This window comes from Saccopteryx leptura, chromosome 7 (assembly GCF_036850995.1).
Source record: "Saccopteryx leptura isolate mSacLep1 chromosome 7, mSacLep1_pri_phased_curated, whole genome shotgun sequence".
In the NCBI taxonomy this organism is placed as follows: domain Eukaryota; kingdom Metazoa; phylum Chordata; class Mammalia; order Chiroptera; family Emballonuridae; genus Saccopteryx; species Saccopteryx leptura.
This window is the reverse complement of record NC_089509.1, coordinates 33,543,871-33,832,228: the sequence shown is the minus strand read 5'-3', so window position 1 is coordinate 33,832,228 and position 288,358 is coordinate 33,543,871. Positions and strand designations below refer to the sequence as shown.

At 41.6% G+C, this 288,358-nt stretch overlaps 1 protein-coding gene across 6 annotated transcripts; it reads right to left on the bottom strand.

The window, feature by feature from the left end:
• Positions 1-74,474: 74,474 nt before the first annotated feature.
• LYPD6B (LY6/PLAUR domain containing 6B) lies at positions 74,475-278,663 on the bottom strand. 6 transcript variants are annotated; one of them, XM_066345382.1, is made up of 7 exons: positions 278,566-278,649; positions 167,011-167,117; positions 140,701-140,765; positions 87,756-87,908; positions 82,905-83,003; positions 76,787-76,917; positions 74,475-75,262 (listed from the first exon to the last, which is right to left on the bottom strand). In XM_066345382.1, the coding sequence occupies exons 4-7, from the start codon at positions 87,868-87,870 to the stop codon at positions 75,098-75,100; spliced, it is 510 nt and encodes a 169-aa protein (XP_066201479.1). In that variant the 5' UTR covers positions 87,871-87,908; positions 140,701-140,765; positions 167,011-167,117; positions 278,566-278,649; the 3' UTR covers positions 74,475-75,097. The 6 variants fall into 6 exon arrangements, with proteins under 6 accessions (XP_066201479.1, XP_066201484.1, XP_066201483.1 ...); XM_066345387.1 differs by lacking the exon at positions 82,905-83,003; XM_066345386.1 differs by lacking the exon at positions 140,701-140,765 and having other exon boundaries at positions 87,756-87,926.
• Between the last annotated feature and the right edge of the window lie 9,695 nt (positions 278,664-288,358).

Here is a 288,358-nt window from a genome sequence, read left to right as displayed (position 1 = left end):
TTAAGGGGGAAAGCCTTCAGTTTTGTGCCATTTAATATGATGCTAGCTGATGGTTTATCATATATGGCCATTATCATGTTGAGATATTTTTCTTCTATACCCATTTTGTTGAAAGTCTTAAACATAAAATTGTGTTGTATTTTATCAAATGCCTTTACTGCATCTATTGATAAGATCATGTGGTTTTTGTTCTTTGTTTTGTTGATATGGTGTATTACGTTAACCGTTTTACATATGTTGTACCATCCTTGAGATTCTGGGATGAATCCCACTTAATCATGATGTATTATTTTTTTAATATGTTGTTGTATTCGATTTGCTAGTATTTTGTTTAGTATTTTAGCATCTGTATTCATTAGAGATATTGGTCTGTAGTTTTATTTTTTTGTGCTGTCTTTGCCTGGTTTCGGTATGAGGGTTATGTTGGCCTCATAAAATGTGTTTGGAAGTATTGCTTCTTCTTCAATTTTTGGAAGACTTTGAGTAGAATAGGAACCAAGTCTTCTTTGAATGTTTGATAGAATTCACTAGTATAGCTGTCTGGGCCTGGACTTTTGTTTTTGGGGAGCTTTTTAATAGTTTTTTCTATTTCTTCCCTACTGATTGGTCTGTTTAGGCTTTCTGCTTCTTCTTAACTCAGTCTAGGAAGGTTGTATTGTTCTAGGAATTTATCCATTTCTTCTAGATTGTTGAATTTAGTGGCATAAAGTTTTTCATAGTATTCTACAATAATTCTTTGTATATCTATGATGACCATGGTGATTTCTCCTCTTTCATTTTGGATTTTGTTTATATGATTTCTTTCTCTTTTTTCCTTGGTAAGTCTTGCCAAGGGTTTGTCAATTTTGTTGATCTTTTCAAAGAACCAGCTCCTTGTTCTATTAATTTTTTCTATAGTTTTTCTGTTCTCTATTTCATTTATTTCTGCTCTGATTTTTATTATCTCCTTTCTTCAGCTGGTTTTGGGTTGTCTTTGTTCTTCTTTTTCTAGTTCCTTAAGGTGTGAAGTTAAGTGGTTCACTTGGGCTCTCTCTTGTTTGTTCATATAGCCCTGAAGTGATATGAACTTTCTTCTTATCACTGCTTTTGCTGCATCCCATAGATTCTGATATGTCATATTGTCATTTTCATTTGTCTGTATATATCTTTTGATCTCTGTGCTTATTTCTTCTTTGTCTCATTCATTTTTTAAAAGTATGTTGTTTATTTTCCACATTTTTGTGGGGGTTTTTTCCTCTTTTTTGCAGTTGAATTCTAGTTTCAAGGCTTTATGATCAGAAAATACGCTTGGTACAACTTTGATATTTCTGAATTTGCTGATGTTATATTTGTGGCCCAACATATGTCAATTCTTGAGAATGATCCATGTACACTGGAGAAAATGTATACTCTCTCACTTTGGGAAGAAATGTCCTGTAGATGTCTATCATACCCAGGTGCTCTAGTGTTTTGTTTAAGGCCAATATATCTTTATTGATTCTCTGTTTGCATTACCAATCTAGAGCCGTCAGCAGTGTATTGAGCCAAAGTCAATGTTAATTACTCTACAAAGCATGGAACAAGAGGAATAATGATACTCATTAGATTTGGGCATTTAGTAAACCAAGAACTGTCCATATCTTTTTATGTGGATTGCTTCTTTAATCTTTACAACAACCTCTTCATTTCCATTTTACAGATAAGAAAACTGAAACTTACAAATGAGACCTATTGTAATCCAAACAGATGGATCTTCAGAATTACAGCATTTCAAAAATAGAGGAGTCTACAGAAAAGAATTTGAAAGCAATTGAAATTAAACCCCTCCTTTTCTCAGGCAAAGCACTGACAATGTGCAAGTCATACACATAAAGTATCTCCTACCACTGAAGTCCAAATATTTAGGAGGTGGCAACAGTTGGTGAAACACATAGGTACCACATGCTGGCATTTAGGAAACATTACGTGAATTATCCACTTAAGAATTAATGCTGGACCCTCATACCAAAACCTGGCAAGGACAGCACAAAAAAAGAAAATTACAGACCAATATCTCTAATGAATACAGATGCTAAAATACTAAACAAAATACTGGCAAATTGAATACAACAACATATTAAAAAAAATAATACATCATGATAAAGCGGGATTCATCCCAGAATCTCAAGGATGGTTCAACATATGTAAAATGGTTAACGTAATATACCATATCAACAAAACAAAGAACAAAAACCACATGATCTTATCAATAGATGCAGAAAAGGCATTCGATAAAACAACACAACTTTATGTTTAAGACTCTCAACAAAATGGGTATAGAAGGAAAATATCTCAACATGATAAAGGCCATATATGATAAACCATCAGCCAACATCATATTAAATGGCATAAAATGGAGGACTTTCCACCTTAAATCAGGAACAAGACTGGGTTGTCCACTCTCTCCACTCTTATTTAATGTGGTGCTAGAAGTTCTGGCCAGAGCAATCAGACAAGAGAAAGAAATAACAGGCATCTATATCGGAAAAGAAGAAGTAAAGGTATCACTTTTTGCAGAAGATATAATCCTATACATCAAAAACCCCAAAGACTCCACAAAAAGATTACTAGAAAAAAATAAACCAATACAGTAAGGTCGCAGGATACAAAATTAACATACAAAAGTCCATAGCCTTTCTATATGCCAACAATGAAATATTAGAAAACGAATTCAAAAAAATAACCCCCTTCACGATTGCAACAAAAATAATAAAATACCTAGGAATAAACATAACAAAGAATGTAAAGGACCTATATAACAAAAACTACAAAGCATTGTTAAAGGAAATCGAAAAAGATACAATGAGATGGAAAAATATTCCTTGTTCTTGGATAGGAAGAATAAATATAATCAAAATGGCCATATTACCCAAAGCAATTTATACATTTAATGCAATTCCCATCAAAATTCCTATGACATTTTTTAAAGAAATGGAACAAAAAATCATCAGATTTATATGGAGCTATAAAAAACCCTGAATAGCCAAAGCAATCCTAAGGAAAAAGAATGAAGCTGGGGGCATTACAATAGCTGACTTCAAACTATATTATAGGGCCACGACAATCAAAACAGCATGGTATTGGCAGAAAAATAGACACTCAGACCAATGGAACAGAATAGAAAGTCCAGAAATAAAACCACATATATATGGTCAAATAATTTTTGATAAAGGGGCCAACAACACACAATGGAGAAAAGAAAGCCTCTTCAACAAATTGTGCTGGGAAAACTGGAAAGCCACATGCAAAAGAATGAAACTGACTACAGTTTGTCCCCTTGTACTAAAATTAATTCAAAATGGATCAAAGACCTAAATATAAGACTGAAACAATAAAGTACATAGAAGAAGACATAGATTCTAAACTCATGGACCTGGGTTTTAAAGAGCATTTTATGAATTTGACTCCAAAGGCAAGAGAAGTGAAGGCAAAGATAAATGAATGGGACTACATCAGACTAAGAAGTTTTTCCTCAGCAAGAGAAACTGACAACAAAATAAACAGACAGCCAACTAAATGAGAAATGATATTTTCAAACAACAGCTCAGATAAAGGCCTAATATCCAAAATATACAAAGAACTCATAAAACTCAACAACAAACAAACAATCCAGTAAAAAAATGGGAAGAGGACATGAACAGACACTTCTCCCAGGAAGAAATACAAATGGCCAACAGATATATGAAAAGATGCTCATCTTCATTAGTTATTAGAGAAATGCAAATCAAAAGTGCAATGAGATACCACCTCACACCTGTTAGATTAGTTATTATCAACAAGACAGAAAATAGCAAATGTTGGAGAGGCTGTGTAGAAAAAGGAACCCTCATTCACTGTTGGTGTGAATGTAAAGTAGTACAACCATTATGGAAGAAAGTATGGTGGTTCCTCAAAAAACTGAAAATAGAACTACCTTATGACCCAGCAATCCCTCTACTGGGTATATACTCCCAAAACTCAGAAACATTGATACGTAAAGACACATGCAGCCCCATGTTCATTGCAGCATTGTTCACAGTGGCCAAGACATGGAAACAACCAAAAAGCCCTTCAAGGGAAGACTGGATAAATAAGATGTGGCACATATACACTATGGAATACTACTCAGCCATAAAAAATAATGACATCGGATCATTTACAACAAAATGGTGGGATCTTGATAACATTATACGGAGTGAAATAAGTAAATCAGAAAAAACCAAGAACTACATGATTCCATACATTGGTAGGACATAAAAACGAAACGAAGAGTCACGGATAAGAGTGTGGTGGTTACTGGGGGTCGGGGGGAGAGGGGGCACGGGAGGGGAGGAGGGAGAGGGCAAGGGGGAGGAGGAGGGGCACAAAGAAAACTAGATAGAGGCTGATGGAGGACAATTTGACTTTGGGTGATGGGTATGCAACATAATTGAATGACAAGATAACCTGGACATGTTTTCTTTGAATATATGTACCCTGATTTATTGATGTCACCTCATTAACATTAATATAAAATTTATTTATATATAAAAAAAATTCAAAACAAGCAAAAAAAAAAAAAGGATTAATGCTGGAACATTTTTGGTTTATTCTTGACATCTCCTTGCTATTCAATACCCATGAGGCATTTAAATTTACACAATTAGTGTGAAAGCACTAAAAAACACGAATTTTAGTATTAAACAAGCAAAATGTAATTAAGAAAGTAAATCTACAAAAGAAAAAAATATATATATAATGCTTTTCAATGTCAAGAAAATGGCTTTGGGATTATCTGTTATTAGGAAGTATTCCATTCATATTCCCTTCTCTTCTACTCACTCATTTCTTACTTTATAATTATAAGGAACATGCTTAATACACAAGAATCGAACCCTGAATTGAGGCAGATCATGCAAAACTGAGGATGCTAAATTGACGTTGAACATCTGTTATCACCATTAACCAACCTCAGGTCTCCTTCCAAAGGTGTTTCTTGGATTTTTAAGTGTAGCTACAAAAAATGAATGGAAAAAAAGAAAGAAAGAAAGAGGAAAGTCAAGATTGGCTACACTCAAGGCTTTGACTTTTGGCCAGAGAGTTCAAGGTGGATTACGGATAAATCTTTCACAACAGGATGCCAATTATATATCTGAGTCTCATCCCCACCCCATGAATGTTGTCCTAATCTCCCCCAAAATACAGAGGTCACTTTGAAAGTGCCTCAAACAAACCCTAAATTACCAGGATTACTTGCTGCTTCTTTGAAAATGACTTTCATGTGAAAATGCTTCAGAAACATAAAAGTTAATCACCCCCTATCATTTCTTCCATTGAGCAGCAGAGTAGAGGAAATTATATTCTTCTTCGTTCTTTCCTACAAAATGAGTTAGAACCTTGTTCAATTTTCTCCACATTATATGTAGAAATGAAGCACAACCCAATGCCTGATCCCTCATTTTCAAAAAAAAAAAAAAAAAGGTAAAACACAGACTGCTCCAAAACTTAAAGTTAGAGAGAAATTCTAGGGAGAGTCATATTTCTTTCTACTAGAAGTGGACAGTGAAGGTCTGGGAATATAAATTCCTGGGAGATTAGGCTTCTAATAATGAGATATACCTTATTGACATATTCAACATAAATCATCAAAAGCTTCATAAGTGTATTACTCTATATATTTTATTGTCAATGTTCAGCAAATTCTTTATGTTCATTTTTAATGATGCCCAATCCCCAAATTTTCCCTTTATTTCAAACTTTTTCATAGGCTGGCCTGCGTATAAAATGAAAACCTTGTGTTTTTCTAAATCTAAGAAGCTCAGCTTGAGCCTTATGAATAAAATATGACTCTGATCATTAAAATGTAATAAAAGCTAGTACTTTGAAACCTTAACCTAAACAAGCTTGCTTTCTGATCTTGAGGGCAAACTTCAGCTGTTCTCTCAGCAGGGCCCTCCCTGCAGAACGCCAGGTCTCCGAGAAACCACTGAAACCGGCTAACCTGAGCCATGCGTGGCTACACACACAGTCAGAGCCACTTACACGGGAGGCATCTCCTGGTGGCTCTCAGCCGCTCTGCATTTTCGGGCTGCCTGGGTCTTCCTACTCTCACTCTCCTCCCAGGAAGTAGGATGCAATTGGCAGGAGTCAGGCTCACGTGGTACAGAGGTTAAATTTGTGGTTGAGTGTCTCTCCATTTGTCTCTCAGCAATCTTCTTGCAGGAGAACAGAGCAAAGTGACTTTTCAATCAGCTCCTTCTTTAAAGGAAGGATTGGGCAATGTTCACGGAGATTGGGCAGTGGGACTGAGAGTGAAGGCCCTCAGGTAAACAGCGTGGGAACTGCGTAATGGTGGCCAGGTCAAACTGTGCTCTTGGGATTTCTTTTCTACTTGCGCAAACAGAACCCACAAAGCAGTGGGTGGAAAATAGCCCTCCACTGCTGCTCCCACCAGGGTTTCCCAGAAAGGGTCGTTAACATCAGAGAGAGTTAGCATCAGGCCTGTTTCTCTGCTGGGGTGAAAAGGCCAATTGCAGCTCACACCCCAATACGGAAGTTACTTTTTCTGTTTCAGAGCACATAACTCAAGATTTCTCTCTTACTACCACAGCATAGACAGAAAAAGAACCAACCAACCAGAGGAAAAGAGGCTATACTGAAGAAAGAGGGTAGATTGAAAATCAGGTAATATGTGACTAAGGACAGATTTTTTTTTTTTTTTTTTGGCAGCAAATTAATTTTATACTTAAAGTGAACTTCAGGCAATTGTGTAAGGAGTGATAACTTCCTAGGAGAAAAACAGACCAAAAGTCTAAGTTTTTTGCAACAGCATGGAAATTATTATGCTAAGTGAAATGACAGTCAGAGAAAGGCAAGTACCACATGATTTCACTTATATGTGGAATCTAATAAAATAGTTTAAGAAACAAACTAGAAACAGAAGCATATATAGACTAGACTGACAGTTGTCAGAGGGGAGACAGTTTGGGGGACTAGGTGAGAAAAGGTGAAGGGATTAAGCAAAAAAAAGGCCCTCAGGTAAACATATATATGACACATACACATGGACAGCCAGAAGGAAGGGAGGTGGAAGTGAGCAAAAGGGAGGATAAATGGAGACAAAAGACACTTGACTTTGGGCGTTGAACACATGATGCAGTGTGTGGATGATATTTTATTGAGTTGACACTTGAAACCTATATGGTTTTATTAACCAATGTCACCTCAATAAATTCAATGAAAATGATCCCAGGTGTCACTATGTCAAAATGGTAGGTTTTGAGTCTACTGAACTACTACTGATCACTGTGAGTGTTTACCCGTAATATACAGCTAGCAGCAGAAGGAAAGGGTGACTGGCCGAAACAACACACAGACAAAAGGGTGCCTAAATTTAGTCAGGGCTTTTGAAGCATGCCGACCTATGTCTAACCCTTAATATATGCTTTTCTTAATATGGAACCCTGATGAGTAAAATTCTGCTTGAGTGATTTGATCAACAGCTTCATTTGTTAGAGAACTAATCACCGAATAAGGTGGGGTCAGGGTGCTGTTCAGATGCAATACTGCCCACATTTTATGCTCAATTGTACTATTTGTTTTAGCCTCGTTTTCTAGTAGGCAGGATGCCCCAAATGAGCATATCAATCTAACACCAAAATTAAGCTAATATCTGGGAATTATCTGTATTATCGGCTGGATTTTTCTCTTTCATTTAGGCCAGAGTCAAAGAAAGGCTGCCTCTCAGACCACATCTTCTGCTTATGCTAGTTCCTTCCAGCCTATGGAATAACAATATTTTGATCAGTACAGCTGAAACACAGTATAATCCTTTGCTGGGTGTGGTGAAAATCCTAGTAAAATAAGGTGATATTCAATGTTTGCCAACCAGTTGGCATGCAGCCCTGGAACAGGGATCTGAAGCTCTTTGGTTGTTGGATGGTAAGGAGCTCAGCATGGTTCCCAAAGATGGGGCTGAGGCTTCAGGGAGCAAGTAATGGGGCCAGGATGCCTCAGAGCTGAGAACATTTGCTAAACCAGTATTTTGTTTAGTATAGCTGCTCCCCCTATACTAGTTCATCTTGGCTGGTTGTAAGAATGAGTGGCTCACAGATCATCAGTTATAAGGACTAGAGTTGTGAAATGGAAGATGTATACAATCAAAGTTTTAAGTGCCCAGTTTAATATACCTGACAATGCTGACATTTGACCTCAACTAAGGCTCCCTTCAAAATTCCTCTGCCTTTAACTCTCTTCCCTCTTAACTATCTCTCAACTTCTCTGTATTTTTCTTCTACATACTGCCTTGACTCCCTCCCTACGCTCTTTCTTTTTCTTACTGTTTTCTCTATCACTTCCACTTCCCCCCTTATCGCTTCTGTCTACTCCCTGTAATGTCTGAGAAGTATAATGTTGATTTTTGTCAATTTTTTCTGAAAGTTACTGTGGCTCCCTCTATCTAAGGGCTATAAGCAAGAAAATAAAGTCTTAAAATGAAAAACAAGGTATATCTTCATTGTGTGCAGAAGAAGAAACTCATTTCAAAATGACTGATATTAAAGTCCCCCTTCCTGCCTTCTTTGGATGCATTGTCAGAAAGCATCCTGGTCTTGACCTTCCCAAACTAGCAAGCCAAGGTTTTTTCCATGAATTACCTAGCTGCATTGTTCAGCCAAGGTCACAAATTTGGTCACTGGGCTGCTTACTCCTCCCTGATGTTCCATCTGTACTATACCCTAGTCCAGTGGTGGGATTCAAATAATTTAACAACTGGTTCTCTGCCCTAATGACCATTTTAAGTATAAAAAAATGATATACCAAAAGGTAGTTTATTATTTCATGTATTTAATACTTAAATAAGAACAATAAAAGAGGTATACAAAACTAGATAAATTATGTTATAAGAAAGTTTTAAAATATTAATGAAAAAACATTAAATAATACCTAACAAAAACAATAAAACTATTATTTAAGATATTTCCATATTTTTTTTCACCTATGGATGGAATGAACATTACTATGGGAGCTTAGAATATGCTGTTGCACAGATGAACATTAAAAAAGAGTAAGGAACATAAATTTGTGATTTCCACATTGGGCAGCTGCCCCAGCACTCACCTTAGAGAGAACCCTGATTACAAGTGCAATTTTAACAACTGGTTCTTTGAACTCAACAAAAAATTAAGTATTGGTTCTGCTGAACCAGTGCAAACCAGCTGAATCCCATCACTGCCCTAGTCCCAGATTTTTACATTCTTGGACAAACCTGAAGACAAGTCATATCCTTCCCCACTGATAACAGCCCAGTTCATGAAGCCTCGTCAGCAGAGTTCACAGGCACTGACGAGTCCAGCAGGTGTACAAAAATAACTGGCCTCCAATAAAGCAGAAAGGGATTGCCTGCATCCCACACAGCACACTTGTCCCAGGCACACCTTGCCCTCCTGGGCCTATTTGTCTTAGCTTTATTCCTTGCCCTTCCCCCACTTTGCCCTGTTTTCTGAATTCCCAGGTCAGTGGCTTCAGGCTGAGCTGGGCCATTGGGAGATACTGGCTGGAGGAGGGAGAAGCCAGCTTGTGTCTTCTTTTTCCTTTCTGTTTCAGACAGGATTCTGGGTTGACAATATCTTTCCTCATTAGGTTTTTAGTCTCTGCCATCTCCACTGAAACCAATACCCTGAATTAAATTCCCCCTGTTTTCAAGCTCACCATGGTTTCCATTTTTCTGGTTGGACCTTGACTGACACATCTTCTTAGGGGCAGCCACCTTTCTAAAGGACAACACTGCCTGCTCCCTCTCTTAAACCCCCACCACTCCAAACCTATATGTACACACATTCTACCCACTACCTACGCAAATCTGCACTTTCTTTTCTGCCATTCTAGTTAAATTCCTGGCACTGCAAATCTAATTTTCCTCCACTAGATGAAATACATACCTGAAGACTAGTAGGTAGGGATTCAGATCACTGTAGAATAGGAGAGACATCTCCCCAGCACCCAGAATCTGTTCCTAGCCCCAGCCACATCATCATAAACTGTTGGTAAGAATATAAAATGATGGGGCTGCAATAGAAAAGTATATGGTAGCCCCTCAAAATATTGAAAAGAGAATTACCATATGATCTAATAATTCCATTTCTGGATACATACCCCTCAAAATCAAAAGCAGGGTTTCCAAGAAATATTTGTACACCCATGTTCATAGCAACATTATTCACAATAGCCAAAAGGTGAAAGCAAGCCAAGTGTCTATCAATATATGAATAAGTATAAGCAAAATGTGGTGTATATGTATAGTGGCATACTATTTAGCCATAGAAAGGAAGGAAATTTTGACATGTTACAATGGATGAACTTTGAGAACATTATTCTAAGTAAAATAACCAGTCACAAAAAGACATATACTGTATAATTCCATTTATGTGAGGTACCTAGAGTAGCCAAATTTACAGAGACAGAAATACAATGGTGGCTGTCACAGGCTGGGTGAGGGGAAAATGGAGAGTTGGTTGATGGGTACAGAGTTTCAGTTCTGTGAAATGAAAAGAGTTCTGGAAACTGATTGCACAGCAATGGGAATGTACCTCACACTACTGAACATACACTTAAAAATTGGTAAGATGGTAAATATGTTGTATCTATTTCACCACAATTAAAAATGTTTTTAAAAAAATTTTTAATGAAACCTACCAAATTTTCAAGAACCTATTTTACAGCCCAAAAGGAAGGATTAAGGAAGACTGGATTCAGGTCATATTACATCTTTATTTTCTCTACCATGTAAGTAATTCATTGGTTTGAGATTTTGTTTAGTTTAGAGGTGTGTAACTGGCCAGAAGTTCTTAGATGAATAAGACTTTGGAAGTGTGATTTGGAGACATTAATTTGGTTTTATGTGGACATCACATGGCAAGTGGGCTTATTGCTGGGTAGCAAATGCCAGTAGCTCTGCTCTCTGGTGAAAAGAAAACTCTGTTGTATGATGAGAAGAACATTCAAGGTAAAGGCAGGACAACTGGGTATAAATCTTTGTTCCCTCACTGGTGACTTAAGGCAGGGAAAGCAATGTCTCTGAGCCTTAGGTTCACATCTATAAAATGGGGCAGATAATACCCGTGCCCTACTTCCATGTGTTGTCATCATGCTCAAATAAGAAAACATATGCAAAACATTTTATAAACTGTAAAGTGAGATCCAAAAGAGGTGCTTGATGTAATTCCCATTTAAGATCCTTGGTTTGTTTGCCTTCAATTCTTTTTACATCAATTTTCCAAGTCAATTGGTTATTTATTAGTTCTATTAACTTCAGCAACTTAGCACACAACAAAGAATATAACAATACCAGCCTTGTGAAAATTATCTTCTAATCTTAATTACTGTGCAGGCACGCAACTCTATATTGGAATTAACTTTACGTTTTGTTTTTTTACTTAACCATCATATACTTCATTCTCAGGTATTAACATGCCATATAAAATACTCTGTTACTGCAAACCATTAACATGCTGTAATGTGTGGCATCATTCCCGAACATGCTCTAGTCTTAAAATATTGGTCAATAAACAAAAGCCTTTAGAGATGAGCCTATGTGCTAGTTATGCCCTTGCACAAAAGTGCCAAACTATAATCTGATAAAATTGGGAACAGAGGCAGCTGTTCTTGGCTGAGAGAATTCTGATTCAATACACTAAGGAAGACAGAAATGATGAATGTGGTAAATGACAGTCCTATGGGAGAGAATCCTAAATGTTACCAAGCTATTAATCAAGAAGCAAGATTAGATTCATCACAAGTGAAGGACCAAAACCACAGAGTAGGAAACCAAGAGCAGAGAGAGAGTATACAATGTGGTTTGCAATTTCAGTAGTGGGCTATAAAACTTGGGTGTGATTTCTGACATTGCTGCCAACTGGTGCCAGTTACTTAGCATAGGGAAATATACTTAACCTCTCTAAGTCACCACTGCCCCATATATAAGAAGAGATAATAGTAGTATGTAACTCAAAGGGTTGAGTTAGAAAATTAAATGAAATATATATATAAAGCACTTAACATGTGCTTAAAAATCAGATACAAAATTAAATTTGTCAATAAGTTTCTGTATTTTAAACACAGTGTTAATGTTAAGTGAACTCTCTGCAAAAGGCTCAAAACATATCAACCAAGTGAGAATCAGACATCCCCAGCTAAAGGAAGGCAAATCAATCTTTTTAAAAAAATATTAACTGTTTTTCAAAAGCAGTACTTAAGTTGCATTCAAATAGTAACAACATGGCACCCATACCTCTTACTCTAAACACATTCTTCCCCTTGGGTGCAGAGAAAAGTATGTACAGTGGTACATTGAGATACAAGCAGACCAACATACAATTTTTTTAAGATTCAAGCTGTGACTCAATCTGTATTTTTGTTTGAGATCCGAGGGAATTCCGAGATATGAGTTGTGATTTGGGAAGCTGCCACTAGTTGGTGTGTTGGCTCACAGGTCCAGTATCAGCAGCACACCAGCATCTCATTCTTTCTCACATGTTACCCACAGAATCAAGTCGAATCTTGTGTGCTGTACTCATTCTTGCATCATTTTTGCAAGATATGAACAACCATCCAGGAGTCGATATGGGAAAGGTTTGTGTAATTTTTCTGTTTCTCCAAAATCAGATTTTTATAGGCATAACCTATGCCTCAGCAATTCCACTCTTATATATATACTCAACAGTCACCAATATGTGTACCAAAAATATGTGCAAGATAGGTTGAAGAAAAATGGCGACGGAATAGGAGGATGTTACAACTCCCACCTCCTAGAACCAAAGTGGATTACAACTTAACTTAGAAACAATCATCTTGAAAAACCAACTTTGGACTAAACTAAGAGGAATCTATAACCAAGCATCACCAAAAGAACCATACTGAGCTGGTAGGAAAGGCAAAGACATGGAAAAGGCTGTCCCACTCCTGAGAACAAGAGGTGGCCCAGAGGGTCTCTCATGGAGGGGTGGGTTGCTCAGAGAGTTGTGGGTCCTCAGCCACAGGACCAGAACCCCAGCTTGGAGCCCCAGAGACTAGAGGAGGCATACGGACAGTATTTAGCTGAAAGAAGAGCCGGGTTACTGTTTGTGAGAGGGAGACAGAACTCTCAGACCCAGGCTCCATCTCAAAGGGACTGCGCAGAAAATCTCATTCATAGCCACTTACCCGGGGGCTTTGGGAGTGGGGGGCACCAAGAGGACTGGAGTTGCAAGAGGATAGTGTAGTCTTGAGGGCACAGGGAGAGACTGTGGGAGACAGCAACCCTCACCCCTGTACTGGGGTGCTCCCTAAACCTAAAGTGGACATTCATCCTAGGAGAACCAAGCCAGCAAAGCGAAGTAATTATGCCACTCACCAGAGGATCTCCTGCTCCAGTCAGTGAAGAGAGACACTTAGAAGCATTGGGCACATCAGGGGCACAGGTTTTGAGTGCTGAGGTCTGGGGTACATGGCCCCAATCTGCTGAGTACCCTCTGAATGGCAGGAGGGCCCAGCTGTGGAGGCAGCCACAGTGCTTGGCCCAAGCAGTGGATGGGGACGGAGCCCAGCAAGGCAGCCTGCATGGCGGTGGTGGTGGGGGGAAGAGCCCAGAGAGGCCTCCTGCATGCCCACGGGGTGCAGCACCCAGCAGCCAGTGAAGAGAAGGCGTGGGGCAGAGCCAGAAGAGGTGTCCCTCACACCCACGGGGGGGGGGGGAGCCTGGAGAGGCAGCCCATGCAACTGCAGGTGGTGGAGCCCAGTCAGGTGAAGAGTCCCACACACCCACGGAGCAGCCCAATCTGTGGCCTGCAAGCCTGCACCCGTGACTGAGTGCCCAAGGAGGCGGAGGCAGCAGGGGGTCAGTGGAAAGTCCACACTTCAGGAATAGAGAGGCCACATACACTGGCCAAGAGTAGATAAAAGCCAGCCTAGGAGTGCAGCTGATATTTACAACAGCATCAGGGCCCAGCAGAGGCAGCCACAAATTCTGGATCGCCTGTAGCTCCAAGAAAGTTGCTAAAGGCCAGTCAAAGCAGTGACCCCCACTAATCTGCACCAGGTTCTGGCCAGGGAGGTCCAGGGCTGGTACATCCAGTGGCCAGATATGAAGAGTATCAGTTCAGGACCTAACAACACTAGTTGGAGTGGTATTTAAGGAAATGTTCCTCACACCTGATCAGCTAAAGCATAGAAAATGCTGTCACAAACAGCAAAAAGAGCAGTATCAGCAGACAAGTATCCCACAGCAGAATACAAACAGCTGAAGCCAACACAAGAAGATCTAGCAACAACACAACTGAGAGCTGGAGGAAGACAACACCAACTCTATACTTAGCTAACTACACAAACAACACATCCAAAGGAGCAGTGTATATACATAGACAACATGGGAAGACACAGAAATGCAATTTAAATGAATCAAAAAGAAAAATCCCCAGAAAAAGAACTGAATGAGATGGAACTAACCAAGATACCTGATGCAGAGTTTAGAATAATGATTGTTAGGATGCTCAAGGATCTTAGAGAAACAATAGATGGACAAATTAAGCCCCTAAACAAAGAGATAGAAGGCATCAAAAATAATATTGAAATCATAAAAAAGAAACAGACAAAAATGACAAACACAATATCAGAAATAAAGACAACACTAGAAGGAATTAAAAGCAGGCTGGATGAAGCAGAGAATCGAATCAGCAATTAAGAGGACAAAAAAAGCAAAAAGCATGGAAGCAGAACAGCAGAAAGAAAAGAGGATGAAAAAGTCTGAGGAAACTCAAAGAGAGCTCTGTTACAACATGAAGAGAAACAACATCCACAAAATAGGGCTTTCTAAAGGAGAAGAGAAAGAACAAGGCATAGAGAACCTGATTGAAGAAATCATAGCTGAAAACTTCTCTAAATTGATGCAGGTAAAAGTCACACAAGTTCAAGAAGCACAGAGAATCCCATTAAAGAGGAACCCAAAGAGACCTACACTAAGACACATCATAATTAAAATACAAAAGCTAAGAGGTAAAGAAAGAATACTGAAAGCTGCAAGAGAAAAGCAGTCAATCACCTACAAAGGAGCACCCATAAGGATGACATCTGACTTCTCAAAAGAAACACTTGAGATCAAAAGTGAATTGCAAGAAATATTCAAAGTAATGCAGAACAAGAGCCTATAACCAAGACTTCTTTATCCATCAAGGCTATCATTTAAAATTGAAAGAGAAATAAAAAGCTTCCCAGACAAAAAAATTTAAAAAAAAATCCTCAAGGAATTCATTACAACCAAACCAATACTGCAAGAAATGTTAAGGAACCTGTTCTAAACAGAAAAAAAGGGCAAAATATCTAGAAAAAGAGGAATGTAGATTTAAAGAATAAAATGGAAATAACTATATAACAATAATAACCTTAAATGTAAATGGACTAAATGCTCCAATCAAGAGACATAGGGTAGCCCTGGCCGGTTGGCTCAGCGGTAGAGCATCGGCCTAGCGTGCGGAGGACCCGGGTTCGATTCCCGGCCAGGGCACACAGGAGAAGCGCCCATTTGCTTCTCCACCCCTCTGCCATGCTTTCCTCTCTGTCTCTCTCTTCCCCTCCTGCAGCCAAGGCTCCATTGGAGCAAAGATGGCCCGGGCGCTGGGGATGGCTCTGTGGCCTCTGCCCCAGGCGCTAGAGTGGCTCTGGTCGCAACATGGCGACGCCCAGGATGGGCAGAGCATCGCCCCCTGGTGGGCAGAGCGTCGCCCCTGGTGGGCGTGCCGGGTGGATCCCGGTCGGGCGCATGCGGGAGTCTGTCTGACTGTCTCTCCCTGTTTCCTGACTGTCTCTCCCTGTTTCCTGACTGTCTCTCCCTGTTTCCAGCTTCAGAAAAATGAAAAAAAAAAAAAAAAGAGACATAGGGTAGCTGCATGGATAAGAAAACAGGGCCCGTACATATGCTGTCTACAAGAGACCCACCTCAAAATAAAAGATACACATAGAATGAAAGTAAAGGGATGGAAAAAAATATTTCATGCAAATGGAAATGAAAAAAAAAGCTGGGGTAGCAATACTGATTAACTAAAAAAATAGACTTTAAAAAAAAGCTATAGTAAGGGATAAAGAAGGTCACTACATAATGATAAAGGGAGCAATCCAACAGGAAGATATAACCATTATAAATATCTATGTGCCTAATATAGGAGCACCTAAATATATAAAGCACATTTTGATGGACATAAAGGGCGAGATCAACAGCCATACTATAATAGTAGAGGATTTCAATACCCCACTAACATCACTAAATAGATCCTCAAGAAATAAAATTAACAAAGAAACAGCAGCCTTAAAGGACACACTAGATCAACTGGATTTAATAGATATCTTCAGAACCTTTCACCCTAAAGCAGCAGAATATACATTCTTTTCAAGTGCTCATGGTACATTCTCTAGGATAGACCACATGTTAGGACACAAAAGGAGGTTTAATAAATTTAAGAAGATTGAAATCATATCAAGAATCTTCTCTGATCACGATGGCGTGAAACTAGAAATCAACTACAATAGAAAAACTGAAAAACACTCAAACACTTGGAAACTAAATAGCATGTTATTAAATAACAAATGGGTCAACAATGAGATCACTGAAGAAATAAAAAGTTTCCTTGAAACAAATAAAAATGAACATACAACAACTCAAAATTTATGGGGCACAGCAAAAGCAGTCCTGAGAGGAAAGTTTATAGCATTACAGGCATACTTTAAGAAGCAAGAAAAAGCTCAAATAAACAACTTGACCCTGCATCTAAAAGAACTAGAAAACGAACAGCAAGTAAAGCCCAGAGGAAGTAGGAATGAAATAATAAATATCAGAGTGGAAATAAATGACATAGAAGCTAAAAAAAATTACAGAGGATCAATGAAACAAGAGCTGGTTCTTTGAAAAGGTAAAATTGATGAACCTTTAACCAGACTCACCAAGAAAAAAAAAGAGAGGACTCAAAAAAACAAAATTATAAATAAGAGTGAAGAAGTAACAACAGACACAGCAAAAATACAAAAGATTGTAAGAAAATACTATGAATTATATGCCAAAAAATTAGACAACCTAGGTGAAATGGAAAAATTCCTTGAAGCATATAATCTTTCAAAAATCAATCTGGAAGAATCAGAAAACTTAAACACACCTACTACAACAAATGAGATTGAAACAGTTATCAAAAAACTCCCAACAAACAAAAGCCCTGGGCCAGATGGCTTCACAGGCGAATTCTACCAAATATTCAAGGAAGAACTCTTATCCTTCTCAAGCTATTTTAAAAAATTCAAGAGGGAAGACTTCCAAGCTCCTTTTATGAGGAGAGTAAAATACTGATTTCAAAACCAGGCAAAGACACTACAAAGAAAGAAAACTATACGCCAATATCCCTGATGAACTTAGATGGTAAAATTCTCAACAAAATATTAGCAAACCAGATCCAGCAATACATGAAGAAAATAATACATCATGATCAAGTGGGATTTACTTTGGAGAGGCAAGGCTGGCACAATATTTGCAAATCAATCAATGTGATTCATCACATAAACAAAAGGAAGGAGAAATACCACATGATAATTTAAATAGATGCAGAAAAAACATTTGATAAAATCCAGCATTTATGATCAAAACGCTCAGCAAAGGGGGAATACACGGAACATACCTCAACATGATAAAGGCCATCTATGACAAACCCACAGCCAACATCATACTCAATTAGCAAAAATTAAAAGCAATCCCCTTAAGATCAGGAACAAGGCAGGGGTACCCCCTTTCACCACTCTTATTCAACATAGTTCTGGAAGTCCTAGCCACAGCAATCAGACAAGTAGAAGAAATAAAAGGCATCCAAATTGGAAAAGAAGAAGTAAAACTATCATTATTTGCTGATGATATGATACTGTACATAGAAAACCCTAAAGTCTCAGTTAAAAAACTAATGAACCTGATAAATGAATTCAGCAAGGCGGCAGAATATAAAATTAATATTTAGAAATCAGAGGCATTTTTATACACCAACAATGAACTGTCTGAAAGAGAAATTAAGAAAACAGTCCCCTTGGCCCTGGCCGGTTGGCTTAGTGGTAGAGCGTCGGCCTGGCGTGCGGGGGACCCGGGTTCAATTCCTGGCCAGGACACATAGGAGAAGCGCCCATTTGTTTCTCCACCCCCCCTCCTTCCTCTCTGTCTCTCTCTTCCCCTCCCGCAGCCAAGGCTCCATTGGAGCAAAGATGGCCCGGGCTCTGGGGATGGCTCCTTGGCCTCTGCCCCAGGCGCTAGAGTGGCTCTGGTCACGGCAGAGCGATGCTCCGGAGGGGCAGAGCATCGCCCCCTGGTGGGCAGAGCGTCGCCCCTGGTGGGCGTGCCGAGTGGATCCCGGTCGGGCGCATGCAGGAGTCTGTCTGACTGTCTCTCCCCATTTCCAGCAATTTAAAAAAAAAAAAAAAGAAAACAATCCCCTTAACGATTGCAACCAAAAAGATTTAACAAAGGAGGTTAAAGATTTGTACTCGGAAAATTATAAAACATTGATATAAGAAATCAAAGAAGATACAAACAAGTGGAAGTATATACCATGTTCATGGATAGGAAGAATAAACATCATTAAAATGTATATATTACCCAAAGCAATTTATAAATTCAATCCAATTCCTATTATAAATTCAATAAAATCAAAGATATAGAACAAATATTCCAAAAATATTTATGGAACCAAAAAAGAACATGAATAGCCTCAGCAATCTTGAAATAGAAGAATAAAGCAGGTGGTATCACACTTCCTGATATCAAGTTAAACTACATGCCATTGTACTCAAAACATCTTGGTACTGGCATAAGAACAGGCATACAGATCAATGGAACAGAACAGAGAACCCAGAAATAAACCCACACCTTTATGGCCAATTGATATTTGACAAAGGAGGTAAGAGCATACAATAGAGTAAAAGACAGTCTCTTTAACAAATGGTGTTGGGAAAATTTGACAGCCACCTGCAAAAAAATGAAACTAAACCACCAACTTACACCATTCACAAAATAAACTTAAAATGAATAAAAGACTTAAATGTAAGTTGTGAAACCATAATCACTTTAGAAGAAAACATAGGTAGTAAGCTTTCCGACATCTCTCGTAGCAATATATTTGCTGATTTATCTCCATGGGCAAGTGAAATAAAGGACAGGATGAACAAATGGAACTATATCAAACTAAAAAGCTTTTGCACAGCTAAAGACAATATGAACAAAATAAAAGACAAACCACACAATGGGAGAACATATTCGACAATACATCTGATAAGGGGTTAATAACCAAAATTTATAAAGAACTTGTAAAACTCAACACCAGGAATATAAAAAATCCAATCAAAAAATGGGCAAAAGAAATGAATAGACAATTCTCCAAAGAGGGCATACAAATGGCCAATAGGCAGATTAAAAAATGTTCAACATCAGTAATCATTAGAGAAATGCAAATTAAAACTACAATGAGAGGCCCTGGCTGGTTGGCTCAGTGGTAGAATGTTGGCCTGGCATGCAAGAGTCCTAGGTTCGATTCCCGGCCAGGGCACACAGGAGAAGCGCCCATCTGCTTCTCCACCCCTCCCCCTCTCCTTCCTCTCTGTCTCTCTCTTCCCCTCTCGCAGTCAAGGCTCCATTGGAGCAAAGTTGGCCCGGGTGCTGAGGAAGGCTCTATGGCCTCTGCCTCAGGCGCTAGAATGGCTCTGGTTGCAACAGAGCGGCACCCCCTGGTGGGCATGCCAGGTGGATCCCGGTCGGGCGCATGCGGGAGTCTATCTGACTCTCCCTGTTTCCAACTTCAGAAAAATACAAAAAAAAAAAAAAAAAAACTACAATGAGATACCATCTCACACCTGTCATAATGGCGTTCATTAACAAAACAACACACGATAGTTGCTGGTGAGGATGTGAAGAAAAGGGAACCCTCCTGCACCGCTGGTGGGAATGCAGACTGGTGCAGCCACTGTAGAAAAGAGTATGGAGATTCCTCAAAAAATTAAAAGTCTAGCTGCCTTTTGACCAAGCCATCCCACTTTCAGGAATATATCCCAAGAATACCACATCACTGATTCAAAAGAAAAAATGCACCCCCATGTTTATGGCAGCATGGTTTACAATAGCCAAGATCTGGAAACAGCCCAGGTGTCCGTCAGTGGAACGAGTGGATTAAAAAACTGTGGTACATATACACAATGGAATACTATGCGGCCATGAAAAAGAAGGAAATCTTACCTTTTGCAACAACATGGATGAACCTAGAAGCTATTATGTTAAGTGAAATAAGCCAGGCAGAGAAAGAAAAATATCATATGACCTCACTCATTTGAGGAATTCAATGAACAATGTGAACTGAGGAACAGAATAGAGGCAGAGACAGGATCATAGGGACCAAAGGGAAAGGGGATGAGAAGATAGGATCAGAGAAGGGAAAGAGATTGGTGAAATTATATATACATAACACAGCATTACAGAGAGCAGAAAAGCAAATTCTGGAGGGTAGGGGGAATGGTGTTGGGAGAGGGGGGCAAGGGGGATGTTGAGGGGATTACAGGGGTGGGGGGATTTATTCAGTGGGACCTTGAATCTGTGTAAACACAATAAATTAAAATCAATTTAAAAAAACTCAAACATGTGCAAGATAACAACAGCAGCATCATTCATAACAGTGCCTAAGTGGAAACAATTCAAATGTCCATAACTGGAATGGATAAATTATGGTATATTCACATAAAAGAATAATAATCAGCAGTAAAAATGCATGAACTACCACATCACACAACAATATGAATAAATCTCGCAAACATAATTTTAAGTCAGGAAGCCAGACAAGAAAGAATATATATCATATGATTGCTTTACTAAAACTTCAACAAAAGGCCTGACCTGTGGTGGCGCAGTGGATAAAGCGTCGACCTGGAAATGCTGAGGTCACCGGTTTGAAACCCTGTGCTTGCCTGGTCAAGGCACATATGGGAGTTGATGCTTTCAGCTCCTCCCCCCTTCTCTCTCTCTGTCTCTCCTCTCTCTGTCTCTCCCTCTCCTCTGTAAAAAAAAAAAAAAAAAAAAAAAAACAAAACAAAAAAAACAACTTCAACAACAGGCATGCCTAATTTGGTCTTGGAGGTTATGAGAGTGCTCACCTTTGTGTGGGAGAAAGGAAATAGTAATTGGGAAAGCACCCCCTGAAGCTTCTAGGATGTTGGTCATGTTTTATTTCTTGTTGGAGGAGGCAGTTATATAAGTGTGTTAACTTTTCGAGCTAATTCATCAAACTATCACTTTGATTTGTGCATTTTTCCATATGCATATTGTACTTCAATTAAAAATGTATTTAAAATGTTGACTGCAAAGTGTAATCCAAAAAATAAAATAATAAAAACTGTATTTAAAAATATTTTTAGCAAACTGACTAATACAAAAATAAGAAGAAATTACTTTGCTGGATCGGACTGATGGAATATTCCATCTAGCTTTCTTATAACAAAAAGAGCTGTGAGTTAGGTTGTTAATTATGTTGTTATATTAAGTTAAACTTCTTTCTTTTATCCAAATAACCTGTTCTGAAGCTCTAATCTAATAATCCATTATTACTTTTTAAAATTTACATTATTTTTATTTGTTTTAACGAGTTTCATATATTCATTACTGCTATAAAAAATCTTTCCTTTAGTGAATTAATTGATCCTTTTTAAGCCTCAAGGGGTATCCCACCCATCCTAGTAAAGCAAAATTTAATCAGTAAGTCCACTTTTACATTTCATTATTTTGTCAATGTGTTTAGTATATTCTTTCCACATTCATATTTCCAGATTTACAGTTCTAAGATTTTAGTCTCTGTTGACAGAATCTCAGATTTGAAGTTTCTTTTTATTCATATGTTTCTGGTTTTCTGAGCATTTCAGTTGCCTTTTTTGGACCTACTCCACATTCACTATGCCTTTCCCAAGGTTCTGATGTGCGATAGGTGAAGGTGAGCCCTGCTTGCTTACGCACCACCCCCTACCATGCCCACTTTCTGGGCCTTGGGGCAGCTTTAAGAAAGAGAACAACTGCCCTCATGGCTGGTCTGAATCAAAGCTGTTAGCTCAGCTTTCATATGTTATAGAGAAATGCATTATTTGTATTTACCAAATTTTAACTGGTCTTCCGCCTCAATTTTGGACCACTCACACAATTTTCCATTAGGTTCATAAAATTAACGTCCTGGAGAATCTCTTCACAAAGTTGGCATCAACATATATTTCTGCCTTCAAAACAATCATAAACCACTTAAAACTGAATGAGCCTGGCATCAACTCCAATATGACCCTACATTTAGCCTTGCTGACCCAGAGAATTATACAGATAATTCTTAGTTTACATTTTATGGCATTATTCTCGTGTCTTATCCTTAATCATTTATTTCCCAAAGTCTACAATAATACATATTTTCAAAGATTTTGACATAAAGCCTACTTTATGACCATTTGACAATCCAATACATACATCTAATAGTTGATGTAGCATCCACCGGGTACGAGAACAAATGTCGGAGACTTTCAGGAGTTAAGATGTTACTTTATTGGCCAGTTTAACCTGCGCAGGGGCGAACTCCCGAGATGTCCGGAGACACCATGCCCACAAGGAGCTGCAAATGGGAGCCGCACCTGGAGCTTACAGCCAGGCCCTTATATATCCTAAGTGAGCAAGCATAGGACAGAAGCAGATGTGGCAGTTTAGCTATTGGCTAGGGAGGTCACACGCAGCATAGCAACAGGGGCCGGCATAGCAACAGGGGCCGGTTTTAGCTTAGTGGCGAATTTCAAACCTAAACTTCTGATAAAGGTCTCTGACCTTTTTTGTTCCCAGCCTCACAGGAGCCATATCAGCACTTACTGTTCCTTAAATAGTTACACTCTTTGGCAGCTCCAGTACTCCCTGAATCTAACAGTTGACACATACAAATAACAACAATAACAACAACTAACATTGGGAGCTTACCATGTACTGAGGACCTTGCTAAATGATTACAAGCTTTTATCTCTTTTAATCCTTTCAAATATCCTATGAGATAAGTAAATCACCATTTCAAGTTTAACAACTGATTGAGCCCCCTTATCTCCAATGGCAGAGCCTTGATATGAGTTCAGGTGTGCTTGGTGCTGTTCACACTAACACATCCCTTTAGCTTATTCAATTTCCTTAAATAATAGAACTAGATACATCATGTTGTGTGAAATATTATGAATCTTCATTATCTCATATTAAAATTAAAGTACCAAAATTCATTTTAAAGCTAAATCTAAGTTATTTTTAGATTAAGAATGATCTTAAATTATCTTGTCACCATTAGGATTAGCAATAAAAGTATGAATGTAAATAGCAACAATTTAAAGAATAGTTGGAAATAAGACATGGCTCAAAGTTTTGGTACAAAGAAAGGAACAGGAAAGAATCTCCTTTTTGTCTGATTCACTGCCGCAGGCTGATGTTGCCCTGAACGTATCTCTAGTAAACAACTGTGTAGGCCGAGTATTCGGTATCCTTAATCAAGTTTGTTACTTTATTTTTTCCTATTGTTCTTTATTTGCAAGAACATAATGGTATTCGTGTGCCAGCCACATGTTTAATGGTGATTATGTAAATTGTACTTTCACTTTAAAAGACTACAATGAAAGCCCAAATACCACTCTGCAGCTATCTCAGCAAAGCAGTGTATAAACTTTTAGAGGGAAAGTTGTGAAAATTAATAAACAAACCTGATTTAAAATGAAGCAGGGAGGCTAAAAGAGACAACTCTCACACACATCACTCAACACACTCTACTGACCCCAATAAGAAGAGACGTACCTTGCATTTCTGTACTACTTCAGCAGAAGAAAGAAAAGATTCCTTTCTGCCCAGTAACAGCTCAGCCAATGAGAGACTGCCATAACCAAGCCAATGAGATGTCACTACACTTTGAACTTTCAGTTTCCTCCAATGGACTCTGTTTACAACAGCCCCTCCCAGATTTATAAGAGTCTCCTCTCCTTTGTTCTCTGGACTTGGATGTGGTTTCCATTAGATCACACATCCTGAATTGCAATTTCTTTTTTTTTTTTTTTTTTGTTCTTGAATAAACCTATTTTGCTAGAGAAATATCTGGCTATTTAAGGTAAAAAAAGTTATGGAACATGGATTCATTGAAAATGTTATACTAATTTATACAAATATATACAAACAAAATCCACTTAATGGGAGGCTTTCAACTTAACAGGTAAATAAGTTGAGGTCACTATCAACATGTGCCTCTAAGCTTACTCCTTTGAAACAGGCTCAAATGAGGACAGGAACGTTTTAAAAGGCTAAGTTCTAAAAGAGCTGCAAGAAAGTCTGATAGCAAAGAACTGCTGGACAGGGGCGACCTGGCATGAATTTCATCCTAAAGAATATTTTTATCCTCCATATCTCTGTGCTTTAGCTCTGTGACTAAAGCAAGAGGAATACATGAAAATTAGTTACACATCTATTTAAAAACAGAGATGAGCCAATACACACAGGCCAGGAAAAGGCTCGTTAGCTGAGAGCGTTAATACAAAAGCTCTGAGGTTACGTAATACTCAGTGCAAACCTCAGTCGTTTTGGGGAATTGGGCAAAGAAGAAAGAGGGCCGATGGGAGATGAAAGATAGTTTTTTATTGCAAGTATAAACCAATTTTGCCAAGATAGAACCATCTCCTTGGATTATAAAATACTCACCAGCAATAAGATTTTCCACGAAGAAAAAGAAATAATAGCCCTAGATTTCCCTACTGAGTCTGCCTTATCTGTCCTAACTGTGGTTGCAAAGGGAGGGGGAGGTGAGAAAGGAGGGAAAGACAACATGGACAACTCTTCCGTCTTTGTCCAAGAGGCAGTATAATATTTATGGTGAGACTAAGAGTAGTATCTAAAATGTCCCCAATGTAAGGTTGGTGGATAATGGGGGATGGTCACATGGGGAACCTAGAACTGCAAACTTTGGCTAGGACCGCCCACAACCAAGCACGCCAAAGGAGGCTTCACAGGAACCGTTTGGAAAAAAGCGATCGTCTGCCAGCCAGTGGGATTTCACCACGTCATGTTAGCTCGACTTCCCTAGAGGGACCCCTTTAAATATCTCCCACGCGGTTTAATCCGTGCTACTTCCCTGGCCTCCATCTTTCCTCGGGGCCAGGGAACCTTGCCGGGCGGGATGCGTGCTCTGTACTCAATAAAGCCGTTTATTTTTCCACACTTCGTGGCTCCGGCTGTTCCTTCCTTCTCGGCGGGGAAAAATACCTTCCATTTTGGTGCTGAAACCCAGAAGGAGTTAGAAGGCTGCAAGGACTGCTCCTCTTCCTCATCCCCTCCGAGAAAGAACCAGGAGAAACAACCAGGATCTCCGACCTTCCACCCACTTCGGCGCACAGTGCGGTAAGTCCCCTGCCTCCAGCCTTCCTCTCAGTTCTTTCCTCCGAGACTCCCTGTCCGAAACAGTGGCTACGTCAGGGAACTCTTTTCCGTTCCGAGTGAGGGTGTGCTTGTGGAGACCTCCCCAAGCCTTTTGTTATTCCACACTTGGTGGCTCCGAGCCCCGTTCCTTCCTTCTCCGCGGGGAAAAATACACCCAATACTGACATTTTTTATCCTTTTCGCCTGCTATATTTTTCTTCACAATGCTTATCAATAGTGAAAATTAGTATGTATCAGTCATCTATTTGCTGGTTGTCATGTATTTTTCTCAACAGCAATGTGGCAGCTCCATGCAGGCAAGGGTGGCATGTTACTGCAGCTGTACCTCCTGCCCCTAGCATGGTACCTAGAACAATAGGCACTCAAAATCTATTTGTGGGATGACAAATAAGTAAATTGATTGATTAGATAATTAATTAACTAACTGGGGTATCATAATATCTTGCTTTTTCAAAATATTATCTGGGCTTCCCTTCCCCCTTTTAGAAATAATGGCATGGAGGTGGATGATGCTGACATTACTTCCCCAAGCATAAGCTCAATTTAGTGCATGTGCACCCACACGCATGCACACACATAAACACACACATTTGTTTATGCAAAGTAATTTAAAATGAAAAGAGAAAATATACTCTGATAGAATGTAAGAAGGCAGGAATAGGCAATTAAAAAATAAAAAAGTAGCAAAAATATACCCTTTGTGGCAAAGAAATACATTTAAAGTAGTAACAAAATACCAGTTTTTAAAAATCTTTGCCACTAAGATATAAGAAGCAATATCCATTTTTGCAAGTATACAGTGAAATGAGTACTTTAACATGTTGCTAGTGAACATATCAAGTATTAAACATTCTCTTTATTTCATGTAATCTTACATGGAGTGGGCTGTCAATTATGATGTCTGTCCCACCACAGAGGTAAGCCCAAAATGGCATAGGACCCAACATAAGGGAGATGGGAAATTGTGCTGGGAAAACTAATTTTTTAGTAGCTGCAGATTACCGCAGATATTTAAAGCTATTGAACTCATTCAGACAAATCAGTTCCTAAGGACTGACCCACCACTCTTCAACTAGCTTGAAAAAAAGTCTTCAAGAACTTTTGGGAAAAAGAAATAAAAAGAATATTGTCTTCTTCAAGAGGCAAAGTTAGACTTCTGCAAAGATGATGGCGTAAATACTCATTTCCTCCCACAACCACATCAAAATTACAACTAAACTACACAACAACCATCATTCATAACCACCTGAAATCCAGCTGAACAGAAGTCCTACAACTAAGGATTTAAAGAAGAAGCCACATCGAGACTGGTCCCGCACAATGTGTGGCAGATAAAATTTTGGGAGGTCCCCCCTGAAGAACGAGGTGTCCAGGCCAACACCAGGCCTCCCAGCCCAGGGTCCCAGTGCCAGAAAGAGAGGTCCCCATAATTTCTGGCTGTAAATACCAGTGGGGATTGAGGCTGAGAGAGATGGAGGGCTGCTGGAGCCCCGGGCAGTTCCTCTTAAAGAGCTCACACATGGACTAACTGGGACACACTGCCTCTGAGCTCCAGGACTGGGGCAGCAGTTTGAAAGGCACCAGGGACATACAGGGAGGAATTAAACTGTCCAGCATCAAGTCAAGAGCTGGAAGAGCAGACAAAAGTGCTGGCAGAAGCCATTGTTCCTTTTCTGAGCTCTCCCCTAACCTCACAGAGCCAGTAGCCAGGTGCCATATCTGAGTCTCTGCCACCCTGGCTTACACTGTGCACCTCACTCTGGTGATTCCCTGAGACCCGGCCCCACCCAACTTACAGGCCCACCCAAGCTGTTTTCAGTGTCTTTTTCATACAATGGCATGTCTGTGCTCACGTTTCAGATTTTCCTAAAGTCTCTCAAACAAGCAGCATCTGGTCTCAGCAAGCCCCGTGCCTCTTGCTAAGTTGCCCCAGGCCCAGCACTAGCAGCAGCCAGCCTTGGATCGCAGTGTGGCCTCACTGGGGCACCTCCAAGTCCAGCACAAGTACCGTAATAGTCATCTGAAGATCACTTTGTAGCTCATGCCAGGTGGCCCCAGGAAGAACACAGGTAGTGGCTGACCTTGGCCTGCACCTTCCAGGAGGCCCCAGAGCCAGCACACTCGGTGGACAGCTAGCTTCAGACCACATAGAAGCACCAACATCCAAGCACCCCCCCCCAAGCAACACACTCAAAGCTCAGACTCAGTGGGCACCAGAGCCCTGCTGAAGTAAGTCCTGGTCTGTGGGGTGGACCTCTGCATAGCTGATCTTCTCCAGTGGTCTGAGGTCAGTGGTCAGTGGTCGCAGCCAGTCCTTACAGCCTCGAGGTAAATCCATCCTGTTGATATGCCAACAGCAATCAAGGCTCAACTACAAAAGGAGGGTGTACACAGACCACAGAGGGGGGCACACCTTAAGTGTTGGTATGCTTGAAGGTATCAGAGGCTCCTTTATGCTATCCTCATTTTTATGGATATTTTATTTTTATTTTATTTTATTTTTTTGCCCAGGTTGAGTGATCAAGAAGGCTGTGCCACTTGACCTACAGAACACGTACTATATTAGGCGAGTGTACCAAGCCTGGGAGACATAGCAGCTCTTCCTAATACACAGAAACAAACATGGGGAGGCTGCCAAAATGCGAAGACAAAGAAACACGCCCTAAATGAGAGAACAGAACAAAACTCCAGAAAAAGAGCTAAACAAAATAACGACAAACAGACTCCTAGGTGCCGAGTTCAAAACACTGGTTATAAGGATGTTGAATGAACTTAGTGAGGACCTCAACAGCATAAAAAAGAACCAGTTGGAAATGAAGGACACACTAACTGAAATGAAACATAATTTAAAGGGAATCAACAGTAAAGTAGATGAAGCCAAGAATCAAATTAGCAATTTGGAAAACAAGGCAGCAAAAATACCCAATCAAAACAGGGGGGAAAAAATGAGGATAGTTGTAAGGAGCCTCTGACAAGTTCAAAAATATCTACATTCACATTATGGGTGCCAGGAGGAGAAGAGAAAGAGTAAGAAATTGAAAGCCTGTTTGAAAAAAACGATAGAAAAGTTTCCTAATCTGGTGAAGGAAATAGATATACAGGTCCAGGAAGTGCAGAGAGTCTCAAACAAGATGAACTCAAAGAGGCCCACACCAAGACACATAATAATTAAAACACAAAAGTTTAAAGACACAGAATCTTAAAAGCAGTAAGAGAAAAGCTGTTAGTTACCTATAAGGGAGCTCCCATAAGACTGTCAGCTGATTTCACAACAGAAACTTTGCAACCAGAAGGGATTGTCAAGAAATATCCAAAGTGGTGAAAAGCAAGGACCTACAACCAAGATTACTCTGCCCAGCAAAGCTATAGTTTAGAATATAAGGACATATAAAGAGTTTCCCAGACAAGAAAAAGCTAAAAAAGTTCACCACAACCAAACCAGTTTTATATAAAATGTTAAGGGGTCTACTTCAAGAAGAAGGGAAAAAAAAGATTAAAAAAATATGAACAATAAAATGGCAATAAATACACATCTATCAACAACTGAATCTAAATAAATAAATAAACAAGTAGAACAGAAACAGACTCATAGATACAGAGAACCTTTTGACAGTTGCCTGGTGGTTGGGGAAGGGGAAGTGTGGGTGAAAAGGTGAAGGGATTAAGAAGTAGAAATCGGTTGTTTCAGAAGTCATGGGATGTAAAGTACAGCATAGGGAATATCGTCAATAATATTGTAATAACTATAATGGTGTCACATGGTTGCAAGATTTCTTGGGATGATCACTCAGTAAATTTTGTAATGTCTAATCACTGTGGTGTACACCTGAAACTAATACAATAATGTATGTCAACTGTAATTGGAAATAAGTAAACAAATAAAGCAAAGTTAAGAAAAATGCTCCATCTAAAGCAAAGAAAAGAACATTATCCTTTGAACAACAAGGTCTTATCAAAACTCCACAGAATCACATTATCTAATGATACAGTAATAAAGAGTAAGAAAAGAAAGTCTTCCATTGAACTACGTGCCAGGCATAGTGCTAGAGACTGTGCACATTTTGGTTCTCTCCCTATATATTTCTCCTTTGAAAGTCAATAGCTTTATTTTAGAAGTTATAGTAGATATTTATATGTGTGTTCCTGGAGGACACCTGAAGAATTCAGTGTCTGTTATTCACTAGAACAATCTTCAAGCAGACTTTTAGTTTGTTGTGTTTGAACATAGGTTAATTAATAATGAGTCATTTGTCAATCAAAGCCAATGGAATTTTTTTCTTTTAGTGATTTCAAGTAAGTAAAGGGAAATATAATCTCTTGCCTACACATATTTTACAAAATCAAAAACAGTTTTCAAAGTTTCTCAACTAAATGTCTTCTTCTGAAATAGCACACAAGGAATGTCACAACTATACAGAAAGTGTAAATTCTGAACATAGCCATTTTGGTGATGTAAAAGTCAAATTGTTGAGTGCCTGGAGCTAACTAGTGACAAATATACAGGGGCCATAATGGTTCAGTTGTGGGAAGTGATAACCTTTATTCTAGACACATTGCCACTTATTCCCACTGGTTCCAAGAGGAGCCCAGAGTGGGGGATGAGAAAAATAATTCCACTTCAATTTCTACCCCTCTTCACTGAGCAGCAGACCAAGGTTCTCCTATTTTTTACCATTACCTCTCAACCAAATGTAATTTACAGAATTCCTAAAAAGGAATGGAGAAAATAATACTAAATATAACTCAGAAACATTACCCAAAATGATTCAAAACCCTTTCCATGGAAAGGCCTAATCCCTGCTTCTCCTTTCCAGCATACCCTTCCTTGCAAATAACAGACTGTTCTCCTAAGAAAGACAAACCCTCACTTTTACTGTCAAATCCAGAGGCACAGCAGATCCAGAATCAGTTGGATCTGAACCTCTGATCCTCTCCTGGCTCTTGTCCTCATAAGCATAAAAATGGCAGCCTCGCCTCCAGGAATCATACCCTCACTTTCGAGTGCCAGAGACATGAAGGTAGAGTGGTGATTTCTTTCATATTCACAAGAAGGTCATATAATTTATCATTCAAACTAGAATTTTTTTAAGTGAAAGGGCCACAATTAATAATTTTACTAAGACAATACACATAAACCATCACCATCTTGGGAAAACTGGGTTATATGCTGGACCAATTTATTAGAGACCAGGCCATTTTCCAGAAGCCCTAGGTACTTGGAAAGGGCTCCCCTTCCTGAGCACATTGCCACCACTGTAGGTTTCTGTTAGAAAGGGAGAAGGTGGGTTAACTGTTGAGTAGGCAATGTGCTGTATTTGCCATAATCACAGTCGTACTCTGTGATAATGAAGTTGAACTTCCACTTCAGGTTTTAGAATTGGAGAAGGAGGCCCGCTCTTCTGAGAATAAAGCTGCAGCAGGAGGTAGAGCTGTGATGGTGATAACAATCTTTCCTCCAAACTTAAACCCTCACAATTCCCTTTATTAGACACAAAACTCTCTACTATTCCGTTGAGTTAGTATTCTCAAAGTGCATCGAGCAATGTCCTATTTGGCATGAGCCTATAACTGGTTTTTAATGAGTGAACATACCTTGATCCAAAGTGTAGGCATCCTCATGGAGGTCAGGATGCTCATGCTGGGAGACACTGAGCATCTGGTTGAATGGTACTGATATCCTCAAAGGTGAAAATTTCATAATAAGCTTCTTGAGACTTTATTCTAGTTTCATTCCCAAGTCATAACAATAAAATACTGCCCTATATCAATATAATGTCTAACCATCTCATTTAAAAAATCATTTCATGCACCTTTAAGCCAAAAAAGAAAAAGAAAAAAACACACAAAATCCTGAGGTTATTCAGAAGGTTGGCAAGTAGTCAAACCGATATACAATTAAAATCTTTTTATCCTTTTTGAAATCTGAAAATATAAAATAAGCATTCTGTTTCAAGACTTTGTTTCCTATGGTGGAAACACATGTGTTGCACAACTTAAAAACTGTAAATGTTAGGGGCACTGACCTAGTTCAAGTTCATAACCAATAGGAAAATACTCATTATCAGATTTCAACCTTACATTTATACAGTATGATGATTAAGTTCCAAAAACCAAGGCTTTGATATGCAGCCTGAAAAAATACTTTTAAACCCTTATTAGACTATATCCATTCTTGGGTCTTTATTACTATCTAGAATAAATGAAATGGAGAGATGAAGAAAAGCTCTTTTACATTCACCTAAGCTGATGGCTGACTTAAGCTTCTAGGGCCAATGGTCTTGTGACGACGGAGGTAGGATGCACGTCCTTGCGCATGCAGATGTTATGATGCTGATCACTCAGAGAGAATTAGACCCGATATTGTACCGACGGAGGTAGGATACACGTCCTTGCGCATGCAGATGTTATGATGCTGATCACTCAGAGAGAAGTAGACCCAATCTTCCAGCTCCAGGAACATCATTTCTGAAATTCCTGATGATGGGAAATTAACCTAACTGTGAATGGTTGGCCCCCTTAGTCTGTGAAATATTGAAAATCCTTAATTAAGTAGAAGGCAATAGAAATCAGACAAGATTTGTAGGTTTTAGCATAATTATAATACCATTACTCTAGTCATGGCTTCTACTCTATTTTTAACGTGCGTTAGAGGAGCATGTCCGTTTCCATGAATGTATAACATGCTCAAGAAATAGAGAGACCCAACTATATTTTAGACTTTGACTCGTGACTATTTACCAAGGAGGATAGGTGCTCCTATAAATGGCTTTCCCAAATGATAGTGTATATCTATCAATTAGTCTATTTAGTCTATTTTAATGGAATCTTTAGTATTTCATTATTATTTCAGTTCACTTTGAAATTGTTCAAAAACAACAAAGCATCAATTCAAACATTAGAAATCTTTCTGTTCCTCATGTAATAAAGATAAGGGCAGCTCTGACTTTATAGTGATCCCCTTTAGGGCTGACGTTTTTTATGAAGCAACAAAGAAATGATGTCATAGGGAAAGATATTAGTTAGGAAAGTACTTTCCAGGAAAAGTTATTTTCTGGACTTGAATCATTGCCAAGGAGGTGGGGGAGGTAGCTTTGTACCTGTCAGATAAAAGGATTTTCATTCAGCATGTTACTAAGTGAATTTGTTACAATCTCTCACTTAGGTCTCAGACTGAACCCTAATGTCACCACAGAAAGCCCACCTTCTGTCTTGGAAAACTTTGTCGATTTCTGTGCTTTGCAGCTCCTCATGCAAAGATCACATATCGAACATGTTATCCCAGGAAATGCACAGAAGTGAATCCAGAGGTGTTGGATTCTGTCCAAGATTTACTAATGTTAACAAACATCAAACATACTTGCAGGTAAATGTTTTCTTTTTCTCAATTATTGTCTCTAAAGCCACAGATATATATAGGTTTTCTGTGTTTGCTTTTAGCATGCCCCATTTTTGCAGCCTAAAATTGTAAATAGCAGGTTTTTGGATAACATGTAATTCATTCAACATTGTTTTGTTATAATTGATGAGAAGAAAAAAAGTGGTTTCTGGGCTGGGACCCCTGTCTGAGTAGAGTTTGCACGTTTTCCTTATGTCTGCGTGGGTTTTCTCTGGGGACTTCAGCGTCCTCCCACATCCCAAAGATGTGCACATGAGGTGAACAGGCGTGTCTACACGGTCCCAGCCTGAGTGAGTGTGGGTGCGGTGTGAGGGCACCCTGCAATGGGGTGGCATCCTTCCTGGGTGGGTGACAGCTGGTGCCTTGAGCTCTCAGGATAGGCTTCAAGTACCCCACCATCCAGATTAGAAAATCATTATCTCAATTGCTTTTATTAATCTTTCTTAAATATATCTATAACTCACATTTATTTCAATATTTAATATTAGAAATGTTAATATTGTAAGTGTTTTGGAAGTTTGGTGATGTTTTTATGACCAGAAATATGTCTTGGGAACTTAACTCTTGTTTGTATCCATTAGTAAAATTGGTTTCATTTTATACATGTTTCTCTTAAAGTTGCAATTTTCAAGATTGCTAAATGAGGTTTTACTGTATTGCGTGGCAAATGGGCATATTATTCTAGTTTGAGGACAAACTTCACCAGACAATGAATGCCTTGCCTCTAGCTTCCCAGGCAGTGGTCAACTGAATGAGTTCTCAATAAAGGCAAGCCTAGCCCAGGAAGGCACCTGAGGAAGAAGAGATGAGAGGATAAAACAATTCCAAAAACAAGGGTTTTGTTCCCAAACTGACTATTTTCTCTTTTATTAAAAACTAAAATTCCTAAATCAGTGCAGTTGTTCTCAGTACCTGAGTTCATTCTCTCTTCCTCTGGGTATAAATCAACTCTCTCTTACAGGATTAAAGACTGAGCCTAGATCAGGGTGTCTTGTGGTGGTGATACTGAAATTTAATTTAAGACCTCCACGGCCAAGTTGCCTGAGAAACTCATGGGAACCAGAGCAAAGCTTCTCTGCTGCTGCGTGACTCTTCCATCCTAGGACTTGGGCCCCCTTCTCACCTCCGTATTACACAGGGACATGCAAAGATGCTCGATTTTAAAAATTCAATGGAAAATATGACACATAGAAATAAGACTGGAAGATAAGAGTGGTTATTCTTGGTTGTAAAACGATGGGTAGTATTTATATTTCTATTTAAATATTCCTAGATTCTTCAATGAGTTTGTTCTTTGCAGAAGGAAAAATAAATGCATATAACACAAATAGTCACAAAAAGCATATTGTTGTTATATTTTCTTTCCAAAATAAACTCCCGGATTTTTCTAAATGCAAACTTTATGCAGGTCCCTTCAGTGGGTTTATTTTTTATTCAACTTCTTATTTCATTTTTTTTCATTTCTTTAGAATTTCTAGATTTTTGTTAGGTTGGATATGGTTGTCTCTTTGGTCCTCTTTAACAACTTTTAGACATTAGTTGAATAAAATTCAATTATATATACTGTGTTGTAACATATAAATACCTTCCAAGCATTTATGTATTGCTCCTTTATGGAGAAATATCTCAAGGGTAGGAAATTATTTATCTATGCATTGTGTGCAGCTGTTACTACGAGGGCTTACATGGAAAAATAATACAGGACCTATTCTCTTACCTGAAAGTTTTATTTATTCATTATCCATTCAAATGTTCCAAAATCTAGTCAGCTGAAGCCCAAGAGCCCTGAATAATAAAGTGTGGAAGAGCTGTTCTAGATTTGGGAGATTCTCTGAGCAGGGTTTATTAACTTTCTGCCTCTTCTAAAATATATATAACTTTAATAGTGTTCCACTAGAATACTTGATTTTGAGGAAGGCTGCATACCAATGAGCCTGCCAGGTCAGTTAGTTACAAAATGTACTCGCAGGTAAATCATTTAACCATGCCCTGCAATGCACTCCAAGAGCCCCTTTTAAATACAGTTTCCACATTGAATTTAAATTATTCACGTACCCGTCCATCACTCCAGACATGAGGGCTCCATGAGGGCAGAACACCTGCTTCTCGTTCCTCCTCAGTCCCTCACAGAGTGCTTAGTATGTAGTTGATATTTATTAAATATTTATTCAATGACTCACTTAATAGTGTATTGATTGTTTTAACTTTCAGATGAACAAAGCTTTAACAAGATAATGCTTTTACAAGAATGTCTTTGTAATAGACACAGATTAGCCAAGGCATGATACCATGACACTTCAACACTCCTGCCAATATCTGCTTCCCCATCCGTTACTTTCACGGGAGCTGGTCCTAATCAATAGCATGTACCCTCGAAGTCTGCTTCCGGAGAATCCAACCCATGATTGCCTGGAAATAAAATATAAGACAAACCAAACTTCAAGGCAAAATATCTTAATGGCCTCTGTGCAAATGGCATCCTTAGAAAGGCCTTTACTGACCTCTGCCCATTAAACAGATCTCTCCCATCAACAAACTCTCTCCAGTGCTCTTCATTCCTTTTATGTTGCTTTCGCTTTCTTCCTAGCAATATCTCTCCTGCATTGTCTTCTTGTTTCCTGAGTCTTTGTAGTAGAAGGCAGGTTCCTTAAAGCAAAGACTTTGCCTTGTTTATTGCTATATGCCCAGCCCCTGAGAGTACTGTTGATTATAGTAGGCACTCAATCAATATTCACTGAGTGAATAAACTATTGCTAGATTTATTATCTTAGAAACATAAAGAGAAACCTAGAAACCAGGTTCTATATAATAAAATTTTAATAAAAGTTTTTAAGGTTAAATAAAAAAAAAGTATTAAATGCACTAAACAGTCTCAGCAGTTAATTGGATTCAATGGTTATAGCTATAAGCCTGTGTGCAATCATGGAAATAATTACTAATTCATAAATTCTGAGCAAATAAAAATTTGAGGCAAACCACCCACCTTCTCCCTCTTGTTGTAAGTTGGTTTGGTTTCCATGTAACCTTTTTGTGTTTTGTTTTGTTTTTAGGAAAAGCTCCAAGGGTATTGGTTTCAGGAAAATCTCATCTGTCATAGGATAGAGAGGAGATCATAACAGATGGGAAAAAGCAATGACCAGGAAGAGAAGGGAAGAAGATTAGTCTATGTGAACTCAGCCTACTCATTAATTCATTTTAAAAGTATGTATTGAAATGTAGGTATTGAATGATTCCTATGACCTTAGCATAATGCTAAATTCTTTACCTCATATGAAGTTATACTTCATATGTTGGTGGGAAAGACAGATGTTAGACAGGTAAACAGATAAGCAAGTGAAAACAGTTTTAAGAAGAAAAATAGAATGCTATTTATAACAAAGAGTAAACAGGAAGTGTGGGCATAGTATCAAGACAGGATCATCGCCTTCTCTAAGGAGGAGTCATACAGCTGAGACCTGAAGAATAGGAAGAAACCACGCATGCAGTGATCTGCTGAAAGGCAGATTCCAGAGCAAATAATGACCAAAGATCATGAGCAGAAATGAACTTGGTCGTTTGAGCAGCATTGGGACTAGTGTAGGGCACTCACCGAGGTTGCAAAATTCAAGGGGGTGCCAAAAACTTCAGTAATCAAGATAAATAATATTTAATGTAATATTCTCAAAAGCAAATTGTATGCAAAAAAACAACAGTGATATCAATATTTTCAATAAGGACAGCTTTGGTATTACTGGCTTCTCTTTTTGTCTCAAGCTCCATCCAGTATAGCTGGTAGTGATCTTATCTTTCAGTTTTGGATGTTTTGTAAGCCATTTACCTCATACTGGTCTCAGCTCTGGGAGTGAGAAACAGAAATGAGACAGTGTGATTGGAGTGCAGTAAGTGAGAGGAGAACTGTTGGAGAGGGATGCAGGGGCCAAATCACTCAGGCCATTGTAGAAGAATAAATGTTATTCCTGGGGCTATGGGAAGCCATTGAGGTGATTTAAGCAATGGTATGTCAAGCTTCTGTTGACATTATGAAAAGATCTTTCATGCTATGGATGCAAGAGTAGAAGTGGGGTGACTAGAGAGGAGCTTAGATAGCGGTTGCCCTAGATACATGTGCTAGAAATATATTTTGGAGATAGAAGCAAGGCTTACTGAAGTAATAGAATGGGGAGAGTGAGGGAAAAGGAGGAAACCACAATGACTCTTCATTCTTGGTCTGAGCTGAGTGGATGGTGGTGTCATTTACTGAGACAGAAAAGACTGAAGAAGGAATAAATTGTAGGAAAGTGTCTAAATAAAGAATTTTATTTTGGTTTGTTTGTGTTTTAGATGTTATTGAGCCATCTAAATATCAAGTAGACAATTGGAAACATGACTTTAGATATTAGAGGAGAGATCTGAAGTTCTGTTGGAAATTTGAGATACAGCAACATAGAAATGACTTTCAAAGCTTTGCACATAGATCGAACCTAGGAGAAAGTTCAGAACAGAGCTTTTCAATCTTAATTGCTCATTAGAGTTCTTACTGTTTCAGTTCACATTTCACCCTCCGATAGCTCACAATTTTTCTTCATATTTCCTATTTCACACTTCTCACTTGACAATTTCTATTTTTCACACACAAATGTAAAACTTTATTATAGTATTGTTCTATTTGCCTGCCCTCATCCTTCATGCCATTGTTTTCTTTTTTTTTTATTATAAATTTTTATTAATGTTAATGGGATGACATTAATAATTCAGGGTACATATATTCAAAGAAAACATGTCTAGGTTATCTTCTCATTAAATTATGTTGCATACCCCTCGCCCAGAGTCAGATTGTCCTCCGTCACCCTCTATCTAGTTTTCTCTGTGCCCCTCCCCCTCCCCCTAAATCTCTCCCTCCCTCCCTCCTGCGTCCTCCCTCCCCCCACCCCTGGTAACCACCACACTCTTGTCCATGTCTCTTAGTCTCGTTTTTATGTTCCACCAATGTATGGAATCATGTAGTTCTTGTTTTTTTCTGATTTACTTATTTCACTCCGTATAATGTTATCAAGATCCCACCATTTTGCTATAAATGATCTAATGTCATCATTTCTTATGGCTGAGTAGTATTCCATAGTGTATATGTGCCACATCTTCTTTATCCAATCCTCTATTGAAGGGCTTTTTGGTTGTTTCCATGTCTTGGCCACTGTGAACAGTGCTGCTATGAACATGGGGCTACATGTGTCTTTACGTATCAATGATTCTGAGGTTTTGGGGTATATACCCAGTAGAGGGATTGCTGGGTCATAAGGTAGTTCTATTTGCAGTTTTTTGAGGAACCACCATACTTTCCTCCATAGTGGTTGTACTACTTTACATTCCCACCAACAGTGTATGAGGGTTCCTTTTTCTCCACAGCCTCTCCAACATTTGTTATTACCCGACTTGTTGATAATAGCTAATCTAACAGGGGTGAGGTGGTATCTCATTGTAGTTTTGATTTGCATTTCTCTAATAGCTAATGAAGCTGAGCATCTTTTCATATATCTGTTGGCCATTTGTATTTCTTCCTGGGAGAAGTGTCTGTTCATGTCCTCTTCCCATTTTTTTATTGGATTGTTTGTTTGTTTGTTGTTGAGTTTTATGAGTTCTTTGTAAATTTTGGATATTAGGCCCTTATCTGAGCTGTCGTTTGAAAATATCAGTTCCCATTTAGTTGGCTGTCTGTTTATTTTGATATCAGTTTCTCTTGCTGAGCAAAAACTTTTAATTCTGATGTAGTCCCATTCATTTATCTTTGCCTTCACTTCTCTTGCCATTGGAGTCAAGTTCATAAAATGTTCTTTAAAACCCAGATCCATGAGTTTAGTACCTATGTCTTCTTCTATGTACTTTATTGTTTCAGATCTTATATTTAGGTCTTTGATCCATTTTGAATTAATTTTAGTACACGGGGACAGGCTGTAGTCGAGTTTCATTCTTTTGCATGTGATGCCATTGTTTTCTCATCTTTTACTTCAACATTCATCATCAACTCTACTTTAAATGTCATTATTTTTGCTTTGGAGAGCCAAATGTCATAAGAAAATTAGAAGTAAAAAATATATTAATTTATATTTACATAGCTACCTTTTTTTTTTTTTTTTTTTTTTTTTTTTGCTTCTCATTCCTTCTATAGATACAAGTTTCTGTATGGTTTCATCTCATTCAACCTGAAAAATTTAGTTCTTCTTATTGTACAATTTCCTGGCTACTTATTTTTTTAGCTTTCATTGATCTAAAAATGTCTTTATTTCACCCATAATTTTTTTTTGACAGAGATAGAGAGAGGGACAAACAGACAGGAAGGAAGAGAAATAAGAATCATCAACTTGTTGTGGCACTTCAGTTGTTCATTGATTGCTTTCTCTTATGTGCCTTGCCCAGGGGGCTACAGCAGAGTGAGTGACCCCTTGCTCAAGTCAGCAACCTTTGGCTCAATCCAGTGATCTTGGGGTCATGTCTATGATCCCACACTCAAGCCAGTGACCCCATGCTCAAGCTGGTGAACCCACACTCAAGCTGGTGACCTCAGGGTTTCAAACCTGGGTCCTCTGTGTCCCAGTCTAATGCTCTATCCACTGTGCCACCACCTGGTCAGGCCCACTCACAATTTCAAAAAATATATTTACTAGGTATAGAATACAGAAAAGTTTGGCTTTTTTGCTTACTTACAGCACTTTTTTTTAATTTAGAAAATTAAATTTAACAGGGTGACATTGATAAATAAGAGTAGATAGGGTTCAGGTAAACATTTCTATAGCATTTGAATTGTTGATTACATATGTTGTGTACCTATCACCCAAAGTCAAATTATTTTCCATCACTGTATATTTTCCTTCTTTATTCCTTTTCTCATACCCCCCTCCCCTACTTCCAGCACTTTCAAGATGTCATTTTATTCTCTTTTGGTCTCCATTGTTTTTGAGGGAGTCCAGTCATTACTCATATAATCATTCTCCTCTGTTATCTGACATTTTCCTCTGGTTGCTTTCAAGGTTATCCCTTTGTTTTTTAATTTCAGCTGTTTGACCATGTTGTGCCTAGGTGTGGTTTTGTTTTTGTTTATCTGCTTGAGGATCACTGAATTCCTTGAATATGTATGTTGGAGTTTTTCATCAGATTTGAAAATTTTGGATGAGTATCTTTCTTTTTTGTTTTTTTTTGTTTTTTGGTTTTTTTTTTCAAAACAGAACATTTTATTTGACATTAGAAAACATTCAGGGTTCAGAGATTCTACATCTCACAGTTTACAAGTCAAAGTGTTTTTTTCCCATTTAATGGAACGTTTTGGCATATATTCTTTTTGAGGTAGATGAATAGAGGTGAAGCCATGTTTTTTATAAAACAGATTTGTTCACTACCTTATGCCACAAGAATCAGGTGATGGTAGTATATTCTATTTTTCTTGTTTTTTCAGTACTGGTAATCTTAGGATGTCAGAAACTGAAAGGAAGGCTAGTAGTTAGGTTCTCCTTTGTACTCTAAAGCAACCAGATACACTGCCCACAAATGTTTAACTTTGCTTCCTCCGCCTATTGTCCTTTGATAGTTATCTATTTCCCTCTCCATTTATGCATGTTATTGTTGGCTTGCCATGTAAATAAAAGTATACAGTTTGAAAGTAATATGAATTACAGTGAATGATAAAAGTCCTCTTCCTTTGCAATGAATTTTGTCTTTAAGACTAACTTATGATAGAGGTCAACTTCATTTCAATAAATTCCATAATTACCTAACCTGAGGCTTAGTTGATAGTATAATCATTCAACAAAAAAATTGTTTCTCAAAAACTTTAGACAGGAGTGAGGACAAATAACTTTATCTTCATCTCTAAAATGACCAGTTATTGGAATTGCATTAAAACACAATCCAAAACCAAGGCAGGCTGCCCTTAGAAACAGGTTTGACCTTTTCTTTCACTCTTCCTCCTATCCCACCCTCTGTGAGTGATTCAAAAATAGAAAAGGTCAAAACCCAGTAGGGCTTATATATATTTTTTTGTTTTGTTATTTTTATCTCCAATTTTTGGCAATCACTTCCAATTTTGATTTTTCTAAAAATTTAAGCATGATAAAAATTAAGCCATTTTTATTCACTGACATTATTCTATCATAACAAGTCTTTTCATGAGCAGGTTTTGATGCTGAGAAAGCGATTTCCAAGGTTTAAGTAGAACATATGTTGCAAAAGAGAAATCATGTCTTCTCCATCTCCAATTTAGCTATGTATTATCGGGGGGTTGTTCTTCGGAGACATTATGTAGAGAGTGTATACTTGTCAGAATATAAATGATAAGAAATTGAAAATAGATAAAACTGGTAAATATTTCAAAACTAATTGTGGCTTGAGTATGAGTAGTTCCCCGAGGCTGGTACCATTAAGACTGGGGTTTGAAAACTGTCAACCGTCCTTCTGCCCAGCAGAGGCCACAGCCATTTTTCAGGAGCAATGAAGTATCTATTATAAGGAGGGCTCCTGCAACTTAAGGAGCAAGCTCTGTAGAAAACCCTGCTTATTGTAGTGGCCAGAGTGATGGAAGAAATACGGAGTAAGGATTAAACCCATGTTATTCAGGAGCTAAGCCATACCTCTAACAAGAAAGTAAACCAAAAGTAAAGTTTTAAAATTTTTCTGGAAAAGCATTCATTTTTTCATGGCTCTGGGGCCAACTGAGCATCTAGCAAAGGACCTTATTTACAACAGGCACTCAAATACACTTGTAGATTGAATGAATAAATGAAAAAGTGAATGAACTGTGACCTCTTTTATATTCTAGTTGCCAAGATAGTTAAGAAAAACAAATGTCTTTCAGTTAAGCTTTTTGTTGTCACGGAAATAGATTGCTTGGAAATAGACACTGTTGTTTAATGAGTTTCATTCCATGCCTTGTTTTTAATTGCATGTCCAAGACAAAGTGCCTTTTGTACCAGATCTATTTCTTTTAGCATCACCTTCTCCAATAATTTATAAATTAATAAAAAGCTCTTTTGTTTCCACTCTATAAAACCTGCAAAAGAGGTCATCTATTTAATAATTCCTTCTCAGTGTCATAACATCACAACTGCTCAGTGAATTTTTTCCAACTAATAAAAGACCTGTGGTCATAAAATTTGTTGTGTTTCAACCATAAGCTAGTAAAATTAAAGTGTATTTTTTTGTCTTTTCAATCTCTTCAGTCTCCTTAGCACTTAAACACAGCACTTTAATCAGGCTGAATAAATGTTAACAAAATATGGAAAAGCTAGAAAAAATATTTTATTGTTCAAACGGTTTCCTGACTTAAAGCCAGGCCAATGAGCAAACACTTTTAAAACCAGTTGTTTCATTTTAAACCATTTAAGTATAATAAAAGCAGAATCTTAAACTATTGAATTAAAGGACGAACCATGAGACTTTTTATCAGTCTTCTGGCTTCAATTTAGGTCAATAAGAAAGTGAACTTGGGACTATCTAGAACTAGAGAAAATAACTTCATTTTATATTAAAGGAACGATGAACTTCTCTTATTTTTTTTTCCTCTCCAAGGCAAGTCAATGGGTATTCTGGACCATAGCTACTCAACTAATTAAATGAGCATAGTACCTACCTCCCAGAAAACAGGCACTCAAAATTTACTCAAAGTCCTTTAGACTAGGCCCATTTCACTGCTCTTATGCTCAAGAGTTAGAATGATCTATTCCATATAATATATGCTGTTTACCAAGCAAACCTGAGCCATTTATTTTTAGTCCTTAAATGTCACTAAGCCAGGCAAGGGTGGATCTAATTCAACTCCATCTTCAACATTCAACATTTAAAAAACTGATGAAGATGGAGAACACCTTGCTTTTTAAAAATAAATTTCCCATCTCTTAACTCAGGCCACCAGGGAGCTTTGTGTTCTGGGTAGTATTTTTCCATTTATTTCAGCATTTAGCATACTTCCTTGCACAGTTCCATTTCCCCATGTTTTCATCATTAAATAAGCCTAGCAAGTGGTATAGGTCACTGGCTCAACTGGAACCCCCCCCCCCCCCCCCGTCAAGGCACAGACTAGAAAGCAATGAATGAACAACTAAAGCGCTGCTTCTGAGGAAAAGGGAGGACTGAATACATTTTAATATGGATCTCACATCTATTAACTAATTTTTTCCTGTGAGCATCCATTAAGGATAAGATAATTTTTATATATGAAGGCATGTATAGTTTTGAGCCTCACAGAAAGTAATCAGTCATCATTCATTAAGGCAATAGTTAATTCCTTATATGTTTATAGGAATTATAACATATAGGCTTTCTAAATTTACAGACAGATTTCTGTTGCAGGTTCAATAATAGGGTAATGACTTTCTGAATCACTAGCTGCTATCTCTGGGAATGAGAGTAAATCATCAAGTGGATGAGTATCTTTCCATTTTTTTTCTCCAACATACTCCCTTCTCTTTCTTGGAGTCCAATTATACATATATTATACCACTTGATTGGTTTTATAGGTCCCCCAAGGCTGTGTTTGTTTTTATTCAATCTTTTTTCCCTGTGTTCTCCAAATTGAATACTTTTTATTGATCTGCATTCAATTTTACTGACTCTGTTATGCCATCTTCAATCAGCTATTAAGGGGAGCCAGTGGATTTTCATTTCAGTTATTGTACATTTTAGTTATAGATTTTCATAAAGTATAGAAGGAGAGATGCATGGTGCAGAAGAGAAGGAAAATGAGATCTAGTTAAAAAATGAAGAGATTTTCCTATAGCAATTCCATGATGAAAGTGAGGAAGAAGAGAAGACAGGTGCAGATGAAGTTCAACTTTCAGATTCTATCATGAGGAGTCTTCAGACTTCTGCTCAATACTTCTGATTTCTCAGTGAAATGTGAAGTGTGTTGTCAACTGGAGAGTAAGGGAGAGGCTTAAGGAGACAGAAAATACTAATGAATTGTTATCTTCAAATATCTTCTTTATTAAGGAAATGAGCAGACTTTGTCATGTGAAGATCGTTTTCATGATTTTTTTCTCCATATTGGACTATAGGGACAGAGATCACTGGTAGTTTTGCCGACAGGTGTGAGAGAAGTAACCATGGCAAAGGGCTTCTGTGCACCTGAGAGCCAGTGTGGGATGAACTAAAGGATGGATAGAGAGCAAAGTGAAGACACAAAGGAACTGACCACTTGTAAGAAAGCATTGAGATCACTGAAGTGAAGGTCATGGTGAGTTTCAGGGTAGTGAGGGTAGAGGGACCAATAACCTTGTGTAGCATTGGGAGTGGTCAAAGGATGGGATGTTTAAAACTGAGAATTTAAATTTAGCCCTGGACGGTTGGCTTAGTGGTAGAGCGTCGGCCTGGTGTGCAGAAGTCCTGGGTTCAATTCCCGGCCAGGGCACACAGGAGAAGCGCCCATCTGCTTCTCCACCCCTCCCCCTCTCCTTCCTCTCTGTCTCTCTCTTTCCCTCCTGCAGCAAGGCTCCATTGGAGCAAAGATGGTCTGGGGGCTGGGGATGGCTCCTTGGCCTCTGCCCCAGGCGCTAGAGTGGCTCTGGTTGCAACAGAGCTACGCCCCGGAGGGGCAGAGCATTGCCCCCTGGTGGGCAGAGCGTGCCCCCTGGTGGGCGTGCCAGGTGGATCCTGGTCGGGCGCATGCAGGAGTCTGTCTGACTGTCAGGAGTCTGACTGTCTCCCCCCATTTCTAGCTTCAGAAAAATACAAAAAAAAAAAACCTGAGAATTTAAATTTGGTACAGTTTCTACTGAAGAAACATTTAGGCTGTGATGTGAGAGTTTATGGTTGAGGTAGTCAAGGAACTGAGATCTAGGGTATCAGATGAACAATAGGGCTGAGGGAGGTGAGAAATTCTGGGAGCCAAAAGGTAAACTGGGTACAGAGGAAGGACTTTGGAGGGAGGAGAGAAATAAGATGTCCCGAGCGGTACGTAGCAAAGAGACCAGCTAGTGATGGATACCTAGAAAAGCGAGAGGAACTTGTGGAAGGACCTGAAATAAACAGGGATAAATCATGACAGAATAAGTTTTGAATGTCCATTAAGGGGTGAGAACTTAGTTCTAGAGTTATGGACCTGAATATTCACTCTTTACAGCTCAAAAGCATTCTCACAGAAAAACAATTTGTGAAAATGAAGATAATTCTTCCTAAAGTCTCTAAAATAAGCTTGAGTAGGTTGAGGATATAAACTGTATCGGTGACAATATTTAATCTGCCAAAATATTATTTTTTAAACTCATGTCATATATCTGGCTTTGAAGTTCCCCAAGTATGCCTGAACCAGATCAATGTAACTTTAATAAATGTACAGATGAAGGGCTTTTTTTAAATTTCAATTTGAGGAGAAATTAGTCTTAACTATTTTTATCAATTGGCATGCATCTGAGTTTGTTCAGGAACAAAGCAGCGGCATGTACCCAGAGGCCCTTTGCAATGGGATTATCACACTCAAATGTGGTTTACAAACACAGCCCGAAGAAATTTTCTGTACTCTTCATATTTTGGACAAAATGAAGTAATATTGAAGAGGAGCATATATGTTAGAACTTGAACGCAACATGTCCAGCACAGCTCCTTAAGCGAGCAGCCCAGCCTCCATGCTTGCAAGCTAGAGAAGCAAACTACAGCATGATGCTAAAGCAGGGGTCCCCAAACTACGGCCCGCAGGCGGCATGCGGCCCCCTGAGGCCATTTATCCAGCCCCCACTGCACTTCTGGAAGGGGCACCTCTTTCATTGGTGGTCAGTGAGAGGAGCACATTGACCATCTCATTAGCCAAAAGCAGGCCCATATTTCCCATTGAAATACTGGTCAGTTTGTTGATTTAAATTTACTTGTTATTTATTTTAAATATTGTATTTGTTCCCATTTTGTTTTTTTTTTACTTTAAAATAAGATATGTGCAGTGTGCATAGGGATTTGTTCATAGTTTTTTTTATAGTCTGGCCCTCCAAGGGTCTGAGGGACAGTGAACTGGCCCCCTGTGTAAAAAGTTTGGGGACCCCTGTGCTAAAGAAACATATCATCACCACACAGAGGTAGCACTGTGGATCATCTCACGTACATTTTCCCAAAAGACCAGTAGAAGGTGAAGCCAGTCACATCTATAATATGGTAGGTGCTCCTTCCATGTACTCCAGCTTTTGACAATTTGTGTTTTGATATCTGTATTCTTTTTCTCCTTCCCCGCTGCTCGTAGGATAGGACCTGTTGTTACAAAGAGCAATAAAATCCTGTTTATGCCTTCAGTGTCTGACTTACAGAAGGTACTCAAAAAGGATTTGTTAAGAGGAGGGATGAAGGCAGGCAAAAGGATATGATAAGAAAATTACGGCTGTAACCTCTTGGATCCAGGATCTATGATAGAATAATACTTCCTCTTCTCCATCTGCACCTCATGGAAAGTAAGAGTTAAAATAATGCCATGCAGAAGAAAAGTGACCAGACTCACTCTTCAAACTAAGTTTTGAATAGCAGCACCCTGAAAAAGAGTGTCTTAATGCTTCCAGGACAAGAAAAGGGCAATTGGCTGGCTTGCCAGCCTGTGCACACGAGCTGACCAGAGCGGAAGGTTGTACAAGGTCTGGCAGCATTTGTAGAAACACAGGGGCGTCTGACGGTTGCTCTCTATCTTAGTGGCTTATAAACAATAGAAGTGTATTTCTCTTGGTCTGGAGCCTGGGGGTCTGAGGTCAGGGTGCCAGGATGGTCAAGCCCTGTTGAGCCGTCTCAGGGGTTGCAGACTGCTGACTGCTTGCTGTATCCTCACATGCAGAAGGGGAGTGAGAGTTCTCTGGGGTCTTTATTCAAGGGCACTAGTTTGTTCATGAGGACTCCACCCTCATGACCTCATCAGCCCCCAAAGGTCTCATCCCCCACACTATTGCACTGGGGGTTGGGATTTCAACATAGGAATTTGAGGGGGGATGCCAACATTCAGTCAATAGTGGCCTCTGCTAACACTGAATTGAGCGTAGCATGCCTTGGCATGTTGTAGACACTCACTCTAGGGTGACAAATAAAACAGGTAAATGGCAGTTGGTGCTAGCTGCACCATTGGGAGTTTCTTGTATAGGTCCTGCTCACGGCTGCTATTTGGTAGGTCACAAGTACAACAGTGCTTCCAGTTGTTTCAGCAGAAAATAAAAATAGTTATATTGAATCTCAGTTCAAGGAGAAGGAGAAAGTTGGCACATAAACATATACTTTAGAAAGAAAAAGTGTTGTTAATTGGCAATATATTTGATATCTATAAATCATAGGAGCAGAAATTTTAAAGGACAACACCCAGACTTTGCCTCCAAAAATGACACAACTACACTGACTGAATAGCAGCACTGGTAATACGTTTCCTGTGCTCCACCTATAGCTTTGCACACATGAGCACTTCTCTGCATGGCCTTCTGCAGCCAGAGTACACAACCCTGGTTTCTGCAGCTTTTTGGTGGATGGTTAAGGGGTTTTCACGTACAAGTCCTATTTTTCTCATTATAGTAAAGATTTATAATAGAAAGCAATGTGCTTCCTCCTTTATTCTGTGATTCTGCCTTTTCTTCGGTCTGCTTTCCAGCTTTCTTTCCATCTTTCTCTGAATTTAGTCTCCAAAGGGGTTATCTCAATTCATGTATCTCTGTCCTTATTCACCATCACATTCCCATCCTCGCTCTTAAACCCCTTGCTCTCTCCTGGTCTTAAAAATGTGTTGGGTAGGCCCTGGCCGGTTGGCTCAGCGGTAGAGTGTTGGCCTGGCGTGCAGGGGACCCGGGTTCAATACCCGGCCAGGGCACATAGGAGAAGCGCCCATTTGCTTCTCCACCCCCACCCCCTCCTTCCTCTCTGTCTCTCTCTTCCCCTCCCGCAGCCAAGGCTCCATTGGAGCAAAGATGGCCCGGGCGCTGGGGATGGCTCTGTGGCCTCTGCCCCAGGCGCTAGAGTGGCTCTGGTCACAACATGGCGACGCCCAGGATGGGCAGAGCATCCCCCCTGGTGGGCAGAGCTTCGCCCCTGGTGGGCATGCCAGGTGGATCCCGGTTGGGCGCATGCGGGAGTCTGTCTGACTGTCTCTCCCCATTTCCAGCTTCAGAAAAATACAAAAAAAAATGTGTTGGGTAAAGGGGAAAGCATTCTTGGAGAACAATCAGCCAAAATTAGGACTGGGTAGTATTTACTTAAGCCTCCATCTTTTTCAGTGTGTCTCTTGGAAATATAAAAACCTGGGATAAAATGATGGTTTAGCTTTAAAATAGTGTCATTTTCCTGATGCAGGAAAAGAACGTTAGAGTTGGACTGAAAAGAAAAAGATTACATCTGACCCCAAGGGCTGGGATACAGAGGTGGAGGAGGAGGGCGCACTGATGATTATGTAGCCAGAACTCAGACCTGTCTACCTGCCATGGCACCAAAACAATGCCTGGGGGGGGGTGTGTATGGTAATCCCCCTCACCCGCAGGGGATACATTACAGATCCCAGTGGGTGCCTGAGACTGATAGTACAAACCACACACACCATTTTTTCCTATACATACATATATACATGCCTATGATAAAGTTTAATTTATAAATTAGGCATGGCAAGAGATGAACAATACTAACTAATTATAAAATAGTACAAGTGTAACAATATACTGTAATAAAAGTTATGTAAATATGCTTTCTCTCTTTCTCTCTCATAACCGATCTAGTAGCTGAGATGGCTAGTCAGTGACCAATGGCCGGGAGCACACGCAGCACAGACGCTGGACAGAGGGTGAGTCCTGTTTCACGCAGCACAGAGCAGGACAGCGGGACGTTTCATCGCGACACTCAGAATGTCACGGAATTTAGAACTTACTCATTGGTAGTTCTGGAGTTTTCCATTTCATATTTTTGTATTGTAGTTGACCATGGGTAACTGAAACTCTGGAAAGTGAATCCTCAGATAAGGAAGGACTACTGTACTCAAAACCCAAAAGAGTTGGTGGCTTCGGGAGCCCCGTTCTGGGGAGGCTTGGCATGACTGCAAATAAGCAAGTAATTACAGATAAGGACTTTTCATCTCTAACCCAGGACCACTGATGTGATCCGTGGCCCTAAAGCATGCAAACTCCCTCCCTTGGTGGGCACACCTCAGCCCAGGCTGCGGGGCATTGGACTTGAGCCCTGTCCTGCCATCACAGCTCTGCACAGTGCCCAGCACAGAGTGTCCAGGTGCTGGCCTGGGACCGGGGAGTCTCATCATCAGTGTTTCAGTAGCATAAAGGCACAACTACCCAAAGAGTAAGAGGACTGTGGGTAGACTGTTAGATTCAGGGAGTACTGGGGCTGCCAAAGAGTGTAACTATTGAAGGAACAGGGAGTGCTGCAAAGAGTGTAACTATTGAAGGAACAGTAAGTGCTGATATGGCTCCTGTGAGGCTGGGAACAAAGAAGGTCAGAGACCCTTATCAGAAGTTTAGGTTTGAAATTCGCCACTAAGCTAAAACTGGCCCCTGTTGCTATGCCGGCCCCTGTTGCTATGCTGCATGTGACTTCCCTAGCCAATAGCTAAACTGTCACATCTGCTTCTGTCCTATGCTTGCTCACTTAGGATATATAAGGGCCTGGCTGTAAGCTCCAGGCACAGCTTCCGTTTGCAGCTCCTTGTGGGCACGGTGTCTCCGGACATCTTGGGAGTTCACCCCTGCGCAGGTTAAACTGGCCAATAAAGTAACATCTTAACTCCTGAAAGTCTCCGACGTTTGTTCTCATACCCGGTGGATGCTACATAGACCAAGCATGTTTCCTGGATTTCTGTCTATGGAAGCTTATTAAATTAGGCCTAGATTCTGGGGCAGAGTGAATACGTAGTTCTTGGAGAAGTACCAGGAAAGACAGAGAGGGTGAGGAGGCCCATATTATTTGTGATAGATGGACTGAGACTTCATGCATTTAATGTGAATATTAAAAGTAAAACCTGCTGTTCTATGTCCTGAGCTGAAGCTGTCACTATCCTCCCCATCAGCCCTGGCCAACCCGGGGTCACACACAGGCAATTGTGTCCAACAAAGTTTCAAACAGCTCTCTCTGGAAGAAGCTGAAGCACATTCAGTCAGTGTTCAGGGCCACACAAAAGGGCCGGGCACCTACCCCCAGGAACTGGCAGGTAAGAGCCTTGGCCTTATCACTCCTCTGGAAGAATTCTGGGGTGTGAGCCACATGGTTCCTCACAAGGTTTCAGGGGGTTAAGCTCCAGGGGCCCATCCAGCGGGCTAGGCTCCAGGGGCCCATCATAAATGAATGAGGTACCCCAAAGTGTCCATTTAAGGTATACTTGCTCATCCACGTTCTCAGTGGCTCTGCTCCTTTCCTGTCCGTTACCCCTCCCTCATAGTGTTTCCCAGGACTGCTTCTGAGGGGGTGGGAGAAAACAGGGGAGGAGAGAGAGAGAGAGAAAGAGGGAATGACCTGCACCTAAATCCTTGTTTCAGAGTCTGCTTTGGGGGAAACAAAATGAAAGCCAGTATAAACTGTGAAGAGGGACTTACCTCTGTACAACTGACTCTTCACTAGCCTCTGCTCTTTGGGGAAAGGGAATATGTTTGTCGTTCTGGCACCTTCCATATCCTGATACTTTTTAGAGTCTTAAATATTTGCTGAATAAATGAATGAGGTACCCAAAAATGTCCATTTAAGGTATATGCAACATGCTCAGTTTATTGAGTTAAATCAAACTGATGACAACTACTATAACCAATGAAATGTGGTACCCACTTCAAAAAAAGATGTTCATTTAGCTTTGGTCTTAATGAGAAGCAAAGATGACATCACAGCCTAGGCCTACCAGGGGTGAGGGCTGACCACCACCACCACATACACACACACACACACACACACACACACACACACACACACACACACACACGTACATGGCTCCTCTCAGTGCTACACAAGGCAACACCAACACCACACATTACATGAAGGATACCACACTGCTAAGGCAAAATGCCTTTTCATTCCATGTAAAACATTCAGCAAAGGCCATCCATGCTGGCCAAACACACTTTGAATGTTAAACACTGTACAATCTAGCAGGAAATACCTGCCCTCTTAATTGACTAGCTTGTGTCAGAGTGGAGGAATATCTGAGACTCAGCCCAGAAAGATAATAATAGCTCCTAACATACTATCGCTTCCTCCTTCCTTGATTTTTGCATCTTTCTCTTTCTACCACTCCCTCAAATTAACTACATCTTTAATAGCTCAAAGAATGGTCCAATATCAGTATATGGTTGGTTTTTAAGTCTTCACTAACACTATATTTTATATAAATATAATTACTTTTTAGGTCAGTGGACCACAATGTGCCATAGAGCTTGGGTGGAGACTCTTGAATGAAGCAGATATTCCTATGCAGCCATGCTGGGAGGAGGCTGCCTCTGGGGCGGGAACGGAGGCCTGGGAGGCGAGCAGGCGGCAGGAGAGCAGAAAGGAGTCTGTCTTTGTAGGAGGAGAAACAGAGCAGGAGGATTCAGAACTCCAGTTTCTACAGAAAGTGGTACTTAGGGGCAGTTATAGAAATAACTAGAATCACTCTTTCCTCAAAGTGGGAGTGCCAAATATCTCAAGAATATTTTTCTTATTGGTATTCTGCACGGTGACGTGGGCATCATCTTACCCAGGGAATCCCTCTGTAGCAGGCCAGCTCGGAGCAAGTGCTCCCTCTCTTGAGTATCCATGGCAAGTGTCATCCAGACACTTAGGTCCCAACTATTTGGCAGAAAAGAACAAATATCATTTATTGATTATGGTGCTGGTTCATGGCAAGGACCAAGGTTAATGATTTGTTCATGATGTGTTTATATGAATCACTAGAGTCTAGGAGGAAATACTAAAGAATTTGAATTTTTAAACAACTTGTTGACTTTCTCTTTGACCTTGGCATTTAAACACACTATTCATCAATCTGTGAATTCTTGACTGCCATTTGGATATCAGCTTGTTGGACTTAGCCTCTTCAATGTAAATCTCTTAGGGTGAATCAGTGGGTATTAAATTCTAACTTGCACATCAATGTCTAGGGTCCACTTCTCTACTCCAACCAAAACTAGATTTAAAAAAAATAATTTTATTTAGAAAATTAGATTTAATGGGGTGACATTGATCAATAAAAGTAGCTAGGTTTTAGGTAAACATTTCTACAGCATTTGGCTTTTCTTTTTGTTTTTGTTTTAAGTGAGAGGAGGGGAGATAGAGAGACAGACTCCTGCATGCACTCTTTTTTTCTTTTTATTTTTCTGAAGCTGGAAACGGGGAGAGATAGTCAGACAGACTCCCGCATACACCCGACCGGGATCCACCCGGCACGCCCACCAGGGGGTGATGTTCTGCCCATTTGGGGCGTCGCTCTGTTGCAACCAGAGCCAGTCTAGTGCCTGAGGCAGAGGCCACAGAGCCATCCCCAGCGCCCGGGCCATCCTTGCTTCAATGGAGCCTCGGCTGCGGGAGAGGAAGAGAGAGACAGAGAGGAAGGAGAGGGGGAGGGGTGGAGAAGCAGATGGGCGCTTCTCCTGTGTGCCCTGGCTGGGAATTGAACCCGGGACTTCCACACACCAGGCCGACGCTCTACCACTGAGCCAACCAGCCAGGGCCCTGCATGCACTCTTACTGGGGTCCACCCAGCAACCCCTGTCTGAGGCTGACGCTCAGACCAACTGAGCTATCCTCAGTGCCTGGGGCTGACGCTTGAACCAATCGAGTCACTGGCTACAAGAGGGGAAGAGAGAGAGAAGGGGAAGAGAGAGGAGAAGAGAAGTAGATGGTCCCTCTTCATATGTGCCCTGACTTGAGATCAATCCTGGGATGTCTGTATACCAGGCCAACACTCTATCCACAGAGCCAATTGGCCAGGACCTCTATAGCATTTGAACTGTTGATTATGTTGTGTACATATCACCCAAAGTCAAACCATTATTGAAATACATTGAGATTTAAATATTGAGTGAGACTTTATAAAATACTGATCTGGAGTACTTTTCTGAAAAAACTCTTATATATTGATAGTCCAAATCTCTTGACCTTCAGGGAACAGGAGAGACAAACTTTTAGCCAGCCTTTGGCCTAATTCATTTGAGCCCCAGAGCTGACATTATTTATGGAAACATAGGCAGTTACTTGGATGAATGCCCAAGGGCCTTGGCATTGTAGATATTTAAATAAATCAAATGATCCAGAAAACTGGAATTATGAAAGACCTTCACTAGAACTGCCACCGCTCCCATACCCAGTAACAGATCCAAAGGGCAGGGAAGACTCTCATCTGTTATGAGGGGGAGGAGGGCCAGCAGAACGAGGGGAGAGAGCCAGCCAGGCATCCCCAGAGTTTAGTGCCATGGAGACCATGTAATGTCATGGTGAGGGTAGATGGAGACCATGACCCCAGGAATAAGAAATGCTGTTTAGATTGCTTCTGATGCAGACTCGGCTCCTGGAATCCAGGCTGCTTCTCAAGACCCTGCCCTGGCGCATTACTGAAGCTCGAACCATAGCACAGGGGGAGGCAAGACTGTATGTTTTTAATCAGGTTTTTTTTTTATTATTTGAATCATTTTACTAAACACCTTTATCACTATGGCTTGTTTTTTTAAAAAAAAAAAAAAAATCTGCTTATCTTTCAGTGTCAGACATTTCTTTTAAATTTTCCCCCAGGAAAAGAAAATCTTACTTGAGCATAAGGAAGGCAACCCCACCACCTAAAAATTCAGGATAAAGACAAAAGGACTAATTAAATATTGATTTTAAAAAAGCTATCTTGTTTATTCCTTACTTTAATATTCTTTTTCAAAGCACACCTTATCAGCCCGGCCTCTATTCTGTTAGACTGCCAACACAATCAGTAGGAAATTGGAAATGCTACAGTAAGATATTTCAATTGTAAGTCTCCCAAAGCAGAATCACATCTGTCTCCTGATTTAGTATGGCTACTTGGAGAGACCGATGAATGTTATACCAATTATCGCAACAGCAACCCAGCGAACATGCACTGAGTTACAGCTCAAATGCACTCAAAATGGACTTCACCTTCATGAGATTTAATTAAATATTCTACATACAAATAATCTCCCATGTCCTAAATCCCTATCCCAGTCAGAGTCACCCTGGACTTGCAGCCTCTCACTCTGCTGCATGACCAGGTGTTAATTTGAAAACTAAGAGCAACTAATACAACAGTTTTGGCCCAAAGGAAAAACAAGCATTCTGGGATGTCACCTCTGTCACCTTCTTTGTGTCTCTGTGGATATTATTTGTTCATAAACATAGCCCTCAGAACACTGGAACACAAAATGCTTCCCACACCACTCTTTTTCAATTTGTTAAGCCACTGAAAACTAATAGCTGGCAAGACATGGTCTTGTTAATTGAAATTCAAATGCTGATGAAATACATTTGACATTGGGGAAGGTTGAGATGTAAAAGTAAGACAAGAGACCAAGGGAGAAACATGTCCCTGTTTGTCACAGTTAGCTTTAAAAAGACCCTCGAAGGTGTGTCCTTATGTATATTTGGGGTCCCTAGCCCACCCCTCACCACTCATAAAGGAGACTGCCTCACAAAAGGGGAACATCAGGCACCATGCTCCCTCCTCCCCGTTACTGGACCACAGTCCCTCAAACCAGGGGTAACCAAGCTCTAAGCTGGATGTGGAACCACGTGGGAGCCTGGTGTGGAAATGACTTTCAAAGCAAGAAAAGCACTGAGCAACTCAGATTGTGCCATAGAAGTACACACAGAAAAGCCACATGGTAGAAATAGGACAAGGGCCCAGAGAGCCAGTCATGAAGGATTCCAACATGAGTACAGCAGACTGAGGGGTCAGGGAGCCAATTATCAGGAAGAGGGATAAAATCAGAAAGCACCAGAAAGAGGTATAATTGGAAAGCCACATTAAAGGCATTGCAGCCTGACCAGGTGGTGGCGCAGTGGATAAAGTGTAGGACTGGGATGCGGAGGACCCAGGTTCGAGATCCCAAGGTCACCAGCTTGAGTGCGGGCTCATCTGGTTTGAGCAAAGCTCACCAGCTTGGACCCACTGCTGGCTTGAGCAAGGGGTTACTCAGTCTGCTGTAGGCCCGCGGTCTGCTCAAGGCACATGTGAGAGAGCAATCAATGAACAACTAAGGTGTCGCAACGAAAAACTGATGATTGATGCTTCTCATCTCTCTGTTCCTGTCTGTCTGTCCCTGTCTATTCTTCTCTCTGACTCTCTCTCTGTCTCTGGAAAAAAAAAAGGCATTGCAGTAGAGAGAAGATCCAAGCTCTTCTGCTTTCAAGGGGTCTTGAATCCCAGTGGGTGTTTAATTCCAGTCCCAGAAAGAGCTGACCAAATTAGGTTCTGTTCTCCTCAAAGGCCTGCTTCCTACACTGACTGGTAGCTGAGATACTGCTTGTTTTTCTCTACATGCAGATGAGTTAGGCTAATGTTTTCTGGTTGGTATATTAAAGTCTCCTTATGTGACAAACATCAAGGGCAGTGTAGGAGCATCTGAGATGAATTTGCTTCTAACTGTCAAGTGCAATAGAACTGTTACCATCAGCATCTTGAGATGCAGGCAAAAAAAAAAAAAAAGAATAATTAAACCCAGCCTTTCAAATAAGCATGGTTGCAAAGGTTACAAAACACTGCAGTGTTGCCAAACTTGGTGAAAGCAATTTCTATTTCATTGCAGTATGTGTCATGCAAATATTGCTGAAACCAACAAAATGAAAAGCATTAATAATTGGTATTAATAGCTTATATAAATTAATTTGCTTATTTGCCTAAAAAAAAATTAGCCAAACAATGCATTAGATAGAAGCCCTACATATTACATAATATAAAGCATATACTTCCTATTGTTGTAAAAATAAAATGAGGCACTTAAAGTTGGAGGGAATCTAACCAGTTAATAAAAACAAAATGAGAATCTCTGTCAATAGAATGAAGTCAATTTGATAAGTGCAGGAGGGGCATCCTAATGACTTCAAAGGCAGCAAAAATATGGAGGGCAGCACATAAAATATAACTGATTAACTTAAAATGAAACAGAGATACTATAAGTTCATATTTACTTGCAGCACTTTCTGACTTCCAATATTTAAGTCATTACTTGATTCTTCTGCAATGCCTAGGAGGTGAGTGGGATATAAATAATAAGCACAAATGGGACAAATGTTGGTGAGGTTAAGACTGTTCAAAGGCCCTGGCCGGTTGGCTCAGTGGTAGAGCGTCGGCCTGGCATGCAGGAGTCCCGGGTTAGATTCCCGGCCAGGGCACACAGGAGAAGCACCCATCTGCTTCTCCACCCCTCCCCCTCTCCTTCCTCTCTGTCTCTCTCTTCCCCTCCCGCAGCCAAGGCTCCATTAGAGCAAAGTTGGCCAGGGCGCTGAGGATGGCTCCATGGCCTCTGCCTCAGGCGCTAAAATGGCTCTGGTTGCAACAGAGCAACACCCCAGATGGGCAGAGCATTGCCCCCTGGTGGGCGTGCCGGGTGGATCCCAGTTGGGCGCATGTGGGAGTCTGTCTGACTGCCTCCCCATTTCCAACTTCAGAAAAATACAAAGAAAAAAAAAAAAAAAGACTGTTCAAAGTATTTCATGGTTCATTTTAGCAGGAATTTATTGTTGGCCCAAGCCATGGCTTGCCTGCCATCGGACCTGTAACAGGAAATAGTGTTGGGCATAGTAGGTGGTGATGGGGACAGGAAGTTGAGTTTTTTTATAATGATATCTTTTTTGTCACATGCCCAGGATACATTCAGTTCTTTTTTTTTCTTTTTTTGTGACAGAGAGACAGAGAAAGGGACAGATAGAAGCCCTACAGATTACATAATATAAAGACAGACAGAAAGGGAGATGAGAAGTATCAATTCTTTGTTGCAGCATCTTAGTTGCTCATTGATTGCTTTCTCATACATGCCTTGATCAGGGGACTACAGGAGAGCGAGTGATCCCTTGCTCAAGCCAAGCCAGTGACCTAGGATTCAAGCCAGAGACCTTTAGGTTCAAGACAGCAACCATGGAGTCATGTCTATGATCCCATGCTTAAGCCAGCAACCCCACGCTCAAGCCAGATGAGCCCAAGCTCAAGCTGGCAACCTTGGGCTGTCGAACCTGGGTCCTCTGCATCCCAGTCCAATGCTCTGGTCAGGAGCATCAGTTCTGCACCACTACCTGGTCAGGCACATTCAGTTCTTTAAAGGCTAAGTTACACACTATGAGAACTTGTTACGCTCTAGAGGCTTCTTTCTTTATTCTTCATTCCTTATTGCCTATGCATTTTTATTAAGGATTCTACCAGAGGTTGGTTTCTAACTGCTCCCTGCAAAGGATGAATACATCAGATGCTGGCTACAATTTCAGTCTTAGAAATTTATCATAAAAATCATGCAGCAGTTTAGTTACGTGGAGCAAATCAGGGAGTGGGAAGACCAGATTCTCAAACAGCATAATATATTAGGTTGCAAAACTATTTCCTACGTTTGTCATATAAATACTTCACCTTCACCCCTACTGACCCCCACAAGGTTATTCACCCGTTCTCCATCAAGGAGAACCCAGGGAGTAAAAGCCATCCTCATTCCACACCTGGTCCTGAGTGCATTTAGGATGTTAGGATATTCTAAACCCTGGCTGCTTATAAAGCTAAATTCTCAGACCAGAGCTGCATGGCCGAAGCTCTTCACGGGTAACCTGGCAGGTCAGGCTGGATCTCTGAATTTCAGGTAGTACCGCCAAACCTAACATAGGTTCCAAGGGATCAGGCACTGCGAAGCCCCTCCACATATGCAGTTTTCCTACTTGTCTGTGCAAATCTCAGATTACACATACCCTCAGGCATGGCAGGCTTCTCTGAGGGAAAGAATTAGATACTTATTAGGATTCTGCACGTGCGCCCTGGGAACTAACTGTACCCCACATACTTCGGTGTAGTCCTTGCATCGTTAGCACAAACACTTATCCACGTCTGACAAGGGACTTCAAACCACTTCAGGTAATTGCATTTCCAGAGCAGCTGATATAAAAATGAGAAAGATTTGGCTTGGCTTCTTGATAAGATCTAGCATTCTTGCTTTTCTTTTTAGTAATCAAAGTTTTGCCTCAAACTATTTAACTGTTTCTCCCTAACCACATACTCTGTTTTTGCCTTGTTCCTTTGCTTGCAATATGTGCTTCATTATCATTATCTTATTAAATCATGGATTATCTTTCTATTTAATTAAACTCACTTTTCACTTTGAAACATTGCACTAGAAAAGAAAAATACTGATGTCATGTAGAATTATTTTACTAATCTATCAGTCAAATTTTTGCTCCCTGCCCCCCAGGTAGTTAAAAATTAGACATTGTTACAACTATGATCAAAATCTTTTTCTTTTCAAAGTTCAGAATTTTTAAGGCAGGTTCTGAATGGTGCTGAGAAAACATCTTCCAAAATCAATGTTAGACATTTAGATTTCTGTTTAGTTATAAGACAAGACCCACCAAAAAAAAAATGCAGGTTCACCTAGTTAGGCAGAATACTGTGTTATTTCTTTACTTTACATTTCAACTTAGTTATATCCTCATTTGCCTTCGTTGAATGAGCTATAGAACGTTCTTTAAGAATCTGTCCACATCTCTGACAAAGAGGTGTCTTCAGTCCATAAGTAAATTCTGGCCTAAATTCATTAAAGTAAAAAAAAATACTTAATAGGACCCATCCCTGACTCACAATTAATTTCATAATAAATGTAAAATTATTTAGAAATAACAAATGACCAACTACTTCCAATAATTTTTTAGAAGCCTGTGGAAAGAGAGCTAACAACAAGAAAACACGACCTTCTGGACTGGTCTGTAGTTGAGTCCTAAGGAGCCATGGGCTCTTCAGACTTAGAGGCAAATGCCACGAGTGGGATTAAAATCAGTTCAGGACATGGAATAAGTCAACAAATATAAGAACAACAAATAGGTATTTAAAAAGCATTTGAAGCTGCCCCCTTTTAAGGGAATTTCTCAATTTTCTGCCTGACCTAAGGATAATGGAAACAGGTCTGTACAGGAAAGAGCCCAAGACCTTGGAAAAGGAAGTGTTTCTGCAGAGGTCCAGGTTCATGTGCTCAGTACACATCCATCAAGTCCCTAGGATAATTGATGTTAGGAGTCAGTGTCCTGCAGCCTGTCCCTTCACATTTCTCTACATCTGCGAAATGGTGTGGCCTGAACATGGTGTTTTTCTAAGACACCCAGCTGCCCCAGGAAGAAGGGCTGCTCTCGTGGATAGACAGGAAGTGCTGCACACTTTTACACACATTAATCAAAAGAGAGCGAGGCGGGAGGAAGACAAGATGGCTCTGGAGTAGGCGGACGTAACAACATCCACTTCCCAGAACCAAAGTGGATATAAACTAATTTTAAGAACTATCATCTGGTAAAACCAACTTTGGACTAAACTAAGAGGACTCTTCAACCAAGGAACACTGAAGAAGCCACACCGAGACTGGTAGGAAAAGCAGAAACGCGGAGAGGGCTGCCCAGCTCTCCAGAGCAAACGACAGCTGGGAGAGACTTGCCTGGCGGGAAGTGAGTTTAGCTATCATTTAAAATTGAAATAGAAATAAAAAGCTTCCCAGACAAAAATAAAACTCAAGGAATTCACTACAACCAAACCAAGGCTGCAAGAAATGCTAAAGGGCCTGTTGTAAACAGATCAAAGGAGAGAAAGTATATAGCAAAAGAGGAATACAATTTTAAAGAATAAAATGGAGGCCCTGGCTGGTTGGCTCAGTGGTAGAGCGTCGACCTGGCGTGCAGGAGTCCCGGGTTCGATTCCCGGCCAGGGCACAAAGGAGAAGTGCCCATCTTCTTCTCCACCCCTCTCCCTCTTCTTCCTCTCTGTCTCTCTCTTCCCCTCCCACAGCCAAGGCTCCACTGGAGCAAAGTTTGCCCGGGCACTGAGGATGGCTCTGTGGCCTCTGCATCAGGCGCTAGAATGGCTCTGATTACGGCAGAGCGATGCCACAAGATGGGCAGAGCATCGCCACCTGGTGGGCATGCTGGGTGAATCCTGGTCGGGCGCATGCAGGAGTCTGTCTGACTGCCTCCCCGTTTCCAGGTTTGGAAAAATAGGAAAAAAAAGAGGATAAAATGGCAATAAACACCAGCTCCTCCCCCCTGTCCCTCTCTCCTCTCTCCCTGTCTCTCTCTCTCCCTCTCTCTCTCCTCTCTAAAATGAATAAATAAATAAATAAATAAATAAATAAATAAAATAAAATAAAAAAAGAAAAGAAAAACTTCTAAAAAAAAATGGCAATAAACAATTGCATATCAATAATAACCTTAAATGTAAATGGATTAAATGATCCAATCAAAAGACATAGGGTAGCTACGAGGATAAGAAAACAAGACCCATACATATACTGTCTACAGGAGACACACCTTAAAACAAAAGATGCACATAGACTGAAGATAAAAGGATAGAAAAAATATTTCACGCAAATGGAAATGAAAAAAAGCTGGGGTAGCAATACTTATATCAGACAAAATGGACTTTAAAACAAAGACTATAGTTAGAGATAAAGAAGGTCACTACATAATGATAAAGGGAGCAATCCAACAGGAAGATATAACCATTATAAATATCTACGCACCTAATATAGGAACACCTAAATATATAAAGCAGACTTCAATGGATTTAAAGGGTGAGATCAACAGCAATACTATAATATTAGGGGATTTCAATACCCCACTAACATCACTAGATAGATCCTCAAGAAAGAAAATTAACAAAGAAACAGCAGACTTAAAGGACATACTAAATCAACTCAATTTAATAGATATCTTCAGAACCTGTCACCCTAAAACAGCAGAATATACATTCTTTTCAAGTGCTCATGGTACATTCTCTAGAATAGACCACATATTAGGGCACAAAAGCGGTCTCAACAAATCTAAGAAGATTGAAATCATATCGAGCACTATCTGTGATCACAATGACATGAAACTAGAAATCAACCACAACAGAAAAACTGAAAAATACTCAAACACTTGGAAACTAAATAGCATGTTATTAAATAATGAATGGGTAAACAATGAGATCAAAAAAGAAATTTAAAAATTCCTAGAAACAAATGATAATGAGCATATATCAACTCAAAATTTATGGGACACAGCAAAAGCAGTCCTGAGAGAGAAGTTCATAGCATTACAGGCATACCTCAAGAAACTAGAAAAAGCACAAATAAACAACTTGACCCTACATCTAAAAGAACTAGAAAAAGAACACCAAGTAAAGCCCAGAGCTAGTAGAAGGAAGGAAATAATAAAGATTAGAGGAGAAATAAATGACATAGAGGCTAAAGAAACAACACAGAAGATCAATGAAACCAGGAGCTGGTTCTTTGAAAAGGTAAACAAAATCAATGAACCTTTAAATAGACTCACCAAGAAAAAAAAGAGAGAGGACTCAAATAAATAAAATTAGAAGCGAGAGTGGAGAAATAACAACTGACACAACAGAAATACTAAATATTGGAAGAAAATACTATGAAGAACTGTATGCCAAAAAACTAGACAACCTACATGAAATGGAAAAATTCCTTGAAGTATATAATCATCCAAAAATTAATCTGGAAGAATCAGAACACCTAAACAGACCAATTACAACAAATGAGATTGAAACAGTTATCAAAAAACTCCCAAAAAAGAAAAGTCCTGGGCCTGATGGCTTCATAAGTGAATTCTACCAAATATACAAAGAAGAACTAACTCCTATCCTTCTCAAGCTATTTCAAAAAATTCAAGAGGAAGGAAGACTTCCAAGCTTCTTTTACGAGGCGAGCATAATTCTGATTCCAAAACCAGGCAAAGACAACACAAAGAAAGAAAATTATAGGCCAATTTCCCTGATGAATTTAGATGCTAAAATCCTCAACAAAATGTTAGCAAACCGGATCCAGCAATATATGAAAAAAATTATACACCATGATCAAGTGGAATTTATTCTGGGGAGGAAAGGCTGGTACAATATTCGCAAGTCAATCAATGTGATTCATCACATAAACAAAAGGAAGGAGAAAAACCACATGATAATTTTAATAGATGCAGAAAAAGCATTTGATAAAATCCAGCACCCATTCATGATCAAAACTCTCAGCAAAGTGGGAATACAGGGAACATACCTCAACATGATAAAGGCCATCTGTGACAAACCCACAGCCAACATTATACTCAATGGACAAAAATTAAAAGCAATCCCCTTAAGATCAGGAACAAGGCAGGGGTGCCCCCTTTCACTAGTCTTATTCAACATAGTTCTGGAAGTCCTGGCCACAGCAATCAGACAAGAAAAAGAAATAAAAGGCATCCAAATTGGAAAAGAAGAAGTAAAACTATCATTATTTGCAGATGATATGATATTGTATATATATATAGAAAACTCTAAAGTCATAGTCAAAAAACTACTAGACCTGATAAATGAATTCATCAAGGTGGCAGGATATAAAATTAATACTCAGAAATCAGAGGCATTTTTATACACAAACAATAAACTGTCAGATAGAGAAATTAAGGAATAAATACCCTTTACCATTGCAACCAAAAAAATAAAGTACTTAAGAATAAATTTAACCAAGGAGATTAAAGACTTGTACTCGGAAAATTATAAAACATTGATAAAAGAAATCAAGGAAGATACAAACAAGTGGAAGCATATACTGTGCTCATGGTTAGGAAAAATAAACATCATTAAAATGTCTATATTACCCAAAGCAATTTATAAATTCAATGCAATACCGATTAAAATACCAATGACTTACATCAAAGATATAGAACACATATTCCAAAAATTTATATGGAACCAAAAGAGAACACGAATAGCCTCAGCAATCTTGAAAAGGAAGAATAAAGTGGGTGGTATCACACTTCCTGATATCAAGTTATACTACAAGTCTATTGTACTCAAAACAGCCTGGTACTGGCATAAGAACAGGCATATAGATCAATGGAACAGAACAGAGAACCCAGAAATAAACCCACACTTTTATGGACAACTGATATTTGACAAAGGAGGTAAGAGCATACATTGGAGTAAACACAGCCTCTTCAACAAATGGTGTTGGGAAAATTGGACAGCTACCTGCAAAAAAATGAAACTAGACCACCAACTTACACCATTCACAAAAATAAACTCAAAATGGATAAAAGACTTAAATGTAAGCCGTAAAACCATAAGCATCTTAGAATAAAACATAGGCAGTAAGCTCTCTGACATCTCTTGCAGCAATATATTTGCTGATTTGTCTCCACAGGCAAGTGAAATAAAAGACAGGATAAACAGGAAGACTTTATCAAACTAAAAAGATTCTGCACAGTTATAGACAATAAGAACAGAATAAAAAGAGAAACTACACAATGGGAGAATATATTTGACAATGCATCTGATAAGGGGTTAAAAACCAAAATTTATAAAGAACTTGTAAAACTTAATACCAGGAAGACAAACAATCCAATCCAAAAATGGGCAAAAGAAATGAATAGACACTTCTCCAAAGAGGACACACAGATGGCCAATAGGCATATGAAAAAATGCTCAACATTACTAATGATTAGAGAAAGCTAATTAAAACCACAATGAGATATCACCTCACACCAGTCAGAATGGCGCTCATCAACAAAACAACACAGAATAAGTGCTGGCGACGATGTGGAGAAAAGAGAACCCTCCTGCACTGCTGGTGGGAATGCAGACTGGTGCAGCCACTGTGGAAAACAGTATGGATATTCCTCAAGAACTTAAAAATCGAACTGCCTTTTGACCCAGCCATCCCACTTTTAGGAATATACCCCAGGAATGCCATAGCACTGTTTGAAAAAAAGAAATGCACCCTCATGTTTATGGCAGCATTGTTCACAATAGCGAAGATCTGGAAACAGCCCAAGTGTCTGTCAGGGGACGAGTGGATTAAAAAGCTTTGGTACATATACACTATGGAATACTACTCAGCCATAAGAAATGATGACATTGGATCATTTACAACAACATGGATGGACCTTGATAACATTATACTGAGCAAAATAAGTAAATCAGGCCCTGGCTGGTTGGCTCAGTGGTGGAGCGTCGGCCTGGCGTGCAAAAGTCCCGGGTTTGATTCCCGGCCAGGGCACACAGGAGAAGCGCCCATCTGCTTCTCCACACCTCCCCCTCTCCTTCCTCTCTGTCTCTCTCTTCCCCTCCCGCAGCCGAGGCTCCATTGGAGCAAAGATGGCCCGGGCGCTGGGGATGGCTCCTCGGCCTCTGCCCCAGGCGCTAGAGTGGCTCTGGTCGCGACAGAGCCACGCCCCAGAGGGGCAGAGCATCGCCCCCTGATGGGCAGAGTGTCGCCCCTGGTGGGCGTGCCGGGTGGATCCGGTCGGGCGCATGCGGGAGTCTGTCTGACTGTCTCTCCCCATTTCCAGCTTCAGAAAAATACAAAAAAAAAAAAAGTAAATCAGAAAAAACTAAGAACTATATGATTCCATACATAGGTGGGATATAAAAATGAGACTCAGAGACATGGACAAGAGTGTGGGGGTTACAGGGTGGGGAGGGGAGAGGGAAGGGGTTGGGGGAGGGGAGGGGCACAAAGAAAACCAGTTAGAAGGTGACGGACGACAATTGGACTTTGGGTGATGGGAATGCAGTATAATCAAATGTCAAAATAACCTAGAGATATTTTCTCTAAACATATGTACCCTGATTTATTAATGTCACCCATTAAAATTAATCAAAAAAAGAATTTGTCTCACAGCTAATTCCAGCAGTTAGAATAGTATAAGGATTCTAGTTTTGCTTCTCAGACCACATCCTGCAAAAGGGGCCCCAAGAAAATTGGTGATTTGGCTCCTCTGATTTTGCCAATTGGATTTAAAAAAAATAGGTCAGGAATGCCCTAAAATGGAACTAACAATATTTGGGCATAAATTTAAAGGACTTTTAGATACTGGAGCTGATGTATCTGTTATTGCTAAGCTACATTGGCCTCCTTCCTGGCCCACTCATGCAGCAGCCACAGAATTACAAGGTATAGGGCAGAGTAAATCCCCTCAACAAAGTTTTATTTTTTTATATTGGGAAGATTAAGAAGGTCATTCTGGATTTTTTAAGCCTTATGTGCTCCCTGGGTGGCCAGTTAATTTGTGGGGTAGAGATGTTTTGAAAAATATGGGAGCATTGCTTGTCAGTCCTAATGGTTTAGTCAGTTCTCAGATGCTTGATCAGGGATTTTTGCCCACTAACGGACTAGGGAAAGTACAGCGAGGAATTCTCATCCCATAGAAGTGGCACCCAATACCAGAAGGTGTGGATTAGTATATCAAAATTTAGCATAGGGGCCTTGGTAGCTCCTGCTACCCCAATAATGTATTGTGCAGACCCAATTACTTGGAAATCAGATAATCCTGTATGGGTAGACTAATGGCCCCTTTCTCAGGAGAAACTTAGGGCATCTACTAGATTGGTACAAGAGCAGCTACAGCTTGGGCACATTGAGCCATCTCATAGCCCATGGAATACACTTCCATATTTTGATCTTGTCACATCCTTGATTATCAAGGGGTATAGGCGACCCTTACAGCTTATAGGTTTTGAGCCTCAACATTATTGTTGTTCCTTTTTTCAAAGGATCAACAACAATGGCTCTGGGAAACTTCCACTACATGGCAAATCGCTTTTGCAAATCAATGGACAACTTTATACTGAAACAGCCAACTTAAAATCAGCTCAAAGACTAGACTTATAAGCCATTATCATGGCTTTTCAGCATTTGCCATATTCCTCCTTTAATCTATATACAGACAGCAAATATTTACTTATGGTTGTTTTCACTATAAAGACTGCTGTCTTAGGGACAACTTCTGATAAACTATTTCAGCAATCCCTCTTTCTTCAAAGACTTGTATGTCAACATAGAGCTCCATGTTTTATAGGACATACTCGAGCTCACTCCATGCTCCCTGGAGCTTTAGCACAAGGGAATGCCCTTGTTGATCAAGCTACCCAAAAGAAAATTATTTGGAGCAACCATGACAGATTGAGCAATTCAGTCTCATACTATTCATCACCAGAACACTGCAGCCCTGTGTAAACAGTTTCAACTTTCTCAGGAAGCAGCATGGCAGATTGGTAAATCCTGTCCAAGGGGTTCTATACTACAATCTGTCCCTTCATTTGGAGTTAACCCTCAAGGACTCCTACCAGGACAACTTTGGCAAATGGATGTTACTCATATACCTTCATTTGGCAAACAGTCCTATGTCCACGTTACAGTGGATACCTATTCTGGATTTATAGTAACCTCTGTCAGAACAGGAGAGGCGGCTGCTAAGCATGTTATAGCCCATTGTCTGTATGCATTGTTCTATTATTCGATTTCCTAAAATGGTTAAACTGACAATGCTCCTGCATATGTAGCAAAAGCATTTACTGTAATTTGTCAAACCTTTCGAATTATGGGTATTTCTTACAATCTTCAAAGTCAAGGTATTATTAAAGTGTACCCAGCAAATATTTTAAGGTCAATTTAAAAAAAATTTAAAAGGGGGGAGTCATATCCTGGAACTCCTACGGGTCTACCATATCACGCTTTTTAGTTAAAAAATTTTAAATCTTTTGAATGCTGATGAACAGGAAATGCCAAATCTTTTTCTCCTGCAAACTTCTACATTCTTTTATTTGATCCAGCTAATAACACTGTTTTGTCTTTTTCCAAACAGCTCCAGATATACAGAAAAGGTTTATATAGGCAGATGGGGATCCTCAAACCCCTCAGCAAGATCTTCTGAGCATGGCTTTTAAGGTACCAAGAGGCAGAAAAAAGCCCAATAGAGATCAAGTGAACTACCAGCTTTTAGGATATGCCCTTAAAGGCTCCAATGCCCCAAAGGGGTCTCATAGGATGCCATCTGGGTCCTGCTTCAATAGTGAATAGGAAGGTCATTGAGCTAAAGCCTGCCAGGCTTACATGCCTTTGCTGTGAGTAAAAGGGGACACTGGAAGGTAGGCTTCCCCCTCACTCCTCTAAGGGAGGGTTAAGTCTCTTCCAGCCCTGCTCCAGCCACCTATGACCTAACCTTGCCCAGAATGCTGGGGTTTGCCACTGAAGACTGAAGGTGCCCAGGGCCGTTGGCCCCATCTACGACACTGTGGATGAGCCTAGGGTATTTCTTCCAAGAAGCAGGTAAACTGATCTCATTTGCACAAAGGCCACTTAACTATGTCTTGCCTGAGTAGTCAGGTTTTTTATTCTTCCCTCAAAGATCTCTGTTGTGGGTGTTGATAGTCCTATTTTCTGCTGCTTTGTTTAATATATAGTGTTTCCTTTATTCCTCCAACCTCAATGCCCCACTCATATTTCAGGCTGGAAGCTACTCCTAATTTAGAGCTTTCTTTCCCCCTTTTGCCAACTTCTATTATGAATTTACCTTTGCCACCCAGCTTAGTGTATATATCCCAAGGTTCTCTTTACCATGCCACAGTCGCAGAGCTCCAGGGAAAAGCAACCTGGTCTCATCTCTCCAGGCAGAGGAGAACAGAAGCTCCATCACCACACATGCTGCAGATGGCTTTTCTAGTCTACCTGAATCATTACCAGCTAGAAGCAGTGGTCATTGGGACTTGGACACAAGCTGCAAAGTATAGAATTGTGACAACAATTCCAGTGCCATGCAGACTTTTCCTGGATGTGGACTTTTCCTGGACTCCTGCTCCTTGTGACAGCTCCTAATGGACTGAACTGGGGTTGGGTTGCATTTGCAGGGATTTGGAATGGTGTTGGTGCCAACTTGGACTTGGTGAACATGTTAAGGACATTACTCTTTTATGGATTCTTGCTGTATTGGCCAAGAGTTTGCTTAAAGGCTTTAATAACTGTAAAAAAAATAGAAGACTGGATAAAGAAGATGTGACACATATACACTATGGTATACTACTCAGCCATAAGAAATGATGACATCAGATCATTTACAACAAAATGGTGGGATCTTGATAACATTATACGGAGTAAAATAAGTAAATCAGAAAAAAACAAGAACTGCATGATTCCATACATTGGTGGGACATAAAAATGAGACTAAAAGACATGGACAAGAGTGTGGTGGTTACGGGGGTGGGGGGGAGGGAAGGAGGGAGAGGGGCACAAAGGAAACTAGATAGAAGGTGACAGAGGACAATCTGACTTTGGGTGATGGGTATGCAACATAATTGAATGACAAGATAACCTGGACATGTTTTCTTTGAATATATGTACCGATTTATTGATGTCACCCCATTAAAATTAATAAAAATTTATTTGTAAAAAAAAAAAGAGAGAGAGAGCAAGGCAGAGCTGCAGGCAGCTGGGAGCTCCCTGGTCGGCTGGTCTGCTCCTAGCTAGCCGTGCGGTTGGGGCAAGTCTGCACACCTCCAAGGGCGCGGCTCACTCATCTCTAACATGAGAGTATTTTCTCAGCTACCTTAACAACGGTCTCCCGACACAGCCTCAGACTGTAGGAAACTGGAGCAGACATTTCTAGCTGCCCACCCAGATCTAGTTCTTCCTTCCTCCATTTAATTCCTGTTTCGTTCAGATAGCCGCCTGCTGCAAGCCCCGCACATGCCTCAGGGACCCTGAGCTCCCTTCAGCTGCACTAAGCTGAGCCTGATCGCGTCTTGCTTGTGACTTGCTGGGAGCCTGGGTGAAGATCTTCTTCTCTTCCTGGTGAGTGTCCAGTAGTGCCCTCTGCCTATTCCCTGGACACTGCGTGGGCAGTATGCAGCAGCGAGGCCATCTCCTCACCAGAGGACATGGGGGAGGTGAGAGTAAAAGGAATGGAGCTAAATCGACAGGATTGAGTCCGCCCTAGAACATGCTCTCCTCTGGACATCCAGTTATGGGAGCCAATACATTTATTTACGCCAGTTTGGGGATCTCTGTCACTTATAGTTGAATCATCCTGATTGATACTGTGCTCTACAGAAGATCCCTCCTTGTAGACCCTCAACAACTTTATCTGAACACATGTACAGAAAGTGTTCACCTCATGTTGCTTACCCTCTTTTGAAGGATATTTTGAGTCTGCTCAGCCCCTATGGACGAGCTCTCCTTGCCCTCTGCTTGGCCCGTTACTGCCTCATTCAGCCACGACTCCCAGGGAGTCCAGTTGTTTGGAATGCTGGTCATCCATCCTGCCGGCCTGGCAAAGCCACCAGGTTTCCCCAAGTGCTTATATGTCCCAGGCGTCCCAGGACTGTTCCCAACATGGCAGCTTCACCAAGCCAGTGTACTCCAGGTGTTCCCAGCCCCACAGCTGGGACCAGTTTTCATAGATCAGGGAAGTGCTGGTCTGGAAGCCTCGGAATTAACTATGTGATGCTCTCAGGTGAAGCATCCCCAGCCTTATGCTGAGCCCCTCCATCATTGTTTCTAAAATGATACCCTAGCTCAGCCCACCAGGATCGTCATCAGATGCTTGTTAAAATGCAGATTCTGGGTCAGGCTGTGAAAGTCCTATTCTTCACAGCCTAATCTATGGTTATCTCCCATTCCGAATTACTTCATAGACAGCTCAGAGGCCAAGGCAGTGAGGGGTAGGATCTGGGAGGAGACAGAATTCTGAAGGAACGGGGATAGGTAGAAAATGTGCAGGAAGATGCTGGACTATTCTGGGCTCACAGCAGCAGAACTATTCTAAAGGCAGACTCACATTATGACAGACATTTGTTTTCTAGTTTCTACAACTTAAACCTTTGAGCACCGACACCGAGCCTTTGTCTTCTGTAAAAAATCTGTACCCAGACACATCCAGCATCACAATGGAACCTCCACAAATCACAGGGTCCACATGAAAAAGAAAATATTCAAAATCCGAAGATCAGAGCAAAGTTTTGAAAGATGGAAGCTGTCACCAAAATTTTGCATATGAGTAATTTCACAAATGTGAAATACATTTTCCTGATTCCACACCCCACCTCCCAAGTCCATGCCAGTTCAAATTGCTCATTTCACACTTTGCAGGGCTTTTTAAGTTCTTTCCCAGTGAGGAAGAGAAACTGACCTGTCCCTTTCCCTTTTCTTATGAAATATATTTTACATCGTGAGTGACATGACAGAATGCAGATTGTATAGAAAATAATGCCTGTAATTTTTGATGGCTAACTTCACTGAGTTGGGTTGAGAGAGAGTTTAGACACAGCTAGGGGAAAAACGTATTCAGCACTTTTTTTTTTTTAAGAAAATGATTGATAGGAATTCAAAATTTATTCTAGAATACAGTTCTATTCAAAATGGACCTTTGATAGGCCATTTCCTCAGACCCTCCTCATCATAGCTTACCCCCTTGTCTCTTTATCCGAGGCATTGTGCTTTGCTATTTATTTTTTCTGTTATAAAAGTTTACCCTAAAGGACCCATTACAGAATTAGATAATACCAACACAAATAAATACGAGAAATTTTAGATTCTTGGTCTTAACAGAAACCCAACATGGGTGATTATCTTTCAAAATACCTTTACAAAAAACAGTAACTGAAAGACTGCAATGATTTTAAACTATATAAACATGTGAAAAAGTGCTATTTTACTAAAAAAAAAAAAACTTTACTAATGAAAATTCATGAATCCTTTCTCTAATATTCTGAATTAACTCTAATCTTAGACATTTCCAGCAAAAATTGGTAGCATTTAATCGAGAAACCAAAGGCTCTAAATCCTAGGATAGTAACCAAAGAAACTTAAAACAAAAGACTCGTTGAAGAATCTCTCGTCTACGCTACTGAAAGGGGAAACTTTGACGATGGCCCTTCTCTATCAACAGTACTGCACCACTCGTATCAAGGACTACCATTGCCATCCCTGAAAGCAGGCACAGGCGCCGTGGCAGCAATAACGCAAGACAGGGAAGGAAATTCCACCACGGCTTCCCAACTCGCCCCTTCCCCAAAGTCACTCCAGAACTCCAGGGAGGGTAGTGAAATAAGAACTGATCCCAGAAGTTGTCCAAATTCACACATGGAGCTTGTCTCTCTCCCTGGAAACGGAAGCAGCAGTCACCAGTCATCACAGAGCTTCCAGATCTCGTTTCCCTCTCACACCAGGACCTCCCCACCACCGAGTGCAGCTGCCACCGGGCCACTGATCGAGTCTCATTAGCACTCCCTGCGCTCGTCCAGGATTCGTCCGCAGGCCGGCAGGGAGGCCTCGAGACAGAGGAGCCCGCCTGGTTTCTGGCCTGCCTGGCCTAGGACAAGCCTGCCCCCTCCGCGCATTACCAGTCTCAGACTTTTGTCCTTTCCCTTTTGATTCGCCTTAAGCCAGCGGCGCCCCTGTCTTCGTCCTGAGGCCCGCCTATCCCATGTTACCTCTCACAGCAAAACCTGCCCTTGCCAGGGCAGAGCGAGACTCTAGAAGCCGCGGTATCCCTGGAAAGCTCGCCGCGCTTCGCAGTCCGACCAGCTTCTCAAGGGCCTGCCAACGACACACCACTAATCCCTCCCCTTGTCTCTTTTATAACAAGAGACACTCCCGCCTCTCCTGCCCCCAGTATTCCAATTCTCATTGGAGATTTTGATGACAAAGTACTTTTCATTTCTTGCTCACTAGAGGCAAATTCAATTAGTCAAGAGGCCTAGTGTACTTGGCCATCCCAGGTGCCTATATAAAAAAATCACGTAATAAACTCTAATGATTTATTTTTTGTATTCTAGTTTTTAAATTACATTGGAGACACCACATAGAATCGAATTATAATGCACAGGATGTTTACATTAGAACTCAAAGGTCAGGTGTTAGAACCTGGGCCTCCTAGTTACCAACATTGTGCCCTACTCTAATTTTCTAATTTAATGGCTTCCAAAGTGGCTAAGTGTCAGAATCAGTTGAGGAGTTTGTTAAAATACAAATTGATGCAACTTAGACATAGCAAATCAAACTTTCTGGAGTTCCATTTTCTTTTCTTCTTCTTTTTTTTACACACTCCCTGAGTGATTCGCATGTAACCACAGGAACTCATTTACTGAGACATTTGGGAGGCATTCCTCTGGTCCAATGGTTCTTGAGCTTCCATGTGCATCAGAAGTACCTGGAGCCCTTATTAAAATACAGACTGAACCCAGAGTTTCTGATTCAATATGTCCAAAATGGAGAACCTGCATTTCTAACTAGGTAATGCTGATCCTGTTGGTCTGGGGACTACACTTTGAGCACCACTGGCTGTAACCCATGTTATCTATGCACATGTTTATTCTTCAGAGGAAAGAATAATCCTCGCACATGAAGAGTAACACACCCGAGTGAATATCACAATCACCTGAGAGCTTTTTTTTTTTTTTAACTTAACATTCAGTTACTAGGGCTAGGCTTGCATTTCATTCCAGATCTCCTGAATCAACATCTCCAGGATGCCCTGGGAATTTTACTGTTCTCAAGTTACCCAAAAGATTCTTTTTTATTGCAAAAATTTGAAAACATTGGCTTAGATAAGCCAGACTTATGAGTTCACAATGAACTTACACTAAAAAATCATTTGTTGGTTCTCTAGAAATCCAATTCAATGGATCATTCTACATCTTTATTTGGAAATCTGGCACCTCTGCTTTCTATGCTATCTTTGCCAGGAGTTCATTTCCTCTGTGTGTTCCCTCTTGCTCAACATAGTGCTACGTTAACTGCTTATGGGAGTGGTGGTAAGCAGTAAATCCATGCAAACATGATGTGTGGGGGTGAAGAAGAGAAAATTAAAATGTGTCCTCGAGAAAGAAAACACACACAGGAAAGAAAATTCATTAATCTAGACAGCAGAAACAAAATCAGAAAGAAAATGTCTGCTAATGGTTTTTTACCAGACATTTTGTCAATTACAGTCAAAAGAAACCCCGAGGAATAAAAAGACAGCAAAGATGCTATTAAAATGTTTCAAGTGAAGCCATATGTAATTAATTTCAGACAAGCATAGCTATGAAAACTCTTAATACTTCAAGGTGCTGAGTGAAAGCTGGGATAACTTTACATCAGGCTTCAAACTGGTGCTTCCAGGTGAGGCTAAGTTTCCACCAGAGACAGGGAGATAACGTCTGCCTCCGCCCTGTTTCATTGGAAGCTAAAGAGCCTTAAGTTGAGACACTCCCGATGTGTCAAAGACTAGAAAAAACACACAAAACAAACACACAACCAGCACCTGACGTCAGCACGTAACTACTAAGAGACCGAATCAAATGAGTGAAACAAACAAAACAGAAGAAAAATTCACTGACACAGAAGACAAAGGAAGTGATCTGACAAACCCTTGTGCAGGCTGAGTAACCCCTGCACCACAGTCCCTGCAAACAAGCAGCTTTCTCCCAATGCAGTTGTACCATCTCATAGGATAGAGGTCGGCACTTTTACTGTGAAGGACAAGGCAGTAAATCTTTTAGACTTTGTAGGCTATACACACTCTGTTGCATCTCTCCACACATCCTTCCTGTTGAGGCATGACAGCAGCCATAGACAATGTGTAAATGAAAAGACATGGCTGTGTTCCAATAAAACTTTATTCATAAAAATAGGTAGTTAATATGGACTGAATGTTTGTGCTCCACCCCCACCCTAATTCATATGTTGAAGCCTAAATCCTGAAATTTGATGGTATTTAGATTTGGGACCTTTGAGAGATAACTAGGTTATGAGTGTAGAGCCCTCCTGAATGAGATTAGAGCCCTTATTAGGGAATGAAGGGAATGGCGCTCTCTCCCTGTGAGCACACAAATAGATGGTGTTTTGCAAACAGGGATGAGGGCACTCGCTAGACACCAATCCACCAGCACCTTGATCTTGGACTTCCCAGCACCCAGAACTGTGAGGACTAAATGTTTCTGTTTCAGCCATTCAATCAATAGTATATTTGTTACAGCAAATATAATATAGTTTAACAGACTAAGAATAGTGCAACATATTGGTCCATGGGTCATAATTTGCCAACCCCCAACATGGGTGAGTGCATGTGGCAAGGACAGCATCCTTATGGGTTCTCTGGAGCACTCTGTGTCCTAATGGCGGGCGCCAAATTAAAGAGCAAACAAAGGCTCCATCAACTCATCACTATACACAGGAGGGCAGAATGTTAAAAGATCACCCCAAAGTGTAAGAGCAGGAAATCAGGATTCTAGGAATAAAAAAGAGAAGACATTTGAAATTCTTAGACTGTTTTAAAAGGGAAAGAGAAGAAGACAAGGGACACAATGTTTTAGGATGATTTAGAAGGGTTCTCTTGTGGCCCTGTCACTCTGAGAGAAGCTGGTGCGGGGGGGGGGGGGGACACGGACTGTCTTCCAGGTTCTCTGGTTTTAATCTGCTACTCCTGAGGGTACATCATATGATAAGTTATCATCCTGCTTCATCAGGGAGGTTTTCTGAACTTCTAAATTCACTAATTCTGCAGCTAGCATCCAAAGAAATGTACTCTAAGAAAGAAAATGTTGAGTCACTTTGGCATGAAATTTTATACTTTAAGTCAGAAAATATCATGCAGAGTACCTAGAAAATATAACTTCAGTGACCTCTATGACACCAGTAAATACATTTCATCGGAGATTTTCATGTTAGTCAAGAAACACACAAGCATGCATTTTACACTGTATAATTTAAAAGCTTTATTTCTCTTTCTCTCTCTCTCTCTCTGTCTCTCTCTCTCTCTGTCTCACACACACACACACACACACACACACACACACACACACACACACACAGTTAGCAAATGAGTTTCATAGTCATTCAACTGGAAGTTTTCCTCCTATACTTGCCTTTCCCATTTGACTACACATTGTCAGAGAAATTGCTTACTCATTGGGGGAAGGGTTCAAGTTCTTACAGACACTCTGAGCTAATCACAGGAAGAGAGGATCTGACCCAGCAGCCTCAGAAGGAGTCAATGAGATCAAGGAGTCCATTCAGCTAAAGCCCTGGTTGGGTGGAAACAGTACAGGCTACTACAACCTGCCCAGTTGCAGATGCTGGCAGGATCCTCCCTGCAAAAATGACAAAATGCAGCCTCTTTGAGCAAGAAGCCTGGAAGCCAGATAATGCCCTCGGTCCAAACCAAATCCCTTCCTCAAGCCCATGGCCTCATGCAGGAGCATTTTAGCTAAGCAAACAACTGACTTCTGCTTTGGAGTCCAATTTGTACTCTTCACCAGTTGCAAGACTGGTCTTTGCTCAAAAGTTCACTGTTTACAGTTTTTAGTTTGTGCTCCAGGAGGGTGGTCCCTGCCTCTCCTAGGAATGGTGGCATCATATCAATGGGAGCACGAAGACCCAGGCGAGCACTGGCAGGCAGAGCATGTGGGTACTGCTCCCAGACGTCCTCTGAGCGTGCATTATAGCGAAGACCGCGTTAGTATGGTTGGTGGGCAATTCCACATTGCAAATCATTCCTTCACAGCAAGACCTACACTCCTGTTACAAAAGGAAGAGGAGAGGGGAATGAGAGCATGAATAATAGGAAGAAGAGGGAAAGGTGAAACAAATGAAAACAAAACAAAAAATAGAAAGGCTTCTTGAACTTCTGTCTGTGAGGACAGACAGAATCAGAGCTGGTTACCCAGTCTATGAGTCACTCCCCTCACTGACCTGAAAGTAAGGACCATCTGGAAAATCTTTTCATTTAACTGGGATTTAGCTGCACCAACTCAAGCATAAGCAAGGGGAACTGAATAAGGCTGTCTTATTGAGTCAACAAGTCTTCTAAAAGCTTGAAAATAAAACACCGAAACAAAAATGAAAGCTAGGAACATCTTGGATTGGTCATTGATTTTCTTTCTCGGGACTACTTGTTAAAGGATAATAATGATTCTCTACTGTCTATACTAATACTTGATTAGTATCATCACAGCAGCAATGGCTTGCTAATTATGGCTGCTAAGTGATGAAAAATGCTTGCTCCCTCATAGCACAAGGTGCCATAAAACCTGGCAAAAATGCCTCAATCTGATAATTCCAGTTACTCATAGAAGCTTCCAGGGTGGCAAGGCAAGATAAAGGCAGTGACTCTTTAATTATCCTGATCAGTGGTTTTGAACTCAAGCTGAACATTGGAATCTCCTTGGGGAACTTAAAAAAAAAAAAAAAAAAAAAAAAAGATCCTGATGCCCAGGACCCACCCTGAAGCTCTGTTTCACTTGGTGTGGTGTGGGACGCCCCCGGCCACCACCAACCCAGCTTATACAAGCTCTGCAGGAGACTCGCCTGTGTCGCTAGAGCTAGAAGCCACTAGGCTCGGGACCATTTATACATAGAGGCTAAATCAAATTCTAAAACCTCATGAAATTAACATACTTTCAAGTAATATTTCTCAAATATTTCAGGATTCCAGACATATAAAAGAGTAAAATGCTCATTCAGAATGACAGAATGAGAAAATTAGAGCGACCTATATCTACAGTTCGTCATATTAAGCTGAGGTTAATCTGTCAGAGCCTTAGTTCCTCATGTAAGCAGAGGCTGTGGGTGAGACAGGTTTCCTCAGTAAAAGGTGCCACCATTCTCCTCATTCCACCGTCTAGCTCCCCTGTGCAGTGTTCTTCCTTTCTGGCCACAACTGGTGAGCTGCGCTCTGTAGTGCCTGTCATCCTCTCACGGATGGTTTATTCTTGGGCTCCGGGCCTGACTTCGGACAATTCCCCCGAAGTCCAAGGTCTAGCATATAGCTCTGGAGTCTGGGAACTACCATCCACTTTTAGTAACATTTTTTGTTTAAGAATAGAGAGTTTTCAACTTCTCCTTGGTCTCCACTGCATTGCTGTAAAGGAGTCTAAACTACCACGATAAACGTGTTCAGTATATTACTTACTCTTCCTATCCTTCCTGCCTCTCCATAACTAACCATCATGAGCAACAAACCTCAGGACAGTAATACACACACACACACACACACACACTCTCTCTCTCTCTCTCTCTCTCTCTCTCTCTCTCTCTCCTTACTGTATGTTCAGAATCTTGGCTGTGGTGGCAGCCAACAGAATGACATTCACTGCTGGAGGCACACTTCTTGGTGACGGATGTACTTCTTCCATGACTGGTGAAGTGATGAACTGTCAAACAGTACTGTGTATCTAGGCAGGAGAAAAAGACAAGGCAACTTCATTTTTTACATTGCAAAAGAGAAACGCAACAGTCGCTCCAGAAATGACTAAAGTTCAGGATGAACCTCAGGTTTCTAGGCAGGAAATACAATGGCAGAGAACTCCAGAGCTTTTAGGTGATATTTTTTAAAAGGCATTACTTATAAAGCACATGTGTAATTTGAAAATCAGTATGAATGTGCACTTGTCCTTTGGTGCCAGCAAAAGCCTAGAAAAATTGGATAAGCTTTTCATCAAAACCATTGGTTTTCCCATTTCACATGAAAGTGTCAGTATCTATGTCCCTCTGTCTCATATCTCTCTCTCTTTCTCTCTCTCTCTCTGAAGCACATGTTCTATAACTCTAAAATAAAAAATGTTAATTTAAAATACAATGGGTTAGAATATTTCTTGTTGCGTTATTCAACATTTGATTCTTATACATTAAGAGGGCATGTGGAATGAAAAGCAGGTGCTTCAAAGATCACATCAAGACCACCTTCCTTATTCAAAGTGTTTCTATTTTTCTTATCTTCTTTAATTAACTGTTACTTTCTCTGTCCCCTTCTCCCTCTTTATAGCTTACTCATTACTACATGGAGTTATCCTCATAGCTTTATTACATTTTATTACTTAGGGTTAAATCAATATCCCAGATCATTTTGCTTTAGATCTGTAACTCTTCTATAGTTATCTCAGGCAATAAAATGTTTTGTTTTGTTTCTACTTTATTGAGAAGGGTCTACAGCAGCAAAGGCCAAGAATGGGGGGGGGGGATTGACTAAAGTTGAGATACCGGACTTATGACAGCCTTTGTCACGAGCTAGTGAACCATGTTAGATCCTTTGAGGTAATTTTCTTTTTATTTTTACTGTTATGTTAAAAAATTTACTGAGGTAACACTGGTTAATAACATTATGTGAATTTCAGGTATACAACATTATAATTCAGTATTTGTATACTATATTGTGTGCTCACCACCAAAAGTCCAATTTCTTTCCTTTACCATATATTTGACCCCTTTACCCAATTTACCCTCCCACTTTACCTGTAGCAAACACCTATCTGCTGTATCTATGAGTTTATCTTTGGGGTTTTTTGGTTTGTTTGTTACTTTTGGGTTTTATATTCCATATATGAATGAAATCATATATTTTTGTCCTTTTCCATCTGACTTATGTTACTTAGAAAAATACCCTCATGATCCATCCATCCACGTTGTCACAAAGAGCAATATTTCATTTTTCTTATGGCTGAGTAGTTTTCCATTGGTATATATGTACCTCTCTTGTTTATCCAATCACCCATCAGTGGACACTTGGGTTGTTTCCATAGCTTGGCTATTGTAAATAATGCTATAATGAACATAGGAGTACATATATCTTTATGAATTAGTGTTTTCATATTCTTCAGATAAATACCCAGAAGAGGAATAGCTAGACATGATATGTTCTAGTCTTCATTTTTAAAGAACCTCCATACTGTTTCCATAGTGGCTGTACCAGTTTACATTCCCAACAGTAGTGAATAAGGGTTCCTCATTCTCCACATCTTTTCAATACTTGCTTGTTCTTGTCCCATTGATAATAGCCAGTCTAATAAGTATGAAATGATATCTTACTGTGATTTTAATTTGCATTTTTTTATAGCTAGCGAAGTTGAACATCTTTTCATGTATCTGTTGGCCATTTGTATGCTTCCTGTAAAAAGTATCTATTCAGATTCTCTGCCCATTTTTTAATTGGATAGTTTCCTTTTTGTTGTTGAGTTGTATGAGTTCTTTATCTATTTTAACTACTAACCACTTACAGGAAGTACCATTTGCAAATATCTTCTCTCATTTGGCTTGTTGCCTTTTTGTTTTATTGATGGTTTCCTTTGCTTTGCAGGAGATTTTTAATTTGATACAGTCCCATTTGTTTATTTTTGCTTTTGTTTTCCTTGCCTTTGGAGTCAAATATGCAAAAGTACCACTGAGACCAAAGTCCAAAGGCTTAGTTTTTCTTCTATGTATTTTATTATTTCATGTCTTGCACTCAAGTCTTTAATCCATTTTGAGTTAACTTTTGAGTATGGTGTAAGATAGGTCCAGTTTCTTTTGCATATGACTGTCTAGCTTTTCCAACATCAGTTTTTGAAGAGACTTTCCTTTTTTAGTTGTTTATCCTTGTCTCCTCTGGTATAAATTATTTGCCCACAGACATGTGCGTTTATTTCCAGGCTCTCAATTCTGTTCCACTGGCCTGTATGTGTGTTCTTCTGTCAATACTACACTGATTTGATTAGTATAACTTTCTTTTGAAATCAGGGAGTATGTACCTCTGGCTTTGTTCTTTTTTCTTAGAATTGCTTTGGCTATTTGAGGTCTTTTGTGGTTCCATACAAATATGGGATTTTGGGGTCTGTTTCTGTGAAAATGCCATTGGGATTTTGATAGGGATTGCATTGAGTATGTAGATGGTTTTTTGGTTTATTTTCTTTTCAGTAAAATTATGATAATAATAACCTTGGCATTTGATAGGGTTGTTATAAGCTGTAACTAATAATAACAGGAGTAAACACACACTGAGTGGGTACCACCATCCAGGTACTCTTCTAACATGTATTCACTCATTCAAACCTTATGATAAGCGTTAAAATAAATCATATCAATATCCTTCTGTTACAGATTTAAAAAATTGAAGCACAGTTTCTTATCCACAGTCACAAAGGTAGAAAGTGGTGGGAGGCAGGATCAGGATTCTAACCTAGTTTTCCAAGGTCTGTGCTCTTAGACACTATTCTGCCTCTCATTACACTTAATTTTAAACCAGATGGTGCTGTACCATGCTCCACAAGGGTAGGACTTCTGGATTCACAAGGAAATGGACCCACCAAATATTTTGGAAAGGCATTTCAAATTTACTCCAAACAAAGAAGAACTGAAAATTGCATGTGTACACACATACAATGTCACACATGCTACAGCAGCCTTAGAAAGTCAGAATAAAAGTTAGGGTGAATAAAATAAGAAATGTCATTCTTGTCATATCCTGTTACACAGAGAACCTCTTTTTAACAACACCAACAGACCACAGGAGTAAAGCTGTAATGAGAAAGGCAACCTGAGCTAACAAAGAACAATAGCTGCTGGCTCACTGGCCCCAAGAAATGGCTATCATTTCCCTAAATAATGACAAACTGAAAAGTAAGAAATTATACCCTCAGTTAGAATTCCAGATGGTTAGTATCTTGGGGGTGTGACTGGTGTACAGTCAAGAATGGACTGGCATGCATACTGGAATGCAGGGTTACTCCAGGTGGCTCTCAGGCTTTTGGGGTGGATGTGGAAGAGCCGACAGTCTTCACCCTTTCATTGCTACTATTTTTCTGGTGATGGAAAGTGGCAACTTCTCCCTTTAGCTCATATGTTTCAACAGATGAAATTCTAAAACCCAGAAATACCCATGTATGTTCCTATTAAAAATGGCTTTGATTAATTAATGACAAATTAGAGTATTATGCACAGACCTAGTAGAAACTGTTTTGGTACAATTCAAAATAATAGAAAAGAACATTTCCCCTGAAGTTAAGGCACAAGAAGATGGACATCATGCCCCAATTTATACTGTTCTAACACGTACTGCACTGTTTTCAGAAGAATTTAAAGCAAATAGTTAAAGAATAATACCACCCTTAGATATAAAGTAATGGCCCTGGCCAGTTGGCTCAGTGGTAGAGCGTTGGCCTGGCATGCAGGAGTCCCGGGTTCGATTCCCGGCCAGGGCACATAGGAGAAGCGCCCATCTGCCTTTCTATCCCTCCCCTTCTCCTTCCTCTCTGTCTCTTTCTTTCCCTCCCGCAGCCGAGGCTCCATTGGAGCAAAGTTGGCCAGGGTGCTGAGGATGGCTTTGTGGCCTCTGCCTCAGGCGCTAGAATGGCTCTGGTTGCAACAGACCGATGCCCCAGATGGGCAGAGCATCGCCCCCTGGTGGGCATGCCGGGTGGATCCTGGTGGGACGCATGCGGGAGTCTGTCTGCCTCCTTGTTTCCAACTTCAGGAAAGAAAAAGTAATAAAGTAATAAAGAGAGGCATTGGCCATCTTCAAAAACCTTGCAATAAAAGATAACAATGGTGGTGGAGTGGACACAGTGTCAACCTGGGATGCTGAGGTCCCTGGTTCAAAAGCCTGAGGTCACAGCCTTGAGCGCAGGCATGTTGGGTTGAGCACTGGCTTGCCAGCTTGAGTGAGGAGTTGCTGGCTTGAGTGTGAGATCATTGACATCATCCCAAGGTCACTGGCTTGAGCCCAAAGGTCGCTGGCTTGAAGCCCAAGGTTGTTGGCTTGAGCAAGGGGTCACTATCTCTGCTTGAGCCCCCCAGTCAAGGCACATATGAGAAGCAGTCAACCAACAACTAAAATAAGCAACGAGTTGATGCTTCTCACTGTCTCTCCTCCCTCCCTCTCTCTCTCTCTCTCTCTCTAAAAAAAAATAAAAATAAAAAGGAAACAAGTCCTTACATGTATACACTCATGTGTGCCCATGCACTGGCAAGCACACACACAGAACTTAAGGTCGACCCCTCTACAAAAATGTAAAGGAACCCCAAGAAAAAAATATGTTGGTAATTAATTATCCTTGAAAAGAAATAATGAAAACATACTATCCTAGTAAATGTCCCAACCATTTGTGCTAATTCACAGCATAAGATTCGCAAGCCCTGTAAAGGCCTTCAGCATGTACTATTTATTGCCTTCACCAGCTGCCTTTATCTGGAAGAAGTCAGGCTATTTCATTGCTACATATAATGTGATACAGAAATTTCCCAAGATTCAGGGTAACAGTAGACCAAAACTAGTAATCTAACTCTGGAAGAGTTTTTTTTTTATGGCCTTTTGTATCTGAAAATCTAAAAAATCTGAATAGTCTGATCTCCTTATATACTATAAGTAGTTTCTCAATTCCAAATCATCCATCAGCACATCCTACTTTAACTCCATGTTTGCATACAATAAAACATTCAACTTCTTGCCCCCTCCACTCCTACCAACCTAGTCCAAGTCTCCATTTCTCCACCTGAAGATAATGAAAGACCCTATTGGTGTCCCCTTCTACGCTTGTTCCCAACCATCTTTTCTCTACACAGCAGCCAGAGCAATATTTCAGAATACATCTAGCATCTTATATTCCCTAGTTTAAAACCCCTACAGCCTTCTATCACATTTATAATAAAATTCAAACTCTTTATCAGAAAAAGAAGCTCCTGTGTGTCCCTGTCCTTACCTCCGTGAGACTCATTCTCCTTCTCCCGCTAAGCCTCACTGGCCATCCTTCTCCCTTTTCACTGAAGAGGCCAACTCTTGCCCCTTGTAGCCTTTGCATTTGCTATTCCCTCTTATCAGCATGCTGTTCCTACAGATCTCCACATAGCTAGCTTACTTTGGCCATTCAAGTCTTCTTTCAAATGCACATTCCTCAGAGAAGATTTCCTTGACTACCTAATCAAAGGTATTCATTCATTCTGTCAACAAATATATACTGAGTGCCCAATATGGGCTAGGCACTGAATTAAACTAGGGATATATCAACAAACTAAATAAGCTAAAAATGTACTCAAATGTTTGTCAAATGAATGAGTTTCCCAAGTATCAAGGCACCTCTAAGTACAAAATCCTTCCTTTGCTTTAGCCAGTAAGTATGACTTTTCTGGAGATATCTTCAAGCATTTCTGAAATTCTTAGAATGCCTTAGTCAACAATGTGGTCTACTTTTCTCCCAGGTAAATACTATTTAAAAAACCCTTCCTCAAGGAACACACAACTACAAACTAAGGCTACACCATCGGTGTCCAAGTATTCTCAGAGTAGTCTGATGTCAGGATGGTCTCTTAAAAGAAATCTCTGATTTCTGTAGAACTTCATCGGCCTGTTAGTTTGTCAAGGGACACCTAAATGAGATGTAATCCCAAAGGAGTCTTCCAAACTTAGCACACTTACTTTGTGGACACCATTTGTCTTCTGCCCATCGATTGCAGTTATAATTATCTCCTGCATTTTCACAGGTAAAACACTTGAAGCTGTTTGGAAATGGTGTAGCTTTAAAGAAAAATGCACAGTGAAAAGACAAAACTTTTTAACATCAAATATGGCACAAAATTAGCAACTTTTATTAGAACAGACAAAATTTATAAGCCATCATACTTGGAATTTCTGTTTCTAGAGAGCTAGACCTCACTGTCAGACTTTGGAACAATTTTGTTATTCCTTTTTCTTTAAATATGTCATCCATGAATATCTACTATAGAGTAATAAAAATCATTTCACAACCTACTTTGAAATATTCATATTGTTCTATTATAATCTACAACTTGTGAATGATGGGAGTTGAGAGGGTGGGTAAGGTGTGGCAGCATTAGAACGAATAATTTGATATGCTATCATCACTGAAAAGAACTGGAGTCAGATTAACCCGAGCTTGAACTCGACCCTCCCCACTAATTGGTGGTATGATTTTTAACTTCAAAGAAATAATAATATGTATAATAGTAACAATGAAAATCTTCATGACTTGCAGGTATAGTGAAGATTAAACAGAAGGTTGTAAGAAAAATATCTAGTAGAGTCCCTGGCATATCAAATCATGCTGGTTTCCCTCCACAAGTGCTTCCATTACAGCTACATGTAACCTCAATCAATAATCTCATTTGAAATATGTCAATTACCACAGCAGACCTCAACTAGGAGTATACCATTTAACATAAGGATAGCAATTCTCAGGCGTTTATGCTGAGGCCAGGCTGTTATGGAAAGGAAGAATTAGGAGTTGCTGGCAGTCTGGTTTGAGAACTACTGTGTTCTTTTTTCTTCTTTTGTCTTTATGCTTTTTTCCCCTACCTTTTATCTTATTTTAATGAGCAAAAACCAAAAACTACAATAAATTGGGTATTTTTTTTCTTCTACAGGCCAGTATGTAAAGCCCTGTTTAAAACTTTCAATTCTTTCATTTTTTCTTTTGAAAATTAAACAGATCAAGGTGAGCCTCAACCTTCCTAGTCACCTAACCACAAGTTGGGGACAATAATTAGGGAGCAGTGGGTATTGCAGAGACAGGGGAGGGTAAATATTGGGGCATAAAACAAGAGCAAAATATCAAATGTTAAAGTCAAAAGGAAATGAAATTAAGTATTACAAATACATTTCAGTTTTGCCTATGCATAAAATTTAATTAGGTAGGTAAAAAAAATAATATAATTAATTTTTACCTATTAGATCAGTACAGTTTTAAAAATACTAATAGTTGGGTAAACAGCGTGAAAGGGTTAAGAAGTACAAATTGCTAGTTATAAAATGTAAAGTAGCGAATAGGAAATATAGTCAGCAACATTCTATTATCTATGCACAATGTCAAATGGGAACTAGATGTATTGGCAGGATCACTTCATAAGATATGTCAATGTCTAATCACTCTGTTGTACGCCTGAAACAAATAGAACAATATATTGTATGGCAACTGTAATTGGAAAAGGAAATTTAATCCAAAAAAACACTAATACTTAACGCTAGTGGGTGAATAGTTAAAGTATAAATTGGTACAACCTTTTTTTTTTTTTTTTTTTTTTTTAATTTTCCCTTTCTTTCCGTATTTTTCCGAAGCCGGAAACGGGGAGAGACAGTCAGACAGACTCCCGCATGCGCCCGACCGGGATCCACCAGGCACGCCCACAGGGGGGCGACGCTCTGCCCACCAGGGGACGACGCTCTGCCCCTCCCGGGCGTCGCTCTCTTGCGACCAGAGCCACTCTAGCGCGGGGGGCAGAGGCCGAGGAGCCATCCCCAGCGCCTGGGCCATCTTTGCTCCAATGGAGCCTTGGCTGCGGGAGGGGAAGAGAGAGACAGAGAGGAAAGAGAAGGGGAGGGGTGGAGAAGCAGATGGGCGCTTCTCCTGTGTGCCCTGGCTGGGAATCGAACCCGGGACCTCCGCACGCCAGGCCGACGCTCTACCACTGAGCCAACCGGCCAGGACCCAACCTTTTTAATTTAGTAATTCTAATTCTAAGCATCTGTTCTAAGGTCATTAACCCCCAAAAAAAAGAAGAAAAAAAGAAAGGAAGGAAGGAAGGGAGGGAGGGAGGGAGGGGAAAAATGCATTTACAAAGATTTTAAATGAAGCATTAATATTTAGCTTGAGGCTATGTGTGTGTGTGGCTAATAATTGGAAAATCAGTTAAGTAAACTATAGACCAGACATATTATTTTTAAAATTTGAATGTAAAAGGCATTACAATACTTTCAAAGACATGGAAATTATTTAAAATATAGTGTGATGGCAGAAAAACTGCTGCAAAGTTAAATTTGTGTGATCTCAGTAAGTCACATATTTAAATACACATACATAGGAAAAATAGTGGAAACAAATATTTCAAAATATTAAGAAGAGCTCACTCTGAATCTTGGAATTATGAATACATTTTATTTTCCTCTATATATTTCCTGATGCATTGGAATTTTTTATAATGAGCAAATATTATATAACTTTTTCTTTTTTTAAGATTTTAAAAAAATAACCTTTGAGTTATTATTGACACATAATATTATATTGGTTTTAGATGTACAACATAGTGATTAGACCATGATATAACTTATGAAGTGACCACCTGGATAAGTCTAGGGCCCATCTGACGCCATACATACATACCTAGTTATTACAATATTATCGACTATAATCCCTGTGTTGTATTTTACAACCCTACAACTATTTTTAAAACTGACAACTTGTATTTCTTAAAATATATATATTTAGTTTACTTCCAATATTATTCTGTATTGGTTTCAGGTGTACAACATAGTGGTTAGACAGTCATATACTTTACAAAGTGTTCTCCCTGATATTTCCAGTTTCCATCTGACACCATACTTAGTTATTACAGTATTATTAACTATAGTCCCTCTGCTGTACTTTACATCACTGTGACTACTTTGTAACTACCTATTTGTACTTCTTAATCCCTTCACCTCTATCACCCTGTCCCCCAACACCCCTCCCCTCTGCAACCACCAGTGTACTCTCTGTATATGAATGTTTCAATTTTGTTTCTTTATTATTGTTTTAAATAATTTTAATTAAAATAATTTTTTTCCTCTTTTTCTTAAATGTTTTTTTCTCATCATAAAATTGTATTAGTCTTAGGCCAGAGCCAGTTGGCTCAGTGGTAGAGCATCGGCCTGGCATGTGAAAGTCAGAGTTCGATTCCCAGCCAGGGCACACAGGAGAAGTGCCCATCTGCTTCTCCATCCCTCCCCTTCTCCTTTCTCTCTGTCTCTCTCTTCTCCTCCTGCAGCCAAGGATCCATTGGAGCAAAGTTGGCCTGGGAGCTGAGGATTGCTCCATGGCTTCCACCTCAGGTACTAGAATGGCTCCTGCTGCAATGGAGCAGCGCCCCAGATGGGCAGAGCACCGCCCCCTGGTGGGCATGCTGGGTGGATCCCGGTTGGGTGTATGCGGGAGTCTGTCTCTCTCCCTCCCAGCTTTTCACTTCAGAAAAATACAAAAAAAATTGTATTAGTCTTAAAAAGTATGAAATTTCTCAATAATTTTTAGGTTTTATGAAAACTATGTCTGTGCTTACCATCAAGCTATCATTTCCCAAGCATTACCAATTTAGAAGGGTATAATAAATGATAGTTCAAGGTGTGTGTGGTATACATGTGTCTATGTGTCTATGTACATATATGTGGATATGCACAAACACACACATACAGAAAATGTCCTAAATACTAAAAAAGTACAATTTGAAGAACAATAAGGACACAGACTTCATCTAAGAGGTTACAAAGACTGAGATTCCCAAACCTGGCCGTACAACAATAGTATCAGGAGAGCTTTGTTAAAAGAAGGACAGGGAAGAAAAGGAAAACATCATTTGTATCCCACCCTCCTGACTTCTAAATTTCTGGAGCAGTAACCCGGACTGTGTACATTTAAAGGCATTCATCGTGATTCTGATACTCTTCTAGGTGTGGGAACCACAGACATTCACATTTCTACCAAACAATTTTTATCCCTAACAACCTCTCTCTAATAAAGTATGTATATCAGAGAAGTTTTACTTGTCTGAAGAGAAAGGAGTTGATATATGTACGAAGGCATATAAATATACAAATATATATTATCCCGTAGATCAGTGTTTTTCAACTGCCGGCCCGTAAGTGTTAACCAGCCTGATGATGAATGAGATTATAGACCCAATGATCTTAGTTGAACTCATTCATGCTCACAGTGATTCCTGCCTTAGTAGTCCCTGAAATAATTCTTCTATTTTCACTGGTCCCCAAGTATAAAATGGTTGAAAACCATAGCTACAGATAATAGACACTATTTGTTTATTTTTAAATTATTATTGGGAAAATTGAGTTTTTATAGCCTTGCTTAATTGTGTATAATAGTAATGAAAATCCAAGTATATTTACTTCCAAATTTCATACATACAATCTGTTTTCAAAATTGTTAATGGCAACTGAAAGAATATATTGTTGATGCAGAAACCAACAGCCACTATCCTTTTCCAATGAAGAGATAGATGAACAAAGAACACTGAATGTCCTCTGCTGAGACACTCTTAGGAACAGCGTTCAAAAGACCATTTTAAACAAGAACCCCTTTGAGACTTCAGCAGGAAGCTAGAGCATTTTAAGGAAATAGAATTTTGGAAGTAGTAAGGACTTTCTGACTTATTCTAGGTATAAACCATATGTCCTAGAGAAGGCAAAGTCACTATAGGTGGAAACAGGGACTTCAAATGGTCACTGTGACCCCACAATCCTGAACTATGACAGAAAACCACTACTTACGGTCGAGAGGAGGCCTCACGTTATAGAAGTTGATGTTCTTGGCAAATGCCCGGTTTTCTGAGAAGATAAAGATCTGGACAAGTGCTATAGCTAGAGCATAGCAGAGGGGCAGCATTCTGACCTTGGGAATGGGAAAGTCCGAAACTCATATATCTAGGACGAAAAGAGAGGCTGTTTGAGTTTATTTGCATTTTACATGTCAATAGGAGTACATTTTGCTTCTCTTTGGAAAGCTTGATTATTCAAGTACCATCTATTTGTTCTGCAGGCCCAGTACCTGTATCTCAGCTGTATTCTTTCTGATCAGATGGAAGTGAAACCATTACTGCCTTCTACTGGTCAGGGCTCTGCACTAACCCCTAAGTCTCAGCAGGATGCCCAGTGGCCTCTGAGGTTCCAGAAGAAGCAGCAGTCATGACCGGCCTGGTAGTACCCCGGTCAACCCCTGCCTCAGGCCAGCCCACTGCACTTCCAGCTGAATCACCTCATCTCTTAACAACCACAGTCCTGAGGCTTGTTCAGCTGAACTTACTGAACCACATCACTGTCAGTTCTATTCTTTAATAAACACTATGTTTGATAAACTTTGTAACTCTTTCAAAACCTGGAGGAAACAACAGTAGTCAGAGCTGTAGGAAGGACAGTGGGTAAAAGGATAATGAGTTTGATGAACATCGTGTCTGCTGGATCCCAGAGCACACAGACAATGAGAAACCAGTCTCTGTGAAATGCTATCCCCGCCGGTTTCTGCCACCCTGGCTACAAGAAGAAGCTGCTGGAAGTTCTAGAGGAAATGGAATAAAGTTGTTTGAATAGCTGAAAACCATATCATGTTAGTCCTGGCCCATAAATACTGCTCACTGCTTTCATAGACTTAGAGTAGGCAGGGCTGAAATCAACAAAATAACAGACATGCTCAAAGCCCTGCATAAAACATAGTTTCTTAGGCTCCATAGGTTCTATCTTTGAGAAGCAGACCTGACAGTGAGACAATCTTCAGGACTGATGCTCAGAATAGCACCATTGCCAGGTTCTCTTTGACAAGAGGGAGGTGTGGGCAACAGAAAAGTGTGTACCTTGGAGTCCAAAGACTGGGTCAGGTGCTGGCGCTGCTATTCATTAGCTGCCTGACACTGGACAAGCTTTTAAATTCTATTAACCTCAATTTCCTCATCTGAAAAGTGGCTTAATAACTAACATCCACCCTGCCCACGCACTTCGGGAATGGTAAGCATCTAACACAGCTCAGGTAGGATCACAGGGGATCATGCCCGTCAGAGCACTTATAATACAAGTTCTGTAAAACTGCTGGAATCTTAGAGTTCAGTAATACTGGATGAACACATTTTCTTCCTGCTGAATCAATTAGTTTCAGTGGGTTTAGGGAGTTTTTCAAAGGAAAAAAGTTTGATCTGCACAGACACAAGCATAACCCTTCACATGGATATTTTGTTTGAAGCCAGAGTGATAATGCATAAGTTCTGAAGTTTCACTTCCCCTTCTTGTGTTTTGAGTATATCAGTTTTGAGTGTATGGTTAAAAATGCCTACTTTGGGACATGGAACTGATTATTAGACAAAATGGAGCCATACCATCATCTTATTCCAAGTCCCTAAGGATGTACTCAGGGGGGAAAAACCAGTAAATTTCACAAAACAGTCGTGCTAAACTTTATACCCTATATTTCAGTTCAGTATAGAACTGGACCTAGTGAAATATAAATGTATACATAATTTTACCCTGGTTCATTTTAGAAATTAAAATGAGCCTTTCACAGTTATCAGATTGTAAAATCCCTTTCTTATGCTCTTTCCAAAGAAACAGACATTTAGTTAACTTACACACAAGTGGTTATAATACAAATTCCACTCATCCCATTCATTTCTCTGAGTTGGACTGTTCTGTATTCATTACGGATTTGTGGCCAAGTAATGGATACCCTTCTTTATGCCGGTGAAGATCCTCTGAGTTGGGGTTGAGAGCTAATCCCTCCTTCACAAACTTTAAAATGATTATTTTCTAAGGACAATCCAAAGTGTTTATGAGCTCTTCCCCTTTTGTTACTTGCTTGCCTGTCCTTGCGAGCCTCCAATAAACAGGAACGGCCCGACACTTTCTGGCTCCGCAGTTCCTCTACTGTCTGCATGAATCCAGTGTGAACCTGCCTGGCCTCGGCCACCAGCACTACAGAAGGGATTCAGTAAACAGCCTGTGTGACTCAAGTGTGCTGAGATCAGGATAGGACAAAGTCAGAGAGTGATGGGGACCGGCCACACAGGCGCTTACAGGCCCTGGCAAGGATTTTAGATCTGGCAAAGTCAAAAAACTGTTTAATTTTAGATAATGTAGCTTTGAAAAATACCAATAATGCTTTATCTCTGTAGAGTAATTGGTCCCAAAATCCTAGCCCTACTTCTAGTTCCTGGAATACAGGATGGCAGATAATAGTGAACATAGTGAAATATAGAATTGAGATAAACTACAAAATTTCTGAGTGAAAAAGTGAATGGATGAGGTCCTGGCTGGGTTGCCCAATGGTTAAAGTGTTGACCCAGTATACCAGAGGTTGTGGGTTTGACCCCCAGTCAGGGCACATATGAAAAGCAATCAATGAGCACAAAACTAAATGGAACAACTAAGTGAAACGAGTTGATGCCTTCTCTTTCTTCCCTTCTCTCTCTCTCTCTCTCTCTCTCAAATCGATGGGGAAAAAATTGAATGAACAACAAACCCAAGGGTTAGAGTTGTTTTCTGGTTTCTCCATTCCTCAACACTAAAGGAAATAGATTATCATAACCATTGTACAACAGAGTAAAGTGAGGTTTAGAAGCCGTATGTGCAAAGGGCCTAGCACACAGCCTGGAACACAGCAGCCCCTCAAAACATTTCTACATCGCTCTCTGGCCTACTGCACTTGAAAACTAGTGAACAGTAAACTAAAAGGATGCTGCTTCTGTACCTACTAGATGTATTTTCGTTTCCATTTTTACCTAAAACAGAGCAGCCTTGTTCTATCAATATTCACTAAAACTGCAAAGGTTTTTACCTGTCAAATAAGAGAGCACTAAATAAAAGTGTCTCATTTTCCAGATCATGTTTTATAGTCTGTTACCATGTCCTGCCCCCCCCTCAAACACCCATACCCATCACTATCCATTTTTAGTGTATCCATTTTTCAGGTTTGTGTTAACATGACTGTTTTATTTCCACAACCAAAAGCTATTAGGATCATGAAAAAGCAAATGACTAACTACAGTATTTGGAAACTGTTTTACATTTAGAATCATTTCACGAAGACTCTGAGCCCAAAATTATCTGCTGAAACTGCTGAGTAGGCTCTCACTGCAGTCTTCGTTGCAGAACAAGGTTACAATGAAGCTTGTACTTTGTTTCAGAAGGAAAAAATCCTTAATACAAGTTAGACCAAAGCATTCTGGTACTTTCCCCATGACCATCATAGAAAGCAGAGTTCTTCATATAAGGGAGGCGTGACCTATGAACTTAAGATTATTTGCAAAATTTTGTGTCTATAGGTATTTTCCCCCTGGGTTAAGTATCTTATAGGAATCTGAGATCCACATAATGGTTATGAACAGCTGCTTGCTGTTTCAGAATACAGTGTTATGATTCAACTTCCTGTAACTTAGCTATTTTCATATTTTGACACTAAGAAAGTTCCACATATACACATAAGGTATCTGGTCCATACTCCGCAAATTCCAAACATCTCTCCCCAGACAGAACTCATTACTGTCACCCACCTTTCCCAGTCAGTAAGCCTGGTCTTCCATCTATTTCATGTGTCCTCTCTTTGGAAAGTATATTAATTCTTGTTCCAGAATGTAGTGTACTTTTTTGCCAAGAGAGGGAAGGGACTTCTGTAAGACACATTTGTAGGGGTGCACCAGGGAGGGGCGCTAAGGTACTCCTGCGCATGGCAAGTAGTCAGATTTGTACATTTCGGAAACCCCACCTGAGACTACTGCCTGGACTCAGTAAAGGACCTATATGGCACTTGGTCAAGAAAAATAACTACTTCCCAGGTCGAAGCCGTGGTAATCACACCTCATCCTCTACGTGGCGTTTTACACTTCCACGGAAAACGTGGAAAGTTGGCAGGGCCTCAAGAAGTGGTACATCCTTGACATCATACATTCTTTTGGGGGAGAAAAAGACCCATATCATTTTTTTTGACTCAATGAGTTTGCCTTTTATTAATCAGAATTATCATTATGCATACACAGAAATTAATAATAAATACTTTTTGGGAAAAACCAACATTATTAGCTATGACCTATAAGGAGTACCTTTTTTTTTTTCCCCAAAGATTTTACTTATTCATTTGAGAGGGTGGGGGGAAGAGCCAGGAAGCATCAACTTATAGCTTCTAGTATGTGCCTTGACCAGTCAAGCCCAGGGTTTCCAACCAGTGACCTCAGCAATCCAGGTCAATGATTTATCCACTGTGCCACCACAGGTCAGACAAAGAGTACCTTTCTTAACAAGCATGAAAGGTTATGGGCACTAAGGAACTGGCTAGGTGACCAAGATAATAAAGAAATTATGGACTTGGAGATTTGAAAAAGAAGAAACGAAACAGAGGGAGTAAATACTGGCATTCCCTGCGCATTGCTAAAAATGAGTCAGCAAGCACAAGGCCAACTTCAACAGCCAATAAAACAAATGAATTAGGTATTTAAAGGAAGCAGATCTACTAAGTCCAACATGCCTATCAACATTCACATTCACACCTTCCTGCAAGCATCACTTATCCCACAGTAAGACCCTTAATGACAAACTGTAAGCCTGGCTTCCCTTGTAAAGAGAAGAGAAAGCAAAGAGGAAATGAAAAGTGAGTGCTGAAACTTGACTCAGAAAGAGTAGAATAGATGAAAACACTACTCTTGAAAGGAGAAATTTACCAGAAAACATTACCGCCCACCACAAGGATGGTGCTAATTGTTTCTGGCTGTTAGGAGAGGTTGGCCAATGGAGATACTCTGGTTCCCATTAAATTCAGGAAGTTTGTCCAGGAGTCTCACGGTGAGATTCTATTCTAGCTCCTTTAACTTGCAGGGGAGCTGAACTTGCCTAGGCAGTGAGAGCCCAGTTCTTACAGTTTAGCTTCTACTTTCTCTGGCAGGTTCGGTCTCTGTTTCTGGTACATGAAGAGCTCTTTATCCCCCTAAATTTAAATATGAATTTCTTCAACTTTAAATATGTTTAATCTAGCATTTCTATGTGCCTGAAGAAATATACAAGACAGAAATTTAGCTTATGTTCAATTCATCACTTTCATCTGAAAATACAAAATCTCTAGAGAGTACCACATATTTGGGTAACAAAATTCAACAGGGAAAATAGAATCATAATGCAACCTCTCCTTAGCTTATCCAAATCTTGCAAGTAGCATGATTATACGCCATGCATTTATACCAGGTACCATGCTAAGCATTTTATATACAACAGTGTACAACAGAAACACAGTCCCTATGCTCTCATCCACTTCTGGAGCCCAAAGGTCCATGTGAGCCACTGGTGAGGCGTGCTGCCAAGAATTAATGTAATCATCTTTGAAAGGCCCAGAATGAAACTCTGATTCTACATTTACTAATCAGATGGTAAGAAGTTAAGAAGCATTGTTTGGCCCTGGCCGGGTAGCCCAGCTAGTTGGAGCATCATCCCAATATGCCAAGATTGCAGGTTCAATCTCGGGTCAGGGCATAACAAGAATGAACCAATGAATGCATAAGTAAGTGGAACAAGTCAAGGTTTCTCTCTCTCAACCTTTCTCTCTCTGAATCAATAAAAATAAATAAAAAGATTTTCCCCATTTGCCAATTAGAAAAGTGAGACGTAGGGCCATGTAAGTAAATTTTCTAAGTTGCTGTGTGGGTTGAGTGCATTCACGTTGTAAAGCAACTGCACTTAGCTGGTATTCAAGGACTGTTAAGTGCCTGCTCCCCTATCCTTCCCTCCCTCGCCGCTTCTTCAGACATCAGTAGCAGGAAAATAAAGATCAGATCAAGGGATCAGCTCAAATCCATTCCATACTAGCTGAACCAAGGCTGGTAAACAGAGTTGAATTCTATGTACTCATTTCTTAATGGGATTCAGAAATTCTCCCTATTGCAACCATGTGGGAAGTAGGAATGGGTGAGTGCTAAGGTTCCTTTCACTTCTAATATTCTATGATTTTTATGCAAGGATTATAATTAAGAATTCCAGTTATGCCAGGAAAAGTCACAAATGTAATAAGACAGTATTCCCATAATATTTCAGATTCCTGCTATACTGTTCTAAAGAATACAAAATTAAAATTTTTTTTACCAATCACAGGATCAAAACCCCATAGAAATGAGTGTATAATTTCTAAACATACAGCTGTATGCTTTGCAGAGCTAAAGATAGACATTTTTCTACTATGTGTACCCTGATAAAAGAAATTGTCTAAAACAGCGCTAATATTAAAATTATTTCATTATGCAAATTGATTTTAAATCTAATTATAAATTAATACAGGGCCTTTAGGTGTGTAAGTTGGGTGGAAAAACAGTCTAATCAATTTTAGAGACATATTTTTAAATGTGATTTCAATTTAAGAAAAAGCTAAAAGGCACTGCCAAAGTAATACCTTCTCAGATACATTTCTGTCAAAAATGATTTTACATATTTTTTAGAATGCTTTCATGACACGGAAGGGCTAATGTGATAAAAACTCCACTTGAACAAGATTAAAAATTAGATGTTTAGGAATTGGAAACTGGACTCCTTAACAACAACAGAAAAAACTAGACTCCTCTTTTTAAAAAGAATCAAGATTGGCTTGTCAAGCTTTATTGAACTATTTGGACAAATGGTAGAAACATAATAAAAATATATTAATTGATTAAACGAGCGTATTCGTCATGTAGATGGAGGGATTTCTACCTCGTTTGCTGCATAAGTGATTTTTAGGAGGCTTATGGCGTGTCAGGTATGCAGTAAGATGCTCTGAACATGGGATGAGAGGAGGAAGAAGCGCCTCGCCCCTGGGAAGGGTGTCCCCTGCTGCCGTCCCCTGTGCTCTGCACTGGGAAGGGTGTCCCCTGCTGCCGTCCCCTGTGCTCTGCACTGGGAAGGGTGTCCCCTGCCGCGTCCCCCTCTGCTCTGCACTGGGAAGGGTGCCCCCTGCCGCGTTCCCCTGTGCTCTGCACTGTGAAGGGTGTCCCCTGCTGCTGTCCCCTGTGCTCTGCACTGTGAAAGGTGTCCCCTGCTGCTGTCCCCTGTGCTCTGCACTGTGAAGGGTGTCCCTGCTGCCGTCCCCTGTGCTCTGCACTGTGAAGGGTGTCCCCTGCTGCTGTCCCCTGTGCTCTGCACTGTGAAGGGTGTCCCCTGCTGCCGTCCCCTGTGCTCTGCACTGTGAAGGGTGTCCCCTGCTGCTGTCCCCTGTGCTCTGCACTGTGAAGGGTGTCCCCTGCTGCGTTCCCCTGTGCTCTGCACTGTGAAGGGTGTCCCCTGCTGCCGTCCCCTGTGCTCTGCACTTCCCAGCAGGCAGCAGAGACACACATGGGACACACAGTCTCATCAGTTAGTAAAAGGAAACTCTTCCGTCACTTGATTCTCACATTAATGGGCCCAATGTGTTCGCACACACAGAGCACCGAACACCACATGGGTAATGCCTGAACTTTGTTTTGAAGAGCCCCAGATGCACCCTTCACTTGGCCACTTCTTTAAAAAAGCCAACAGCGTAATATAAAAAGATAATTTAATAAAGATATTTCTGCTGTCAGGAAGGCAAATGAGGAGTATTATTTTCTTCTCCGTGGGAGAGGGGTGTTTTTAAATGAGAGTAACATCTGCTAACTGGACGGAAGTTCTGCAGGACAGCGGCAGACACGCAGGTGTGTGGAGCTGCTAACAAGCGACCCCACTAGCCGAACTGCTCGGGTGTGAAAAAGGGAGCGGCGACCGAGGCTGGGCACGGGAGACAGCGTCTTTGTGTCCCATAGTTTTGCCTGCTTTACTGAACTCATTTCTTTTAATAACCAATCAAAGCTCTCATAGAAATCGAGCTGAAACATCCGAGAGCTGGCCAAGGATCCACTATTTGGTATTTGCTGAGGGGAGGAGTGTATCACCCCCAGCGTGCATTCTCTACTACCAGGCACACAGAACTCAGCTGAGGAAATCTAGCTCTCCAGGGTTACTAGGTGTGCAGGCAATGGCTAGCACTTCGGACTCCATTTAGTCTCAACTGACATAGAAAAATGACCATAATAACAAAGTAGGTATACAGATATATTTCTCTCTGTATATATTCTAATATGACAAACTGTACCAATACAGAAATCTTAGGTGATAAGTTCATTTGAATATATGTGTGGTGCATATGTACATGTGTGTGTATACACATGCATATCTGCCTATATATATGTATATGTATACATGTATATCTGCATATACACATATATATTTTATTGAATGAATTGCTTAAGCGCTATGCACCAGGTTGTAAACTGTCCCTAGAACTCTGTTTAAGAGACTGTATTACCAATCATGTCAGCTGCTTTAGCAACCATGAGGTTATCTTTCAACTGGGAGAGCTTGAAGATGCAGAATTGTTACTATGCATTTGTCCTGTTGTCTTTCTTCTGTCTCAGGGTTCTATGTCACTGACCATTGTTTTTAGATCCTTCACTAGCTCTACTTTATTCTTGATTCTCAATCTAAAAATATAATACACAAGTAAAGAACAAGTTCGTGGGGTCACTCTGAAAGAGGAGGGCATTTAAAAACCAACCATAAACTGCATGCCATGAAGAAAGGATAGTCTGCTGAATTTTGTAGTCACAAAATCCAGAACAGATTATTCAAAGAACTCTCTGGAAGCCTACAGGCTTATAAAAGCAATCCTAATAGATAACAATTCTGCATATATAACAAAGTTACAGCATGTCACTTGCTGTACAAATTGTCACTATTACCACTTGGAGAAGGAAACATACATATACAAAGATATATGTGCGTAATTTCATATTCCCAGAGGAAATTTAAAAATGACGTGCATTAAACAATGTTTTAATTGCAACATGAAAAACAACACTTAAGCAGTGGTTCACAATCCTACAAAGTTAAAGTCAAGTATAAATGCTGCCTGGTATAATAGGCCTGAGTGTGAATTCTGACTCTGTCACTTAGAGTTACTGCCTCTAGCCAATCCCTCTATTCCTCTGAGACTCAGTTTCCCTATCAGTGATATAGAGATATTAAATATTTTGCAGAGAGTTGTGGTGGAACTTAAAGGAGAATGAGTGATAACTCCCTATCCATTGCTGTTTTTATTGTCAAATTATTAAATCAATTAGAAAGCTAAATATAGAGATTTATGGTTTCTCTATAACCATAAATTACATACCTGCCAAGATCATTAAGATCATGCACTATGTGGCTAGATTTAAGACTGAAATTCAATATGCATATTTTCAGCTCTCAAAATTTATGATTATCTGAGTATATATGAGAGAAGGATATAAAATTCCTCTGAAGACCAGTTTTAGGAAAACTAGAATGTATGTGAAAACAAAATTTAGGCCTCAGTAAAGCATGCTCTTTTATCAGCTTTCTGATAAATCTATATTCTTTGCCCATATCCTAAATATTATGCAACTATTTTTATAAAGTTGGCTTTAAAAAGCAACAGGCTTTGCGCTCTCAGATGAGTCAGTACCTGGCGCTTCCCAATCTTCCTTGAAGACCCAGTTCTAATATCTCCCAACCATTAAATCTTCCTGTGTCTACTCTAATCCATGGCTTAGTCTCTACCCTGAAAAACAACATGGGGTTTGTTTGGGGACGAAAGACTACGCTTCCTTGCTTAGCACTGAGTCGGGCACAGTGAGCTCCAGTCCTTGCTTGGAGATGAGCTGGAAGTCTTGAAATGCATTGCGGACTTGCAGGCTTTAGCAATAAAATGTAAAATTAGGGAAAAAAGTTCATCTTTCCTACCAACATAACTTCCATTTCCATTTTGCTTATTCATTTAGATTCTAGGTTAACTATATGGAGATGATGAAAATTCAGTTTTCAGCAATTTAAAGTCTGCCCAGAGATGGCCTAACACTTTCACATGTTGTTCAACACATACTCTATTGGGTCTTAAATATGCTACAACTACATGATCTTCCCAAACTGTCCTAGTAAGGCAAACGGGGAGTGAACCCTACTGGGTTTCACCTTTTTGCCTCCCCCCACCCCCCACCCGAGATCCACCCTCCATCTCTCTCCACCTGGGAAGCCAAGCTAAGACCACTCATACAGTTCCCTTTTCTGCTGGCTTCCAGTCTGCTTTGGCCAGTGGTGGGTGCTGGCAGATTGGAGGGTGGGAAGAGAGTGAGTCTGGGTATTTTCTCCTCTGACTCAACCCCGTGCCAACCTGCCATCACTGCCCTCAGCTCCACAGCTACCATCTTCTGCATTCTGGTGACCATTTTCTCCCCTTGTCCTTCAGGCCTACAGGATAGAAATGGCTCTTTTCTGTTGTTAACTCTGGAGTCTGGTACTACCTAATTGGTTTCCTAAATCTAGCCCACACCATTGCAGACAGCCCTTTCTTAATTCTCCCAAATAACACCAGTCTGAACATGCCATCTGGTACCTGCCACACCCCTGACTAAGCCTTGAATCTAATCTGAAAAAGAGGTACCAGGAAAGAGCCACTCTAGACTGAGTGTCGTGCCTTACACTAATCACAGGCTATTACAGGAACAGCGGTCCTAAATAAGCAGTACCTCTTGACTAGGAAAGAGTAAGAGCAAGTGTCACTTCTAGGTTTATAGGAAAGCAACAATTGCACTTACGCTACAAACCAATCTATGTAAGAATGGAGGCTCTACAAACAAACTGACCATATTAACCAGAAGATAAATCTAGCTAACGAATATTTCACAATCAAATGAAAATACTGCAAGCCTGTCAAAATTTGGCTTTTTCTGCCCCTATAATTAATGAACATCATTAAACAAGTAAAGAGAAAGAGGCAAGTTTCTTGAAAGTCAGTAAGAGACCTGAGAACAAAAGAATACATATTGGTATGAACCTAGCACTGAAGCCCATTGCACCGTCTTATTGCATTAGAGTGCCTATAAATATCTTCACGGAGATGTCCGTTTATTTAATTGTAATAAGTTCACTGAAAACTGAATATCATTAACCATTAATATGGAATGTCATTCATCTGGAATCCCATATTAACGCAACGGTGCTTTGCCCAATAATTTCCTTCCTAAAGTCTTGTGTTTCATGAAACAACAGTAGATTTTGACATGACAATTATCCTGAACTATCCTCTTGTTATTCTCTGGTTGCCTTTCATCTTCTGCAGTCTTAAACCTTCCTATTGGGATCATGTTCTTAGTAGCCTCATTTGCCCAGGGAAGCCCTTTACTTCACCTTCTAAGGTTACTTAGACCCATCATTCTTAATCAATTTTCTTTCCTCCTCCTCCCCTTCTAACTCCCTGCTACCCTCACTCAAGGATACCCAAAAGGGGGAAAAAAAATGTTCAGCTTAAAATGTACATTGAGATCTCATCCATATTCTGTACCGATTTCCAGACCATAAAATTCTTTATTGGCAGAGAAAGTGTTCTGTGATAATGCCTGAAAAGTACATTCACCTTGAATGTACTTTTTAAAACTATGGCATGCAACAGGAGTCAAAGAGGCCATAAGAGGGATTCTTCTCTTTCCTATCCCTTTCTTGTCAACAGACACAAAGCTTCTGTCCACCGGAAGCACACATGACAGAGAAGACTGGCCCGGGGTATGGAATGGGAGGCGTCTGGGAAGTGAGGGGACGGAGGCAGCACCGATGCCTGACTCAGCATTCAGAGTAAGCTGGAATGTGCAGCTCACTGTCACCGACGCCCGTCACATCTCTGATGGCAAAGATGACTTCTGGCCCACGGAGTCACAATCCCGGGCTACCATCTTCCACCGTGGGTAACAACCACTCCCACAGCTCGGAGTGCCTGCACTTCAGGGCCTGTCGCTCCTCCTTAGCCCTATGCACAGCACAGACACTGGGTAGGAAAGTAACCGTTGAGTAAATGCTTAAATAAGGCTGGTTTCACCCATTCAGTTAGTTTGCTGAGTCCACTGTCCTAACTCTGAGGCAGAATGATTTCCACTTACCCTTTGGGGTCTAGGTTTGGCCAGCAGGTGGTTACTCCAACTCATGCTATGCAGCCGCTAATTAACACACTCAGTACATCACATGACTCACCTTCAAAGAACTTTCCCATCTGAAACTAATTAACCGTCTCCCCATTCCTGTGAGGTAAGTGCACTGCAGGTTGTAAGGAGGAAACTGGAAATCAGGAGGTTACAGACTGTGCCAAAGGTCATCACAGACGGCCAGAGGTTGCTGGGCAATGTCGGGATGCAGTGATCTGGTTCAGCCTCTCCACCCACTCCGGAATCCAGGCCCTTCCCCCATGCTGCAACCACCTTATCATTCTCCGGGCTCTGTGAAGGTGTAGACGGTGTCCAGCAGATATGAGCATTTCAAAGGGAAAAAAGTATGAGTATTTGCCCCTGCTAAATACTTTTGATGTCTTTCCCACAATAACTCCTGTTAAAAGTGACCTCTCCATTAAAGAGCTCTTTTCCAGTAAAGATATCTCGTTGGCCCTGGCCGGTTGGCTCAGTGGTAGAGCATCGGCCTAGCGTGTGGAGGACCCGAGTTCGATTCCCGACCTGGGCACACAGGAGAAGCGCCCATTTGCTTCTCCACCCCTCTGCCGCGCTTTCCTCTCTGTCTCTCTCTTCCCCTCCTGCAGCCAAGGGAGCAAAGATGGCCCGGGCGCTGGGGATGGCTCTGTGGCCTCTGCCTCAGGCGCTAGAGTGGCTCTGGTCGCAACATGGCGACGCCCAGGATGGGCAGAGCATCGCCCCTGGTGGGCAGAGCGTTGCCCCATGGTGGGCGTGCTGGGTGGATCCCGGTCGGGCGCATGAGGGAGTCTGTCTGACTGTCTCTCCCTGTTTCCAGCTTCAGAAAAATGAAAAAATATATATATATATCGTTAATGTAGATTTAGTACTGTCTTCTGGAAAGAGGGCTGAGAATAATACATATTCATCCATCTTCCTGGGAAACACACATGAGCTTCACACTCATCTTCAGAGACACAAGCCAGCACACAGGCGGCCTGGGAGTTCATGGTTACCGCCTGCCTAGGCCTGCACACTGCCCAGAGCAGAATGACGTAACAGCCTCCTCAACACCCGTCACACATTTCACCTTACGGTCTGTGGGTTCCCAAGGCCTGCATACAGCAGATATCACACCTTCTCTACCACTGGCCTTTCTGACTTGGCTAAACAGAACTAGAATTGGCTATTTCCATGGGAGAAGCAACCTTCACTCACCACAGCTATGTCCCTTTTCCTTTGCTGGTTTCTCCTCCTCACCCCAAGTCTCGGGCTCTTATGTTATTTATATGTACTTTCCTATAGTGTGTGTTACTCCTATCGCCTTCCTTAGGGACCACATTCACTCTCACACCTTTCTATTCCTCACTGAATTCTAAATGACCAGGCCTATCCCTGACCTGAGGAGACTGGATTACAAACTCTAATTTTCTGCCATTTTTATGTAGCATGAGTTGGAGTAATTGACTTACTATTCCACTTGGGGAATGACTTGTCCTAATTCCCTAATGCTCCAATAATTAAATGGTATCCTACTAGTATATGAATAGACAAATGGAACAGAATAGAAAGTCCAGAGATACTCAAATACACATGGCAACTTGTTATATGGTAAAAGTGCCTTCTCAAATCAGTAAGGTAAGTATACACTTTAGAGAGCAGAGTTATTGTGATAACTGGATGACCACACACACACACACACACAAAGGCTAGACATAAACTTCATGCTGTACACACAAAAAACAAAGCCATGAAAGTCCCAGAAGAAAAAATATAAACACAGAATGGCATTAGATAATCTTAAGGAATTCTTGGCATAATAATAATATAGAGATTATGTTCTAAACAGTCCTTACATGTTCTCAATATATATTGATGTACTTATAAAGAAATTACTGTGATATATGGGTTTGCTTTCAATATTCTCAAAGTAGATGGGAAAATAGGTAAAATCAGACTGGCACCATATTCCTATTTACTGATGCTAAATGGTGGGTTGTTGGGATTTATTTTATTATTTTCTCTAATTTGTATATGCTTAAAATTTTCCATAAAAATGTATTTTAAAAGTAGCAAAAAATATATATGTGACTTCCTTGGGAGTGGGGAAAGGCCTTTCTAACTATGACTGAAAACCCAAAAGTATAAAATTAGACTTTGTTAAACTCAATTATATTAAACAACAATAACTTCTGCATGCCAACAATAACAAAAAGCCATAAGCAAAGTTAAAAACAAATAACTGGGGAAAATGTTTTCAACTTATGGCACAGAAAAAACAAAGGATAATCTCACTAATATGGAAAGAGTCAATAAGAAATCAATAAGAATATTAGCAACCTAACAAAAAAATTAGCAAAGAACATTAACAGACATTTCATAAAAAATAAATAAAATGACCTTTACATATCATGAGAAAAGTTGAGCATCTTTTCAAATAGGAGAAATGTAAATCAAAACTATACCTTATAAATTCCAGGTTTTGGCTAGTCTGATTCAGTCATTTTCATTTGAGAAGGAGCAGTTTGGTGAGATTATTAAAATTTCAAATGCATTTTACCCTTAACCCAAAATCTCACTTTTGGGAATTCTACAGGGAGCTTGTATACAAGCACAATGATATATTGTTGTGATAGTCACTGAAGCACTGTTTATAATAAAAAATGATTGGAAGCAACCCAAGTGGCTATCAACTTGGTATATGGGTATCTGTATAAATATATCTACATATATACACACATATATAAACAAACTCACAATAGAATATGATATAGCCATTGGAAAAAAAAAGAGAATACTCCATATATCCTATGAAACTGTGCTATTATGTATGTATATATATATATATATATATGTATATATATGAATAAATAAAGATATAGATATAGGAACATCATATTTTCTGTGATAGGAAAAATGAAATAAAAAATACTATATATATTTACTTACATATATATACAATAGATAGGAAACTAATGAGAACGATGACCTGTCTGTGGAGGTACAGGTGTAAAAAAGAACAGTATAAGGGCAGAGGAGGGAGGAGGCTTCTCAGAGTATACCTCATTTCATTGTTTTGATTTCTGATCCATATGAATATATAACTTATTCAAAAATTGAATTAAAACAAAGCATTCAATTGACTCTATAGTTTATTGTTAGTTGACCTACTATATTATAGTTAAACTTAATAGTTCCTTCTAATGGACAGGGGCTTGGAAACTCCAAAAAGCAGATGATACAAAATAGCATTATTATTTTCCTTTGAAATCCATCACGTGGTAGAAGATATAGGCGTGTAAACAATTCACCATCCTAATTACATTTTGCAAATTCCATTGCTAAAGTTCCCTGAGACCTTTATAAGAACACAGTCACAGTTGTCTGCAGTAAGAACAGATTCAGAATGTAGGTAAGGAAAGCAAACAGTCAGGGAGCACTGCCTTCCTGCAGAACAGAAGTGTTATATCCATCTGAGTATATTGTAATTATTGACTACTAGCAACACATCTCTCTTATCCTCTGCCTAGACCACTAGTTGCTAAGTTTTTCATCCCCAAGGTCCATTTCTATCTCGCCCCACCTCCAGACCCCAGATTCTATGTTTGGAAAGATTTACCTAACTTGTATGTAGAAGATAATTACCCCATTTTTAAGATTAAAAATACATACTTGCCCTGAAAAGTGTCTGACCCACCTAACTAAATTATTACATTAACATGATATATAACTTTGATAAGAACAAAAAAATAATTTTTATGCACTCATTAGGCACATTGTTTTATTGCCCCTTAATAAACAATTTCTGTTAGGCTCTTTGAAATATGAGAACTGGCTCAACATCTCATGTGACTCCATTTGAGCTTCTGGCATCCCACATGTCCTGCTTTCAGCCAACCAGAGGCAGCGGCCTGGAGAGTTTCTCCCTTACCCCCGCAGGAAGGCTTCACCGGGAAAAGGGGATGGTGACCCACTCCCATAGACTAGGATGCGATGTTCTTTGTGCACACATAGTTCAGGGGGAAATTCCTGCTACAATAGTTAGCTGAGTGAACAAGCTCACCATTTCCCATACTGGTTTGTTTCTCAGCATTTCAGCCTCCTTACATGTAGAACCAAGCTTTAAAAGTTGGGACCAACAAGGCCCTGGCCGGTTGGCTCAGTGGTAGAGCGTCGGCCTGGCATGCAGAAGTCCCGGGTTTGATTCCCGGCCAGGGCACACAGGAGAAGCACCCATCTGCTTCTCCACCCCTCCCCCTCTCCTTCCTCTCTGTCTCTCTCTTCCCCTCCCGCAGCGAGGCTCCATTGGAGCAAAGATGGCCCAGGCGCTGGGGATGGCTCCTTGGCCTCTGCCCCAGGCGCTAGAGTGGCTCTGGTCGCAACAGAGCGATGCCCCGGAGGGGCAGAGTATCGCCCACTGGTGGGCAGAGCATCGCCCCCTGGTGGGCGTGCCGGGTGGATCCCGGTAGGGCACATGCGGGAGTCTGTCTGACTGTCTCTCCCCGTTTCCAGCTTCAGAAAATTTTTTAATAAATAAATAAATAAAACATTAAAAAAAAAAAAAAAGTTGGGACCAACAATGAGCAAATTACTTCATCTCCCTGTACCTCAGTTTCCTCATTGTAAAAAGAGAATAATTAAAAACTAATGACCTCAAGTGAGTGAATTAACAAGTCTCAAGCACTTAGAATAATGTCAGACATGCCTGACCACACGGTGGCACAGTGGATAGAGCGTCGGACTGGGATGCAAAAGGACCCAGGTTCGAGACCCCGAGGTCCCCGGCTTGAGCACAGGTTCATCTGGTTTGAGCAAAGCTCACTATCTTGGACCCAAGGTCGCTGGCTTAAGCAAGGGGTTACTCGGTCTGCTGAAGGCCCACGATCATGGCACATACGAGAAAGCAATCAATGAACAACTAAGGTGTCGCAACAAAAAACTGATGATTGATGCTTCTCATCTCTCTCCGTTCCTGTCTGTCTGTCCCTATCTATCCCTCTCTCTGACTCTTTCCCTGTCTCTGTAAAAAAAAAAAAAAAGTCAGACATCAGACAGACAGTAGGAACTCAGGAACTATTAGCTACGTGTATGTCACACCTTTGAGGCATGTTTTAAAGCTCCCTTCTGAGCCAGCCTTCCAGGGCTACCTCCAGAGAAGTTACTGAATACTCTGTCTCCATTTTCCTAAGACTAATTAGCTGTAGTACAAATGGAAATTATTTAATGTCATCATTTCGACTTTGTGTTGACTGATTTACATAATTCTGTAGCTAGGAGGTCCCAAAGATGCATTCTTTTCCCTGGCAAAGGTGCAAGTCCTCCACCAAAGGCAGCATCTAGTTCCCGCAGGGTGTCTGGGCAATGACAGTGGGCTAGGGTGCGGCAGGAAATAGCGTCCCTTCCCTGCCCCAAGCCGGGGCTCAAGCCCAGAGGCAGAGGAAGGCCCTGCAACAGCCAAGGGCAGCACCCACCAGCCCATAGTTTGACAAGAACATTAATTTTTTCTAATGTATTTATTTTATTGACAAGATCACTTAGAAAAGATGCCGGGTGGGGTCTATTTACAAATAGGAGAACAGTGATGCAGTTAGACTCCAGGACCCAGAACCTCTGACCCTCGGCTTTCTGTCACAAGGGGCATATTCAACTGTCACGATCGGGAAGTGAACAGCAGAAAACAGTGTTTATAATCAACAGTTTAAACGTGTGCCTGTCTCCTACAGTGTCTTTTCTTAATACTATGCCAACAGTCGAGCAAACAGACCCAAGAAAAGGCCATCTAGAATGTTACAAAATGCTCCCCAAATCATTTGATCTTAGGGAAGCCAATGGAATCAAACTCTGTGTCCCTCATGGGAAACAAGAGGACAAACATTTTCCCGGCTACTCACTTGAAAAGTGCACTTTGCCACACGCGAAATTTTAACCCAGTGTCTCCCTCCCTATACATTTCCTCACTTAAAATGAATGTTTTAATCTTATTTCATAAAATAATCCAATTTATACACTCTAAATGGATGACACACATTCATTCATTCAGTTATTCAACCAGTATTTATGGAGCATCTATTATGCACTAGGCACTTTTTTATTCACTGCTGTAGCTTCAGTACCTAAACAGAGTTCCTGCTCTTGGAGCTCTGACTGACTACTCAATGGTTTGCTAATGACTTTCTCCCTGTGGCCTCATGCAGAATAACCTCCTAAAGAAGCTAACATTTACTAAGAGCTTATGGGTGTTGGGCACCTAGAGCCAATAATTCATTTCATTCTCACCACACCCCTGTGAGATGGGTACTATTATTAGCCCCACTATACAGATGAAGAATTGAGGTTTAAAGAGAGGATAAATAACTTACCCAAGGTTACAAAGCTAGTCTAGTAGTAAATCATGCATAGAATTTAAATTCAGGTCGAGTTCTAACTCCTCCATCTTACTCCCTAGACCAGCGGTTCTCAACCTGTGGGTCGTGACCCCGGCGGGGGTCGAACAACCAAAACACAGGGGTCGCCTAAAGCCATCGGAAATACATATTTTATTTAAAACCCCTGTGTTTTGGTTGTTCGACCCCCGCCGGGGTCGCGACCCACAGGTTGAGAACCGCTGCCCTAGACTATACTGCTTTCAAAATTTCTTAACTATATACTTGGCTATGATGGCTATATTCTGTATTTTCTTTGGTTGGTTTACTGCAATTCCCATCTTCTGTTTGACGCCTTTCTAGCATCTATAAAATGATCATTTAAAAGCAATTATATCAAGTCATGGGACCATGGCAGAACAGGCTAAGAAATGACAGCCATTTTTACATAAATATTTAAATATATGCTATGCACTCCATTCCATTCAGTGCATTATTCAAATTCCGGGGCTTACACAAAATGTTTTCCAGAACTTACCAGCTGCTTTCTTTTGTGATCTCGATTCTTACCCAAAACAAGACTCAAAGGACACATCTTCCAAATCAGCCTCCTTGTATTTACACCTAGTCATTGGTGTCACTTGCCTTCTTTTCTCCCAACTCCAAACTGACTAGAGAAGAGAATCAATTTGAGTTATCTCTAATTGCTTCCTTTCTTTTCCCCAAACTTGCTTTTTGTTTTTTTTCTTCTAAAACCCCTGAAGCCAAAACCATAGTTGAGTGAAGAGAGTGTGATTAAGCAAATTATGAACCGGCTGGTGGAGTCACTCTAATTGCTCTAATCAGAGACTTTTCCCAGCTCAGCTTCTGGGAGGCCTAGCTGGCCTGGAACACTCACTCCCTGTCCCTGGGCAGTGTGTCAGCAGATGGCAATCACTGCTACTCTCTTTCCATGTTAACCTGACATTGTTCAAGTCTTGGGCTTCAGACCCCAATGATTCCTCTTGATTTCTTTCCTCAGTCCACTGGTAAAACCTTGCCTTTAATCCCAGAGTGGCCCAGGAGCCCATGCCACCATGCAGACCAGGACAACAGTCTTCCCTGGGATGACACCCGACCATGTGGGCAGAGGGAGAGGTCTATCCACCTCTCTCTCCAACATCTGCTGTGCACTATACGAGAAACTAGAATAAGTTAGATACGATCCATGACCTCAAGTTATTTGAATACAGTGATGAAGGCAGTCCATGAACAATGGCACATATGTGACCGCTGGTATAGGGACAATGGATTATGGAACTTTACTAACTCTTATTACATTTACTTTTCTAAAAATTCTAGTGATTCCTGTAGCTAGTAGTAGGTAATAAAACATAGTATGCTGAAACCATGCAGGGAGGCTCCCAGAAATAAGCAAATCTTCAAAGAACAAATCTATACACATTTAGTTTGGCCAAATAGAGGAAATATCTCAGAAAAAAAAAAAGGTTTTTCTTAAAAAAAAAAGGAAGCGTGATAGCTGAGACTTTTCCTAGATGTTACCATAATAACTAATGGATGCAGACAAGCACTTAGCTTTGCAACACTGATCAGCTGTCATGTTGAGGTTCTGTTTCTATATTGTAAAGTTGTGCTTTGAAGATTTTCAGCCAACTTCACAGCTCCTATGTCCTCAATTCCTGGTTCAGAAATTTTACTCTTCCAACACAGTTCAGTTCTTCTGGAAGCGTAAGAAACAACAGATATGTCAAGCTGTGGGAGGGCTCAAGTGTACTGCTCGCCAGCTCAGCCACTGCCAATCACATCTCCAGTGCATGTACTCAGCATGCCCCTGCATCCTAATGAGAGTTCATCACAACACGTTTACCTTATTTTCCTGAAGGCATTCTAGTTATTTTTTCAAATGGTATATTTCCTTGTAATCCAAAATGAAATAATTTTCACATACATGAAGAAGTGTTTGCCATTCACATACTGAAGAGCTAAGAGCCTTCACGCTTACAATGAACATAACTTGATACAAAAGGACCTGTTTTCCAGGAACATATTTGAGCAGGAAATAGTTGGACGCAGAGTGACCTGGGTTGTTAAAATGTGTAATGTGAAGCCAGCAAAAGGCTCCTTTGCTTTTTTGGACTGAAGCAGCCTCCTCAGGGATGTTCTTGTCTGGGCAGCATCCTCACTCACTGGGGCTTCCCCCAGTTCACTGTTGACATCCACAGCATTTTGATTGACTGACTGGTTGGTTGATCGATTAATTTTATTTATTTTTAATTTGTAAATGTTATCTAGAAAATTGACTTTAATAGGGTGACATCGATCACTAAGCGTATATAGGTTTCAGGTGAACATTTCTATAGCGTTTGAACTATTGATTATGTTGTATACCCACCACCCCAAGTCAAATCATTTCCATCACCTTACATTTGTCCCTCTTTACATCCTTCCTACGATGTTCTTAAAAGGCTATGCTGACTGAGGCCTGACTGCCAAACTCATTATAACTGGTCCTGGAATGGAATTGTTTCTTGAGTTTATTTCCTTTCATTTTTCTTTTTAAGATTTTATTTATTCATTTTAAAGAAAAAAGAGAGAGAGAGAAGAGGGAGGAGCAGGAAGCATCAACCCCCATATGTGCCTTGATCAGGCAAGTCCAGAGTTTTGAACTGGCAGCTTCAGCATTTCAGGTCAACGTTTTATCCACTGCGCCACCACAGGTCAGGCAAGCTAATTTTCAAAAGAGTGTTTTATTTAGCTTATTTACCCTGCTTCCAAGGTCTTCCACATAAATGTACAAATCCTTAGAATTTCAATCTTGCTTTGGGAGAATGCCAGAATTTCAAGTATCTTTCTTAATTAAATGTCCTCTATTGCCAGCACACCAAAAATAGTAGGTTCTTGGAAAATATCAGAGATCAAAATCCTATCAAACAAATCCAGGCAAAGTACCTACCACAGTCAGCACTGTGATAACCGCTGTGCAGTTCTACGGGAGTTACAGTGTAAATATAAGAAAAACCTTTGACCTGAAGATCTGGTAATACTAGATATAAAGCATGCAATAAGGGCAAGCAGTACAGGGCAGAGTGTGATTCATAATTAAAACAAGTGCTACAGGGTACAAGAAGTGATAATAACAACTCATAATAATACCTTATTACTTAAGAACAAAACCTGTAAGATAAAGTGTGCTTAAATGAGATAAAATACACATACAATATTTCTTTTGATTCTTACAAGCACACAGTGAGGTAGACAAGGGAGAAATTATATTATTAACTCCATTTTACAGATGAGGAAACTGTGCCCCATAGAAGCAAAGGGGCTTAGCCAAGGGCACCTTGCAAATAAGTGGCAGAATTCCAGGTTAGCAGTCCTAGTGTTGTAGAAAGGGAGCATAAAAGGACGTGAAGGTGAGCTGTCAAGGATGTAGGGTCTCCATGGGAAAAGCACCACAGAGAGATTGGCAAGGAGCATAATCATGAGCTGGAAGCAGAGATTCAGGAGAGAATGACTTACCAAAAATGGATGTGTGTTAGAGGGAAATGGGAAATGGTATCTGATGGGAAAATTAAATAATCGTGGAGCTTTCAGTAAGTTGGAGTCTGGAGTTGAGCTTTAGTCTTTCAAACAATGAGGTTAACTTTTGAAGAAGACTGCCATAATCAATACAGAGATTAAGAAAGTTGATAAGAGGCCCTGGCCGGTTGGCTCAGCGGTAGAGCGTCGGCCTAGCGTGCGGAGGACCCAGGTTCGATTCCCGGCCAGGGCACACAGGAGAAGCGCCCATTTGCTTCTCCACCCCTCCGCCGCGCTTTCCTCTCTGTCTCTCTCTTCCCCTCCTGCAGCCAAGGCTCCATTGAAACAAAGATGGCCCGGGTGCTGGGGATGGCTCTGTGACCTCTGCCTCAGGCGCTAGAGTGGCTCTGGTCGCAACATGGTGACGCCCAGGATGGGCAGAGCGTCGCCCCTGGTGGGCGTGCTGGGTGGATCCCGGTCGGGCGCATGCGGGAGTCTGTCTGACTGTCTCTCCGTTTCCAGCTTCAGAAAAATGAAAAAAATAAATAAATAAATAAAGTTGATAAGGTATTCATGTAGCAGAGGAGTCAGAGGGGTGGGAGGGGTGGGAGGGGTGGGGCCAGGAGTCTGGATTTCTGACATTCAGGAGGGATGGTGGAGGCTCTAGCATAGTTCTGAGAAGTTGAGATAGGTGTGCTTTACAGAATCTATCACCCACATCTGTTTGCACACCACTGCAGAACAGCAAAGCTAAAAATACTCTGGTTACAAGGAACCGGACATAGAATGAGAAGGACGATGGTGCTTACAAATTTATGATGGGTTAAGGCATTTTGGGTTGGTTGATTAAAAACTTTTAGATATGCTGCCTCCAGAATTCAGGACTGACAAAAGTAATACTGCCTTTATTTTCAGGCCTTGGTTTAGTGTGTCTTCCTATCTTGGCCAGCCTCTTAGCAGGCCGGTCTAAGGTGCCCACAGGCCTGCTGGAGTTCCAGCAGGTAAAGGGGATGTGAGTAGGGTCAGGGTTCTGAGTTCCTCGCCCATACTTAAATGCAAATAGGTCTAACTTTGTAAAAGTGCTTTCATTAAAGTATTTTTACAAATTATTAAAATATTTTTATAAAATTTCAACTGAGTAAATGGTTCCATAATTCTAAACATTTGATCTTGTCCCATCCCAGACACAGACAGATGAGGAAAGTGCACAGATTGGTTCAAGGTAACAGCCGGGGTGTGGTCATTTGAGGGAAACTTTTTTTTTTTTTTTGTATTTTCTGAAGTTGGAAACAGGGAGGCAGTCAGACAGACTCCCGCATGCGCCTGATCGGGATCCACCCGGCATGCCCACCAGGGGGCGATGCTCTGCCCAGCTGGGGCGGTTGCAACCAGAGCCATTCTAGCGCCTGAGGCAGAGGCCATGGAGCCATCCTCAGTGGAGGGATACTTTTAACTGCTTTAAATTAGAAACTGAAAAAAGATTTTGCACAGAAAAAGAAATTGAAAGGGCAACTTGTAGAATAAGAAAAAAAATTGCAAATCTGTATCTAACAAGAAGCTAATATCCATATAAGGAACTCATATAACTCAACAGCAAAATAATAATAATAATAATAATAATAATAATGCAAAGGACTTGAATAAGCATTTTCCAAAGAACACATACAAATGGCCAATAGGTGTGTGAAAAGGTGCCCAACGTCACTAATCATCAGAGAAATGCAAATCAAACCTTCAAAATGGCTGTCATCATTGTCATTATGTCAATTGGTGCAACTCATATGGGAAACAGTACAGTCGTTCCTTAAAAACTTAACAATAGAATTCCCATATAATCCAGCAATCTTATATCTGGGTATAAACTTGAAGGAAATAAAATCATTATCTCCAAGAGATATCTGCACTCCCATGTTCACTGCAGCACTATTCACAATAGCCAAGATGGGGAAACAACCCAGGTGAATAAATTCAAAAACTTTTTCTTTGGTATATATGTGTAGAATATTATTCAGATATGTAAAAGAAAGAAATCCTGCCACTGAGACAACGTGAATGGACCTGGAGGGCATTATACTAAGTGAGATAAACCACACAGAGAAAGACACACACAGTGTGACTTCACTTACATGTGATTCTAAAGTCAGAATGACAGCGCCTGAGAGCAGAACAGCGTTGCCAGGCCGGGTGGTAGGGGGAATGGGGGCGTGCTGGTCAAAGGGAAAACTTCCAGCTCTACAATGAAAATTTCTGGGGATCTGATGAATAGCATGGTGACCCTAGTTAACTATTCTGTATTACACACCTGAAATTTGCTCTCTTAGTGTTCTCACCACAAGATAAAGGTAACTATGTAAGCTAATGGAAGTGTTCATTAACGTCATTGTGGTGATCATGTCACACGTGCACATATATCAATCATCAAGTTGTATACCGTAACACAATTTTATCAGTTTTTCTTCAATAAAGCTGTTGGTGGGGCCTGACCAAGTGGTGGCACGGTGGATAGAGCGTCGGATTGGGATGCGGAGGACCCAGATTCGAGACACTGAGGTCACCAGCTTGAGCGTGGGCTCATCTGGTTTGAGCAAAGCTCACCAGCTTGAACCCAAGGTTGCTGGCTCAAGCAAGGGGTTACTCGGTCGGTTGTAGCCCCACAGGCAAGGCACATATGAGAAAGCAATCAATGAACAACTAAGGTGTCACACAAAAAAACTAATGATTGATGCTTCTCATCCCTTTCTGTTCCTGTCTGTCTGTCCCTATCTATCCCTCTCTCTGACTCTCTGTCTCTGTAAAAAAAAAAAAAAAAAGCTGTTGGTGGGGAGGGGAATTTGGGCAATGAAAACTCAGAAAACAAAAGTCATTTAATGTCCTTTGAATTCCAGGCCAGGATACCCTCCAGGCCCTTTCCTGTGCCGTGGCAGAGCCAGTCCAGTGCCCTCAGCAGATGGGCACAGCTGGTAGACACTGACAGGGGCATGAAGCCCCACACACTCGCTGCCTGGCAGGGCTTCAGAGCAGCAGGGGTGGTGCCACCCAGAGCCTCCCGCTAGCAAATAAAACTTACAGCACTTCTGGCCCTGGCCGGATGGCTCAGCGGTAGAGCGTCGGCCTAGCGTGCGGAGGACCCGGGTTCGATTCCCGGCCAGGGCACACAGGAGAAGCGCCCATTTGCTTCTCCACCCCTCCGCCGCACCTTCCTCTCTGTCTCTCTCTTCCCCTCCCGCAGCCAAGGCTCCATTGGAGCAAAGATGGCCCGGGCGCTGGGGATGGCTCTGTGGCCTCTGCCCCAGGCGCTAGAGTGGCTCTGGTCGCAACATGGCGACGCCCAGGATGGGCAGAGCATCGCCCCCTGGTGGGCAGAGCGTCGCCCCATGGTGGGCGTGCTGGGTAGATCCCGGTCGGGCGCATGCGGGAGTCTGTCTGACTATCTCTCCCTGTTTCCAGCTTCAGAAAAATGCAAAAAAAAAAAAAAAAAAAAAAACAACTTACAGCACTTCTAAAAAGCAAAGGGTCCAATGAATACTTTTCTCCCAACTCTTTCATACTTTAACACTTGCTTATCTCTTTTCGTCCTCACTTTACTCTCCTTTTAGAGTCTAAGACTAAGGAAACAAATACACACAAACACACACACACATGCACACACGCACACACACACAAAATCTACCTTAAGAAAGGGATGTGTGTGCCCTGGGGAAGATAAAGAGGTGCTGCGAGTTTGGAATTCTCACTGTTACCAAGGAATTATGACCCAGAAGCAGAGAATCTTAAATCTGCTGTTTTCAGTTGTATAACAGCATATAATATATGCTGCCCCTGGGCTGCAAGCTGAATTGGGAAGTTCAGGAGGAAAGAGCCCAGCAGAACCCCCGGTAAATCTGCCTTTTTGTATTCCAATCATATAAAAGTATCCTCCTTACTTTTTCACACAGGGCCTCCTATCACCTGACCTTGTTTATCAAACAAAATGTCCTTCACAGGGCTGGCGCATTTCTCTTCGCTGACAGCAAAACCGATCAAAGCTTCCCAGGGACCAGTGAGTCAGGCCAACCAGATCCCACCTTCCTGCCAGTTACCAAGGGGCGACTCTACAAGTCTAATGTTTCCTTTCCTTTAACAAAAGTGATACAACTCTGTAGAAAACTACTGCTGAAGATATAGTTGTTCTCATTTTAACTGAGGTTGAAAGATTTCTTACCAGTTTGGGGGAATTTTCTAATCTAACTGTAAGAACTCCTACACTAAGTATGCCGTTAGCTGTAAATTTAGGAAAACTAGTGTGAATACAGATATATGCAAACCAACAGTGCAAGATAAGCTTTCCCTGGCCAGACTGCACATGACCATTTCAGGAGAGAGAATTCTGAGAAAATTGTGACTTTGCTTACAGTGACATTAGTGGCAAGAGGTATTTCCAAAAAGAGGCTGTGTACATAATGAATTAACAACAGCTTTTCATGAACTGACTAATCCCTCCACATTTACAAGGCCGAGTTTATAATATACCAAAACAAAACGACCTTCCCAGCACTCACCAACACCACAAACATGTATATTCTAGTTAGAGATGGGGGGGGGGGGTGCATCTGTGGAATATGTGCTGATCTGAGCAATACCGCCTGTTTTCTTTTTTAATCAGCCCTGTCAGAAATATAAAATATCTTTATAGTAAGTTACACAGCTCTCTGTGCTTCATGAGCAATTCATCGGCACAAAAGCTCCAGATTTTACAATGGTTATCAGCACAGTCAGCTAGCTGCTGAGAGTTACTGAGATTGGTTTGAGAGGTCAAACATCTCTTGTTGCCTTTGAAAGTCATCTGCATAATTGCAGCACTTTCCAAACCCCATCAAAGACCCATAATTACACCTGGAGAAATGGAGGCTCTCTGATAACCGGTCTGGTAACTAGATGTACAAACTTCCCTTTAGGTCCTTCTGGAACAACAGCCCTTAAGCATCACTGGGGGAAAGGAAAGCAGGCCTCCCAGCATGCACTGCTCTATCTAGCCAGCCACTCAACAGTGATCACTGAAATCACTGGGCACAGCTGGAACTTTCTTTCCTTGCCCCCACACTTGGATATTTACAAAGTGGCTAATAAAGAAACAAGTAATCTCTCGACCACTGTAGTAGATAAGAATGAAAACTGATAGATGTACGTATACTTTTACTCTTGAGCTGGATAAGAAAAGTAATTTCCATCCCACGGAGCTCTACAGGGCTGCCTTTCATCCCATGGAGGGGGGTGGAAAGTGTGCTTTGTGCAGACTGGCCTGGCCTTTTCAGATTTATTGACAAGACTTACCGGCTAGAGTACATGCAGGGACACACCATTTGTTAAGAAAGAGAAGAACGTACACCACTAGGTTTGGAATTCTCACTGTTACCAAAGAATTATGACATTATGACTGGAAGCAGAGAACCATGAAATCTGCTGGTTTCACTTGTTTAACAGCACATAGCAGTCCTGCTCCTACGTTGCCCGTGCCTGCTGCATCAGGACCTCATAAAAACAGATGTTTGGCTTAGAAGATCATGGCTACAACGTATTAGTATCAGGAGGAAAGTATTAACGGCATTTCTCAAGTTTCAAGGAAAACAGAATTTCAAAAGCAAGGTGAGGTAGCTGCCAGTGTCTGTCTGAAGTTGCTGGAAATGCTGAGTTCTTTAACTGGGCAGACTGTGAACAGGGCATAGCTTCAGTCACTTTTATCTGTTATGTGCTCAAAGGACAGGGCATACAGGTAGCACTATTTAGTCACACTTGGGAGGGGCATGAGAGGGTAAAATGAGGGAAAACTGGATTTGAGTTCATTTTGCATTGAACACTAGACCACAGTGGTGATAAGATGCCATCTTTATTATAGAATTTTACAATTTCAATAAACCTCTGATGTTATTGGATGGCAATAACGGAAAAAAACAATGAATTGTTGTCTGCATGTTGCAGTCTACATAAAAAGGCTGTGCTGGAAGTCTAATTGCTTTTCAGCCCGAGTATTTAAATCTCTGGCCCCCTATGGAACACAAGTTATCCTCAAGGTTTAGTGCACCTTGAACGTAACTGGAGTCTGGGAAACCTTGTTCAGATCCTGAACTTCAGCTCTGATCATCGCTGTTAGCTGAGCGGGCTGCTTACTTCTTAGAGTCTCAGCTTCTTCATCTATAAACCAGGACAGGAAAATTTAAATTTCAGAACTGTGGTGAGAAGTAAACGATAAGACACAGTGAGAATTAAATGAATTAACTATGAAGTATGTTTCACAATGTCTAACCTATAGTGAGTGACTGCTCAATAAATGTTAGTTTCCTTGTAGTTTTTTTTCTTTTTCTTTTTCACTTCAGTTGCAGCAAAGAAACTTGGAGGAAGGAGCCAGGGTCAGGTAGTATGATAGCAGCTGACAACGTTTGCATTTTCCTGTTGTCCAGGGGCAGGTATAACTAACTGAACAACCAACAGCCCCATACACAATCTCTGTGTATCACCTGCCGAGGTGCTTAGCCGGGAAGGCGAAATGAAGTGCCTGGTGGGTATGAGATTTGTTCACTGCGTATCAGAGATCTTATCAGCACCTTGCAGATCCCATGGCAAAGCTTCCTGCTGGTGACTCCCAAAAGGTCCTCCCTCGAAGCCAAAAAGTAATGTATGAGCTGTTTCTTTGCACTTAGTCATTTACATCCATCTTCTATATTAAAAAGAACAGCACTGCCTCCCAAAAAAACAAGGTGAAGGGGACAAGAGACAGGAGGAAATGGCCAGATGGAAGAACAGCTAAGGTACCCAATTACAACAAACCTCTCTGTCCTGCCAGGACACTAAAAACAGAATCCCGGCCAGCTTTGCGAGTTACTCTCTTAGCCAATTGGCTACATATTTGACGGAAAGAGAGGTCCAACTGTGGAAAAATAAAAGCTTTTCCTACCAAATGGGGAGTGGCTGGAAATGCATTTGAAGAAAATTGCCACTGCAGTGTTTCTTCTCTCCTCATGACGTGAACCAGACTGACTCAGCTCCCAGGCGGGGGGGCCATTTCTCTGACTTCCAAGGCTGCTCATTCCTCCTGCAATCTAAAAATCTGGGCTGTGCATTTGATTCCTCATCACCCCACATAGGACAACTGAAACACCATTTTTCAGGCTCCAGAAAATGCAAGCACAGCTGAATTGATGCACTTCAAATCTTCCCAAACAATTCAACTTAAAAGCAGTTGAAACATTTCAAAGTTGAAGAATGGCTGGATGTTTTAGGGCCTGGGGAGTCAGGGTGTGTATATGGGGAAGGTCTCTTTTTAGAAAAGTTGTTATTGGTTAAAGCACAGGTGCTACCCTAATTTTAAAGTTTGTCTGATATACATCCTATATGGTTACACATGACATCTTTCAAAGTCTTACTCCCACTGCCTCTGTAGAATGTAGGGGGAGGCTGCCATGCTAGGATGTAGGTGGCTACCATGCAGGTCCTGTCAACTGCCTCTAGTCACCTAATTAGCCTAAATGCCCCACCAAAGCCTAAAACCAGCCACAGTTTGGAAGTGACTCAAATGGTTAAAAAAAAAAAAAGTACAGTTGACCCTTGAACAACATGGGTTGAATGGCATGGGTTCGTGTATATGCAGATTTTTTTAGTAACTTCTGTAAATGTATTTTCCTTATGGCTTTCTTATCATTTTCTTTTCTTTATTGTAAGAATACAGTATATAATACATATAACATACAAAATATGGGTTAACCAACTTTATGTTATTAGTAAGGCTCTGGTCAACAACAGGCTATTATTAGTGAAGCTTTGGGGGAATCAAAGTTATACATGGATTTTTAACTGTGCAGGGGTTCAGCATCCCTAACCCCCGCAACATTCAAGGGTCAACTGTAGTTAACACAGACAAGTGCAAGCTGCAGGTCTGGGAGTCAAGAGGTCATGGCAGCAGGCAGAGAGGTCTCCACAGGCCGGTCGGAGTCCAGGGACAGGCCACTTACCAATGGAAGCTTTTTTTCTTTCTTTGAGTGACCTTCATCCTTTTGAAAACTAATCATTAACCTCTTAGCAAGGCCCAGCTCAAATCCTACTTATCCATGGTCTCTCCCAGTTGTCTGATCTCTTGGATAAACCTTTACTGGGTATTATTTACTATACTGTAAAACTCTATCTTTAGTATACAAGTACTATAATTATAGACACACATGTATATCATAACAGAGTATTGTAATTATATATCTCTTTGTTTCACTAGACTACAAACTTTGAAGGCAGGAACCTGTCCCATATATTGAGTACTGTAGTAAACACAAATCAACATCACTTTGAACTTTAATAAATGAAGGTGTGGGTTAGTAGGCAGTTGGCTTGTGGACAAGTAGAAAAGTGATTTGGTCTAGGATGGGTAAACTGAGGTAAGTATAGCTAAACAAATCTCTCTTCTGTTGTGGCATGGTTAGCCGGCTATTCAACTGGCTGAATTCCACATATGAACTGGATTTTGGCAAGGAGATACATAAAATATTTTACCCTTATGGAAATGATGGCAAATTGTAGCTATTAAATAATGGCTTTTAATAGATACACCTCAACCTAAACAGTATACTAGCATCCTGTACAATTCTGTCTTTATTTATACGTTCAATATTTTTATCAGCTACTTGAATGAAGATACAAAGATTTCTGACCTGACCAAGCAGTGGCATACTGCACAGAGCATCCGACCGGGACGCGGAGGACCCAGGTTCGAAACACCGAGGTCGCCAGCTTGAGCACAGGCTCATCTGGTTTGAGCAAGGCTCACCAGCTTGAGCCCAAGGTTGCTGGCTTGAGCAAGGGGTCACTCAGTCTGCTGTAGCTCCCCTCCCCGGTCAAGGCACATATGGGAAAGCAATCAATAAACAACTAAGGTGCCGCAATGAAGAATTGATACTTCTCATTTTTCTCCCTTCCTGTCTGTCCGTCCCTATCTGTCCCTCTCTCTGTCTCTGTCTCTGTCACACACATAAAAGAAGATTTCTGGCCCTGTCGGGTTGGCTCAGTCGTAGAGCGTCAGTGGGGCATGTGGATGTCCTGGGTTCAATTCCCAGTTAGGGCACATAGGAGAAACACCCATCTTCTTCTCCACACCTCCCTCTTCTCCTTGTGCTCTCTTTCTTCCCCTCCCACAGCTGTGGCTTGGTTGGTTTGAACAAGTTGGCCTTGGGCACTGAGGATGGCTCCATGGCCTCTGCCTCAGGTGCTAAAAAAAAAAATGGCTCCAGTTGCAAAGGAGCAATGGCCCCAGATGAGCAGAGCATCGCTCCAGGTAGATCCCTGTCAGACATGCGGGAATCTGTCTCTCTGCCTCCCCTCCTCTAACTAAAAAAAAAAAAAAAAAAAAAAAAAAAAAGATAAGATTTCTTATGAAACCCAATGAGGGCAGAGAGCCATGAGAGACAACTATTATGTTTCGTAACAAAATCAGGATCTGAAAAAAGACTTGGCAGATTACAGCATCAAACAGAATCCAACACAATACTAAATATAGTTATGCATTCAAATCACCAAGGCACAGGCACAAAATAACCAACACCTTGCTGGCCAGAAATGAGTTTACATGAATTTTACAGTAATTAAAAACACCATGTCATATTTAGGTGAATGTGCGTGTGTGTGCATATGTGTCTTCTTCTTCCCAGGTGGGATCGCCTCTGGAATTTAACATTCACATCTAATTAGGAGGCCTACAGAAGGATATATGCAGATGATGAGAGGTCTAAAAACTCTGCCTTAATTGTATTTCAGAAAGTGACACCTATTTACCCAGAGAAATGGACATTTTGGTGGAGGTAGGGGGAAACTGAGAATTAAACTTCAATTGATAACTTTTCGTGTACTTGGAGAAGAAAAAGTTACCTTAGAAGATGACTTCAAGAAAGCTGCAGGAGACCCATCTGGAGTCAAGTTTTGAAATGCCCCACAAGGGAATGGGCTACCTAAGAGCAATGAGCACCCTGCCAATGGAATTATTCAAGTAGAGGATGAAGGAGCAACCACCAATGTGGGTGTGTCAAATGGAGTTCTGCACTTGGAGATCAGGACCCTTGAAGAAAGGACCCTGAAGCCCCCTTCGAGTCTATGGTCATCACAGGAGCTGAAGGCGGAGGGAGCAGAGGGGCAGAAGATGTACATCTCAAATCACTCAGTTGCACTACTGAACTTGACACTATCACATGCTGCATCAGCTCAGACTTAAAATCACCCCTCTGGATAAAGTTCTTCCTTACAAACCCACACATGTGGTTGAGTAGCTTTTGTGGCTCTTGACAACTAACCTGGTGTCCTGCTGTTGACAGCTTAATATAATATAAGTAGACATACAGAAAATGAAATGAAATAAGCAAAAAGGGCAAAGAGTAGGGAAAAAATAAGCCTGGGAGCCATAGAGCAGGGAGCTTAGGATGGAGACATATAATTCAGAATGGAGAGGGGTGATCACAGCGCTGTGGGTTCTCTTACAGATCACTGGTTTTTATTGCAGATCCTGGGAAAGAAACCTCAGAGCACATTTCAGAGTGGAGTACAGCACAGCCACTTCTTCACTGCCCCCCTCCTCCTAGTGCTCCAATGTTCTCATAGTGCTAAAGAGTGGAGACAGCATTGAAAATAAGACTTTATCTTATTCAAAATCTTTACCTGACCTGTGGTGGCACTGTGGATGGAGTGTCGACCTGGAACACTGAAGTCGTGGTGCCAGACCCTGGGCTTGCCTGGTCAAGGCACATACAAGAGGCAACTGCAAGTTGATGCATCCCGCTTCTCCCTCCAACCTACATTTGTCTCCTTTCTCCTTTCTCTATAATCAATAAATAAAATCTCAAAAAGAAACAGCTCCAATAAGGGGTTAATATCTAAAATATATAAAGAACTCACAAAACTCAGCAACAAACAAGCCAACAACCCAATAAAAAAATGGAAAGAGGACATGAACAGACACTTCTCCCAAGAAGAAATACAAATGGCCAACAGATATATGAAAAGATGCTCATTTTCATTAGCTATTAGAGAAATGCAAATCAAAACTACAATGAGATACCACCTCACACCTATTAGATTGGCTATTATCAACAAGACAGGTAATAACAAGTGTTGGAGAGGCTGTGGAGAAAAAGGAAACCTCATGCACTGTTGGTGGGAATGTAAAGTAGTACAACCATTATGGAAGAAAATACGATGGTTCCTCAAAAAATTAAGAATAGACCTACCATACAACCCAGTCATCCCTCTACTGGGTATATACCCCCAAAACTCAAAAACACTGTTACGTAAAGACAAATGCACCTCCGTGTTCATCACAGCATTATTCACAGTGGCCAAGACATGAAAACAACCAAAGTGTCCCTCAATAGAGGACTGAATAAAGAAGATGTGGTACATATATACAGTACTATGGAATACTACTCAGCCATAAGAAATGATGACATAGTATCATTTACGACAACATGGATGGACCTTGATAACATTATATGAAGTGAAATAAGTAAATCAGAAAAAGCTAAAAACTGTATGATTCCACACAGGTGGGATACAAACTTGAGACTCATGGACACAGATAATGGATGCAGTGGTTACTAGGAGGAAGGGGATGTGGGTGGGGCAAGGGAAAGAAGGTTGAGGGTAGAGTATAAAGAGGGACAAATATAAGGTAAAAGAGGATGATTTGACTTTGGGTGATGGGTATACAACATAACCGACTATTCAAATGATGTGGAAATGTTTACCCAAAATCTATGTCACTCTGTTAAATTTAATTTTCTAAATAAACAAATAAAATAAATAAATTTTTAAAAAAGGAATCTTTCCCTCTGATCCACGTGTTACTGCAAACATGAGGCATTTCTTGAGTCCCCCTTTTCCTATGCCCCTGTCCCTCACCCCTCCAACAACAAAAATAAATTGGGAATATAGGACCATACACACACACACACACAAATCAGAGTAGAAACAGCCTTCCTATACAGAATGAGAAAAACAGAATCTCTGTCCTTGAGTTAAAAAAACTAAAAGGTAAGGGGAATTTTGTGATGAAATGAAGACAAAGACATCAAGTCCACCCAAAAAGGTGATAAAATGTTTTATTTGCTTTTTTTGGTGGTGGAAAAGAAAATAATTCATTAAAATGACTGTCAGAATGCCTCAAGGATAAGGGCATCCAGTATGTCTTGCAATAAATGTTATAGAGAGTAATAAAAGATTGGTTTTGTTTCCTTAGCATTTGTCTGGACTGAGCTTTCCCATTTCAGCACAGGGTTCCCGGGCAGTGGGGAAGGCACTCCGCCGCAGGGCATGCATGGCTGCCTCCCACACAGGCCCTGTCTGAGAACCCCCAAGCGGCTGTCACCAACGCCCAGCCTTCCATCTAACACGGACCCTATGGGACATGTCATCAAACCACCAGGGACTTCAGGATCACAATTTATTTTATTTTCAGGATTACTACTTATTGCATATTTACCTGCTTATAAATAAATTTTATGAGTGTGTGATTTGGTTCTTATTTTTCTTAGTCCTTCGAATTCAACAGGAAGAAAGCAAGGCACCTCCCCCAAGGAGCTCAGTCGACAGACTAAAGGGCCCTGGATTAATTCTGATGTTGTTTAATGATGTATTTCAAGTGCCTGGAGATTGAGAAAGGTGACAGAGTAGCTGTTACAAAAGCAACTGTTGATTTTATTAAAATCCAGGAAGGATTAGTTAAGAATTTGTAAAAGTGGTAGGATTTTCTACTAACCCACAGCCTGCATCCAGCATTTTGCTTTGAATATTTTCTTTTTATTTTATACATGATAAATTCTCCCATGAACAGGTGATGGCTCAACTAAATCTCAAAAAGACAGCTCCCATTCAAAACTAAATTTTTCTAGATCTGTAATGAATAAAAATATTAAGAACTTGGAAATAAACTGAACTCTGGAATGAAATGGAACTAAATACACATGCCAATCAATATCGATCTCTACAATTACTCATATATTCTAATTTTATCCAGGACAACTCAGTCTCGTATTTGTCATCCAAATACAATAGAATCCAGTCAGAGAAATGGCACCATAAGGAGTGATACCGATAAATCTCCCCCAAAATTCAACAAGATCTTCAACCAGAGACAGAAAAATCTATCCTTGGAGCCTCCAGAAGTTCCACACTAAACACGAAGGTCTGACTGAGCGAAAAATTGACTAAATATATAATCAACCCCGGAGGAAGAAACACTCCACCTTCCTCACTAACCTAAATAAGGGCTGATTTCACTGGGAACTGAGAGTACAGGAACTAAGGCGGGCATAGGGTGTGAATAGAACCAGACTGTGGCACAAACGTTCGAACCAGGCTGTGGCACAGACATCCAAGCCAAGGAAAAACTGTGCTTGTGGCAACCCAGTCAACACAAGCTAACGCTCGTGCCAAACCCAGACAAAGAAAGGAACTTGGGACAGCCATCTGCCCTGATCTCCTGGTCAGCGCACACAGATAGTGGGCAAGAGATTCCTCCTAGAGCCCTGGGAGTGGGCGCCCCTGTTACCGGACAGAGGGGCAGAGTCAGAGGCCTTTGTGTGGGCGGAAACCAGAATCTCAGGGTTGCACCTGCGCCCCAAAAAGCAGCGCGCGGGGAGTGAGTGGGAGTGAAATTCCCTACGCTGGAACTTTTCCGTGCGGGGGGGGGGGGGGCGCCTCACCAGGAGTGAGAGGTGGCTGGCCAGAAATCCTGGTCGGCGAGTGCGGAGAGTAGGCGAGAGATTCCCCTGGGAGTGGGCGCCCGTGTTCCTGGACAGAGGGGCAGAGTCAGAGGTCTTTCTGTGGGCTGAAGCCCCGCCTGATTATGCTAGGGGCTCTGACAGATTGAGCCTTACCCAGAACCCTGTGCTGAGTGGGAATAGAGTGGGGATTTGCCAGTCTTTGAGCCTCTTACGCTCCAGGCAGAGGCAGCAGCAACCCCATAGCTGGACCATCAGGCTACTAATTCAGGAAGGAAAGACTAGGAGAGATGCTCCGGGAACATGAACTCTATCATTGGTGGAGCCTGCAAATGCTAATGAGCCTCTACTGCCAACGAGACTGAAGCCCAATATATGACATCGCCATAGAGACTTATCCACTGCAAACTTCTACCTAAGCGTGCCACAGGAGCAGAACCCGGGGTACATAGTCACCAACCAGGAACAGGGAGAGAAAAGAAAAAACAAGAAGATAACCTCTCAAAATCAAGAATAATCCACAGACTCTATAACCTACCCCATTTTAGTATATTTGTTCATTTGTTCCTCTTATCTTCCTGTCTTGATTATTTTCTTCCTCTTCCAATTTGGTCATTTAATTCTCTGCCGGTCTTACTCTCTCCTCTCCTTGAACTACACTACCCATAAGTGTTACATTTCCCATTATCTTTTCTTTCTACTTCCTTTCTCTCTATGAGGGTTGCACTCCAAAACCCTTAACTCTCTCTCTCTCTCATTTTATTCTTTTTTTCTTCTTTTTTGTGTTTTCCTCTATCTTTTTTTTCCTCCCTCTATATTAGTTTCTTCTTTTCTCCTTTACTTTTCCTCTCATTCAATCCCCAATCACGAACAAATTATTTTATCTGGGACTCAAAATTTTCTTTGTGGCACTTTGGGGGTTTTTTACTTTGCTTTTTTAACTCACTAGCAGTACTCCCAACACTGGCCCTCCATTTCATCTACTTCTTGCTCCACTAAATACAATAGTAATTTTTTAATTTTTTCTTTCCCCTTTTTCCCTCTTATTCCTCTCATTGAATCTCTTCGTCAACCATCACCTAAAAGCAGATCATTTTATTCTTGACTCAAATTTTTTCCTTTTTTGCATTTTGTGGGTCCATACCCCATTTTTTGCCCCTTTATCACTTCTCCCCAACTCAGGCCCTCTATTATAGGTAGTTTTTGTTCTATTTAGTACAATATAATTATAGTTCACCACAAGATTTTCGAAAGAAGGAGAGGAGAGGAGAGGTAACAAAAGGAAGGGGGAATAATAATTTTTTTTATTCTTTTTTATTTTTATATTTTTAACTTTTTATTATTTATTAATTCTCATTAACACTATCAACAAAACCACCCTCAGATGCCATTAAGGAAAAGAAAATCGAATATCATGGATACAAAAGACATAGAGATAGCACAGATAGATGAGGAAAAATCTATGGAGAAAAAATTTAAAATATTGGAAACCTTGGAGTTAAATGACAGAGAATTTAAAATAGAAATCCTAAAAATACTCAGAGATATACAAGAAAACACAGAAAGGCAATTTAGGGAGCTCAGAAAACAACTCAATGAACACAAAGAATATATTACCAAGGAAATTGAAACTATAAAAACAAATCAAACAGAGATGAAAAACTCAATTCATGAACTGAAAAACAAGGTAACAAGCTTAGCTAATAGAACAGGCCAGATAGAAGGTAGGATTGGTGAAATAGAAGACAAGCAACTTGAGGCACAACAGAGAGAAGAAGAAAGAGACTCAAAAATTTTAAAAACTGAGAAAGCCCTACAGTAATTGTCTGACTCCATCAAAAAGAATAACATAAGAATAATAGAATATCAGAGGGAGAAGAGAGAGAAAATGAAATGGAGTACATATTCAAACAAATAATAGATGAGAACTTCCCAAGCCTGTGGAAAGAACTAAAGCCTCAAATTCAAGAAGCAAACAGAACTCCAAGTTTTCTTAACCCAACAAACCTACTCCAAGGCATATCATAATGAAATTGGCACAAATCAACGACAAAGAAAAAATTCTCAAGGCAGCCAGGGAAAAGAAGAATACAACATATAAAGGAAGGCCCATTAGATTATCATCAGATTTCTCAACAGAAACTCTACAAGCTAGAAGAGAGTGGACCCCAATATTTAAAGTCCTAAAAGAGAGAACTTTCAGCCATGAATACTATACCCATCAAAGCTATCCTTCAAATACGAAGGAGAAATTAAAACATTCACAGATACAGAAAAGATGAGGGAATTTATCATCAGAAAACCCTCACTCCCAGAATTACTAAAGGGGGTTTTCCAACCAGATACAAAGAACAAAACCAAACTAAACCACAAGTAAAAGCTCCACCAAGAACACAATAAAACCAAATTTAAACAGTGACAACAAAGAAAAAGGGGGGAGGTAGAGGACGAAGATTAACAGTAGCAAAGGACGATAGAGTGCAAAAGTACTCACAAGATAGTGCACTACAATGAACAGAGTAGGAATCTTTTCATTAGTTAATGGTAACCACCCTTGAAAAAACCACCACAGAAGCACATGAGATAAAAAAGATAGCAACAGAGGAAAGATGTATGGAATACAACCAAACAAAAACAAAAGGTAGAAAAACGAAAGAGAAGAATCAAACAAGACACAAAACTAACAGAAAAAAACCTATAAAATGGCAACAGGGAACTCACAAGTGTCAATAATTACACTAAATGTAAACAGATTAAACTCACCAATAAAAAGGCACAGAGTAGCAGAATGGATTATAAAAGAAAATCCAACTGTATGCTGTCTACAAGAAACTCATCTAAGCAACAAGGATAAAAAGAAATTCAAAGTGAAAGGCTGGAAAACAATACTCCAAGCAAATAACATCCAAAAAAGAGCAGGTGTAGCAATACTCGTATCTGTTAATGCTGACTACAAGACAACAAAAGTACTCAAAGACAAAAATGGCCATTTCATAATGATTAAGGGGAGGCTGAATCAAGAAGACATAACAATTCTTAATATATATGCACCAAACCAAGGAGCACCAAAATATATAAGACAGCTACTTATTGACCTTAAAACAAAAACTGACAAAAATACAGTCATACTTGGAGACCTCAATACACCGCTGACGGCTCTAGATCGGTCATCCAAACAGAGAATCAACAAAGACATAGTGGCCTTAAACAAAACACTAGAGCACCTGGATATGATAGACATCTACAGGACATTTCATCCCAAAGTGAAAGAGTATACATTTTTCTCCAGTGTACATGGATCATTCTTAAGAATTGACTATATGTTGGGCCACAAAAACATCAGCAAAATCAGAAAAATTGAAGTTGTACCAAGCATATTTTCTGATCATAAAGCCTTGAAACTAGAATTCAACTGCAAAAAAGAGAAAAAAAAACCCACAAAAATGTGGAAACTAAACAACATACTTTTAAAAAATGAATGGGTCAAAGAAGAAATAAGCGCAGAGATCAAAAGATATATACAGACAAATGAAAATGACAATATGACATATCAGAATCTATGAGATGCAGCAAAAGCAGTAATAAGAGGGAAGTTCATATCACTTCAGGGCTATATGAACAAACAAGAGAGAACCCAAGTGAACCACTTAACTTCACACCTTAAGGAACTGGAAAAAGAAGAACGAAGACAACCCAAAACCAGCTGAAAAAAATAGAGAACAGAAAAACTATAGAAAAAATTAATAGAACAAGGAGCTGGTTCTTTGAAAAGATCAACAAAATTGACAAACCTTTGGCAAGACTTACCAAGGAAAAAAGAGAAAGGACTCATATAAACAAAATTCAAAATGAAAGAGGAGAAATCACCACGGATATCATAGATATACAAAGAATTATTGTAGAATACTATGAAAAACTTTATGCCACTAAATTCAACAATCTAGAAGAAATGGATAAATTCCTAGGACAATACAACCTTCCTAGACTGAGTCAAGAAGAAGCAGAAAGCCTAAACAGACCAATCAGTAGGGAAGAAATAGAAAAAACTATTAAAAAGCTCCTCAAAAATAAAAGTCCAGGCCCAGATGGCTATACTAGAGAATTCTGTCAAACATTCAAAGAACATTTGGTTCCTATTCTACCCAAAGTCTTCCAAAAAATTGAAGAAGAAGCAATACTTCCAAACACATTTTATGAGGCCAACATAACCCTCATACCAAAACCAGGCAAAGACAGCACAAAAAAATAAAACTACAGACCAATATCTCTAATGAATACAGATGCTAAAATACTAAACAAAATACTAGCAAATCGAATACAACAACATATTAAAAAATAATACATCATGATTAAGTGGGATTCATCCCAGAATCTCAAGGATGGTTCAACATACATAAAACAGTTAACGTAATACACCATATCAACAAAACAAAGAACAAAAACCACATGATCTTATCAATAGATGCAGAAAAGGCATTCAATAAAATACAACACAATTTTATGTTTAAGACTCTCAACAAAATGGGTATAGAAGAAAAATACCTCAACATGATAAAGGCCATATATGATAAACCATCAGCTAACATCATATTAAATGGCACCAAACTGAAGGCTTTCCCCCTTAAATCAGGAACAAGACAGGGTTGTCCACTCTCTCCACTCTTATTTAATGTGGTCCTAGAGGTTCTAGCCAGAACAATCAGACAAGTCAAAGAAATAAAAGGCATCCATACAGGAAAAGAAGTAAAGGTATCACTTTTTGCAGATGATATGATCCTATACATCGAAAACCCCAAAGAATCTATGAAAAGACTACTAGAAACAATAAGCCAATACAGTAAGGTCGCAGGATACAAAATTAATATACAAAAGTTCATAGCCTTTCTATATGCCAACAATGAAACAACTGAGAAGGAACTCAAAAGAATAATCCCCTTCACGATTGCAACCAAAAAAAAAAAATACCTAGGAATAAACATAACAAAGAATGTAAAGGACTTATATAATGAAAACTACAAACCATTGTTAAGGGAAATTGAAAAAGATACAATGAGATGGAAGAATATTCCTTGCTCTTGGATAGGAAAATAGACAAAGAACTCATAAAACTCAACAACAAACAAACAAACAATCCAATAAAAAAATGGGAAGAGGACATGAACAGATACTTCTCTCAGGAAGAAATACAAATGGCCAACAGATATATGAAAAGATGCTCATCTTCATTAGTTATTAGAGAAATGCAAATCAAAACTGCAATGAGATACCACCTCACATCTGTTAGATTAGCTATTATGAACAAGACAAGTAATAGCAAATGTTGGAGAGGCTGTGGAGAAAAAGGAACCCTCATTCACTGTTGGTGGGAATGTAAAGTAGTACAACCATTATGGAAGAAAGTATGGTGATTCCTCAAAAAACTGAAAATAGAACTACCTTATGACCCAGCAATCCCTCTACTGGGCATATACCCAAAAAACTCAGAAACATTGATACGTAAAGAGACATGCAGCCCCATGTTCATTACAGCATTGTTCACAGTGGCCAAGACATGGAAACAGCCAAAAAGCCCTTCAATAGAAGACTGGATAAAGAAGATGTGGCACATGTACACTATGGAATACTACTCAGCCATAAGAAATGATGACATCGGATCATTTACAACAAAATGGTGGGATCTTGATAACATTATATGAAGTCAAATAAGTAAATCAGAAAAAAACAAGAACTGCATTATTCCATACGTAGGTGGGACATAAAAACGAGACTAAGAGACATTGATAAGAGTGTGGTGGTTACAGGGGATGGGGGAGAAGAAAAGGGGGAGGGGGAGGGGCACAAAGAAAACTAGATAGAAGGTGACGAAGGACAATCTGACTTTGGGTGATGGGTTTGCAACATAATTGATTGACAAGGTAACCTGGACATGTTTTCTTTGAACATATGGACCCCATTTTATTGGTGTTACCCTAGTAAAATTAATAGAAATAAATAAATAAATAAAAATTAAAAATTGCTCACTGTGGCATCTGTTCCAATTTCTGTAAAACAATGAAAAGGTTCATTGGCATGTTTTTATTTTTAGAATGAATTGTACAACAAAGAGAATACATGAATGTGTCCTTTTAAAGTATGTCATGGTGAAAAGGAAAAAAAAACAAAAAACAAATACAATAGAATCCAAGAAGAGTACTCAAAACAGTAACATGATAGGGGACAGGTAGGATTTGTAAATAGAAGCAATTCCAGCTGCCTTTCAATAGTACCTGTCTATGAAGGCACAAGTCTTCTTAAGTGTCAAGGCTCCGTCAGTACCATCACAAGGACAGGGCCTTAAAGGGGTTTTACTAAGATCCCCACGGAAGATTCAGTGGTCAAACCTACAACACTACTAAGAAGGTACAGGTAAGAGGTACCCCAAAATCACCGTTCATTTTCATAGTTCTATCTTCACCCTTTACACCAACACTAGGCAGGACAGAGGGTCTGGTTACTCATATAGTCATTCTTCATTGGCCTTTAAGATGGCCACTTTTGACCATACCGCACAATGTAATATCCCCAATAGACATACGACTGAAAAGCTGGATCTATGAAATCTTTCCAGAACGTCCACGGCTTCGTGTCCAAGGCATGTTTTTGTGATTCATATTACTAAACAGGAACCTCAGCCCCAGAGTCCATTGCCTGGAGATTCTTATTCAGTTGAGACCAATATGAGCCAGCCTGGATGACTCAGCAAGAACGAAAATGATGGGATGAGTAATTGTTCCTTTGAAGTCACTAGTTGGGTAAAAGCAGTTGTTCATTACCTGACAAGACAGGTTTCTCAGGCTGGCTGAGAACAAAACAAATAAATCAATGTCACTTTCCTCCCTAACATCTTAAAACTCTATATTTAAAATCTTTATGTCAGCTCACAAGTCAAGGAGAGCTATCCACAGAACTATGCATTTGGCCTCTGGTGATAACAAGGATGGACAAGGTAGGGAAGAAATGGCTGAGAGGACATTTGTAACTTCAGTGGAAAGAAATACTACAGGAACACCAGCTGGTTCTCTTCTCTTGGTCGCTGCCTGTTATTTAAGGAATCCTACAAAGCTAATACAATGTCTTATTCCAACATGGGAAGCACATGTTAGTAAGAGAAAGTTCAAGATTTTATGGCAGTTCATTTTAAAGACTTGAACATTGAAGACCTTTCCCTCCCAGAGTTACAACCAATCTCAGGAGCAAATCCATGACTGCATTAGGGATTCTCATTTCCTAATTAATCTGAACCTCTCTATGTTCCATATTACATTACTCTAATTCACCCTTTTGAGGGAGATATCTTAAAATACTGTTTCCTAATAATTAGTAGCCAAGAAAGTTCTGAAGAGTTAATGCACAGTATAGTGAACAATATGATATGACCATCACCAAACTTGCTAAGAGACTCAGTCTTAATTATTCCCACTACAAAAAAAGAAATGATATTAATTTGATGTGATTGAGGTGAAAACACTAAAATGGCGATCATACTACAATATGTAAATGTATTAATAGGTTGTATACCTTAAATTTAAATGTTATATGTCAAATACATTTCAATAAAAATTAAAAATACTGTTTAATTACAAATCTAGTGATTCTAAAAATATAGAAAATAAATTGATTTCATAGATGGCAGGTAACTATCCTACATCATTGCCTCATACTAAAGTTCTCTTAGGTGATAGTTAAGTAGGTTTACGACCTGTGGTTTTGGCAACAAATTGATTGGATATATTGTATCGCTGAGGCTCTGAAGTAAACTGAAGCAAAAAGTATTGCTCACACACCTAAGTACACCTGAGGATAAATATAAAATAGAAGTCAGACCCCTAAGATCAGAGTATATGCTGCAGATGACACTGTGCAAACACATTTATTCACCATGCATCTGGTGCCATCCCACTGTGTAGCAAACACAGGGTAACATCCCAGATCGAACCCCTTTGCTCTTCTTATCCTAGTGGAGACCTACGTTTTGAGAAAGGGGGACATACAGCTAATAAGCAGCCAGGACTCGGTGTTCACAGGTTACACATGGAAAGTGATGGTGGTGAGAAGAGCAGAATCGTGCACAGGCTTGTCATGTTTAGAGCAGACGTTTATATCTCTATTCTAGAAAGACTTCCTGAAGATAAAACTTGGAGAGCTTCCTAAGGTTAAATTTGAAATGCTGTGCTTTAGTTGGGCTACTGAAACAACCTTTCAAGAAAAGAGCCACTGGCCGAGAACAAACCAGAATGATAAAGTTGCTCAAGTGCCTGCTACTGGGGGCTGGAAGCCCCCAGCCAAACATGCAGATGGGCAGATGTGGTTTCAACCACTGAAAATGCCTTCTCCTCAGCCTTCCTTGCCTAGGGCCAGCCTACAGCTAAGTTCTTTTTCTTTTTTTTAACTCCCTTTCTATGTTTATCTTTAAGCAACCATCATCACTGCTAGAAAAAAAAAAGTAAAAGACTTCTACAAATTTTCAGGTGTTGTCTTCCTACAATATTAGTCATAAAATCTCTAAAAAAGGGGAACAATGAAACCCAGCAACCACAGGGTGAGTCAAAACTGCAGTGAATTCAAGGAAATACCATGTCTGACCATCCTCTTTGAGGATAAAGTGAAGGAATACCCCCACCCCTGGCCCTCCAGGAGGCACGAGGACTTCTGTTTGCACTCAAGGGCCCTGTGTGTGGTGAACCACAGCTTTCTAGGCACACCAAATCCCCTGCTCACACCGTCCCGGAGGCGGCCTCTCCCCTCTCTTCCCTCCTCCACACACACTCGGGTCCTGCGCACTGCCTGTCCCCAAAATAGGCACGTTAGCCAAAGACAAAGGCAACTAAAGTTGACGACTGAAGATCAAAGGTTCAGGTTTCAGTAGTCCTGGCCGACCAAGCGGAAGGGCGTGACAGGGACATGGCCTGCTGGCCAGACCCATCACAGGAAGCAATTTCTTCTACATCCAGGAAGGAGCAGCCCAAAGGCCTCAGGAAACAAAGGCAGCCTCCTGCCTGTGCTCTCTCGCTGTCCTAAACACAGGCTGAGCTCTGCAGTAAAGCACTGTGTGGGGACTCTGCTGCAGAGACCTGCCTGTCAGGTTTACCCATCTAGGTGGAGGATAAACCGTCCAGGCTGGTTTGGACACAAAGAAAAGGAAGCAAGCATCCAGAAAGGAACAAGTACTTAATGTAGGCAGGGCAGGGCTATACACTCTGCAAGATCGGCTGAAGGGGGAAGACTACAAAGGTAACCGGGTTCCCACTAGATGAGGGAGCATCCCTATGAGCTCTTGTTTGGCAAGCAAGAAGTCTGGCCTTCGGGGGAGTTCCTGGTGTGGGGAGGTGAGCAGTGACAGCAGGGGCAGGGCAGCAGCAGCCTGGGTCTACCGGCCCATGTTCTGCCCTCTCCCTGCGGCTCTGCACCGCCAGATTGTCTAGCTTTCAGCTCCGATTCTAGCTGAAGACCCCATTAGGGTGAACATGTAGGTTCTTCCAGATATAGAAGTTGTGGCAAAACCTCCCAGCAGTGGGAACAGTCACTGAGTCCGCAGAGAAGAGCAAGGATGACAGAAAGGAGACTAGGTGGCTAGCTGTGGAGTGAACAGACAACAATGGGATTTGGTGGAGAAGAGACGCCAGATGGCTAGAATGACGGCCTGTATGTCCCAGACAGGTGCTTTCTCCCCGCTCTAGTGCTAAATGCAAAGTCCTGACTCCAACACATTTCCACCCCTGACACCGAGGAAAGAGCGTGAGCCCCTTACTAAGACACTGGTGCCAGGGGTCACTCCAACATGGCTGCAAGGGTGACAGGATAAATTTCAGTATAATTTGTCACTTTCCTTAGATAAACCACCTGGTGCTACCTGGACACTTCCACAAATGCTGTAGAAAGGAGGCTGTTAATCCCCCATTAAACAAAAACCTAAAGAACCACAACATTTTCCTTGGAGCAGAGGGTTTCTGACTACCTAAAGCCAAGAACAAGAGGCTTTTTGAAAGGCTGGGGAGGACATTATTAAATATTCTCATTCTTCAAACACTGATGCAGAGGAAGAACAGAGTGACACCAGGACAATGACCATGACCAGCACATCACCAGACACATCCACACATTTGCATACAGAAGAATTACTGTGTTGCATGGGATCACAAGTGCTGTCATCACCTCTAGTTAGGGCTCCTACAATGTGACCAGTCCCGTTTTTTACCACCTGGTGTTCCCCAAAAGGCTTAGTGTCCCTCTCCAATAGCCAATTCCCTGCCTTTCAAAAAACTACATAGTCCAAGAGAGACCGCTGCTAAGAGTCAGAAAGAATTAGTTTCTATTAACTTAAGAGGCCTTGGGGGTTAAGGCACAGACTCTGAGCCAGTCTGCCTGGGTGGCATCTCAGGTCTGCCATTTAGTAACTTTATGACATCAGGTGAAGTCATGTAGCCTCTCTGTGCCTTAGTCCTCTCATCTATAAAATGGGGACAAAAATAGTACCTATACTGTAAGGACCAAATGCATTATGACATGTAAAGAATTTAAAACAGTGCTTGGCATATAGCAAGAACAATATTAATACTTGTTATTACTACTATCTTTATTATTAATGTCTGGGGTATATTACAGAAAACTTCTGTCTTCTAGACCTCTCTCAGATGGGCTGACAGCACCATCCCTACTCCAGGATAGTTTAAAGGCAAAATATAGTCATTTTACAATAAAGTAATTTCAGATTACATTTATGTCCAAATTAAAAGCCTGTGATAAATTTTAGGTGGCCATGAATTCTTTGCAGCCGATCCATTAATAGGTGAAGTCTGTTTTCAACAACCCCCCCATGAGCTGGCCCTATGACGTTCTTTGACCAATAGAAAGTACACTTTCCACTCTTGTCCTTTTGCTGGACAGCACTGTCATATGAAGGAGCTTGTGCTAGCCTATTGCAGGATAAAAGCAAATGATGGAGATGAGTTATCCCAGCTGCCATCTCCTAGATCAGCCACCTCCCAGGCACCGGCATGAGTGACCCCAAGGGAGACTGCCAGAGCCCAGCCCAAATTGCTGACCCACAGAATCATGAGCTAATAAAACAGTGGCTTATTAAAACACTAAGTTTGGGGTGGTTTATTATTATGCAACAAGAGATAACTGCTACAGAGCCCTAAACAAATGAGCTTTGTTACCAGCAGCATTTCAAACACACACACACACACACACACCTCAGGAAACCAGCCACTTGCATCTTTGCCAGGAGGTTCACCAACCACCACACGGTGCTTCCAAGCTCTCATTTCACCCACCTAGAAGTCACCCACTGCTGTCAGTATGTTAGCTTGGGAAAAAGCTAAGATTAATTAATGATCAAATCTACGAAGATGGAAGCAAGCTTTCTGTGCCATCATGGTACGTGCCAAATTAGGTCTTTGCAGAGGGGGATGGTGTGGAAACACACATTTTGTTCTTTTTTGTCTGTGATAACTACAGAGCCGGAAATGGCAAGATTTGGCCTCCTTGGAAGTAGCTTAATACCATGGGTCTTAAATATTGCACGAAGAAGTGGGTAGCTACCTTCAAGACAGGATCAAACCATTTCAAGGTCAGCATCACCAGGTGAGATTCAGGGGGAGCCAGTCAGAACCAGACATTAAATCCCCACAGCCCGGGCATGTGACTCCAAGAATTCAGGAAGCCCAAAGTGCCTTCATTTTTTCTGCTTTTCAAAGTAAGAAAATAATAAATTTTAAGCTTTGATTTTTCTATGACCTAAGCAAATAAACCCACACTACACATAATACAGGAAAAGAAAATACTGAGTTTCATAGATCAGTGTTCTCTTATGGGTAACATGCAGGAATAACTGGTAATCAGCTTGGTAGGAAAATCATTCTGAAATATGCTATGAGAGATTTTGGAGGCTTAAAAGTCCTTGTCTACTATAAACAAAGTCACCACATCTAAATGAGCCAATCTTATTAGTTTGGTAAGTGAGATCACACATAGTGCTAAAGGTTCTTAGACCAAGACCAGAAGCTTCTGTCATGCGTATATGCTTGCTCATCACAGGTTTGTTGAGCACGTACTTTGCACTGTCTACTCTGTGGGTGCATGGGCGTGGGGAGAAAGTTGGTAGCAGGCATAGAAGTGGGGATGACAGCAAGTATAGAAAAGTAGCTAAGACACTTCACCTTTGAAGAGTTTATAGGTCTGATCATCTTGAAAAACTAAATTCCCCGAGTAACCCAGCTGAGCCCCACCAAAACTGCTGCACCAGTTAGAACTGATCAGGTTATAAACCAAGAGAGTTCAGAAAGCTCCTGATTTCATGGAATTCCAGAGCTGACTAGTGTTACATAGCCCCTAATATTTAAACTAAAATTTTAACATTACAGGCTATGAAATAGCAAATGAAAAGGAGAATTAACAAAAGACTGTTGAAATAACATATACATTTCTAACATAGAAAATGTTTTTTTTTTGTAACAACAGATCTTTGGTACAAAAAGGAAGTCTTTGTATTTGACAGACTATACAATTCTATATGCTTTATTATTAGTACAAATTTAGTACGATTCAGAATAAGAGATTATAAACTACTATCCCTAATGAACTACTGATTTTCAGAGAAAAATAAAGAATGGTCAGAATGTAGTTACTATTTTGTGGCTTCCCAGCTGGCAAAGAGATGCTAACCCTCTTTTTGACCTATAGAGCTTTACAACATTATAAGGGTCGGGGTAGTAAACTAAAAAAACACACAACTTTATAAACTTATTTTCTTAACAGTGGGGTATTCTAGTTTACTTAAGGTCCTAAATTTCCTCAGGGACATAGTAACCCTATAATTCCCTGAGGACCTTTTTCTTATAATTCTTGACTATTATGGCTAAAGCAGTGGGTTTAGAAGGGGCCGTATTCCCTAGATCTTCTCCTCGGGTCTGGCTCCAGGTAGGAGGTGGGGATTCCCTGGAGCCAAAGCAGAGGAGGGCAGGGGGCTGTAGCAAGGTGATGATAGCCTCTAGCTTACTGCACTGTTATCTTTTGCCTGACCAAGCAGTGGCTCAGCCCTTGAGCTAAAAAAGAGGTTTCTTTGTTATATACACTATAAGGGAATCAGTCAGGGTGCCTGGGATTCCCGGTGCCCAAGGGGGAGGGGCAGGTGCCCGAAACTGTGAGAGGAGCCTGCCGCTTCTCTTTTTTTTTTTCCTTTTCTCTGCTGCTTCTCCTGCAGCCAGCTGCAGCCTGGCTGCCTTTTCTTTCTCTACTCTGCTGCCGTACTGGGCTGCATACTGACCATGCCACCTGCCTGCGGGTGGGTGCTGGTGATAGTACGCTAGACTCTCTATGTTTTCTATGGGTCTAGCAATCCTTAGTTTGGCCAGTCTGCTCTTAAGTTGGCCATTTTAATTTACAGAGAGTTCTCAATGTATCTTCTTAATATTAATTCTTACCCTTTATTTTCTGAATGGGTAAAATTTCTTTGGGTCAGTAGGTGAATATCTGAATATCCGAAACTAGTTTCTACTCTATACTTCCTCCAGCACTCTCTTAGGCCTTTAGTTAGTTCCTATAATTTGTGGGCTTGTTTATGAATTTCCTTTAATATAGTTCTTAAAAAATTTCTTAACATAACCTGGTCTTCCCGTGGCTATGTCAATCCAAACATCTATATATAGCATCTGGTCAGGGTGTAGGACCAAATAGACATTTGCCCTGACAGCAAAGAGTGTGGGTAAATTGAAAGTGCCCTCCGAGGGCCACCCTACACCAAAGGTTGGCCATTCTAGTTCACAAAGAGTCCACAACATGGCGGAATCAACAGGAGTCTCATAGTCTCGTGCCCTGTGAGAGAAATCAGAAAAGTTATCAAGCAAGCACTGAAGAGGTGTTAGGGCAGCAGATTGCCCCTGACCCACAGCCCTTGACTCTCGAAGGAATCCTGTGAGGAAGCAATGGGCGAAGCAGACAAACAAACCAATATGCACATGAAACAAACAAAACTTCTAAACTGAAACCAAAAGGGAGAAGGCAGCATCCTGCATTCCCCAACTGACCGGGTAGGGAGAAATCAGGTGGTGTCCCGCCTGCTCCACTACACCCTTTTCTAACCAGAGCTCTGTTTCCAAATATTCAAAGAGGAAGCTTCCTTACCAAACAGTCTCGAGACTCCAAATGTTTCGAATCAGCCAAATTCAGTTTCCAAACGGCAACAGCTGGAGGCTGGCCAGCTACCAAGGTCTGCTGCATGCAGCCCACTCCATGAGGAGGGGTCTTACACGGCCTATCTCGCTGGGGCCTCCATGTGTTACATCCCAGGAGACAGACACAGCAAACCCAAAGTGAATTTTATAAGTTTTATTGCAAACATGCGCAGGGACTGCAGGCAACCCACGCAAGGGAGCACTGCAGCCCCGAGCTTCTAAAATGGCTCCTTTTTATAGGGTAGCTATCTAGGCTGAGCAAGCAAGCAGCGTTTACAACGGCGGAAGAGGTGCGATTAGCTGACCTTATTCTTGGCTAAGTCTCTAGGGTAGGGCTTCCTGGATGTTGGGTACATAGAGTTATGTGGAAAATATTGCTACATTTCTAACGGTTGTTTATCTTTTTCCTCCAGCCATGTCCTGGATGTACTCAGTTTTCATGGCTGGTGGCCTGCACCGTTTATCCTAAGATGTCACAACTAGACGTACATAGTACACAGATGAAGATGCAAACTGAAGGGACTTCTGGAAAGGGAAGGTGTGCAGAGCCACACTGGAGTCTCCGGGAGCCAGGCCAGTAGGACCCCTGCCCAGCCCCACTTAAGATACAAGGTATTTACAATGTGAGGGGCATAGACACCCCACAATTGCAACCCACTGTCTCAGAAAGAAACTGGCTACCCAATACAGTGAGCAGAAGCTCTGGACTCATCACAGGGGAGCAATGCAAGGATACAGTCTCTTGTGGAATAAATTGAAGAGCCCTCTAACCATACACAGTGGCCATTAAAATAGGCTTGTGAAAGCAAAGGGACAGGAAAATACTTGTTACATTTAAAATTCAAAACTTAAACATATAGTAACTATGTGAACACACTGTGCACAGGGGCCAGGCACATGACCTGTCCATGACTTAGAGAGTTGGCATCTTTTAAAACTGGGGAGCCCTGGCTGGATAGCTTGGTTGGTTAGAGCTTCATCCCAAAGCCCAGGAGGTGCCGGTTCAATCCGGTTCAGGGCACTTACAGGAATAGCTTGATGTTTCTGTATCTGTTTCTCTGTCTCTGTCTCTCTCTCCCTTCCTCTCTTACTGAAATCAATAAATTAAAAAAAAAAAAAATTTAACTGGGTGGTTTTTAATCTTCATTATATTCTCTATACGCCAAATATTCTTTCACAATCTTGAACTACTTATATATATTTTTAATGTTTTGACTGCATCATTGCAGGCTGTCAATGGAAAGTGGCCAGAGGACAGAGCACCAGAGCAGGGGCAAATGTGAAGGCTGAGTGGACTGTCGCCATACACACCGCATGTAGTTGAAGCTGCAGCACGGCCCACCCCAGAGTGGGCTGCTGAGCAGTTACACCCAGTCTGCCCCTTTCTAGCATGGCTGGCTTACTTTGAGCAACTTACCTAATCACTTTAAACCTGTTTCCTCAACTGTAAAAGGTGGATATTCATAGGGCCTTCCTCCTAGGGATGCTGTGCAGATTAGGAAAGAATAATGCAAATAATATACTTAGCTTCGTGCCTAGCAGGAAGTAGGAGCCAATAAATGTTAGCGGTCATGGTTGTGGTGACAGAGACGAGACGGTTAATATTAGAGTTACTTTTTAATTACCATTGTTAGCATTATTATTGTGATTATCATGATGATGATGATGATGATGATGATGATGTTCCTGACACTTTTGAATGCTATAACTAAAAAGGCATGAAGTCTCCTTGCTTTGGATGATCGCCCAGTGCTCTCCATAGGTCTCATTGCTGGACCATCACTGCTCTGATCTCCACACACTTCAGGTTCATTCACTGCAGACTCTTAAGCTGAAGTAACAACTCACATGCCACCCAGTATTCCCTGAGGGGTAACACTGATGATAACATACAGATTCCTACTTGTTTTCTTGGACTTAATTAGGGTAGTACAATATCATCCTTTAAAAAAAGGCAAGCAGTAAAAAAGCATCTTAGTAGATGTCTACAGAATACTGCTTTGTACTTGAAACACATAATTAGCATTAACAAACACAGGTACTAATAATTCAAGCTGCTCTTTAGACAAGAAACAGGAAGGTAAACATGGCCCAGGCCCCATCAGCACATAATCTCAGACAACTTCCTCTGGAGGCGGCCTCCTTCACCATCAGCTACAAGGTGGGAGGTCTGCGTGCAGGGCAGGGAGCCTCTACACTGGGAGCTGCACCCACACCAGGCAGGCTACTTCGCAGACCAGGCTGAGGTCTCTGAAGCTACAAAAAGACAATTCTTGGTCTCTCTAGCCAGACCTCAGAAAACCAGATTTCAGACTCAGTGTTTTCACGGGGAAAATGGAAAATGGAGACATGCCCAACAATCAAACCTGCTCAGCCTGTGTATTAAGGACCATACCTGAACCAAAAGGGCGAAATGAAGTAGAAAGTGGTCATTAGTAAAAGACAACTTTAAATGTGCCCACATCAATGCTGTTGCCTCTTCTCTGTTAGAATGAACACTCTCATCCTGTTTGGGATCAAGAAATATTTTCTAGTCCTTAACATTTGAATATCCTGTAATTACAAATGCTCAATGATCTAATCAGTACATGCACTTACTAAATAGAATGAGCAACTTATTTCAGCTGACAGAAACACTTCTGACAAGAAACTTCTGGGAAGCAGAAAAGTCTTTGATCCGCTGATCACTGCCTGGGTACAGAGACGCCCTCCTTGGGTTCACTAGAAATGGAACTAAAGCCAAAACCAGGATTGGAAATGCCCGGACTCCAGGGAGCAGCAAAGGGTTGGAATGGGAGAGAACACCTGGCACACTTCCAAGGAGATGGGCTAAAGACAGAGTCCCAAGACATTCAAGAGCGCATGCAGATCCCTGACAAGCCGACCCAAAGCTTCCGGATGAAATGACAAAGGCCATCTGTAATCACTTCCATTCTTACCTTAAGACAGACAGTGTGGCTGTCAGACTCCTCGCCAACTGCGCCCAAAGGAAGTAACCACCAGTCTACCAAAGAAAAAAAAAGATAAGGTGAGTTACATTCCTGAACAGCTGGAATGTTTTCTCACAAAAGGCAGATCTCCGGATGTTTGACGACCTTGCAGAGTAGAACAGCAGCAATATAACCAATTGAACAATATCAAATGCATGAAATCCCCGGAATCAGGTCAGGTAATGCTGTTCAGTTTACAGAGAGAGTGAGCTAATGTTTTATTAACATGCACCTGGGCCCCTTCTAGTTGGGAATGGTAATAACTGGTGAAATCATGTACCTCATCACGTCCCTCTACAAAAATGGCTGTTTAGCAAGCAGCTGGCAGAACTCTGTAACACTAACAAATAGCAGGGTGTGCTGGCAGGTCAGCACATTCACACAGTCAACACGTCCACACACAGTGCAGGCTCTATACCATGTAGCCAACCAGGCTTTGGAAGACAGCCCTACCAGGTGATGAAATCATGACAACATGAGACTTGAACCTAGATGAGGAGGTGGGAGGGAACTGGAAACATTATCTACATGCATTCAAATAAGCAAATGTTAAGGACAAAGAACGATTATGTCCAGTTTTTAAAAACTCTATTATATATTTAATCCCTATCTATGATGGTTAATTTTACACGTTTAATTGGGCTGGGTTATGATACCCAATTGTCTGGTTAAACACATCTCGATGTTGCTGAAAGGATTGATTTTAGAAGTGATTAACATTAAAATTAGTGAATTTTGAGTAAAGTAGATTACCCACCATAATATGAGAACCTCATCAGATCAGCTGAGGCCTTAAGAGGAAAAATTGGTTCCCTCTTGAGTCTCCAACCTGCTGGCCTGCCCTGCAAATTTCAAACCTGCTAGCCTCCACACTCATGTGAGTCAATTCCTTAAAACAAACATCACTGTCTGTGGGGCAGCTGTGTTAGGCTTGCTTGCGGGGTTACCAGGTATAAGCACTTTGCCTGATTAGTGTATGAGCACGTGGCAGTGCCACATGTGTATAGCCTATATAAAGCTATGGGTGCTTGTGCTCAGGATTGCAGATGGCGGATTGCCTGTCTGCCACTGTGAGGGGCCAGTCTTGCTGTTTCTTTGCCTGAGAAATAATTTCCCCTGCCTGTGTGCTTGTCTGCTGTAGTGAGACTCTATTAAACAGAATGGCCCAACCCTGTCCAGCTCCGCAGTTTCTTCTACCATCTGCCCGAGTCCAGTGTGAACTCGCCTGGCCTTGCCACTGGCATTACATCTGGCATAGTGGGCAGGATTCGGAGCAGATGAGTATGGAGCCATTGACACCCTTGAGGGGTGGAATAGAAGAGTGGCTGTTCCCGGTGGCTCTCCTGGTGGGGACCGTGGGCTGAGTGTTTTTTACCATCCTGCGAGAAGAAACCAAGAGCTCTGTGCAAGAAGCTGAGAGAGGTCGAAAGCCCCAAGATGAGCTGCATACTGAGCACCACTGACAGTGTGAACCGGAACAAGCACTGGAGAAGGAGGCCAACTGGGTCTGAGAGCTGCACTGTGAGGTGCAGGCTGAGAGCCAACGGTGCCTGGAACTGGAGTGGTCTCTGGACAGAGAGTTACGGATTCATGAGTTGCAGTTTGCCCTGGAAGCTGAACGTTGGCAGCAATGGTTGTTGGAGAAACAGCTGTGGGTTTAGGAACTCGAGAGTTAGCTTTAGGATGAGAGCCAGCAGCCACAGAAGCCAAAGTGGGTGCAGAAGATGGAGCTGCATTCCTGCCAGTGGAGTGGCTCTGAGTCAGCAGGAACAGGCATTTCCCACTCTTCTGAGGGGGAGGCTCAGGCTGCAACTGCCATCTGCAGACTCCGAGCCCAGCCAGTGATCTCCAAGAAAGTAAAGACCCAGCAGCCAAGAGTCTCTCAGGGGCAGCCACAGCCTCCTCCTGAGGTAGTGGAGCACTCTGTGGTCCAGCCCTACACCCAGGCAGAGCTGTCAGAGTTGGGGGTGAAATTCAGGCAGAAACCTGCTGAGCCCCTGGCCTGAGAAATAATTAAGCTCCACAGTTTTTCTACCATCTGCCCGAATCCAATGTGAACCTGCCTGGCCTCAGCCACCAGCATTACACACACACACACACACACACCCTATTCATCAGGGTTCTCACATACATACACACACACACACACACACACACACACACACACACACACACACCCTATTCATCAGGGTTCTCTCTCACACACACACACACACACACACACACACACACACCCTATTCATCAGGGTTCTCCAGAGAACGTTGACTGATAAACCATCTAATGTCAAAAACTTGTGTACAATATGTATACCACATAAAGAAGACAACATAACAAAAAGAGTCTACAAGAGTATGAGGAAAAATTAGTCCATAGAAATGTATATTATAAAGCACAAACTATTACTTGATAAAATTCATAAATCAGGTCCTGAGCATCCTAGTGGCCAAAGCAAAGAGAAAACAGTCACAAGATAAACACACTGACTTTAAGATAATACAATTTACACACTTCTCAAGAGTGTTAGCTTTTTCTTATCATAGAGAAATTTCTCCCAAAATGTTAACCTTCTCTTCCTTGGGTAAATTCTTAAAGGATCCTTTACCACCCACACTGGGAGGTCAGGAGGCAAAGTCATAGTGATAGTGCCTCTACGTGAATACAGCAGCGAGTCTCCTACTTGCTTTTTATTGTTTCCAGGGCTCATGGAAGTGATTCTCAAGGCCAAAATGACACCCTAAGCACAGAGCAATCAGATAATCTGGCTTGATCCAGGGATCACACTGAGAATTTCTGGAAGAATAAATGAACTCCATATCCTCAGAGATATTACGTAGAAATATTATCATCTCTCCCAACAAGAAGCTGGGTAGAATCAGGCTACAGCTGAGACTTTGGTCTCTGGCAACTGAGTCAAGGTCTTCTCTGTTGCTGACTAGGGGCAGAGCCACAGGAAAACAGCCCTCGGAAGGTTAAAAGCACAGGCTTACTTCTAAATTTCTACATTTGGAGAAGTCATATATCCTTCCTGAATTGGAATCAATTTTTAAAACATTTTTATGGCAAAATACACATAATATAAAATTCACCATTGAACATTTTAAGTGTACAGTTAAGTGGCATTAAATACATTCGCAATATTATGCAACTATCATCACTACCCATTTCCAAAACTTTGTCGTCATCTCAAACAGAACCTCTGTCCCCACTAAACACTAAGTCCCCATTACCCTCTTCCCTCAGGTCCCGATAAGCACTATTCTGCTTTCTGTCTCTATGACTTTGCCTATCTGAATATTTGCTGCATATACATGAATCATCCATTTGTCCCTTTGTGTCCATAGTTCACTAAGCATAATGTTTTCAAGGCTCATCCCTGTTGTATCATGTATCAGAATTCCATTCCTTTCTATGCCCGAATAATACTCCATTGCAAGTACACACCACATTATGTTTATCCTGGAATCAATTTTTATGTAATTGATTCAACAAGTAATTATCAAATATTTATAATGTGAAAAGTTTGATTTTTTTTTAATACTAACTTTATTCTAAGAACTGTGTATAAGAGGCAGAAAAGCTACTCCACCAGGAACCAGTTAATTATATAACTCTTCATTTCAGAATCAGTGGCAGCAGCCAGCAAACAAGTCTCTTTAATAGTTTTTCTTCCCTAAGGGCCAGGTGAATCTCCCCAACAATCTTAATTAATGTTCTTCATATTCAAAGCTGAAGGGAGATAAGAACATGCCCACTATGGGCCAGTGTCACTAGAACTGCTCCTGTCTTGGTACCTAAAGCTGAAGTAGCCTTCTTGCCCCCAGCCCAGTGGTAATAAGCTTCTAGCCAAACAGCTGAGGCAGAGTCAGAGCGACTGCGCTGGGAGCCCTGCTTCCCACCCCTGCAGATAACACACCGGTGAAACCAGCTGGAAACGCACGTCTCCCCCTGCCTGCTTGCCACCCACATGCTCTTCCTTTCTTGAGCACAGAAATAAGGTAACCAACCTTCTCTGTGGAAACGTGGGCCTGAAGACAAACACAGCTCCTCCGCACCAAGACAACTGGACGGTTGAAAGAGAAAGCAAGAAGCTACACTGCTCTCTGGTTTTTATCTTCAGAAGGAATAAAAGAGTCCGTGGCATGGGAGGAAGATGCCACTGCCACCTGAATACACACAGGAGCCCATGTGAGTCATCAAAAGATGTCCCCAGGAAGCTGATGAAAAACCATCACTTTTGCACACGGACAAGAGACCAGCAAGCAAAATCAAGAGCCACAGAGAACGCAGGCCCCTCTGTTCAGCATGCAGCTCTCAGCTGAGAAGACCTCGTGGTCACCCCGAATGGTTAGCACACGGATTAGTGGAAGTTCATTCACTAGTTTGGTGTTCAGTTAGCTGGGAACATGTCATCTAAATATCAAAACTGCTATGAAAAATTACAGAGAATTTAGTCTGGAGTTCTTCTGTATATTTTTTAAGACTATCTTTTTTTCAAGAGCAAGAGTTTCTCCTAAACAAAATGAATAAATACTAGGAAGATTGCTCTGTTTAGTATATAGGTAAGGAATCCATTACCTCTAAAACAGGAGACATTTCTGACAGACTGAAACTATGTTGCTAAGACAAAGGATCTAAAATGAACCTAATCAGGAATCTCACCCCCAACCCAATAAGAAAGCACTCAGTTCTCTGTCCCAAATAATTATTCAATACTTCTTCCCAGGACATCAGTCATACACATTCTCGAAGTGGATAAGGGGCACTAAAATTTTACCTGTGGCAATCATTATGACCCTCCAAGTTGTGTTACATTCATGCAAGCCTTTCTGATGAGCACGCACACCCTCAAAAAGATTTTCAGCCTATTTGGTTGGCTCAGTGGTAGAGTATTGGCCTGGCATGTGAAAGTTCTGGGTTCTATTCCCGGCCAGGGCACACAGGAGAAGCACTCATCTGCTTCTCCACCTTCCCCCTCTCCTTCCTCTCTATCTCTCTCTTCCCCTCCAGCAGCCAAGGCTCCATTGGAGCAAAGTTGGCCCAGGCACTGAGGATGGCTCCATAACCTCTGCCTCAGGTGCTAGAATGGCTTCAGTTGCAATGGAGCAATGGCCCAGATGGGCAGAGCATCACCCCCTGGTGGGCTTGCCGGGTGGATACCAGTCGGGTAAATGCAGGAGTCTGTCTTGTCTCTCTACCTCCTTGCTTCTCACTTCAGAAAAATACAAAAAAAAATTTTTTTTTTGCTATGTCCTAGATTCAGTCTCAAAGACAAGAACCCCAACAAGACAATCAGGGTTTGTTAGTAGTTATAAAATTCAACTTGAATTTGGCACAATGTCAATTCCCTTCTGTGATGGGCTGAATTGTGTTCTTATTTCAAAAGTCATATGTTGAAATTTTACCCCCCCCCCCAGTAATTCAGAATGTGACTATATGTAGATATAAGGTCTTTAAAGAAATAATTACATTAAAATGAGGTCCTTAGAGTGGGCTCTAATCCAGTATGGCTGCTGTTCCAGTAAGAGAAAATTTGGACACAGACAGGTACAGAAGAAATGCCATGTGAAGACACAAGGAGGAAACAGCCCTCTGCAAGCCAAGGAGAGACCCCTCAGGAGAAAGCAACCCTGCCGAATCGTGATCTAGGGCTTCCAGCTTCTAGAACTACGAGAAGAGAAGTATCTGTTGTTTAAACTACCTAGTCTGTGATACTTGTTATGGCCGCCCTGAATAACAAATACTCTCCCCTTTTTCCTTCTCTAAACACCCGATTCTCAGGAAGGAGTCTATAAAAGTTGCAGGGTTACTCTGTCTCCTACCCCTCTTAGGGCCTTGCTGTCATTTATTTCCTTACCCCCAAAGGGGTAATCTCCAAATCCAAAGAAAGTGATGAGTGGAAACTTCTACTAATACCCTGAAGACTCCCTACTCCAAAACAGGACACCACTGTCCCAAAGAGCCTGACCTTATATTATAGGAATTTTCTCAGCCTTCTCCAAAAGCTCTGTGCTGAGTAGAAGTCGCCCTGCAAACAGCCTCTCTGGGATACTACTCCCAGAGACTGTGTCCCACGTTTCTCAGGACTACTCAGGTGCCTTAACCAAGCTCAGGTCCCTCTCTTCCAAAAAAGAAGAGTAAGAGTTACGAGCCAAAGTGCCCTGCACATTAATGAAGCGAGTCTGGAGCAAGAGATTATTGGGGACAAAGGACTCCAAGCTGCTTCAGGACCTGAGTCACAAGTAATGACTTTTTCCTTCATGGAAAAGGTTTGTATGTGAGAGCTGACTGATGCCTCTGCTGATGCTGAGAGCCACAAACACCACAGCTGATTTCCATACTCTCCAGATACCATGCTTGGCTTATAGCATAAATAAGTATTGGGTATTGGGTCTGGTGCCAGATGCTATGGCTTGAAGGGGATTACCCTGGATTCAGAGGAGGAACTACAACAAGATGGCCTGTTGGAGGTAAGTCACAAGGTACAGTGGTAACACAATGGGATCACCTAGCCTGTCCTAGTGTCCCAACTCCATTGGTATCCAGAAACAAATATAAAATCTCCTCTTATCAGAATCAATGTCCTCAAATACAGTTGGGGTTATTAAGCAAGGCCTCTGGCTGCAGAGATGGGCTGGGGTTCTTGTCCAGGGCACACTGCAGCAGCCGGGGACCGCTGGCACGCAGGCTAACACTCATGCCTGCCAAACTCCAGCCCATGGAAGAAAAAAGAGAGCAACTGATGTGATTAGCCAGGCCAATGAAAACGTGTCAGACCATTCAGATAACAGTCCTTAAATGCGTTCAGTTCCCATTACTGGAGGGTGACTGTGCTTCCACCCCCCACCCCTACCCCACCCCACCCCCACTGATTCCAGGGGCTGCAGAGCATTTTCCTAGCAAGGAAAAAGGGTGGTTTATCAGCCTACATTAAGTCAGCATACATCATACATCCAGCCAAGGGTAATGTGACTTTAGGATTCAAGGGACACACTCTGTGGAATGACTTTGTCACAGAATCTGAAACTCAGTGACAAATTCTGAAAAAATTCAAGTACCCAATTAATAAAAAAAAATCAAATAAGATTCCTTATTCAATTCAATCATCCTTACACCTCTTAAGACCTGATTACATATCAGCCTTGCTAATGGTTTTGTTTTGGTTACTGAGTTGTGAGCATCTCAGGAGTCCACGTGGAATCTTACTCTCAAATCCCTTTCTGTGCACACTGTGGAACACAGAACAGAAACCTGGCTGAGGCTCAGTTACTGAGCACTTCTTGCTTTAGAAATACTCTTCCCTGTAGGGAAGCACATCCACTCTACCTGCCTCAGTTCATCAACAACACAGCCCATCCCCACCCTGGGCCCCGCCCCTCACCAAACTAGCACCAGGAACAGTCGGCAGAGTGAATGTCCGCGGTGAGTCCAGTGTGTCATACAAAACAAGGGTTACAGATGCAGCTTCAAGGTTGGTAAATTCTTGTCCTCTGTTTTAAAATCTGAGCACATCTATATGTTTCCTAAAACTGCCATAACAAATTCAGTGGCCTAAAATAATAGTTTATTCTCTCACAGTTCTGAGGGCCAGAAGTCCAAAATCAAAGTGTCAGGGGGACTGATGCCTTCTGTTGGCTCTGAGGGACAATCTGTCCCATGCCTGTCCCCTCATAGTTCATGGTGCCTTCTAGTTTCTTCCCATGTAACTGCATAACTCAAATCTTAGCCTCTGCCTTCATATGCTCTTTCCTGTGTCTCTGTGCCAAATCCCTACCTCCCTTCCCTTATAAGGACACTAGTCATTGGGCCTAGGGTCTACCCTAAATCCAAAATGAGCTTATCCTGAGATCCTTAACTTAATTATATCTGCAAAGATCCTACTTCCAAATCAGGTCACATTCATAGGTACTGGGGGTTAAGATTTAGATATATCTAGTTCAAGGGATACTATTCAATCTATTACAATATCCAAAACCAGAACACATCATCTTTATCACAAAGCCCTCTCTTTTTCCCAATTCTCTTCTTCATATTAATAGACTCATATCCTAGTGAGGACCCTGGCCGAACTCTTCAGGACATCTTCAAGGGCTCTTACCCCCTTGTTCCACAATTCCAATCAGCTCCATAACTGACAGTAATGAAGGTGAATTAATTCTACTCAACAGAACCTCTCGTGCCTGTCTCCCCTCTTCCATGCCCGCTGCCTGACCATCCTTGCCCCTGCTTAGATTACCTGTCTTCAACGACGGCATGACTTCTTCTTACCTATACTCCCGTCTTCCCTTTCTGACCCTATCACCCATCGCTATCTTAAACAAAGCCCAACCACGCCATACCACCCACAAACTTGCAGTGGATTAATTAAATGAAGGCCTCTAATTAAATGAAGGCCAATCTCTTTATGGCCTAGCATTTGGGTCTATGAGAATTAGTTCCAAATCCCTATCACAGATTTATTTACCACTGCTCCTCTCCACTTGGGTCCAGGCTTTTTTTTTTTTTTTTTTTTTTTGTTTTTTTCTGAAGCTGGAAACGGGGAGAGACAGTCAGACAGACTCCCGCATGCGCCCGACCAGGATCCACCCGGCACGCCCACCAGGGGTGACGCTCTGCCCACCAGGGGGTGATGCTCTGCCCCTCCGGGGCGTCGTTCTGCCGTGACCAGAGCCACTCTAGCGCCTGGGGCAGAGGCCAAGGAGCCATCCCCAGCGCCCAGGCCATCTTTGCTCCAATGGAGCCTTGGCTGCGGAAGGGGAAGAGAGAGACAGAGAGGAAGGGGGGGTGGAGAAGCAAATGGGCGCTTCTCCTATGTGCCCTGGCTGGGAATCGAACCCGGGTCCCCCGCACGCCAGGCCGATGCTCTACCGCTGAGCCAACCAGCCAGGGCTGGTCCAGGCTTTGGTCAAACAAAGTACTGACTGTTCTTAAATACCTCCTCAAAGACCTCCAACACTTTGAGGACCTTCTGCCAAGTATCTATTGATTCATTCAACAAACTTTTACCTTGATGAGGTCTCTCTGTCAGTATCTCACACAGAATAGCTCAACTCAAAAGATAACTCATCTATTAGTCTTTGTCCAGTTTCATCAACCACATTGGATTCCTCCTTCCTTTAAAAATTAATAGCCTGCCTGACCAGGCGGTGGTGCAGAGGGTGGAGCGTCAGACTGGGATGCGGAGGACCCAGGTAGTCCGTAACTTTAATGTGGAATCCTAATGGGATCTTAGAGCAGATAAAGAACAAGAGGTTAAAAAAAAGAGGTAAGGAAAGCTGAATAAATATGGACTTTAGCTAATATTAATGTATCCTTGGTTCATTAATTGTGACAGATGTATCATACTGATATAAGACGTTTATAATGAAAACAGGAAAAAAGCTGTTTTCAGCTTTTCAAAAAATCTAGAACTAAAGTAAAATGTTTATTAATTTTTTATTTTTCTAAAGATTTTATTTATTGATTTTTAGAGAGGAGATAAGAGAGAGAGAAAAGGGGGTGGGGAGGAGCAGGAGGCATCAACTTGTAGTAGTTGCTTCCTATCTGTGCCTACACTGGGCAAGCCCGAGGTTTTGAACCGGTGACCTCAGCATCCCAAGTCAAATGCTTTACCCCACTGTGCCACCACAGGTCAGGGAAGTTTATTAATTTTTTTAAATAGGAGTAGTCCCTAAAGAATTTTATTAAGGTATGTAGCTTATAATCAAGTGGTGAAGGAAAAGGCAAACATTTTAAAATTTTAGTCCAAGAGAATGCAGTAAATAAGAAATGTGTCTGTAGGGGTAGGTATTGGTAATCACAGTATGTATCAAACAAAAAGGCAGCAACATTGAGGGGTGAGTTTTAAGGATACAGTATCTCTGTTTCTGTGATTAAATATTGGGCTGCCACTTCCAACTTCCTTCTCACTCCTAACATTTTCCACTCACATCCCAGACAGCTTATTAGTGATCTGTGAGTCAATCAGTCAATTTAAGAAATATTGAGGCCAGGTATAAGACCCCTCAGTAAGTGCAATGAGACCACACTCCCAGAAAAAGCAAGGATCTTCATCACCTCTGCCTCCTTGGACCTCACGTAGTACCTGAATACTGTAGGTGTTTAATAAACATTTGTGGAGACAGTCCAGGCAATCAGGCAATGCCCTGGCTAGGCAATGAACTCACCTGGGGAGCACTTAGCAAAGGCCTATGCTCAGAGCCACACCAACAGAGATTCTAATTTAATTGGTCTTGTGTGGGAGCGAAAACATCAGTATTTTTTTAAAGCTCCCAGGAGGTCCTAACATGCAGCAGGGTTGGGTGTATAGGATGAGCCTATAAGATGAACTAGAGCAGACCATTCCTGAATGTTAGGAAATCAATGAACTATTAAAACAGTACAGCTGTGGGAATTTCAAACCATTACCATTTCTCTCCCTCCAGCAGTGACTAATTCATGGTGCCTGTCTCTAGCAGCTGAAATGTGTCGAGTAGTCTGCTTTTGAGAGTTAGGAAGTAAGGAGGCGAGAGTGTAATTTTCCTCCATGTAACCACCATGGTTTATTACAGGGGTCCCCAAACTTTTCACAGGGGGCCAGTTCACTGTCCCTCAGACCATTGGAGGGCCAGACTGTAAAAAAAACTATGAACAAATCCCTATGCACACTGCACATATCTTATTTTAAAGTAAAAAAACAAAATGGGAACAAATACAATATTTAAAATAAAGAACAATTAAATTTAAATCAACAAACTGACCAGTATTTCAATGGGAACTATGGGCCTGCTTTTGGCTAAGGAGATGGTCAATGTGCTCCTCTAACTGACCACCAATGAAAGAGGTGCCCCTTCCGGAAGTGTGGCGGGGCCGGATAAATGGCCTCAGGGGGCCACATGTGACCCGCGGGCCGTAGTTTGGGGACCCCTGGCTTTATTACATGGTTAATAAGAAAAAGTTCCTTAAGAAATCAGAGAATAGGGAGACCTGAAGATGGCAGCGGAGTAGGCAGATGCACAGACTCCCAGCTCTCACCACTAAACTGGAATACAAATCAATTTTGGAAAAATCGGTATGTAAAACCAACTCTGGACTACAAAAACAGCTCTCAAAAACCAAGGAGCAGCTAGAAGCAGCGGCCATTGGGACTTGGATATGAGCTGCAAAGTATAGAATGGTGACAACAATTCCAGTGCCATGAGGACTTTTCCTGGATGTGGACTTTTCCTGGACTCCTGCTCCCTGTGACAGCTCCTAACAGACTGAACTGTGGTTGGGTTGCATTTTTCAGGGATTTGGCATGGTGATGTGGCCAACTTGGATTTGGTGAACATGTTAAGGACACTACTCTTTTATGGATTCTTGCTGTATTGGCCAAGAGTTTGCTTAAAGGCTTTTAATCACTGTAAAAAAAAATAGAGGACTGGATAGGGAAGATGGGGCACATATACATTATGGTGGGCTATTCAGCTAGAAGAAATGATGACATCGGATCACTTGCAGCAGAATGGTGGAATCTTGATGGCATTATTGCGGAGTGAAATAGGTGAATCAGAAAAGAACAGGAACTGCAGGATTCCATACATTGGTGGGACGTAAAAACAAGACTAAGAGACGTGGACAGGAGTGTGGTGGTTACAGCGGGTGGGGGGAGGGAAGGAGGGAGAGGGGGAGGGGGAGGGAGAGGGGTACAGAGAAAACTGGATAGAGGGTGACGGAGGACGATCTCTCTTTGGGTGATGGGTATGCAACAGAACTAAATGACAAGATAACCTGGAAATGTTTTCTTTGAATGTATGTGCCCTGATTTATTGATGTCACCCCATTAAAATAAAAATTTATTTATAAAAAAAACAACAACAAAACAAAAACCAAGAAGCAAAGAAGAAACCACAAAAACCTGGTAGGGAGCGCCTGAATCTCCCCTGCTTACAGGAATGGAGTGGGGGGTGAGGCTGAGAGCCCAGAGGGGAAAAGAGCAGAAAATACTGCTCACAGCCAATTGCCTGGCAACCAGGGAGCAAGGTGTGTTGAAAGGACCGGCTTATCTTCCAAGTGGAAAGGGGTGAGGGACACATGGTGAGGGGCAGAGGAATGCAGGAGATGTCATCCAGTGCTGGAGGCGACCATAGCTGGGGGAGGGACTGATCCTTCCACAAAGCAAGACTAAATTGCTTCTGCATCACAGATCTCCAGAAATCTCTCCAGTTCCAATCAGCTCAACAAGACACAGCTGAAAACAAGAAGTGGGGAGGAGGGGCAGTAACTCAGGTCTCCATGGAGATGTGAGATACACCTCCCCCTACTGAAGCTGAGAAAATACCCTGCCCCCACAGAGATTAATTGGTAGAAGAGGCCTTCAGAGTCCCAGGTTATACCCATGGCATTCCTGGATACAGTTTCAAGGAAGCCCCCTGCTGAGATCAGTAAACAAGACTATCACCTGTTAAGAAAACAAACAAATCAAGACTTCAAAGTGGCCCAAATCCAAAAGTGGATTACAAATAATAGCTGATGCTAACCCAAGAAGACCTAGAAATAACACAATTGAAAACTGGAGGCAGACAACACCAAGCCTAGACTCAACCAACTCTACAAACAAAACACCCAAACACAGACATAATGAGAAGACAAAGAAGTGCAATCCAAATGAAACCACAAGAGAAATCTTCAGGAGATGAACTGAGTGAATTGGAAATAATCAAACTTCTGGATGTGGAGTTCAAAATAATGATTGTAAGAATGCTTAGGGATCTTAGAACAACAATGGATGGTCATTACGAACACCTAAATTAAAAAATAGCAAGTAAAAAAGGATATGGAAATATTAAAAAAGAATCAGTCGAGCCCTGGCCGGTTGGCTCAGTGGTAGAGCGTCGGCCTGGAGTGCAAAAGCCCCGGGTTAGATTCCCAGCCAGGGCACATAGGAGAAGCGCCCATCTGCTTCTCCACCCCTCTCCCTCTCCTTCCTCTCTGTCTCTCTCTTCCCCTCCCGCAGCGAGGCTCCATTGGAGCAAAGATGGCCCGGGCGCTGGGGATGGCTCCTTGGCCTCTGCCCCAGGCGCTGGAGTGGCTCTGGTCGCAAAAAGAGCAATGCCCTGGAGGGGCAGAGCATCGCCCCCTGGTGGGCAAAGCGTCGCCCCCTGGTGGGCGTGCTGGGTGGATCCCGGTCGGGCGCATGCAGGAGTTTGTCTGACTGTCTCTCCCCATTTCCAGCTTCAGAAAAATACAAAAAAAAAAAAAAAAAGAATCAGTCGGAGATGACAAATACAGTATCAGAAATGAAGACCACAATTGAAGGAATTAAAAACAGGATGGATAGAGCTGAGGATCGAATCAGCGAGTTGGAGGACAACTTGAATGAAGGCAGGAAAGCAGAGAAGAAAAAAGAAAAGAGACTCAAAAAGTCTGAGGAAATTCTTAGAGAGCTCTGTGACAACATGAAGAGAAATAACATCCACATCATAGGGGGTTCCTGAAGAAGAGAAAGAACAAGGAAGAGATTTTGTTCAATCATATCATAGCTAAAAACTTCCCTAAATTAATGTAGGAGAAACTCTCACAAGTTCAAGAAGCACCGAGAACTCCACAAAAACCTACACCAAGACACATCATAATTAAAATACCAAAGCTAAGTGATAAAGAGAAAATATTAAAAGCTGCAAGAGAAAAAAAAAAGCTATCACCTACAAAGGAGCCCCCATAAGGGTGACATCCGACTTCTCAACAGAAACACTCGAGGCCAAAGGGAATGGCAAGAAATATTCAAAGTAATGCAGAACAAGAACCTACAACCAAGAATATTTTATCCAGCAAGGCTATCATTTAAAATCGAATGAGAAATAAAAAGCTTCCCAGACAAAAAAAAACTTAAGGAATTCATTACAACCAACCCAATGCTGCAGGAAATGTTAAGGAACCTGTTGTAAACAGATCAAAGTGGGAAAAGAATATAGCAAAAAAGGAATTCAGCTTTAAAGAATAAAATGACAATAAACAACTGCATATCAATAATAACCTTATATGTAAATGGATTAAATGATCCAATCAAAAGACATAGGGTAGCTGCATGGATAAGAAACCAGGACCCGTATATATGCTGTCTACAAGAGACATACCTTAAAACAAAGGATGCACATAGATTGAAGAAAAAAGAATGGAAAAAAACATTTCATGCAAATGGAATGAAAAAAAAGCTGGGGTAGCAATACTTATATCAGACAAAATCGATTTTAAAACAAAGGATATAGTAAGAGATAAAAAAGGCCACTACATAATGATAAAGGGAGCAATCCAACAGGAAGATATAACTATTATAAATATCTATGCACCTAATATAGGAGCACCTAAATATATAAAGCAGACTTTGATGGACTTAAAGGGTGAGATCAACAGCAATACTATAATAGTATGGGATTTCAACACCCCACTAACATCACTAGATAGATCCTCAAGAAAGAAAATTAACAAAGAAACAGCAGATTTAAAGGACACACTAGATCAACTCGATTTAATAGATACCTTCAGAACCTTTAACCCTAAAGCAGCAGAATATACATTTTTTTCAAGTGCTCATGGTACATTCTCTAGGATAGACCACATGTTAGGGCACAAAAGTGGTCTCAACAAATTTAAGAAGACTGAAATCATATCAAGCACTTTCTCTGATCACAATGGCATGAAACTAGAAATGAACCACGACAGAAAATCTCAAAAATTCTCAAACACATGGAAACTAAATAGCAGGTTGTTAAATAACGAATGGATTAAGAATGAGATCAAAGAAGAAATAAAAAAAATTCCTAGAAACGAATGACAATGAGCATACAACAACTCAAAATTTATGAGACACAGCAAAAGCAGTACTGAGAGGAAAGTTCATAGCACTACAGGCACACTTTAAGAAACTAGAAAATGCTGGCCCTGGCCGGTTGGCTCAGCGGTAGAGCGTCGGCCTGGCGTGCGGGGGACCCGGGTTCGATTCCCAGCCAGGGCACATAGGAGAAGCGCCCATTTGCTTCTCCACCTCCCACCCCCTCCTTCCTCTCTGTCTCTCTCTTCCCCTCCCGCAGCCAAGGCTCCATTGGAGCAAAGATGGCCCGGGCGCTGGGGATGGCTCCTTGGCCTCTGCCCCAGGTGCTAGAATGGCTCTGGTCGCGGCAGAGCGATGGCCCGGAAGGGCAGCGCATTGCCTCCTGGTGGGCAGAGCGTCACCCCTGGTGGGCGTGCCGGGTGGATCCCGGTCGGGCGCATGCGGGAGTCTGTCTGACTGTCTCTCCCCGTTTCCAGCTTCAGAAAAAAAAAAAAAAAAAGAAACTAGAAAATGCTCAAATAAACAACTTAACCCTGCATCTAAAAGAACTAGAAAAAGAACAGCAAGTAAAGCCCAAATGTAGTAGAAGGAAGGAAATAATAAAGATCAGAGCAGAAATAAATGACATAGCGGCTAAAGAAACAATACAGAGAATCAATGAAACTAGGAGTTGGTTCTTTGAAAAGGTAAACAAGATCGAAGAACCTTTAACTAGTTTCATCAAGAAAAAAAGAGAGAAGACTCAAATAAATAAAATTAGAAATGAGAGTGGAGAAATCACAACTGAGACAACAGAAATACAAAATATTGTAAGAAAGTACTATGAAGAATTGTATGACAAAAAACTAGACAACCTAGATGAAATGGACAAATTCCTTGAAACATACAATCTTCCAAAAATCAATCTGGAAGAATCAGAAAACCTAAGCAGACTGATTACACCAAATAAAATCAAAACAGTTATCAAAAAACTCCCAACAAAGAAAAGTCCGAGGCCAGATGGCTTCATAAGTGAATTCTACCAAATATTCAAAGAACTAACTCCTATCCTTCTCAAGCTATTTCAAAAAATTCAAGAGGAAGAAAGACTTCCAAGCTCCTTTTATGAGGCGAGCATAATTCTAATTCCAACACCAGGCAAAGACAACACAAAGAAAGAAAATTATAGGCCAATACCTCTGATGAATATAGATGCTAAAATCCTCAACAAAATATTAGCAAACCGGATCCAACAACATATGGAAAAAATCATACACCATGATCAAGTGGGATTTATTCTTCGGAGGCAAGGCTGGTACAATATTCGCAAATCAATCAATGTGATTCATCACATAAACAAAAGGAAGGAGAAAAACCACATGATAATTTCAATAGATGCAGAAAAAGCATTTAATAAAATCTAGCGCCCATTCATGATCAAAACTCTCAGCAAAGTGGGAATACAGGGAACATACCTCAACATGATTAAAGCCATCTATGACAAACCCACAGCCAACATCATACTCAATGGGCAAAAATTAAAAGCAATCCCCTTAAGATCAGGAACAAGGCAGGGGCGCCCCCTTTCACCACTCTTATTCAACATAGTCCTAGAAATGCTAGCCACAGCAATCAGACAAGAAGAAGAAATAAAAGGCATTCAAGTTGGAAAAGAAGAAGTAAAACTATCATTATTTGCAGATGATATGATATTGTTTATAGAAAACCCTAAAGTCTCAGTCAAAAGACTACTGAACCTGATAAATGAATTCGGCAAAGTGGCAGGATATAAAATTAATACTCAGAAATCAGAGGCATTTTTATATGCCAACAATGAACAGTAAGAAAGAGAAATTATAAAACAATCCCTTCACTATTACAACCAAAAAAATAAAGTACCTAGGAGTAAATTTAACCAAGGAGACTAAATAAAGACTTGTACTCAGAAAATTATAAAACATTGATAAAAGAAATCAAGGAAGATACAAACAAATGGAAGCATATATCGTGCTCATGGTTAGGAAGAATAAACATCATTAAAATGTCTATATTACCCAAAGCAATCTATAAATTCAATGCAATACCAATTAAAATACCAATGACATACTTCAAAGATATAGATCACATATTCCAAAAATTTATATGGAACCAAAAAAGAACATGAATAACCTCAGCAATCTTAAAAAAGAAGAATAAAGTGGGAGGTATCACACTTCCTGATATCAAGTTATACTACAAGGCCATTGTACTCAAAACAGCCTGGCATTGGCATAAGAACAGGCACATAGATCAATAGAACAGAACAGAGAACCCAGAAATAAACCGACAGCTCTATGGACAACTGATATTTGACAAAGGAGGTAAGAGCATACAGTGGAGTAAAGACAGCCTCTTTAATAAATGGTGTTGGGACAGTTGGACAGCTACCTGCAAAAAAATGAAACTAGACCACCAACTTACACCATTCACAAAAATAAACTCAAAATGGATAAAAGACTTAAATGTAAGCCGTGAAATCATAAGCATCTTAGAAGATAACATAGGCAGTAAGCTCTCTGACATCTCTCGGAGCAATATATTTGCTGATTTATCTCCACGGGGAAGTGAAATAAAAGACAGGATAAACAAATGGGACTATATCAAACTAAAAAGCTTTTGCACAGCTAAAGACAATAAGAACAGAATAAAAAGACAAACTACACAATGGGAGAACATATTTAACAATACATCTGATAAGGGGTTAATAACCAAAATTTATAAAGAACTTGTAAATCTCAATACCAGGAAGATAAACAATCCAATCAAAAAATGGGAAAAAGAAAGGAATAGACACTTCTCCAAAGAAGACATACAGATGGCCAATAGGCATATGAAAAAATGCTCAACATCATTAATCATTAGAGAAATGCAAATTAAAACCACAATGAGATATCACCTCACACCAGTCAGAATGGCGCTCATCAACAACACAACACAGAGTAAGTGCTGGCGAGGATGTGGAGAAAAGGGAATCCTCCTGCACTGCTGGTGGGAATGCAGACTAGTTCAGCCTCTGGAGAAAACAGTATGGAGATTCCTCCAAAAATTAAAACTCGGACTGCCTTTTGACCCAGCTATCCTACTTTTAGGAATATACCCCAAGAACACCATAGACCTGCTCCAAAAGGAGAAATGAACCCCCATGTTTGTGGCAGCATTGTTCACAATAGCGAAGATCTGGAAACAGCCCAAGTGTCTGTCAGAGGACGAGTGGATTAAAAAGCTTTGGTATATATATATATACTATGGAATACTACTCAGCCATAAGAAATGATGATGTCAGATCATTTACAATAACATAGATGGACCTTGATAACATTATATGGAGTGAAATAAGTAAATTAGAAAAAACTAAGAACTATATAAATCCATACATAGATGGGACATAAAAATGAGACTCAGAGACATGGACAAGAATGTAATGGTAACGGAGGGGGGGGGGGGTTGGGGCGAGGAAGGAGAGGGGGGTTGGGGGAGGGGAGGGGCACAAAGAAAACCAGATAGAAGGTGACGGAAGACAATTTGACTTTGGGTGAAGGGTATACAGCATAATCAAATGTCAAAATAATCTGGAGATATTTTCTCTCAACATATGTACCCTGATTTATCAATGTCACTGCATTAAATTTAATTTAAAAATTTTTTTAAAAAGAAATCAGAGAACATTTTAGTCCTCAAAGTGGAAGGATGTATTCTGGTGAGAACTTTAAAAGAGTATGTCGACCCTTTCTCTTAACAATTTATAAAACAACTAGACTACAATGTCATCAAGAATATAGAAGAATATAAAAGAACAAATATCATCAACCAGATAAATCTAATAGACATTTATAGAACACTCCACCCCAAAATTGCAGAGTACACATTCTTTTCAACTGCTCATGGAGCACAGACCAAGAGAGACCATACTGTGGGCTATAAAACAACCTCCACAAATTTATAAGAATTTATATCAACCAGAGTATATTCTGCAACCACAATGAATCAAAGTAGAAATCAATAACATAAAGATAATAGGAAATTCTACAAACACTTAGAAACTAAACAGTACACTTCTAAATAACCTATGGGCCAAAGACAAATTCTTAAAGAAAATTTAAAACTATACTCAAGTGAATGAAAATGAAAAAAACAGTATATCAAAATGTGCAAAACATCAATAAGGCAGCACTGAGTGAAATTTATAGCAGTAAATGCAAACATAAGAAAGGAAGAAATGTCTCACATCAATAATCCAAGCTTCCACCTCAAGATTTTAGAAAAAGAAGAATAACAGAAACTCAAAGTAAGCAGAAGGAAGGGCATAATAAAGCTGAGAGCAAAAACCACACAGAGACTTATCAGAGAACATCCTGTGAACACAAAGCAGGGACTGGAGATGCAGCAGCAAACCAAGGAGCGCCAAAAATTGACAGGAAACCTCCAGCCACTAAAATGCAAGGAAGGGTTCCCTACAGATTGCAGAGGAAGCACAGCCCCGCCGACACCTCAATTTCAGACTTCTAGCCCCCAGAACTGTGAGACAGTCAGTTACTATTGTTGGGAGCCACCCTTACTGCAGCAGCCCTAGAAAAGACAGGAGCTTCCAGTTAGCTAGGGGGAGAGGAGGAATAAGAAAAAAACTTGATTAATCCAAAGGAAGGCAGAAATTATTTTTTAAATAGCAAAAGAAAATGGTTTCGTGTAACAAAATAACATAGCAGAAATGCATTAGAATATACCAGCAATTCAAAACTACAGACCTATAAAACCCTACTTTCAATGAATACAACTCACATCTTTTTAAGCTCAGCGAACACTTATAAAATTATTAATGCCCCAGGTTTTCAAGAAATCTCAACAGATTTCAAAGAATCACAGTCATACAGGCAATTTCTCAACAAAATACAATAGTGTTTATGAGGAGCCACTGCGCCACCTCACCCGCAGGTGTTGTAAAGTACCCAAAGCTACAGAATTAATATTAATATTTTGGGAGGCTTGAAGAACATTTTATTAATTTGGGTTACGGTGTGCAGAGAAATTGTGAGAATAGTCCCTGTACTGTGATTGGCATGACCGGGATGGCCCTTGGCATTGTATTGTAAATGCAAAGGGGAGGAAAACATGGATTCCCAGACATTTCACTAAGCCTGTGGGGAAAGGGGTGAATGGCTAGCCAGGTACAGGGAGAGAAAAGCTAAAATAAACCTTTTCTTATAGCAATGAGCCATTTGTGGGCATTTGTCCCCATGGAAACTACTTCTCCTATGTAAATGCATGTGGTTAATACGTGTGACTCTGGACAGAGAGATGGCGGATGAACACTAGAAAATATAGAAATGCCTTTTAATATGTAAAGAGACATCTTTCTACCATTGTGCTGATTTGTAAATTTTGTTTTCTCCAAAATGATGTATGGCTTGCAAATTGAACATGGTCCTATCATGTTAAAGGACATATGACTATAACCAATAGGTATATGGCTCCTAATTACAATTTTTGCTTCTGTACTTCCCACTTACAAAACTATAAAAACTAGGTAAAACAAAGGGCCAGTGTGCTCTCCCTCAGATTTCTGTCGGAGTTGCCGCCGCTTGGCCAAGCTAGACAATAAAGCTTTGGTGTGTAATCGACAGACCTTGTTCGTGTCTTCAATGTTTCGGGTCCCTCCGGATTAGGATTAACAGTTTATCTCTCAACCTAACTTCACTCTAAGAGGAATGCATATTAAACTATAATGACATAGCATTTTTTTTTCTGAAGCTGGAAACAGGGAGGCAGTCAGACAGACTCCCGCATACGCCCGACCTGGATCCACCCAGCACGCCCACCAGGGGGCGATGCTCTGCCCATTTGGGGCATCGCTCTGTTGCAACCAGAGCCACTCTAGCGCCTGAGGCAGAGGCCATGGAGCCATCCCCAGCGCCCAGGCCATCTTTGCTCCAATGGAGCCTTGGCTGTGGGAGGGGAAGAGAGACAGAGAGGAAGGAGAGGGAGAGGGGTGGAGAAGCAGATGGGCGCTTCTCCTGTGTGCCCTGGCCGGGAATCAAACCCGGGACTTCCACACGCCAGGCCAACGCTCTACCACTGAGCCAACCGGCCAGGGCCACATAGCATTTTTTACTTATACTGAAAACACAAAAGGACACTAATACATGGTGTTGTTAGGGTGTGAAAAAAAATCTTGGCCAGGTGTAAATTGATATAATTTGGTAATATCAAAATTTTAAGTATTACATATTTCCTCTTTGCCCACCAGTCCATTGCTAGGGATATTACTGATAGATACACTTATAAATGTGCAAAAAGAAAAAAGCACAAGAATTTTCATCACAGTAATAATTGTTATAGCAAAAGGCACGAAAACCTTAATTCTATAAAGGTGGGAATGACTAACTTGTAGTCTTCTCAGATGGCTGAATGTTAACAAGCAGGAGGCAATTTTTTTTAATAGAGGAGAGGTTTTAATATTCTAGAAGCCTACCGAGAGTCTGCTCACAGTACAGTACTTGGTGCTGAGAATTAGTATTGACACAGGGAACACTTACTTTCCCTGAACATCTTTTTGTAATATATCTGCATTTTTACCATGTTTATGTACTACTACTATAGGCAAAAGCCTCTAGTCATTTTATTTATTCATTTGAAAACAGCATCAAAAATAAAATGAAGTCTCTAGTGATAAGCCTAACAAACAGCAGAAGTTCCAAATTCCTTTGCACATTCCCTTTAAATTCCTTTTTTGATGAACTGACAGGGCTAACATGTCTGTGCAATTGAACCAGCAAACATGTTCAGCAAAGTTTCCAAGAGGTTCCTGCCTGTGGTATATGTATAGGTTCTCAGGCTCAAACGTCAGGGCGGGAGTATGAGAGATGAATGGAGGATGGCTTCCTTTAAGGCACACCAGCTTAATGAATACTGGCCTCCTCTCTGATCGCTCTCCCCACCCTGTTCCTACAGGACACTGGAGACACATTTTGGCCCAGACTCAGGAACTTCCTTGTGTGCTACTCTGGTTTCCTAGAAAGCTCCTACCCCGCCAGCCTGCATCCTTCTTATATTCACCCATCAAGTGAATGGCTTACTCTCTTGCATGGCTTACTCTCCGAATTCACTCAGATCTCTGCCCCAGTGTCCTTCATTCAGAAAGCCCTCACCTGACCAGCTATTCTACAATAAATCAGCACTGCTCTCCTGGCCCTTCTATACCTTCTTACATGGGTTTATTTTATTTTTCATCACTTTTCACTGCGTGACATGATCTTCCTTGCTTATTTGTTTGCTCCCCACGCTAGAAGGTAAGCCCTTAGAGGGCAGGGTTTACTGCTATCCACTAGTACCTAGTAGCACACATAATAAATTTAGCCACTAAATAAGTGTTTGTCACATAAGTAAAATTTGCATACAGAAAATCAGTAGCAGCCTTGGCCAGTTAGCTCAGTGGTAGAGTGTTGATCCACTGTGTGGATGTCCTAGGTTTGATTTCTGAGACAAAGCACACAGGAGAAGTGACCTGCTTCTTCACCCCTCCCCCTCTCTCATCTCTATCTCCCTCTTCCCCTCCCACAGCCATGGCTTGGTTTGAGCAAGCTGACCCCTGGTGCTGAGGATGGCTCTATGGCCTCACCTCAGGCATTAAAATAGCTTGGTTGCTGAGCAACGGAGCAATAGCCCCAGATGGGCAGGGCTTGCTGGTTGGGGTGCATGTGGGAGTCTGTTTCTCTGCCTCCTCACTTCTCACTTAAGAAAAAAAATCAGTAGCATAGTTTTCCTTTATATTTTGGCCAAACCCCATCTAACACGAAGGTTGTTTTTTTGAACTGCAGTTTTTCTCTTCATTTATGCCTAACCAATGATCAAACACTGGGCAAATGAAGAAAGTGCTCTCTGGAGAAAGAGTGGACTCAGGACTGGGGAAAGGACTTGTACCATGGGGTTGGATTTTGTCAAAATTCATCAGGCTAACATGTTATGGGTTCACAGTCAGCATTTATTTTCTTGGTCACCCAATCATAAAAGTTAGGGAAAACTTTTTTTTCAGATGGTCTAAGAAATAAAAAGCCAATGCTACAGGAGTGTTCTGAAAGCAAGAATAAATTTAAAGAAGTTATTTGATGTAAGCTGACAATTTTCAAATGCTGCAGGAATTTTTAAGACATGCAGTACCAGGCAATTTAGTTAGGGGTACTGTGACCTCTATTCTCTTAGGATGTCAAATAAAAAAATTGACAACAGCCAACACAATAGCCATTGGTGTGAATGCCCTGTCTTGAACCATAAATATATAGGTCATATAATACAGTTGCATCTTATTGGTCATGTCGTATAATAAAGTTGCATCTCATTGGTTAATTCTTGGTACCAGAAATTCTTATATACAAGTATAGGCCTCTGATTTTTTCAAAAAGTCACTGTGGAACAAAAAAGGTAGGTAATTGCTATTTAAAAAATAATAATAATCAAAATTACATCTATTTTTTTGTCAGCTTGACTATATATATATGTGTGTGTGTATATATATATGTATATATATATATATATATATATATATATATATTTTTTTTTTTTTTTTTTTTTTTTTTTTTTTTTTTCATTTTTTCTGAAGCTGGAAACAGGGAGAGACAGTCAGACAGACTCCTGCATGCACCCGACCGGGATCCACCCGGCACGCCCACCAGGGGCGGTGCTCTGCGCCCCAGGGGGCGATGCTCTGCCCATCCTGGGCGTCGCCATATTGCGACCAGAGCCACTCTAGCGCCTGAGGCAGAGGCCACAGAGCCATCCCCAGCGCCCGGGCCATCTTTGCTCCAATGGAGCCTCGGCTGCGGGAGGGGAAGAGAGAGACAGAGAGGAAAGCGCGGCGGAGGGGGTGGAGAAGCAAATGGGCGCTTCTCCTATGTGCCCTGGCCGGGAATCGAACCCGGGTCCTCCGCACGCTAGGCCGACGCTCTACCGCTGAGCCAACCGGCCAGGGCCTATTTTTTTTTTTTTTTTTTTTTTTTTGGTGTACCACAGAATTTTAGTAATTAGTTTATGTGGCATGAGATGAAAAAAGTTGAAAGTCACTGATCTTAGCATATGCGAGGGACCTTGGCCAGCAAGGCCCAGCAGGAGTGAGTTAGATGGGCTAAAAGATTCAGCTGTCAGTCTCCTGGAGAGACAGCCCCAACCCTATCCAATGTGGCTCTCTATCGGACTTCTCCCACTCACCTTCTCCAGGCCTCACTCCACAGAGAAACGGTGTGAACCCACATCAGAGAACCACAGGGACAGAGAGGAGTCTCTCCACCAGTCGTGTCCAGACAGCTCTGCTCTAAAGGCACCCCCACGGTGGTTCTTTGAGGGAGCCCCATGTCCTGTTTAGCCTTTAGTCACAAGATCACCCGTCATCTTAAGTCTCCCCAGTTCTGACCCAAAGAGAAGATGGTGTTAGCTCTATGGCACCGAGCCAAATGCTCCCGTCTTCCCCCAAGGCAGGCTTGTTGTAACCCACCAAATATAAAGCACCCTGCCCAGTTCCTGCCACCTCCACACGTTCCCTGGGGGCAGGTTAAGTACTTTGTGAATTAGCATTTAATCTAGTATCAGCCCAAAAAACTGTTTCTGCATTCAATTTCAGTAAAGAAAATAATTTCCTACTATTAAAAGACAAAATATGTATACTTGTGCACAGAGTGTGTTTATGTGTGTATATACACATACGTATGTTTTTTATATGACTATACATATATGCTCACTCCACTCCCTACTCACAAGCTTTTCCAATCTCTAGTTAAGAAGTTCTTCATGTTGTCTAACCTAACTCCACCTTGAATCACTATGATTATAGCTCTTTTGTTTTCGCTGGAAAAGAGAAGAGTTCATAAACACTGTCTATCTTATATATCTTCAAATACTCAAGGGCCTCTTTCTAACCCTCTCTCCTCTAGAATAAATAAGCTCTCTTCTGTAAGTCCATGGCAATCATTATTTCATTGTCCCCTTATCTTGAAATACGACAAGTATGAATCAGAGATAAAATAATTAAATTGCTGAAAGTTCTGCTCCTCTAATACTTAAACCTGCCAAATTATTATACCTCTTTGCTCATTATATTTTAAACAGAGCAGAGAATGAGAAAACAATTGCTTTTTCGAGGATCTGTCGCCACTGGCTCTGCCTTACCTTGGCAGAGTATGCTTACAGCATTTACCTAAGATTATTAAGTGCTCCAGGGACATTATTACAAGAGGGGGCAGGAACAGTGTCAACCTAATGAGGCGGCAGAGTATATCTGATGGTCTCCATCTGAAAATCAGGGCAGGCCAGGCAGGCTGTGTGCTAATCAAGTCACCAAAGGCCCTTCACCTGGGACAACAGCAGCCTTTGTCTCCACCTGAGAGGAAAATGAGCCTCGTCCTTTCTAGTGCTAATAGGTTCAGTGCAAATGGGTTATATTCCATGGGAAAGGCTGGGCTCTCCCCTTCTAGGGCAAGCATCCAAAGCAAGGGGCCAGAAACCATTCCTGTTTGAGTTGGAGCTCAAACCACTTCACTGAAGGCTGACACCGTGTCCTGGAACTCAGACTCATCCGCTCTTTTCACAGTGCTTGACATGTACCAAAGGCTCCATGTGTGTTTACTGAATACAGGAATGAATGAGTTATTAGGATTACCTTTGCTTCTAAACTTCCTGGCAACCAAAGTAAAAACGAGAAATATATTGGTTGACCCAGCTTTCATGTGTGAATAAGAGAAAGGAGAGCAGTACTTCAGGAGACACAGTACTGCTGCTAATATTGTTTTTGGAAAATGTTGAGCACATGCTTCTGTGAGTTTTCTAAATCCTCTGCCAAAAACCCATGCAAAAAGCTAGCAATAAGTCAGTGATCTTTATGGTATTTACAAGGTGGAAATTCTGTTGATCACACCTGGATTTCCCCATCCACACTTGCTTATAGAGGAAACATCAAGATCAGTAGCTTCTTCTCTGCATCCATTACAACCAACATGAACACACTCTGGAGTCTATTCTATTCTCACTGGCCTCTGAGCCTGGAACAACAGACCACACGCTGCCACAGCGGCTCATTCCCTCAGTGGTAAATGTGGCTTAGAAATGCAACCACGGTTTCACAGCAAGTGATCGGATCCCACTTGCTAATGATGTACAACTAATTATAGACTTAGTTTTCTTCTTCCCTTGGACACAGGTAGCAATGATAAGAGAGAGTCCATATATACAAACGGGTGCAGAGAAGTAGCAAAGAGAACATAACTTTGGTTTTTTCAAAAACTAATTTCATTGAATAATATCACATATTCTCTCAACCCAGGAAGAAAGAAGCCATACTATACTGTCCTTGACTCCAAGCAGGAGAATAGAAACTAGAGAAAGCAATAAGCCTAACTTTTTTATTTTAATGATACTTTAAAGAGTGAAAAGCCTGATAACTCCAAAGCCAGCCAGGTTGCAAAGATAATCTTACCTGCTATTAGAGGCAGTGTCATTGATAGATGGGCTGACACACCCAGAGAGGCTGTATCAAATCTAATACATATACTCCTTTGTCCCAGCAATTCCTCTTCCAGGAGTCTATCGTAATGAAATAATAGAATATTTCTTTATAAAGTGCAAATATGTATGTCTAAGGACTTATTTGTAGCATATATAAGTATTACTTATGAAAGAAAAAATGAAAACAAGGTAAATGCCAATTAACAGTTGATTAAATTAAGTGTGACATGTTTAAAGAATGATTATTTCACTCTTGCATGCACAAATATTTATTGAGCATCTGCTGTGCTGAGCTTGGTTCTAGGTGCTTGAGTTATATTACAAAAATATACCAAAAAAACCCTGGTCTTGTTGAGTTTAAATTGTAGATGTAATGCTTTTAAATAAATTGTTCATTGGAAATCCCAAAATGCCTACATACTTTTCACACAGACATATACATATCTATAAGGCATATATTTTTGTGGACACACATAATGCCAGATGAGCTCTTAAACAAAGCCCCAGTGGGTCACTTATACACAAAGAGGAAGCCACTGGAGCACTTTTAAAATAAAAAAATAACGCCAGCCTGAGTTTTGGAACATACTTAAGTAGGTGGATTTAGGACTGGCTTTGATGTACACATGATGATAACTTCATCATCCCAGTAACTGACTTATCCCTGCTCATCCAGTTCCCCCTTTTTTGACTGACAGATTTATCATAAGCATTCAAGGGAAAAAAGAAATATCTAAACTTCTTTACAAGATTCTTGGAAAAACAGGAGAGAGATGCTCAATAAATATGTTTTCTGCCCTTTCTCCTTAGACTGCCATGAATAAGAGCCCTTAACCACTCACCTAAAGGTTAGCCTTTCTCTACTAATAGAGTATCCAGCTTAAAAAAATACATCACTTAAAAAACATTTTAAAATAATCATGATTACTGATGGTGGAAAAGGGATTTTTAATTGTCCTCTTTCAGCCCATACATAGCAAAAATCAATCTTCTTTCCTTCAACAGTGACATCTTCACACTTCATAGCACAGGTTCCCTCTTCACAGAAGAAGCAGTTTAAAAGATTTTTTAAATTAAGCAGATGTGCATTAGCTTAGTCTCACCTGCAGTCCTAAATCCACAGTTGCTTCCCCAAATAATTCTTTTCTGACAAAGCCTTCACAAGTCAGAAAGGGCAAGCTTTTCAGTGGAACTTGGAGGACCCACACCCTGCTAGGATGTGCTGGAACCCTAGATTGACTGCAGCATCCTCACAGTGTGTTTTCTGTTATATGGTTTCCCTTAACTACACACTTCACTTGATGCCTCAGCCGGCAAGCAGAGTAAAATCTTCCAGCACAATATCTATTAGATAGTTGCAATCATGAAAATAAAATCCAGTGGCATAAAATACTCTGTCTCGTGGACCCGCTAAGTCTGGGGAAATGACATTCTAATAGAGAATCTGCTAAGAGGCTGATAAAGAGGCTGGTTCTCCAGGTGCGGAGCTGCCTCCAGCTGCAAGGTGCCATGAAAAGCCGTGCCTTTCATTTCGTCCAGGGTAAGAATAGCTTATTAAGTACTTAAAGCAGTGGTTCTCAACCTTTCTAATGCCATGACCCCGCAATACAGTTCCTGTGACCCCAAACCAAAAAGTAATTTTGGTGGCTACTTCATAACTGTAATTTTGCTACAGTTATGATTTGGAATGTAAATACCTGATATGCATTATGTATTTTCCGATGGCTTTAGGCGACCCCACCGGGGTCACGACCCACAGGTTGAGAACCGCTGACTTAAAGTAATATTTCTTTAAACTCACTGTCTTTATATGTTTCATTAGATGCTTTCAAGAATTTAACACCAAGAAAAAAATGAATCTTTTGAAGTAATGCTGTTTAATCTTATATGCATATGAGAACTGTGTAATCAATACATTTATCTTTTTGTTTTGATTACTAGGAAGTTAAGAACCAGATATAAGCCCTAGCCGGTTGGCTCAGTGGTAGAGCGTCGGCCTGGTGTGCAGAAGTCCTGGGTTCGGTTCCCGGCCAGGGCACACAGGAGAGGCGTCCATCTGCTTCTCTGCCCCTCCCCCTCTCCTTCCTCTCTGTCTCTCTCTTCCCCTCCCGCAGCCGAGGCTCCATTGGAGCAAAGATGGCCTGGGCGCTGGGGATGGCTCCTTGGCCTCTGACCCAGGCACTGGAGTGGCTCTGGTCGCAGCGGAGCGACGCCCCAGATGGGCAGAGCATTGCCCCCTGGTGGGCGTGCCAGGTGGATCCCGGTCAGGCGCATGCGGGAGTCTGTCTGACTGTCTCTCCCTGTTTCCAGCTTCAGAAAAAAAAAAAAAAAAGATATAAATCATAAACTCATTCATTCATTCATCTATTTAATAAACATGCACGGAGCCTGTTGGGAGAACAGCTGTGTTAGGCTTGCTCACTTACACTTTGCAGGATTAGTGCATGAGCACGTGGCAGAGCCACGTGTGTATAGTCTATGTATGGCTATGGGTGCTTTCCCTCAGGGCAGATTACAGATTGCCTGTGAAGAGCCATTTTGCTGTTCGTTCACCTGCTGCCATGAGAAGCGGTTTTTCCCCTGCCTGTGTGCTCATCTGCCATTGTGAAAGTCTATTCAACGGGAACGGCCCAACACTTTCCAGCTCCACAGTTCCTCTACTGTCAGTCCAAATACAATGAGACCTGCCTGGCCTTGGCCACCGGCACTACAGAGCCCTGTGACAGGTCAGGCACTGTGCAAAGTGCTGGGTATTCTGAGCTCAAGGGCGCACAGTCAGCTTTCCTGGAAGCCATGGAGAGATACTGAATTTACAAGTGGCCATTACTGTGATTGAGGTATATATAGGATGTTCTGAGCACTCAGAAGAATAGTATCTCACCCAGCTGGGGCAGGGGGAGGAGAAGGTAACAGGAGACGTCAGGGAGAATCAAGGATTCCCCTAAAAATAACTTATCAGTTGTGTTTCTTGGTAAATTATCTCTCATTTGATTTCCGATGTTTCTGATTCTTTCTGTAAAAATATTTCAAACTTTCATAGAAATAGATGGGAAAAATACGTATTTTTTATACACATGCATACTTAAATATATACACAAAACTCACTAAACAATATACTTTTAACCTAAAGGAACACTCAAAATGTACATAATACAGCTACAATGGGGTAATACAAGAGACCCAGTGAAAATCAGACATCCCTAGAAGTAATCTGCTTTTGAAGTGTGATTATTGCCATGAATATTTTCCATGATCCCAAAATAACTTTGGCTTAAAAATCTTAAGGTATCATCTTATTAATTTAGCATATTCTTAACCTTGTCTGTTTCGCTACTGTTTATTCCCGCATGCCAACCCCAAAGATCTTGATCCAGTGGCTCTGCAGTTGTAGATTGTGATTGACAACAGAGATTAAGGACATGGTTGCTTGATGGACCCTGGCTTACTTCCAGATGTGGCTAATTCAAAGCCAGTGCATTCCTGCACCTCCTTTGTGCCCGTACTCCCCTGCACCACATCACACACTGTGAAAGAATGGGGTTGCTGGCATCATTTCAAGTTATATCATTGATTCGAATCTATCCCCAACCAAACCTGCTTTTATTTCAGAACACTCTCCAGCGATCTGAATTGCAGGGGCAGAAACACAATTCTACATTTATGCAGCATTCCCATCCCCAAAGGAATAGTTTTATACTCCTACAAATACCTCAGAAGCAATAATGAGTGGGGTGGGCTGGAGTCTTTTCTGTGGCTTTCTAGAAAAAAATCAAAATTCCATGCAGTAGAAATATGATGAATTTGATGCTTAATAACAACAACTGCTATAATAAAGGACATTATATGCATAATTCTCACTTACTAGTAACTACTTCAAAAACCTAAGGTAAAAATAATATCCAGCTTATAAATTTCTCAGAGGAAAGTAAATTGAGCCTCCGAGGAAGAGCTGCAGGGAGGGGCAGGCTCCATCCTCAAGGTCCCCTCCACTGAATCATTCTCCAGCTGACACCCACAGGGCCCCTTCCTCCTTCCCTCCAGCTCTCAGCTCAATAGTCCTTTATCAGAAAGGCCTTTCTTGATGCCATGTCTTTAAAAGAGACCCCCAGCATTCCCTAGTCCCCTTCTCTGCTGGCTTTCTTGCTTTTGTTCTTTGGTCCTTTTCTTTCCTTCCTTCCTTCCTTCATGTCTTATCCCTACAGAAACATATCTGTTCATTTGTTTTCTCTCTTCCCTCCATATAACATATGTCCTAGGGCTCAGGGCTGTGCTTTGTTCATTAATGTATCTCCAACACCTGCACCAAGTAGGCATTCAATACATATTTTTTTAAGTGATGATTTATTTTACTCTTTCAGCTCACTCACATTCTGTCTGCGCACGGTGAAGGTTACAGCATGTTTTCCAACCTCCTCCTCTCCCTTATTCTCACAAAGAGCAGCACCCTACAAAGAACATCGCAGCTGATCAGAACAGATGCCCCCAGAAGTTCTGTTCAGCTTTAGAACTACACCATGGAGTCCAACAACTGAATGTATTTTCACTTAGTGGTCCTGACACTTTTTAAACCTGCCTACTTTCTATGCTTCCCAAAAAATGTTCCCTGAGAGTTTCTCAGAGAGGAGAAATCAGGCAGAATGTGTAGCTATGACCTTGAAATGAAACAGATCTATACTGGCTAACCTGACTCGCCTTCCAGCATCTACAGTTAAAAGGGGGTGGGGGTAGGAGGGACGTATTAAGACTGGTGACTACCAACGATATAGTGCATTCACGAAGCTCACTGAATTGACCACGCAGTCCCCGTTTACCAAGGCGACTCTGCACTTCAGAATCTCTGTAGCCAAAAGCATTAACCTTCCTGAGTATGAGTCTCTAAGTCCGTGATAGCGAACCTATGACACACGTGTCAGCACTGACATGCGTAGCCATTTTCGATGACACGTGACCGCATGCAGCTGCATACCAGAGAAGTATGGGGCCTCATGTTGAGAAGGACGTTTCATCCTTGGCTCCTGCACAGCCAGGTGCGGTAGCCGAGGATAAAACATTTGCTGTAGTGTAGACACTCTGTGCTGGAGGTCTGTAGGCCAAAACAACAGAACTCAGGCACAGAGCGTCTAGTTCTAGGACTTCCGGTTAGGCCATGAGGGAACCTTTGACCTCACTTCCGGCCGGCAGAGCAGGGAGCAGCGGAATGCCGTGGGGGACGCATCTCTGGGGCCCTGTGATCGCCATTACCAGCAACCACATAACCACAGCAGTCATCATCCAATCTACTGTTCTGGGGTGTCCTGGATTTCTAATTGACCATCATTACTGAGATAAGTGAGGGGGAGGCTGGGAGAGGCGAGGGCCTGTGCTATGGGTGCCGTTTCCCGCCATTAGAAATAGCGGCAGCCATCTTAATTTACATAAGATGCAACTTGCAGAATTTCAAGACAGCATCTGGGCTCAGGTGTTTGTCGACTTGAGGTCAAAGCTTGAGAATCTGGAAAGGTGCCGCTTGGAGAATCAAGAGGAGTGCCACTACGAACAGGAAATCTGGAGTGCCTGGAACCGATTACCAGACACTTTTAGCACCCTGAAAAATATAGCAATGGCTTTACTCACAATTTTTCCCTCTACGTCCTTTTGTGAGACCTTATTCTCAGCATTAAATAATATCAAAACCAACAAAAGAAACATTGATAGATGAAGTTAGTAGCGCTTGCTTGGGCTTGAAGTGTACAAAATACCAACCTTCAATTGAAGATTTAGCCAATGAAATTCAGCAATAAAAAAGTCACTAATAAGCAGGTTAGTTAAAGAACTCCCCCTCCCCCTCACTTATCTTAGTTCACGGCACCCCACACAAGTTAAATAATATCAAGACCAACAAAAGAAACCGACTGACAGATGAACAAAGAAGTCATTATGCAAGTAAGTTAAATAATTAGTTTTTGGTTTATTAAATACAGTTATATATTACAATTATACATTTTTGTTATTTAAACTATAAATATCATGAAATTATGGATTTTTCTCGAAGTGACACACCACCTGAGTTATGGTCGGTTTTTTGGCGAATTTTGACACACCAAGCTGAAAAGATTGCCATCACTGCTCTAAGACTATTTAAGCCTTATTAAGTTTAGCTAAAGAGGAAGCAACCTAGGTATGCAAAGACATAAAAGGCCCGAGTCACTTAAATCAGTGGTCCCCAACCCTGGGGCCGTGGACCGGTACCGGTCTGTGGGCCATTTGGCACCAGTCCGCAGAGAAAGAATAAACAACTTACATTATTTCCCTTTTATTTAAATTTAAGTCTGAACGATGTTTTATGTTTTAAAAATGACCAGATTCCCTCTGTTACATCCATCTAAGACTCTTGATGCTTGTCTCGGACCCTAAAGGCTGGTCCGTGAAAATATTTTCTGACATTAAACCGGTCCGTGGCCCAAAAAAGGTTGGGGACCACTGACTTAAATCACAGCAGACCTAGAACCTAGGAAAACAAGAACCATACACTATAACAAATAAGCAAAAAGTGTCTGATTCATAATTGCTCTTGATTCTGTCACTATAGGGAGCATGCTCTACAAAGAACTTTAAGAATGAGCAAATAAAATGAGAGCATCCCACCACAGAAGCTAAGGGGCTTTGAGCAAACCATACTTCCAAGTCTCAGAATTCTGTCTTGACCTTTGCAACCAAAATACTCTATGGCACTGCCTGCCTAGGAGCAATGAAGCAGAGCTTTAGCCAATCTTGCAACAGGCCACCAAGCACGGAAGGCTGACTGAATGGGGCAAGGCCAAGTGCAGTTAACACGCTGCACGGCTGTAAAATGGAAGTAAGTTGTCCTCATCTTTAGCAGTAAGTCTCCTGGCTAAGCGGCTCTAAAGAGTTTTGAAGCCTTTCTCCATCCTGGTGTGTAGCTGCCAATGAGTCCATTTCTATCTGCAGGGAATAAACAGAGGCTGCCAAAATGTGGGGCTTCACCCAACACTCACTGGAGCTGCCACAGATGGAGAAATTCGAGCTGCATCTGACCCTTTCTCTGGAGGAAAAAACACATGGAATCATGTTTCACTGGTTATTAACTTATGTGCCTTTTCTAAGTCCCTTTGCCCTTGTCCAAATGGGAATCAAATCATGACATGTGGATGGTGAGTCCGTTCCTACATCTACCTTTTGAGTGTGAGTCTGAACCGGGCAGACAGCGCTCCAGCTAAAATGCTTCTATTCACTGAAATCTGGCTCAGCTTAGGAAAACATGAGTTTTCAAGGCTGCAAAAAGATGAACTCCTTTCTAAGCATGCCTCTTCTTTTGATGTCACAGGCAAACCTTTGTTTGCGCTGTTTTATTATCTTCTATGCAACATAGCTCTGATTTGCCTTTGATTTCGTTTCTCAAAAAGGTAACATTAGCATACGGAAGAGACCCAGGATACATAGCTTCCTTCAGCCACTTACCATAGAGCTGTGGGTACATCACTTTTCCTCTCTTGGTCTTGGTTTCCCCATCTTTAAAGCACAAAGATGAGACTAAAGTGATATCCATCTACTCTAAGAGTCTCTGGTTCTGGGTGTTCTCTGAGATATATCTATCTCTCTTTGAAAGTATTTTCACCATCAATTCTCTCTGCCCTCTTCTTTCTTGAGCTCTTATTTATCCTATTTATCCCTAAAGACTTTGTAGCTCTACTGCCCTTTGCCCTCTGCTGGAGAATTTTCTGTGTGCCTCTTCAAATCACATAAGAGACTGACCTAAACCTCAGGAGTTTCCAGCTCTCTGGTCACCCAGAATCCTGTCAACTTTTCCAATCCATTCATTATCCAAAAGGGCGGCTAGAAGTGGCCCTGGCTGGCCACACAGGCCCACACACATCCTTTCTTTGGGAGCACAGATGGGCCCTTTCTAACTCTTGGCTTATCAACCTTGAAGGAATCAGTAAGTAGCCTTTTACCACCTTCCCAAAATGCTTCTCTTTTTCTTCTTTTCCTTTTCTTTGTCTTTCTCGTACTTCTCATTCTTCTTTTTCTTTCTCCTTTCTCAGCTCTTCTCAGTTGGTCCCGTCAGCACACTAAGGTGGATATTTAGACCCATTGGTAATCCACAGGAAAATAAAATAAGAAACTGCTGCTTATCTTCAGTGCACAGAACCGCAAGATTAGGACTGAGCGCAGTCTGAAGCACATGCCTGTTGACAGGATTGAGAAAGCGATAACACAAAACCATATGAGATGGAATGAGTTCACAATCACAAATTAAGATCAATAACTACTTTCATCCTCAAGCATTCTAAGATACAGTTTTGTGTCAAAAGTTGTTTCATAAAAAGTCATTACGATTAGGGGAAGATTCGGAAACCACAGTATTTAACCAATGTGCAAGCAGCATAATCCCCGAGATGAATGAAACTCCAGATCACAACTGTTTAATACATTTTTGCTGAGCACAAGTAGCTCATGCAGTGAGGATTTGTAGTTCAATCAAAATATCTTCTCTACATCCACTTGGGAACATAATACACTCCACATCCATGTGATTAACAAAAGCAGCCTAGTCCAGGAGGCTGCCAGCGGCAGGCAGAGTGTGGCATATCTAAACAAATGAACGTGGAAAGGTATCATTATGACTGATGTTGTAGACATTTGGGATAAAAGGCTTTTAAAGTAAGTAGGAGGTTTTAGGCAAGGGACAAGTCTTAAAGAAGTCCTTAGGCTCAATAGCCTTTCCCAGGCATAAACCAGGTACAAAAACAACCCAGGCTTTAGACAGTGCACTCCAGTCCCCAGGTAGGAAAATCACGTGGGATGGAGAGGGAGTGAATACAAATGTTCAGAGGCAGCAGGAATGGGGTCAGTGCCTCCTCCCCAGTCATGGAGAACTACTCAATCCAGCCCTGGTGTAACTCGGCGGAACTAGGCCTACCCTCCTATTTCAGAGGTAAAATCATTTGTTTTTTGGAGCAAGTATGTTGAACTTTCCTCCAGGTGCAAAACAGATATCCCAGGTACCTAAGATGGATGGCTAACTTTTTTCCCGCCTTGATTAATCACTCCACAAACACATGCCTCAATAAAGACTCATTATAAAATAACTACAGAACATGAGCCAAACCACTCTGGTGTCCAAATTAAAATAGTTGACTTTTTTCCCTTCTCCTCCCCTTCAAAGGCCATTTAAAGATCTTTTTTCCCCTAGAACAATACAAATGCAATACATCTAGAAATTTGCCACTTTTTAGTAGGGGCTAGAGGACAGACCAACACAGTGGCACAAACTCTGCCCTCAGCAAGAGCTCCATGGGTGGAACAAAACTCCTGGCTGTACATTCGGTAAATTCCAAGTGGAGAAAGGCAGACTTATCTTAAGGTACGAGGGAAAGGGCTGCTGTCCGGAGTCCTGGCTCACAGGCCTCACAGGGGAGGGAGTGCTGTCACTATACTTGAGCACAAGGCCAATAGTCCGGGCTTGGGGTGGGGCACAAGCAGAAGTCTGGGGAAGCAAGAAAAAACAAAAAAGGCCACTTTCTCTCACACACACACACAATAGTGTTAAGAAGGACTGGGACCATGGCAAGAGAAAGGATGAGACCAAGTTGGATTCAGCCTTTTGTAGCGGGGACCTGTGTGCTCCTCTTCCTCCTTCCCAGACACCCTGGCCTAGCCCCATCAGCAGGTCCCGAGCTGACAACTATTCAATTGTCAATATTTAGTGAGTTAGAAATGAAGGATGCAGAGGTCAGTTCTATAGGTTCCTAGCTCCGAGGATACGAAGCCCCATCAAGAAAACTGGATACCGTCCACTGTGAGTCGTGTCCATGTCATCATGAGCACCTCCAGCTGTGATGCTGCCCACATCACAGGAAGAGCCTTGTGACTCTACAACTCTACAAAGTATTAGCACTCCCCACCCCTTTCCTCAAAAGGTGACTACCACTACCCAGTAAATATACTTGATTACACAATTAGAGCTGTGGTGTTTTGACAGATAGATTATCTCCAGTTGAAAACCAGGAGAAAATCCATGAAGTTTATCAGTAATTTATACCTCTGTATGAAGAAGTTAATTATGTCATTCCCCAAAAGAAGATTTTCACATAAAGAGCTTGAAGACCAGTTTCCTAAAAGTAGTACAGAGTAGAAGTATACACAGAGGGTAGCCCAGTCCTGGCATTTGTCCTAATTTCTTCAGGTCACACTTCCAAGAAATATCCTGCTTGCTATATTTTGTATGTTCTTAAACTTGGGAAATCATTCATGTTCTAAGTAAGCTCACATGCTATATATAACTCTTAGAATTTTCTTCTCTTATTAGGGTCTCAAGAATGGCTTTTTCAGGAACCTTCTTAAACATACAGATTTTGAGTCTTGCCTTGCATGTCCCCATCAGATAACCGGCACAGGACCTCCTTGTGTTTGAAGGACATCTCCTATATGCTGAGCTTTAAGAAGCATGCAATAGACCCCAAAATCCCATATGCTCTTTGCTATGCACCCACTCATCATTACATTTCACCCAGTCAGAAATTATCCATCATTTTTCTTCAGAAGAGTTGTGATTCCCCAGGTGAGTTCTCCCTTTCTCTCATTTGTGAGGTTAAGGCAGGTGGCCTACATAATTTTCATCAGATTATCTACTGGTGTATAATCAAGGGGATGAGAACAGCAGGTCAGATTAAAAATAGAGCAGTCTCTCAAGAGAAAATAAAAGGCAAGGTGATATGTTCTCCATGAACATGCCCTTACGCCCGCACACTGGGCCGACACTCTATCCACTGAGCCAACCATCCAGGGCTAAACATGCCCTTACGCATCCGGGCTATGAACAGATATGGACGGAATCTTCTACAATACACCCTGTTGCCATTTCTTGATACAAATGGCTCTGTAATTGCCCTAAGAAGTTCTAGCTTGTTTTGAGAGGTTATTTTTGAAAAGAGAAAAATTAGGAAATGTTTCATATACAAAGACCCTCTTATGATTATTTATTGGGAATCCTAAGTACCTTACAAATTGCTTTCAATAGTCTCCATCCAGATGAGGCAACAACACTAAGGACTGCCTTGATTAACACCAAATAAAACCCAGTTCTAGCTCCACTTTTCATCCTTGTGATACCCTCGTGTAACTACAGCAGCTGTTCATCAGTAATGGGACAGATGTGGTAACGATGATCAGAACCAGGATAAAGTATCCATTTTCAGGAAATACCCCTGAAGTCCAAGATTTGGATCTATGACTTGAACCAAATGACTTGTTCTACTAATTAAGACTGGCCTATCAGGAGATTTCAAATGCCATCTGATCCTAAATGCCATACTCAGATCTCTGTCAAGCCATCTGAAAAAATGTAATTCAATTCCAGAAAAGTTTATCACATGGTAACTATAACTAGTTAAAAAAATAAATATGACACAAGCCTGGGCCCTGGCTGATTAACTCAGCGGTGGAGTGTCGGCCTGGTGTGTAGAAGTCCCAGGTTCGATTCCCTGTCAGGACACACAGGAGAAGCGACCATCTTCTTCTCCACCCCTTGCCCTTCTCTTCAATCCCCTCCCCAGCCCGCAACCATGGCTCAACTGGTTCAAGCAAAGTTGGCCCAGGGCACTGAGGATGGCTCCATGGCCTTGACGCAGGTGCTTAAATAGCTCGGTTGCCAAGCAACGGAACAGGGCTCCAGATGGGCAGTAGGGGGCTTGCCTGGTGGATCCCAGTCAGAGCACATGTAGGAGTCTGCCTCTCTGCCTCCCTGCCTCTCACTTAAAAATAAGAGAGAGAGAGAGAGAGAAGTCTGATTTTCTAGAAGCAAATCATGAAAAATATCATATCTAAGTATAGTCATTTGAGTAATGGTTTATGCTTTTAAGTTAAGAAATTAGTTAAATGACATATTAATTAAAAACATATCTTTTTCAAAAATTAAAAAGCCAAATATTAGGTCAGGTTTTTTTCTTTAAAATTGTCACTTGCCTGTGCTATACTGTATTTTGAAGACACACCTCTGACCAGTGACCTCAGGGCAATCAGCATAAAAGATGTGAAATGCAGTGTGATCCGGGCACCATTATATCCCATAAGCAAAAACCAGTTCCAGGGCTCAGCCTACACTCAGGCACAAACTAGCTGTAGGTAACCTGTGCTTGAAAGGAGAACAGAAACTGGGTCATCCTCTAACTCTATCAGTCAAAGCTCTGCTTCTAGCCCATATTCTGAGAGGCATTCATTGCTACAACACAACAGCATCCTGGATAAACAGAACAAACAAACTTTATAATGATTTCTGAGCACCAAAAAAGTAAAAAAATATTTCGAAGGCATGTATATAACAGAGAGAGAGAGAGAAAACGAAAAGAAGAAGGAGAAGGAAGAAGAAGAAATAGAGGGAAGGGAGGGAATGGGAGAGGGAAGAGATACCAGATAAATCGGAAGGATGACTTCCACAAGTCAGGTTTGCTGTGGAAGCAGAGGCTGCTCAGACCTCGGACACCCGGTCCCTTACACGGGAGGGAGGTGAACCTGAGCCTTGGGCAATAAGCTGAGCCCGCTCAAGGCTGCTGGTGTTGTCCTAGGGTAGTCCTGCCCCAAGCTCCAGGACACAAGAACTGCAAGTCTCATTGGGAGAAAAGCTATCAATGAAAACCCTTAATAGTGCTATATATTAAACTTAAACAAATATATGCTCCCCAAAATTCCTCAAAACACAAGAAAACAAAGCAGTATAAATGAGAGTTGCCAGAAAAAATAAACAGAATTACACCCTCAATTATCAAATATTTAGTGCTCTCAGATCTATAATATTATATATGAAATAGTTCATGTAATAAAATATGGAAAAATGAAGACACAAAAAGAGACTTCAAAAAATAACTAGGAAAAACCTGGCCTGTGGTGGCACAGTGGATCAAGTGTCAACCTGGAAACGCTGAGGTCACTGGTTCAAAACCCTGGGCTTGCCTGGTCAAGGCACATACAGGAGTTGATGCTTTCTGCTCCTCCCCCCTTCTCTCTCTCTCTCTCTCCCCTCTCTATAATGAATAAATAAAATCTTTATAAAAAAAAAACTAGGAAGATTTATAAATTAGTCTAGGAATTTTTAGAAAAAAAATGTAGATTCATTGAGATTAAAACTCAAATGACAGGTTAAACCACAGATTTATGCAGTGGAAGATAGAATTACTCACCTGCTAGGAGTTCTAAAAATAAGTGAAAATTCAGCAGAGATTAAAAGACAAAAATATTAAAAGTACATCAAGCATTGACCCTGGCCAGGTAACTCGTCATCCCAGTACCCAAGGTTGTGGGTTAGAGCCCCGGTCAGGGCACAACAAATTGGTATTTCTCTCTCTCTCAAAAAAACAAAAATAAAAAAATAAATTAAAAATAAATTAAAAAGAAGCATAGAGCAGACAATAAGAGGGTTGAACATAAGTCCAATGAAAGTCCTAAGAGAGATTTGAGATTGGAGGAGAGACAGTTTCAAGACATAATGGCCAAAGTGTTTCTTAAACTAATGAATGACACCAATCCAAAGATGCATAAAACACACTACATACTAAGCAGGACAAATAAAAAGTATTCCACATCTAGATACACTGACATGATACTGCAGAATACCCAAGGCAATGACAATGTTATAAAAGCAGTCACAAAACAGATGAACAGAAGTTATCTTGAAAGTGCTAGGAGAAACTAACTTTTAAATAGAACACCTAATGAAGCCATATTTTTTAAATAAGCATAAAATAAACACATTTTATTATAAACAAAATGGAGAGTTTATTATCAACAGAACTTCACTGAAGAACTGTCTAAAAGATATAATTTAGGATGAAAGAAAATAAATCCAAAGGAATGTCTGATGTACAATAAATGGTAAGCAGAAAAGTTGGTACATATGTAGGTAACTGTATACAGATATTTAAACTGTTTCTGAAACATAATAATAAAACTAAAGTATACCTTGTGGTGGCAAAGGTCAGAACTAAATATTAGACAATAGCATATAACTGAAGAGAGGGTAAAAATAGAATTATGATATAATCATGAAATTCCCTACTGGATACTTATCCAAAGGCAACAGGACTACTAACTTGAAAAGGTGTCTGCCCCCACCATGTCGTCAGAGCATTATTTACAATAGCCAAAGAATGAAAGCAACCTAGGTGTCCATCAATGGAAAGAGAAAATGCATGTACACATGTACACACAACGGAACATTATTCAGCCGTAAGAAGAAGAAAATCCTATTTGTGACAGTGTGGATGGACCTGGAGGGCATTATCCTAAGTGAAAGAAGACAGAGAAAGACAGATACTATGTGATCTCACTGATAATACAGGATTTAAAAAATAAACAAAGAAGTCAGACCTGGCGCTGATTGTACCGGATGCAAGCTCAAGCCCCACTTCTGAGCAGTTAGCTGCTTCAGATGGGACAGCTCAGGGTCCACACAACTGTGAGCTGTGCCATCCATTTCAGGCACTTGCTTCTGGAAAGTATTATATATTAAAGTCTCTAGAGCATCAAAATAGAGTTTAGAAAAGTTCTAAAAAGTTCCAAAAAGTATTTTCTTCATTAAACAAAGTTCTAAGAGCATCTTATTTTGTTCTAAAAGCAATAAACCACGTTCAGTGGGAAAAAAAGAGAGAAAAACTCATAGATACAGAGAACAGACTGGTAGTTGCCAGAGCTGGGGGCTGGGGGCTGGGCAAAAGAGGCAAGGGGATCAGAACATACACACTTCCTGCTATAAAACAAATCAGTCGAGCATCAGCCTGGCGTGTGGGAGTACCGAGCTCGATTCCCGGCCAGGGCACACAGGAGAAGCGCCCATCTGCTTCTCCACCCCTCCCCCTCTCCTTCCTCTCTGTCTCTCTCTTCCCCTCCCGCAGCCAAGGCTCCATTGGAGCAGTTGGCCCAGGCGCTGAGGATGGCTCTGTGGCCTCTGCTTCAGGCGCTAGAATGGCTCTGGTTGCAACAGAGCGACGCCCCAGATGGGCAGAGCATCGCCCCTGGTGGGCGTGCTGGGTGGATCCTGGTTGGGCACATGCGGGAGTCTGTCTGACTGCCTCCCCGTTTCCAACTTCAGAAAAATACAAAAATAAACAAACAAACAAACAACAAATCAGTCGTAGGATATAATGTACAGCCTTGTGACTACAGTAATAAATACTGTATTGTATATTTGAACATTGCTAAGAGCGTAAATCTTAAAAGTTCTCATCACAAGGAAAAAATTGTAACTGTGTCATGATGATGTTAAAAAAGATGTATTATGACGATCATTTCACAATATATTCAATATCAAATCATTATGTTGTACATCTGAAACTAATATAATGTAACATGGCAATTACATCTAAAGATAAGAGAGAGAGAGAGGCTGAATTAAGAGTTAAAGCACTCCAAGGTGCTGTATGCTTTAGAACGGGGAACGAGACTGATTCACTTCACTCCCAGTGGGAGAAAATGTCCTCCTGACCCAACCTGCTGGACTGCATCCAAACTCACCGTTTCTCCTCCCACCCCAGACCCGCCCCTCCCCTGCTGTAATCCAGGCACGAATCAGGGCGGGGGGGGGGGGGGGTAGCAAATTTGATGTTTCCAGACAGAATGAGATTCCTACCTGGGTTCCCAGTGGCAGAGTGGCTACCCAGAGAGAGGAGGGGCTCAGAGTAAAGCATAGGCCTGGAGGAGGAGGAGGGAAGGAAGCCAAATTTGCAGCTGTCTAGAGAGTCATTTACTTCCCCTAACTCAAAGGCCAGGCATGGCTTCGTTTGTGGAAGCTAGGCACTGTTTGACTTAAGCAAACAGGCTTGGAGAGTGCTGATTTGTGAAGTCACTAAATAAACTGGCAGCTGAGGCAGTGTTTGAGTTCCTGGGCTTTGCCAATCAAGAGGTCTGGGTGTGGGAGAAGAAGTGATGTGAAAGGTTTATGTTTCCCTGAGAGAGCGCAATTTCCTCCTCAAATTTTTCTGTTAGAGCAAGTCTGACTTTATCAACACACATCAACTTTCTTCTCAGGAAAACAAAAATCACAGCCAAGACTTTCTTTCTTCAAAGGCTTCTTTTCAATCTAGTTGCTGAGTCTAGTTCTTCTTGAGTATTGGGGTTGGCCACCAGGAATAGTACTCAAAGAAGCTTCCTGTGAACCTTCCTTCATCACTTTTTATAATAACTTGGACAATGGGGTTGGTATGGGGAGAAGGAGGTGGGAGAGAGCCGGAGGGGCAGCACTGCACTGCAAATGGAACCCTAATTTATGGAATGCAGGCTTCATGGGGCATAATCCCTAAACAAACAGTAGGAAGGTGGACTGGCAGAGAAGAGCTACAGGACACATTCTAGCACACATGCATAAATATTTATGAACTATCTATTATTTGGATTCTCTCTCCCTCTGATGAACTCCACTAGAAGCATTAGTCAGCGATGGCAATAGTTGATATCTGCCCTGTTCCCCAACTTTAGAAGCATTACAAGCATTACAAGTGGTTCTACTCTGAGTTGCTAAGAACAAAAGGTGTGGCCTAGTTGAGATAGTGGACAACTCCAGCATGCACACCTGTTCACAGTATCATATGATCTCACAGTTACATAATGTGTTTTATAACCCTGCCTAAAGAACAGGTCCGTGTATTTAATACCAAACACTCCATAACTTGGTTTCCCCACATGCATGGAACTACTCTGAGTGTGGATGTGGATTATCTGCTAGATGCACAGAAAAGACAACACCGGATGGAAAAGTTGCCATTAATCATTACAGGGTAGTTTTGCCCAGACCCGAAGAGGACTGTTTACTGGTATCCCTGAGAAGTGTTGCATTCAAAATCATTATTGGAGAAGTAGCACGTGAGGAATTAAAAGGAAGAAACATTCTTTAATATTTTTACCAGTTCAGAAAATCAGTCAGCAAATATTTATGAGATTTCACCATGCTACTTCGCTCTGGCAGAAATAGGTTGAACTTCCCTTGAATTCCATGAAAAAGAGTCCCGAAAATCATGGAGCACATGAGCCAGTGGATCCTGTTGGCTAAAACCATGAATATTTCCTAAATAAGTGCTACTAAATCATCCAAAACCTCACGAATTCTTGGGGTTTTGGATGATTAGTCATAATCATAAAGTCTTTTAGTTCTAAAAAGCTTCATAAAGTCTTTTTAGAACTAAAAGAAATTTTAAAAATTCTTTCCCTTCCTCTCCTCCTCCTTCCATCTTCCCTTACTCAGTTCACAGAGGCTGAGATTACCAGTCTGGTGTACTTAACTCCACACAGTAATTGCCCAACTTGAATTATATGTCTACAGACGTTTTTTCCCCAAGAAAAATGTTCCCTCAAATCCCCAGTGTTAACTTTATTGTTTTTAATGTGTGCCTTAGAAAACAACTAATTTAAAACCAGGCACAACATCCTTAGAGATATCACCCTTGAGCAGGGGTCTCAAACTCAACTCAGCATGTGGGCCGCAGAGCAAGATCACAGCCGTTCAGCGGGCCGCACTAGGTCTACAAAAGGCAACTGTTACACAACACTTTTCAGTGTCACAAAACGACCAGAAACTGTAGTTTGCATCACAACTGCTGTTAACTAAGCTAATATCTAGCTAGGATGCTAGAGAAATGAAAAATACAAGTAGGCCCCTAGGCTTACTTAATTTTATCCAAAATATTTTGAACTTCATGGATTAGTCTGCAGGCCACACAAAATTGTTCGGCGGGCCGCATGCGGCCCGCGGGCCACAAGTTTGAGACCCCTGAGCTATACAAACTACAGTGCATGTATATATAAATACAACCCAACTATAAACAGAATGGCATTCACACTAATAACATTAATATAAGAAGACAGATAATGTTCTGCTGACACAACACTCTTGCCTGAATGCGGATGTATGTAATACTGGTCCCTGAATGCGGTGGTGTGGGTCCTTTGGAGATCAGCATTGGCCCCATGTTCTCTGTGGTAATCAGATTCTCCCACCAGTTCGCTGCTGGAACTACTGTGAAACCTTCTTCATCAGCCTGCCCTGGGGGCATTTGGTCTTTCAATGTCAATATTCTTAGGCACCAAATTAATTTTACCCTGATTTTTCTTAAGCACTCTCCACATTTAAACTGGATTTGCTTGACACTAACTTGAACACAAATCTAAACGCAAGTGAAGACATTGAAATCATGTTATCATGCTCAGTTATAAGACAGTTACCCAATGATCCAGAATATGATGAGTAGATTCTATTTTTATTGTCATCCAACTGAAAGCAACATTTAAAAATTCCTTATAAAGATAAACAAAATAAAAATTCCTTTTAGAAGACTCAATCCCATGACGTCCACAAATACTCAGAGGCTTTTAACTCCCAATGTGAGAAATGGCCCTGTGGAATGCTGTCTGTGACCAGGTTTTTATAGATTATCTTCCCTTAGTGTGTCCCTAAAACTAGAAAAATATACGCTTGGATCAAAACCGTGAGGGGGCAGTTTAGGAACTGGAGGAGGTGTGGAAGCGCTCGGATAAGGAGTAAAGCCAGAGCTGGCATATAACTGTGAAGACTGCCAAAAAGCAAATGCACTGCCCAGCAGACATGTGACTTGTTCTGTCTGTGCCTACTGCTCTGAGTCCCCTGCTCTCTCACTGTGACCTGGTTTTCATAATAAAGGATATGGAAGGCCGGTCTCAGACACTGCAGCCCAGATAGATGTGAAATGTGATCCAAACATGAGAGTCTACAAAACAGGACTGTACTGCTGTGAAACAAGCTTCCCGTCAGCATGGTGCCAGTCTTCCTGCCACTTACATCCTCACCTCCACCAGCCCAGGATCAACTGTCCTCTCAGCTTTGTGCCCCAAGAGAGTGACATATCACCTAGGTTTATGGGCCAGCTGAATTCTGGTTGGATTTATGGGCCAGCTGAATTCTGGTTGGGTTTATGGGCCAGCTGAATTCTGGTTGGGTCCGACCAACAAAGGCACCAGTCAGAGACCAAAGGAAGGGAGGGCAGGAAGGCAGGGGTGCTGGGTCCCACTGCCCCAGGCTTCAGCTCAGCACGGGAGCTGGATTCCCCTGCAGACACAGCCCCAGCAGGCACCACCTGCTCCACTGCAGCTCCACGTGCTCACCGCACAGTGTTCTTCCCTTGTGCCTTCACAGTAGGGCTGGCCGTGAGCACTGAGAAAATGCTCCTTTCTTTCCTTGTCCCCTCAGCTCAGGGCTGGCCATGGCTTTCCGCGGCTGGAGTCCCTTGTCTGCATTCTCATCTGCACACACTTCTGTGAGTAGCCCTTACCTGAATTCTCTTCACTTGAACCAATGGGACCATTTATGAATCAACCACCAAACCATTAAAAAAAATCAATACTATATGACCTACTAGTGAAAACTTTAGCTTAAAAAGCAGAATGTTATGCCTGACCAGGTGGTGGCACAGTGGATAGAGCATTGGCCTGAGATGCTGAGAACCCAGGTTCAAAGCCCAAGGTCACGGGATTGAGACCAGGCTCATCTGGCTTGAGCATGGGCTCACCAGCTTGAGCGAGGAGTTGCTGGCTTGAGCGTGGGATCCTAGACATGACCCCATGGTTGCTGGCTTGAGCCCAAAGGTCGCTGGCTTGAGTCCAACATCTCTGGCTTGAGCAAGGGGTCACTTGCTCTGCTGGAGCCCCCCCCCCAGTCAAGGTACATATGAAAAAGCAATCAATGAACAACTAAGGACCTGCAACAAAGAATGCTGCTTCTCATCTCTCTCCCTTCCTGTCTGTCCCTGTCCCTCTCTCTTTCTCTCTCACAAAAAAAAATAAAAGGGCTATATTTATAAAGAAGTTTATTACATTATCAGCTATAGCAGAGGAAATTTTAGAAACAAGCAAGATGTCCAATAGTAAGGGAATAATTAAATCAAAACCCTCAACTTGATGGATTTTGATGCCACCATAAAATATTAGCAAATAATGGTAAAGGAAATGGATATTTGGACATACATTAGAATTTTAATCACATAAAAATAAATATGCATACACTTAAATGTTAGATAAAATTTCACAAAACTGAATCACATGTTGGAGGAGTCAGTCCATGGTTTTTTGTTTGTTTGTTTTTCCTAAAATAATTTTTTAAAACAAAGGGTATAGGAGATGACGTCAGAGCAATGGCGGGGAAGGAAGCGATACCGATAAATCTCCCCCAAAACTCAACAAGATCTTCAACCAGAAACAGAAAAACCTATACTTGGAGCCTCCAGATGCTTCACAATACACCCAAAGGTATGGTCGAGTGAAAAATTGGCTAAATATATAAACAAACCCCGAAGGAAATAGGGAATAGGAAATGCTCCACCTTCCTCACTAACCTAAACAGGGTGGCTTTCTCTGGTAACTGTGAATATAGAAACTGAGGCGGGCAAAGGGGGTGAATAGATCCAGGCCGCGGCACAAACGGCCGAATCAGGCTGTGGTGCGGAGATCCAAGCCGAGGAAAAACTGATCCTGTGGCAACCCGGGCAATACAAGCTAACTCTCGCGCCAAACCCAAACAAAGAAAGACAAGCGGGGCGGCCATTTTACCCGGTCTCCTGGTCAGTGTACGCAGCTACTGGGCGAGAGATTTCTTCCTAGGCCCCGAGAGTGGGTGCCCGTGTTGCCCCACGGAGAGGCAGGGTCAGAGGCCTTTCTGTGGGCCGAGGGCAGAGTCTCTGGGCAGCCCCAGAGCCCTGGGAAAGCCACGCACGGGAGGGAGTGAGAACTAATTCCAACGGTGGAGATTCTCCGTGCTGGAGGGGCTTTCACTCAGAGAGTAACGCGGCCGGCCTCATATCCTGGTTTGCGCGCGCAGATAGTGAATGAGAGATTCCTCCGAGTGCCTCGGCAGTGCGCGCCCATGTTATCACATAGAGGGGCAGAGTCAGGGGCCTTTGTGTGGGCCAAAGCGGAATCTCGGGCCGCCCCAGCGCCTTGCAGGAGCCGCGCACGGGGACGGAGCGAGACTCAATTCCAACGCTGCAACTTTTCCCTGTGGTTGGGGGTTTCACTCAGAGCGTGAGACTGCTGGCCGGATATCCTGGTCTGCGCGCGCAGCCAGTGAGTGAGAGTTTCCTCCAAGTGCCCCGGAAGTGGGCGCCCGCCTGTGTTACCTGACAGAGTGGCAGACAGAGCCAGAGGTCCTTGAGTGGGCGGAAAGCCCGTCTGATTATGCTAGCAGCTCTGACTGACTGAGCCTTACCCAGAGCCCTGTGCTGAGTGGAAATAGAGTGGGGAGTTGCCAGCTCTTTGAGCCTCTTACTATCCAGGCAGAGGCAGCAGCAACCCCATAGCTGGATTATCAGGCTACTAATTGAGGAAGGAAAGACTAGGAGAAAGGCTCCAGGAACACGGACTCTCTCACTGTCGGAGCCTATAAATGCTAATGAGCCTCGACTGCCAACGAGACTAAAGCACAATACATGACATTGCCATAGAGACTTATCAACTGCAAACCTCTACCTGAGCATGCCAAAGGGGCAGAACCCGGGGTACAGAGTCACCGACCAGGAAGAGGGAGAGAAAAGAAAAACCAAGAAGATAACCTCTCAAAATCAAGAATAATATGCAGACTTTATAACCTATCCCATTTTATTATATTTGTTCGTCTGTTTCTCTTATCTTCATTCTTGATACTTTTTTTCCTCTTCCAATTTGGCCGATTAACTCTCTGCCGGTCTTACTCTCTCCTCTCCTTGAACTACACTACCCATAAGTGTTACATCTCCCATTATCTTTTCTCTTCTCTTCCTTTCTCTCTATGAGGGTTGCACTCCAAAACCCTTAACTCTCTCTCTCCCTCTCTCTCCTTTTTGTTTTCTTCTTTTAGTGGTTCCCTCTTTTTTTCTCTCTCTCTCTTTCTTTTCTCCCTCTATATTAGTTTCTTCCTTTCTCCTTTACATCTCCTCTCATTCAAACCTCAATAACAAACAAATTATCTTATCTGGGACTCAAACTTATGTTTGTGGCATTTTGGGGGGTTTTTACTTCACCTTTATAACTCACTAGCAGTGCTCCCATCCCTGGCTCTCCATTTTATCTAGTTCTTGTTCCACTAAATACAATAGTAATTTTTTAATTTGTCCCCCCATTTTTCCATTTTCCTCTTATTCCTCTCATCATAACTCTTAGACAACCAACACCTAAAAGCAAATCATTTTATTCTTGACCCAAATTTTTTCCTTATTTGCTTTTTGAGGGTCCATATGCTCTTTTTTTTTTCTTTTTTTCTTTTTTGTTTTTTTTGCCCCTTTATTACTTTTCCCCAATTCAGGCCCTCCATCACAGGCATTGTTTGTTATAATTCACAGTTCACCACAAGATTTTCTCAAGAAAGAGGGGAGAGGAGAGGAGAGGAAGAAAGGAGGGGGGGGAATAATTTCCTTTTTTAAAAATTTTTATTTTATTTTATTTTTCTTTATTTCATTATTAATTTTTTTTTTTAAAAAAACAACTCTTTTCGATTTTTTATTTTTTTTATTATTTTTTTAACTTTTTATTCTTTATTAAATCTCATTAATACTATCAATAAAACCACCCTCAGATGCCATTAAGGAAGAGAAAATCGAATATCATGGATACAAAAGAAAGAGAGGTAACACAGCTAGATGAGGAAAAATCTATGGAGAAAAAATTTAATATATTGGAAACCTTGGAGCTAAATGACAGAGAATTCAAGATAGAAATCCTAAAAATCCTCCGAGATATACAAGAAAACATAGAAAGGCAATTTAGGGAGCTCAGAAAACAACTCAATGAACACAAAGAATATATGTCCAAGGAAATTGAAACTATAAAAACAAATCAAACAGAGATGAAAAACTCAATTCACGAGCTGAAAAACGAAGTAACAAGCTTAGCTAATAGAACAGGTCAGATAGAAGAGAGGATTAGTGAAATAGAAGACAAGCAACTTGAGGCACAACAGAGAGAAGAAGAAAGAGACTCAAAAATTTAAAAAAATGAGATAGCCCTACAAGAATTATCTGACTCCATCAAAAAGAATAACATAAGAATAATAGGTATATCAGAGGGAGAAAAGAGAGAAAATGGAATGGAGAACATACTCAAACAAATAATAGATGAGAACTTCCCAAGCCTGTGGAAAGAACTAAAGCCTCAAGTTCAAGAAGCAAACAGAACTCCGAGTTTTCTTAACCCAACAAACCTACTCCAAGGCATATCATAATGAAATTGACACAAACCAATGGCAAAGAAAAAATTCTCAAGGCAGCCAGGGAAAAGAAGAATACAACATATAAAGGAAGGCCCATTAGAGTATCATCAGATTTCTCAGCAGAAACTCTACAAGCTAGAAGAGAGTGGACCCCAATATTTAAAGTCCTGAAAGAGAGGAACTTTCAGCCACGAATACTATACCCATCAAAGCTATCCTTCAAATATGAAGGAGAAATAAAAACATTCACAGATACAGAAAAGATGAGGGAATTTATCATCAGAAAACCCCCACTCCAGGAATTACTAAAGGGGGTTCTCCAATCAGATACAAAGAACAAAAAAAAAACAGAGCCACAAGTAAAAGCTCCAAGAAGAACACAATAAAACCAAATTTAAACTGTGACAACAACAAAAAGAAAGGGGGGGAGAAGATGGAGATTAACAGTAGCAAAGGACGATGGAGTGCAAAAGTACTCACAAAATAGTTCGCTACAATGAACAGGGTAGGGACCCTTTTCATTACTCAAAGGTAACCACCATTGAAAAAACCACCACAGAAGCACATGAGATAAAAAAGATAGCAACAGAGGAAAGATGTATGGAATACAACCAAATAAAAACAAAAGATAGAAAAAGGAAAGAGAAGAATCAAACAAGACACAAAACTAACAGAAAGCAAGATATAAAATGGCAATAGGGAACTCACAAGTATCAATAATTACACTAAATGTAAACGGATTAAACTCACCAATAAAAAGGCACAGAGTAGCAGAATGGATTAAAAAAGAAAATCCAACTGTATGCTGCCTACAGGAAACTCATCTAAGTAACAAGAATAAAAACAAATTCAAAGTGAAAGGCTGGAAAACAATACTCCAAGCAAATAACATCCAAAAAAAAGCAGGTGTAGCAATACTCATATCGGATAATGCTGACTACAAGACAGGAAAAGTACTCAGAGACAAAAATGGCCATTTCATAATGGCTAAGGGGACACTGAATCAAGAAGACATAACAATTCTTAATATATATGCACCAAACCAAGGAGCACCAAAATATATAAGACAGCTACTTATTGATCTTAAAACAAAAACTGACAAAAACACAATCATACTTGGAGACCTCAATACACCGCTGACGGCTCTAGATCAGTCATCCAAACAGAGAATCAACAAAGACATAGTGGCCTTAAACAAAACACTAGAGCAGCTGGATATGATAGACATCTACAGGACATTTCATCCCAAAGTGACTGAGTATACATTTTTCTCCAGTGTACATGGATCATTCTCAAGAATAGCCCATATGTTGGGCCACAAAAACAACATCAGCAAATTCAGAAAAATTGCAGTTGTACCAAGCATATTTTCTGATCATAAAGCCTTGAAACTAGAATTCAACTGCAAAAAAGAGGAAAAAAATCCCACAAAAATGTGGAAACTAAACAACATACTTTTAAAAAATGAATGGGTCAAAGAAGAAATAAGTGCAGAGATCAAAAGATATATACAGACTAATGAAAATGACAATACAACATATCAGAATCTATGGGATGCAGCAAAAGCAGTGATAAGAGGGAAGTTCATATCACTTCAGGCATATATGAACAAACAAGAGAGAGCCCAAGTGAACCACTTAACTTCACACCTTAAGGAACTAGAAAAAGAAGAACAAAGACAACCCAAAACCAGCCGAAGAAAGGAGATAATAAAAATCAGAGCAGAAATAAATGAATTAGAGAACAGAAAAACTATAGAAAAAATTAATAGAACAAGGAGCTGGTTCTTTGAAAAGATCAACAAAATTGACAAACCCTTGGCAAGACTTACCAAGGAAAAAAGAGAAAGAACTCATATAAACAAAATCCAAAATGAAAGAGGAGAAATCACCACGGACACCGTAGATATACAAAGAATTATTGTAGAATACTATGAAAAACTTTATGCCACTAAATTCAACGACCTAGAAGAAATGGATAAATTCCTAGAACAATACAACCTTCCTAGACTGAGTCAAGAAGAAGCAGAAAGCCTAAACAGACCTATCAGTAGAGAAGAAATAGAAAAAACCATTAAAAACCTCCCCAAAAATAAAAGTCCAGGCCCTGACGGCTATACAAGCGAATTTTATCAAACATTCAAAGAAGACTTGGTTCCTATTCTACTCAAAGTCTTCCAAAAAATTGAAGAAGAAGCAATACTTCCAAACACATTTTATGAGGCCAACATAACCCTCATACCAAAACCAGGCAAGGATGGCACAAAAAAAGAAAACTACAGACCAATATCTCTAATGAATACAGATGCTAAAATACTAAACAAAATACTAGCAAATCGAATACAACAACATATTAAAAAAATAATACATCATGATCAAGTGGGATTCATCCCAGAATCTCAAGGATGGTTCAACATACGTAAAACGGTTAACGTAATACACCATATCAACAAAACAAAGAACAAAAACCACATGATCTTATCAATAGACGCAGAAAAGGCTTTCGATAAAATACAACACAATTTTATGTTTAAGACTCTCAACAAAATGGGTATAGAAGGAAAATATCTCAACATGATAAAGGCCATATATGATAAACCATCAGCTAACATCATATTAAATGGCACAAAACTGAAGGCTTTTCCCCTTAAATCAGGAACAAGACAGGGTTGTCCACTCTCTCCACTCTTATTTAATGTGGTACTAGAGGTTCTAGCCAGAGCAATCAGACAAGACAAAGAAATAAAAGGCATCCATATCGGAAAAGAAGAAGTAAAGGTATCACTTTTTGCAGATGATATGATCCTATACATCGAAAACCCCAAAGAATCCACAAAAAGACTACTGGAAACAATAAGCCAATACAGTAAGGTCGCAGGATACAAAATTAACATACAGAAGTCAATAGCCTTTCTATATGTCAACAATGAAACAACTGAGAACAAACTCAAAAGAATAATCCCCTTCATGATTGCAACAAAAAAAATAAAATAGGAATAAACATAACAAAGAATGTAAAGGACTTATATAATGAAAACTATAATCCATTGTTAAGGGAAATCAAAAAAGATATAATGAGATGGAAGAATATACCTTGTTCTTGGCTAGGAAGAATAAATATAATCAAGATGGCTATATTATCCAAAGCAATATATAAATTTAATGCAATTCCCATCAAACTTCCAATGACGTTTTTTAAAGAAATAGAGCAAAAAATCATCAGATTTATATGGAAATATAAAAAACCCCGAATAGCCAAAGCAATCCTAAAGAAAAAGAATGAAGCTGGGGGCATTACAATACCTGACTTTAAACTATATTATAGGGCCACGACAATCAAAACAGCATGGTATTGGCAGAAAAATAGACAATCAGACCAATGGAACAGAATAGAAAGTCCAGAAATAAAACCACATATATATAGTCAAATAATTTTTGATAAAGGGGCCAACAATACACAATGGAGAAAAGAAAGCCTCTTCAATAAATGGTGCTGGGAAAACTGGAAAGCCACATGCAAAAGAATGAAACTGGACTACAGTCTCTCCCCCTGTACAAAAATTAACTCAAAATGGATCAAAGATCTAAACATAAGACCTGAAACAATTAAGTACATAGAAGAAGACATAGGTACTCAACTCATGAACCTGGGTTTTAAAGAGCATTTTATGAATTTGACTCCACAGGCAAGAGAAGTGAAGGCAAAAATTAATGAATGGGACTACATCAGACTAAGAAGTTTTTGCTCAGCAAGAGAAACTGATAACAAAATAAACAGAAAGCCAACTAAGTGGGAAATGATATTTTCAAACAACAGCTCAGATAAGGGCCTAATATCCAAAATATACAAAGAACTCATAAAACTCAACAACAAACAAACAAACAATCCAATAAAAAAATGGGAAGAGGATATGAACAGACACTTCTCCAGGAAGAAATACAAATGGCCAACAGATATATGAAAAGATGCTCATCTTCTTTAGCTATTAGAGAAATGCAAATCAAAACGGCAATGAGATACCACCTCACACCTGTTCGATTAGCTATTATTAGCAAGACAGGTAATAGCAAATGTTGGAGAGGCTGTGGAGAAAAAGGAACCCTCATACACTGTTGTTGAGAATGTAAAGTAGTACAACCATTATGGAAGAAAGTATGGTGGTTCCTCAAAAAACTGAAAATAGAACTACCTTATGACCCAGCAATCCCTCTACTGGGTATATATCCCAAAAACTCAGAAACATTGATACATAAAGACACATGCAGCCCCATGTTCATTGCAGCATTGTTCACAATGGCCAGGACATGGAAACAACCAAAAAGCCCATCAATAGATGACTGGATAAAGAAGATGTGGCACATATACACTATGGAATACTACTCAGCCATAAGAAATGATGACATCGGAACATTTACAGCAAAATGGTGGGATCTTGATAACATGATACGAAGCGAAATAAGTAAATCAGAAAAAAACAGGAACTGTATTATTCCATACGTAGGTGGGACACAATAGTGAAACTAAGAGACATTGATAAGAGTGTGGTGATTACAGGGGGGAGGGGGGAATGGGAGAGGGAAAGGGGGTGGGGAGGGGCACAAAGAAAACAAGATAGATGGTGACAGAGGACAATCTGACTTTGGGTGGTGGGTATGCAACATAATTGAACGACAAGATAACCTGGACTTGTTATCTTTGAATATATGTATCCTGATTTATTGGTGTCACCCCATTAAAAAAATAAAATTATAAAAAAAAAAACAAAAAACAAAAAACAAAGGGTATAATATCCAGAGACCACAAAATGGTTACAGCCAGTGATTGGAGAGGTGTGTTCTGGGGAGATTAGCCTCCTCCAGATGTAGCCATGCCCCTCCAATCAATAAGCTGCCCCCAGCAGGAAATTCAGTTCTAGTCTACATTTCTTGCCCCTGCAGTAGGATGGGTCCTGTCCCACTCACAAGAAAGTAAAGTTAATGAAACCAAATAGAATAGAAAATAAATTATTTCAATTTTTTTTGCTTTCACATACCTGACAGTATATGCTGACTCTAGCTGAGACAATTTAAAATGAAAGCATTTTCTTAGATAAATTTTGTGGTACAGTGCTGGTGAGCTCTCTTTCCAAAACTGAGCACTTCCATTAGCAAGCGGTAAGATGAACATTGTCATTTGGGAGCCTTCACTGAAGGTTTTAAAATATGTTTCGTGCCCCTCCTTAAAGAGATCCTATCTAGCAGTGGTAACAGATTGATGGCCATGACCTTCTTCACATTCTTCTAACTCCTTTTAAAATGAAATCAAGGCTCTTGCTGCTGGGGTCTGTGGGCCAGGTGCCAAGGCGCCATAATGAGGGTCACATATCATCTTGGGGCCATCATCTCAGTTCACTGTTAATGTGTTAATGCCACCAACAATCATGTCAAAAGAGGGGGAATCCAAGAGAAAAATGCTTTCCCCATCCCCACGGTTTATTTCTGCAAACAGTTATTGTCAGAAAGACGTCTTTGCATCCAAAGATAAATATGACATGTTGACGTTACAACAAAATGCTTTTATAGACATAAAGCTCTTTGTGCTTTAATTTTAAACTGATGATTTGGTATCTTCCTAAATTATACATTTCGGCAGAGTTTCCTAATCTAAACCATGTATTGGTCTGGAATGTATATTAACTTGAAATATTGCCATCCCTATTTCATAGCCGAGTGGATGATCATTTTCTTTAATTACACATTAATTCCAATGTATTACCTGGAGAGGCACTTTATGTTTTAACAGGGTAAGGATTAATGGGCAGGTGTTCTGCTATAATCTGACTGAAGAAGAAATACAGGGATTATACATGATTCATTTAATTAGTTTTCTGAGCTGAATAATATTAATCACACTGCCACCTTACATTTATAAAGCTCTTACCATTTTCAAAGTGCTTTTGTACCTGGGATTACATTTTCCTGAATCTTTTACTTTTGATAGATCCTTCCAGATAGCACACAACTCTACAGTTTTTCAACTTTCTGTTGCCCAAACATTTAATGTGCATATGTTTTATATCAAGTGGATGTGGTCAGAGGTAGCAGAATAACCATAGCTAAAGATAAATGGACCTGGACTCAAGTCTTCGCTCAACCACTTAGAGAAAGACTGTGAACAAATTACTATGAGCATCAGTTTCATTGTATTTAAAGTGGGGATAATATCATCTTCAATCAATGGCTACAGAAGGACTAAATCAGATGTAACTTATGAAAAGGGTCGGTTATACATCTGGCACATAGCAGGGGCTTGATAAATAAAAGGTACTGCAATTATTGGCAGCCAATTTACTCTGTCTTCAACATTTTCTTGCCGTTATCTGAGTTATTTTCTTTAAAATATGTAGATTCAGAGAGGTATAGAGGAAGCAGAGAGTCAAGAATAACAACGTTGTCCTGACCAGGCAGTGGAGCAGTGGATAGAGCGTTGAACTGGGATGCCAAGGACCCAGGTTCGAGACCCCGAGGTCACCAGCTTGAGTGCGGGCTCATCTGGTTTGAGCAAAAGCTCACCAGCTTGAGCCCAAGGTCGCTGGTTTGAGCAAGGGGTTACTCGGTCTGCTGATGGCCCGCGGTCAAGGCACATATGAGAAAGTAATCAATGAACAACTAAAGTGTCGCAACGAAAAACTAATGATTGATGCTTCTCATCTCTCTTCATTCCTGTCTGTCTGTCCCTATCTATCCCTCTCTCTTACTCTCTCTCTGTCTCTGTAAATAAAATTTTAAAAAATAACAACGTTGGCCCCAGGGAGTATATCAGAGGTATAACACTAAGCAAGCAGCCTGCAAAAACTCACCTATCTCTTTCCTTCTTGAGTAGAGTGTAAGAGTTACAGTGCTTTGGATATAGAATCCATCAGTTGACATTCCTGCATTCTAAGTTTAAAAATATATCAAACCAAAGGAAACATCTCAAACAAATAATGCACTTTGGTTACTGTGGTAGCCAGGCTCCACAATGGCCCCTGATGATCTTCCCTCCTGATAGCCAAACCCTTGATAGCACCCATCCCCAAGGCACACACACTGAAGCAAGGCTGGTCTATAATGCAACCAATAGAATTAGGTGGAAATGATGATGTGTGATTTCTAAGACTAAGTCAAAAAAGACATTGGAGTTTCTGCTTTGGTCTCTTGGGTCTCTTGCTCTGGGGAAAGCCAAGACCCATGTCATGAACACACTCAAGCAGTCCCACAAAAAGGCCCATATAAAGAGGGACCAACTTGCCACCACATGAGTCACCATAGATATAAATTTTCTAACCCCAGATGAGCCTTCAGATGACTGCAGCCCTGGCTAACATCTGACTACAGCCTCCTAAGAAACCCTGAGCCTCCCAGCCCAGCCAAGCCACTTATCAATTCCTGACCCACAGAAAACATGAGAGCTAATAAATAATAATGGGTACTTCAAGCAACAAAATTTTGGAGTGCTTTGTTACATAGCAACAGATTATTATTACAGTGACAAGGCTAATTTGGCAAGAATATGGATTGAAATGACATATTCTTCATCATATAGCTAGCTATATAGCCCAAAGGACATGTCCAAACAATGATAGATGAACAACATGGCCCTGCTATGCAGAAGAAAGCTGCTTTAATATAGGACCACTTTCATATTTTAAACATTATCACATCACACATTAACTGGTACCCAACCCCCCCCTACACTAATTCAAAAACCTTTTAAAAATGACATATTTGACTATGTAAAAATGTAAAATGTCATATGGAAAACTATAAAGCAAAAACGTAAGAACAAATGAGGAAAATCATCAGCAATGTAGGACAGAGCGTTAATATTCTCTATACAAAAGAAAATGTATAATTAAAAAGAAATCACTCACTGTAAAACAGAAAGCAGATATAACTGAGAGATTCAAATTTTAAAAGGTGCAAAGACTGAGCTCTAGGGCATTCCAGTATTTAGGGACCAGGAGGAAGAGGTTTCAGCAAAGCAGACCAAAGAGTGGCCACTAGGGCAGGGAGAAAACTAAAAGATTCTGACAGACAGGAAGCCACGCATTAAAAAGGGCTTCAAAAAACTAGGAGTAATAAAATGTGCCAAACCCTGCTTGCGAGGTCAATTAAGATGAGAATTGAAGGTTGACTACTAGATTTTTCCACATGGAATAACCAGTAAGAGCCACGTCATCTGATTTCTCTTCCCATTGTCAATACATGTTTGTTGAGTACCCACCACATGCGAGATACAGTACTTCTTGAACTTAGTGCCTTTTATGTTGTAATTGCCAATAGAGTTTGTTCTTTCAGGTTACATTCAAAAGGGCATAAGAGATTCTCAGGAGAAGAAGAATGGAAAGAAAGAAAAAACAATCAGATTTAAATCTATTAGGTATCAAAAATGGCACATGAGTAAATAAGTGGTAAATATTAGGAAGGATCTGGGAGACTTCTGACTATTAATCACAGTAGTAATTTTATGACTTTTTTATACCTAGAGCAGTCTGGATAAGCTAGCTAGGTTATGCTACCAAAACAAACAACCCTTCCAGCTCAGTGATCTGACACAGTATAAATCTATTTCTTGCTGACTCAAAGTCCACGGTGTGCATCTCTCCCAGATAACTCTTCCATGTGTTGTCTCAGCATTCCAGACAAGTCTAAATGTAGAAACACATTTTCACGATCACCACAGCAGGGGAAAAGGGTCTCACGCCAGCAATTAAACAATCTAGCCAGAAATGACTGTTGTTCAGCCACATCCACTTGGGTAGAAAGAGTCCCATGACCTGCCCAACTGGAAGGGAAGCCAGGAAATCTTCCCATGAAGATGAACTATGTACTGGTGAGTACTGAAAGAAGTCTCTACCACAATCAGGTTCTGTTTTCTAAAGGACTTGACATCTAAACATCCATTTGACCATAAAAACATCTCAATAAGGTAAGTACAGAATTTTTAGAATCTTCATTTAAAGATGTGAAATCTGAGGCAAAAAAAAAAAAAAAGTTCAAACAACTTATTTATTTAGTGGTAACATCTAATTTAAATTGTTGTAGTAAGAATTGCCTCCCGGCTCTATGAGCCTTTTTCCCCTCACAATTCCATGCTTCCATTAACTTAGGGAAAATTCATTAGAAACACTGATATTTGTGGTCATTATGGAGTATACAAAATATGCCACAAAGTAAAATACTGCAATTCTCTAAGTGTCTTTTACAAAAGATGGTCCTTTCAAATAGCTGGGATCAGTTTCTTCAGACATATTTCTGGCAATGACTGGCTGACGCCTAAAATGAAAGCCAAAAGGGCTTAAAATGGAAGGCTTGGGTTTTTCCTAATAACACCTGATGTTCCTTTCTTTGCATCTGTCACTAAGGATTAGCCCACAAAACAGTATGTGTGAACCCTCTTCATGTTGAAGGTAACTTTAAGTTTCAGCATTCCCTACAGTTCTAATTTGCACACTGCTGGCAGCCCAGCTTTAATGAAGACCAGCGTTTATGACTTCTGTGCTACACCTTAAGGTACAAACTCTTTCTCTCAGTTATTTGGGGTCTTGATATGGTTTTAGGACAGCAGGGCTGAACTGTATTGGGTGTTTTTTCTTTATCAGTAGTTACCTAATTTAGCAGCACTAAATGCTAACATTAAAATATATTTTTTATTTTATTGTTCATATATATATATGTACACCTTGGATTCCTATATCAAAATGAAATATCACTTGGCACTGAGATAAAAGCTTACTCAGAATGATAAGACTTCTCACCAAAGATTGTGTATTCAGAAAGACCTGAAAGAGCAATTAGCTATAAGCTCTTATTTTTTCTTTCAATGCCTGAATTCCACAAGGTAATCCTTAATTTAGAAGTCAGTATGTGAGTAAAAGACTAAAAGCCTCCAACGGCATCAGGTCAAGCCCTTGAAGCTCTTTAATTTGTTCTATCCACTGCTTTCCTTCCCTGTGCTTTCCTGGGCTTTCAGTGGAAAGAGAAGGAATGAAAGTGCCATGTTGAGATAACTGGCACAGACCCACATCTGACTGCCAACTGCTGTTCCATCCTGGAGTTGTGCCAGGAGTTTTCAGTCCAAAACTCCACACCTTCTCCACACCTCATGTAGCAAAGGCACCTCACAGAGTGAAGATGACGTGGTTTCCTGCAACCGTAACCACGCAGTTTACTTTAGGAAGCTGCCTAAACTCACTTTGTGTCCTAGTCAGAAAAATGCCCAACCTGCAGAGTGTGGAAAGCCGCCCAGATGGGCATTATAAGGAAAAGCATGAGGAGACATGAATTTGATTCCCAGATTAATCAATTCCTCACTATTCCCATATCTATTTTTAAAATTAAAGAATATGACCCTGCCAGCCAGCTCGGTTGGTTAGAACACTGTCCCCATGAGCAAAGGTTACCAGTTTGGTCCCCGGTCAGGGCACATACAGAAACAAATTAATGTTTCTCTCTCTCTCTCTCTCTTTTTTTTTTTTTTTTGTATTTTTCTGAAGTTGGAAATGGGGAGGCAGTCAGACAGACTCCCACATGCGCCCGACCAGGATCCACCCGGCATGCCCACCAGGGGGCAATGCTCTGCCCCTCCGGGGCGTCGCTCTGTTGTGACCAGAGCCATTCTAGCACCTGAGGCAGAGGCCATGGAGCCATCCTCAGCGCCCGGACCAACTTTGCTCCAATGGAGCCTTGGCTGCAGGAGGGGAAGAGAGAGACAGAGAGGAAAGAGAGGGGGAGAGGTGGAGAAGCAGATGGGTGCTTCTCCTGTGTGCCCTGGCTGGGAATCAAACCTGAAACTCCTGCACACCAGGCCGATGCTCTACCACTGAGCCAACTGGCCAGGGCCTAATGTTTCTCTTTTTTATTCTCTCTCTCCCCTCCTTCCTCTCTCTCTAAAATCAATAAAATAAAGTTGTAAAAAATTGGAGAATATGATAGACTCAAATGGAATGATACAATGAAAGGACTTTACATTTGAATAGGGCTTTATGGTATGCAACATATTTTACTTAACATTTCTCCCCTGGCCTATACTTAGAACTCGTACTTATCCAGCTCAACTGGCAAGGACAGAAAGCTTCACCATAGAGTCTGTCTTTCCATCCTGAATGTTACGTATCTTTCTCAACTTCATTACAGGATTTAAATCTGGTTGTTGACCTTTTCATGTCATTGGCCCATTAGACTAAATCCTACTTTCCATCCTAATACATAAATCTTTGAGCAAAACCATCCAAGAGCATAACTGAGTCCTGTGATAACTTTTAAGGGTTCTACAGCCCTTGAGTGGGGGTCACATAATATAACCTCCAAACGTGGACACTTCTTGAAGGGAAAAGGGACTCTTGAAGTAATGACACTAGGAAAACAATTAAACTGGAACTATCCTTACAAGCCACCCTCTTTATAAGCCTCAAATTAGGCAGGCGATTCAAGCCTTGAAGGCTATATATAAATGAAATCACATTTTAATTTATTTTCTCCAGCAGATTTTTCAGAAAACAGGTACTATCTGAGTTTTCTTTTATACACCCTCTTCTCTTGGTTCAACAGAATAGCCAGTGACCCCAGCAGAAAAACACAGATCATCTGATGTTTCTATTTAAAGGAACTATTTATTTGTTGGCTGGTTAGTTTTAAAAATACAGAAACTACACCAAATGAACAGTGACCTAGAACCAAACACTACAAACATTTCAGCAACTGTTGTTTCCATCTGTTTTTTTTTTTTTTTTTTTTTTTTACAGGGACAGAGAGAGAGTCAGAGAGAGGGATAGATAGGGACAGACAGACAAGAACGGAGAGAGATGAGAAGCATCAATCATCAGTTTTTCGTTGCAAGACCCTAGTTGCTCATTGATTGCTTTCTCATATATGCCTTGACCGCGGGCCTTCAGCAGACCGAGCAACCCCCCGCTCAAGCCAGCGACCTTGGGTCCAAGCTGGTGAGCTTTTGCTCAAACCAGATGAGCCCGCGCTCAAGCCTGTGACCTTGGGGTCTTGAACCTGGGTCTTCTGCATCCCAGTCTGACGTTCAATCCACTGCACCACCGCCCGGTCTCCATCTGTTTTCAATGTTTCTAACTTTTTGTTACAATAATAATGTATAAATATGTATGAATATTTTCTTTTAAAACACTGGAAAATTATAAGGAATACTAATCATAGCCCAAGAACCTATTAATTTCCAGGTACTTAACATACATTATACCAGATTCCAAAGTTCATTCTATTTATACCATGTAATATTAGTTTTAATATATCATATATTTTTTCTTTTCTTTGTATAGTTTTTTTTTGCTTGTTTAACCTAATCATACTGTGTATACCATAGTCTATGTTTATGTGTATTTTCCCATAATATAAACTTTGTTAGAATGGCTTCTCAAAACAATGAAAGTTTGATGTGGGGAAAATCTTCCTCGATCTCATTTATATCCAAATCCATTCGATCTCTCTTTCAGAGGTAACCATGGGAACTCTTTCTTGCGTCTCTTTAAGACATCTAGGCATCCCAGGCATACGCATCCGATTACACTCTATTCCTGTGTTCCCCTTCACAACACGATCCCAAAGACCTTCTACGCTCACTGTCATCACTACCTCTCCTACATTCTCTCTTGAGATCATTCCAGTCACACTTTTATTTCTACCACTTCAGCAAGACTATACTGTCAAAGTCACCAATGTCCTTCACATTACCAAATTCCAAAGTCAATTCATTCTAAGATCTCATTTTCCTCCATTTTAAGAGCAACTGACTTTGTATATTGCATCTTCTTTCTTGAAACGCTTTTCTTCTCTTGCTTCCTGGGATGTTACGCTCTGACAATCATCCTACCTCTTTGTTCATTCTCTGCTGGTCTCCTTTGATGGCTCTTCCATATCTTCCTGATCTTTCCATGTTGGGCAATCCCAATCCTCAGCCTTCTTTCATTCTCCATCTATATTTACTCCTTAGGTGAGCTCATTCAGGCCTATGCTTTAAAGGCCTACTATATGTTGATGACTCTTAGCCCAGACTGCATACAAACTTCTCCCAGGTACTCCACACTCGAATACGCACCTTAAAGGGACTCCCTAACTCAACAGGTCACAACTGAACTTTTGCTTCTCCTCTCACAGTTTTCTCCATACCAGTACAAAGCAACATTAGTTTTTCTTGTTATTGAGGTGGGGAAAGGAAGGGACAGACACTACAAAAACAACAAAACCTTCTTAATTTCATTCTCCTTCCCTCACTCCCTCCATCTCATCACCATAAAAAGTTGATAAATTGGATTTCATCAAAATTAAAACTTCAGTACTTTGAAAGAAACTGTTAGAATAAAAAGATAAGCCTCAGACTAGGAGAAAATATTTGCAAAACACATATCTAATAAAGGACTTGAATAAAGAATATATAAGAATGCTCAGCCTGACCAGGCGATGGCGCAGTGGATAGAGAGTCGGACTGGGATGCAGAGGACTCAGGTTGGAGATGCCGAGGTCGCCAGCTTGAGCACAGGCTCATCTGGTTTGAGCAAAGCTCACCAGCTTGGACCCAAGGTCGCTGGCTCAGCAAGGGGTTACTTGGTCTGCTGAAGGCCCATGGTCAAGGCACATATGAGAAAGCAATCAATGAACAACTAAGATGTTGCAACAAAAAACTGATGATTGATGCTTCTCATCTCTCTCCGTTCCTGTCTGTCTGTCCCTATCTATCCCTTTCTCTGACTCTCTCTCTGTCTCTGTAAGAAAAAAAAAAAAAAAGAATGCTCAAACAAATAAATGAGAAATAATGAGAAAATAGTCCAATGTTTTAAATGAGTACATATCTCATCAAAGAAGATATACACATGGTAAATAACACATAAACAATGTTCAAAATCATTACTCAGTTAGGAAATGCTACTTACAACCACACTGAAATAAAATGGCTTACATACCAAATGCTGGAAAGGATGTTGAGAAACTGAAACTCACATACTGCTAGTGGGGACATTAAATGGTATAACTTTTTGGGAAAATGTGATGATTTATTAGTTAAACATACAACTACCTTATGACCCAGCCATTGCATGCCTAGGTGTTTAGCCAAGAGAAAATATAATATACATCCATACAGATAATTGTATACAAATGTTATAGTAGCTTTATTTGTAACAGCCCAAAGCTACTAACAACTCTAATATTCATCAAGAGGTGAATGGATACACAGACTGTGGCATAACCATACAATGGAATGTTATTCAGCAGTAAAATGGAATAAATTGATACACACAACCTATATAAATCTCAAAATACTTATGCTGAGTAAAAGAAGCCAGATTAAAGTGAGTATATACTGTACTCTTAACATAAAACTGTAGAAAATGCAAACTAATCTACAGTGACAGAAAGCATTTCCCCGCCTGGGGAAGAGGGTGTGCAGAGTGACAGGAGACAGGGATGATCAAGGGGCACAAGGAAACATTTGGGGGTGTGTTCAATATCTTTACTGTGGTGATAATTTCATGGATACAGTCATGTGAAACTTAAACTATATACTTTAAATATGTGCAGTTTACTGTAGGTCAATTATATCTCAGAAGAGCTGTTTTTTAAAAAAAGATGAGATTGCCTATTTGAGGTTGCCCTGTTACCAACCTAAATTTTGGGCTCACTGCAAAAATTTTCTTGAAGCGCATTTAGGGTAACATCGTTAAGCTTAATGCTCTGTGAAACAGTCTAAACTAATTGTTTCAAAGGCCTGTGGCAGCAATTTTCTAAGATTTTATCAGACGACACTTTCTATCTTTATATAAACATAAACTAATGCTGCCACTGGATATCAAACAATGCTTTGACTGCAGTAATCAACCCTATTCATACCAACAGCTAAATGTGTCATTTCCTCTGAAGATGTTGAGAACAATGCCCTTTGTTCCCTGTGTCCCATCCGTTACTTTCAATGGTGGCTCTGCAGAGAATTCTATAAGGGTCACTGGTAGGGGTGTGTGTATGTGTGAGAGAGAGAGGGGGGGGGGAGGAGAGAGAGACTGAGAGAGAGAGAGAGACTGAGAGAGAAAAAACAAAAAAGACACAGAGGGACATATGAAGGGAAACCTTAATTCAAGAATCAATAGGTGTGTTCCTCTTCTGGAACTTTCTGGCTTTAATTCAGCCGTTTTTTCCCTACAGAACAAAATGTGGTGTCAGTGGCTTGACTTCTAAATAGCTGCAGTCTCTCCTACATCTTCTAGTCCCACCCCTGGAAATTCATGGTGTCCATAATTTCCCAGTTTTCATTTACAGAACAAGCACACACAGTCACAGGGACACACGGATGTGTACACTTGAACCCAAATCCCTCTAACAACAATGCAAATGTATCTTTTTCTTCTCTTCTTAGCAGAAGTTCTCAAAAACCCATATTACTGTGAAGGCCTCTCTTCCTCAAATAATCCCATAATTCCATTTTACACTTTCCACTAAATGAGTGTTTTCTAAATGCAGTCCAAGCCAATGACAACTTTGATTTGACTAAAACATGAAGTGATCAACTCATCTCTTTTACATAGCTATATTTTAAAACATTACTTCACTTCTTTAAATAGAAAATCAGTACCCCTTGGCAAAGGCAGAAACTAATTCTAAACATAAATAGAATGAAGTCTAAAGATGTCCATAAATGCCTACAAGCATTTTCTGCAGAAACCTCTGGGGTCTCAGTCTGGCTCCCTCTGGGCGGGTGTGGCTAACAAAGGCATCTCTAGAACTCACTGATATCTCTTTTTAACAAACTGATCCTTTATTCTTGACTAATGAGTAGGAGTAAAAGAGAGCTGAACAGGAATAACTTATTTTGAGAGTTGTCATGTGCGCTCAAAATCACCTCGCACCACAGCAGTTCCTGTCGTCCAGAACCTCAGGGAGGCTGCTCCTGAGTCACGTGGCCACAATGGACTCAGAGTTCACATAAAAGTATGACCTACTCTGAGGACCTGAGAGAAGCATGAGAGCCCCACTAGCTCACACGGCGCCTTTGTGGAAATGAAGAGAAGGCGTCCACTCTGGACAGGTGAGCGGTCTGTGTGTGCAGGGCACAGTGAGAGGACAGGGTCTGACGAGCATCTGAAAAGGGCCTCCCCTTCTCTGGTCCAGCACAGCCTTCTGTCAGGCAGACAACAGGTTGCATGTTGGCCCCACTCAACCCTCTGGCTTGGTTCCCTGTGCAGTGAACATCAGGATAACTATACCTGATGGTTCTGCCAAGCATTACCTAAGTCTTGGCATTTCCACTGTATAGTACCAAATTCATAATTCAGTGGCTGACTTTCTAGGGCTCTCTGTGGTGTCCCCCCATCCCAAGGCCTTTTAATTTCTAGCCTTTGGGCTGTGTGGTGGCTCCGGAGGACCTCCCAGGGGAAACAGATTGGAGGGAAAGGAAGCACTAGTAGTTCCAAGGCTTCCAGCTGTCCTCTGGTTTGGGCTCGTCCCCAGTAGTCCTGTCCCCACCATGGCCACGTTTGAGGCTAACTGGCAGAGACGCAGCCCTTCCTGAGATGGCTAGTTTCCTCTCAGTCCCACTGATACTGAGTAGCTAAGTAACTGGTGGAGTTTGAAGGTGCACCTTTTTCTGCCAAGGGCACACACTAATGAATGTCAAGTCAAGATAACTTAGGGAAAGCAGAACAGAGGACAAGAGGTTCTACTGTTTCAGCAGATGCGTTCTGGAGATGTCGGCTCTGCCCTGCAGGAGGAGAACTCTGACAGGGGTGGTTCAAACAACAAGAGTGCCCACTAAACATGCGTGTCCACAAAAAGCTGGGTGGCAGGAGGGGCCCGGGTTCGTATCAGCACAGACAGGAAGATCATTATTTGTTTTGTTTTTTATTTGTTTTTGTTTTATTTGTTTTGTTTTTTGTACTCCCAGTTATGGGTAACTCACAGCTCAGTCTACATGGTAATTTTGAAAAGAGGATTCTAAACTACTGGTAAGTTCAAAAACGGATTTATTTAGCCTTTTACAATAGCTTACACAAAGCCACCATTTAAAAGTCCATCTAAACGAGACAGGCTCTGTTCATAAAGCTTGTGGGAGAGCATGAGGAGAAGGAACTAAATGTCCAAAAAGAGGACATTGGCCGGTTAGCTAAACCTTTGTAAGGTCCTCTCGTCTAGTCCAAGGTCCCACTGCCCATTGGTGACAGGGCAGGTGGCCCTGGGGAAAGATCCATAGAGCTGCTTTTGAATATAAATTTCTCAAGAAAGAAGAGGAGAAAATAACTGTTCTAAACCAAAAGTGGCAAAATGGCATTCGCTCATGTGTCAAATGATCAGCAATGACTGCTTGCACACTGAGTTGAGAAGCATTCTGGGGTCATACCTGGGCTCAAAGGAAAAGGGGCTATAACGTTATGATGATGTTAAAATACTACACAATCAAGTTTAGACTACCACGTACACCACCACTCCCTCTCCAGCAGTCCCTGGCAAATACCAGTATTCAACCTTCGCCCTGGCCAGATAGCTCCGATGGTTAGAGCACAGTCCCAGACAGGGCACATACAGGAGTATCTCGACATTCCAATCTCTCTCTCGCTCTCCCTTCCTCTCTCTGAAACCAATAAAATAAACATTTTAAAAAACAGTCCATCTTTTCCTAACAGGAAATAAGTTGGTATAAACTGGTTCTTTTTAGGAAAACATTGCGTGTGGAATCCCTCAGACTGAACATAATGAGGGCAAACTGCACATTGAGAACAGCACTGGAACAGTGGTGGGACCTGCTGGGACCAGCTCTGTGCAGCCTGCATGAATCCAGGGAAGGACTTCTGGCCACAGCTCATATAAGGCTGCTGTGCCAACAGACTGACACGTGGTCTAACCTAAGGCTGGGCAATCAGGTGTGGTCTCACCTCGAGGGCTAGCTCACCTTTCAGCCACTGGGTAATAAAGTGTTCCTAGGTTTAAGACTTGTATTCCTGAAGATCAGCCATTGCCAAAGGATGCATTCAATCCCGGACTAGACACTGCTCCCGGTCACAGAACTTTGGAGAACTCTGAGAAGCCTGGCTACCAGGACTTACTTCATTATTTTGAGATACGGTATTCAACAGTCTTGGAGTTCTCCTGGGTCCCAAGCTTGGGGCAATCTTGCAACATGGACAGCCTCCTGCTGGCACCCCTGTGACTCTACCTAGAGAAAGTCCTCAGGCAGCTCAGAGGCCCACTCTGGTTTCAGAAGAAACAGATGTAAGAGAAGTCCCTGCCCTTCCTCGTCCAGAGACCACAACAACAAAGCTCTCCTATAGATCTTACTGAAGTGTAGGCAGGATACCTTCAAAACTTCAGCTTTTAACCAGTTGTACATGGGGGACATTAATGGTCATTGGACATCAGGAAACATTTACTTACACAATTATTTTGGCAGCCAGTCCAGAATTCAGGAGGCACTCAGAGCCACGGACCATTGCTGTGACAGTTCAGTGTGTGGGAAAGGCATTCAGGAGCCCTGTCAAAGTGCGGGGTGTGGCAGTTCATCAGTGTCCCATCTTCTCACGTTTGTCTGAAACTTTCCACTGCTCAAGCAGTCTAGTAAATCTATATCTATATTGATATATACCCACGTTCCAAAGTACTCATACAGTAGATAAGCTTAACTTATAGAAGCAACGCAAGGAATCAAACCCATTTTTAAATCTGCATGGTCATGTCCTACACAACTCACACAGCACAGATTTTGACCACATGGATGCAAATCAGTTTGAGAACATAAAAGTTATGATAACTTCAGAAAATGTAAGTCTCAGGCATTCACAAAGAAACTGAATGTACCCCTACTGGTTCTCACAAAGGAAATAATTCAGAGAGAGCAATGGGGCTGGGCCTCTTAACTCCTAGGACTTTCTGTCACTCTGTGCTAATCCCTCAACAAGCAAACAAAAGCAAAATTATAACAAGTAGGTAATTATTTATAATTTTTACTTGCAATATCTTTAAAAGATGCTGCCTCAAAGTAATCAAAAGTGCAATATTCAACCCAATGACTTTTAAGAATTACACCCCTTTGTATTTCCTCATTAAATAAATCTTGTGTCCGTGCATTAAAAATCATGTAGGGTACATAATGAAATGACCAAGTAGCCCCAGAAAACTAGTGATGTTTAGATTCAACACACTCATATTTCTCACTGACAGATCAACAGCCATTGACTTTTCCCAAAGTCAGTAAAGCAACCTAATTTATTTAAGAGGCTTGTGTTATTGCCTAGTCTAACCTGTATAAATCTCCAATGATATCTAATCCAAAAACCTCTGCTTCCTCCTTTTACAGTTATTCCCAGTCACACTGAGGCTACCCTCTAGAACAGCGGTTCTCAACCTGTGGGTCGCGACCCCGCGGGGGTCGAACGACCAAAACACAGGGGTCGCCTAAAGCCATCGGAAATACTATTTTATTTAAAACCCCTGTGTTTTGGTCGTTCGACCCCCGCCGGGGTCGCGACCCACAGGTTGCGAACCGCTGCTCTAGAAGAAGGTACAAGGATCCTAGAACATAGGAACATGTCACAGCCCTGGGAATGGCAGGCTCAATCACTGCCCAGCTGAAACTGTTAGGGTCTGGTACTCCTCAAAGGCAGTGAATGCAACCTCAGTCGCCACTTTAGTAAATAAAAACACAGGAGATTCAGTTCAATTTGAATTTCAGATAAACAACAAATAATGTTTTATTCACTGCTTGCTTGAAATCCAAGTGCATTTTATCAGGTAACCCTACCTCCCTCCACAGTGAGTTTCTGCGTATGGTTTGCACAAAAGGAGACCCCTTTCTAACATCCTGATGAGACTGCAACTTTTGCAGACCTAAAGTTGAAGAATAGTGACTCCATCTACACCGTGTCCTTGAAGCCTTCATATTTTAAGGACTTTCAAAGTGCCTTTGCCCCGTTTTGCTAGTGGGGGGAAAGGAGGTGACAAGCAGAAGGACAATGGTGCCCGGTGCCACCAGAGCAGCGTGCCTATGTGCCTTTCAGGCTCCATGTCTGTAGTAACACGCAGCCTCCATGGTGCTTTATAGATGACAACAATGATTATTATGTGCTGCTAATCTGGGTACCCGTCTACTGATTACCAAAAGCCAAAATTGGCAAGCATGTTTGGCAGGCTCCCACTGAGGATGGAGATTAGGCTCCACATTGTGAGATCTGGCTCAAAAATACTCCTATAAAAATAACTGGAGTTTTAAAGGTTCTACTTGCACTTTAAAAATAATCATCTTTGCTTCAGCCCAGAGGAAAGCAGCTGATCTTTCTTATTCTTTGTCGTCAGCTCTGAAATCTCCCATTCACTCCCTTCCCTTGATGGAACCTATCCATCTCAACTAATGAGTCTGCTAGTCAGCGGGAACTCACCTCTCTCTCCTCACCTTCACAAAGCAACTTTAGGAAAATAAACAACTCTTAAGAAAAAAAATCAACCACCCAGAGATGGCTGAGAGGTTTAATTATTGCCTGGAAAGTAACACCCTTTCACGGCGTCTTTAAGACTAATTTTCATAATTATTTACTGATTGAAACTAGGGCTTGCAATATGGTAAACTCATTTACATACTAATATTAAGTAATGATTAACGCAGCTCAGGACCCAAGTGCAGGATCTGAATGCACGGACTAAGTGGAAATAAAGAAATTTAACCCATAGGGGTAAATTTGCTACTTGTCTCTCAAATAATTTCCATTCACTAACCGGCATACAATAAACTTCCTTACATTTGCTCCATGATAGCTCCCCAAAACAAATACTGGCAGTCACCGAGGGGCCCTGACAAACACAGGCTCTCCTCAGACCTGACTCCCTACCTCCAATTTCTCTCTCCTTCATCCCTCTGAATGTTCCTGTTTTTGCATATTCATTCTCTCTCTCTCTCTCTCTCTCTCTCTCTCTCAGTGTATAGATGTCCTTCCCACACCCTCTATTGCTCACCTTCTCACCCCCTCGCTGTCACACCGGCCTCCTTCCCATTCACTTCCTTCACATGGGCTCTGTCTTGTGCCCTCCTGCATGGCCCCATTCAAGGTCCTGCTCTCAGTTCCTCTCTTCCACCTGACAAGGTCTGATGGCTTCCACACCAGAGAGCAATAGTTAACCAGATTAGCTCACAGTAAATAATTTAAATTGGCAACACAGTGCATACCAATCACTAAGCACTGCTGTGCTTAAATAAACTCTCGTTGGGGGAGAGTGGGGGGAACACACACTAATTTTCACCACTAGAATAAAATATCTTCCACTGGAAGCATGAATCATATGGGACAGCATACCATCCTTTTAAAAAGAGAATGTCCTTTCAACTTTTATCTTTATTTTAGTATATCAGCTATGGTGTCCATGCCATAATCTTTCAAAACAAAAATTCCTGAACATTAAAAGCCACATAAGCCAAAATAACAACATAAGATGTTAATAATTTTTTATTGGTTTGCTAGCTATTTTTGGAGTTGCTACTTGCTACATATCTGTCCTTTGACAAGTTACTGAGCAATGCCAAGCAAACAAGCAACAATACGGGGTAGTTCAAAGCCTCTTGTTACAACTAACAAGTTAGTCATCTACTGACAAGGATCAAACATGAAAACAGGAACTGCAGATGCTTACAATCTTATTGTCTATAAATGTTTTGTCTTAAATAATGTTTAAAGAAAAATAATTTTTCTCATTCTTCTTTACAAAAAAAGAACCCATTTGAGAGTTAATGAATGCTATAGAGAATTTCAGTCTCACAGGAAGTGCATAATGATTCTCCCGGCTCTAATAAGGCACCATATCCAGAACGTAATCCCCAAGCGGTTAACCCCAGGGTAACAGTCTCCTAACTATTCACTTCCATCTGCCTGGGGTACAGGGGCATCTTTCAGACAATCCTTTGAGTATCTGGCTCAGCAAATCTAATTATGATATTCCCATGCAAAATATGTCTCAAAGATTATATCATGTCTCTGGAATTCCAGAAGTGAAGTTGCAAGGTTTTATTCAATTTTCCTTAGGGGAACCAGGATCCAATCATGCCTATGTCAAAAGTTCATTTACATTTATTTAGTGAAATTGTAGCTGGTATTTAAATCCTTGCTCGAGCATTTAGAAAGGAAGGGGAAAAAAAAGAGATTTTTACACCATGAACTATTTATTATGCCTATTCATTCACACATAGGGACCAGAATAATTAAATCAGTGCCAAAAATTAAGTAGATAATTATTTTATTTGCTGGGGGAAATTTTCTCATTCCTTATGCATGTTTATTTTATCCATTTATTGCTCCACCATCTATATCAACTCCATAATATCAAAGTAATATTCCATTAAACTATATCAGAAACAAAATAGTCAGGAAAACTCTTGTTCCATTATAATTAGAAAGACAAAGATATTGTAAGAGTCTCAGAGTGACTGAGAAGAATCACAGATGAAAGAAAAATTCATCACCAGATTATTAGAGCTGGGACAAAGTGTGAGAAAATAACACAAACTGATTATCATAAACTGGGAAAGAGAAACAGATTATTCACTGACAAGCTAAAGAAGTAAAACAAAATGTAGATTCCTAATATATGCAAGAAACGTAAAAGAAAATTGTTCGGGAAAGAGAAAATCACAAATTGTAAACACCATCATTAATGAAGAAAATGTGATTTTAGAACATATTTGTGGAAAGGGAGAATAAAGACACCCAATACTGCCTAGATAATGAATAGTGAGCCATGCACAGCTCAAAATGTCAAATCCAAGGGAAAACACCTGACCTTGATCTTTTCTGAGATGGCCCATGAGCACTTAGAGAAAGAGTAGTGGCCCTGGCCGGTTGACTCAGCGGTAGAGCGTCGGCCTGGCTTGCGGGGGACCCAGGTTCTATTCCCGGCCAGGGCACATAGGAGAGGTGCCCATTTGCTTCTCCACCCCCCCTCCTTCCTCTCTGTCTCTCTCTTCCCCTCCCGCAGCCGAGGCTCCATTGGAGCAAAGATGGCCCGGGCGCTGGGGATGGCTCCTTGGCCTCTGCCTCAGGTGCTAGAGTGGCTCTGGTCATGGCAGAGCGACACCCGGAGGGGCAGAGCATCGCCCCCTGGGGGGCAGAGCTTCGCCCCCTGGTGGGCGTGCCGGGTGGATCCTGGTCGGGCGCATGCGGGAGTCTGTCTGACTGTCTCTCCCCATTTCCAGCTTCAGAAAAATACAAAAAAAAAAAAAAAAAGAGAAAGAGTAGAGATCATCAGGACTGTCCCAGAACACAAACAATAGACTACCCTTACTTCCTTTTTTAATATTATTCCCAGTCTTACTCATGGAAATGTTAATAGGTATCTAGACAGTCTACATGAGATCTCATTAGACCACAGTGCCCAGGCCTCAGTACAAACCCACTTTACTCCCCATTGCTATTTTCGTTGGGCCTCCTACCTATCTGAGTTGATTCTAGACGAATCTAAGTTGCATGTGGACCAATACAGACTATATACATCAAAGATCTGCTGGAATCCTGGAGTCAGCTTCTACAACCATGCCTCATATCCTTGACTTCTTTGATCTCTGCCAAAATGTAAATTCCTATCTATGCATTTCCAAACTCTCTTCCCCATCCTGTTCTCCTTGGCAGCCATCTTTTACTGCTCTCTGACCCTCAAAGCTTTCCACTGTATCTCTGGAAACTCTGTTTCCAGGTAAAAGTCCTTCAGCTCCATAAGCTCTTCTCAGAATACTGTTTCTACCTTCTGACTTAAATTGAAATAAATCAGGCTGCCTCTCAGAGATATAGCTTCTTCCCCTGCTGATGCCAACTCCCCTCTCTACCCAATCCTGAACTACTGTAGTGGATTTAGTTGGCCATGAATGACAGAACCCCAAGTCCCCAAGAAAGCAATGGTTTTATTAGATTAAATGTTATATTTCTCTCTCACATAAGAAATATCTAGAGGTGAGCTTAACAAAGTCAGAAAGAACCAAGGTTATTTCTATCTTCCTGCTCCATCACCCTGAGCAGTAGCTTTCAACTCATAGTACAAAAGGGATGTCATTTCACAAGAGAGCACGTGCATATTAAAGTTGGCCAGAAGAGAGAAGGCTCTTTCCTTGCTTGAGAGAGCTTTGTGTCAGTTATAAACACCACTTCCAGTAATTTGATCATATGGCTACACCTTGTCGCAAGATAGGCTGGGAAATGTAGTCTTTCTCTGGGTGGCCATGTGCTCACCTAAGATTCAGGATTATGTTGCCAAGGAAGAACAGATATGGGGCATCAACTCACAATCTCTGGTTTGGATATAAATCTTTGATTCCAAGGCCATGTCTAGAACTGTGTGCCTGTCCAGGTTTATAGAGATTGCCTAGTCACTTCCACATTCTCAGAGACACCTGGCTCATTATCCTCATGACATTCCGAGTCCTCCTGTAGTCCAAAATGACTTTTTACGTACATATAGATAGCCTATCCAGCACCCTACCATCACAATTATTTGACTTCCTCAATGCCACTTTCACCTCCCCTAACTTCTGCTCTTCACTCTCCCATCCACATACTCAATCTTGTGGTTATCCTTGACACCTTAAACTCAACCCATAACCCCACCAATCCCAACTCGCTCTCCCTTCCAGCTTTCTTACTTTCCTATTCTGTGAAACATTAAGACTGCTGAGAGCTGCATTTTCCCCAATCTGTGAAACTTCCTCTATCTGCCCTAATCAACCTCTCTCTTCCTCTTCCTTCCTCCCTACCTTCTTCCCTCCCAACCATTCCTTCTTCCCTCCCTTCACCAATCTGGACACCATAAGCTGTTCACATGAACTATCACCCCACCTTCCCAGGAAACTCTACACTAAATCAATTATTTCCAAGCAATGATCCTCAAAATTAGCTCAAAATTGTCACATAGTTTTAAAATGTCCTTTTGTACCATTTTCCCCTCTACTAGATTATGGCCTCTGTTTTCTCTATATTTTAGTTGCAGAAGGGGCACAGTATTTGATTCTCAGAAGTCACCTAGTAAATGTTCATTGGTTTATGGAGTAGAATGATGGCCAGATAAGTGACTTGATGGTGATAAAAATATACACAGTACTAGACTATAATAAATTTATAGCTACTTAAAGAACCAAAGAATGACAGTTATGTTGACTATAAGCCCAAGGGAAATTCATGAAAGGCATAGTTCAAAACTCTATCCTTGGGCCCTGGCCGGTTGGCTCAGCGGTAGAGCGTCGGCCTAGCGTGTGGAGGACCCGGGTTCGATTCCCGGCCAGGGCACACAGGAGAAGCGCCCATTTGCTTCTCCACCCCTCCGCCGCGCTTTCCTCTCTGTCTCTCTCTTCCCCTCCCGCAGCCGGGGCTCCATTGGAGCAAAGATGGCCCGGGCGCTGGGGATGGCTCTGTGGCCTCTGCCTCAGGCGCTGGAGTGGCTCTGGTCGCAACATGGCGACGCCCAGAATGGGCAGAGCATCGCCCCCTGGGGGGCAGAGCGTCGCCCCTGGTGGGCGTGCCGGGTGGATCCCGGTCGGGCGCATGCGGGAGTCTGTCTGACTGTCTCTCCCCGTTTCCAGCTTCAGAAAAAAAAAAAAAAAAAAAAAAAAAAACTCTATCCTTGGACTTGTCCTGTTCAACATGAATGAGGACATTGTTGGCATTATTATTAAAAATACAAAAGACTAGGCCCTGGCCGGTTAGCTCAGTGGTAGAGCGTTGGCCTGGCGTGCAGAAGTCCCGGGTTCAATTCCCGGCCAGGGCACACAGGAGAAGCGCCCATCTGCTTCTCCACCCCTCCCCCTCTCTTTCCTCTCTGTCTCTCTCTTCCCCTCCCGCAGCCGAGGCTCCATTGGAGCAAGGATGGCCCGGGTGCTGGGGATGGCTCCTTGGCCTCTGCCCCAGGCGCTGGAGTGGCTCTGGTCGCAACAGAGCGATGCCCCAGAGGAGCAGAGTATCGCCCCCTGGTGGGCAGAGTGTCGCCCCTGGTGGGCATGCCGGGTGGATCCTGGTCAGGCTCATGCGGGAGTCTGTCTGACTGTCTCTACCCGTTTCCAGCTTCAGAAAAATACAAAAAAAAAAAAAAATACAAAAGACTTGAAACCAAATGAGAAAAATAAATGTGGTATGTCAGAAACAAGATCCAAAGGCTCTCAATAGGCTAAAATCAATCTATTTTTCTTCTTTTTATATAGATAGTCTGTTTGTTTGCTTGTTTAAATAAGGACAATTTATTATTCATTTAATTTAGGTCCTTTACTTAGATCCCAAACCTCAACTTCACAGAGGCAAAGACATAATACAATAGAATAAACAAAATTGTACAATGAAAATATATATAAGGCTTTAGTTTAGTGCAAAGCTCAGTTTGAATCAAGAGCTCTCCCAACACTAATGCTACTTCATCTGACCTTATAAACGTAAACCATCAAGAACTGAATCTGGTGGCGCAGTGGATAGAATGTTGGCTTGGGATGCTGAGGACCCAGGTTCAAAACCCCAACGTCACTAGATTGAGCGTGGGTTCATCCAGCTTGAGCATGGGCCCACCAGGTTGAGCATGGGATCATAGACATGACCCCATGGTTGCTGGCTTAAAGACCAAGGTCGTGGACTTGAGCAAGGGGTCACTGGCTCATCTGAAGCCCCTTAGTCAAAACACATATGAGAAAGCAATCAATGAACAACGAAAGTGTCGCAACAACAAGTCTATGCTTCTCATCTCTTTCCCTTTCTGTCTGTCTGTCCCTGTCTGTCCCCATCTCTCTCTCACTAAAAAAGAAAAGAAAAGAAAGAACTGAATCCTGATTTCCTCTGTATGCAATCACACTTCAAGTGCTGTGTTTAATGCAGGGCACCCAGATATCTTTAGAATAATTTGGACCAACTGGAACACATTCAAAGAAAAGGAGCCCCACAAAACTCATGAGACAGGTCTGTATCCTCATCTTTATATCTGTTTCCATGCTTACCACACTGATGTCTCCTCCCACCACACTGATGTCTCCTCCCACCACACGATGTCTCCCAAGGCTATAGATTTACAGCCTCAGGGTTTCAAAATGATCGCTGCCTGTCCTAGGCACTTAGTAAAGATCAGGTAAATAATTAAATAAATAAAGACAATTGCTTTGTATCAAGTTTTAAAGATTTTATACCCTTTCATCTGCTTTATGTAACCAATAGCATTGGTCCCCTGTCAGAGTTATCTCCCCAATGGTTTGAAATTAGTTTTTAAACAAATAGGGTATTCTTTCAAAATAACTAAAAGATTTATATAGTATCACTATTTATGCCTTACATGTAGAATTTTGTTAAGTCTGGTTAATATGAACAATCTTGTTTGAAGAAGCTAACTTCTTACTGACAATATTAATAAAGATCATTTCCACTCCCAATATTCTATTAGTATCTCTGATCTTCAGTTTGAGCCAAAAGTAAACAAGTCTAAAATGGAAAGGAATCATTCACAATGATTGATTTGTATTATTTAAGTGCATATTGATTTCATTTTGCTTATAAGTCATTATGACCCACTGGTAAGCTGGAAATTGTATCTGAACAATTCTAGGAAAATAAGTCTATTTCCTAAAATGCCTATCTAATTACATGAGTCTAGTTATGCTAATGCCTTAGGCTATATTAATGCCCTTCAACAGGAGAATTCATGTATATCTGAAATATAAAGTCTTTTATCAGTATATCACCTGTTATCATTAACTCAACATCTTACATGACACAAAATCCTTACCACACTGGAACAATGGGAATGGATGCAGAGAGAACCACTCAATTCCCTGACCCCTATAATATACAAATCAATGCTGAGCCATGGATTTGGGGCTCCCTGAGTGGGTGGTCTCCATCCCCATCATACACTATTAGGTGCATACTGCAGAGGAAGAGAGGAAGGGAAGGTGTGAGCACAAAAGCCCATCTGTCCACCACAGCTATGAAAATTAACAGGACTGGCTTCAGCAACAGTGTTCTAAACACACCCGCCCAGCCTCTGCACAATTATGCAATTTTGATTTTTAAAACAGATTTGTTTTTATTTATTGAACCACTTAAATATTTTGAAATACATATTTGAAAAACCTCACAAGCTCTCAGATGGGCAAGACTGCACAACAACAATTAAAACTAACCAACCAAACAAACAAAAAAACAGGAGTTGTTAATAGACGGTATAAGTCAGTAATTTACTTCCTCTCCTTATTCAAAATGACGCTTTCCTTAAATTTTCTAGCACATCCATGGAAGCATAATATATCCAAACCATAAATACATATAATGTGGATGATCATCCAGGAAAAACATTAACATCAGATTTAAGCATTTTAATTATTTTTAATAATTAATTAGAGAACCCTTTGTTAATATTTAATATAAAAAATAGAAGACAACATTACTGGGTCAAAGAGGTCAGCCATAAGCTAGACTAGAGGACTGTACAGATACACTTAACTCCAGCACTTTCCACAGGATCCACACACAGCCTCACCATCCCAGCCCAGCCTGAAGTCAGACTCTATCAATCTGAAGTAAAATATATTAGCCAAACTAACTTGCATTCATAATGAATTTATATACAACTGAAGGTGAATTAATCGCCTAGAATGTTCTTTATCCACATTTGCTACGCTACATGCCAAATAACTATCTCAATATTAAAAATAACATTCCTAGAATCTTGAACGTGCACACAAATGCCATTATTATGTGACAGGCACTGTACTGCACACTTTACATGTATTTGATCTTTTGATCCTCACTAAGTTAGGCACTGTTACCACCCTTTTAAGGCGAGGAAGCTGAGCTTTAAACAGCTCCTCTAAAGATGCCTGGGACATTTGTGGAAGGTCTGTTCAGTTCTCATCTCTAAAAACTATGCTCTTAACCACTACACTATACTCCCTCCCCTGTTCTTCTCAAAGGCTCAAATGTCTATTTGAAACAACTACAGTGGCACCTTGAGATACAAAGAGACCAACATACAAATTTTTTAAGATATGAGCTGTGACCCGGTCAGTATTTTTGTTCAAGATCCGAGCAAAATTCCGAGATACTAGTCATGATTCGGGAAGCTGCCGCTAGTTGGCGCATTGGCGCACAGGTCCAGTATAAGTAGTTTGATATATGAGTTGACTGACTTAAGAACTCGGTTACAGAACAAATTAAATTTGTATCTCAAGATACCACTGTACTTAACCTTTAACAGAACAATTTCACACTCTGTTCTGGTGTGTCCTGACCCTGACAAAGTTAACGATTACTGTGAAAATTCCCTAAACTCTCAACTCCACAACACTTTGTTTAACCACTGCACATGGTCCTAACACTAAGCACTGAATAATATTGTATCCACTATCCCAGATGGAATATTGCTTAGAATTCCTATATCTAGCAGGTAAACTTTTAAGGGGGATGTCAGTGTGGAAGAGCTGGACCTCGTGACTGTTCTTAGGCTGTTCCATGTGGAATGGGGCCACCACCAAGAGGAAGAAGGGATGGCTATGTGTCTGGGATTTGCTCCTGGCTATTAGAATTTCAAAGTAACCAATGGTCCAAAAATAGAAATTATGAAACCAAATAGACAACCCACCCCCATAATTATACTTTGAAACTAAAAGATCAAGTTTGGACAAAAAAGCATTTATTATATTAGTTTATCTGTTCATATTTTACTCCCCCTGCTAAGATAACGATGTTCTTGGGTGTTACTATGGAGCCTACACTGAACACAGACCGCAAGTAATTAGAAAAACAACCCCAAATAATCTTGGCCTTGAGCATTTCAAAGAAAATCTCTGAAAAAGATATGATGCGTCTGTTTTCTAGTTGTCTTAGAAGGTTCTAGAAGCTACCCACCATCACAGAGAACCATGAACCCAGGAGACACCTGACATCCACAGAAATAGAATAATTCCAAAGGCACAGTGGGTGATGTGTGGGCAAGAAGACATAAACCCTGCTCTACGGAAGGTCACATGCGGAGGGGAGAGGAGAGGGACCAGAAACCGAAGCAGTAAATTATTTGCCAACAAAGAGTGATTTCTGAGAGATGAGACAACTGCCACCACCTCACAGTGCTGCAGAACTGCGAGTCCTGACAACAGTGCAGCAGTTCACAAATCCCATTTGCACAAGAACTGCCTGGTGCGCATGTTCAAAATGTGGGTTCCCAGGTCTGTTTCCAAAGATGCTCATCCAGCAGATAGAGCAGTGCTCGTGGTGAGCATTTTTATAAACGCCATATGCGGTTCTGATGCAGGCGGCACTAGACTGAGAAGCTACAGAATTTTCCTTGGGTACTAGGCCCAGTTCTGACAGTGGCCAAGAAACTGTGGGTACCTCTGAATGGGTGAGCAAGACCCTCACAAGGTACAGAGACTTACACAACAAATCCACAATTTGTCTGTCAAGGAAGTGTGTGTGTGTGTGTGTGTGTGTGTGTGTGTGTGTGTGTGTGTGTGTGTATACACTAAAGAACAGTATATACTATAATTGGCTTTTCCCTACACCTAAAAATCGAACACGAAGTAACAAATGCAGAAGAAGAAAAAAATCATCAAGTATCTTTTCTGACTAAACTCAGTTATTATGGCTGACACCTTAACTGTGCTCTTGTTCTTATTTCTGGTTGTTTTTTGTTTTGTTTTGGTTTTTCTTTTTGTCAGACGGGAGAAGAGTAAGTTGCACACCAGTGGAACATTCAGGAAGCCTGCTTTAAGAGTCTAAGTTACAAATATATTAATCATTTTCAATATTGAAATAAAATGAGGATGTATTCCTTTATCTCCTGTTATGAGATACAAAATTTATATACATATTCATTCATATGTTGAAGTCTGAATTCCCAGTACCTCAGAATGTGACCATATTTGGAAACAGGGCTTTAAAGAGGTAATTAAGTTGAAATGAGGTCATTAGGGCAAGCCGTAATCTGGTATGACTGGTGTCCGTTTAAGAAGAAATGTGGCCTGACCACATTTCTTCATTGCAGGCGGTGGTGCAGTGGATAGAGCATTGGACTGGGATGTGGAGGACCCAGGTTCGAAACCCCGAGGTCTCCAGCTTGAGTGCAGGCTCATGTGGTTTGAGCAAGGCTCACCAGCTTGAGCCCAAGGTCTCTGGCTTGAGCAAGGTGTCACTTGGTCTGCTGCAGCCCCCCAGTCAAGGCACATATGGGAAAGCAATCAATGAACAACTAAGGTGCCACAACAAAGAATTGATGCTTCTCATCTCTGTCCCTTCCTGTCTGTCTGTCCCTATCTGTCCTTTTCTCTGTCTGTCTCTCTCTGTCACACACAAAAAATAATAAATAAGTAAATAAATAGATAGATAGAGGAAATGTGGACACAGAGAAGGTAATGTGGAGACACAGGGAGAAGGAAGCCATCTATAAGCCGAGGAGCCTCCGAAAAAAGCAACCCTTATACCACCTTGATCTAGGACCCCCAGCCTCCAGAACTGAGAGAAAATAAGCTTCTGTGGTTTAGTCCCCCCAGTCTGTGGTGCTTTGCTGTGGCAGCCTCAGCAAACTAACACATGTAACTCACATAAAAAGTAAGGCACTCCTGTTTCATTTGATATCTGCCCTAAGACAGTGTGCCCTTTTCTGGTACTGCTAAAAGGAGGCCAGCCTTGTTCAGAGAGGACACTCCAGACCCAGACTGAGAAAAAAGCAAGGAGAGAACAACGCACCAGATTTTAAACTTACCACTTCACAATATCTTGAAACTCATGGAACTACCACAGCTCGTGTCCTGTGGCTCCTGTCCCTCTCCTGGGTCTGCAGGGGCGGAGTGGGGGTCGGGCCAGTGAGGGCTGTGGCTCGTTTCCTGTGGGTCCTGTTCCTCCTGGGTCTGCAGGGCAGAGTGGGGATCGGGCCAGCAAGGGCTGTGGCTCGTGTCCTGTGGCTCCTGTCCCTCTCCTGGGTCTGCAGGGCGGAGTGGGGATCGGGCCAGTGAGGGCTGTGGCTCGTGTCCTGTGGCTCCTGTCCCTCTCCTGGGTCTGCAGGGCGGAGTGGGGATCGGGCCAGTGAGGGCTGTGGCTCGTGTCCTGTGGCTCCTGTCCCTCTACTGGGTCTGCAGGGCGGAGTGGGGATCGGGCCAGTGAGGGCTGTGGCTCGTGTCCTGTGGGTCCTGTTCCTCTCCTGGGTCTGCAGGGGCGGAGTGGGGATCGGGCCAGTGAGGGCTGTGGCTCGTGTCCTGTGGGTCCTGTTCCTCTCCTGGGTCTGCAGGGCGGAGTGGGGATCGGGCCAGCAAGGGCTGTGGCTCGTGTCCTGTGGGTCCTGTTCCTCTCCTGGGTCTGCAGGGGCGGAGTGGGGATCGGGCCAGCAAGGGCTGTGGCTCGTGTCCTGTGGGTCCTGTTCCTCTCCTGGGTCTGCAGGGCAGAGTGGGGGTCGGGCCAGCAAGAGCTGTGGCTCGTTTCCTGTGGGTCCTGTTCCTCTCCTGGGTCTGTAGGGGCGGAGTGGGGATCGGGCCAGCAAGGGCTGTGGCTCGTGTCCTGTGGGTCCTGTTCCTCCTGGGTCTGCAGGGCAGAGTGGGGGTCGGGCCAGCAAGAGCTGTGGCTCGTTTCCTGTGGGTCCTGTTCCTCCTGGGTCTGTAGGGGCGGAGTGGGGATCGGGCCAGCAAGGGCTGTGAAGGAAGAAGGTAATCCTTACAAACCCAAACCCACTGGCTTTCTCCTTGCTTCCTTCTCAGGGAGGGAACGGATGGTCCCTTCCTATGTATTTTCTAGACGTAGCCCCTTGCTTTTATTATTATTACATGTATATAAATATGGGTAGGCTGCTTCCCACTGGGGAAGGCTCATCCATATTGAAGTGGGGAGTGTATTGTGGAACCATTTCAGGATGCATTTCACCCTGGTCAAGAAATTTTCACTTAAGGTGCATCCAAGCATTGAAAATGACCAGGCCCTCTGCCCCGAGCGCAGCTTCCCGACAATGTCTTGGATTTTGATGGAGTCGTTTTTAATGGCCCTTTTCCCACCACCTGCATGAACCCAGAGGCCCTGGAAGCCTTACCCCCTTCCAGGCAAGTCCAGTCCTCACTGACAAGCCTTCCAAACAGGGCGGCATTCTATCATCTCCCAGGAGTCTTTCCTCATGTTTCTTCCATATTAGTGACAAAAATGTTGGGAGAAAGGACAATGCTTCAAATTAGGAAAAGAAAACTCACCTCAACATAAAAGTTACTAGTAGAGTTCCTTCCTCTCCTCTCCGCTTTAGCAATACTCCGCTTAAATCCCTTCTGAGGGTCTACAATTTTATAACTGCCCCAAAGCTGGTTCTTAAAGAGAACTAACCTCCTAACAGATATACTCCTATTGTTGGAACATTCCAAATACTTCTGCACATAACCAGTTTTTAAGCCACTTGCCTATAGTTAAAAAAACTACTTTAAATGGCTCTGTTCTTATACAAGAGAACTTGTCAATTAGCACAGTCAACTTCCTCATGTCCTTCAACATGAACGGCATGCAGAGTATCAGAAAGAGTAATGGTCGTGATTGTTACAGTGTATTAAATAAATAAAATCCATAAATACACAGTGATACTCAGAAAATAGGTGAGCGAGGAAAATTCTCTACCAAAAAATGCCAGCAGCTCACATAGAAGGAATAAAGAATTACAAAATCTCCCTTCTGCAACTCAGGTGTAATAGCTGGCTCAGGGAGTGGTCAAAGGAAGCAAAAAAAACTTGGTTGAAAAGTTGTTGGGTAGCAGGATATGTGCACTTTGCCAGAAATCCCCCTCCAATTCTAACTGCAGAGGGAAAATGTACTGAGCCAGGGGAAAGACCGGCAGGCATCAGCTCCACACCAGGAATACTGAGACAGCAGGATATCACGCAATACGAGATTCACAGCGTCACCTATGAAGTAGTTTGGGCAAAATTGTATGCTATGGTCTGAATGTTTGTGTCCCCCCAAATTTATATATTGAAATTCCAACCCCCAATGTATTAGGTATTAGGAGGTAGGGCCTCTGAGTGGTGACTGAGTCATAAGGATAAGGCCCTCATAAAAGGGATTAGTACCTTATAAGAAACTCCACAAAGTTCCCTAGCCCCTGTGTCGTGTGAAGCTACAAGAAGTCTGCAACCCAGAAGAGGGACTTACTCGACCATGTTGGCAAACTGATCTCTGACTTTCAGCCTCCAGAACTGAGAAAAAAAATTTTGAGTTGTTTATAAACACTCAGTCTAGGCCCTGGCCGGCTCAGCGGTAGAGCGCCAACCTGGCATGTGGAAGGCTCGGGTTTGAATCCCGGCCAGGGCACACAGGAGACGTGCTCATCTGCTTCTCCACCCCTCCCCCTCTCCTTCCTCTCTGTCTCTCTCTTCCCTTCCCTCAGCCAAGGCTCCATTGCAGCACAGCTGGCCCAGGCGCTGAGGATGGCTCTATGGCCTCCACGGAAAGGGAGCGATGCCTCAGATGGGCAGAGCGTTGCCCTCTGGTGGGCATGCCGGGTGGATCCCCATCAGGCACATGCGGAGTCTGTCTGCCTCCCCGCTTCTAAGTTCAGAAAAATACAAAAACAAACAAACAAAAATCACTCAGCCTATAGTATTTTGTTATCTAGCAGACTGAGCAGACCAAGACAATATTCAACCTGAATCTACTCACACTCCTAAATCTGACTTCTAGTTTACAGAATATACACACAAAAGAGAATAAGTAAATGACTCATGAGGAAACAATCAAGAAACCCAGAATGTGGGACATTCTCCAAGACAACTAGCCTGGACTCTGCAAAGCAATAAAGAAGAAGTTATGGAGGATAAGTTAATGAGCTGTAACAACCAAATGTAATACATGATCCTTGATTAGATCCTAATGTTGAAAAAACAAGCCATAAGAATAAACAGGGGGCTCTGGATAGCTGGATCAGTGCATAGAGTGTCAGCCTGGTGTATGGACATCTAGGGTTCGATTCCCAGTTAGGGCACTCAGGAGATGTTATCACATGCTTCTTTCCTCCTTCTCTCCCTCTTCCTCTCCTCCTTCTCTCCCTCTTCCTCTCTCATAGCTAGTAGTTCAGTTGGTCTGAGCATCAGTCTTGGGTGCTGAGGATAGCTTGGTTGCTCTGAGTGTCAGCCTCAGGTGCTGAAAATAGCTCAGTTGATTCAAGCACTGGCCCTAGATGGTATTGCTGGGTGGATACTAGTCAGGCATATGCGAGAGTTTCACTGTCTCCCCACCTCTCACTTTAAAAAAATAAAAATAAAGAATAAACAGGGAAATTGGTAATAGTAGATATAGATGACAAAGAATCATTGTTAATTTTCTTAGGCATAATATTATAGTAATAAAGGAAAAATATCCTTATTTTTAGAAGATACATTCTGAAGTATTTCGGGGTGAAATGTTCTGACATCTGAAACTGGGGAGAGATAGAATAGCAGATATCACAAAGCACTCTTTGTGTGCCGGTGCAGGGTACTGGCAAGGTATGTGAAAAGTTCTTTCCTCTTGTACTCACTTCTCTGCAGTGGTGCCCTACGATCCCACTTTATTCCCATCCCAGGCTACTCCGTCCAGTGTCTTCACACTGCAGCCTGGAGCAGGGGATTCTGCACTGGCTTCACTATCTGCAGTAGGAACACCTGCTCAGTGAGGCACTGGAGCACCCAGACAGGCAGAGAAAGCTGTTCCACACCCTGAATTCCTTATTTCCTGCAGGCAATGAGGTGGAAAGGGAGGCCTGAATTACGGCAGTGCCCAACCCAGTGGAGCCAACAAAGTTTTCCAGTTGCCTAACTATATGGCAATCATTAACTGCACAATGGAGTCCAGCCAGCCTGGGCCCTCTGCTGGCACAAGGAAAATCCCAAATAATTTCAAAGAATAACACTGACAACCCAGTTCTTGAGTAATTACAATGTGCCAGACACCAGTTTAAGTGTCCGCATGCATCGTAATTCATGGATTTCCAGACGCGGTCAGTCTGTACCATGTTAAGTACTAACCGAAACACTCATCGTAAATAAAGGGTAAAAAGTCATTTGTAATATTATTCACATTCAATATCATGCCTTGAAAAAATGGGAATTGGTATTGGGGGAGGGAGGAGGTCCACAGTTTCCCTCCGAAAAACCATTAATGCAACACTTCAAATTCTTGCATGTCGAGGCGTCCATAACCATTTATCATGAGAAAGAATGTGTCACAATCAAAATCACAGCTTGCTGCCAGCCATCTACCATGGCAATCAAAGCAAGAGAAGCAAAGATATATTACCTTTATCCAGTTGTTCCTCCCCAGCCGTGCTAATGGGCCACTGCCACTGCTCACAGCTCTTCACACATTCGTGTTAGAAGAGTCAAGAGAGGAGAGCAGCTGTTTCCCTCCCCAAAGTTCCTGCAGATAGTTATTACGGGAGGAAGTGAGCTTCAACTATCCTGTGGAGACAGACTAAAGGAGAACAGGGACCTTCCAACATCAAGGAAGACAGGCAGGCGCTCGAATCTCAGAGTACAGCAGCTGAATGACACAAGCTGGTGTGGCGAACCATTCAGCAAGTTAATTACATAGCAACTATACAGAGGAAGGTCATTTTTATTAATAAAATAGAAAGGCTGCACTGGAATACCATGTAGCAATAGGAACTGAAGGGCAAAAGAATAGGGCACACTAAAATATAACTGCAGGACTTCAGGACATGCCCCCACTCCAAAACATTTGGTTTGCTGATTATCTTGAGCTAGAGCAGGGGTCGGGAACCTTTTTGGCTGAGAGAGTCATGTTCGCCACATATTTTAAAATGTAATTCCATGAGAGCCATACAACGACCCGTATACATTACGCATTATCCAATAAAAATTTGGTATTGTCCTGGAGGACAGCTATGATTGGCTCCAGCCACCCGCAACCATGAACATGAGAATGTTTTATTTTTTAACGTTATTTCTTTTATTAAAGATTTGTCTGCGAGCCAGATGCAGCCAACAAAAGAGCCACATCTGGCTCGCGAGCCATAGGTTCCCGACCCCTGAGCTAGAGGCACTTGAAAAATAGCAAATTCAGGGAGAGGCTGTCTCTGAATTCCCCTATCTGCTTAAAGACAGGTCCCCCAAACAAGCTCAACTGCCTGAATTCCTCCCCGAGTTTCATCAACCAGAGAAAATGGCCTCATCAGAGGACAGGAGACTAGAAGTCAACCCCGCATCCAGACAAACCTTGTCAGAGGCTATCATATATCCCATCTACTCTTCAAGGTTCCATTCATCTTTTCTAAAAATCATTTCCTTTCCCCTAGAGGCCTACATTCCTCTTTCCCTTTCTCTATTAATATGGTGCTGAAGCCTGGATTCTAAGCCTCCCCAGGGAGCTACACATTTTCCCCAGGGTATCTCCCATGTATACAAGAAGTCATGTTAGTAACTTGTTTCCCTCTTGTTAATGTCTTTTATTACCCGGGTCTTAGCCAAGAGCTCTAAAGGGTAGGGAAAAACTATTTTTCCTCCTATAGAATGAATGAACATGACTGTAGGCACCAACATGGATTAAATCTCATATAATGTTGACCGAAAGAAGCCAGACACTAAAAAGTACAGGCTATGACTATATACAATTTATTTGTATAATTTATTAAATTTTCTTTAATTTAAAAATGTCTTAAATATATTTAAAATGTATATGGAATTCAAACCAAGCAAAACTAATAATGCTGTTAGAATTCAGAATAACAGTGACTTTTGGAGAGAGCAGTGGCCATTGGGAGGAGGCAAGGTGGACAGGTGCTGTCTCTGGGTGCTGCCACACAGGTATGGCGGTGTATGAAAATCCACGGAACTGTTCTGTGTGCACCTTTCCGCAGGTATATAATACTTCCATAAACGTTCAATTCAAAATATGGAGATATTTAATACCTACACCAAGAGTTCTCAGACTTCTACTATTGAAACCACTTTCAGAATTGGTGGTGTTATATAAAATCAGCCGCTATGAAAAGTGAGGGCTCGAGGCCATTAGGAGCCAACATCTAAATCTGTATGTAAAGTGAAATTAGACACGGTCCCTGCAGTAGCATACAAATAACTCTGCAGGCATTAGCAAGACTGGCTGGGGGAAGTAATTACCAGGGCCTTTGATCTATCAGGTCTTCTATCTGGGATCTCAAAGAGGCAGGGAAACAAATGAGGGCAGTGCTGCTCTGACAGGGCACCTGCATCTTCTGTTTACAGCTCCGGAGCCAGACCCTGCACCTCTGCAGGGAACAGCTGAATTCAGGAAAGGCTCTAGGTGTTATAAAGTCCTGAAATTAACAACATTATTAAATCAAGACTTTACGTAAGTGAACTTCGGTCGGGTCTTTGCAAGCTCCTATTAGAGGGCAAATCTACCTGTCCCAATTTGGCATTTTTCCTTATATATTGGGTTCTTAAAAAGGAAGAACGAACAAAGAACTTGAGAGAAATTGCACAGCCTGCTACTTCAGTCCACCCAATTCTATGTATTTGACCACCTTGCCTTTTGTAAAGGTGGACTGTGCCCCACCCCAATTTACATGTTGAAGTCCTAGCCCCACCCCCACCCCCACCCACACCCCCACCTCAGAATGTGACCTTATTTAGCAATGGCATCATTGCAGGTGCAATCAGTTCAGGTGAGATCACACTAGAGTAGGGTAGGCCCCTGATCCTACATGACTGGTGTCCTTATAAAAAGAGATCTACCAGCCCTGGCCGGTTGGCTCAGCGGTAGAGCATCGGCCTGGTGTGCGGGGGTCCCGGGTTTGATTCTCGGCCAGGGTACATAGGAGAAGCGCCCATTTGCTTCTCCACCCCCACCCCCTCCTTCCTCTCTGTCTCTCTCTTCCCCTCCCGCAGCCAAGGCTCCAGTGGAGCAAAGATGGCCCGGGCGCTGGGGATGGCTCCTTGGCCTCTGCCCCAGGCGCTAGAGTGGCTCTGGTCGCGGCAGAGCGACGCCCCGGAGGGGCAGAGCATCGCCCCCTGGTGGACAGAGCGTCGCCCCTGGTGGGCGTGCCGGGTGGATCCCGGTCAGGCACATGCGAGAGTCTGTCTGACTGTCTCTCCCCGTTTCCAGCTTCAGAAAAATACAAAAAAAAAAAAAAAGAGAGATCGACCCACCCACAGAAAGATCTGCCCACCTTGTGAAAACTGGAGTTATGCCACCAAGCCAAAGAAATGCCAGCAGCTAGGAGAGTGGCCAGGAGCACACCCTTCCTCAGAGCCATCGCAGGGAGCGTGGCCAGCCTCCAGAACTGAGAACTGAGAACATGCACTGCCACTGTTCCAGCCCTCAGCCCACGTCCATGTTCCTTTGTCCTGCAAGTCTTAGCAACTAGTACCTCTGCACAGCACGGTCTGCCCGTGCTGGTGAACGTAGCAATTCTGGCCTTATCTTGGAGATGAAATAACACGTACAGGAAAATAAGCAGACTGCTTTAAGTCACAAAGCAGGGGACATGAACCAAGATTAGAATTCGGGAATCAATAAAAAGTGTGCTGCAAAAAGTTGTGAGAAGTAAAAGCATGAAAGGAATGGCAAACTCTTCCTCCCTGGAGGCCTGCTAACGCCTCTTTCTATGGCTTCAGAGGGATCCATCAAAAGAGAAAGTTAGCTAGCGTTTGTTCCCAAAGTCAACTCCAGCACACCTTCTCCCTAGACTGGTGGCTCGCACTCAGGCACAGACTCATTTCCAAGGCCTGGGTCTGCTGAAAAGAATGTCGTTACTGAAAATAAGGCAAGTGAAAAAGAATATGAATAGAAATGGCATTTTAATAAGTAATAAGACTTCAAGGGAGGCTAGTTCAAAATCACTTCGGAACTTTAATATAGAATAAATGTACACTGCCTTCCAAAAATGTGACTCCAGCAAAAACCTAGCCCAATCGTGTCTATTTCAAATGCAGTCACAGAAAATAAAAATGAACCTCTAAAAGCAATCAGCACTAAGACAGGTTTTTAAAGTTGATCTCTAGTATGTGCCAGCTATGGCTAAAGTCCAAATTACAATAAACATCAGTAATATCTAGGTTAAATTTAATACTAGCTGGGAAAATATAACCAGAGCTAAATTTTATGCAATGGAATTCTGCTCATTTAAGAAGTATTAATTGAGCACCCGTTACCAGTTAATACACTGGAGGTCAGACCCAGCAGTGAGCAAAACAGATACTAGCCCTACCCTCATGGGGCTTAGAGCGGACCGCACAAGCTACAATTTAGAGGTAACTCACACAGTGGTAATATTTGCTGGTCTTTAACGGAGAAAACTTTGTGACAACAACCTTAAAATTTTCTTTTTTGTTCTTCTCAGTTTGAAAATTAGCTGGGCCTCCATGGCCCTCTTTGAAGTTAGTACCAGAGGCTGAGCTCTGGGGTCCTCAGAGGTACAATCTAAGTGGAGGCAGGGTATTTCCCCTGGCATGTGCACCAACCTCAGAAGCATGCCAATGTAGAGTCTGAGAAAGCCAAAGTCACTGATTTAATTCCCAAAGGACCTAGTGACTTCATGACATTGTACTTACAATCCTGGTTGGCAGCTCCACATTTCAATCATTGGATTCCAGGAAGGAATGATGCCCTCCAAAGCGCTCAGACGTGATGCAGGCAAAGCATTTCATGAGCAGAGAGAAAAGCAAAGTCCAATTCAAGTGAAAATTGGCTATGGCAGGAAACAGGCAGGATTCTGTCCAGGGATGGTGGCACTTTCCCGGAGGGAGGAAGGTGAGGGCAGCACCCCCTCTCCCGTCCACCTCCGCATATGAAATTCCTGAAGTCTTTCAAGGGCCCTTCTCTGATCTGACCTGACACTGCGGCACTGTGACCTGACATTGTTAGGTCAGCCTACTGGGCAAACTAATCATGTTGATTGTCACATTCCTCATGTGAATTCTATGCTTTCCCTTTCCTGCTTAGGACAAAGCAGTTCAGAAACAGCCCTTTAACAAAGTCTGCCCTTCCTGAAGCAGCAGCACATTTGCTTCAAGGAGCAACAACTTGGTTTTAGCCCAAAGACTCCATGCCTTTCCAGGTCCCATTCTTTCTTTCTCAGGTATCAGCTCACTTCTGGCCAAAGGACAAACTGAAAGTTAGATGCTAGCATGATTAACGTCAGTGTTTAAATTATTAAATTCACAATTTATCCATTAAAAAGATGCCCAGCACTTGGAAGATACGGTCTTGTATACTATTGAAGTGTCCACTGTGGCACAGGTGAGGTAAAAAATGGCCCAATTATAACAGCATGTGTTCCTGTCGATATGCTCATCACACCCATTTTAGAGGTTAGGATACAAAAAAAAAAAAAAAAAAGAGAGAGAAGACGCAAACCTTAAATCCCACTCATTTCAAACCACTTTCAAAATGTTGAAGAGCTTTCCAAACAATCACGTTGAAGAGCTAGCTGCTCCAGGGGAATCCTAGGGAAATTTTTAAAAACTACATCTCTTGCCCTTCCTGGGTAGCTCAGTTGGTTGGAGCATTGTCCCAATATGCCTAGGTTGCAGGTTCAATCCCAGGTCAGGGCACATACAAGAATCAACTAATCTCTCCCCCCCCCCATTTCTCTCTAAAAATCAATCAATAAATAAAAAATATAGTCACCACTTCCTAATACATGTCACATTGCCTTTAAGAAAAAAACCAAAATGTACAGGAATACAATGGTTTCCAAGTACAAAGAGAATGTAATTTTCAGTTACTCTATTACATCCAAATGGCTATTTAAGCCATTCCAGAAATGAAATCCCCACCTCTTAGGCTGATGGAAAGCTAGTAAGCTTCACTGCTCTCGGGGGATCCCTGCAGACAGTAACTGGGGGTGCTTACGTTCTGGGTGCACCCCCCATGGATTTTTTGCCTTATCTTTTCAAAGTTGCAAGGGACTTCCTGGAAATTAAAAATAAGCTGTCAGGATGTTCTGTGGCATTTAACAGGACACTGGTCACTAAGTTCTCCATGGCCATCCACTCCAGCCAGCCATTTGGCTAGAGCCAGGGGCACACATTGTCATCTACACAAATACAAATGCCTCAAATACAAAAAGAGGGATGGGCTGAACCTGCAAACTATGCATATCCTAGGTTAGGAATGTTTCGCTACCACCCTCCTGATGAGTTTCTTCCTCCTCTCTTCTCTGTACATAACCAAATCCAACTCCAGCGTATCTTAACCTTGACACTATACTGCTAAGAAATTTACAAAAATGCCTTGACCACCTCAGATTTAAAACATTCATGATTATTGAAGCAACCTAGTGTCCATCAATAGACAAATGGACAAAGATATGGTATACAGCCTAACCAGTAGTGGCACAGTGGATAGAGCATTGACTTGGAACACTGAGGTCCCAGGTTTGAAACTCCGTAGTTGCCAACTTGAGTACAGGCTCATTCTGGCTAGCTTGAGTGCAGGGTTACTGGCTTGAACATGGGATCATCAACAGGACCCCATGGTCACTGATTTGAGCCCAAGGTCATTGAGCAAGGAATCATTGGCTCAGCTGGAGCCCCCAGTCAAGGCACATATGAGAAGCAATTAAAGAACAACTAAGGTGCTGCAACTGCAAGTTGATGCTTCTCATCTCTCTCACTTCCTGTCTCTCTCTCGCTTAAAAAAATACACACACACACACACACACACACATCATTTTAAAATCATTTTCCATCACTGTATATTTGTCCCTCTCTACTCCCCTCCCCTCACCTCCTACGTACACAACCCCCTCCCCCTGGTAACTACTTCACTTTTCTCTATGTCCATGAGTCTCAGTTTTATATCCTACCTTATGTGTGAAATCATATAGTTCTTAGCTTTTTCTGATTTACTTATTTCACTCAGTATAATGTTCTCAAGGTCCATCCATGTTGTCATAAATGGCAATATGTTATAATTTCCTATGGCTGAGTAGTATTCCATAGAGTATATCTACCACATCTTCTTTATCCAGTCATCTACTGAAGGGCACTGGTTGTTTCCCATGTCTTGGCCACTGTGAATAATGGTGCGATGAACTTGGGGGTGCATGTGTCTTTATGTACCAATATATTTGAGTTTTTTGGTTAGATACCAGTAGAGGGATTGCTTGGTTCTATGGTCGTTCTATTCTTAATTTTTTGAGGAACCACCATACTTTCTTCCATAGTGGTTATACTACTTTACATTCCCACCAAAAGGGGATGAGGGTTCCTCTTTCTCCGCAGCCTCTCCAACACTTGCTATTACCTGTCTTGTTGATAATAACCAATCTAACAGGTGTAAGGTGATATCTCATTGTAGTTTTGATTTGCATTTCTCAAATAGCTAATGAAGATGAGCATCTTTTCATATATCTGTTGGCCATTTGTATGTCCTCTTGGGAGAAGTGTCTGTTCATGTCCTCTCCCCAATTTTTTACTGGATTGTTTGTTTGTTGCTGAGCTTTGTGAGTTCTTTATATATTTTGGATAGTAACCTTTTATCGGAGTGTTGTTTATAAATATCATCTCCCATTTGGTTGGCTGCCTTTTTGTTTTGTTGTCAATTTCTTTTGCTGTGCAGAAGCTTTTTAGTATGATATGATATAGTCCCATTCATTACTGTTGCCTTAAAGAACATCTTAAAGCCAAAGATTTTTCTTTAATTTCAGGCATTTCCTTAAAAATATATTTCTAGAGTTTGAATTACTCCAGGTATAATTACTCAAATGGGCAGATTATTTTAAAGTTTTAAAGTCGAACTCAGAATCATATTCAAATTATGTGCAGTTTACAGATTCATCCATCATAGGGCTTTCAATAATTTCCGCCCATTATTCCTCCGTTTAAACAAAACAAACAAGTTTCCACCTTCCTTTTCTCTAGCAGAAGTTGGACAACTTTTTATTAAAGAGTTTAAGTCTCGGTTGGGTTTTTAGAATTCCATGAATTATTTGGTTCCATTACACTGAGATTTAGCAAAGCATATATATCAATCCAAAATTGCTGAGAAATATGAAATTTAATAAAATGTACATACACACTGCAAAACAGAATATAAAAACAAATCATAAACATATATAGCCATCAAAATAGGAGTTGTAGATCTAAACCTGATTGGCTGTTTCTATGTTTTCCTATTGCTATCTGTTTACTACTTAGGCATTTAGGACAGGCATGAGCCCATAAGAACACAACTGCAAGTGCCAAAGGGTGAACAATTTATGAGAAGAGAGGGAAGGAGGGGAGGAGGAAGATTTCTGAATTTCCAAATCAAAATCCCGAAAAGTTTATAGACCACCTTAATTTGAGGTTGTAAATTAATAAAAGATCACCTCACTTAACCTGAGCAACAAACAGAACCCAAGAACAACGTGAGAGCACAGTTCTAATTCCAAGAGCCTCTCTCCCTTTCGTTGTTCCGTGGGAATCGCAGGTTACTCTGCGCCCAACACTGTGAAAACCGTCCGGTGCAGAGGCTGCCCAAACTGCCCTGTGCCTCTGAGTCCCCTGTGAACATGTGAGATGCCAACTCTGATTCCCGAAGTCTGGGGCCTGGGGGCTGAGACTGCATTCTGACACACTTCCTGAGGCTACTACGGGGCTGGTCTGAGGACCAAACTCTGAGAAACAAACAGGCAGACTTCAGCAACTCAGAATTTTGTAATAATTGGGTTTATAATAAAAGTTCTTAAACTATAGCTATAAATGACAGAGTGGCTCTGTCTGTTTTATTAAAAATAAGGTCTTTAAGGAGAGAAAAAACACGTTTTTTCTATGTTATTAACAGTGATTCAGCAATTACATTGACTGTTAACAAATATATCAGAAACTGGTAACGTGAGCCGCCTTGAAGAAGGAACTGACCCACACCAGAGGGGGAAGGGAGGATGTTCACTGAGTGTCCTTTTGCAGCTTTTAAATGTTGAACCATGTGAGTGAGTTACCTAATCAGAAAATAAACGATGTTTTAACATTTTAAAGCATTTCGTAGTATATTCTGGAAACTCAATAAATGTTAATTCATATTAATCCATTTCCCAGGAAAGTAAGTCATAGGTCTCACTTTATTACCTTAAATAAGGTAGCATTTTTCTTCAAAAAGGAAATACCTCTCAGTTTAACCACTTTCTAAGATCCTGACAATATTATATTTTATAATAACATTTTCAATGTGATTACCCTTCTCTGGCACTGGGAATGTCCAATAAACACATTTTGATTCATGGGAGATTGGAAAAAACTTATATGTGCGCCCTTAATAAGTCAAGTTCCTGCTGCTGGAACAGGAGAAAACTGCATAGAACTTCCTGTTATTTCAATCTCCAGCCTATAAATTTGACAATCGGGCCCATTTGCACTCTCATTGTGCCTATTAATGGCATTCAAGTTGGCATTTTAGATCTCCATAGACAGAAGTAAGTGCAACTGAAAACAGAGCCCAAAGGAGAGACTGGTTGAGAATTTGCGTGTGTGGGGGGGAGTATGTGTGCATGGTGTGTGTGCATGTGTGTGCATGGGTGTGTCATCACTTCAGGGACCCTATGGCTGACCTACAGAGCAAACATTAGCGTAACCCTCTGACCTAATTTTAACCCATACTGACCCAGCCCCACATGGACCCTCACAGGTCTCTATGGCAGACTCGGTCTTCTTTACATAACTCGGTCAGGACTCGGCTTAAGACCCTGAATGTACTAGTTGCGTCTGCAACTTCTGAATTAACATTTTTCTTGTTTTGGTTTTGTTGTATTGAGTCACCACAGAGCAGATGATCACGTTCGCTGAGGCTTCCTTCCCCAAATCTCTGACTTCTGTCCTCAACTCCCACTGCCCCTGCACCGGGTCCCCGTTCTCCCCTCTCTGGCACAGCCTGTGCTTTTACCTGAGTGGGCCAACCGCACGAGCTAAAGGCCCAGAGACAGAGAAACCCAATCTAGAGGAAATCCACCCTTCACAGCCCTGCCTCAAGTGGTTTTGGCAACAGTCCAGCACATGTGTCCAAAAGCACAGTCAACCATGCCTAATTCCAGTCTCCTGGCCTGTCACCCCAGGAGACACAGCAATGGTAGGAAGATCACCAAAGCCACCGGGGTGAGGAAAAGGAGGCCCAGCAGCTCAGGGGGGCTCCCTAACTCCCCACTTAGCGCACAGTCCCGAACAGCTGCACACACAGCCAGAGCCAGCACCGACACCCAGCAGCACGGGCTGGGCTTGGCAGGGAATGTGTAAGAACCAGGCAGATTCAAGGGCCCAGCCAAGAGGACTGCAGTCCCAGCAGGAACACCAATGCCAAGCAGGAAATCGAAGAAACTCAGAATTACAGGCCAAGAAAATAGTGTGAGGGTTGAGGCAAGGGTGTCATTCAGCTCACACACATGCTCTCTGTGGGCCTGAGCTGTATCATAAGCTTCCTACCTGCCAGGTGGGGGGTGTGAAGCTACCAAGGTGCCTCAGCCCATGTCAGAATGGATCAGGGTCTGAGAGCTACTGAGCTGGGCTGTCTATGAAAACCAAGAGGTGCTCCCGCTGCTCGGGCCCCAACTGCCAGTCCACTTACCACACACTGTCCAGAGCCCCTCCTCCATCACCACCACCACCACCACCACTGCCAACAACGACAGTGGCAGGGCACGCATCGCCCCTGAAGACATCACCTGTAACCATTCTTCTCCCTGCTCACTGTTCTCCAGCCTCTCTGGCTTCTTTGCTGTTCCTTGGACAAACCAGGTAAGTTGCCACCCAGGGCTTCTGCACTTGCCATTCCCTCCGTCTGGAAGGTTCTGTCCACAGGTACCTCCCAAGCTCTTTCTCCTCCTTCAATCTTCACCCAAATGTCTCAGTTGGCCTTGGCTGGCCACCGTATTTAGGATGACAAATCCTCTCCACTACCACCTTGGCTCTCTTTTTCCTGTATTTTTCTTCAAAGTACTTATCACACTGACATTCTGCATGTTTTACTAATGTATTGATCTATGGTCCCTTCACCAGAAGCACAGGTGCTGATAGTCTGGAAAGGATAAAACCACTTTCCAGAGAGAAAAGGGTATTACAGGCAAAAACAACAAATGCCCATCAGGTCCTCTTCCTTCTCCCCTTACATAGCTACTGGCTTCCTGCTCTTTAAGACCTAGAGTAAGAGTCCTCTTCCTTAAAGTTCCCTACATGTCTCTCCGCTCCCTTTTTCTCCCCTTTCTCCACGCTCCCACCTCATTGTCTATTTCTATGCAAACTTCACACTCACCAACTGCACCCGCCTCACTGGGCTACTGGAAGGAGTAAATGAGTTGGTTCCTGCTTATAAAAGCACTAGGACAGTGCTTGGTTCTGTTAAGTATCATTAAACTGTAGCCATTGTTATTATTCAGTATATGAATACTGTATCACGTATACTGATTAAAATCTTACTTCTATAGCTAAAGTATACCCAAATTGAGAGCAAAGAGCTTATCTTGTATTTTGGAATCCAACAGAGTACTTAAAACACAGGTTTTTAATAATTATTTGTCAAGTGATTGGAACAAAGAATTTCTATTTTAAAGATTCATTTGAAACCCCTCAGAACCTCTATTTAAACAGTGATTCCAATCTTTTACCTCTTCCAGGACTGACCTGGTATGCAAATACAGCAAATCCCCCAAAATGGCATTTGTAATAGGAACCTTGCTATAGCATGAATAGCAGAGCCAAAATACTACACACATAAAGAAAGATCAAACAAATATTGACTCAAAAGAATTTTCCCCAAGGCAACTGTTATAGTCTTATCTTGAATAGAATGTTTGCACAGTTAATTAAATATTGCCATGGACTCAGCAAAATCCCGGGCAGACCCTGCCAAGCCAAGTTTCACATTCCCACCATCTTATCACTCTGTAAAATCCCTCTCCTCACACCCCTCACCTATCACTATGGCTCACGCTGAGTGTGGGATTAAATGATAAGTAAGTCACACACCTTTTAGCCTTGGACAAAAGATAATGGAATCTCAGTGCCAAGGATTCCATTTACCTATCCCACAGCAAATATGCTGTCTTTACCCTCCCAGAAATCAATCAGGCTGCATCTGGGACTACCTGTTGACGTCTCGGAAATGTATGAAATAGAACTATGTAGAGAGGCATTTATTGGTTTCACAGAACATGCCTCTATCCACCAAACACTAACGAGAATTTACTTCCTGTGATTACCAACCATGAAGCCTGCCAGAACCCAGAACCCTCAAAATTACCTTCAAACTCACAGACTGTTCTTTGGTCACGGAGTGAGCTGACTGCTAGCTTTCACTGTGTTGTCTAAAATGTGGAGGCCAGTTATGACAAGCAAAAGCCAAACAAGAGTCATCCACAACCTTTCGTCCTTCCCTCCTTTCCTACAGCCGTTGTTTATTGAGCACTTTATACAACACTGTATTATTTACATTTTGACTTAGGTAGTATTAGGCCCTGGCAATACAACAGGAATAAACTGTACCATGCCCTCAGGAAGGTTGTAGTGTAGTAAAAGAAAAACATCAACAAGATAAACAAGTAAAATTTATAGTTTTGATATTGATAAGTGCTAAAGAGAAAAGATAAACAAAAAGTGAAAAACAAAAACAGAAAAGTAGAATATGAAATGTCAAAGTGCCAAAGGGAGGAAGTGAAATCACAGGTGGGTAGCCAAGAACATCCTCAGTGAAAATTCATATTTGAGTCTCAAGAGAGTAGAAGCTAGCCTTGCAGATAAATAGGGAAGAGCATTCCAGGCAGGGAGACTTCTGTGCAAATGTACTGTGGCAGAGCATGGCTGGCATGTTGGGGAACATCAGGAGGCCAATGTGGCTGGAACCTAACGTTTACGGGGAAAGAGGCAAGAAATAAGGTCCAAGAGGAGCAGGGAGCAAGACCACAGAGAACCTTCATTCCAAAACATACGCCTTTTCAGCAAGTGCAGAAAGACCACACAGTTACCAAATTTTCATTTACACAAAACTCTGCAGTGGTTATTTTCCCCCAAGAAGTTACGTCTCCATATTTAAAGTAAACAACCGGCTCCTTGCAAAAAAAAAAAAAAGTTATACAGTAAGCCAACAAACATATTTGCCTAGGGAAGAACCCTAAACTTCTATTAATAAAAATGAAAACTGTGGCTTTGAGTGCAAATCCATCACAGGACTGGGATGAGGCATCACAACAGAGAACACGGCTCAGCACCACGGGTGACTGGACATGCAACGATGCTACAAAGAGATGTCGTTCTCGTTCAGAAGAATGACATGCAGAATGATGGGAGTCTGGAGCTTTGAAATTCATCATTGGGACATTTTTTAAATGTTTAATGCCTTAAAGTCTTTGGCAAATTTAAATGTCAATCTGACTAATGCAATATCCAGACCACACATGTGTTCTGCCCACCCAACTTCTCGGTGTGAATAACACGTTAGCCAAGATCTGAGACACAGCAGGGTCTGGGTGGTACCTGAAGGTCTGCTCTCTACCGGTTCAGTCCAGTCCGCTCAGCCCAGTTCCGTGCATCACACTCTGAAGGTCTGCTCTCTACCGGCTCAGTCCAGTCCTGCTCAGCCCAGTTCCGTGCATCACACTCTGAAGGTCTGCTCTCTACCGGCTCAGTCCAGTCCGCTCAGCCCAGTTCCGTGCATCACACTCTGAAGGTCTGCTCTCTACCGGCTCAGCCCAGTTCCGTGCATCACACTCTGAAGGTCTGCTCTCTACCGGCTCAGCCCAGTTCCGTGCATCACACTCTGAAGGTCTGCTCTCTACCGGTTCAGTCCAGTCCTGCTCAGCCCAGTTCCGTGCATCACATAAACAGTCTTCCAAGTGACAAACACTCATAACAAAGTTTCTTAACAAAGTTTCTTAACAACTGACTGTCACTACAGTTCCACCGTTCTTAATGCACAGTCTGTGTCACCAAGACAACAAGCATGGACTACCAGGGCATATTCTGAAGCCTGTGTAACAGGGGGAAAAACACATTTTAAAAAAAATTATGCACAGAAAACACCCCAGAAAGATAATGTAGCTTTAAAATGTTATCGATACATATATGTGAGGGGTAAACTTCTCTTTACTTTTCACTTTTCTGTATTTTCTGAAACTTTTATAATAACAATAATACTATAGTAATTTATACGAAAAGAACAACTTTTAATAAGATGTTTAAATTATTAAAATGTCAAAGGACTAAAATTTTTTGTTAAGGGTCATGAATGTATAAATACAAAATGTAATCAGGAAGAAGCATTCACTACTGCTCAAGCCACCTTTCACAGTTAGTGAATTTATCTGTCATCTACTGGTGCCTCTCAAACCTGAGCATGCACAGGAACACCTGGAGGGTGTGTTAGAACACAGGGGCTGGGACCAGCGAAGCTGTTCATCCAACAAGCTCTCAGGGGAAACTGATGTTGCCAAGTGAGGGCCCCCCAGTCTGAGCAGCCAGGCTAGATACCGTGGAAAGTGAGTGGTGGAACCGCTCTTGTGTTCTCCCAGAAAGCATGTCAACTTCACTGTAGGCTGCGCAGAAGAGAAAGTGAACTCAGAAATTCACTTTTTTTCAAAGTTCTAAAGCAGGGGCACCACTACATCTGTCTCTAGTTAGTCCTGGCTGATTAAAGACTTAGTCATGGCCTTAAAAGGCGGTCAGTAAAATTAAGATAATCATAGAGAAAGAGTAAGCATTCATTTGTTGTTCCACTTAGTTGTGCATTCATTGGTTGCTTCCCGTGTGTGCCCTGACGAGGGATCGAACCTGCAACCTTGTTGTTTTGGGATGATGCTCAAACTTCCTGGTCGGCAAACTGCGGCTTGCAAGCCACATGTGGCTCTTTGGCCCCTTGAATGTGGCTCTTCCACAAAATACCACGTGCAGGCACTACCTCGATAAGGAATGTACCTACCTGTCTAGTTTAAGTTTAAAAAATCTGGCTCTCAAAAGAAATTTCAATCGTTGTACTGTGGATATTTGGCTCTGTTGACTGATGAGTTTGTCGACCACTGCAACTGATTGAGCTAACCGGCCAGGGCCAGGAGACAAAACTTTTAAAAACGATGAGCTGACCCAGCACTAGCCAGGTGGCTCTGAGAACACTGGAGTGTAGGGAGGGAGAGTGAACTTGTAAACAGTCAAAATAGTTTCTGCCCTTTCGCTCTCAACCGCACACTCCCAGCCACCTCGGGGCCCACCGGGAGCTAGAGGCAGAAACCACACTCAGAAACTCCGCAGAACCTCAACAAGACACTGCAGCGCCTAATAAATGACTCAGGCCACCCCCAATCTCCTCCACCTCAACAGCTCATCAAAATGCTGCAGGTGACAGTGTTTCCTAAGGAGGAAGGGACCCGCCTGACAAATCTCCAAGTCAGTGAGAACCCTCAGAAACTAACGTAACCATTCAGAAGAGCACAGCATTCCCACCAGCCTCCCGATCCCCAAATACCACATTTGCCATTTGTCCCCGACGCTGTCATTTCCTGCCTGCGGTGAAATAATTACACACAGTGGGAATTTCGAAGCTGCTAGTTCTAATGTTTATCTGCTGTTAACTTGTGCGACCTCAAAGGTATTTCCCTAGTGCCTTTATTTCCTCTGCTATAAAAGCAAGATAAGGGAATGACATGCTTGACAAAGTGCCCTAATACCATAGTCACCCCTATCCTAGAAATGCTTGCAGAGATGATAATTAACATGTCTCTTTCACTAAGGCCTTTAAAGATAACTGATGACATGTTGTGAAAAGCATAGGATCTCAAATGACATTTCTTCTTCTGCTAAAGCAGGTTTCGGTGGTAAATGCTAACTATAAAATTGTTGATAAAAAAAAAGGTATCAAATGTGCTTCGTTGTAAATCATTCAGTTTCATTCAATGGGATGTACTTTTCCATACTCATACCTCTAACAACAGACCCTGGCTTAAGAAATCACTTTAAATTACATTTCCATAACTTTAACCTCCAGCACTGAAAAGTTAGTTAAGTCAAATTGGGCTGTACTTCCTTACCAATGAAATACTCTGCAACCACTGAAAACCATATTTTAGAAGACAAATTAGTAACACAGCCTGGACATGTGATAAAAACTGACTATGAAGCATTATCTATACAAAACAATCAGTATACTCTGATTTTGTAAATCTATGTGGACACAGAAACATAGTCAATAAACCGTAGCTAGTATATTTTACATTTATTAAGGCCCTATCCCTTTCTTACACGTTTGGATAAGCTATATTTTGAAGTTATAACCCACATTAATAGTTTGTGTAACAAGTTAATGCAAATTTTTCCAGTCTGTTGTCTCTTCATTTGCATAGAAGTTTTAAATTTTAATGTATTTAAATCTGTTCATTTGTTTCCCCCATTGGTTGCCTCTCTTGTTTTAAAGCCATAAAAAGTCTCATTCCTATGCAGACTTAATAAATGTTTCCAGCTAGTTTTCCTGGAATTTTGTTTGCAATATTCAATTCTCTGGAGTTAATTTTTGAGCTAAGATATGTTGGTGGGTTCCAGATTGATATTATGTCCAAGCAATTTGTTACAAATTCTATTAAATAATTCTTCAACATTGCCTTATTTTGAAAACTTTAGCACTTTTATATTATATGTAGTTAGGAAATTATTCCAATTCACTTTTTTAGATATAAAGTACAAGATCCTCAAGGTAAAACCTAGATGTGCATAATAGTTTTGTAAGAAATCTCAGTAAGAGATTATAAAACAAATCAAATCCTCCTCACCAGGCCATTTCATCCTCAGAGGGGCACCAGGCAGCTAAGTGATAATTCCTGTTTAAAATGTCTTCCTATTCGGTAGAAGGCTTTGAGAAAGTAATTGTAGGGTATATAAGTATATGGTAGTTGAGCTACCAGCTAGTATTTGATTTATCTGCTTATTTTAAAGGGAGGGGCTACTTCTTGGGTGGCAATGTTAGTCTAACCCTAACACACCTGGAAATAACACCACTTGGCCTGAAGAATCTAAAAAAAGGTGAAGAATTCCTTGTTTAATTTAAGCAAGATTTAGAACCATCATTTTTACTCTATTGATTTTTTCCCTCCAGATATATTAGAAATCTATCATACACAATATGTACTATAAAAAATTTGCACTTGTTTTTGGTTTTGTTTTGTTTTGATGGTGTTTTGGTTCTTAATGTCTACATCTTGCCATTCGTATTTTAGATAGATTTAGGCTTCTAGAAAGGAAAGCTATAGATGAGAAGGAAGGAGGGAGGGAGGGAAGAGAGGGGAGGGAAGAGAGGGAGGGAGGAAGAAGGGAGGGAAGAGAGGGGAGGAGGGAAGAGAGGGAGGGAGAGAAGAGAGGGAGGGAGGGAAGAGAGGGAGGGAAGAGAGGGAGGGAGGGAAGAGAGGGAGGGAAGAGAGGGAGGGAGGGAAGAGAGGGAGGGAAGAGAGGGAGGGAGGGAAGAGAGGGGAGGAGGGGGGAGGACCCATCTACAATCCCTGCAATCCCTCTTTGCTAAGTGAACACTCAGGAAAGGCTACCAATGACCAACTACTTTATCATTTCAGCCAAAAACAATGCTTAAAAAATAAGAAAAAGAGCATCTACCATTGAAAACTTTCATCTGAATTCATCTTCCCTACTAAACCACATGAGCAGGTTTCTACCATCAACCCTGAAGCACAAGATGCGATGATCTTTCTCCGCATTTGCATACCAACATCGTTATCCAGCCCTATTTTCTGACTCAACAAAATAGAATTACACCATTAGGATTTCAGCATGCATGTCTCTTCTTGCAGTGACTATTCTGAATTGTGCCTTTTAGAAGCAACCGCTTTAAGAGGGGGGTAAAAGTGTAAAGGTATATACTTGGCTTGGTTTTAGAATCTGAGCTTTTCTGGGTTTGTGTTCCCGTAGCTTTCCTCAAAGGGAGGGAAAGGCTGAGGGAGGCTCCTCCAGAGCAAGGCAGCTGACAGAGTCCTCCACCTTGTAACCCCTGTTTATAATCCCCTCCAACAATCAATGAACTAGAGAAGCACTACCATCACCAATGCTACAATTTACTGAGCAGCTTATAAACATGTTTTACTTGTTAATTTCCAGTGATGTTTTCGTTACCAAAAAGTTCTAGAATAGATTGATTCCCTCCTCATCTCCAAAACAATTGCTCAATTTAATTGTATACTTAAGTGTAATTTAAAAACTCTTGCTTAATTTAATAATCTAATAAATGACTAGCATTTTAAGAAATTGGTATTTAATTTTATAATATATTGATATTCTCATACATAAAATAGAAACGTCTAATTTATAAAGATATCCTCCCTGTCCCTATTCTCTCTTCTCTGTGTGAGAATGGATACGTTTGTCAGGCAACAGAAGGAGTCCAAGGAAGAGGAGAGAGATTATTTTACATGCTGGCAGAGCAATGGCATCTGACTCCTCCCATCACTGCCCCCATCCTACTCCCAAGCCCAGAGGAGTCTGGGAGAAGGAGAGGAGCACAGACCAGGCTGCCTCTCCCTCCCCTCCCTTCCAGCATCTGCCTAGGGGTGTCCACTGGAGAGTCAGGTGTGCCTCACAGGAGGTTCCCACAAAGAGAGCAAATGCGGGAGGGGGCAGAAAAATGCAGTTTCTTCCACTGAACTGGGAGAGAGACATCTAAAAACACATGTAAAGTAACACACACATGCTTTGCCCTGACCGGATAGCATCATGCCGAAGCACAGAAGGTGTCAGTTCGATCCCCAGTCAGGGCACATACAGGAATAGATCAATGTTCCTGTTGTCTCTGTCTGTCTCTCTCTCTTCTTTCCTCTTTCTCTAAAATCAATAAATAAACATTAAAAATTTTTAAAAATAACCCATATTTTATCCTTGGATTTAAACAGCAAGTCTTATCATAGCTGTTCACACTTGCTACAAGCCATGTTCAAAGAATTTTTCACTGCAGCTTCGCAAGTCTGAGAGAGGCTACCGAGCGTTCCTGTGGGAACACACTACTCCTCTCCAGTCTTTCCCACAAGTGGTCTCGAGAGCATGAGCCCATTTATTCCACGGAGTCCAGGTTCAAGCTCACATCAGCACATTTTCCCCTAAAATACGCAGTCTCCAGCAGAGACTCTGACAAGCAGGGAAGACATTTGCAAGGTCTAAAGGTCAACATTGGGACAAGTGCAGGAAGGTCACCAATTAAAGCCATACTCCCGGGGTTTAGGCTTGCCCAAGCCGAATGCTGACTTTGTCCCTCATGGAAGCTTTCTCATGGAAGCTACAAAGTTGCAGTTACAGGAGACACCAGTGTAGCCTCACACTATTGGCTGCCATCCTTCACCATGGCCTATGTTCACACCCTTCACCAAGGGACACTGAAGCTCCTCCCATTAATGGTGAGATCTCTATATTCCTCTGCCCCTTGATTCTGGGTTTGCCTGGGACTTGATTTGGCTGGAGGGAAGCTAAGCCTTAAGAAGTCTTGCGGGTTTCCTCGTAGATCTCCCAGCTCTGCCACTGCCTTGGGAAGAGCTGCCTCGGGGTGAGTTCCATGTGAAGCACACCAGGTCGCAGCTTGAAGTTCACCTGCTCAGTCAAGTCCAGTCTAGATCAGCCAAGCCCCAGCCAACTGCAAAAGCCACAATAAATCATTATTGTTCTAAACCAGCAATTTTCAACCAATATACTGCGAAAACTTTTAAAACATGCAATACCTGACTATTTAGTCAGGGGCACTGACCTCCTTTCCCTTTTCAAATAAAAAAATGACAACAGCCAACACATTAGCTGTCTTGAGTAAATAAATCAAAATTTATGTATTTTTAACACATCAGCAAAAAAAATTTTTTTTGGTGTGCCGCAGAATTTCAGTAATAAGTTTCTGAGTATCATGAGATAAAAAAGGTTAAAAATCACCATTCTAAACTATTGTATTTTTTTTTTTTTTTGTATTTTTCTGAAGCTGGAAACGGGAAGAGACAGTCAGACAGAATCCCGCATGCGCCCGACCGGGATCCACCCGGCACGCCCACCAGGGGGCGATGCTCTGCCACGACCAGAGCCACTCTAGCGCCTGGGGCAGAGGCCAAGGAGCCATCCCCAGCGCCCGGACCATCTTTGCTCCAATGGAGCCTTGGCTGCAGGAGGGGAAGAGAGAGACAGAACGGAAGGGGGGGTGGAGAAGCAAATGGGCGCTTCTCCTATGTGCCCTGGCCAGGAATCGAACCCGGGTCCCCCACACGCCAGGCGGACACTCTACCGCTGAGCCAACCGGCCAGGGCCTAAACTATTGTATTTTAAAGAAATTTTTACAGGATATTATTATGGCAGTAGGTAAATGATACACAGTCTAGGGAGACTACTAATGGAAAAGATGATATGCCCCATCCCCCAAAAAAGGATAATAAATTGGCCCTGGATAGTTAGCTCCGTCAGTTAAATGCATCGTCCTGAAACAACAAGATTGTGGGTTCGATCCCTGGTCAGGGCACACGTAAGAAGCAACCAAAAAATGCATGACTGAGAGGAACAACAAACACTTCTTCTCCCCCTGTCTCTCTTCTTCTGTCTGTCTAAAAATCAATAAAAATTAAGCCCTGGCCATACAGCACGGTTGGTGGGAGCATCGCCCCAGAGTGGGGAGGTTGCTGGTTTGATTCCCGGGTCAGGGCATACACAGGAGCAGCTCGATGTTCCTGTCTCTCTCTCTCAAAAAAAAAAAGAGAGAGATAACTAAAGTTTAGTAAGTGCTTACTATGGACCTATTTTTGTAAGAGCCTTTGATGGATTTACTTATCTATTTCTCATAAGAATCCCAGGAGACAGATAGGATTTTAAATACCTACTTTAAAGATGAGACAACCCAGTTATGTAACTTGCCCACAGCTGGAATGTGGTCAAGACAAAACAGCAGGATTCAAGCCCAGTCACCTCCATCCAGAGCCCTTGCTTCTAACTTTATAACTGCGATGTTAAAGAGCCTTGCAAACCTATCCCAATCTGCCTAAAATACTGTGGTGGGTTCCCATATCCTCAGGGTAAAACCAAACTGACAGGCCCATTAGTAAAGCATTCAGGCCTTCCACAGTCCATCCAGGCTGAGGCTCCTGCTCCCACCTCTTCACCCCTCCTTCACAGTCTGCTCCAACCTCACTGAGCTCTTACACTACCAAATCCACCAGCTCCCTGCACCTTAACCTAATGCTCCCTCTGCCCCAAATGCCCACCCCCTCCTTTCTGGGCCACCTCTAGATCACCCTCTAGGCACAGGCCCAGGGGTTCCTGCCGCAAGGACCACTTCCTGCCCCAGCAGAGTGCACAAGGCTCCTCATCCTGAGCACTCCCTAGCTGCCAGACCTTCTCCAGAGAGCACTGAGCACTCTGGGCTATGACGTCTGCTTAGCTTTCTCCTGAGCCCGGCCGCCAGCCCCTTGAGGGCAAGGCCTGAGTCTTACTCATCCTTGTCAGACCATAATTAACAAGGTGTCTGGTCTCATCGTGGGAACACAATAAAAGTTTGCTAAATTAAAAAGCGGGCGAAAGGAACAATGATGTGATGGAGAAATGGGTATGGAGACAGGTTTAAATTTTCATTTTTAAATAGCAAATCTTCATTTCTAATAAACATTAATTAAACTACTCAAGACCCCTGAGTCTTTAGCTATATGTTCTTCAATTAAAATAGTTCTTTCATAACGGGTTCCTCTGCCAAACCTTTCCTCGCAGGCGTGTGTGTTCTCAGAGCATCTTGAGACAGATAATAAAAGGCATTATGTTTGCTTGCAACAGCAGGGAAATTGAAGGCCTACTTCCTAAATGTTCACTCCTGACAACCCAAAAGTATGTGTGCTACAATTTCAAAAGAGGTAGAGGAAAGTCTGTGGCAGAGGAAAGTATATTATTGAGGAGTAAAAGAAAAAGATTCCCAAGACAGCACAGATAGTGATAACTCGACATCAGGGAGAAAGGGCTTATTTAATATAAACTAGCACATGACTCTTGGGAGAGGCCCAGCTCCCAGAATTCTGACTTGTAGGTGACACGTGGTTATTGCCCTAACCTCAGAGACAAGGTGCAGGGCTCAGCGAACTGACAGCTGCTATGGAAAGCTGACCAGGGTCACTAGATGGAGGCTACAGCTGCCCCCCAAATCACCCAGCTCCCAGGCCACTTACAAGGAATGGCTAGTCCTAAACTTGGAGCCAAGAGAAACTTTATCCATAGGAGGGAAATGTTCCTGGAGTTGGAGGCTGAAATCCTATGAACACAGACTCCTTTTCCTACTGCTGCTTCAAGTTGACAAATGAGCACTTTTCTGATGAAGAGACAATGTCCCTGGTGTCTCCTGAGAAAGACGGGAGAGGTCAGAATAAGGTGTGTCCCTTGATCCCTCCCACATTTAGCCTGGATGTGCATCAATGTTAGTGACAACTGGAATCTAAAAACCAGAAGAGCTTTAGGATCAGGCTTTCTAGTAGTTTTCAAACACTTTTGAAAGTAGCTTGAAGAGACATAAATACAGGAGAGGAAACTGAGGCAATTCTCCTTGGGAGGCATGGGCCAGGAACCCGGACCCCCAAATGTGTATGCGGGGACAGCCTCTGAGATGGCTTCATGGAGGCTTGGGAATTTGATCGGAAAATCAGATTGCAGTCAAGCCTGTATTTTGCAGTATGGAAACCACAGCTCAGAGGGGTAAGGTGACTCGTCCAAGGTCACAGGGTTTGAAGGCAGAAGGTCCAAGAACAGGACCCAGGTTCCTGACTGCCAATCTAAATGCTCTTTCCTCTACATGGTGCCACCCTCTTTTCTAGGAAGGTCCTCCTCACCCAACTCTCCCTCCCTTACCCATTAGCAAGTCCCAGGGCAGCTCTAGGGCTCAGACAGAGGTAAAGAGTAACTCAGTGACAATGTTCTACTAATGCCTTTATCACACATAATAGGGAAAGCTGGACTATAAACACCAATTTAGGCCCTCCACTCCCCACCCCAATGGACCCCAACACAGGCAAACCATCAGAGGCTTTTCAATGACCTAGGACTTTCTCAGGATCCCCTCCTCAACCCCTTTCCTTTCCTGTTGCATTCCTTTTTTTTTTATTTCTTTTTGAGGAGGGGAGATAGTGAGACAGACTCCCGCATGCGCCCCAACAGGGATCCACCCAGCAACCCCATCTTGGGCTAATGCTCAAATCAACTAAGCTATTTTTAGCACCTGAGGCTGATGCACTTGGATCAACCGAGCTATCATCAGTGCCCAGGGCCACATTCGAACCAATCGAATCACTGGAAGGGAAGAGGGTGAGAATGGGGAGAAGGAAGGTGAGAGAAGCAGATGGTCACTGCTCACATGTGCCGTGACTGGGCATCAAACCCAGGACGTCCACATGCCAGGCCAACATTCTAGCCACTGAGCCAATCAGTCAGCACCTCCTGCTGCATTCTTAACGGCACTGAACCAAAGGACTGCCTGAAATGCTGTGATTCTTCAATGTGCTGGGTTTGTCCCCACACAATATTTGTGCTTGGTTTTAAAATGCTGTTTGCACCACTTTTTAATTTAATTTTGGAAGTCTATGAGGAGAGAAGCCAACCTTAAATCATAGGAACTAGAAGGGCACTTCACAAACCGCTTACAAGGCACAAATAGAGTAGTTATTTTCCTATTTCCCTTTTGAGTGAACCGGCTGCTGGATCATACGCAGTAAACAATGAGAACCAGAAAGCATTCTGCATCCTTATCTCACCCTCACATAATCAAAAGAAAAACATGCAGTATAATAAAAAAGAAAAAAGGAAACGAGATCTTCATATTTGTTTAAAAGTTAATTAAACTTGAAGGGTTTGTGGGGATAATTCATTCTTTTGTAGCCCAAGGCCATAAGGTTTCTGTTCCATTTACCAGTGAAATGATAAAAAAGTAACCTGATGTTATTTTAATCATAATAATAAATAATATATAAGAAAGCCAGAATTGGCCCTGTCCAGATGGCTCACTGGTGGAGCGTCGGCCTGGTGTGCAGGAGTCCCAGGTTCGATTCCCAGCCAGGGCACACAAGAGAAGCACCCATCTGCTTTTCCACCCCTCCCCCTCTCCTTTCTCTCTGTCTCTCTCTTCCTCTCCCACAGCCAAGGCTCCACTGGAGCAAAGTTGGCCCAGGCGCTGAGGATGGCTCCATGGCCTCTGCCTCAGGCGCTAGAGTGCCTCTGGTTGCAACAGAGCGACGACCCAGATGGGCAGAGCATCGCCCCCTGGTGGGCATGCCGGGTGGATCCCGGTCGGGCGCATGCAGGAGTCTGTCAGACTGTCTCCCCGTTTTCAACTTCAGAAAAATACAAAAAAAAAAAAAAAAAAAGAAAGAAGCCAGAATTAAGGGTTTCTTTTTAAAAACCAAAGTAAAAATGGAAACACATGTACCATATAATTCTGAATTTACTTGTTAAAAAAACTCTGTAAACTTATTTAAGATGTATACCATTTAAATTGTTTTTGTTAATAATCACTTTCATGCTTTTCTTTCCTAGAATGATGACTCTATAGTAAGCACACAGGTTGACTTCATATGCATCCTAATTAAACCTCTGAACTGACAAGTCTGAAATGGAACAAGTGTGCTCTTGACAAACAACATTGAATGTACAATAAAACAGAAGAGGAAGCCTTCCACAGTCATTCTGGGTAACTCAGATTTGGAGTCAGATAACGAACAACCCATCCTTGTCAGTTCCACGTCAAAAAGCATCTATGGCAGGACAATACTGAGTGGCCTTTGAGATAAGGCGAAGCAGGAATACCACAGGAGCCTCACTGAAGATGAACATGGGGGCTGGTGTCATATTACCCCAACCAGACACAACAAATGGAGCCAGGAAGTGGGCTAAACATGGACTGCCTCCCTGTGGAAAAGGCCCTGTGTGCGCGCGCACACACACACACATGAAATATAAAATGTTTCAGAAAAAGAAGAGTTGCTGATGAGATAGAACAGGAATTGTTGCATAAAGTAAGAGGTTCCTCCTATCAAAAAATGTGACGTTGGATAAAGGATTTCCAAGCTTCCAGTTCTAAAAATTCTTTGATTCCATGGGAAAGAAAATGAATGTTCCATTAGCAAACTGAGACTCAAAAACTCCAAAGGGGAAGCCCACACCTGGCACTAGTTTTCTTCTGACAGGTTACCCTTTGATGGGAACCACTTGCCACAATATTAAACTTCCTACTTCCTGTCTCTCCAAAAACTTCTCCACTAGCACCCTGAGGACAACATGCCTTGTGTTTATTAGTCTGTGATTCCAGCAAGGTACCTGATGCATATAGTGGGCAATCAAAAATACAGTGCGAAAGGCTGGGAAACTAGGAAAGAAAAACTAGTAGGGAAAACTGGACTTTTATTTTTTATTTTTTTATTTTTTTAAGATACAGGGAGAGAGATGAGAAGCATCAACTCATACCTGCGGCACCTTAGTTGTTCATAGATTGCTTTCTCATATGTGCCTTGACCGGGGGGCTCCAGCAGAGTGAGTGACCCCTTGCTCAAGCCAGCGACCCTGGGCTCAAGCCAGTGACCTTGGCCTTCAAGCCAACAACCTTTGGGCTCAAGCTAGTGACCATAGGATCATGTCTATGCTCCCACACTCAAACTGACAACCCTGCACTCAAGCTGGTGAGCCCATGCTCAAGCCAGATGAGCCCGTGATCAAGCCACCAACCTCGGGGTTTAGAACCTGGGTCCTTAGCATCCCATGCTGACACTCTATTCAATATGCCACTACCTGGTCAGGCTGGACTTTTATTTTTAAATAATGAATGCTTATATCTTAGAAAATGCTAATCAAACTCCTTGGCACCTAGATGCCGCATAAATAGATTCTTCAATTAAAATTCCTTCTTTACTAGTAACTAATATGCCAAGCCTCCCAATGCACAGGACAAAAGGAATTTCTATTGTTTGACTGTCCTTTCCTAGAAGGAACTAATCAGCAACTCCTACTCCATCACTCAGATTCCTAGAATATAAAAAGAGTCATCAAAAATAGCATAAATTATATTGGCCATCTTGTTAATGAGAAATATCAGAGAGGAGCAAGACAAAGATGTTTATTCTCACCACTTCTATTCAACATTGTACTGTCAAAGCAATTAGCCAAGAAAAAAATAAATAAATAAAGGCATCCATATTGGGGAAAAAAAAAGTAAAACTATCTCCATTGCGTAAATGACATGATCATGTACATAGAAAATCCTAGTGAATTCACTAGAAAAACTACTAAAGCTAACTGAGTTCAGAAAAGTTTTGGGATACATGATCAAAACACAAGAATCAATTACACTTCTATGCATTACCAATAAACAATTCAAAAATAGAATTAAGACAATTTTATTTACGTTGCATCAGAAAGAATACGATGCACAAATAAATTTAACTTAAAATTTTTAGGGATGACGTCAGAATAATGGCGGGGTAGGAAGCGATACTGATAAATCTCCCCCAAAACTCAACAAGATCTTCAACCAGAAACAGAAAAACCTATACTTGGAGCCTCCAGATGCTTCGCAATACACCCGAAGGTATGGTCGAGTGAAAAATTGGCTAAATATATAACCAAACCCCGAAGGAAATAGGGAGTAAGAAATGCTCCGCCTTCCTCACTAACCTAAACAGGGCGGCTTTCTCTGGTAACTGTGAATATAGAAACGGAGGCGGGCAAAGGGGGTGAATAGATCCAGGCCACGGCACAAACGGCCGAACCAGGCTGTGGCACAGAGATCCAAGCCGAGGAAAAACTGATCCTGTGGCAACCCGGGCAATACAAGCTAACACTCGCGCCAAACCCAAACAAAGAAAGACAAGCGGGGCAGCCATTTTACCCGATCTCCTGGTCGGTGCACAGTTAGTGGGCAAGAGATTTCTTCCTAAGCCCCGGGAGTGGGTGCCCGTGTTGCCCCACAGAGAGGCAGAGTCAGAGGCCTTTCTGTGGGCCGAAAGCAGAATCTCTGGGCAGCCCCAGCGCCCTGGGAAAGCCGCGCACGGGAGGGAGTGAGAACTAATTCCAACAGTGGAAATTTTCCGTGCTGGTGGGGGTTTCACTCAGAGGGAAACGCGGCCGGCCTCATATCCTGGTCTGCGCGCGCAGATAGGGAGTGAGAGATTCCTCCGAGTGCCTCGGCAGTGCGCGCCCGTGTTATCGCACAGAGGGGCAGAGTCAGGGGCCTTTGTGTGGGCCAAAGCGGAATCTTGGGCTGCCCCAGAGCCTTGCAAAAGCCGCGCACGGGGACGGAGTGAGAGCCAATTCCAACGCTGCAACTTTTCCATGCGGTTGGGGGTTTCACTCAGAACTTGAGACTGCTGGCCGGATATCCTGGTCTGCGCGCGCAGACAGTGAGTGAGAGTTTCCTCCAAGCGCCCCGGAAGTGGGCGCCCGCCTGTGTTACCGGACAGAGTGGCAGAGCCAGAGGTCTTTGAGTGGGCGGAAAGCCCGTCTGATTATGCTAGCAGCTCTGACTGACTGAGCCTTACCCAGAGCCCTGTGCTGAGTGGAAATAGAGTGGGGAGTTGCCAGCTCTTTGAGCCTCTTACTATCCAGGCAGAGGCAGCAGCAACCCCATAGCTGGATTATCAGGCTACTAATTGAGGAAGGAAAGACTAGGAGAAAGGCTCCAGGAACACGGACTCTCTCACTGTCGGAGCCTATAAATGCTAATGAGCCTCGACTGCCAACGAGACTAAAGCACAATACATGACATTGCCATAGAGACTTATCAACTGCAAACCTCTACCTGAGCGTGCCAAAGGGGCAGAACCCGGGGTACAGAGTCACCGACCAGGAAGAGGGAGAGAAAAGAAAAAGCAAGAAGATAACCTCTCAAAATCAAGAATAATCCGCAGACATTATAACCTATCCCATTTTATTATATTTGTTCGTTTCTTTCTCTTATCTTCATTCTTGATACTTTTTTTCCTCCTCCAATTTGGCCGATTAAACTCTCTACCGGTCTTACTCTCTCCTCTCCTTGAACTACACTACCCATAAATGTTACATCTCCCATTATCTTTTCTCTCCTCTTCCTTTCTCTCTATGAGGGTTGCACTCCAAAACCCTTAACTCTCTCTCTCTCTCTCTCTCTTTCTTTTTTCTTCTTTTAGTGGTTCCCTCTTTTTTTCTCTCTCTCTCTTTCTTTTCTCCCTTTATATTAGTTTCTTCCTTTCTCCTTTACATCTCCTCTCATTCAAACCTCAATAACAAACAAATTATCTTATCTGGGACTCAAACTTATGTTTGTGGCATTTTGGGGGGTTTTTACTTCACCTTTTTAACTCACTAGCAGTGCTCCCATCCCTGGCTCTCCATATTATCTAGTTCTTGTTCCACTAAATACAATAGTAATTTTTTAATTTGTCCCCCCATTTTTCTGTTTTCCTCTTATTCCTCTCATCATAACTCTTAGACAACCAACACCTAAAAGCAAATCATTTTATTCTTGACCCAAATTTTTTCCTTATTTGCTTTTTGTGGGTCCATACCCCCTTTTTTTTTCTTTTTTTTTTCTTTTTTTTTGCCCCTTTATTACTTTTCCCCAATTCAGGCCCTCCATCACAGGCATTGTTTGTTATAATTCACAGTTCACCACAAGATTTTCTCAAGAAATAGGGGAGAGGAGAGGAGAGGAAAAAAGGAGGGGGGGAATAATTTCCTTTTTTTTTTAATTTTTATTTTATTTTATTTTTCTTTATTTCATTATTAATTTAAAAAAAAAACAACTCTTTTCGATTTTTTATTTTTTTTTAACTTTTTAATCTTTATTAAATCTCATTAATACTAACAACAAAACCACCCTCAGATGCCATTAAGGAAGAGAAAATCAACTATCATGGATACAAAAGAAAGAGAGGTAACACAGCTAGATGAGGAAAAATCTATGGAGAAAAAATTTAATATATTGGAAACCTTGGAGCTAAATGACAGAGAATTCAAGATAGAAATTCTAAAAATCCTCCGAGATATACAAGAAAACACAGAAAGGCAATTTAGGGAGCTCAGAAAACAACTCAATGAACACAAAGAATATATGTCCAAGGAAATTGAAACTATAAAAACAAATCAAACAGAGATGAAAAACTCAATTCACAAGCTGAAAAACGAAGTAACAAGCTTAGCTAATAGAACAGGTCAGATAGAAGAGAGGATTAGTGAAATAGAAGACAAGCAACTTGAGGCACAACAGAGAGAAGAAGAAAGAGACTCAAAAATTTAAAAAAAATGAGATAGCCCTACAAGAATTATCTGACTCCATCAAAAAGAATAACATAAGAATAATAGGTATATCAGAGGGAGAAGAGAGAGAAAATGGAATGGAGAACATACTCAAACAAATAATAGATGAGAACTTCCCAAGCCTGTGGAAAGAACTAAAGCCTCAAGTTCAAGAAGCAAACAGAACTCCGAGTTTTCTTAACCCCAACAAACCTACTCCAAGGCATATCATAATGAAATTGGCACAAACCAACAGCAAAGAAAAAATTCTCAAGGCAGCCAGGGAAAAGAAGAATACAACATATAAAGGAAGGCCCATTAGATTATCATCAGATTTCTCAGCAGAAACTCTACAAGCTAGAAGAGAGTGGACCCCAATATTTAAAGTCCTGAAAGAGAGGAACTTTCAGCCACGAATACTATACCCATCAAAGCTATCCTTCAAATATGAAGGAGAAATAAAAACATTCACAGATACAGAGAAGATGAGGGAATTTATCATCAGAAAACCCCCACTCCAGGAATTACTAAAGGGGGTTCTCCAATCAGATACAAAGAACAAAAAAAAAACAGAGCCACAAGTAAAAGCTCCAAGAAGAACACAATAAAACCAAATTTAAACTGTGACAACAACAAAAAGAAAGGGGGGGAGAAGATGGAGATTAACAGTAGCAAAGGACGATGGACTGCAAAAGTACTCACAAAATAGTTCGCTACAATGAACAGGGTAGGGACCCTTTTCATTACTCAAAGGTAACCACCATTGAAAAAACCACCACAGAAGCACATGAGATAAAAGAGATAGCAACAGAGGAAAGATGTATGGAATACAACCAAATAAAAACAAAAGATAGAAAAACGAAAGAGAAGGATCAAACAAGACACAAAACTAACAGAAAGCAAGATATAAAATGGCAATAGGGAACTCACAAGTGTCAATAATTACACTAAATGTAAACGGATTAAACTCACCAATAAAAAGGCACAGAGTAGTAGAATGGATTAAAAAAGAAAATCCAACTGTATGCTGCCTACAGGAAACTCATCTAAGTAACAAGGATAAAAACAAATTCAAAGTGAAAGGCTGGAAAACAATACTCCAAGCAAATAACATCCAAAAAAAAGCAGGTGTAGCAATACTCATATCGGATAATGCTGACTACAAGACAGGAAAAGTACTCAGAGACAAAAATGGCTGTTTCATAATGGCTAAGGGGACACTGAATCAAGAAGACATAACAATTCTTAATATATATGCACCAAATCAAGGAGCACCAAAGTATATAAGACAGCTACTTATTGATCTTAAAACAAAAACTGACAAAAATACAATCATACTTGGAGACCTCAATACACCGCTGACGGCCGGTCATCCAAACAGAGAATCAACAAAGACATAGTGGCCTTAAACAGAACACTAGAGCACTTGGATATGATAGACATCTACAGGACATTTCATCCCAAAGTGACTGAGTATACATTTTTCTCCAGTGTACATGGATCATTCTCAAGAATTGACCATATGTTGGGTCACAAAAACAACATCAGCAAATTCAGAAAAATTGCAGTTGTACCAAGCATATTTTCTGATCATAAAGCCTTGAAACTAGAATTCAACTGCAAAAAAGAGGAAAAAAATACCACAAAAATGTGGAAACTAAACGACATACTTTTAAAAAATGAATGGGTCAAAGAAGAAATAAGTGCAGAGATCAAAAGATATATACAGACTAATGAAAATGACAATACGACATATCAGAATCTATGTGATACAGCAAAAGCAGTGATAAGAGGGAAGTTCATATCACTTCAGGCATATGTGAACAAACAAGAGAGAACCCAAGTGAACCACTTAACTTCCCACCTTAAGGAACTAGAAAAAGAAGAACAAAGAAAACCCAAAACCAGCCGAAGAAAGGAGATAATAAAAATCAGAGCAGAAATAAATGAATTAGAGAACAGAAAAACTATAGAAGAAATTAATAGAACAAGGAGCTGGTTCTTTGAAAAGATCAACAAAATTGACAAACCCTTGGCAAGACTTACCAAGGAAAAAAGAGAAAGAACTCATATAAACAAAATCCAAAATGAAAGTGGAGAAATCACCACGGACACCGTAGATATACAAAGAATTATTGTAGAATACTATGAAAAACTTTATGCCACTAAATTCAACAACCTAGAAGAAATGGATAAATTCCTAGAACAATACAACCTTCCTAGACTGAGTCAAGAAGAAGCAGAAAGCCTAAACAGACCTATCAGTAGAGAAGAAATAGAAAAAAACATTAAAAACCTCCCCAAAAATAAAAGTCCAGGCCCTGACGGCTATACCAGCGAATTTTATCAAACATTCAAAGAAGACTTAGTTCCTATTCTACTCAAAGTCTTCCAAAAAATTGAAGAAGAAGCAATACTTCCAAACACATTTTATGAGGCCAACATAACCCTCATACCAAAACCAGGCAAGGATGGCACAAAAAAAGAAAACTACAAACCAATATCTCTAATGAATACAGATGCTAAAATACTAAATAAAATACTAGCAAATCGAATACAACAACATATTAAAAAAATAATACATCATGATCAAGTGGGATTCATCCCAGAATCTCAAGGATGGTACAACATACGTAAAACGGTTAACATAATACACCATATCAACAAAACAAAGAACAAAAACCACATGATCTTATCAATAGACGCAGAAAATGCTTTTGATAAAATACAACACAATTTTATGTTTAAGACTCTCAACAAAATGGGTATAGAAGGAAAATATCTCAACATGATAAAGGCCATATATGATAAACCATCAGCTAACATCATATTAAATGGCACTAAACTGAAGGCTTTCCCCCTTAAATCAGGAACAAGACAGGGTTGTCCACTCTCTCCACTCTTATTTAATGTGGTACTAGAGGTTCTAGCCAGAGCAATCAGACAAGACAAAGAAATAAAAGGCATCCATATCGGAAAAGAAGAAGTAAAGGTATCACTTTTTGCAGATGATATGATCCTATACATCGAAAACCCCAAAGAATCCACAAAAAGACTACTAGAAACAATAAGCCAATACAGTAAGGTCGCAGGATACAAAATTAACATACAGAAGTCAATAGCCTTTCTATATGCCAACAATGAAACAATTGAGAACGAACTCAAAAGAATAATCCCCTTCACGATTGCAACAAAAAAAATAAAATACTTAGGAATAAACATAACAAAGAATGTAAAGGACTTATATAATGAAAACTATAAACCATTGTTAAGGGAAATCGAAAAAGATATAATGAGATGGAAGAATATACCTTGTTCTTGGCTAGGAAGAATAAATATAATCAAGATGGCTATATTACCCAAAGCAATATACAAATTTAATGCAATTCCCATCAAACTTCCAATGACGTTTTTTAAAGAAATAGAGCAAAAAATCATCAGATTTATATGGAACTATAAAAAACCCCGAATAGCCAAAGCAATCCTAAAGAAAAAGAATGAAGCTGGGGGCATTACAATCCCTGACTTCAAACTCTATTATAGGGCCACGACAATCAAAACAGCATGGTATTGGCAGAAAAATAGACACTCAGACCAATGGAACAGAATAGAAAGTCCAGAAATAAAACCACATATATATAGTCAAATAATTTTTGATAAAGGGGCCAACAACACACAATGGAGAAAAGAAAGCCTCTTCAATAAATGGTGCTGGGAAAACTGGAAAGCCACATGCAAAAGAATGAAACTGGACTACAGTCTCTCCCCCTGTACAAAAATTAACTCAAAATGGATCAAAGATCTAAACATAAGACCTGAAACAATTAAGTACATAGAAGAAGACATAGGTACTCAACTCATGGACCTGGGTTTTAAAGAGCATTTTATGAATTTGACTCCACAGGAAAGAGAAGTGAAGGCAAAAATTAATGAATGGGACTACATCAGACTAAGAAGTTTTTGCTCAGCAAGAGAAACTGATAACAAAATAAACAGAAAGCCAACTAAATGGGAAATGATATTTTCAAACAACAGCTCAGATAAGGGCCTAATATCCAAAATATACAAAGAACTCATAAAACTCAGCAACAATCAAACAAACAATCCAATAAAAAAATGGGAAGAGGTTATGAACAGACACTTCTCCCAGGAAGAAATACAAATGGCCAACAGATATATGAAAAGATGCTCATCTTCTTTAGCTATTAGAGAAATGCAAATCAAAACGGCAATGAGATACCACCTCACACCTGTTCGATTAGCTATTATTAGCAAGACACGTAATAGCAAATGTTGGAGAGGCTGTGGAGAAAAAGGAACCCTCATCCACTGTTGGTGGGAATGTAAAGTAGTACAACCATTATGGAAGAAAGTATGGTGGTTCCTCAAAAAACTGAAAATAGAACTACCTTATGACCCAGCAATCCCTCTACTGGGTATATACCCCAAAAACTCAGAAACATTGATACGTAAAGACACATGCAGCCCCATGTTTATTGCAGCATTGTTCACAGTGGCCAGGACATGGAAACAACCAAAAAGCCCGTCAATAGATGACTGGATAAAGAAGATATGGCACATATACACTATGGAATACTACTCAGCCATAAGAAATGATGACATCGGAACATTTACAGCAAAATGGTGGGATCTTGATAACATGATACGAAGCGAAATAAGTAAATCAGAAAAAAACAGGAACTGCATTATTCCATATGTAGGTGGGACATAAAAGTGAAACTAAGAGACATTGATAAGAGTGTGGTGGTTACGGGGGGGGAGGGGGAATGGGAGAGGGAAAGGGGGAGGGGGAGGGGCACAAAGAAAACAAGATAGAAGGTGACAGAGGACAATCTGACTTTGGGTGATGGGTATGCAACATAATTGAACGACAAGATAACCTGGACTTGTTATCTTTGAATATATGTATCCTGATTTATTGATGTCACCCCATTAAAAAATTAAATTAAATTAAAAATTAAAAAAAAAAAATTTTAACTTTTTTTTTTTTTAACAAAACAAGACCGGAACACTGAAAATTACCAAGCATCATTGAAAGAAATTAAAAAAGACCTAACTAACTGAAAAGCATCTCTTCAATTAATAACCTTTAAATTGATTCACAGATTCAATGCCTCCCTATCAAAATCCCAGCTGGCTTTCTTGCTGAAATTAACTAATCCTAAAATTTGAATGGAAATAGAAAGGACTGAGAACAGCCAAAATAATCTTGAAAAACAACAACAAAGTTGCAAACTTGTATGTCCCAATTTCAAAAGTACTACAAAACAACAATAATCAAAATTGTGTGCTACCAGCATAAGGATAAACAATATAGACCAATGAATAAAATTGAGAATACAGAAGTAAATATATATTAATGGTCAACTGATTTTGACAAGGGTGTTATGACAACCAATGAGGATGATACTAGTATAACTGGATAGCTATGTGCAAAAGACTAAATATGGATCCCTAAATCATAACATATGTAAAAACAACTCAAAATATATCAAATACCTAAATGGAAAAGCTAAAACTATAAAACTCTTGGGAAAACCATAGGTGTAAACTTTGTGAACTTAGATTAGGCAATGGTTTCTTAGATATGACACCAAAAGCACAAGTTAAAAAAAAAAGATAAGATTTATTAGATAAGATTATCAAAATTAAAACTTTTGTGTTTCAAAGACTACCACCAAAGGAGTGAGAAGATAACTTTTAGAAATAAAATATTTGCAAACCATGTCTTGATAAGGGCCTAGTATCTAGAATGCATAAAGAACTCTTACAACTCTACAATAAAAAGGCAATCCAATATTTAAATGGATAAATAATTTGAATAGACATTTCTCCAAAGAAGATACACAAATGGTCAAAACGCACATGAAAGATGCTCAACCTCATTAGTTATTAGGAAAACGAAAATCAAAACCACAGATACAACATCATACCCACTAGGATAGCCATAAGCACAAAGATGGACAATAAAAAGTGTTGGAGAAGCCACAACCCTCGGTCAGACCTTGAGGTGGGACTGTCAAGTGGCACAGCTACTGTGGAAACAGTTTGGCAGTCTCAAAAATTAAACATAGAGTCACCATTTGATCCAGCAATTCCATTCCTAGGTACGCACCCAAGAGAATTGAAAATATTTCCAAAAAAAAAAAAAAAACTTGTACATGAATGTTCATAGAAGCATTATTATTCATCATAGACAAAAAATGGAAATGACCCAAATTTCCATCAAGATGAATGGGTAAACAATATGGTATATTGATAAAATAGGACATTTTCCAGCCCTAAAAAGAAATGAAGTACTGGTTTATGCTATAACCCTGAAACCATTATGAATCTTAAATCTTGAAAACACTATGATAAGTTAAAGAAACTAGACACAAATGACTGCATGGTGAATGATTTCATTTGTATGAAATGTCCAGAATAGGCAAATGAATAGAGATGCAAAGTAGATTAGTGGTTGCCAAGGGCTGAGGGAAGGAGGGAATGGGAACTGACTGCTAATTAGTATGAAATTTCTTTTGTGGAGTCCTGAAAATGTTCTGAAATTAGATAGCAATGATGGTTGCTCAACTTGGTGAATATATTAAAACCACCAAATGATAAACTTTAAAATGGTAATTCCTAGGACATGTGTATTCATCTCAATTTAAAAATAACAAAGTAATGGTGAGATGCTTTCATCCACTGCTGGTGAGAATGTTCACTGATAGAACTTCTTGGAAGAGAGGTTTGGAAAGGGGTATCAAATTTGACCCAATCATCCAAATTCTAAGAATTTATCCTCCGTAAGTAATTGTAAATGCCACAACTTTAGCTATAAGGATTATCTACAAGGGTGTTTATAATATCAAAATATTGGAAATACCCTGAAGGCACAACAGAAGTTTTGTTAAACAAATTATAGTACCTTCATTCAATGGAAAATGTGTCATCAGCTATTAAAATTAAGTTTATAATATATTTTTACCCTGAAAAAGGAAATAAAATACAACATGTGGTATATTTTTTTAACTATGTATGTTATGCATGCGTCCATATTATAGAAATAATAGAACTAGGCTGTCTAATACTATAGCCACTAGCCACATGTGTATATTTAAATTTAAATGAATGAAAATTAATAAAAACTAAAACTTCAGTTCCTCAGTTACACAAGCCACATTTCCAGCGCTTAATTAACACATGAGGACGGTGGCTACTGCCCTGAACAGCACAGAACATTCCCGTGATCACTGCAAGTCCTACTGACATGAGCTGACACAGAGGAATACACACCACGTGAGCTTATGGGAGCTTTTAATTTTCTTCTCTTTGTTTATGTTTATTTTCCCTTTTTTCTATAATAAATAGTGCTGTTTTTTAATAAAAGAATACTTTTATTTATTTTAAAGACTCAAAGGAAACTGAAGCAGGGGAGAAGGGAAGTAAGAAAGCACTCCATGGTGGAGGCATCCCACCACGGCAGAGAGGGAGTCCCTTTACCTGGGCAGCCACGGCTGGTTCTGAGTGCTGCCTGGCTGAGACCACACCAGTGTGCCCACAGAGGCGGGTGGAGAGGGTGGGGAGCCCCCACGGTCTCCCAGTGTTCTTACCCAAACATCAGCAGTCTTTCAAGAATAACGCTTCTCTGTTTGTTGTATGCCTTTGATGGATTACCAGAGTGATAAAATGACTGTTTTTGTTCATTTTTGTCTGGATTTATAGCTGCTTTCTGGGGAGAGGATTTGCAGCCTCCTCATTTGGCCACAGCCAGAAGTCTTGCCTCCTAATACAGATTTTAAAAAATAATAATCTTGGTATTGCAGGAGATTCAGGGAAGAGGCGCTCTCAAGCTTAAGGTGATCAAATACATTAGTTCATGCTTTCTGGAGGACAACATGGAAACATTTATCTAGAGCCTTAAAAATATTATAGCCACTTTACTCAAGTATGTCACTTCTAGAAATTCTCTTCGAAGGAAATGATTGTGATAGTGCTTCAGAGATTTAGCTACAAGCATATACATGACAGAGTTGTTTATAACAGCACAAAGCTGAATCAAGCTACAAGTACAAGATGAAATATATCAGTTATTAAAGATACTGTTGTGCAGGAATATTTAATGACATAGAAAATGTTTATAAAGGTTAAGTTTAAAAAAGTTCTAATAAAGTATAAAAAGTACTTCATTTTTGTAAAATACACACACAGATGTAAATATATATACACACACACATATATACATACAATCTATGCTTAGAAGAAATTAGAATAATTAAAATGTAAACAGTGACTATCTGTAAAGGAAAAATATCTGATTGGGAAGGTATAATCTATTATTTTCCATATTTGCTGTAATAATGTATCAATGTGGTAATAAGAAAAAATAAAAGTTATTATTTTTAAAAGATAAAACCACGTGATTTAAGACAGGAAATCTCTATAATTAGACTCGAAATAAAAAACTACAATTGAGCCTGACCACGTGGTGGTGGCACAGTGGATTGAGCAACGACCTGGGACAGACTACCCAGGTCCAAAACCCCGAGGTCACTGACTAGAGCGTGGGCTCACCAGCTTGAGTGAGGGGGCCGCTGGATTGAGCATGAGACCATAGACATGACTCCGTGGTAGTTGGCTTGAACCCAAAGGTCACTGACATGAAGCCCAAGGTCAATGGCTTGAGCAAGGGGTCATTCACTCTGCTGGAGCCATCTGGTCAAGGCATATGAGAAAGCAATCAATGAACAACTAAGGAGCCGCAACAAAGAACTGATGCTTCTCATCTCCCTTCCTGTCTGTCTGTCCCTATCTGTCCCTCTCTCCATCTCTCTCTCTCTCTCACACACACACACACACACACAAACTACAGTTTAGTATTTTCACATTTTGCTCTGGGCTTTCTGGCTGCCAAGGCACAAAGGGAAATATGGAGAATGATATAGGTCTCCCAGGAGGTAAATGGCCATGCTGGCACGAGATTCTAAGAGAAAAGTGTGATGTACGTTTCTCAGTGACACTAACACCCACCCTGCACTGCGGCATGGCCCTCAGTTTCGTTCCCACTATTCTTGTACCTGCTTAAGAACTATGGTTCTCATACCTTGCTAACAGACAAAAGCAAACACAGAGTACTTATTATTTTCACAAAACACTTCCACCCTATTCTCTAGCATAGCAAAATAGTTCCAAAATAAGTGAGATGTTTTAAATGAGACACCAATGACGCACTATTTTTCATGGCATCACCGGTTCACTATGAACAAGAACACTGAGAAGACTGTCTCATAGATGAAGTGGGCCATGATGAGTGGTTGATGCAGTATACTTTGAGAATGCACGTTTCTTAACAATACACTTGATTATGAGCAAAGAGAAAGTAGAAAAGTTAGGTCCATAGCTGTGAATGGTTGCTCTAACACTTGATGGAAGTCACAGAGGCAGAGCCAGAGCTCCCAGCCTTGAAATGGTCCTGGCAAGCTGAACCTCACTATGACAAGAAGTAGCCTCTAGAACAGCACACAAACTACATGTCAGAGTCTCCGAAGGCTCAGACGTGAGGGGGAGGGGTGGAGTTGGGGGAGGGCAGTTGAGCCTGTTTCCTTCTGTGGACATTTATCCCACTATAGAAATACTATAGTTTAAGCTAGATTTCCTTCTATATATTTTACCTACATTTTCTCTCAGATCCTAGGGTCCAAGGCACTCCTAGAGACAGCACAGTGTGGAATTTCACAGAACTTGGGAAAGTACTAAAATAGCTTTCTTCTCCACCCCCAAATACCTTCCACTCCATGTCTGATACTGACCTTCAAAGTGAAAATCAAATCTTTCCTGACCATCTGTGCACCCTTTCTTTCATCTGTGACCTCTCAGAACACACACCCACTACACAACTCATTGGCACTCATCTTGTACGTCGTGTGTCCCCAAACAGGCTGTGTGCTCACACAGAACCTGCCAGTGTCCCGTGCATGAGCACTGAGCTGACAAGTACAGCACATTACCCTGTTTGTCCACTGTCTAAAGCAGGGGTCCCCAAACTTTTTACACAGGGGGCCAGTTCACTGTTCCTCAGACCATTGGAGAGCCGGACTATAAAAAAAAAAACTATGAACAAATCCCTATGCACACTGCACATATCTTATTTTAAAGTAAAAAACAAAATGGGAACAAATACAATATTTAAAATAAAGAACAAGTAAATTTAAATCAACAAACTGACCAGTATTTCAATGGGAACTATGCTCCTCTCACTGACCACCAATGAAAGAGGTACTCCTTCCGGAAGTGTGGCGGGGGCAGGATAAATGGCCTCAGGGGGCCGCATGTGGCCCGCGGGCCATAGTTTGGGGACCCCTGGCCTAAAGTAATGCAGGGCTATCAAGCTCTTGTGCTGGTGAGTTATAGAAAAGGTTGGTAGTACACTGCTAGGAAAGCAATGGTGCTAAAAGGAAAGTTTCTGGACTGGGAAAACAGTTTTTTAATATTAATTCAATAAATTAATAATTTTTGTACTGATAATTATGAAGAAAAATATCAAATAGTCTCCTTGACATCTAAGCAGTTCACAGCCTCTTGGAAAATAAAGATGCATATGAGGCTAATTAGGATAACATGTTATTAATATGAAAAAGTGGAATACATAAAAACTACCAAAAAAAAGCCATGAACAATGTTCCTCAAGAGATGGTTTCAAGTTACCATCCCACTGACTGTGGAACAATGACTAGAAATGGTGTCTAGAAAAAGACAAGGAACCCTTCCTCTACCCTGAATAGATCTATCTGCCTGCAGAACCCTGGCCTCTGGACCAGGCCATTGATGTGCAGAGGAACTGTACATCAAGTATACAACACTGGCCAGAGGGGTGAGGAAACTGAGACAGTGGAGGGAGCCAGCACTACAGGAGGCACAAGAAAATTCTGACGTGCTAGGAATGCTGTCTTGAAACCTTTGAATGATTGTCTAGTGGAATATGGGCTGGCAAAGCATTCTTCATACTGCAAGAAACAACACACTGGTGGGTCAGGAAATCAACTTAGGAGTGTAAGACTTATAATAAGTGCTATCTCACAAAATGCTTGTTATAGGGATGAGTGTGTACATGTTTGCACACAAGTGCACATGCATGCATATATATGTGCATTGGGTTGGGCAAATGGATTTCTTTCAAAACAGTTTGCAAGGCTGTGAATTAGACAAATTACTTGGTAGATTATGGAAGGACGCTTTCCAATTCAATAGAAGAGAAGCACCTCTAACAAGTAGAATTGTCTCACAATAGGGTCTATTATTTTGAATGGCAGAGAGTTTGCAGTATCTAAAAAGACTGCAGTAGGGCCAAAGCCGTAGCTTGTCATGGAGGGCATTTACCTAAGTAACAGAAAGTTCAATAAGAAGAACTGTTTCCTCCCCATTCTATGAGACTATCAGTTGATCACAGGTAATTAACTACCACTGAAAGCACAATTAGGAGGGAAATAATTCCATAAAATCACAAGGGTGAATGTATACAGCCTTAAATGTTATTTGGTCACTGATATTGGAATAGCACCCCTGTAAAAGAAAAAGCTGTAAGTGATACTTACACCAGAGGTTCTCAGCCTAGACATACATCAGAATCACCTGGGAGCTTGTAAAAGATACCCATGCCTGGATTCCAGTGTGTATCAAGTGAAACACTGGAGCCCAGGATTGTTATTTGTTTAATGCTCCCCAGTTAAGAGTTGAGGATCAACTTATATGTATAAAATATATATATATAAATAACAGTGTACAAAGCACACAAGGAACGAAAATAGCACCAGGATTTTACATGAAGATCATAAAAAGAAAGAGCTAGAAGACATCAAGTTAAGGCTTTTGAATCCTGCTCAGGACTGAAAAGAGCATCACTCCCATGCTTACAACAAACAAAAAGCCAGATAAACTGCAGGTTCCTAACTTTCTCAAATCCATTAGTCAGCTGAGGAACCAACTAGCCCCAAATCTAAGAGAACCACGTACCTTCAGGAAGAGATATAAGTACTTGTTCACCTGAGGCAAATGCACCTGGACACTGGCTAACAAGCATCGAGTAACATAATAACGGAGTGCTTCTGGAAGAGCTGAAAGAGCATGGAGGCAGACCACCCAGAAGCACAGGGTAAAAGGAAGACCTGAGGCTTACACTGAAGCGCATGCTCACATACTGAGAAAAGCCCTTCAGCAAACCAGCCCCAACTCTGAACTCAAGGTGGCTCAAGAGGAATATGAAATCTACAGTACACCTGAGGATAACCATAGCAATAGCAAACTTCAAACCCTGTTCAACACCTGACTAGATTGATTAACCAAACATTACAGTGCTATACAAAAAAATAAATCAACAAAAAACTGCACTGCCAAAAGCCATAGCAATTAACAGAACCAGACTGATTCAGATGACTCAGATGTTGAAGCTATCAAACACAAAAATTAAAATAAGCATAATTAATTATAAAAGACCCTAACAGAAAAGGCAAACATTTAATATAATGTATAAAATATATTTAATAAAAGATTAAATGTATAATTTCAACAGAGAAATATAATAGAAACCATAAGAATAAAATGGAAATGTTTGAAAGGCTAAATACAGTAATAGAAATTAAGAATGCTTTCAACAGATACTCGTCAACAGATGTGACACAGCCAAGGAGAGAACCACTGAACTTGAAATTAGGTCAGTGGAAATGACCCAAACTAAAACAAGAAGAAATAAAAGCATGAAACAAAGCAAACAAACTTAAAAAATGTCCAAGAGCTGTGGAATAATACCAAATATTCTAACCTAGGTGTAACCAAAGTGCAGGAGAAAATAGAGTGGGACAGAAGAATATCTGAAGAAATAGCTGCTGAAAACTTTCCAAAAATTAAAGACAAATACCAAACCAGAGATCCAAATTCAGGACTACCAAGCAGATCGAATACCATGGACATGTGTGTGCACAAATGTACACACACAGGCATATCATATTCAAACAGTTGAAAAGCAAAGACAGAAAGGAAATATTGAAAGCAGTGAGAGAAAAATAAGACATTAAATACACATGAACAAAAATAAGAATTACAGATGACTTCTTATCAGTAGGAAAGCAAATGAAAAGACAATGAAACAACATCTTTCAAGTGCTAGAAGGGAAAAAAAACTATCAACCCAGAATTCTATATCCAGTGAAAATGTCTTCCAAAAATGAAGGAGAAATAAGGACTCCAACAGACAACAAAAATTGAGAGAATTTTTTGTCAGGAGACCTACACTATAAGAAATGCCAAATGAAGCGTCGGCCTAGCGTGCGGAGGACCCGGGTTCGATTCCCGGCCAGGGCACACAGGAGAAGCGCCCATTTGCTTCTCCACCCCTCCGCTGAGCTTTCCTCTCTGTCTCTCTCTTCCCCTCCTGCAGCCAAGGCTCCATTGGAGCAAAGATGGCCCGGGCGCTGGGGATGGCTTTGTGGCCTCTGCCTCAGGCGCTAGAGTGGCTCTGGTCGCAACATGGCGACCCCCAGGATGGGCAGATTATCGCCCCCTGGTGGGCAGAGCATAGCCCTTGGTGGGCGTGCCGGGTGGATCCCGGTTGGGCGCATGCGGGAGTCTGTCTGACTGTCTCTCCCCGTTTCCAGCTTCAGAAAAAAAAAAATGAAAAAAAAAAAATGAAAAAAAAATAAAAATAAAAAAATAAATAAATAAATAAATAAAGAAATGCCAAATGAAGTCATTCAACCAAAATATAATGCCAGACTCAAACCTGGATCTACAAAAAGACATAAAATGGTGGAAATGGAATAAAGAAAAGTCAAACAGAATTCATATTTTTCTTAAAAATACAGGCATAGATAGGTCAAAAGTAAAGGAACAGAAAAAAGGATAGGATGCAAACATTACCCAAAAGAAAGTTGGAGTACCTATACTATGAGCACTCAAAGTAGACTTCAGATTAAGAAATATTAACAGGGATAAAGAGTATATTATACAATAAGAACAGGATCAAGTCTCCTTTTCTTAGGACATAACAATCCTAAATGTATATGTACTTAAGAAGAGATGGTTAAAATATGAGAAGCAAAAAGTGATCAAACTAAAGTGATAAGTAGAAAAAAAATCTATAATTTTAGCTAGAGACTCTATCATTCCTTTCTGTCATTGATAAAAACAAGTAGACAGGCCCCAGCCAGATATTCCAGTTGGTTAGAGCATCATTCTGAAGTGCAGAGGTTGTTGGTTCAATTCCCTGTTAGGGCACATACAAGAACAGATTGATGTTCCTGTCTGTCTCTCTCTGCCCTCTTCTCTCTTACTAAAATCAATAAGTAAACATTTAAATATATGTTAAATATATAATAAATATATATTAAATATATTTAAATATATATTTATTTATTTATTTTAAAAGAAACAGCCAGAAAATAAGTATGGACACAGGAGACCTAAACAATTCTTTCTTTTTTTTTTTTTTTTGTATTTTTCTGAAGCTAGAAACCGGGAGAGACAGTCAGACAGACTCCCGCATGCGCCCGACCAGGATCCACCCGGCACACCCACCAGGGGGCGACGCTCTGCCCACCAGGGGGCGATGCTCTGCCCCTCCGGGGTGTCGCTCTGCCGTGACCAGAGCCACTCTAGCGCCTGGGGCAGAGGCCAAGGAGCCATCCCCAGCGCCCGGGCCATCTTTGCTCCAATGGAGCCTTGGCTGTAGGAGGGGAATAGAGAGACAGAGAGGAAGGGGGGGTGGAGAAGCAGATGGGCACTTCTCCTGTGTGCCCTGGCCGGGAATCGAATCCGGGACTTCTACATGCCAGGCCGACGCTCTACCACTGAGCCAACCCGCCAGGGCCAGACCTAAACAATTCTAACAAGCTACATGAGCTAATAGTTCTGGAACATTCTATCCAACAATAGAATACACATTCTTTCAGAACATTTACCAAGGTAGCCATATTCTGGGCCATAAAACGAACATGAACAAATTTTAATGAATAGAAAACAAGCAAATCATATAGTGAGCTAATAATGGAATTGAACTAGAAATCAGTAACAGAAAGACTTCTGGGAAATCCCCAAATATGTAAAAATTAAATAACATACTTTCAAATAACACATGGTTCAAGAGGAAGTCTCAGTGAAAATTTCTAAATATTTTAATTCTAAATAATACATATATCAAAATTGTAGAATGTGGCCCTGGCTGGTTGGCTCAGTGGATAGAGCATTGGCTTGGTGTATGGATGTCCCAGGTCTGATTCCCAGTCAGAGCACACAAAAGAAGCAACCATCTGCTTCTCTTCTCCTTCCTCTCCCCCTTCTCTTTCTCTTCCACTCCCACAGCCATTGGCTCAACTGGTTTGAATGTCAGCCCTGGGTGCTAAGGATAGCTCAGTTGCTCCAAGCACTGGCCGCAGGCACTGAGGATAGCTCAGTTGGTCTGAGCATCAGCCTCAGGTGCTAAGGATAGCTCAGCTGATTTAAGCATCAGTCCCCGACAGGGGTTGCCAGATGGATCCAGGTTGGGGCATATGCAAGAGTCTGTTTCACTATTTCCCTCTCCTCACTTAAAAACAAAATTGCAGAATGCAGCTAAAGCAGTAGTTAAAAGGAAATTTATAGCATTAAATGTTTGTATTAACAAAAGAAAAATCTTAAGCTTACCCCTTTAGAAAACTAGAGGGTAAATTAAACCCAAAGGAGGGAAATAATAAAGAACAAAAACCAATTAAGTTTAAAACAGGAAAATAAGTCAAAATTAATAAAACCAAAATCTGGATCTTTGAAAAGATCAATAAAATTGATTAACTTCTAGACAGACTGGGTAAGAAGACTGAAGACACAAATTACCAATATCAGGAATAAAATGGAAAACAACACTGTAGACTTCAGACATTAAATCGATAATGTAACACTAACACAAACAAGTCTTCATCCACAAATTTGACAACTTAAGTGAAGAAACAAATTCCTTGAAAGATGTGAAATAGCAAAACGTATCAAGAAAAAAATAGATAACCTGAATTGTATAAAACCTATATCTATTAAAGAAATTAAATTTGTAGTTAAAAACCTTTCATCAAAGAAAACTCTAGGCCCAAATGGTTTCACTAATTAATTCTATCAAACACTGAAGGAAGAAAAAGTACCAATCCTATACATCTCTACCAAAATACATCACAACCCACTAGAGTTTATCTCAGGAATACAAGACTAGTTCAACATTTGAAAATCATTAAATATAATTCATTATATTAAATATAAGGAAAAATCACATGACCCTGTCAATAGGTGGAAAAAAGTACTCAAAATTCAAAAATTCATCCATAATGAAAACTCAATAAACTAGGAACAATGGCATCTACAAAACGACCTCAGCCATCATCATAGTTAATAATGAAAAACTGTTCCCCTCATGATAAAAAAAAAAACAAAACAACAAGGCAAGATATTCTCTCACCACTCCTATTCGGCACTGTACTGGAAATCTTAGTGTAATAAGACAAGAAAAGAAATAAAAGGCATCCAGATTGGAAAGGAAGAAATAAAATTGTTTTCATTCACAGATGACATCAAGGTCTATGTAGAAAATCCCAAAATATCTACAAATGAACCTCCTAAAATAAATGACTTAGTAAGGTAACAGAATACAATGTCAATATACTAAAATCAATTGTATATCTACATACTAGCAATAATAGCTCCCCTCCAAAAATAAAATACTTAAGTATAAATATAGCAAATTATGTGCAAAAACCTCTGTCCTGAAAACTGTTTCAGTGGTCCCTCCTTTATCGCGGGGGTTAGGTTCCAGAAGCCCCGCCCCCAAGGTAGGTGAAAATCCGCAAAGTAGCGACCTTATATTTATTTTATCATTTATGTATATTTTAAGGCTTTATAAACCCTTCCCACACTCTTAAAACCTTTCCCACACTGTTATTAACCTTTCCCACTCTTTTTATATTGTTTTTAATTTTCTAGGCTAGAAAATGCTTATTTTACGGCAAAAGTAATTAAAATAATAAATATATAAAAATAGCTATATATCACAAAATCCCGCAATACAGCGAAAAATCCGCGATACAAAATTAAATGTATACAATTTAAAAATCCACAATACAGCCTGACCTGTGGTGGCGCAGTGGATGAAACATCCACCTGGGATGCTGAGGTCACCAGTTCGAAGCCCTGGGCTTGCCTGGTCAAGGCACATATGGGAGTTGATGCTTCCTGCTCCTCCCTCTGTTCTCTCTGTCTCTCTCTCTCTCTAAAAGTGAATAAATAAAATCTAAAAATATATAATAAAATAAATCTCTTTAAAAATCCACAATACAGTGAGACTGTGAACAGTGAACTGCGATATGGCAAGGGACGACTGTATACTGATAGAAAAAAAATAAGAAAAAACTGAAATAAATGTAGACATAAGATATATTGTGTCCTTGGACTGAAATACTCAATACTGTAAAGATGTATATTCTTCCTAAATTAATATACAAATTCAAGTCAATCCCATTGAAAGGTCCAGCACAGTTTGACCAAGCGGTGGCGCAGTAGATAAGAGCATCAGACTGGGATGCAGAGGACCCAGGTTCAAAACCCCGAGGTCGCCAGTTTGAGTGTGATCTCATCTGATTTGAGCGAGGCTCAAAGCCAGCTTGAGCCCAAGGTCGCTGGCTCAAGCAGTGGGTCACTCAGTCTGCTGTAGCCCTCTCTCACGCCGGTCAAGGCACATAGGAGAAAGCAATCAATGAACTAAGGTGCCACAACAAAGAACTGATGCTTCTTATCTCTCTCTCCCTTCCTGTTTGTCCCTCTCTCTGTCTCTGTCACCAAAAAAAAAAAAAAAAAAAGTCCCAGCAGGAGTTTTAATACATATCAACAAGCTGATGCTACAATTTATATGGAAAGGCAAAGGAACTAGAAGAACCATTACAATTTTAAAAAATAAAGGTGGAGAATTTATACTACTTACTTTCAAAACTTACTGTAAAGTCACAGTAATCAAGACAGTGTAGTGTTGGCACAAAGTAGGCATGTAGATCAATTGAGAGTCTGAAATAAATATTTACATTTATGGCCAATTGATTTTCAACAAAAGAGTCCATACAATTTACTACGGAAAGGACAGTCTTTTAAACAAATGGTGGTGGAACTGAACTTCCACATGTCAGAAACAATTCCTGACTCATACCGTACTCATTATATAAAAATTAGCCCAAAATGGGTCATCAACTCAAATATAAAACATAAAACTATGAAACTTCTAGAAGAAAGTGTACAAAATTTTCAAGATTTATGTTTAGACAAGAATTCTTAGGTAAAACAACAAAAGTTTGATCCATAAAAAGATTGATAAATTCTGCCCTGAGAAAGATTTTGTTACAGGAACAAAAAGATAAGGCAAAGACTGGGAGAAATTATTTGTAAATCACATTTTATATATCCAGATCATGTAAAAAAAACTCTCAAAACTTGACAAGAAGTAAACAAACAACCCAATAAAAATAAGTAATCAAAATTACATCTGCATACTTCTGTGCTGTCAATTTTTATTTGAACTTGTATATTTTTTTCCAGCAGTTATGTATCCAAACTTTTTACCAATTTTCCATATTATTTGACACTGAAATTAGGTTTTTGATTTCTGTTAACCTTTAAAGCACATCAGACTGATCTTAAAGGAAAAAACTATTTTTTTTCTCTAAACACGGGAGATAAAGTCCTTAGTAAAGAGCTTACTTTTCCTTTCAAATAAAATTGTCTTTAAACAACAACAACATATAGCATTTTCTGAGTCATCAAAATTTATTTTCTCATCTTTTAAATAACGAACCCCAACATGAATCACCACATTTTTAACCACATTACTTCCTCCTTCCTCTGCTATCAAAACTAAACCATTCTGTAACACAGCGATGAAAGAAATGAGCCTTATTTTCCCTTTGCTCATATTTCTTTACTTATTTCTCATCACCTGGTACTGTGTTTTATAAGTCATTGTAAATCACACTTGGGAACAATGTGAGGTACAACACACAGATTCTGCCTGAGAGAAATCCTTTAAGATCCAGTCATTCAACATGTAACCCTCTTCTTTCAAGAAAACATGTGGTGGGGTTTTGGGGGGTTTTATTATTTTTTTGCCCAATATCATACCTGTTCAGGCTGTATTTGCCTGCTGGAAACCCGAGAGAGAATAAACCTTGAAGATTTTCAGCAATATACCCAGTGTGTTTCTTCTCCTAACCTATTTTATTTTTCAACATAGTACTTCTCAACACGTGACATATGGAACAAAATGTAAATAACTGTCTCCTTCCAGTAAATTATAACCTCCATGAGAACAGAGACTTTGTCTTTCTTGTGTACTCTTTTATCACCAGCACCCAGAACAGAGTCTGACACACAGTAAGTAGATGCTCAATAAATAATCACAGCATGCACGATACCCAAGATAACTCTCTACCTCATTCCTTCACATTCCTCCAGTGGTCCTGGGAAGCCCAGAACAGTACTGCTGATGGAAACAACAAAATATACTGCTTCCACAGCCTCTACTCTGCCAGGATCAGTGACCCGGCCTTTTTGCCCATTTCTAGGCTGACTGGATATTGAGGATGGAGGATGGTGAGAAGTAGCATCCCTGGGTATCCAGTCTAACTCCAAATGTCCACCAGTGTCCACCATATCAAATGGAAACAAAAAGCAGCACTCACCTCACACTTCAAATGAAAACAGGCTATATGCTTTCAAAGCAATAGACAGGCTGGTTTCCTACTAAATATAACTATCAAGTATTCACTCACTGGTCTTACTGTCCATAGAATTGTTTTTCTAGTCCAGGATCTACCACTATTGGCATCTTAACCAAGTCCCAGCCAGTGAAAGACAGGTAATAATACTGAAGTGAAGACATGATACAAGAGGGCATGAAGGAAGGTGAAGCAGGTGGCTGGGGAGTGGGACACACAGCAGAACCAGCTGTGAAGCTCTTTCAAACTAAACATGGCCTGTCCCTAAAGTCCTCCAGCCCAATGTGCCCCTTGAGAATTACCACCACAGAGTCACTGTTGTTGTTGCTAATGGGAATATGAGGAACTCCGAAAACTTTTCCAGGGTTTGAGTGTAAGTTCTTTGAGGAGTGGGACCAAGATTTACGCCGCTTAGCGCTGCCGAGTGGTATCTAATGTAGGCTCCTCCTGTGTCTCCCCGCATCTCCAACCTCAGCTCCTTGCTGCCCACCGCCACGCCACATAGTTCTCTTGTACTGAACTTCTCTCCTGACTGCCCACATAGGCCATGCCTTCCGTCATCTGTCCCCCCTGTGGGAGACACGGCTGAGGGCCTACCTAACAGTCCGACAGGCAGTCTTGCTTCTTCCTTGCTAATGGAATTTGATTTAGTTCAGCTAGGGAGCATCAACGTGCTCAGGGAGGGTGAGCTCCTCCCCCAGCTCCAAAAGACTGCTTAGCCAAAACATTCACAGCCAACCTCTTCCACTTTGCCAGTGACTGTTTTAGGCTGGGCATGTGACTGTTCTGGCCAGTGGCACCTGGGAGTGACACATGAGACTTCTAGGAAATGTCCCTTGTTATCTAGAGAAACACAGAGAAGCAAGCCCCATCCTTCCCCTTCTGCTTTGGATGTTCTCACAGAAAGGCATAACGGAGCCCCAGTCACCCTGCGACAGGGCAGAGGAGACAGGGAACCTCCGAGGAGCCAACCTAGAGCTGTGACTACTTTGAAGTGCTTACTTCCAGACTTTTGACATAAGATAATAAAGAACCTAAATGATGTTCCTTACAATTGTAAGTGCCCTGATACCCTACTGCATGACCTGGGAAGTCCCTCCAACTCTTTTTCCTGCAGCAGACCTCCTTACCTCCAATTTAAAGGTCAACTAGTTTCCTCGGGAAGTCTTCACTCTATCCCCAGTGAAACAGTCCCAGACACTGCCTTTCTAGGTAGACTGTGAGCTCAAAACAAGCATTTTCACCCTTGGCAGAGGCTTTAGCATATGTTGGGCATTAATTGTTGAAGGAATAAATGAATGACAAAACAAAGAATTAAAGGATGAACGTGCAAGATGCCTCCATGCCTTGGATAAAGATTTGTTGACTGACAGAATATGACAGCCAGGCTGTGTACACTGTGCTATAGACTTCTTTAGACAGTGGTGAGCAAAAGCAGAGATGGTACAATGGGCATGTCCTATTTTTATTTGCCCAGAATGCAGCCTTCTCCTTGGGCACTGCCCCTTTACAGTCCCCAGCAGCTGGAGTGGCACTATCACAGTAGAAAACTAATCTCCCCAGACACTGGTTCCACCAGCATAAAGTACCCATTTCTATGGTGGAAACCCACTCCCCACCCGAGATGGCTTGGCCTTGCTTTTGGTCTACTATATCAATAAGATTTGCGGCCCTGGCCAGTTGGCTCAGTGGTAGAGCGTCGGCCTGGTGTGCAGGAGTCCCGGGTTCAATTCCTGGCCAGGGCACACAGGAGAAGCGCCCATCTGCTTCTCCACCCCTCCCCCTCTCCTTCCTCTCCTTCCTCTCTGTCTCTCTCTTCCCCTCCCACAGCCAAGGCTCCATTGGAGCAAAGTTGGCCCGGGCACTGAGGATAGCTCCATAGCCTCTGCCTCAGGCACTAGAATGGCTCTGGTCACAGCAGAGCAACGCCCCAGTTGGGCAGAGCATCACCCCCTGGTGGGCATGCCAGGTGGATCCTGGTCGGGTGCATGCGGGAGTCTGTCAGACTGCCTCCCCGTTTCCAACTTCAGAAAAATACAAAAAAAAAAAAAAAAAGTTCTATAATGATGGAAGAGATAGAAGAGACTCCTCCCACACTCCCCACACACGCCTGTGCCTCCCCCCACCCCAAAGAGCAGATAAGCCTGAAGGTATCAGTGTTATTTATCACTCTATGGTAAGAACTAGTCAACACAGAGGGAAAAGAGCCAAGATACAGGAGCAAGAAGGAGCCCTGCAAACTGGCAGCAGCTCCTGGATCTAACTGTGCCTGAAGCAAAAACCCTTGGCCTTTTCACATATGTGACCCAATCAATTTCTGTATTGCTTCAGGCAATTTGTAGCCAGGGCCGCAAATCTTATTGATATAGTAGACCAAAAGCAAGGCCAAAAAACCAAAAGAAAAGAATTCTGACAAACGTAATGATGAGAGCAGGCTGATGACACCCCTTCTGTCTGCAGGGCCTGCGCACCCGCACCTCTCAATACTGGTCTCAGGAATAGTGTGAGGAAGTAAGACAGCCCCAAACTGCGGGGCCTACCCATGAACAAGGCAGAGTGGTTAAGAAAAAAAAAAAAAGCTCCCTCTGCTCAAAAACACACACCACCTCCTCCTTAAAAAAGGGTAATCTAAGCCTCCTGGATCTCCCTCCTGTTCAGAAATGTGTGGCAACTTCTGGAAGGCATAAAATGTTATATTAACACCTAAATAAATGGAGAGAACATCATATACCTTAAGAATGTTCTAATGCTTATAATCCCCATTTTACCTTTGAGGAACCTGAAGATCAGCAAAGTTAAGTAACTTGCTCAAGGTAACACTGCTGGTAACTAGAATTTAAACACCACTCTAGACTTTTCCACTTTATCACCCCAATCGCCAGCCCCAGGAGACAGAGAGCACCCCTCTAGCTCGCACAATTCCCCAGGGCACGGAGTCCTGCAGCCGAAGGCCCCGGAGTCAGAGCAGCTTCGTACACTCGGCTTTTCGGAAGCCCCATAGCCCCTGTGCAATCGGTTATTCAACACCAACACCGAAAGCCAAGAGCCGGGCAGAGGGACAGCAGCACCGGCGCGGGACCCTGGAAGCGCCGCAGACGGGCCGGCAGGCGCTCCCCGGCTCCTCCGCAGCTCGGCCCCTAGCCGCTCCCCTCCCCGCCAGCGCCGCACAAACGGCGCTCCGCGGCACCCCGGCCACTGAAAGAGCCACGCAGTCCGCGCCCCGCCCCAGCTCCTGCCCGTCCAGATGTTCACAGCTGTACGCCCGAAGCCAGCGGCCGGCCCCAGGCGCCCCGCCGAGCCGCCTCTTTTCCCCCAGCGCGCTGGACCGGATGCCCCTCACTGTCCGCGCCGGCTCCGCAGTCCCGCAGTCCCGCAGCCAAGCGGCGCGGGCCCCGCAGTGCCCCCGCAGACTGCCGGCCCCGGCCCGCCGCGCCCGCCTGCTCACCTGCGCGCCCGCGCCCTCCCGGCCCTCGCCGCGCTCGCCCGGCTCCCGGCTTCCGTTCCGAGCGCGCCCGCCGGGGCCGTCGTGGGATGCGGCCGCGCGGGACGGGGCGGGGCTGGCGGGCGAGGCTCCTCCCCGCCGGAGCCACCTGGGGTACTCCGAGAGGGGCCGGCCGGACAGGTGGGCCCCGCCAGCCAGGGAACAGCCTGGGCTCTGGGCTCTAGCTCCGCTGGGAAACCTCACGGATCCAACGCGGGCGGAAGAGAGACCTGGGCGACCGCGTGTTGAGTGAGACCTGGGACGCTTAGTGCTTAAGGGGTGGCGGGGAGTCAGGGCCCGGCCTGTTCCCACCCAGCCTGGCCCGCTTCGTTGGGGAGTGAGCTGGGCCCAGCCAAGCTGAAGAGGAGGAGGCCAGCCCCTTTCTCTGGAGAATATAGAAACCGAGACCCTCAGGGTGAAAATGATTGGGTCAAGGTGAGTTAGGTCAGAACTGAAAGAACTCAAAAGGCCTTTTCTGATCATTCCACCTCGCCCCATTCCCACGTCACCCAGACCTCAAATGAGGTCTTTTTATTAATGGCATTAGGCTATAAATAGGACCATTTCTGATGGTACTATCCTCCCCACCGCTAGACTGTAAGCCCTAGGTGGGGCAATGACCCGACCTGTCCACTGCTGAATCACCAGAACCTTGAACAAACCCCAAACAGAGCAAGTGTTCAATTAATACCTAGTAAACAAAGTGTGGCCCAGCCTTATAGCTGGTGGTTCGCCTCAGGCCAGAGTGGTTCACTCTGGCTGTAGCAGCACAGCCTAGCAGGGGTCTCAAAACTCGCGGTCGTGCGGCCCGCCCACCAATTTTGTGCGGCCCGCAGACTAATCAACCTTCGTGGATTAATCTGCGGGCCAGCCTGTGGGCCGCACAAAATTGGTGGGCGGGCCGCATGTGGCCCGCGGGCCGCGAGTTTGAGACCCCTAGAGAGTCAAGCTGCCTGGCTTCCAGGCCACCTGTCCTCTCTGCACTTCTTACCTCCCCTCCCACTGCCAGCCAAGAGCTTGTGGGGGGTCTGCACTCCCAGGGCAACGGTGTAAACTGTCAAGCAAATCTGTAACTTCTGAAGACATTGATGTAGTAGTCCTGCTAACCTTGCACTGTGGAAAAGCTGTGGCAACCACCCGGAATCCCACAGCTGGTTGTTTGAGGTGCTGGAGGGACCTGTAGCTGGGAAGTCTTAGTGGGAACAGAACTTCTGCAGAAATGGGGCTTGGGTTTGGTCCTCTGCTGAGATCTATCATCTGTGGCCTTTCCAGGCCTCTCAGAGGTCAAGTGTGACCTGAGCCATTTGCATTTACTGAGACCCTGGAAGTTTCAAAAACAAAGACATGTCAAAATAGGATACAAAATGTTTTTGTGTGTGTTCCACTGAACAAGTGAATGGGCTTCACACACATACACATAGGAGGTGATGTGTGATGCTGCTAATTTCAAGACTCATTAAAGAAATCCATTTTAAGAGCAGTACAGGAAATACTGTATAATTTTAAAGTTACAATGGAGAACATTCTTACAACTATTTCAGTACACTACTATGGCTGCATATATACTGCTCACAAAAATTAGAGGATATTTCAAAATTAATATGAAGCAATAAAAAAAGGATTTGATTTTTTTATTATTAAACAAGAACATCAGAAAAGCAAATGACAAGTCAAAGGAAGTTCAATTATGCAAATTAGATGCAAAACCAACTTTTATTTCATTGATGAAAATGCACTATACAAAAGGCTAAAAGTACTGGAGTATCTGCACGTTCCTTGATCCCCTAATTTTTGTGAGCAGTGCATTCAACTGCAAAGGCCATTATTGGAGACTGTCAAGGTATGGTCAGGGTTAAGTGACTTGCTCCTTCCTTGCACCCAACAATATGCTCAACATTCTCAGGCCCGGACCCCCTCATTCCCCTTCATCAGTGAGTCACCTGTGGATGGGTGTTTAAGACCTGGTGTTGCCTGACTGGGCATGACACACTGGGCCAAGCCAACCTGGAAAGAAGCTGCTGGGGATGCCCCACCTAGGTGTGCCCTGCTCTGGCTGTCCTCCCTCTGTGGCAGGTGAGGAGGCTGGTGTCCCAGGGTGGGGCCCTTGAGACAGCCACTTGCCCCAGCAGGTGGGCCTGAGCTTGGGAGCTCCTCCGGGTCTCACCCACGTGAAGTGGACCCAGCCCTGGTTGTGTGTTTATTTCACTCAGTGGAGCATGTGATCCCCCCGTTTCTTAGGATCCTCCTGCTGCGTGTGATCTTGGCTGAGCCAGCCTGGTAAGTGATGCCACCCAGACGGGCCTGAGACTCATCAGGAAGGCACAAGTTCTGCCCTGGCACACACATGAGCTCTCTGTCTCTCTCTCTTTTATGCTTGCTGAATATCTCTGGGCGTGTTCTTCAATTATGCATTCTTCCCATTTAGGAAATGTATAGGCATAAAAACAGGCAAGATCTCCGCTTGAAGATCTTTGCGTGAAAGGCATATCTGAAACATGGTACCATTGTGAAGTTCCGTGCAGTAATGCATGTGAGGTGCTTTGCTTGTGCCTGCACAGAGCAATTGCTCACTGAAAAGTGCCCTGTCACTACGGTGGCTCTGACTGGCCGTGTAGAGAGAACCCACTGATGCCTAATAGACAGGAAAGTGCTGAAAACAGGGACAAAACCATTGCTTGATTCTTAGGAATCTAGAATGAATTAATCCTTGCAAAGGACTGTCTTACTATTCTCTACTGGTCTCTAAGAAAATATTTGAACTAAAAAATCTTCAGTTTCTTGTCTATCACTAGTTCTTTGATAATATCATGAAAAAGAAATTATCCAAAGTGGAAATAATCTGACAAATTTCTAAGCCCCAGGAAATATTTTCCTTCCTAATTTTTTCTACATTTACTTAGGATTCAATGTGTACATTAATACTGTATTTCATTTTCTGAGCACATCTTTCAATGTAATAATGCAAATAAAGTTCATAGGATCATTTCTGGCATATTATAACTACTCAGCTAATTATAACTAATATGGGAGAGATGTAGAGAAATAGCCAGCAATATTAAAGTCAGAGAGAGCTGTGGCTTCAGGCAGGCAAATCTGATCATCACATGATTAGGTTACCCAAAACTGTACGTTCACTCGCTGAAAACAGACTGGGCTCAAATCCAGCCACCATTCGCAAGAAATATTCATCTCTCTGTGCCCCGCTTTCCTCATCTATAAAATGGAAATAATAGCAGTACAACAAAGAAAAGCTGAGAGACAGGAATAGAACAACCTTCAGTGAGCATCTACTTTGCAACATTTATGGTTCTCAACTGTTAGACTCTCTTTTGAGCTCTGACTTTAGAGTAGGAATTCCTAATCAAAGGCTCGAGACCCTGAAGCTGACTCAGTGTTGTGTGTAGACACACTTTTCCTAAAGAGAGCACCCACTGCTGTCCTTGGATTTATCTCAAACATAATTAGAATTCACTGCCTTCTAGATTTAGCCAAGGGGTTCAAGCTGGAAGCCTTAGAGATCATACAGACCATTGTTCGCAGACATCTTTGCAAAGGAGGGTCACCTGGGAAGCTTGCTCAAGACACACGTCTCTGCCGCTGAGAATTCAGATTCAGGAGGGGGAGGGTCACTAAGCACTCTACATGCCACTTGCCTTGGGGCAGCCTGGAAACTGATCGCATCCAACCTTCTTACTTCTCAGGTGCAGGAACAGGCCAGGAGATGGTTCAGTCGCAGCTTCCATCCCACACCTACAAGGAGCCTCCCTTAGCCCTCATCCCACCTGAACAGAGGAATAGACACGTGTTTCCCTCCACAAGCCAAGTACACAGGAGAAGCACTCTAAAAATAAAAGCAGGCTTTTCAACGAGGAAAATAAAATGTGCAGCCACCCTGTGATAGTCCTTTAAATCTCAGAGAAGCCCAGACCTTTCTTGCCAGGACTACTGACATCTCACCCAGCACCTGCCCTTCCACACACCCCACGAACCTTGCTTTGCTATTTGAACAGCTGAGGCTATTCAGCTAACACCTTCAAGTGACATCTTAAATAAATGTAAAGGTTTTGTTCTACTTCCTAAAGCCACAGGCTAATTAGACACTGAACAGGGTACTTCAATCTGACCCCGTTAGCTGTGTGAGGCCCGCAGTGGGGAGTGCTCCCTCCCTGGCAGATCTCGGCAGGAACCGAGTCGGAGCCACAGAGCAGGCAGCCGCGCAGCCAGCGGTCATCCCAGTTGTTCCAGCGGTGCCCAGTGGTGTCAGCGCAAGCATAACCAGACAAAATCCAGAACCTTCTCTTTTTGACTAGTGAAATTCTTCCCATTCTGACCAAGGGCAGCCCAGGAAGTATGTGTTTCATTGGAGTTTTCATGTTCAAATCACAGAGTCCCGATGTAGCAAAAAGCTGACTGACGTAACCCAAAATGTGTTGGGCATACCTCTCATGCACAAGGCCAGCAAGCAGAATTTCCAAGGTGGCACACTGCCGCAGTTTCATTTTCCTCAACAGAGGGTTGTAAAAGGATGCAGATGGTCCCCTTGAGCCTGTACTTGACCCTGAAGGTGAGCAGCAAATCAGCTTTCCCAGATTCACCCCTCATTGTTATCCTTCACCCTCTCGAGGACTGGGGATCAGTGAGTGTGCCTGGCTGTCTACAGCATCGCCGGAGCCCTGATCACCCTCATTCGGGTTTCAGAGCAAGCACTGAAGCATGGACCACAGGCTGTGGGCTGCTTACAAAGTCACTGGCTGCAAAAATGTCCAAATAACTTCGTTGTTGTATCTCTCACCCCAGAAAAGATGTTCTTGATTCTTCCAAATTTACTTCTTACTTTTGAAGGCAATACAAACATATTTATCATCTTTTTGTCCGTCTTTTTAATTTCCTAGGTCAAGGAGGAACTGAAATACCAGTGTGGAGAAAATTCTATGTATAAAGTCAGAGTTCTCTTACCATTAATACACCAAGCAAGACCTTTGCACTTGCTGTTTCTTCTGCTTGGAACTGTCTCCAGGTCTTCGCATGGCTGGTTCATTGAGTCACTCAAAAGAGGCCTTCCCCAACCACCAGGTTGAAAGTAGACCGAAGACACTTGCTAGCATAGTGTTCTGTTTTCTCTTCATAGTACTTGAATGTACTGAGTCGTTTTAGAAAGTGGTGTTCGCCGGCTTACAGCTTGCCCTTAAGAAAGTGAGGAGTTTGTTTTGTCTTGTTTAGCACTTCTCTCTGGCTTTGAAAGTAATGCTGAATACAAACTAGGTGCTCAGATATTTGTGGTAAGAATAAATGAATGCTAATCCTATTGCAGAGAGCTTCAGGTTCATAACATGGAGATTTCAGCTTCAGGGGTTAGATAACTTGTTCAAGGCACTGGGTTAACACAAGGAAGAGTGGGAACTATTGGAACTGCAGTCTATAAACTATGAAAGTCCACTGTTGATCACCAGGTCCCTGGCCCATAGTGCACACATAACAAATGACTATGGCAAAACATTTCCACCCAACTAATAACAAGCAATGCTTGACCTAATGTCCAAGAGGCTTCCATTACTGTCACAGTTACAGTAGCTGCTTTCAATGCAGGACAAGGTACATCAGAGTGAACCACAGCTCGAGCAAGGTGCTCTGGGCTCGGTCTCTCCGTGTGACACGAGGGGAGTCACTTAATGCTGCTGGGTAGACCCAGACGATTCCCGGTGTCCCTCATCCCTTTCTCTGCCACTCCAAGTATTGGTGGCATACACTCTATTTCTTCAAGAACTCCCTAATTTACTGGATAAATATAGTAAAGTGAAAACCACTTTTAAAGGCACCATTTATTTACAATAAAGGGAAATCAGGAATAAGGGAACATCAAGATGGGCAAGCTGAGGGCTACAGTAGAAGTCTGAGTTCTAGAGCCAAAGCAACCATGTGATTTGGACAGGTTACTTCGCCTCTTTAGATTTTGGTTTTCTCCCCAGTTTAAGGCCTGACCAGGTGGTGGTGCAGTAGGTAGAGCATCGGCCTGGGATGCTGAGGACCCAGGTTCGAAACCCCAAGGTCACTGGCTTGAGCCCAAGGTTGCTGGCTCAGCTGTAGCCCGTACCCCCATCAAGGCACATATGAGAAAGTGGTCAGTAAGAACAATTAAGGTGCTGTAACAAAGAACTGATGTTTCTCATCTCTCTCCCTTGCTATCTGTCTGTCTCTCAAAAAAAAAAAAATCTGAAAGCAGAGGGCATGACCATAATGATCTGGTGTTCATGAGCGGCTGCCCGTGTACAGAGCAGCCTGCCCCACACAGCAAGGACCTGCCTCCGGCGTGTGTGCCAGGAGGGGACTTTCAGACACAGGCTTTTCCTAGCAGAGGGAGCGGACAGCTTGTTTCCAGATGCTGGCACAAGTCAAGCATGCTTTCATGCATCAGCTTGGCTAAGTGATTCCGTGAGTGCCTCTAATCTCACTATGGGGACCTCGTTAAGCTCCTGCAAAGACGTGGCTGGGGTGCAGGCCCTGCACCAGCTGTGGTTATTGGGAACCCAGATGGGCCTGGCTCAGTGTCAGGATGCTGAGTGCAGAGCACCTTCAGGAGCCCTTGGTATGAACAGCCACCAGGCACACAGTGTGGACACTGGCCCCAAACCCTGCTCACTATAGATGCTGGGAGGGTAAGGCACATTCTCTCCCCATGAAACAGCCTAAGAAAGCTTTCCCCAAGGGGAAAGAGCGTGGAGGAGGGGGAAGAACCCTCATCGGAGAGCCACAGTGAGATCTGACCTCCTGGGCACCTTGGGCAGGCTTTTCCTCTCTCTCACTCCAAGTCAGGGTGCTGACAGGTGAAGGCACAGGCAGGCTCCAAGGCAAAAATACCTTCTGGGAAGTTTCTGATAATACAGTCCCTTATACTGGAGTAGCACTTTTATAAAATGTTTGCACACAGAATCATCTGGTGCTCACAACAAACTGATGACGGCAAAGCAGTGGGTGAAGTCTCCATGACTCAGACGTGGTGCTGGGATGCTGTGCAGTCAGACGGCTTGACCAGCGCCGGCACTCATCAGCGGGAAGCATAGAGCTGGACCCAAGTTCCAACTTCATCCTTTCCACTTGGGAATTGTGGACAAAAAAGGGGCCCCATATTAACCCTGACAAGCTCAGGGGAGGCCTGCGGTGGTCTCGCAGACTCAGAAGCCTGAAGTAACCACACAGGATGGTTTGAAATGAAAACTTCCTGACTAAAAGTGAATCATGGCAGTTAGCCATGTCCCAGGCCAGTGTCTTCCTTGATAGAGGTCAGTCTTTACCTTAACTGAGGTTGTCTCGTCTCATCGCATCTGCAATCACATGCCTTAGGCATGTCAGAGCAATCCCCTCTTCCAGACCCTCACAGCACAGTCTCCCGCCAGAGCAGGAGACACAGGACCCTCACTGCCACATTGCTCGCCAGCACTCCCTCTCTGTGCCGTAGATGGTCCTGGTTAGCTGGCCTGTGCCCGCCACTGTCAGGGGAGGGTATTCCTGTCTGTTCTGCTTGCCCCACTCCCCACCCACCCCAGTGGGTTTCCTGTCCCTTCCTTGGGTCTCCCCTCTCGTTCTAATGTATACAGGAAGTAGCCTGACCGGATGGTGGCACAGTGGATAGAGCGTCAGACTGGAATGTGGAGGACTCAGGTTCGAGACCCCGAGGTTGCCAACTTGAGCACAGGCTCATCTGGTTTGAGCAAAAGCTCACCAGCTTGGACCCAAGGTCGCTGGCTTATGCAAGGGGTTACTTGGTCTCCTGAAGGCCCACGGTCAAGGCACATATGAGAAAGCAATCAATGAACAACTAAGGTGTTGCAACAAAAAACTAATGATTGGTGCTTCTCATCTCTCTTCATTCCTGTCTATCTGTTCCTATCTATCCCTCTCTCTGACTCTCTCTCTGTCTCTGTAAAAAAGAAAAATAAATAAATAAAATAAATGTTTTTAATGTATACAGTAAGTAGTAAAACTGCCACTCTCCAGAGCATTTTCTCAGTCAGTTGAGATTGTGCCTCCTAACAATTCTCATCAGTTTGGCTCAAATAAACTCAAAAATTCCCTACAGGATTGGGTGTGTTTTTTTCCTTTTTTTTGGTATTTTTCTGAAGCTGGAAACCGGGATAGACAGTCAGACAGACTCCCGCATGCGCCCGGCCGGGATCCACCCGGCACGCCCACCAGGGGGCGACGCTCTGCCCACCAGGGGGCGATGCTCTGCCCCTCCGGGGCGTCGCTCTGCCATGACCAGAGCCACTCTAGCACCTGGGGCAGAGGCCAAGGAGCCATCCCCAGCGCCCGGGCCATCTTTGCTCCAATGGAGCCTTGGCTGCGGGAGGGGAAGAGAGAGACAGAGAGGAAGGAGGGGGGGGTGGAGAAGCAAATGGGCGCCTCTCCTATGTGCCCTGGCCGGGAACCGAACCCGGGTCCCCTGCACGCCAGGCCGACGCTCTACCGCTGAGCCAACCGGCCAGGGCCAAGTGTTTTTTATGTCAACAGAATTATAGACTGTTTCCAACTTACAGTGGTTCAACTTATGATGGTTTTACTTTGTAGTGTGAAAGCAATAGGCATTGATCCTCCCCAGGGTGTCATGAGCTGCAGGGTCGTGCCCCGTTGCTGGGCAGTGAGTGACAGCATGGCCCCCAGCCAGGCACAGGAGCAGAGGATGAACCCCAGGGGCCCTGGAGTGTCCTCTGTCCTGAGCACATTTAAGTTAGTGTAACTAGATTGGGGGTTTAAGTGTATTTTTGACTTATGATAGTTTCCACCTAAGATGTGTTTATTGGGACAGAAGCCCCTAGAAAAGAAGTTGAAGAGCATGTGTACTAAGCTGTCATGCCCAACAGCCAGTGTGCCAGGAGCATTTTGCTGTTGCCTGCATGTCCCAGAAGGGGGCTTGACAGGGCGGCAAGGATGCCTGGGCTGGGGGTTGGGGTCTGTTGGCACTGGTTAAAGAAGTTAGCATCCCTTGGCCTAGAATAATCTGCTATTGATTTGTCCTTCTCAATCCTGCATCAATACCTCATCAGACAATACCTCATCAGAGGGAGAGGCGGAGTCTGGCAAAGCAGGGGCGCTCAGGGGAACCCCACTTGCATTGTTTCCACCCCTTTTTGTAGTTGGACTTGGCATATGCGGGAACGGCTTGATTGGACATGTTCCCTTGTTGAAAACCTAAAGCACTAAAATGAGATCCTATTAATCATTACGACAGGATGGGAGGTGAGGTAGGGAGGAGGTGAGGTAGGGGGCAGGGACTGTTGGTAAGGCTCCCTGAGCAGCTTCCTCCACAGCCTCACACAGACCTGGGGACGAGGAAAGCCCCCCAATGCCCTCTCCCACACCCCCGTAGGGCAAGCTGAGATGGGGCACGAAAACCCTGCTTTATTTTTAGCTTAAGCTGCAGAATATGGGTTATGTACTTAAAAATGCAAGCAGAGACAGTTAATGTATGAGAAAAAAATAAGTGAAACTGTTGCCAGTTTTAAGAGACTACCTCATTTCTCCTTGTCTGCTACTTCTGAACAAGACCCTGACAACTGCCAGTCCAGTTCTGCATTATCAGGACCCTGCTGTCAGGCACCTTCTCCCTACCAGCTCCAGGAGTCCCTTCTAGACACAGCTGAGGGCTTACCGGATTCAATGTCTCAGATTCCTGTGAAAGCTAACACAGAAAGTTGCGAAGCTACACAACATTGTAGTCTTTTTTTTACAAAAGGATTTCTAAGGCTTATCACACAGAGACACA

Bases quoted from the DNA above. Each gene is read 5' to 3' on its own strand.
- LYPD6B (XM_066345384.1), bottom strand. From the start codon at position 87,870: ATGCTGCCCCTCTGCTATGCTCTAGCTATAGCACTTGTCCAGATCTTT. The intron at 83,004-87,755 runs GTAAGTAGTGGT...TTTTCTTTAAAG, and splicing joins CGTGAGGCCTCCTCTCGACC to CTACACCATTTCCAAACAGC. The intron at 75,263-76,786 runs GTAAGGAGAGAG...CTTTTGTAACAG, and splicing joins GCCAAGATTCTGAACATACA to GAGTGTAGGTCTTGCTGTGA.